This window comes from Spinacia oleracea, chromosome 4, assembly GCF_020520425.1.
Source record: "Spinacia oleracea cultivar Varoflay chromosome 4, BTI_SOV_V1, whole genome shotgun sequence".
In the NCBI taxonomy this organism is placed as follows: Eukaryota; Viridiplantae; Streptophyta; class Magnoliopsida; order Caryophyllales; family Amaranthaceae; genus Spinacia; species Spinacia oleracea.
In genome coordinates, this window is record NC_079490.1 from 2,364,576 (window position 1) to 2,639,273 (window position 274,698).

At 35.0% G+C, this 274,698-nt stretch overlaps 26 protein-coding genes across 34 annotated transcripts; 14 read left to right on the plus strand and 12 right to left on the minus strand.

The window, feature by feature from the left end:
* Positions 1-6,355: 6,355 nt before the first annotated feature.
* Positions 6,356-8,261, plus strand: LOC110783279 (glucan endo-1,3-beta-glucosidase). Its single transcript, XM_021987589.2, has 2 exons — positions 6,356-6,538; positions 7,005-8,261. Exons 1-2 carry the CDS (start codon positions 6,448-6,450, stop codon positions 8,135-8,137), a joined length of 1,224 nt encoding a protein of 407 aa, XP_021843281.1. The 5' UTR covers positions 6,356-6,447; the 3' UTR covers positions 8,138-8,261.
* A 10,305-nt stretch (positions 8,262-18,566) lies between these two features.
* LOC110783280 (lysine histidine transporter 1) lies at positions 18,567-28,951 on the plus strand. Of its 3 annotated transcripts, none has more exons than XM_021987591.2 (8): positions 18,567-18,813; positions 24,704-24,864; positions 25,644-26,036; positions 26,560-26,953; positions 27,495-27,600; positions 27,696-27,787; positions 27,919-27,987; positions 28,489-28,951. In XM_021987591.2, the coding sequence occupies exons 1-8, from the start codon at positions 18,775-18,777 to the stop codon at positions 28,585-28,587; spliced, it is 1,353 nt and encodes a 450-aa protein (XP_021843283.1). In that variant the 5' UTR covers positions 18,567-18,774; the 3' UTR covers positions 28,588-28,951. The 3 variants fall into 3 exon arrangements, with proteins under 3 accessions (XP_021843283.1, XP_021843284.2, XP_021843282.1); XM_021987592.2 differs by lacking the exon at positions 18,567-18,813 and adding an exon at positions 21,826-21,967; XM_021987590.2 differs by lacking the exon at positions 18,567-18,813 and adding an exon at positions 23,540-23,692.
* Positions 28,952-29,527: 576 nt separating this feature from the next.
* Positions 29,528-44,111, minus strand: LOC110783281 (uncharacterized). Of its 3 annotated transcripts, XM_021987596.2 has the most exons (13): positions 43,717-44,111; positions 41,501-43,615; positions 40,673-40,912; positions 40,367-40,493; positions 39,325-39,477; positions 38,985-39,232; positions 38,810-38,879; positions 37,448-37,654; positions 33,816-34,048; positions 33,606-33,684; positions 32,294-32,431; positions 30,285-30,550; positions 29,528-29,937 (listed from the first exon to the last, which is right to left on the minus strand). In XM_021987596.2, exons 2-12 carry the CDS (start codon positions 43,585-43,587, stop codon positions 30,350-30,352), a joined length of 3,783 nt encoding a protein of 1,260 aa, XP_021843288.1. In that variant the 5' UTR covers positions 43,588-43,615; positions 43,717-44,111; the 3' UTR covers positions 29,528-29,937; positions 30,285-30,349. The 3 variants fall into 3 exon arrangements, with proteins under 3 accessions (XP_021843288.1, XP_021843285.1, XP_021843286.1); XM_021987593.2 differs by having other exon boundaries at positions 41,501-44,111; XM_021987594.2 differs by lacking the exon at positions 29,528-29,937 and adding an exon at positions 29,945-30,172 and having other exon boundaries at positions 41,501-44,111.
* Positions 44,112-45,887: 1,776 nt separating this feature from the next.
* Positions 45,888-51,802, minus strand: LOC110783283 (uncharacterized). The gene is made up of 13 exons (XM_021987597.2): positions 51,496-51,802; positions 51,297-51,394; positions 50,031-50,113; positions 49,731-49,857; positions 49,385-49,448; positions 49,065-49,162; positions 48,897-48,981; positions 48,229-48,352; positions 47,729-47,830; positions 47,452-47,516; positions 46,889-46,970; positions 46,392-46,471; positions 45,888-46,298 (listed from the first exon to the last, which is right to left on the minus strand). The coding sequence occupies exons 1-13, from the start codon at positions 51,729-51,731 to the stop codon at positions 46,241-46,243; spliced, it is 1,302 nt and encodes a 433-aa protein (XP_021843289.1). The 5' UTR covers positions 51,732-51,802; the 3' UTR covers positions 45,888-46,240.
* Positions 51,803-62,569: 10,767 nt separating this feature from the next.
* LOC110783228 (uncharacterized) lies at positions 62,570-63,334 on the minus strand. The gene has a single exon (XM_021987539.1). It carries the CDS (start codon positions 63,332-63,334, stop codon positions 62,570-62,572), a length of 765 nt encoding a protein of 254 aa, XP_021843231.1.
* A 7,483-nt stretch (positions 63,335-70,817) lies between these two features.
* Positions 70,818-76,960, plus strand: LOC110783284 (hexokinase-3). 2 transcript variants are annotated; one of them, XM_021987599.2, is made up of 9 exons: positions 70,818-71,415; positions 73,073-73,223; positions 73,315-73,500; positions 73,757-73,831; positions 74,567-74,722; positions 74,829-74,927; positions 75,021-75,148; positions 75,703-75,784; positions 76,137-76,960. In XM_021987599.2, the coding sequence occupies exons 1-9, from the start codon at positions 71,144-71,146 to the stop codon at positions 76,515-76,517; spliced, it is 1,530 nt and encodes a 509-aa protein (XP_021843291.1). In that variant the 5' UTR covers positions 70,818-71,143; the 3' UTR covers positions 76,518-76,960. The 2 variants fall into 2 exon arrangements, with proteins under 2 accessions (XP_021843291.1, XP_021843292.1); XM_021987600.2 differs by lacking the exon at positions 74,829-74,927.
* Positions 76,961-78,604: 1,644 nt separating this feature from the next.
* LOC110783229 (ubiquitin-conjugating enzyme E2 20) lies at positions 78,605-80,998 on the plus strand. Its single transcript, XM_021987540.2, has 6 exons — positions 78,605-78,903; positions 79,293-79,320; positions 79,420-79,647; positions 80,388-80,451; positions 80,559-80,618; positions 80,727-80,998. Exons 1-6 carry the CDS (start codon positions 78,785-78,787, stop codon positions 80,771-80,773), a joined length of 546 nt encoding a protein of 181 aa, XP_021843232.1. The 5' UTR covers positions 78,605-78,784; the 3' UTR covers positions 80,774-80,998.
* A 930-nt stretch (positions 80,999-81,928) lies between these two features.
* LOC110783285 (uncharacterized) lies at positions 81,929-86,596 on the minus strand. The gene is made up of 7 exons (XM_021987601.2): positions 86,437-86,596; positions 86,201-86,320; positions 83,954-84,478; positions 83,661-83,800; positions 83,435-83,555; positions 82,621-82,761; positions 81,929-82,216 (listed from the first exon to the last, which is right to left on the minus strand). The coding sequence occupies exons 1-7, from the start codon at positions 86,512-86,514 to the stop codon at positions 82,139-82,141; spliced, it is 1,203 nt and encodes a 400-aa protein (XP_021843293.2). The 5' UTR covers positions 86,515-86,596; the 3' UTR covers positions 81,929-82,138.
* A 2,108-nt stretch (positions 86,597-88,704) lies between these two features.
* Positions 88,705-92,921, plus strand: LOC110783231 (uncharacterized). Its single transcript, XM_021987541.2, has 9 exons — positions 88,705-88,836; positions 88,991-89,038; positions 89,701-89,770; positions 89,975-90,065; positions 90,142-90,203; positions 90,799-91,085; positions 91,281-91,314; positions 91,415-91,525; positions 92,338-92,921. The coding sequence occupies exons 2-9, from the start codon at positions 88,991-88,993 to the stop codon at positions 92,523-92,525; spliced, it is 891 nt and encodes a 296-aa protein (XP_021843233.1). The 5' UTR covers positions 88,705-88,836; the 3' UTR covers positions 92,526-92,921.
* A 586-nt stretch (positions 92,922-93,507) lies between these two features.
* On the minus strand, positions 93,508-103,472 carry LOC110783286 (magnesium-chelatase subunit ChlD, chloroplastic). The gene is made up of 15 exons (XM_021987602.2): positions 103,113-103,472; positions 101,340-101,518; positions 100,932-101,016; positions 100,527-100,843; positions 100,246-100,369; positions 99,379-99,471; positions 98,518-98,613; positions 98,117-98,263; positions 97,812-98,024; positions 96,947-97,102; positions 96,614-96,721; positions 94,996-95,130; positions 94,720-94,878; positions 94,147-94,267; positions 93,508-93,800 (listed from the first exon to the last, which is right to left on the minus strand). The coding sequence occupies exons 1-15, from the start codon at positions 103,386-103,388 to the stop codon at positions 93,715-93,717; spliced, it is 2,295 nt and encodes a 764-aa protein (XP_021843294.1). The 5' UTR covers positions 103,389-103,472; the 3' UTR covers positions 93,508-93,714.
* A 5,649-nt stretch (positions 103,473-109,121) lies between these two features.
* Positions 109,122-117,972, plus strand: LOC110783287 (PH, RCC1 and FYVE domains-containing protein 1). The gene is made up of 9 exons (XM_021987603.2): positions 109,122-109,812; positions 111,637-111,723; positions 111,868-111,957; positions 112,291-112,371; positions 112,473-112,667; positions 112,752-114,866; positions 115,895-116,041; positions 116,289-116,671; positions 117,264-117,972. Exons 1-9 carry the CDS (start codon positions 109,753-109,755, stop codon positions 117,412-117,414), a joined length of 3,309 nt encoding a protein of 1,102 aa, XP_021843295.1. The 5' UTR covers positions 109,122-109,752; the 3' UTR covers positions 117,415-117,972.
* Positions 117,973-119,606: 1,634 nt separating this feature from the next.
* Positions 119,607-126,736, plus strand: LOC110783288 (uncharacterized). Its single transcript, XM_021987604.2, has 3 exons — positions 119,607-122,816; positions 123,520-123,988; positions 125,809-126,736. The coding sequence occupies exon 1, from the start codon at positions 119,805-119,807 to the stop codon at positions 122,793-122,795; it is 2,991 nt and encodes a 996-aa protein (XP_021843296.1). The 5' UTR covers positions 119,607-119,804; the 3' UTR covers positions 122,796-122,816; positions 123,520-123,988; positions 125,809-126,736.
* A 900-nt stretch (positions 126,737-127,636) lies between these two features.
* LOC110783289 (citrate synthase, mitochondrial) lies at positions 127,637-136,598 on the plus strand. 2 transcript variants are annotated; one of them, XM_021987606.2, is made up of 20 exons: positions 127,637-127,748; positions 127,947-128,004; positions 128,533-128,595; positions 129,343-129,384; positions 129,720-129,785; positions 130,160-130,225; positions 130,362-130,475; positions 131,212-131,275; positions 131,779-131,861; positions 132,234-132,283; positions 132,370-132,447; positions 133,074-133,202; positions 133,301-133,343; positions 133,512-133,598; positions 134,319-134,420; positions 135,286-135,393; positions 135,475-135,525; positions 135,623-135,696; positions 136,083-136,134; positions 136,245-136,598. In XM_021987606.2, the coding sequence occupies exons 2-20, from the start codon at positions 127,954-127,956 to the stop codon at positions 136,335-136,337; spliced, it is 1,416 nt and encodes a 471-aa protein (XP_021843298.1). In that variant the 5' UTR covers positions 127,637-127,748; positions 127,947-127,953; the 3' UTR covers positions 136,338-136,598. The 2 variants fall into 2 exon arrangements, with proteins under 2 accessions (XP_021843298.1, XP_021843297.1); XM_021987605.2 differs by having other exon boundaries at positions 127,650-127,845.
* Positions 136,599-139,190: 2,592 nt separating this feature from the next.
* On the plus strand, positions 139,191-142,904 carry LOC110783232 (annexin D8). Its single transcript, XM_021987542.2, has 6 exons — positions 139,191-139,335; positions 139,771-139,916; positions 140,198-140,416; positions 141,287-141,499; positions 142,029-142,118; positions 142,614-142,904. Exons 1-6 carry the CDS (start codon positions 139,263-139,265, stop codon positions 142,818-142,820), a joined length of 948 nt encoding a protein of 315 aa, XP_021843234.2. The 5' UTR covers positions 139,191-139,262; the 3' UTR covers positions 142,821-142,904.
* Positions 142,905-143,547: 643 nt separating this feature from the next.
* Positions 143,548-149,264, minus strand: LOC110783291 (probable magnesium transporter NIPA6). The gene is made up of 9 exons (XM_021987607.2): positions 148,904-149,264; positions 148,767-148,823; positions 147,172-147,262; positions 146,631-146,791; positions 146,393-146,520; positions 145,897-146,034; positions 145,017-145,109; positions 144,438-144,561; positions 143,548-144,128 (listed from the first exon to the last, which is right to left on the minus strand). Exons 1-9 carry the CDS (start codon positions 149,031-149,033, stop codon positions 143,989-143,991), a joined length of 1,062 nt encoding a protein of 353 aa, XP_021843299.1. The 5' UTR covers positions 149,034-149,264; the 3' UTR covers positions 143,548-143,988.
* A 1,636-nt stretch (positions 149,265-150,900) lies between these two features.
* On the plus strand, positions 150,901-159,838 carry LOC110783292 (uncharacterized). 2 transcript variants are annotated; one of them, XM_021987608.2, is made up of 9 exons: positions 150,901-151,278; positions 152,715-152,801; positions 153,900-154,017; positions 156,360-156,497; positions 156,656-156,703; positions 157,527-157,573; positions 157,810-157,914; positions 159,370-159,427; positions 159,529-159,838. In XM_021987608.2, the coding sequence occupies exons 2-9, from the start codon at positions 152,715-152,717 to the stop codon at positions 159,543-159,545; spliced, it is 618 nt and encodes a 205-aa protein (XP_021843300.2). In that variant the 5' UTR covers positions 150,901-151,278; the 3' UTR covers positions 159,546-159,838. The 2 variants fall into 2 exon arrangements, with proteins under 2 accessions (XP_021843300.2, XP_021843301.2); XM_021987609.2 differs by having other exon boundaries at positions 150,910-151,278; positions 159,373-159,427.
* Positions 159,839-162,253: 2,415 nt separating this feature from the next.
* On the minus strand, positions 162,254-163,763 carry LOC110783293 (F-box protein At1g30200-like). Its single transcript, XM_021987611.2, has one exon. It carries the CDS (start codon positions 163,673-163,675, stop codon positions 162,410-162,412), a length of 1,266 nt encoding a protein of 421 aa, XP_021843303.1. The 5' UTR covers positions 163,676-163,763; the 3' UTR covers positions 162,254-162,409.
* A 12,491-nt stretch (positions 163,764-176,254) lies between these two features.
* LOC110783295 (DNA ligase 4) lies at positions 176,255-180,481 on the plus strand. Its single transcript, XM_021987613.2, has 2 exons — positions 176,255-179,450; positions 179,835-180,481. Exons 1-2 carry the CDS (start codon positions 176,424-176,426, stop codon positions 180,366-180,368), a joined length of 3,561 nt encoding a protein of 1,186 aa, XP_021843305.2. The 5' UTR covers positions 176,255-176,423; the 3' UTR covers positions 180,369-180,481.
* Positions 180,482-181,102: 621 nt separating this feature from the next.
* On the minus strand, positions 181,103-187,603 carry LOC110783296 (serine--glyoxylate aminotransferase). The gene is made up of 6 exons (XM_021987615.2): positions 187,158-187,603; positions 185,923-186,175; positions 184,665-184,949; positions 182,984-183,350; positions 182,049-182,259; positions 181,103-181,388 (listed from the first exon to the last, which is right to left on the minus strand). Exons 2-6 carry the CDS (start codon positions 186,125-186,127, stop codon positions 181,251-181,253), a joined length of 1,206 nt encoding a protein of 401 aa, XP_021843307.2. The 5' UTR covers positions 186,128-186,175; positions 187,158-187,603; the 3' UTR covers positions 181,103-181,250.
* Positions 187,604-191,011: 3,408 nt separating this feature from the next.
* LOC110783294 (protein CHROMATIN REMODELING 5) lies at positions 191,012-209,603 on the minus strand. Its single transcript, XM_021987612.2, has 31 exons — positions 209,181-209,603; positions 207,670-208,410; positions 207,402-207,466; positions 206,889-207,287; positions 206,039-206,263; positions 205,760-205,843; positions 204,513-204,572; positions 204,282-204,385; positions 203,827-203,878; positions 202,095-202,158; positions 201,764-201,857; positions 201,000-201,087; positions 200,774-200,908; positions 199,995-200,186; positions 199,847-199,914; positions 197,429-197,522; positions 197,209-197,333; positions 197,057-197,120; positions 196,682-196,888; positions 195,628-195,870; positions 194,956-195,066; positions 194,786-194,872; positions 194,431-194,613; positions 194,261-194,341; positions 193,921-194,154; positions 193,586-193,741; positions 193,310-193,487; positions 193,026-193,207; positions 192,427-192,768; positions 192,246-192,339; positions 191,012-191,998 (listed from the first exon to the last, which is right to left on the minus strand). The coding sequence occupies exons 2-31, from the start codon at positions 208,328-208,330 to the stop codon at positions 191,532-191,534; spliced, it is 5,139 nt and encodes a 1,712-aa protein (XP_021843304.2). The 5' UTR covers positions 208,331-208,410; positions 209,181-209,603; the 3' UTR covers positions 191,012-191,531.
* A 2,110-nt stretch (positions 209,604-211,713) lies between these two features.
* On the minus strand, positions 211,714-216,933 carry LOC110783297 (uncharacterized protein At2g37660, chloroplastic). Its single transcript, XM_021987616.2, has 9 exons — positions 216,569-216,933; positions 214,467-214,579; positions 214,276-214,329; positions 214,092-214,176; positions 213,646-213,751; positions 213,461-213,547; positions 213,121-213,218; positions 212,440-212,549; positions 211,714-212,025 (listed from the first exon to the last, which is right to left on the minus strand). Exons 1-9 carry the CDS (start codon positions 216,867-216,869, stop codon positions 211,960-211,962), a joined length of 1,020 nt encoding a protein of 339 aa, XP_021843308.2. The 5' UTR covers positions 216,870-216,933; the 3' UTR covers positions 211,714-211,959.
* Positions 216,934-221,899: 4,966 nt separating this feature from the next.
* LOC110783298 (pseudouridine-5'-phosphate glycosidase) lies at positions 221,900-228,824 on the plus strand. Its single transcript, XM_021987617.2, has 13 exons — positions 221,900-222,125; positions 222,270-222,369; positions 223,918-224,028; positions 224,364-224,446; positions 225,366-225,425; positions 225,526-225,586; positions 226,126-226,232; positions 226,328-226,405; positions 226,963-227,008; positions 227,098-227,218; positions 227,335-227,420; positions 227,560-227,703; positions 228,614-228,824. The coding sequence occupies exons 1-12, from the start codon at positions 222,042-222,044 to the stop codon at positions 227,652-227,654; spliced, it is 1,032 nt and encodes a 343-aa protein (XP_021843309.2). The 5' UTR covers positions 221,900-222,041; the 3' UTR covers positions 227,655-227,703; positions 228,614-228,824.
* Positions 228,825-237,869: 9,045 nt separating this feature from the next.
* Positions 237,870-240,105, plus strand: LOC110783300 (scarecrow-like protein 3). The gene has a single exon (XM_021987618.2). The coding sequence runs from the start codon at positions 238,550-238,552 to the stop codon at positions 239,936-239,938; it is 1,389 nt and encodes a 462-aa protein (XP_021843310.2). The 5' UTR covers positions 237,870-238,549; the 3' UTR covers positions 239,939-240,105.
* Positions 240,106-241,962: 1,857 nt separating this feature from the next.
* Positions 241,963-244,455, minus strand: LOC110783301 (protein GAST1). Its single transcript, XM_021987619.2, has 4 exons — positions 244,297-244,455; positions 244,093-244,149; positions 243,569-243,602; positions 241,963-242,778 (listed from the first exon to the last, which is right to left on the minus strand). The coding sequence occupies exons 1-4, from the start codon at positions 244,366-244,368 to the stop codon at positions 242,597-242,599; spliced, it is 345 nt and encodes a 114-aa protein (XP_021843311.1). The 5' UTR covers positions 244,369-244,455; the 3' UTR covers positions 241,963-242,596.
* A 5,335-nt stretch (positions 244,456-249,790) lies between these two features.
* On the minus strand, positions 249,791-256,550 carry LOC110783302 (DET1- and DDB1-associated protein 1). The gene is made up of 4 exons (XM_021987620.2): positions 256,274-256,550; positions 252,594-252,654; positions 250,528-250,589; positions 249,791-250,428 (listed from the first exon to the last, which is right to left on the minus strand). The coding sequence occupies exons 1-4, from the start codon at positions 256,355-256,357 to the stop codon at positions 250,336-250,338; spliced, it is 300 nt and encodes a 99-aa protein (XP_021843312.1). The 5' UTR covers positions 256,358-256,550; the 3' UTR covers positions 249,791-250,335.
* A 4,083-nt stretch (positions 256,551-260,633) lies between these two features.
* On the plus strand, positions 260,634-272,965 carry LOC110783303 (DDT domain-containing protein PTM). Of its 2 annotated transcripts, none has more exons than XM_021987623.2 (9): positions 260,634-262,038; positions 262,136-262,744; positions 264,320-265,334; positions 266,560-266,842; positions 266,936-267,060; positions 267,880-268,268; positions 269,489-269,517; positions 270,207-270,881; positions 270,992-272,965. In XM_021987623.2, exons 1-9 carry the CDS (start codon positions 260,822-260,824, stop codon positions 272,632-272,634), a joined length of 5,985 nt encoding a protein of 1,994 aa, XP_021843315.2. In that variant the 5' UTR covers positions 260,634-260,821; the 3' UTR covers positions 272,635-272,965. The 2 variants fall into 2 exon arrangements, with proteins under 2 accessions (XP_021843315.2, XP_021843314.2); XM_021987622.2 differs by having other exon boundaries at positions 260,635-262,038; positions 267,808-268,268.
* The last annotated feature ends 1,733 nt before the right edge of the window (positions 272,966-274,698 follow it).

Consider the following 274,698-nt stretch of genomic DNA (forward strand, 5'->3'; position numbering starts at 1 on the left):
TCCGAATTAACCCTAAGGGTGAACCAGATAGTTAAAAAAATAATTATTACTATATACGTAGTACATCTTTGTCATTTACTTAGTAAATGCAAGAATCTTTGTAAAGAATCTTTGTAAAGACAAACATCATCGTATTAATTTTGTTTTTAGCATAATTTTGTGGACTAAAATATGAGAGTGGGTCGTAGGTTATCAACTTATCACTTTGCTATGGACTTTCTAAGACAGACATTCACATAAATTTATTTACAATAATTCAAAATTCTAGATATTATTTTTTGATGCGTACTAGACATCTTTTATTAGTGAAAATGATGATGATTTTGTTTCATATGTTACTGAAAGATGTTGATTGATAACGTTATACAACTATTCAGCATATCAAGATCATCGGATCATTTCAAATATATATATATAAAAAAAAACTCATACGTAAAGAAAATAATAATGAACAATTATATCATGTACTTTAATTCCGGCATATATAAGGGAAATATATATATATATATATATATATATATATATTTCCCTTATATATGATAATGAATGGTGAGGATGAGAGTTCTCACCATAAGAGTGGTTCTCACCATAGGGTGGTTCTCATGTGAACCTATATATATATATATATATGAGGACTATCATTTTGGTGGGCATTTTTTTAAGGAAACATCTATAGTGGGTAAAGAATCAACGTAGTAGTACAATATATGTAAAAGAAAGGGAAGAAAATAAAATAGTAGTATAATTAGGGAACAAATTAATAAAAATATAAGTGGGCTAAAAATCTAACTTTAATTAGCTATGGAGAATATTTAATTGCTTAATATTAAACTTTAGTCTACCACCTTACTATTTACCAAAAAAATAAAATAAATTATCCATTATAATCTCCATATCAAATTAATTTAAAACATAAAAATTAATCTAGTTTAATTAGATAACTTTATTATTTAACGATTATTTTCGTTTTTGGTTTACTAGTTAAATTTAGTTGCATATATTCCTACAAAAATAAAACTAATCGCCAAAAAATGTAAATTACAAACAACAATTTCAAATCACGCATGATATGAATTACACCAAAATTGTTAAGCGTCCGGTCAAAATTGTGTCGTCAAAAAGAGGATACCCTTCGGGTGGCGGATTTCACCACCGTCCAGTGGATTTTCCGGCGGGTGCTTCGGACGGTGGAGGTGTTACGACGGTGGAAAATGCGAAGACGTTCTACACCAATTTGATCAAGCATGTGAAAGGAGGTAGTCCTTTGAGGCCAGGGGTGCCAATTGAGTCGTACTTGTTCGCAATGTTTGATGAGAATGAGAAACAATATATATTTAGAGAGGTGAATTAATGAATCGAGACTCTCAATAAACTACTGGGGATCAGGCTCGTTCAACAAAATTATTGTTGTTACTAATCTCGTTAGACAGGCTTTAGTTTTCATGATGGGTGTGCATGTACGTGCGTATGTTCGTGTAAGTGTGTAACCCGGATGTACTCGACCTTGTCATGCTAAATTAATAGACCAATTACATGCATATCTCCCTGGTGACCAATTACATGTTCGTGTAAGAGCAACTCCAATGGTTGAGAAAAAGGACTAGCTTGCAAATATTAAAATGTTAAGCTAGTAGCTAGACCGACCATTGTTGTACATTTTCTAAATTAGCTTTGTTTGGCCAATTAGCTTTGTAGAGATAATTAGCTTGAAAATATGTCAGACACATATTTTTCTTGAAAACGTAAATAAAATACAAAAAAATAATAATTTAGAAGTATCTAACCAATGGATTAACAAGTGGCTGAAAATTGTATAGCTTAAAAAGTTGATGTGGCATTCCAAGTTATAAAATGATTTAGCCAACCATTGGAGTTGCTCTAAGTGCGTCTGTTATGACAGTTACGTACGTTATTGGTGTAATGGTATTTCAAAAGGCGAAATTCTCGTCCTCAGGGTCACCGCCCTACCACTTGAGCATCGCGATGCTAAATGAATTAAACAAATTACACATACGACTAAGTTATGACGGTTTGTTGATTACGTAATTAGTCTAATAATATTTTAAAAGGCGAAATCCTCGCCTCACCGGCCCCACTGCCCGACCACTTGAGGATCGTGAAGGAGGTACGTAAGTTGCAATATGAGCCGCAATTATTAAATTTACAAAGTGTTATGTTTTCGTAAGCATAGTGGTTTTTTTTTTTTTTTTTTTTTTCAAATATAAGGAGAATGATATATTGTAGCAAAAAATAATGTACACATTGACGTCGTACCATAATGACGTCATCCACTTTGTATCATCAGTCAATTAATTTCCTCCTCCTATTTGTATATCACCTGCTTCTTATCCATTTATTCAAATTTTCGACCATTTATCAATAACGAATAGATCAGATAATTGGATATCCATTTTATATTTTTATCCTTAATTAATCACAACCATTACTTGAAAGAAAAAGAAACATTGTGCTAGTTCGGAATAGGGATGGAAATGGGTGGGATTTGGGTCGGGTGGAGCATCACCCGCATTCATCATCCGCTTCCATCCGCTCCACCCGGTCCATCCGTCACCCGCTTTACTCATCACCCGCATTCCGTCCATCCATCACCCGCGGGTGAACCGGGTGGATCGGGTGATATTCGGGTGAAAATTATTAACTATTAAAAATTCACCATCTAATAATATGCATAATAATTTACGAAAAGAAAAAGGTTACATACCTTCACTTATTTCTAAAACATATAATTAGTTCTTATCACGCATAACTTATAACCAAAAAAGAAAATTAAATAAGCACTAACATTAATACATAATGGATTTATACACATTTTATGTTTAAATATTAATATAAATAATATATTTAAAATAAATGGGTGACGGATCGGGTGATAAACGGGTGATGGATCGAGTGATGGATAAAAAAACATCACCCGCATCCGACCCGCATCCATCACCCGCTTCACCCATCACCCGCTTTTCATCCATTTAATTCGGGTTTTCACCCATTTAATTATAGCGGGTGACCGCGCGGGTTAATGGATCATCCACTGGATATTTCCATCCCTAGTTCGGAATGGAGGGATTAGATAATACAGAGTATGGAGCCCATGCGTTGGCAACTTGGCACTGATGACAAACAATGGAGGCGCAACCTTCGCTATACATGCACTGGAACCCGACTAGGTTTTTTTGTTTTGTTTTTATTTTTTGTACTTTTACTATACATCCATGAAAAAAAAACACATCAAACCATTTTCTATTATTATATTGGACAAATATAATTCGAGGACAAGGAGGAAAATAACAAATGCAAGAAATAAATATCCTCAAATTATCTCACTATCGCTATTGACAAGTGAGTAGTGACTTTTTATTTTATTTTATTTTAAGGAGTTTATAATTTCCAAATTCACGTGAATTTTGTACCAATAGTGCGTGTGATTGATAAAGAGACTAATTACAAAGTACAAATTCAGTAATAGGTTTTTTTTCATAGTGGATGTACCCATTGTTTTTAAGAATTCAATTACATTTATGTAGTGATTCAATAATGAAATCGAGATTCTTTTTATTTCCAAATCAATATTTATTTATATATTTCAGTGAATGAGCTATAAGGCATTAAAAATTACCAGTAGAAGGATGAAAGATCTGAACTTGTGACCTATCAATCATCGTACATAGACTATTAATCATACTCTCTCCGTCCCATAATATAGTGCCCGTTTGACCAAAATCACGGTTATTAAGGTAAAGTATAACATTGATAATAAAAACAATAATTATTTGTTCTTTCAAGATAAAGTACATGTTAGTTGGCTTTTATGGAGAGAGAAATTAGAGATTAAAGGTGTGTACATAATAAATAGGCCTAAAAAAGACAAAAATCAAGCACATGGGTTGAATAAAAGTCAAAAAATACAATTTTCAAAGTAAAAATTAATGGTTTAAAATAGAAATAGGCACATCATTTAGGGACACCATTTTAGGAAAACAGGCACTATATTATGGGACGGAGGGAGTATAACCTAATTGTATTTTTGTAATATGTACTCCTCAAGATCCGGCCAGTCAAGATTAATAAAACTTTCCTTTCTTCCGTCTGTAAAATCTTTCATTTCTTGTTTTTGTTTTACGTTATTCGTAATCTTTCTTGTTTCCCTTTACAACGGGCCAACAGTCCCAGAACCTCCTTATATTTTCAATTCAAGATTGACGTATTGTAACTAATTTGGTGCAACAGCAAATGTGTAACAATACATTGTACTAGATAGAGTTTAATTATTCTGCCCCCCCAAAAAAAAAACCTTGTATAAGAAGATAATTCCCAATTTTTTTCTCAGTCATAGACGACCATCATATTAATTATTGCGTCAACTAGATAGAGTTTAATTATTTTGTTAGGATGTCACATCTTTAAGCATTATTGATTAGACCGGATCAAAATGCGGGCCGGGTCGAGTTCGGGCCGGGTCGAGAGTTTAGAAAACTGCCCATTGTGTCGGGCTGGGCCAAGGTTTGGGCCACTTTTGTGTGCCCAAAACCCGCTATTTCGGACCACAACTAGCGGGCTTTTCGGGCCATTTTCGGGGCGGACCAAATTTATAACTAAAATTGTTGTTTTGCGTTGCCCAAAGCCCGCTATTTTTTTAAAAAAATTCGGGCAGGGCCGGGCCCGAAAACCGAGTCGGAATAGGCTGCCCAAAACCCGCTAATTGTCGGGTCGGGCCGGGCCAGCGGGCCTGGCCAGTGATGATCAGCTCTATTATTGATACTTTTATTTAATTGAAAAACAAATTGTAAAAGTGTTATACTAAGGGTGCGTTTTGTTCAACTTATTTGATCTGAACTTATCTGAACTTATTGGAACTTATTACTAATTATAAATAATAAATAATAAATGATAAATAATAAATAATAAATAATAAATAATAAATAATAAATAATAAATAATAAATAATAAATATAAATAATAAATAATAAATAATAAATAATAAATAATAATAATAATAATAAATAATAAATAATAAATAATAAATAATAATAATAAATAATAAATAATAAATAATAAATAATAAATAATAATAATAAATAATAAATAATAAATAATAAATAATAAATAATAAATAATAAATAATAAATAATAAATAATAAATAATAAATAATAAATAATAAATAAAATAATAAATAATAAATAATAAATAATAAATAATAAATAATAAATAATAAATAATAAATATAAATAATAAATAATAAATAATAAATATAAATAATAAATAATAAATAATAATAATAAATAATAATAAATAATAATATAATAATAATAATAAATAATAAATAATAAATAATAAATAATAAATAATAAATAATAAATAATAAATAATAAATAATAATAATAATAATAAATAATAAATAATAAATAATAAATAATAAATAATAAATAATAAATAATAAATAATAATAATAAATAATAAATAATAATAATAAATAATAATAATAAATAATAAATAATAAATAATAAATATAATAAATAATAAATAATAAATAATAAATAATAAATAATAATAATAATAATAAATAATAAATATAAATAATAAATAATAAATAATAAATAATAAATAATAAATAATAAATAATAAATAATAAATAATAAATAATAATATAATAATAATAATAATAATAAATACTAAATAATAAATAATAATAATAAATAATAAATAATAAATAATATAAATAATAAATAATAAATAATAAATAATAAATAATAAATAATAAATAATAAATAATAAATAATAAATAATAAATAATAAATAATAAATAATAAATAATAAATAATAAATAATAAATAATAAATAATAAATAATAAATAATAAATAATAAATAATAAATAATAAATAATAAATAATAAATAATAAATAATAAATAATAAAATAATAATAAATAATAAATAATAAAAATAAATAATAAATAATAAATAATAAATAATAAATACTCCGTAATAAATAATAAATAATAAATAATAAATAATAAATAATAAATAATAAATAATAAATAATAAATAATAAATAATAAATAATAAATAATAAATAATAAATAATAAATAATAAATAATAAATAATAAATAATAAATAATAAATAATAAATAATAAATAATAAATAATAAATAATAAATAATAAATAATAAATAATAAATAATAAATAATAAATAATAAATAATAAATAATAAATAATAAATAATAAATAATAAATAATAAATAATAAATAATAAATAATAAATAATAAAATAATAAATAATAACTACTAATAATAATAAATAATAATCTCCTCTATATAAAGGGACATAAGAAAGGAGTTACAAGCATCAAAAAGTAAATAGTACTACGTTGTAGTATTTGATTTCCTAGCTTCTGACCAATTTTACTCCATCAATTTCTTTTCTTGAACTATGTCTATGGCCACCCATAGGAAACCTCCCATGGCGGTCGCCACCTCGCCGCTCTTCGTCGCATTTTTATTGCTTGGCCTACACTCCACAGGTATATACTCTCCCTCCATTCTCCGTCCAAGGCCACCTTAATACTGGTGTATGATCTTGTATATATACATATATAATGTGTATATCATATTATATAATGTGTATACCCTTAGGGTTTTCTAAGAGCAATTCCAAATGGTGAGCTACAAGATGGTAATTTAGCTAAGTTTGTCACATCAAATTTCTAGCTACAATTGATTTAAGCTACAATTTGTCACATTGGTGAGCTACAATACCTTATAACTCACGTACTATAAGAATTAATTTAAATAATTTATTTCTTTTTCCTCTTTCTTCTTTCCACCTACCTCCTCAAACATCTACAAAATTTTAATAGCTGCTTATGTCATTAATGCACGAATAATTGACTGCTTGCTCACATATTTTAGTTTTTTTTAACATGTTCCTTTTTTAACTATTGGAGTTGCTCTAATTAACTTGTACTGACGATAATTTAATTGATGCAGAGGCACAAATTGGAGTATGTTATGGAAGATTGGGAGACAACTTACCATGCGCAGAAGATGTGGTTAACCTCTACAAATACTACAACATAGGGGCAATGAGACTCTACGAACCCGATTTGCCGACACTCGAAGCCCTACAAGGAACCAACATCCAACTCATGTTAGGGGTCCGAAACCAAGACATTCAATGTATCGGGTCGGACCAATCGAACGCCGACGATTGGGTCGGGACCAACGTCCTCCCATACGCTACAACGATCAAGTACATAGCCGTCGGAAACGAGATCAAACCGAACGATAAGGAAGCCTCGTGGGTCGAACCAGCGATGCAAAATATTTTGTGTGCACTAAATGCGAACGAGTTAGGAACCCAAATTAAGGTTTCCACGGCGATTGATACGGGCTTAATACAAAAATCGTATCCACCGTCCTTGGCCGAATTTAGTAACTTGACGTACATTACACCGATAATCGAGTTTCTAACGACTAATGATTCACCATTGTTGGTAAACATTGAACCCTACATTGCTTATGTGAGTGATCGTCGTTATATTAAACTTGATTATGCACTATTCAAAAACCATAGTATTACTTTTAATGATACTTATAATGGGGTTAACCGAGGTTACAAGAATTTATTCGACGCGACATATGATGCGGTGTATATAGCGTTACAAAAAGTCGTTACACCCCGTAACGAAAAGGACACGGATTCATTATTGTATGATGTCAAACAGAAGAAGAACAACATCAAGCCGCCCCGCCCGCCCGTGAACTCCGAGAGCGGGTGGCCGTCAAAGGGTGGATTACATCACCCCACAATGATGAAAAATAATGGTGGGAGAATAATGTCCGGCGGCGGCCAACAACTCCGCTATCAGACGGCGGCGGCGGCGCCGCAATCGGAGGAAAAACATGATGACGTGGCAACAGTTGAAAATGCAAAGGCGTACTACACGAATTTGATCAAGCATGTGAAGGAAGGGACACCATTGACAAAAGGTCAAGAGATTGAGTCATACTTATTTGCAATGTTTGATGAGGATAAGAAAGCCGGGGATGATGATTCGGAGCGGTTTTACGGGCTTTTTATGCCCGATCAACAACCTAAGTACGGCCATCTCGCCTTTTAATTTCTTGAAAGTATATTTTTTTTTTTCGCGAATGAGCCACAAGGACAAATGTATATGTATTATTTTTTTTAAAGCATATTTTATTGCCAATATAAATAACTAATAAGGCTTATCTTAATGGTTAGTTAATTCTGTTCGCGCGTTAAGTATAATTAATTACTGCCATTTATTACTAGCTACCTAGCTATTAAACACGCCGTAAGTGACAAATCTTCGAATGAGTCGAGACACCGATTGACAACGACAACGAAAACGAAAACGACGGTAGTGCAACACAATGTAGGGCTAGTCGTTGCACTAGCTACAACGTAGTACTATTTGTTCTCTTCCAAGCAATTATTTGTGTAGGTTTAGTATAGCTAAGTCAATTGCCATAGTCGTCGGGTAAATGCAAAATCCCAAACGTATTTTTATGCACATTGGTGGGTCCTTTTATATTTTCTCTCCACATATAAGAAAATGAAAAAGGGCGCACGGTACAGCCGGTGCACCTTATATGTATTGTCGATCGGATTAGTGCGATAGTACAACCAATGCGAAATTGATAAAGGTCGTAATTTGGGACCTTTAAACCGTGTCACAATGATGACATGACATGCTTATGTGTTATGATTTAAATTGAAAACTAGAATATTTAACTTATATAACCTATTATACACGTTACAAACAAAAAAAAGTAGGAAAAACTAATTTACAAATTGAATAATGTAATTTTTTATTTAAAAAAAATATTATGATATGTATAGGAAATACTTCGCATGTGTTTCCTTCTTTGTATCGATTACCTTATTTAAATACTTTCGTAGTACAAAATATTGCATTGATAGTAAAAATATTTTGATGACGCATGACCTACGTGAGTCCATATGACCATATGTATAATTTATCCGACACGCAGGATTGCGACAACTAAATGTTGTCTTAACTTACGACCTTTATCAACATCGATATCCCAACCAATGAACCCCTTGGGTGTATTTGAATCTTGGTTTATTATTGTTCGACCATCAATATATAGTTTGGCTAATGTACATCAAATTTTCCCTATTAACTTCAATTCAATTCAAAGGCGTTTCGGATTTTTGTTTTCTTGGTGTTATAGTGCGAATACAAATTACAAAATATAAATGGTTAATTTTGCGACCTATTGTATATTTGTATACAGGTCAAGATCTCATTGGTACCTCGCTCAAAGGTGTTTTACAAAATTTGTTAGTAGATGTTAATGTGAATGATAAATAAAGATAGCTAGAAATAAAAAAAACTTTTTTTTTAATAAAAAAAAAAAGAAATTGTACCCTTACTTCAATATACTTGGATTCTCTTTTGGTATAGTAATACAAGAACGCTTATCTTATCTGAACTTATTTAGCGTAATTCAAATCCAGTATAAGAGAACATTTTATAATTAGCAACATGTTACGAACTAACTTACCTCCTTTACAATGCTCGAGCGGTCGAGCGGTGAGGGGTCGTGGGCCAGGGTTTGGCCTTTTAAACATGTATTACGGGCTGAAATTGTGTTGGCCATATTTTGACTGTTGTTTTGGACTAAAAAGCCCAAAATGACGCTAAGTTTCATCCTTATTTTCTGATCCTCATCTTTTTTTACGCAAGAAAGGAGATTATATTATATTACACAAACATAACAAAGTTCCGAACTTTACAAAAGACACAGGCAATGACGCCAAAAACTTTCAGCCCGTCAACCCAAAAACTGAAAACAACTAACTTTGATCTACCCAAAAAACCCCTTCCCCCCTTATACCAGTAAGCACACTCCAAACATTGCGAACAAGTATGTCTCAAATAAAACATTGCGAACGATTGAGTTGGCTTACCTCTGTTGGAAATACTTAGGAAAGTGTAATGGACTTTAGTTGTTTGAAGTTAATTAATTAGGTAATATTGATGATCTTAGAGTATAGTAATGGAGTTACAAAGTTGACTTTACTGGAAATTCTTCTTGTTTTATTGGCTACTAATCTTATATACATGCGATGCGTGCGAATATAAAAAACAGTTTTGTGCTATTACATTTAAACCTAAAATAACATGTAAAAACTATAATATAAATATGATGTGTGCGAATATAAGAAACATATAAGTTAGATAGAGCCGAACGCATATAAACAGATTGATTAAAATGTAAGAATTTATTTAAGGGACTAGATTGATTAAAATGTTTTTTGGGCTTTTCCTATTGAGTATGTTGTCATTATTTTTTATTTTTTTTTCTAGACTACAATACTCTAAACTATTCTACTTATAAATTTATAATTCTAGGTTTTTCTACTCTTAGATATTTTTTTAGAATAGTCTAGATATTTTATTACATGTTTCTAGAATTTTCTAAATTATAGTTTTAACATCCCTCCTCTACGATGCTCGAGTGGTCGGGCAGGGGTGAGGTATCACAAGAAAAATGATCAACTGAGATTGAGTTGGCCATATTTGGGCTGTTGATTTGGACTAAAAAGCCCAAAATGACACTCATTTTCATCCCCATTTTTCTAATCCTCATCAAACATTGCGAACAAGTATGTCTCAATCGGTTGGCCGAGTTTTAACGAAGTCTCCTTGTTCACATGACTGATCAAGTTCCTATAGTAAGTCCCGACATTATCGGACGTGGCCGATTCTTCACCGTCCGATGGCCACCCGGTCTCGGACACCACGGTCGTGGGCGTTAAATAAAGCATACTCTAGGGTAATACTTTGCTTATTATCTTTGTAAGCAAAGTAAGGGTAAATATTAACCAACAAAGGTGAACCATTGTTATTTTGCTTAAAAAAGATTTTGAGATCTGTTCAAATTAAGGTGTCACTATATTGTTATTTTGCTTAAAAAAGATTTTGAGATCTGTTCAAATTAAGGTGTCAATGTCTTTTAAATGCGCAATTAAGTGTCATAAACAAAATGTTATTAGCTACTACATGCAATTCAATGGGCTTTTACCCGCTTGAAAACTTGCATGGTAATAGTAGTATATTTACTCGCTCTAGAATTGTAAAACAAATATATATTTTAGGTTAATGTGAAACGATTTACAAAATATTAATATATTAGGTAACGACGTCACTTATAACTCACAAATGTTAATTAACATTTAATTAAAATATTTATACATAATAAAATCATTTATGAAATAATAATACACAATAAAATAATTACATAAAATAATTAACAAGTATAAAACTATTACCTGAAACTATTTACGAAATAATAATTTAAAGTAATAATAAACAAAAGGAAAACTTACAAAATCATAAATCTTCTGCTCTATTTGCGATAAATTTTGGAGGGAAAAAAATTATAAACAATAAATAAAATTAACAAGTACTTAAGAATAATAAATGAAATTAAGATTATTACCATGTTGGATAGTCTCTCTACACGGGCAACAGGTGTTCTCTCCCTGAATTCAATTGTATACAACGCAAAAGTTGCTCCTCTATATTGGTCATTCCGATAGTTATCTTCTCGCAAAATAGGTATCTCTTTCGAAGTATGCGGCATGAAATGATAGAAGAAGAAAATAGGATGTACTATGTTCACCTGATTTCACTTATATTATCAATAACATTATTCCACTTTAAATAAACCAAGGGACAACCAACTAGAACTAGGATCATCATTTCTTTCTGAATAACACATAATCAACCAACTTCTTTGTTGTCCAACAAAAATGCATCATTAATAAGTGTTGTAGTGGAGAAACTAACAAAAAAATTCCATATTTGTTGATTTCTTCAAAAATAAAAATAAAAATAAAGGCATATCACCAAAATGAATAATCCTGATAGGCAAGAATATTTATATTAGGTTACGACATCACTTATTACTAGGGGTGTTCATTAGCGGGTACCCGGCTTAGCGGGTACCTGAAATGACGGGTACCCGCTCTTGCGGGTAGTCAAAATATTGCCACGTGACCCGACCCGCGAAAACCGGGTACCCGGCTTAACGGGTACTCGATTTTTACGGATCAGGTTACAGGGTACCCAGTTACTTTAGCTTGTTTTCTTAAAAAAAATTTGAAAGTCCTCAGTGTAACATTGTAAACATCCATTAAATTTGACAAGCATTCCTGACTTCCTATGTACAACCATAACACCATCTTAACATTTAACAAGCACTTCCAAAATCAACAGGTTCACTACTTCACTGCCATAGTTTGAGATTACCATCATCCCTTACATCTGCATATTGATACAAATTGTTAGTACTATATTCATACAAATTGTTAGTACTATATTCATATTATCACTGCAAGTTCTTAAGAGTCCTTAATATTCATATTATAACTGCAAGTCCTTAATTTTCGGATTATGGTCTGCAAGTGGTAATTTGAATATTCAGATTGTACAACTAGTAATATTTAGATTATACAATCCAAAAGTACTAAAGTACTAATCAGGCTAATACTTGAAGTGTGCTGCTAAATTCATTGAATATACTACTCTAATAATCTATTATTATACCATTACTCTAGCTACAAATTTGATCCATGTCGTTGATGGACAAAAATTAGTTTCATTGAAGGGTAGAAACAAGAAAGGACGGCAAGATTAACAAAGGTAACATTAAAATACATGAAATTATCAACAAAATCTTATGCGACTCCCTCTATTAATTTACTTACATGATTTAACAGATTGCTATGCAAAGAGCTCACCTTGAAGGATATTATAGGCCGAAGAGAGAAGAAGAGATGTGGCATCGTTTGAGTGGAGAAGAGGAGACCGACGCCATTTGACAACATATAAGATCTACTGGGTGGGGTTAGCCGCCGTTTGAGAGGAGAGGGGAGAGTGAAAGAAAACCTAACACTAGAAACAGTAGCAACCTCTACCCAAATTTCACTAAAAAAAAAAACTCACGGGTATTCGGGTACCCGCTAACAAGAAAATTATGACCCGTACCCGACCCGTATACCCGTAATTTTTAACGGATCGGGTACCCGCCCCTAGAATTCCTGTTTTTTCTTAAAAAATACCCTGCTAATTTGAAGCGGGGAAGCGGGATAGCGGGTCGGGTATTTTTGAACACCCCTACTTATTACTCACAAATGTTAATTAACATTTATTTATAATATTTATATATAAAATCATTTATGAAGTAATAATATACAAAACAAAATGACATAATATAATTAACAGGTATAAAACTATTACATGAAACTATTACCGAAATAATAAAATTTTGTAAAAATATTTATGAATTAGTATTAAAAAACCAATTATTTGTGTCATATCAGCTACTTCTAACGTGATTTTAATTTTCCCCGAAAAAGTGAAAATTTTGAAAATAAAAAAGTCTATATTATACATAGTATAACGCACACCTTATTTAATTTGATAATTTGAAAAAAATTTGTTTTACATAAGTTTAATATTTCTCTACGTCGTTATTTTTAATTTCTATCTCATATTTTCTCAATCACATATAACAAAATACAAATAAATTATATATTATTATAAATATTTCCTAATTATAAATTATTGTTTACGAGTAATTAATAGTATTTCGTAATCGAATTTAGTAACATAGATCCACCATTTCTTTAGACAGGTAGGTAACCAGTAGAAGAAGTATATATAACAACGCTAATAAGTAATAAACATCAATTGATTCACGGTTAATTAAGATGAGATGTGTTCAAAATATTTCTTTCTCAGTTTAATTGTCATACTTTATCTTTTATTTCAATGTAAGATAATTAAGAACTTTTTATACCGATTTAGTTAAACTTTAATTCCTTATTGGTTAAAACTTAAAAGGCTAAGTTTGTCATAGTTAAATTACTTTAGACTCTTATCGAAGAGTGCAGAAAAATGCATCACAAATTCACAAAGACATAAAAGTTGACTAAGCTTTTCTTATTTTAGACCTTTATAGTTTTTTTCAACTTATTATCATTATCCTAATTTGATTTTACCACAACACTTTGAAAGTGACTTGTTTTCAAAACAAATAGAGTTGCTAAAAATGTTATTTATATAATTTTAAGTAATAATAAACAAAAGAAAAACTCACAAAATCATAAATCATCTGCTCTATTTGCGATAAATTTTGGAAAGAAAAGAAAAATAAAAACAAAAAACAAATTATAAATAATAAATAAAATTAACAAGTACTTAACAATAATAAATGAAATTAAGATTATTCCATGTTGGGTAGTCGCTCTACACGGGCAACTGGTATTCTCTTGATTTTGTACGGCCGACAAGCAAATTGAATGGATAAGTTGAATGGTGGTCAAGAAGATTTTCAATGTTTTGCACAGGAAGCAATGCATGGTCGATAGGGAGACCATCATGGGAATCATCAGAAGGAGCATCATCAGGAGGAGCAGGATCAGAGATTGAATCCGTAGAAATTTGATAATTAGAATCTGATTTCATAACGGCGTGTTTAGGATTTTCAAAGTTTAAAGTGAGAGAAAGGGTTTTCACGAAGGTTTTGAGAACCTACTTCTAACATACTTTCTCTTTAATTTTTTCCCGAAAAAATCAAAATGTTAAAAATAAAAAAATCTATATTGTACGTACACCTTGCTTAATTAGATAATTTGAAACAATTGTGTTTTTACATAAATTTAATGTTTCTCTACGTTGTTATTTTTAATTTCTATCTCATATTTTCTCAATCACACATAACAAAATACAAATAAATTGTATATTATTATAAATATTTCATAATTGTAAAGTATTGTTTACGAGTAATTAATAGTATTTCGTAACCAAACTTAGTAACATAGATCCACCACTTCTTTAGACGGGTTAATTAAAAAGAGATGTGTTCAAATTAAATATTCCTTTCTCAGCTTAATTGTCATACTTTATCTTTTATTTCAATGGTAAGATAATTAAGAACCTTATATACCGATCGAGTTAAACTTTAATTGCTTATTGATTAAAAACTTAAAACTTAAAAGCCTAAGTTTGTCATAGTTAAATTACTTTAGACTCTTATGGAAGAGTGCAGAAAAATGCATCACAGATTCACAATGACATAAAAGTTGACTAAACTTTTCTTATTTTAGACCTTTATAGTTTTTTTCATCAACTTATTATCTTTATCCTAATTCGATTTTACCACAACACTTTGAGAGTGACTTGTTTTCAAAACAAATAGAGTTGCTAAAAATGTTATTTATATAATTTAAAGTAATAATAAGATGAGAATGATAGGATTTGCATAAAATATATGCTTATTTGGTCAAAAGTTACTCAAATAACTACGAGTAATCCCTTTGGAATATCGTGTGCATTTTAAGAATTGTCGAATTAGAAGGATATATAATGCGTACAAAGTAAAGATGGTTGTTGGGTGGGCGGGCAGTGCTTTGGCCCGAGCTCACGTGCCTTAAGTTTGAACGGGCCTGATCCACGCAAATCTCACTTGTTAACTGACGGATGCGCCAAAATTTTCAAAAATGCGGCCCAGACACATCCAAACTCAAATGTCAGGTGGGTCGGAGCCACCTTACCCAAGTGTAATTTTATCCACTTTAACGTGCTTTGTTGTGTCGGGTCATGTCATGCCTTCTCGTGCTTTCCCCCAAAAATGCAGCCCGGACTAGCCCACGTACGACCCATGACTTTGTGCTTATGTCAAGTCGTGTTGCATCGTGCCTTCGAACGAGCCGGTCCGATTCAATACCATCTTTAATTAGTATGGAGTACATTTAATTCAAAAGTTTCGCTTTAGGGATTACAACCGAAAGCTTCACATACATATGACACACATTCCCCAAAAGGTTAATACCCTTGAATAGTTGGATTAATCTATTAAGCTGCCGGTTTTCTTTGATTTTAATTTTGACCCGATTGAAAAAGCCAGTGTGAATGGGTTAGAGAGAAGTGGGTTAGATACTTAGATATCAGGCTTGGATTGTGACAATTATTGGGCCAGATAATCCGGGTCAACGGACTCAACCCCAACTTGATAGGCTCATATTGTTGACCAACTTCAGTTACGGGTCAGCCTTAACCAAACTAGTCTTGCGGATCTACTATATTATGGACTAATCAAAAAGCTAAATAATTTTTTATTTTTTTAAGTTTTAAATTTCAAAACTTAATTTAATGAACTAAGATAGTCTAGGTGTTCAAAAGTTGACTCGACAAAACTGACATGTAACTGATTACTCCTAATCTTAGTTTTTTCAAGTAGTCACAACAAAATTCTACAGAAAATAGAAATGTATGACGTATCATACTATCATGTGTGAGTGGTATTGATTAATTTTCACAATAAACTAATTTGAAACGATTTAGGTCGAATCTGACTCGATCTGAATCAACATGCTAAAACTTGTCAAGAACCAAAAACGACACATAGGTACTTACCCAAATTGAGTCCAACATATACTGACTAGTATTCTATGCACGCAATGCGTGTAGATATTTTTAAAAATCCGAGTTGATATATATGCAAGCATATTCTAACGTTTTATAAATTTTTTAACAATTTTTATAAATGTATTATCGATATCTTATGTGGACACTTAAGTTCTAAATTAGGGTATGATTAAAGGTAAGACTAAGTTTAATTTGGTACTAAAAAAATGTAAGATTGAAGGGATGGATTCCAATTTTTTTTACTGCCTTAATAATTGATATGTTTGGTATAGGAATTAAATTAAATTGTTGTTGACTTTAGGTTGTCACGTGCATTGAAATTTAATTTTTTACAGTATGACATTAATTATAAGTTTTTAGAATTATTATCATTAAATTAAATTAAAACTTATTAAGGGCGTTATAGTCTATTTCATAGGGGGGCCAAAATGCCATTTATCATAAATTCCCTTATAAAATAGAGATATATATCATATATGCACGCGATGCATACAAAATTAATAAAAACTTAAAATTGTATTTTTACTTAATATTGATGTATGGGCGTAAGCAAAGATCTTGTACATACTACGTGCAACTATACTCTTATAGTCTTTTCTACATAATCATATGTTACCATTCTTATGGAAAATAAATACCATAATAGTTTTTCTAATTTTATAGAAAGTCAAAGATCTCCAAATATAGACCATTAAATTTTATACGTAAGGGGATTTGCCCAGAATGTAGTCACCAAAAAACTTTCCTGATTTGTTATTGATTTTCAGTTTTTAAAATCAATAAATAATCAGATTTTTAAATCAATAAATAATTAGCTTTTTAATTGAATTTAATTGTGGAATTTTAGAGGGTAATTTAGTCTTATCCTAGGGGACACCAAAAGTGGTGTTACCGAAATACCCCTCCCCTCTTCACTTATATAATAGAGATACGTAAGTTCTAATTTTATACACATGTGTAGTATGGACGCGCTAAAAATCAACATCCGACCCATTAAATTTTCACATTAAGCGAATTAGAAACAAAGTCGAATTTGACTCGATCCAAATCACCAGGAACAACATACCAAAATTAGTCAAGAATAAAAAATGACACGTACAAACTTAATTACCCAAATTGAGTCCAACATATACTCATACATAAATTCTAATTTTATACATAGGTGTGTCCCTTACCCAAATTTAGTCCAACATATACCGATACATAAGTTCTAATTTTATACATGGGTGCATAATAAACGCGTTAAAAATCAACATCAAAACCATTAATTAATACTTTGTATTAGAAATGTTGAATTATCTATACTAATATATTAAAAGGCGTTTGTGAAAACGTATATGTGTCACGTGGACTCCCTCCGTATTACGCCATGTCACCATTAATAAGCATCATGTAGCAAGGATCGAACATCAAACTCATGGATTAAAAGTTTCACTTCCTACCATCTCAACTACCCCCTCCGTCTCTTTTTGATTTTTTACGTTTGATGTTATTCACGCGATTTAACGACTATTTAATGTGCATTGAGATTACTCTACTTTTTTTATTTAAACAAGAAAAATTACGTTTATTTATAATGTTTTCACTTTTATCAAAAATCTGACATTGGGAAAATGAGAAATATTTAATGTCTAATAGATTTAATTGGTTAAAATAATATTTGGGCACAAATTCTGATAGAATATTAATACATTATGTGATAATATAAAAAGAAATGTAAAGAACAAAATGAGACACCCGAAATGAAATACGTAAAAAAACAAAAAGAGACAGAGGGAGTAGCTACAATGTTTGTCATATTTTCACATATAAATGTAAAATACAATCTTTTAAAATTGGGCACATTTTTCGAAAACGTAAACCAGACTAAAAGTAAAACCCGGAGCAACGCTCGGGCCACACACTAGTTATAGCTTAAAACAAGGAAACTAGTTTCGTAGAATTTTCGCAAGGTAGAGAAGTTAAGAAGTCTATAAGTCAACGGGATATACGTCAACACAATAATCCTCCAACTTGTATTAGTATTAATTAAATGTTTCACACACAACTCATTTTCTTCATCTTTGCCCCCATATATAGCATATAAGCATATTATCACATTTCCAACCCCCATCTTCATTCACATTATTTCAAACTATATAATATATAGTTTCTTACTTTGTTAATATCACAAGCTAAAGGAGATTCATTAGCTTGAGATTAAGTTTGTTAATCTTCTTTAATTTACGGTTAATTAAGCTCGGTTTCGGCCTTTCGAAACCATTAATATGGGTACTCAAGCTCCTTCTCAACCTAATAATAACTCAGTAAGTTTTCTTCTTCTTCATCAAGTTTTCTTTATTGTTTTGGTTTTTTGGACTTCATTTTATTATTAGAAATATTTTTTTATTATGTATGAACTTCTTGTTCATACCATTATTTGTTTTTTTGTTTTTTGTTTTTTTTTTTTTTTTGCAAATGAGTACAATAAGCTAATTAAAGGGTGATACAAATTACAAACGGGGAAATGATGTTTCGAACCAGTGATATGTCATACTGTACACATGTCATCAGTTTTAACCACTACGTTAGAACCTCATTAGTTCATTTCATTATTAGTGATAGTCATTAATTGCAAATGGTTCTTTCATTCTTCTTTATAGACTTTGATGGAGAACTAATTAGTACCCTTGTTCATAAGTGTTTATCTAGTGGTCACGTTATGACTTGTAAATTTAAGTTACACTATCAACGTGACATACAAATCAAATATGGTCGAAAGTAGTGCATATGTATAGGTGTGATTAGTTTTTTTTTTTATTACTTAGGTTGAAAATTCTAGTCAACCGGACCATATTTTATTTAATTTCGAAATTTCGTTTGATTTATGTCGATGTAATTTTTTTATATATATATATATATATATATATATATATATATATATATATATATATATATATGTTGTAGTATTAGATATTTAGTTTAGAAATAATTTATACGGGATATACAAATAAGTATATATTCAAAAGAGAAATACGATATTTATTCAACCGAGGTTTTTTAAATAAAAGAAAATTCAAACTATATTAAAAGAAAATGATACATGACAAAGTAACAAACGTACTATATGTTGAGGTGTTCCTTTCAAGTAACAGTTTTAAATTAAATTGTTTTAATTTATATAATTAAGATACTAGTTTACTACTATAGTACTATGCACGACCTTTGGTCATGTTGATACAACTAAAATATTAACTCATTTAATTACGTAGTATTTCAATCTCCCAAGAAAATAATAATCTACTCTTCATATCCCTAAAATTATGCTGAAAATTGACTTAAAATACGAGGATATCAACTTACCACCATGTGAAGTATTTGGTATTATGAGATGGCAATTGGCAATCAAGGTTTGTCATGTGTATTATGAGAAAAATCGTGTTACAGATTGACTTGTCAATAAAAGAGTTTTACAACATATTCGTATTAGTTTTATCGACTTTAGTCGGTTAGACTTGTTTGGTATATACAAAGTATAATAAAGGAGGACGTTAGAGGCGTGGCCAAACCGCGAGTTTCCATGACTATTATATTCCTCCTTAATTAAGGCTGCGTTCTATTCACCTGATTTTCACTTATTTTTTCTGAACTTATCTTATCTGAACTTATCTGAACTTATGAAAACTTATTATAGTTATAAATTATACTTGGACAACCCTTATTTTTCCTGAACTTATCTTATCTGAACTTATCTGAACTTAATTGAACTTATCTGAACTGAAATAAGTGGAAATAAGGTGAACAGAACAGGGCCTAAGCTACTTTTCTACCTTTGTTTTTTTTTTTTTTTTATTCTTTAGCTTTTTCTTTCTTTCGAAGCTTGGTTTCCACATCTAAATTCAAAAAAAAAAAGGCAATTGGCAATAAGTTTTTTTTATGTTGCGAATAAGCTACAAAGATAATGCACATTATAAACGGGGGTAAGAGATTTGAACCCGAGACCTATTTTATATAGACCCGTAATCTTAACTATTAGGCGAAAAGTACCTTGTTGGTTCAATTGGCAACAAGTTAGTTTGTCTAATACTTTTATAATTGCAAGGTTCAATTATCTAAGCATAGTTTTAAAATGCTTAGTGTGAGTTTTTTTTTTAATATATATTCATAAATATAAAGTTTTTAATATTGATGTTTTGTCTAGTATTGTACTTTTGTACGTGGTGCCATGGTACGTGGTACACATAACCTTTATAACTAGTTTGGACATATATGTGTGATCATAACTCCATATAAGGCCATAAAGGTGAGAGGAAAATCTTTACTTTGTAGGTAGTGAAGCGAAAATATAATACAATATAATACTCGTATCGCCATTAGAGTTTAACTATTTCGAAATTAATTTAGTTTTTCTATTATTTTCTCAGTCTCATTTTACATGCCGCATTTTAACAGTAAACTCTTCCAAAACTGATTAAATGGAATAAATAAAACGACAGAGGGAGTATGATGTTTTCAGTGAATATGATTTTAAACCCTAAACCAATAAAATATAAATATCTTTAAACCTACATTTTCCTAACTATAGTGAGGGTGTAACAATTTTTAAGTGGATAAAAGACCTTCAATTTAAATTAAAAATACACTAATACTTATCCATTGTGCCTACAAAATCTTTTATTAAAAATAAAGTAAAAAATGGAAGACACCTCACAAATTCAAACACCTAATTTCACTCTCCTATCCTTACCAAAATTCATGAATCAAAATTCAGCAGGATCGGGTTCGCCATCGCTAGAGGAGTGGGGGCCCAGATTGTATCTCGGCTCCTCTCCAACTTCTTGTAGTTTACTTGATCTTTGTAGCTTGTTAAGCTTGTAAAAATAATAATAATAATAATAATAAAAATAATAATAATAATAATAATAATAATAAACACCATCGCTAGAGGAGTGAGGGCCCAGATTGTATCTCGGCTCCCCTCCAACTTCTTGTAGTTCACTTGATCTTTGTAGCTTGTTAAGCTTGTAACATTTTGGTGTTTTCTCATAATAATAATAATAATAATAATAATAATAATAATAATAATAAAGAAAATAATTAGCGAATAATATAGTTTGACTTATTCCCCGACATTTAATGTGTTTAGCCCGCTAACCCAGGTCGGGTTAATCCGATAGGAATTTCACCTTTATTCATTTGACCTTGTAAAACCGAAAAATAGTGTATCTCCGTAATTAAAGGTAAGACTACGTATAAAGGGTAAAAAATCATAAGGAATCACAAGATTCAGTGATCCACAACAACTCATTGACAGAAGGGATAAAATTTCAAGATTCCACCTCATTATATAAATAATATTCTATTATTATTATAATTATTTTCTTAAGAAAAAAACAGAAGGAGATTCCCACAAATTAATCTCCTTCTGCTAATTATTCAACAATGGCGAATATGGGCACTCAACCTTCTTCCAATTATACTGTATGTTCTCTTCAATTACTTTCTTTTTCTCAATTTTAAATATGATATTTTTTTATGATTTCATAAAATATATTTTATGAGATATTAATTTCGAAATGTATGTTGTTTTTAGACGTTTTGAGTGTTTATATGCATGAAATCGATCATACTTTAATTTAATAGAGTATCATAAACGAATGGAGTAATTTTAAAATATGAATATTATCTAGAGGTTTTGAATGTTTAGATTACTTTGATGGAGAATGTTATGTTATGTTCCATTCGTTTGTACGTTTCATGGTTTAAAATATGTATGAAATCGTAGTTTAATTCGATAGAAGTATTCAGAAACGAATAAAATAATTATAAAATTAGTAAGTATGTGAATTTTTTTGTTTGAATTACGAATCCGAAGCATGTGGGGTGTTGTTTGATTCGTGTGAGTGTTGTTTGATTCATGTTGATGAGTTAAAATAGGAATAACGAAAAAAATGGGAAGGAGTATTATAAAATTGCTAATTTTAAATTGTTGTTTTATGCATGAAGTTAAGAAAATTGTTATTTTAATTTAGCACGATCTTTGATAATCTTGATAAGGTTAATCTTCTTTCTCTTGTAATTTGATCAATATTTATGAATTTCTAACCCTTAAATTAAGATCATGAATTTCGGATCATAGCTTCCAACCATGTGACATTTTTTGTCTACTAGTGAAATTCAAATTAACCAACCATTATATAATTCAAATTACATAATCACCCTTAAAATTAGATATAATTATTCTTTTAAGGAAACTATGCAATTACATAATCACCCTTAAATTAGATAAAAAAAGTTGTTCATTTTTGGAAACTAAGTAATCAATTTTTATGCTAATGTATTAAAAGATTTTAAGCCATGAACCTAGTCAAACATTTTGTTCAAGTACATTGCTTATTATTCCGTATATTTTATACCCGTTTTAGGTAATGTGATTATGTGAATGGAACTCTATCTTTTTCTCCTCACTATGTGAAACTAGACAGGCTATAATTATAAGGACCTTACATGTGGACAAAATTCTATATATACACCATACATTACTTATTATAATTTTATAGCCATTTTAGGTAACATGATTATGTGAAAGGAACTCTACTCTTTTCTCCTCCTCACACACTTTTGGTTGTTTAAAATATACAGAGTACTACGTACTTATAAGGACCTTGCATGTGGACAAAGTTCTTTACATACATCATTCATGGTCATTTTATTCAACCGTAGTTATTTTTATTGATTTTTTTTTTTGTTTTTGGAATATTGATCAATAACACAATGACCAACATAGATAGACTTTTTATTTGAAACTTATAATGAGAAAAGTCTAAAGTGAATGACGAGGATATATTTCCTTTTACACATAAAATATTATTAAATAGATCGAGAAAAATCAAATGAAATACTCTGTAATCGACTAATTAATGTTATGTGTGTACTACTAGTTCATGGTAGGAATGTAAGGTTAAGGTTTGAGGGTGTGAAGTTGACTCGTTGACTTTTAGTAATCCTATAAAAGTCATCTAATGAAAACATCACAAAAACAAGACTTCCAAAAGTTCATCATTTGGAAGTTTCCAACCTTTTTTTTTTTTGTTGTGTGTGAATTGCTTTAATTTCTGCACCAAATCTATCTCCAACCTTTTTGGTTCATTTTTGCACAAAATAATGGCTTCTTCTGATCCCAACACTTTATACGGGCGTCTCAGTGTAAATATCTTCTTTTCCCATCTTTACATTACTGAAAAATTTGTGAATTTCTTTATCCCATTTGATATGATTTTTCTAATTTTTGGTCTGGTCTGTGTGTTTTCTAGTTAGTATTTTTTATTTTTTCTAATATGATCTGATTTAATCCACAAGACTAAGATGAAGAGAACCAAGTCATTAGGAACATTGTTTGATTGTCGTATTTTTCATTTCACATTGGTATTCCATCTTCGTCAGCAAGAGAAAATAGATATTGTCGTGTTTTTTCTTCAAAAATAGGTCTTCTTCCATGTGTTGAAGTGAATTTTGTCAACTTAAGATGATCACGTTTTTCTCCAAAGGTGGTAAATCGAATTACGCAGAACAAAAACATAACCAAAATCAATTTCTAATTAATTGTATTATGTTATCCTTCAATATGATTTATATCGATTAAGAGGGTAAAATGGGAAATCCAAATCCTTAATTATGTCCATTCAAATTGTCTAAATAGGTGGCCTGGCTACTCCATGTGAGAAGGATTAGTTGACTTTGACTCACCAATGTGTAAGCTGTATTCATGCTGTCAATTTCTAATTTCCGTTTATTAACAAAATTAAAATTTTCCATTTTTAAATGCTACTATAATTATTTATTTTTTAAATATTAAATATTAAATATTAAATATTAAATATTAAATATTAAATATTAAATATTAAATATTAAATATTAAATATTAATTGGCCTCGTGAAGCCACCGTTACCATAAAGATCATATTATAACTTATAAGATCAATTCACGGGAATAAGTAACTTGTTCTTATGACAATATATTTCTTTGTTTGTGATTTTGATTCACCAATATGATTGTTTTCCCATGGTAATTTCAAGTATATTAATGGTTAAAGTTAGCGAACTTAATTAACGTGTTATATTTACGCAAAGGGTACATGAACAAAGTTATTTTGAATGTTTAGTGTGACGTTGTTTTGAGTGAACTTTAATTAATTAACGTGAATTATGTTTTATCAGGACGTGGAAGCGAAGTTGCAGAAACAAAAGGAGATCGATGATTGGCTACCGATCACTTCTTCAAGAAACGCGAAATGGTGGTACTCGGCTTTCCACAACGTCACGGCCATGGTCGGCGCCGGAGTCCTTAGTCTTCCGTACGCCATGTCTAACTTAGGATGGTAAGTTGTTACAAATTTTGTAACATTTTTTTTGTATCCAAGGACTAGATAATAATACGCATGCACTCCATTTTCTATATTGGCCATTCTAATGTTTTGTTTCATCACCAATTTAGAAGATATTTTCAATTTTAACAAAAAGAAAAAGGTACATTAATTGCCTAAATCTGCATGTTACAAACTTACAATGGGTATGTTTGACAATTAGCGGTTAGTTGTTAGCTGTTTGGCTAGTTGTTATATTTAGCTGTTTTTATTAGGCGGTTGAAATAGCTACATTAGTTGTTAGTTGTTTAAAGTGGAAATTTACCATTAGGGACAATGCCATAAAATGATGTAGCCATGTAGCTAGGTAAGTAAAAGTTTGTAATTAAATTTATTCAATAATAGGATAAAATTGTCATTTTACACCCATTTCTTCAAACATCTAATTGAAAATTTTCATTTATTGAGATTTTTTAATTTTAGCTTTTTTTCATCTCAAAACTCTCTTATAAACCTCTCCTAACAAAACATTGTCATTAGTATTTTGAAATGGTCATACCTAAACCTCTAAATCACCTTAATTTATTTATTTTCCTCCAAACCTCTTATAACCAAACACCCTAAATCTTGTAACAATTTTATGCTGTTGTTTATTTTGTACCATGGACGAAATGGTGCACTTTTGTATGTTGTTTAATGTTTATTTTGTACCACGGACGAAATGTTGCATTTTTATACACCAAAATGGTAACATAAATTACAATGTTTTATTATTTTTTTTATTTTTTTTGCAGGGGACCAGGAGTGGTAATCCTAGTACTATCATGGGTCATAACCCTATACACCCTATGGCAAATGGTGGAGATGCACGAAATGGTGCCCGGAAAGCGGTTCGACCGGTACCACGAGCTCGGACAATACGCGTTCGGCGAGAAGCTAGGGTTATGGATTGTGGTGCCACAACAACTTATTGTTGAAGTTGGTGTCAACATTGTATACATGGTCACAGGAGGAAGGTCACTCCAAAAGGTCCATGATATTATTTGTGCTAACAAAACTAGTTGTGCACCCATGAAAACCACATACTTTATCATGATCTTCTCCTCCGTACACTTCGTGTTGTCTCACCTCCCTAACTTGAACTCCATCGCCGGTGTCTCGTTGGCCGCGGCGGTCATGTCTCTCAGGTACGCGCCCAAATACTGAAACGTACATTTTTTAACATTGTGTTTGGGAACCAATTTAATATGGAAATGTGAGAAAAAGTAAAACTGTGCAAATCTAAAGAAAAGTAAATATGCATATATATGTGGAAATATTCACTTGTTTTAACGAGTTTCACATAATTGCTAATTGGTTTAAACGACCTGATCATATTGAGGCCGACCCAAAATAGGGGGTTTTGGGCATTTTAGGCCCATGTTTCGGGCCCAACCAAGCACAAATTTTATTTTTTTGGCAACTTAAAATTGGCATGGCTAGAAAAGCCCCTTATTAATGGCCCCAAATAACGGGTTTTGAACACAATAAGTGACCCAAAATTTGGCATAGTCTGACATAATAGGCTGAATTTTTCGTGGCTTGGCTCGAACCCGGCCCGTCCCATTTGTTGAACAGATCTAGTCTTAACAAAGTATTTGGTCAGACTGTCTGATAGAAGACCTTCTCAACCAGTGACTGTGTTTTGTTTGTTATGATGTTATTATGCAGCTACTCAACAATTGCATGGGCAGCATCATTAGGCAAAGGTGTACAACCACAAGTTTCATACGGGTCAAGGCACAGTAGTGATGTAGGCAAGATGTTTGGCTTCTTCAACGCCCTCGGCGACGTGGCATTCGCCTACGCCGGCCACAACGTGGTGCTCGAGATCCAAGCCACCATCCCTTCCACCCCGGAAAAGCCGTCCAAGGGACCGATGTGGAAGGGTGTCATCGTCGCATACATCGTCGTTGCCATTTGCTATTTCCCTGTTGCCTTGATTGGTTACTGGGTTTTTGGCAATAGTGTTAAGGATAACATCCTTCTTTCTCTTGAGAAACCTGGATGGCTTATTGGTATGGCCAACATCTTCGTCGTCATCCACGTCATCGGAAGTTATCAGGTAATCTTTAGCGCTTCGAAAAGCATAGCTTTAGCTGTTACATACATTAACATTCCTGCATAAGAAATGAATTTGTGACTTTATTTCACAAGCATAGCTTTGGCTATTACATTCCTGCATGGGAAAGGAATTTACGACTTCATTTTAAAAGCATAACTTTAACTCTTACGTTCATGCATAAGAAATGAATTTGCGACTTCATTTTAAAAGCATAGCTTTAGCTGCATAAGAAATGAATTTGCGACTTTATTTTAAAAGCATAGCTTTAGCTCTTACTTTCATGCATAAGAAATAAATATGCGACTTCATTCCAAAAGCATAGCTTTAGCTATTACATTCCTGTGTGAGAAATGAATCTACGACTTCATTTCAAAAGCATAGCTTTAGCTGTTACTTTCCTGCATAAGAAATGAATTTTACCGTCCAAGATCTAGCCTTTTCTAAAATCTTATCAATGTTACTTGTATTATGAACCCTCACTATAATTTTTACATAAATTTCCTCGATTTTGATCTCGAGCTTCATTGTTTCGCTTCTTCAGATATACGCCATGCCCGTGTTTGACATGATTGAGACTGTGCTAGTGAAGAAGTTGAGCTTCAGGCCCACTTGGTACCTTAGATTTATTTCTCGCAACCTTTACGTTGGTAAGTATCAATATCTTCGGATTTTGTTATCACGTTACTAGTAACACGCGTAACTATTAGTTCATCTTGTTTATAATTTGATTTTCTTTTTGCAGCATTTACAATGTTTGTTGCCATTACATTCCCTTTCTTTGGTGGACTTCTTGGATTCTTCGGAGGATTTGCCTTCGCCCCAACTACATACTTCGTAAGTCCTTTTAAAAAAACATGAATTCATTCACATTTTGAGTTCAATTATTCACATTTTGAGTTCAATTTTGAAGTGTATTGCATTTGTTAAATGTTCATGTTTTTTATGTTCTTCTCTTGTATTTGCAGCTTCCTTGCATCATGTGGCTTGCTATCCACAAACCCAGAAAGTTTGGGCTCTCATGGTGGGCCAATTGGGTATGTCACTCTTTTATTACCTCCTAGCTATCAAGTATGCTCTGGTCCAGCCCGATTTTCATCGATTCCGGTTATTTTCAGTCCGGAAACTTTTTCGGGCCGCATCTTGGCACAAATCAGACAATCAGCTATACTATACTGATTTTGCAACTTTGTTGTTAATTTTAGTTAGAGCTGATCATCTCGAGCCCGCCCCAAAAATACCGGTTTTTTGGTGGATTTCAGGCCCATTCTGGCCCGACCCGACACTATTATTAAAAAAAATGGACGGGCGTTTGGTCAATTCAAAACTACCAGGCCCAAAAAACGTGTTATTTTTTGCCCAAAACAGCGGGTTATGCCGTTATGGGCACAAAAAATCAACCCAAAGTTTTGTCCCAGCCCGACACAATGGGAAGAACTTTTTGGGCCCAAACCCGACCCAGCATGGCCCGGATTTTGATCATGTCTAACTTTCGTCTCGTAACATTGGCCTAAACTGTTTTCATGTTCATGCTTCAGGTTTGCATTGTTTTCGGAGTTATGCTGATGGTGTTAGCACCAATCGGAGGACTAAGACAGATCATAATTGACGCGAGATCCTACAAATTCTACTCATAAGAAGCTTTTTTACAGTCTGAAGAACAGCATCAGAGTTTCTGGTTTTGATTTGATAATGGCGAAAATGATGATGAAATCCTTCTAAATTGCTCGTCTATTATAGTCAGTCAGAATTATACAGTTTTTTAAGCTAGGGTACAGTTGGGTCTGATACATTTTCTGAATCTGCAGCTAGTTTTATGTTCTTCATTTTGTCAGTTGTGTGCATATAGAAAAAGGTTTTCTGCTCTGAGTTTCCAAACAGATACAGATTTATTTACAAATTCATGTAAAAAGGGGTTGTTTTGTTCTTTTGCCAGTTTAATTACACAGTTTTAGACTCTTATTTTGAAGTATAAAGAATCAGTTTCAGATTTTCAGAACATTTCCTGAGTTACACTACTGTTTCCCTGTCCGAAGGTCGCCTTACGCTTACTCTAAGGCCCTGTTCTTTTGGAATTAATTTCAGTTCGTTCAGATTTCCAGAACATCTTTTGAGTTATACTCCCTTCGTTTCTTTTTGTTTGTTACGTTTGGATTTTGCACGTTTATTAACGTATAATAAAGATTATTTTTCTTTTTCATTAAAAAAATAAACCCAAGTAAAACCTCAATCCATATTACAACAACCAATAAGATTGTTTTATTTATCAAAATAAGCCAATAATGGAAAAGCACAAAGATTAAAAGATGACACAAAAAATGATAGTATAATAAGTTTATAAAAAGAAAAGAATCCCCACGTAACAATCATTGTGAAACACCCTAAAAGGCATACGTAACAAACAAAAAGAAACGGAGGGGTACTATTGTTTCCCTGCGCGAAGGTCGCCTTATTCTTACAGCCCTGTTTTTTTGGACTTAATTTCAGTCCAGTTCAACTCCATTTAGTTCATTTTAATTCAATTCAGCCAAAAAAAGCTCAGAAGGGGGATAAATAGACTTTAAGAACAATGCTATACATATGCAAACACAAACACTATCATCATACTTTGATTTCAATCGAAAGCAAATTCTTCGTGCTATACAAATTTTTTTCCTGTATTTACATCTCAAACTAGAAAAATAAATCGATTTCTCACATACAAAAAAACCCCTTCACACCCGGAGAAAAGAAAATCGATAAATAGTTTGAATAAGGAAAAAGAATCTGAAAGAAATTTGTCTCTTTTTTTTTTGTTTTTTGTTTTTCATCATCTATGTACTCTAGAAGGAAGAAAGACACTTCTGGCTTCAGTTAGTCACCAACATTCTGATGGGAAGTCTTTCTCAACAGTGCTTCTGAACTTCAAGCTAATCACCAGGTTTAGTTGAAGAAGTCCTCTATCCTTGCTTCTGAGTTCTGACTTCTGAGCAATGGATATTCTATACCTAGTATTTAAAAAGGAAAACCATAGATTATTAGATCACACGTGCCACCTTTATCTTCCATCCATAATTCTTTTTCTTTTTTTTTTTCAATTTTTCCTTTTGTTTGTTCGTCATATGAAATATTTTACAGCTTCAACACCTCTTCAACTCGATCTCTTTCGTTCAACAATCAATATCAATCCACCATTTAATTCATATATTCATTCAACCTCTTCAACTTCATCTCCCTCTAACCCTGTTTTAACACTCAATATTAATTCACCAGATATCCCCACTAAAATCACACCCTAAATAAAATTAGCACTTTAAACTTTCATTGAACGGGCTCAAAACTGTGCGAGTCATACCGTGATTTATCTACTGGTTTTCGCTCCATATGTCCATATCGTGATTCAACTGCATGTCTTTTCTGTCAATAGTATCTACTACCGGGTCTAGTAGGCTCAAACCCTCGAGAATAAGGGTTGGCAGAATATCTCCACGTCTCACGCCATTGTCCTCCATTACCACCACTTCTTTCTGCAGTTGTGTTAAATGAAGTTTCAGTGTGCATTCTTGAACTGCTTTTCCTTTGGCCGTTCCTTGTCTCCTCTTCCATATCATACTGCAAACGCTGCAAATGAAAACCAATAAAAGCAATAATTTTAGTAAATAACATCATTCAGTCTCGGAAAATGGTATATTATTCATAATAGCGCAAAAAGATACTCCCTCCGTCCCAATTTATTCTTTACGCTTTCCGTTTCTAGTGTCCCTTTTTAATCTTTACACTTAGAATCTTTCCTTTTATATTGTACTAGCATAAAAGTCCCTAATATTCTATCAAAAATCGTGTCAAATGATTATTTCAACCAATCAAATTCATTGAGCCATTTTAACCATTAAATCTATTATTAAAAAAAATCATTATATCTATCACATTCTCATTGGAACATTAAATCTTTCTCACTTTTCCAATGTCAAATTTTTGATAAAAGTGAAATATTATTAATAAAACGTAATTTGTATTGTTTAAGTAAAACAAAAAGAGAATCTTTATCCATATTAATTATTTGTTAAATCGCGTGCATGATAGCAAACGTAAAGAATAAAAAGGGACGGAGGGAGTAGCTGTAATTTTTGGAACTCGAATGTCATCTCTCATTCAACAGTACGTTTGTGGAAGTGTGTCACGTATGCTCTACGTTGCAAAGTTAAGGAGCAACCCCTGACCATAACCATAGACATTGCGCGAGCGAGCGCGCACACACACACATAACAAAAAAAAAGTCTAGGTGAGTTCATCTGCCTATGGTAATGAAAATCTCTTGGCTATACAATTCAAAGAAAAATTCATCAATTTCTGTTCAGTTTCAGAAGTAAACTTGATTTATTTGGTATAATTCACTTCACCAGTAAAGTTTGATATATATTGGACTAAGCCATTACAAAATTTTCATAGTAATAATCGGTGGCTACCACAGACCCGCAGCAAAACAACCAACAACCAGTATAAGATTATTTGTGAATGAATATGGCTTCATTTGATTCTTTTCAACACAAAGTACCATATTTAACTTTGTGGCATGGTAACTAACTAGAAATCTCAAATAATTAGGAGGAAACTTAACCTCTAAAAGACCATTAATTTCCCCCCCTAAAAGATATTTCAGTGTCTAGAGTTACAAGGAGGTCTTTTCTTTCTAAAATCTCTTTAAATAAAATCAAACTTTAAAACCCCTGTCAATGAATAATATGAAGTGTTAGATTTTGAAGCAAAATTATCCTCTCAGCTAACTTATCAATGGCTAATTTTCACCATTTTTTTTTTGCGTTTCTAAACTTACATGCATCATAGATATACTGATCAATAGCAGATGTTTTTTTTTCATGTTATAACTTCCTCTTTACCCCTTTATATGAAAGGAAACTAGATTAAATTTCATTCAACAAAAGGAGATCATTGTTTGCATAATTAAACCAACACCCTCTAAAACTTCTTCAATCCACACTCTAATTTCCTTAAAACTTGAATTAAACTTATGAGCTACCATAATCCCTTCTCTTCTTACAAGAGAAAAAGATCATGAAGTAAAAAATAGTTACAAGCTTAGGGAAGTTCGTAACTACATTACCAACTTCGTAAATATACCCGTTCTTGATGAATGATGTTTCATAAATGTTGCAGAGGCTCGCTCATTTAAATACCAAAAACTAAAGAGGTCACAATTCTGGTCCTGAAGTTTACCTCCCAAACATGCAACAAATGTTGAAGAATCCATGACATTTATAAAAGACTCGGGAATAAAAAAAATGTATACTTTGCCAAGTATATATTAAAAAATGAGCTTCAGATAACTAGATGTGTAAACATCACCTTATCAGGGTCTGAAAGAACTGCATATGCCTCGCCAATCATCTTGAAAAGCTTGTCAGCATCCTTATAGTCCCCCTCTGCTATTTCTTTCCAGAGACCATCATCTCCACTCTCGACTCTTGCTAGTGATTGACCAGCCTAAATTAGCAAAAAATCATGTCAACTACAAGATATAGGAAAATATGAAACAACAATGTGAAAGGCTCAAATGCCTATCCCTCATCAAGCTTCATGGATGATCAAAGAGGTATTTCGAGCTGCTGATTATATTTCTCAAATACCGCAGGCTGTCAACCTCATGCATAATGATCATTTCTCTATAAGAAAAATGTATAACAGCCTTTGAGGTGTAAGTACACAAGTACCATGGAGAAAATTCATACTACCTCCGTTTCAAAATGATCTTTACACTTTCCGTTTTAGTCCGTTTCATAATGTTCTTTACACTTTGCCTTATTCTATTTTTGGACATGAAAATTTACAAACTTACTCTTCTTACCCCACAATATTTACAATTTTATACTCACTTTCTCTTACTTTATTCATTTTTTTTCTTACAACTACCCACATTTTTACACATTTCTCTTACTTTATCCATATTTTATTATATTCAACCAACTTTAGTACTTTTATCTTAATATTTGCGCAAACAGTAACCGTAAAGATCTTTATGAAATGGAGGTAGTATGTAATAATCTGGCTCCTCCGAAGTGTGTGTTTATTAGCTGGTTAACCACCCATAAAGACTAGCTACATGTGACTGATTGAATAAACTGGGAATTCAATATGATCCTATATGAAGGTTATGCAATCAGGAATTCAGGAGTTGGAAAGTGTTGATCATCTCTTCTTTTGAGTGCAGTTACTGCTCAGATTTGGAGTAATATTCTGAGATGGATGGGCTACTCAAGACATGTTGAAGATTGGTCCATGGAAATGCAAATTTTGCAAACGCAGTTTAGAGGAATATCAGGAAAAAGTCAAGTTTATAGGATGGCACTCGCTGTTGCAGTTTATCAAATCTGGAGGGAGAGGAACATGAGAAGATTTCAAGATATTGATACTGATACACAAGGCATTATTCGGCAGATTCAATATATTGTTTTTGTTCGTTGCTTTAAGAGTAAAATCTCTATGTTTTGGAGTTGTGCTTTTTTCCCCCTTTTTTTGGGGTTCCTTAGTTATGTTCCTAGAAGGACTGTTAACTTTGGTTTGTTCCCCCTCTTTCGTCTGTATGTTGTATAGCTTATACTCCAATGTTTTGGTTAATATAATTCATCATTTACCAAAAAAAAAAGTGAAAGGCTCAAACCTTATCAGGGTGATGCCTCAAAGCAGCTTTACGATAAGCTTTCTTCAGATCTTTTGCTGTAACAGATGGCTCTACTCCCCTGCCACCAGGATTGAGACAAAAACTGATGTAAGAAGACAGTAGTCCATTTTCTCACTACTTAGCCCAAGAAAGAAAAACTAAGTCTAAAATTCAGGAACAGAAAATAACAACTGCTATAAAAACACTCACAAAATGAGGTAAAAATTCAAAGGTAGTCCTTTCTTAGCTTGCTCCTCCATCAGATAAAGCCGCTGCCGAGCTTGTCTTAGATCAGCTACAGAGCCCAATGGCAAATATGCTCCTGCATGAGTTGACTTTTCCTCTGCCTGCTTAGTTAGAAGAGACACAAGTCTCTCAAGATCTTTCGCTGCCTGTTCATAGTCTCTAATCATCTCAAATAAGGTGGCTCTTCTTGATATTGCCTGAAACATAAAGAATTTTAAATGGGATTCAGTTTAGATATCATTTCAGAAACATAACCCGTATCCTGTACTTCCAAAAGAAAAAAAAACTATTAGCTCAAGCAAAGCCTTCGAAGGCATCGTTTCAATGATAGAAAGATTAATAGCCAAGGATGAAAGACAAGTTGGGCTTCACACTTAAACTCTCTCTGTGAACACTAGACTCTACCTTTTCGACTTTTCCAGTAACCAAATGTGAATTATGACAGTGGGAAAAGCCATCAATTAGGGAATTTTTCTAACCAATAACCTGGAGTAAGGTATAAGTAATACCAACTAATACCCTGAACTGTTTTGAGCGATTGTCTGCAAAGAACTCATTGTGCTCACTTATTCTAGAATGAACTCTGAGGGTAAGTAGGGAAAGGCATAATTAGTTAGTAATATCAGAAAAGGGAAGGGTAATTCTGTTTCATAAAGTTAGTTATGAGGAAAAGTGGGTTATATAATAAATAAGGAGAAAAGCTGTCACTAAGGGTTCCTATGTCTCCACTTTTGTTCGTTTTGGCTATGGAATACTTTACTAGATTGCTACAGAAAGTAAGCAATACTAGGGGTTTTAGCTTTCATTATAGATGCAGAGGTTTGAAGCTTAATCACCTAATATTTGCTGATGATCTTATGATATTCACAAAAGGGGAAGTTAAGTCTGTGAGAATGGTTACCAGAGCTCTAAATAGATTTGCAGTATGTTCTGGTCTTATGGCAAATATTGATAAAACTGCTATTTATTTTGGTAGTGTTTCAGAGGACATTCAACAAGATATTCTGAATGGTTCATGATTTGTCAAGGGTACTTTTCCTTTTCGATACTTGGGGGTTCCTTTGAATGCAAAAAGGGTTTCCGTTGCTGATTGTGATATCTTGGTTAACAAGATTACCAATATAACTATGTGCTAGAGTAACAGACATCTTTCATATGCTGCCAGAACTGTGTTGGTAAATGCTGTTTTGATGAGTATAAATACCTACTGGGCTCAAGTGTTCACTATGCCCAAAATGGCGCTTCAGAAAAGTGTTCAATTGTGTAGAGCTTTCTTATGGGAGGGAAAGGCTATCCTTTCTAAGTCACCATAGATAGCTTGGGATTGGATTTGTAGGCCTAAATGTTGTGGTGGTCTAGGTGTTAGGGACTGTATTGGCTGGAACAAGGCTTCACAAGGGAAGTATGTCTGGCAGATTGCAATGAAGGCTGACATGTTGTGGGTTAAATGGATCCACAGTGTGTACATAAAGGATCAAAATTGGTGGGACTATGTTCCACCTCGGGGTGCCAGTTGGAGGTTGAAGAATATTTTTAGAGTAAAGGATGAAATGAAGGAGGGCTTTGTTTCTAATGGATGGGCAACTGTTGGTAAGCACTATACTATTTCTGCTGGTTATAAGTGGTTGAAGGGAGATATGCCCAAGGCCCCTTGGTCACATTGGGTATGAAGTAAACTGAATGTGCCACGACATTCTTGTATTGCTTGGATGGCAGTTCAAGGGCGATTACGAAACAAAGATAGGCTACTGAGAGTAGGGGAAAATGTTGATGCAGACTGTTTTCTTTGTGGTCAGGCAGATGAAGAGGCTAAACATGTGTTCTTCTTGTGCCCTGTAAGTAGCATTTGTATGACTGTGATCAGCAGATGGGTTGGGATTAATTACAGAAATCAGGAAGATACTTTCACTATGTGGAGGAGATGGGAAAGAACATATAAGAGTAAGCATAGGAGGGAAATTGTGTATGCTACACTTGCTGCTATGGTATACTTACTATACTATATCTGGCAAGCTCGAAACGAGGTCCTTTGGTATGCAAAGTTAGTCATGCCTTCTGTTTTGATGAAGAGAATGCAATATGATGTTTGCAGTCGAGTCAAAGCTTGATAACAGCAAAATGGAATGCTGAGGATCTAGCCTGGTTCAATAGTCTGCAGAATTCTAGGAGTTGTTAACCTTTTTGTTTTGTCTTAGCCTTTCCAAGGTTGACCTTTGGTAATTTTAGGCAGGTAGTAGGTGCTGATGCTGTTAGTGTTTTTTTTGTTGGAGTGTTGTTTGGTTTTTTTTGTAGTGGTTAGGGTTGTAGCCTTGTAGGTAGTTTGTATAGTGAGGATTTGCCTCCCTGTCTCTCTTTGTACATTTTTTGACATCAATGTTATTATTTACTTATCAAAAAAAAAAAAAAAAAAAGAGAGAAGCTGTAAAAGGTGATTATGCTGATTGTTGTGACAGAAACTTTATTGGGAGGGAATATACCCCTCAAAGTGCGGTTAGTTTGTAGTTGATGTGATTACACTGATCATTCAATACAAACTTCTATCAAGCTTTCCCCTAAATTCTTCTTATCTAAATCTCCCTATATTCTTAGCAAAGTGGTATAACAGAGAAAATTTATGTGTAGAAAATTGCATCATCGAACCTGACTATCACTGGTCAGGGGTTTCTGACGGCACCCCTCGAGGTGGGAAAACCATACCAGTAGCTAAACCATTTGAGGAGATCAGGAGACTCAATGTTAAGGAGTTTCAAAACAAGAAAGAAAAGGGGCTACCTTGTCGTTATGATGGTAAATAGGTAATTGGTCAGATCTGTAATAAGAAGGAATTTGTGTTGCTGACTCGTGAAGAGGAGAAAGAGGTGTTTTCAGGGAATTTGTGTTGCTGACTCGGTACAGGCCTTGGTGCAGAATGTGGTGTCGATGGTGGACCTTAGAGCAGCCTAGAAATTTCATTTCAAAAGAATACAAATAACTCCTTCCAAGACTTTAGGGTTTCATTGGGAGGACACTAATTAAATGGTTATCACTTCAATTAAGCAACAAAATTATCCCCCAACTCCAAAAAATACCCAGACACAAACACATATCCCCAACGGACCCAAGCTCCCAAAAAATCCAAACACATTCCTAACTTCAAAAAAACCTTTTTTTCGCCTCCAAAAATATTCCCCATCGAATTGAAAGAGAAAAATCCCGAGCGTTAGTGATAGTTTTCCGCCAAAGCGAGGTATCACTTTTGGATCCTAAAGGAGTAAGATAAACTCAAGTGTGAGTACATGTTAATTTTGGTTAAACTCAACGATATAAGTAAGGAGTCCTTTTATGTCGTGGCAAATGGGATAGGTTTTCCTAATAAGTTCTTAGATGTGCCTATCAGAGTCTAAGTAGGGTGGAGGGGTATCAAAACTTAGAGTATGTTTCTCCAAAAGACGTGGCAAAGTTATAAACTTTGGCCCGGTAACTATAATAGTGTTCTCCACGAAGCACCACCTAAGCTGGAGTTGCAATTTCACATGCTTCAAGCATACCATATCTCATAAACACGTAATAAAAATAGATCTACTGCTCTGATGAATTAGGTGATAATTGGTCCAAACCTTCAAGTAATTTTCATCCAAAGCTATTGCTAAACTGCAGTCTGCAATTGCATCAGTGATCTGCCCCAATGCTTGGTAAGCTGCAGCACGGTTGGCAAAACATACAGCACTGAAAGGACGGGACTCAACATTGAAAGACAAAGCAGCAGTATAATGCTCAACAGCTTCTTTATGCTTTCCGGCTTGAAAGGCTCCATTTCCTGCAGACTGTAAACAGCAGCAAATGTCTTACGCCACAAATTTATGAAACATAGAAAAAGAAACTAGAACAAATATAGTTCATAACAAGAAACTATAACTCTACCAGGGTAGGAAATCTTTGATAGAATCTAAACAACAGTTCTTGGACCAAAAATGGAATACTATGGTATTACTATTACCACAAATGTGAAATATAGAATATCCTCGATCACAGTAGTATGTCTCACTTTAACACAGTAACTGTCTAAGAATTAGCCATAAAGGAGGGAATCATAAAAAAAATTGGGAAGAAAACTTTTAAATACAACAAGAAAAGGTTTGAATACAGGGTAAGATGCAGCTAATTAAGCGCATACCCCAGCCATAAAATGAAAGCCTGTTTCCAACAGTCAAACAGATGTAATTCAAGCAAGAAACATAGCAGAAATGGGAGAGGAGTCAAATACCACGGGAAGACATAACATATACAAGAAATTTCTGACATAAATGCTGACAAAAGCAAACAAAACCAGAAGGAAGTGCAAGTTTGGCTTGAAGACTTAGGAGGCCAAGTGGCCGACACACAAAAACCAACTCCAATCAGGCAGTTATCAGCTTGCAGCAAATTTTGCTGCTGTAACAGGACGACATGAGTTAAGTTAACAGGAACAGTGTCAGTATGCCTTTGCACAGAAGTTTTTAGAACACTTGTCCTGGACATTTAGGAAAGAATAAAAGTTTCTTTCCGAACTTTTGTCCATTTTTTCACAACACAAAAGGACTATACATAGTAGTAAAATTTCCAAATCATGGAACCCCACCCACCCCTGTTTTCTTTGAAGCTGAGTAGTGGTGTGTGGGTGTGTGGGTGGGTGGGGGGGGGGGGGGGGGGGGGGGGGGTGCTGCACTCGTGTGCAACTGCCTATGTCTGGGAACAGCTAAACAAGGCTACAGGAGAGCATGACGAAATATACTATGGTGTACAAATAAATAGTTAGCTGTTCTGTGGGTGACAACAAAGAGACACTAATTTGGAGAGTTCAAGGATCTCCTAGTTTGAACATGAAAGGTATCAGTAGAAATAAGCTCCTCTCAATTTGCACATAATGGGTGCTCGTCACCACAAGTTAAATGCAGAATTAAATTTGAACAGAGTCACAAAAGAAAAAAGCAATTGCATACCTTATGGTTTATCAGCTCACGGGCTGTGGAAAGTTGAGGTATAAATGACTCAAGGGTCTCATTTCCAAACCTAAAATATTTTATTAGCATTTAGAATCATAAAATCTGAGAACAGTACTCAAGTTATTCCTAACAGAAAAGGGTCAAAAATAAAATAAAATAGAGGATGCATTACTTGGCCACCATAGACATCCAGCACTCTTGCTTCCCCAGAAACTCAACAGCTTCTTCCAGTTTCCCTAAATAGAAGTTTGATTTGAACATATCACAACAGCGCCAAATCCGGAAAGAATAACTCTTCAAGAGTTGCTCTGAAGCCTCCAAATATAATGACTGTCCATCAGCACTTAGTAAAGGAGAGTTCTTCTCAGCAGTTTCCAGAGTCTGCCCACACAGCTGTATCACCTCTTCATACCTCCGCAACTGCACATGGGAAAGTCTCCTATTCAAAATTGTCAAGGGAAAACCATTGTCTAGAAAGGAGGAAATAAAAGAACATTGACAAAACTACAAACCATGAGAAGTGCTTCTGCTTTACTCTCAAGTAACTTCTCTGAGTATGGACTTATAATTAGAGCCTCAGCAATAACTCCTAGAGCACTTTCTGCATCAACCAATGTCCTTTGCAGCAAAAGTCCAGAAGAACGATCCATGAACTCAGATGCTTTCTGCCAGTCAACACATTTTAAGTCAATATCATTTCCAGTGTTGTCAAAAAAATTATCATTTCCAGGGAAATGCTCTTTTTACACCCCTATGTGTGCATACATTATCGTGACTTAGTAATCACTTCCAAGTACTCCCTCTGTCCCGAATTACTCGCTCCGCTTTGCCTGACACAGGATTTTATGCAATATAATTGACTTCATATTTAATTAAGTGGTAGTTGATAGTGGGGCTTTTTTTTAATATAGTTAGTAGGAAATGTGTCAAACCTTTTTAGAAAGTAGGAATACAAGTGGGTCCTTTAAGTGAGAGAAATTATATAAAATTAGTAAACTCATGCCATTTATAGAAACAGGGCTAGTAAATTGGGACGGCTTTATAAGGAAAGCGGGGAAAGTAATCCGGGACGGAGGGAGTAGATGTTAAAATGTTTTCAGAATGAAATATGAAAATACTAACACCCCCCTGACTCTCATGACTAGCAGGCAGCAGCGTATGGTCAAGACGATTAACTAAGGGAGCATAACTTTAACTAGGAAATAATGGATCAATCCAAGATCATGAACTACATTCAAGTATTGGCTAAAACTAATTCCCTTATATATCTGATAAATCATCTTTTGTATTGGTTAAATTCCCCTAGATTTCCTCTTTGGTGTCAAAATACCTGAGGCCAATTTATTGGTCCTGAATATCTTGCCTATGCTGTTGATATGAAACGCACATATTTCAGCCTACATTCCCCCTTTTGGACTCAGCTACAATGCAACTTTATAATCGTTTTATATAAGATGCAATTCTGTCATTATTCTACTTGAAAATGAAGCATGGGGGAAAAAATGTAGTTTGCAATACCCAACCAACAGCATATTGACAAATTAACTACGGTACCTGTGCCTTTTGTAAGCCGTCAGAAGCCTCTAGAATAATTTTCCGCTCCACACAGACATCAGTTGACTGCAACAATTTCTTGAAATGTAGTGATGCATCGCCAATTTCACCAAGAGCAAGGTAACAGCTACAACAGAAAATAAGAGATGAGGGTGAAAAGAAAAAAAAACGAAAAAAAAAAATTAAAATAAAAGGCAAGGACCAAACTAAGTTCTACCACTTTGATGAAGCAATTTATTTCTTTAATTTCTAACAAGCTTAAATTACATAAGTAACAGAACAAAGACATTAGAACATGAACGTTACTTTGCAGCTCTGAGTTGAACTCTGAAGAATTTGGGATCTATCTCAGCAGCAACCAGGCAATCTCGTAATGCTTCTCTCATTCTTCCGCGAGACATACGAGCTGCAGCTCGATTACTATAGCAAAGCACTAAAGCCCGGAGGCAGTCCCTAGATGTTTCATGTTGAGGAATACAGCTCAACCCCTGGCTATAGTAATATTCCGCTTTCTCCAGATCCCCATTCGCATAAGCTTGGTTTCCCCTGTAAGTGTTTGTCATGGTTAACATTTAGTAATATTCAACAAATCAAACAGAATGGTAATCTATGAGAACTGGAAGAACGATAAATTGTTTTTTACCACCTAAAAAACTAAAAATTGTATTTTACCACCTAAAAAATTAAAACTTGTTTTTACCACCTTAAAATGGGTAGATGAAACTGTTATGTGGGGGGGCCAAAATAATGGTAATATTAATGATATTTTCGCTTCTACCAGGATTTCATGTACTTAACTCCCTTCTCTTCCTTTGTTTCCTTCTCTTCCATGAATTCAAATAATTTTTCCTCCCATTAATTCACAAAATTGACAAAATTCAATGGCAGCAAAGAGAGGAGGGTGAAGAAGTTAAAGAAAATCGAAGAGGGAGTGTAAAAATTGAAAGGAAATTGAGATAGTGGGCCCTACAAAACGGTTTAATCTATTTTTCCGTTTCCAGGTGGTAAACAAACAAGTTTTAATATTTTTTTAGGTGGTAAAAAACAAATTTTCAAATTTTGTAGGTGGTAAAAACACCTTGAAAGAAAACTATAAACTCCAAACAATCAGAATAGCCAAACATGAAAAGGCACCTCAGGCGCCACTTCTCACAAGCTTCTTGTGCTGCACGAGCTGGACCAGATGAAGTCCTTGGAAGTGAAGTAACTTTCTTTGCATCCCCAATAACATTACCTTCCATTGCCATGCTTGTTGTTGGAGAGGTAATCTTTTTACCTTCTTTTGGAGGAGCAGTTGGTAAAACATCACTTTGCACCACCTGTGACGGGAGCACAGAAACTCTAGCAATTGGAGAAAACTGTGCATCAGATAGTACAGAAGCCCTAGTGGGAATATAGATATCTGAGCCACCTTTCATACGGATTTTCTTCTTATTAAAGCGCATAGCAGCTGATGCTTGATCTTGGTTAGAAGATGAAGCGGCAAAAGTGAAGGAAGATTCTCCATGGCTTGCAAAACTTGCAGCAGAGAAATACCCACATTCCTCGCTGTTTGACTCGACTTCATTTTCTCCATTCTCGTCTAAATTCTCCGATGCAGACATAAAACTTTCACTTTCAACTGCAGACACACAATCCACTTGAACTTGGTCATCTGCTTCATCATGCTTAACAGCATTGCTTTCATTAATGTCCATGCTTTCTGTAGCTCTAATCAGATCCTCATCTATTGCATCATTAGAAACCATTGATGTCTGTGAACCCAATGATGTCTGGTTCTCAGATGTCAATGAATGCTCTCTACTTAATTGTTCGTCATACTCAGTTTCACGATAAGGAGAAACATCCATTGGTGAGTAAGACTCGGAAGGTTCAGGTTGCATGTTGTTCTCTTTTGATGTAAAATTGTTCGCAAAGGACAATAAAACTGACTTAGGTTCTTTAACTTTTGCCTTCCTCCCCTTGGATTTAGCGTCTTTAACTAATCCTTTCTTGGCGCTGAATCCGGTTTGCACTTTAGACCCAGTGAACAAATTCCCTTTTGAATCAGGTGTTAATTCAACATGGGGAATCCTTAAACCATCCTGCTTGCTACTAAAAGTAAAACCTTCCTTCTTCTCAGCACCATCGGTACAAGGCGCTTGAAATTCATGCCTCACCGGCTGAAAGTGAACACCAGCAGAGGAAAAAGATGATGTAGATGCATCATAAAATCCAAAGCCCTTATCCGATTGTGTTTCAGCTACTTGAGGACCAATAAAATGTTCATCATGTTCGTTGATTTGGTTTCGAGATTTGGGTTGACATGGTATTCTACTGTCTTCCTTACTCATGCTTCCAACCTGTTTTGTTCTTGGATGATCACTAGATTCCTGTGAATCACCTAGAATTTCCAACTTCGCCATCTCATCCAAAATCATTGTATCCACTTCACCAGATTCAGTTCTATTAGCAGTCCGATTGTTCTGGTTGATGTTCATTTCCTTCTTAGTGCCACTATTTTTGTCGGGGTCCGCTATGTTTAAGTTCTTAATCCTATTAGGAAGTGTGCTTGCTATGCTCGGGTCAGTCGAATCCTTCATTGTCCTAGTACTCCCAAACACAAAACTATTACTACCAGAAGCACCAAAAACAACATTAGGGTTACCCATTTCACCAGTATCTTTAAGATTCAATCTCTCCAAATCAATAGGAAGTTCAGATTCCATTGAAGTACCAAATGAACCACTCACATTATCAACTACAACACCGGATACTCTCGAGTTTTCTCTACCTGAACCTCCAAGGTTCAAATTTTTTATCTTATCAGGAAGCTCAGATGGCAAGTCATTAGAAACACCTTTACTTTGTCTAGCAATATTTTGATTCTCAATTCTCAGTTTCCTAATTTCATCAATAAGTTCATCCCCCACTTTCTCAACCTTACTTGTAACCTTCAAATTCAAATGTTTACTACTATTACTACTGTTCATAAATGCTCCATTATCATCCTCACTCTCTAACCTAGATGAAACCCCTGCAAGATTATCCAAAACGGGTCGAAAAGGATTAAAACCCGGATCGATTCTCCGGGTTTCTGAGCTGCCCATTGACTTGGCATTCTGAGATTTCCTAGACTTCATCAATCTCGGCTTTGAAAGACCAGATATTGAACTAAATGTGGGAATTTCAGACCCCAAATTCGAGGTTGACGGGGAACTAAACTCAAATTTCGCATTCATTTCACTCGAGTTCACAAACCCAGATTGCCTATACGAATTCATATCAAATAATTGAAGCAAATTCGATCGTTTGAAACAAACCCAGAAAATCCCAACGAAGAAATAAGTTTAAAGTGCTCAAAATCTTACCTTTCTTAGGTGGGAAGTATCGGAAAACTCTCCGCCGGTGTCTAGCAACGCCGGCGGCGACATATCAAGAAACGCTTCATCATCAAATCAACAAATAATCGATTCTCAATCTTCACAGTTCATCCCCCTTTGTGTCAAGATGCATGCTATGTATGTGTTCGACGAAATGCCTGAATGAGATGTCAACCGTTATTTCAATTTTGATGCTTAGGTTAGAAGGTGAAATCAAAAGAAAGATGATTGTGTTTGTAAGGATTGTTCTTGGATTAGGCACGACAATTTAATTTTATGTTTGTTTTATTTATTTTTTTAATTTTGGTGTGAATTGATAGCAACGTTTCTTGATCTGGGTCACCAAAAGTGAAAACTTCATGTGATCACTTCTTTCCCTTTCCTTTTCCGGTTTTCTAGTTTTTTTTTCCCCTTTTGATTTTCATTTATGTAATTTTTTGTCTTAAATGTTCGGAAAAAGTTATCATACAGAGTAAATTTTAAAACAACTGAATTTATTTTAAAAATGTTACTAAAAATGAATAACGTAATGAGTGTGGAAATGGTCCAACTATCGACCTTTTATTCAAAAAAGAAAACCTAAAATCATTTAAAATGAGTATATTTTGTCTTAAATCTGCCTCTAACTTTCACAAAAGATAGGAGTAATTGGTAAATATTATGCTACATCTTTACTTTGGAGATTATCTTTTTTGTAAATTTGAACAGATAGAGTGTAAACGTAGTCGATCACACAAGGGAAGAGGTAATTTGTGTTTGGATAAGAGGTTTATAAATGACCATGTTTCATACTATTATATGAAGTAGAAGAGAAACCTTTTTACATGACTATACAAGTTTGTTTTCTTCTCCTTTGAACTTCTTGACCTGTGAAGTTATTATGACTTGTTTTATGTTTTTAGTTTTTTCTACTCTTAACATTTTAATAGAGATGATGAGACATGATTGGAGGTGTCAACAATCCAATGTGAACTGTGAAGTGCAACACAAAAGTAAATATGTTAGGACAACTAACTTCAATTATTAGATTTGTCATTAATGTATAGATTATGTTAGCCACAAATACATTTTTAAGGTAATGATATATGCAACCATTTGAGCTACAAATAAGCATTTAAAGTGTTTTTGTAAATTAGAATAAATTTAAGAATACATGACAAAATCATGCATCGGTCGGTGTAATTAATATTTTAGTACAAGTAAATGTTTTCATTTCCAGTCTCTCATATGTAGTCTTTAGAGTTGCATATATCATTTTCCTAATTAACAAGATTACATTGAGTGAGGATACTACTAGAAGCTACATAATATACAAGATACTTTCCGAAATTATTTCCCTTTTACACCGTATGTTATAATAAATTGCAAAATATTCTTAATTATTTTAGTTAACCTTTTTACAGCCGAAATTAACAACCCTCTTTTTACAGTCGAGTTTAACAACGCTCTTTTTCCGACCGAGTTAAATAATCATACTTAAATCCACCAATGGACCTCAAAGCTTTATTTGATGATAAAATTTCAAAAAAGAAGAAAAAGAAAAGGAAATATTCTTCTTTTGAGGGGGTTCTCCAATTTGCTGTTTATGGGGGGGAATTATAATTGTTTAGCAAAGATTAATTGAAGATGTACTTGTCAATCACCTATATGAATATATATATGATGCCATATGCAGTGGGCCCATATCAATTGACCTATCCCTTAGCCATAATCTTTGGACACTTGGCTCCTCCTAATTGTTGGAGCCAAAGACTATTTGTATTAACATTAATTAGTAACATCACTTGCAATAAACCAAATTAATACTTGATTTGTCTAATATTCATGTGATAGATTCCACTTACCAAAGCAATCAATCACCTTTATATATCAGTCATTGTATTGCCGGGTGGCTCATTCGCAACCAAAAAACTCTATATATTAGTCATTTTGAAAAAGCCACAAAACCAATAATCATTCGATCTGAAAATAACTATACCTAGATAGTAGACATCTATAATACTACTCCCCCTATATCAGATTCGATCCCAATTGAAAATTCTTGAGGGTAAGTTTCCGTTACCTTCTCCCTACTCTTAAGTACCTACCCGTAAATACTGAACCAAAAAAACCGTGAGGGTTAAGGCCTCAGTGGTCTTGTTCAAGATCTTGATCAAGGATTGAATACGACACCAAAGATAAACTATGTGTTATCTCAAATCATTTACAAATTTATTTCTACCATTATATTTATCAGCCTTGATCATTTACAAATTCACCAGACTTTCCCCAAAACAAATCAAAGGGATTTTGTCAGATGATAAGAGACACTTTACTTCCTTCACTCTTTTGTTACCATTCATCTGTCTATGTTGCAGGGCATTTCATTTAACAGTAACTTATGATCCAATTCCAACCTGCTGTTTCCTACGGTTTTTCGTCAATCTCGTGCACACAGAAACAGCAAAGTTAGAACTGTGGCGGTCTGAAAGCTATCAGCTGAACCAGTTATTGAAATCCGGTTGAGTATTCCTCAGACATATATGCCTAAACCAACCTCTTTCGGGTTGGTCTCTATCATCCAAGGAGCCCTGTTAAATCATGCAAAATGAAGATCATGAAATTTGCAGAGGATTAACCAAAGCCAAACAACTTAATTAGTGTTAGGTCAATAAAAACTGTACTTGTTCATTGCAAAGTTGATCGTTCCTTGGGAAGCACGCTCCAATAAAACATTCCTTGCCTCCACTGCAATTCCTTCAGGCTATACACAAAATATTCATGGTTAATAAACTTGAAAAAGATGCAGATATTAGCAAGTTTAACTAGTAAATTGTTACACATACATTTCATATACTTCGTATGTGGGAGTTTTCTCCCACATGGAAGAAATATGTTTTGTTGAATATCTTTAGGAAAATTTATATACCTATGTGCTATATATATTGGGTTGATAATATGACTATATATTATTAATCAAGACTAGCACTGGATATAATTAACCTTAATATTATCCTAAGGAAAGAGACTAACTCGTCCTATTCTAGTTGACAGAGATTAACTCGTCCTATTCTAGTTTCTGTATTTTTCTTTATTGTAATTTAAAGCATAGTTTTTAGCATAAAGTCAAGCATGAAAACATAGGATTGAAGTTCAAAAAAATGGGATCTGAAGCATGTACCTCTTCTGGAAACCACACGCCGGGCTGTGTACTACCCTCTAGGACTGCAAGGACAAACGCAGCAGTAGATACTCCAACGGATCTGCGAACAAGTATAAGACACTCGTACTGTGAAAGAAAGATTTTTATGAAAGTAGTGGGCCTTATACATGACTTTATAATAGTACTCCATAAGCCTAAAGCCAATAATTTGATAATGCAGTTGAAAAGGATCTCAAAACAACAGCATAAGATGAAGGCTAGAAGATTCCTAGTGTTGAAGTGGCAAAGTCATTATCTTGATTTGTCAGGTAGCAGTGCATCAATACTAAGACCATTCCAAAAGTAGGGTCCTACTTCCCTTTATGGAAAGCATTTCAGAATAATTCCCCATCACCCAATATCTAGTTCTATAGTAATTTTTTTTTTACGGCATGCTATATCAGAAGATCCTACATATATATACAATTTTTTTACTGCATCTAACATTTCTTTTAATGCAGCAAACTCTGATCCAAACAATAGAACACCAAACCGGCTAGTCAGAACTATAGGTAAGAGAGCTAGCTAAGACTGATACTCACACAGACAAGCTCTTATGAGTAAAAACACCAACTGTAGTGCGCCCGTTTGAACAATCCAGATCAACCTGTCAAAAAAAGGAGTGAAAAAAATAGTTTGTAAGTAACCACTTACCTAGCCTGGGATAACAAGAAATGCACTACTAGAACAATCATACAAGGGGGACTGTAACAGATTTATCAAAGTATTGCTTCAGTTCTACTATGTTTACTCTAGGGGACTTATTAGAAGTACATATTAGCCTAATAGGTATAACACTAATCAGTTTATAGACCTTACCCTCATTGAGACACGCTCCCCAGCGATACCATCAACTGCCCGAACCACAGGGTCAAACAAGTCAACCAGCTGTTGTACCTTTTTTCTGTCCGTTAAATATTCCTGCATAATCCAGTCACATAAGGTCATGGTTGTAAATTATGAGATGCAGTCACCCGACTGCAGAAATCTACATGGCCACATGTAGAATGTTTTTTTTCCCTATCAATACCTATATGGCTACAATCCGCTACATGATGAGTATGACTATTTAGTAAAATGCTATCAGTAGCCGTCATAAGTTATACTGTACTTCATTTAAAAAAAAAATCTGGCAATGAAACTTTTTTTGCTTTATGCTGAGTTACAGCTGCTACTGTCACTTTCTTTGAGTATCCCTCTTTATGTAAGGCAATTGCTATTTCTGTTATTCAGAGTTTCAGACAGTTGTTCACTAGCCCAACAATAGGACCAGTCAACAACAGCTGAAACTAGCAATGGGACAGAAGAGTGAATTATACCCGTGGTAGAAGGTTTGTCATTATGGCCATTCCCCAGTTCCAAAAGAAGGGCGCAGTCCCGAATCTAGCACTGACAGTTGGAACCCCCAGAACTTCATGTGTACTTCTTACTTCTGGCAAATTCCTGGAGAAAAATTAGTAAACCTTTTAACTTTGAAGAACTTTCTCCGGTGAAAAGTAGATAGATGCTATACCATATACACTAGAATCATTGATGACAACATCAAGTGAATAAAACATTCACAGACACTTTCCAAGGTTCAACTATTTTAGTCGGGAAAAAAAGGAAGAGGAGAATTCACCCTATATCATGCAAATGAGTACTACGTATATTGGACTCAAATGAGGGTAATTAAGCACTGAGTTCCATTCATTCATTGAATAAGAAGCACAACAATATACATCCAAGATTGTAGCTGCATCTACTGAAATTAGGACCTGGAGTCGTAGATTATTTGAAGGTACTATAGCCCTTCCAGTCCTACAGGAGATCCAGAAAATGTGAACATTTTATCGCCATGATTTCAAAAACAATCCAGAAATCTATACCATTTAACGATGGCCAATAGCAGTTGAATGAAATTCACAACCACCAATGCAGTGGTATAGCATTCTTGACAGTAAGTAGTACTAGTTATTACTGTAATAATTTTCACTTTAGTACTTACAGCAAAAATACATCCTTCTTATTGATCCCTCTTCCAAAATCAACACTTAGCATCCCACTGTAAGGCTTTAGTTTGACCTTTTCTCCTGAAATGCCAACAAGATGTCAAAAATAATAGATGATGCTAGTAAACAAGTTAAACAACAAGAACCGAATAAGGGAATAAAACCTTTGTTGTAGGCAACAACCTCTTCTCCTAAAAGTAAAAAGCTAGTAGACAATATTGTTGGGCCAGCACCTCCAGTACCCGCTGTAAAGTACGAGAATCTGAGAATAACACCCAGGAAACTCACATAAGATGTCAATCCATAAAGGCACGAAAATTAACATAGGCAAGTCAAGAGATGAATGATCACCCCCACACACAAATGATATGACAAGAATTACATAAAGATTTAAATGAAATATATAAGCAGACATTAATTTATAAAGGGTTGACCAAGGGTTAACAAGACTCGGTTTCAAAATTTAATGAACAGAAAAGGTCACCTAAGCCTTTCAGGGTCACCCTTGCCTTCATCTCTTGCCACACGAACAAGCTCTGCGGCCATCACTGTCATCATAATTCCAGGGAACAGGAAAAATAGGGTATGTCAATCAAACAAAATATAAACAATAGAAATCAAATCATTTACCAACACTCGTAAGCTTTGATAATCATATTTATCCCTAACCTAACTGTAACAAAAGTTTCTCTGCAAGGACTTACAGTCCTAACTGTAATAGAATAAATTCGACTCTAGTCCTTAGAATGCCCAGAACAGTTCATGCCAAATGTTAAGAAAATGGAAGGACAAGAAGAAACAAGAATACTAGAATGTTCAAATATAAGAACCATTGCTCACTCCAGGGTAAATCCCGGCAGTTGTGATAGCTGGAATATTAGCAGCAATTGCATCTTTGCAAAACGATTTGGCACGAAATGCATAACTTGTATCATCACAAACATCAACATATGCCGTCTGTAAGAAGATCCAGAAAGTATGCATCAATAAAATATAAATTACTCCGTACACAAAATGACCCACACTAGTACTGATTATTAAACAAGGAACACCGAAGAAAAAAACCCACTAGCAATCAACCATCAACAAAATCGTTTAAAAAAAGCGCTTAGACAATTACCTCATCTCACCTTGGTACGAATAGCAGCTTCAAGTACAGGGCATTTATCTGTTTGCTGGAAAGGCCCTGCGGTATGAACTACAAGATCGACATCTACAAAGGAAACGATTAATGTTCATTACTTTATTACACCAAGTTACAAAATTTAGTATAGAGAGGCACGCAAAATCTCAACATGGTTCAAAAGTATCAAATCAAAGACAATAAAAGTAAGAGGTGTAGTCAATAACACCTCGTAAATTGACTCTTCAATCACTAAGTTTTCTCTTACTAGCTCAAAGTGATCAACAAGTTACTTCATGCATCGCAACTTTTGAATTTCATCCAGCAAATTAAAGCAAGTATATTTTTTGGTAAGCAAGTAGGAATTCTTAGTGCAATCCAACACCCATTTACAACCAAGAGTAAACCGGCGCCACAAACCACCTAGGATGTACAGAGTACTATCGAACAAACCAGCAAACTCAAAAAACAACTAGCCTAACAAGCCTAAGTAACAAACTCAATACATCAAAAAAACAAGAGAAAACTTAGTGACAAATGTTGTCAAACCAAGTTTTATCCCGAGCTCTTATCCTAGAATTTACAACTGTAACTCTATATCTAACACTCCGTATCACTCTTTACATTCTTTACAAAACATCTACACATATCAAGTGCCAATCCCAAAGAACGATATTCCTGGTTTTCCATAGCTGATAAGTGACAAGTTAAAAAGCAAGATTTGAAGACACCTCTCCTGAATTTTGAACACTTAATTCTCCTCATACCTCTGATCAGACCACTTAAGTACCTGAATCCGTACCTTAAAACCAATCCAGTTTTGCACAGCTTATCAAATTGAACTACTTGATTTAGCTAGGTTCCAAATTAAATTTATGCAAAATTATGGAAGTTTGGATTCATTTGATAGTATTAAATCTGAATTATGATTTGTAATTACCTGAAAAATCCCTACAGCACTTAAATTAAACAACTTTCCTACCACATTTTCTGCAATTCCCAGAAAATGAAGTAATAATCACCTTGTAGAGCTGCCTCCAATGCATCAACGTTATCAATATCGAATTCGACAAACTCCGATTTCTCCCCGAGACGTATCTAAGTTCCAAATTAAATTATGCAAAATTCTGGAAGTTTGAATTTATTTGAATATTTTGATAGTATTAAATATTAATTGTGATTTTTAATTACATGAAAAATCCCTACATCACTTAAATTAAACAACTTCCCTACAACATTTTCTTCAATTCCAAAAAAAATTAACAATAATCACCTTGTAGAGCAGCCTCTAATGCATCAACATTATCAATATCGAATTCCGCAAACTCCGATTTCTCCCCAAGATTCTTCACCATCGCTGCTCCTTTCTCCCTAACAAAATCAAATCAAACCTCAAAAAATCTCACTCCCAAACAACAACCCATAAAATTCGATTACAAACAAAGAGAAGAGAAATACGGATTAAGAAATACCGATTTCGACCGCCGACGACGATGCGAAGTTCAGGAGAAAGCTTCGATAGAGCGACGGCAGTAGAACCACCAACTCTTCCGGTACCACCCAAAACCAAAACCCTAGAATTCCGAATTTTATCTGCGATATCAATCTTCTTCGGTTTGTTAGTTTCTTTTTCTTTAATTGAGCTCGCAACCGCCATTAATGGCGACGCTGAGGTTTTGAAGTGAAGGAGCACACAACCTCCCGCCATATTTTCTCTCTCCTCTTTGAAAATGGAAGATGGTAGACTGACTGAGTGAGAGAGGAGTAGTTGATTCAGTTATCTTGGTTTATCGTTGATGATGACGTGGTATTTTGTGGCTCGGTGGTTTTGGGTTGGTATACGTGGCAATTCTTTTGTTGGGCTTCACATCTTAATCAAGTTTTTGGGCTTCGTTTGAACATGGTGATCTTATGGCATTTTTAAAATGTAAAAACATTGAAATTAGGCTTTGTTATCTTCACCTGATCTAAAGCGGTTTTTCTAGTTTTTGGTCTGATTTGTTCTGATTTTTCTTCGGGTAGTATAGTCTGATTTGATTATTTCAAGTCTAGTTGTATCTGAACTGAATGTTTTTTGTGAGCGTTTTTTCTTTTTGTGGTCTGGTATGGTCTATTTTTTATTTATTTTTTGGTCAGAGTTTAAGAAGAATAGTACTCCCTCTGTATCTTAATACTCGCACCGTTTTGACTTTTTCACTATTCACATAATTCATTTTGATATAATATATTGTTGGCTTCATCTTAATATATATTTTCAAAATATTAATATTTTTATAAGTTTTAATAATAAGTAGTTAAAAATATTGGTGGTCAAAGTTATGCATTGAAAAACGTGTCCAGTCAAAACAATACGAGTATTAAGGAAAGGATGAGTACACCATAATAAGAAATAAGACTAAGGTGAAAAAAAAAACATAAACATCTAGCATGGTAGTGTGTGCATCATGTAGATTAATTTTTGATTCACCAAACAATATCTCACATTATTATGTTTTTTTTTATAATGAGAATTGGTGGTCAAAGGGTTCTTGTTACTTGGTTAGTGATGATAATGATGAGAGTTTGGCCCAGTTTTTGGCCCATGAAACGGCCCATGCTTTCCAAGTACCTTCATAATCGATGGCCTCACACGAGTGGACTTGTTGTCAGATAATTGTATGGGCTTCAGGTTGGGTTTATTGTTTTTATAATTTCTTCTCTAGCAAAATGCTAGAGATGCCTTTTAATTTACTAGAAGTAGAAGAAGAATTAGTTAGTAGGTTATCAAACTGAATATTCCGGTATTAAATTTGGATTATTTCAAATATTTAAATCAATAAATACTGCTTTGATATTTTAGGATATTATAAGAGAGCACGAGTCATTAATCTTAATCACTAGGCTAAGTCTTTGATGTTAGAGATAATATATACCCTTGATAAAGAAATTTCATTTTGGAAAAAGAAATACTCCCTCCGTTCCGGAATAGTCGCAGTGTTTTGAGTTTTCGCGCTATTCACGTAATTTACTTTGACCCTATTTTATTTCAAATATATGAAAATAAATGTGAGTAATATATTGTTGGCTTCATCTTAATATATATTTTCAAAATATTAATATTTTATAAGTTTTTATAACATGTAGTTAAAGATACTGATGGTCAAAGTTATGCATTGACAAGCGTGTCCAGTCAAAACGTTGCGAGTATTCCGTGACCGAATGAGTAATATTTTTTTTCTTTAAAAAAAAAGAGGATAGATTGGTTAAATACTACATAAACTGTGTATCTATTTATACTTACGAGTATACAAAACAAACACTAACGTAGGGCTCTCAAGTGGTAAGCATTTTGATGTCTTTTAACGAAAGTCTCGGACCGATCCTCACCGTATGTAGAAATTCTAATAAAGAATCCCACCTACCATAAAAATATGATGTGCAACCTGAATCGGATGATCTTAAAGGTAGTCAGAGTTAAGTTTAAGTGAACCATGTAAAAAATATATTAAAAACAAACAAACAACGAAAATGGGATGATCTTAAAGGTAGGGTTATCAAAAACTGACCCGATCCAACTGATTTCTGACAAAAAACCGAAGTGACCCAAAAAAAAAATCACACATTCAATCCGCATAAGTACAAAGACCCTATACAACTACATTATCCGATTATACCCGACCCGATTATACCCGACCCTTAACCAACCGATGACCCGAATTGACACCTCTGCTTAAAGGCTAGGGTTAGTGGCCCAGCCCAAAATGGAAGAAATACAGGTTGAGAATATAGCACGTGGTGAAGCAAGTAGAACCAAGTAAAAAAAATATGGGGAGGGGTACCCTCAAAATATATATATGGCGCGCGGAAAATCGTTTAAGGCTGTGTTTGGATTGGTCCCCTTTGGAAAACGAATTTGGTTCTTCCTTTGCTTTTTTTCCTCCCTTAGATTTTTTTCATTATTTATATTATATTTTACAAAAGACAATATGAGAATTGAAAAGGAAGGGGCATTTTTGTAATTATGTAATGGTCCCTAGTAGGAGTAGCATGCAATAAAATTTTATGGTCAAAATTATAATAATATGGTCCTTTCCCTTAATTTATACTTCTTCTTAGACTTCTCCTTTTTTTTTTCTTTCTATATAATAATAATTAAGTAAAAATAGCCGGTAAATCCTTGTATAATACTTTCTCCGTTTTCTTTACTTGGTCAATGGTCATTTGGACTATGACACGTAGTTTTGTGAAACATATTAGAGAAGGTAAAGAACAATAAATCAAAATAAACTACTACTATAGGTCAATTTACCTTACTCGGGGGAAGTTCTCTTTACCTTTAAAAAAAAATAAGTTTTAGGTCTAATAAGTTCGGGTAAATTAAGATAAGTTGCAATCATATCCTATAAGGTCTTATAAGTTCAATCAGATCCTATAAATTAACTCGATCTCTCAAGTTTACTTTCTTAAAATCATGTATGGTCAGATTTAATAAGTTCCAATCATATTCTAATCAATTTCAATAAGTTCGGATTCGTAAAAGCACCCCCTAATTGATTTTTAATTCTTATATTAAATTATATGTTTACATTCTCTAATAATCTCTTGTTAAATTGTTTGTTCTAAGATCATAAGTGAAGGGAAAAAATGGATAAAGTGTTGTTCTTTTTTTTATCTTTAAGAACATGTCAAACCCACAACTTATATCTAATCCTTTTCAATTTTGTTTTCTTGTAACTCGGAGTTATTGCGTTGATATCGACTTAAGTGTGATCATACATCACATTGATGCATCTAGAGCTCTTGACAATTCAAGGATGATGACTATGTTAGTTGAAAATTATTAGGTTGATCTAGAGGTGATCATCATTTGCGTGCTTGGACGAGTAGCGGGTCGGACCTAAGCTTATTTTTTTTGTCCAACGGACCTAGAATGGAAAAAGGCAAGTCTTTTTTGCGGGTTTGACTTCTTGTCCGTACCCGTGTTAAACACGGGTCGGGTGAACATTTTATTCTTTTTCATATACTTGTTATAACTTTATCATCCCACATGGTAATTCCATTCTTTTTCACATACGCGTTATAACTGCATGACACATACTCATATCGTCCATATCTAGCATAATAGTGTAGTATATTCTTGTACATTGTAATGGCCATAAGTTGATGTTGGCTAACACGTAAACAACGTCCCTGTTTTGTTCACCTTATTTCCAGTTATTTCAGGAAAAATAAGTTCATGTAAGTTCAGGAAAAATAAGAGTTGACCAAGTACAATTTATAACTAAAATAAATTTTGATAAGTTCTAATAAGTTCAGATAAATTCAGTTAAGTTCAGATAAAATAAGTTCAGGAAAAATAAGTGGAAATCAGGTGAATAAAACGCAGCCTAGCTTCAGCTTCAGTTTCCTAGCTATGTTATGTCACTTTATATTGAGCCCTTTTATTCCTTTATTGATTAGAGGCTTCAGACAACAAAGTTTTTGTAACACATACAATAACTTCACTCTTTTCCACGTACGTGCTACTCCGTACAGTTGTATAAAATAAACTCATATCTGGCGTATGTAGCATTATAGTGTAGTATACATTGCATATTGTATTAACGTTCAAATCGACCAACTTCAGCTTCCTAGCTATGTCATGTCACTTTTTTTTTTCCGAACCCCTTTATTCCTTTATTGATTAGAGACTTGAGACAACAGAGTTTTTGTAACGCATACAATAACTTCATTCTTTTCCACATACAGACCTGTCGTATGTAGTATTATAGTGTAGTATACCATTGTAATAGACATAAGTAGTAGATGTCGGCTAACAAAGAAAGGATCAATATGACAAAATCTAGAAGAAATTGACACTATAGAGTAGAAGAAAGAATAGGGCAAACCGTCCAAAAAATTGTTTGTCAATATTCTAGAAGATCACCACAATGTATCCTATGAAATAACTACTGACAGCCAAAATTAACAGAGTTGTTATTCAAGAACAACGAATCAAGGTGGAGCCTCAAATGTAATTTGCACAAATTGGGGTATGAGCTTACAACAGCTGGAATTGGCATGGATTTTTTTTTATTTTCTAAAAGTTCACGAGTTTAGAATAAAAGGCAAAGGCAATGTTATTCACACTTGTATTGGGCCCCACTTTGTATAACATACTTGCATAGTCAGATTAAGTGTTTTCTGTAGGTAGGTAAGATGAACTGTTTTGGCGGGTTGGAAGTCAGATCTCTGATTTTGTTTACCTAAATTCATAACCTGAATTAGCGGGTGAGAACTTGGAAGAACCGGAAGTGGAGGAGAAGAGTAAAAGATCGATATCTCATTCCCAAATAACCCCTAGAATTGAACCCGTGGGTTTGTATTCACACTTGAAGGATTGGGGCCCACTTTGTATAACACACTTGTATAGTCTGTGTTTTCTGTAGGTAGGTAAGATGAATTGCTTTAATTAACATGTCTGAAGGCAGGCTCTGTTTTTGCTTAATCTAAGTTAGAGGGTGAGAACTTGGAAGTTGGAACAATCGGAAATGGAGGAGACGAGTAAAAGATCGAGATCTCATTCCCTAAGAACCCATTGTAGAATCAAACCCTCGGCGTTTAGGGTTTAATTTGTAGTAATTTCCACTAGGTTTTTTTGAAGGATTAATTTCCATTTCCCACTAGTTAGGGAACCTTTATCGGGAAAACCTGGCATGAGATGAGTTAGTAGGTCTTGCGAATTGTCAATTAAGTGATATCAACAACAATCCAATTTGAGATCGCCGATTTAAATTGTGTTATTCTGTACGGAGTGTAAAGTAGAATACTTTGTATATAATTGTGGGGTTTTCTTTTGTCCTTTGCCTTTTACAACACACTATGGCTTCCAACTTTGGGATAAATAATGCATGATTGTGTGATGAATGTAGTCTAGTAAGTAGGATGACTATGATCCCTATCTCTAGATTAAAACCTTTTTTTTTATTGAAGGTTTAAAATTTTCTCCCAATGTTATTTAACAGGGATATGCTTACTTTCACTTATTTGAAACAAAATAAGTTCAGACTAGTTTATATACAATAAAATAAGGTTTTTTCGGTCTAATTCACATAAAATAAGTATTTTTTTTCTAATTAAATAGATAATCTTATAAGAAAACTAAATAAAGGAGGTTAATAGTTTAGTACAAGATGGGCTCAAAAAGGGTGTCTCCATATCAAGCTAAGTTTAAAAGAACCCCATGCAAAACCCATGTTAGGAAATCCAAAAGTCCCCCTAATAACCATGTTATGAATAATTAATACGAGTCCAAATTTAGAGTGGGTCCAAAAATTCAAAAGTAGATGGCTCCATCCTCCAAGTGAATCTCTAATGAATTCTAACGTTAATATATAAGGCATGTTGGGACAAGTTGAAGACTTATGAATTATGTCATCTAAAGGAGGGAAATACTTATGTTAAAGTTTACTCATGTTAACTTGGGTCTTTATAACAAGTAAAAGATCACTTAATCATATTGCCTAAACTAAATTTGTGTGCTTTTATCTTTTAAATGTTCATACTGGATCAGATCAGAAACTAGAAAAATCAGAGTAGACCAGGTGAAGAGGAAAAAAAAAACTTAATTTGTCAAAGATGTAATTAAAGGATTATGTAGTATCCCTTTGAAATTGGATCACACCATCTGTAAAAATACTACGGAGTACAATCTTTTCTGGTTGGAAAATATATAATGTGTATTGAAAAGCCAATTAAGCAGCAGATTGATTTAGAAATGTAGGAAATAATTGTTACTTCAGAACCGGTAAAAGTCGATTACCAAGAAGCTAATCAAATAGCAGATTGGATCTAGCAAAAATCCGACAATCACATAGGGATTACATGATTAATATTGGGGCATTATGAAACTTTTAGTTAGTAGATAAAAAGAGGGAGAAAATGATGGAAACAACTTGGAAAAAAGAGGAGAATGGGGGACATAAACATCTTAGAAATAGAGACTAGACCATGACCAAATCTAATTATTATGGGAAATTTTTTTGGTGATACTTTTTGGTCGGTCGGTTACTTTGGGTTTGGTAGGTTCATTTCAAGACCGGCCTATGCTAAGCTTTTCAATTTCCAAGCTTTTTCACTAGGAGTATTTGGGTAAATAAAATTATAATTATAAAATAAGTTAAAATCAAAACAAGAAAAAAACAGAAACAATTGAATTTTATGAAAATGACTTGTGGAGAAAAGAAATTAAAAGCTATGGTTCTCTTTCTTTGACTATGACGGTATGACCCCATGTAAAGTTTGTTACGGGAACGGGTTTTGGCACTCACACAGTCACACCCGAGTTATACGGTAAAAGCACAGAAAACAGTTTTCTATTTATTAAGAGGCGTGTCAAAATTAATAGAAAGTAGAATTGAGGAGTATCAAAATCAATTTTCCCGCTCTTACTAGCTAGTTAAAGAACATCGACATCTTTTTTCACCGTTGTAATTAAACCAGATCGATTAAAGTTACTTTCAAGTTTCTACTATTTGTAAATTTGAAGTGAGCTAAACTTTACGCTAGACGATTGTGTAGTAAGATATGAGATAACCGCCAATGTGTATTTCGGAGTATCAAATATGCTTTCTTTGTGCCAAATTAATTATTGTGGTGTGTTTTGCAACATGATTGACTTCAACTTTTCATTTGACTTTCCTATCACTTGTTTTAACTTATTTTGCGGTATTTCAGTAACTTTCAGACATAACACACATATAAGTTATTTTCGGCACAAATAATTAAGTTTCAACTAATTCATATAAGTTCAACTAAATCCAGATAATTGTAGATAAAGTTCAGGTAACTTGATCTCAACCTTTACCGATGAACTAACACAGAGTCTAAAATGCACTACAATTGTTATCTAACCCACCATTTTTCCTCTAAAAAGGCGTACACTGAAGTCTGTACTATATACACGTAAGCGATCTAAAAACGTTGTTTAGGATTAAAAAAAACGTACTTTTGAATCTGTACTATATACAGGTAAGCGATCTAAAAACGTTGTTAAGGACTATCGGGAGATGATCAACTCATTTAGTTGGCAAGGACATAGCCACACACAAAAATTGGCCTTAATAAGTACACATAAATTATCACTTAATTGTTAGATTTCCTTTTACTATAGAGTTTATTACGGAGTAGTTGCGCAACATTTGTTACGTTACGTACTCCCCCACTACTTTGTACTTTGCCCATGTCATGCAAATTAACTATCATCGTCACCTCGGAAAAAAAAAATGACGAGAGAAATTAAATAAAAATCATAAATAAATAAAATAGTAATAAAGTGATAAAGTTGACTTTATGAATAGTCAACGTACTATTAATTTAAAGTCAATAGTGAGTACTCCATCCGTTCCGGAATACTCGATCCGGTTTGACCGGCACAGAGTTTAAGGTATTTGAATTGACTTATTTAATTTAATAGGTAGTAGTTGATAGTGGGGTATTATTTTAATGTAGTTAGTGGGAAATGTGTTAAGAGGTGGGGTTGGGGAGAGTAGGGGTTGAATTTTTAATTATTTTTTGTATGGAGTAGGGGGTAGGTGGGTTAATAGGGATGGAGTGAGAAATAATATAATATTGTTAGAATATTTCCATTTTTAGAAACAGGTCAAGTATTAAGGGACGGCCCGATAAGGAAAACAGGTCAAGTATTCCGGGACGGAGGGAGTAGTGAGTAGTGAGTACTTTTATTTAATACACATTCTTTTTCTTTCGTGTCTTTAATTACTCTTTCTATTTAATCATTTTTCTTATTTATTCCACAAGTCAAAATGCTTCAATTTCATCTGCTTAAGAATTAATTAAGACACTATTTTTACTATTTTTTTTATTCTTGATAAAGTGCAAAAACGTCAATTACCTAATTCAGTTTAATTTTTGTTTTAAAAAGGTCAAACATAAAATATACGTATTTTTTAGGCCCTGTTTGACATAGTTGTTAGTCATTAACGATTATGTAGTTTGATTATCTGGTTGAATTAACTACTTAAGTAAACTGTTTGGGAAGTGATAAATTCAAGGAATATTTTACTTTTTCCAAAGAAATTTACATTTTTTTTAAGTTGATTTCCTTGGAAGAAGTGAAATTCTTCCTTGAATTTATCATTTCTCAAACTGTTTGGTACATGCGTTGTCAGCTTTTAAGTGTAAATGGATGACTATTAGTGTATTATATTGTTGCACTATATAAGTATATAATAGAGATTTTTTAAATATAAATGATGTTTTATGTTTCTAATGGTGGGATTTGGGGAGATTTTGCCTATTATATATGTGTGGTAATTTTTAGTTTTTATACTCTCGCACGTATCGCGTGCATATAAGACTAGTTTTTATATGTGTAAAGTGACCATTTACTACAATGACATGAAATTATATATGGAGTACATAGTAAGTTGGTAATGGTTATAATCATTGACAGTATTAGAATAAAGTTGTCCTTTACAATCACACCTATTTCTTTAAACCTCAGTTCTAACACAAAAAGTTTCTGTATTGAGTTTTTCATGCCAAAACTTTCCTAACCAAATTCTTTCTTTAACTATTTGAAATGGTCAAACTCTAATTAAGTCATGAATTAAGTCTCAAAACCTCTCACAGCCAAACACCCTCTTAAACATACTATGTATAGTAAACTAAGTCATGAATTGATAGTATATTCACATTTTAATTTTGTTATACAATATAGCCGTAAAAAATCATCTAAAACCCTTCGGAGGCAAGTAAAAAACTAAGGTATACCCACTCTGTTTTTGCTTATAGAGAATTATTTTTGCTGAAATAAGTTGAAACAAATTCTTTATACGCATTTAGTCATGAATTGACAAACATGTTCACATATTAAAGTCGCCATATGATAAAGCGGTAAAAATAATCTATTACTCCTTCACAGACAAGTAAAAACTAAGGTAAACTTGTAATTAATGTTAATTCGTTACAATACCGTCCCTTCACGGCCCCACCTCGACTGGGAGGCCACCACCACCGTCCACCGGTAGGCCCGGCCCGTTGGGATCCCCAGTCCCTACCATAGAGAAAAGGAGAGGACAAGGGACATGGAAATTTGATGGGACAATTACATGGGTTAGTTGTCCCTCTAATAACGAAGTAGTATTTTTAGTATAAATCCGGCCCCAAATTAAGGTCAATTAGAATTTCATTGACTATTGGCTTTTGATTGACCACGTATAGTAAAGACAACCCTCTAATTTAACTTCTAATCAAAGCAAAATATATATGGTCAATGCTTCGACGTAATGACGTATTAATATTATGAATTTATTACGTACCACTAATTATAATTTTTTTAATGAAGAAAAGTGAATAGAAATTAGATAGTCTTCTCTCAAGACTAGGGGTGTTCATCGGTCTAAACTCGGACCGGACCGACTCGGACCGGAACGAAGACCGAAATTATGATAATTCAAGACCCGAAGACCGGACCGCTTATGCTTGGACCGAATCCGGACCGGACCGAAATTATGATAATTCAATTTTGATTGTCATAAAGCCTTTAACACCTTGCTTTCTCCTCATAGTATGCAGTACTTCCTGAACAATGACAATATTATCAGTGATTTGTCGACCGGGTACGAAGCTTTTTTATTGCTGTAATTTTGTTTCTCCACCTTCGAATGACAGTGCTCATGTGGAAAAAAGTAGTATTTCGATCACCATCAGTGATCCAGTCAACTCGGGCTTTTTGGTACCATAACATTTCTTCTTGTTGGAGCACCATATCAAATTCTCTGCGGAGTGTACCCTCCAGTTTCAGAAGTCTGGAGTTTCTGAATTTCTCATGGGTTAGCCATGCCGCTTGAAACCGGAATGGTTTTGATAGCTGTAAGAGGAGCGAAGCCATTGGAAGAGATTAGTAGAGGGCAGTGATCGGATTGGATGGCAGGGAGGTGCTTGACCCGAGCTTTATCAAACTGAAGCCCCCAATCTGTATTGCAAAGGACACGGTCTAACCGTCCACTTCTTCTTGTCTCAACTAGAGCTGGCAATGGGTTGGGTTGGGTTGGGTCGAAATCAGGTCGACCCATTATAAACGGGTTGAGATTTTCCCAACCCAACCCGACCTGTTTAATTAAACGGGTTGAGATTTTCAACCCAACCCAACCCAACTATAAACGGGTTGACCTGAAGTTGACCCGTTTAATTTTTTTTTCCCACTTTTAATTGTAAATTGATTTGACTATAGAATTGCGAGGTGATTTTGTTAGGGCATATCTCATTGCAAAAAGTAATTTTTCAATATGTATTTGACATGAATCAAAACGTCAAATAATTATTCAACGTTGAAGGGAAAATGAGAAATAAAATCTTTCAAATCACATTATACATATATATATTACATACTTTCTTGCACTTAAACGGGTTAGACGGGTTGTTTTCGGGTTGAAAATTTCAACCTGACCCAATCCATTTAATTAAACGGGTTGGGTTGGGTTGACCCATTTAATTAAACGGGTTGAAAATCTTGACCCAACCCTTTATTATTAGGTTGGGTTCGGGTTGGGTTGGTGGGTTGGGTCAATTTTTGCCAGCTCTAGTCTCAACGGAGTTTCCACGCGCCCATGTATGAGATGGTCCTGAAAATTCCACCTCCAATAACTGGTTGCTTTCGATCCAGTGATTAAACCGCACACTTCTTCTTGTAGTTTCAGAGCAACTAGAGTTCCTTTCCCACCCATACCTTGTTTCATTGAAATCACCTGCTAACATCCAAGGCTTCCCATTGGTGTGAGCAAACTCCTCCAGGTTTTGCCATAGTTCATGTCTTTTAGTTGGGTCTGGACTAGCATAAATAGCTGTAAAGTACCAAGGGGTTTCACCATTGCGAGTTATCTCCATGGTAATATACTGATTATGTTGTTCTATGGGATTTATTGTCACTAGCTCGGGTTTCCAGTACACCCAAATACCTCCACTGAAGCCTTGAGCATCGACACGAGTATGACCATTGTAATGTAACATTGTTGCAATCTTCGAGGCCTGTTGTCCCCCCATATGCGTTTCAACTAGGGCTAAGACCATTGGTTTGTGAGTTTGAATAATTTCCCGACTCCCGGCTCCTTGTACATTCCACACCATACACGTTATAGGTGGAAGGTTATCATGAATATTATGGGTAGTATTCATAAGACCAGATGAATTTGAAATATCTCGTAGTACATTATTAGGAGTCTTAGTGTGCTGTTTCCCACGAACTTGCCATTGCTTATTTTTGGCAGGAATCGAAGAGTTTGATCGATGTGGTCGTCGTTGCATTGACACACTTTGACAAATTAAGTCCATATTTTCACAATTTCACCACATTATCGATCACATTCTCTGGATTTTAATTTCACAAAAATAAGTAATAAAATTCTATTTTTACGTTAAAAGAAAATGACCCCATTTTTCAGAAGTCAGAACTTTCCTTTTTTGTCTTTTGGAATTTATAATCAGTCAACCAAGTACGTACAGTACATGTAAATGTACATGTATATCAGTATGGATGGCCTCCCACATTATCGCATGCAATAACGTAACATTCATGTAAGGCATATGGATTGAGCATCACTAGCTAGGCAATTAACATGGTGCACCATCAAGGATGGCGACAGGAGCATTGGGCACCACCGGACGTCGTGATGCACCATTGGAAAACGGAGTGCATCGAGTGTGATATCGAGTGTGATATCGTGGACGCTGGCACTGGGCGTATAGGAATTAACGCATTATGGGCACCAAAGGTGTGCTCTGGGCAGCAGGAGCGAGGAGCGTCCACCCCCTATAGGAGGTTGGTTAAATTCATAACATAATTGGTCCATTTTGGACATTAATAAGGTTTTATTGGTATAAATTAGTTTGTTATTGGTAGTGATGACTATCGATAAAGATTTTTTTAGTACTATTAGAGCAAAAGTCTTATCGGTAGTGCTTAGGTGTGTATTTGGGAATAATAATAGCATACAAATGTATAAAAAAAACATAATAAATTTGTACTAATAAGGTTGTTATCTTGTTACTTGTTAGCAACCAAAATGGACCAGCTTTATTTTTAGACTTCCAACTCCCCCATATTGAGAATAATTTTGAACATGGTATAAATTTTAAGTGAACACACACATGACAATAACGTAACAATGGGTCGGCTGGGTTCAAATGAAGTTCGTTGGAGCTATAACTTGAGGGGGTCCCATCAGTTTTGACCCAATGAAGATGATGGTCGAGTCGTATTTTTCGAATCTGGCTCAAAAGACTCGTTTGGTAGCAGCTCAGTTCAGTTTAGCCCTAAAACTTCTAAAATGCTCTATGAATTTGAGCATTCAGCATGGACGAAACTTGAAGGTTCTTGATGGGAGCAAATTCTAGAACCCTTTTTTTACAAATTTAAGGGAGTTCTCTAGAAACCTCTTTGTATGTACAAGTTTCTTTGGAGGTGGGAACACTATAGAGAGTATGCAAAGGTTTCTTTGTATAGTAGGGTGTAGAATATTGTTGTATTGGGTGTCTATAAATAGCTTGGCCCTTTAATTTATACATCCATCCAACCCATTTGTATGTTGTAACCATTCTTCTAACGGTACAACAACCATTTCCAAATATATTCTTGCTTACTTACAATTTTATTATTTAGTCATTTTGATAACACACGCTTAGCTTAGCAAAATCATCGGATTTTCTTGACTAGTGATCCGATGAGAGTGTGACTCTAGCGGGCAACGTGCATAAGACTTAGCTTGAAAATAAGAAACACGTGACTATGTGACATGCTACTTTCTAGCTAATTTCTGATCAATTCTGATGTTCGTAAATACTAGTTACATATTGACATGCACATAGTAATAGAAAATAACTCTCATTAATTATGATTCGTAATCATGCATTTTATTTGTCTCTTTCTCTAAGTATTGAACTTAATGAAAATATGCGATTCATTTAGAACTGATAAAAGGCGGGCCAGACCGATCCACGACCCAAAAATACAACCCATTATCTCAGATCGTGCCAATTTTTTTGTCCGAAATCTATTTTTTCGTGCCAAAAAGAGGTATCGGGTCATTTTCATTACATGATGATTTTATAACTAAACTTCCAGATTTGAGTTGCCCAAAGCCTCAAAAAATTAAAATTGGGATGCGTACGAAAAATTGGCTTAAAAATTCCGCCCAAAACCCGTTCGTTAGGGGATTAAGATGACAAGATCTAAATTCAATGTATCAAAAAATTATAAATTAATTACTCCGCAATTATGACAAATATTTTAGTAATCATATCTTACTTATTCAAGGTTGGAGCTACATGGATAATCTAAAAGCGACGATTAGAAAGGAACGAAAAAAGTTAGTTAAACCAACAATTAAAATGAACGAGTAAATACTCAATACACAACCTTTAATGAGTTGTTACATACGAGTGTCTGAGCAGTGGCGATGAATGAAAATTTATGCGCTTTAATGGTTGTTTTGGCTCCTAAACTTTGAGTATAATTGCATACTATATTTCTTAATTTTTTTTTTTGTTATTTTAATGTCAATCACATCAAGTGTTTGTTTGATGTATAGCTTGGTGAACTGTGTGAATTTAGGTAAAGATTGAGAGATGTGTAATTAAGTTTAAGTAATCCGTTAGGTTCCATAACAAAAAATATACTACTCCGTATAAGTAGTTAAGTAGGTGATTATGGGCGGTTAATTGAGTATTAAAGTGGAATATTCTTGTTGTTCAACTGCTATTACATGACTTAGGCCCTGTTCGGCAAAATTAGCGGTAGCGGGTAGCGGTTAGCGGTTGAGTAGCGGGTAGCGGTTAAAGTAGCGAGTAGCGGTGAATAGTAGCGGGTAACGGTTAGCTGTCAAAGTAGCGGTAACTAATATGAATGTTCGGTAAAAGTAGCGGTTGATATTATAAAAATAAAAATAAAAGCAAGAATATTATTTAAAACTTTATTATAAATTTGTCAAACGCTACCCGCCACCTTAAACGCTACTAATTTTAACGTTTGACAAAAGCTACCCAACCGCTACCTCAACCGCTAACCGCTACCTAAATCGCTACTTTACCAAATACTTACAAATTTTACAAGTAGCGTCTTGACTAGGTCAAAACGCTACCCGCTACCTCAAACGCTACCGCCAAACACGCCCTTAAAATATGTAGTCAAAAGCTACATTAACGGTACGTATTTGCCGTTAATTCTTTAATTAATATATTCGTAATATATAATTAGTTAACAATTAGAGCATGCAACAGAAATGGCCAACTCGTTAATTATTATTAGGGGCAACTACAGTATAGTACAACGTACACGTACAAAGTAATAGTATTATTAATTAACTACTTTTCAATTTTTATTAGGTGGATTGCATGCTAGACGTGGTCCTATTTTTAACTAAAAATATACATGTAAATTGATTTAGAATTATAATTGTTTATAAATTTAACCAAGATTCAATGATTTATACTATATAAAAACAAAAAAATATAAAAAAAATCAACGACTTTCACTTCATAGTAGTCTGTATTTTTTAGGATGCGTTACTATTCACCTAATTTAACTAATAAATTAGTATAGTTTTTGGTCAGAGGCTTCGGAATTAAACTTTGTACTAACATTAAAACATATATGCGAGATACAATTAAATTATTGGTGATATTTAGTGTTAATGAGACTCCGTAAAAGCTAAAATTGACCCCAATGACACCAACTATGACTTGGGTGCAAAAAGCAACACAAACACCTACTGTATAACATGTTGGTTGTATCACAAATTGTACCCTGACTATATAGTTTGTGTTGTTAATTGTACTCGCTAAAGGTTGTGTTGTTTTTTGCAATCGAATCATAATAGAGGTCGTTGAGGCCAATTTTTCCAAAATAAAATCAATACACCTTATTTTAGAATTTTTAGACAAAGACAACATGTTGCTAGAAAATACGAGTATGATCGAGCATACGCATACGTTATCCAATGAGGTCATGTCCTTCTTAGCTTTATTCAGCTGAACTGAACTTGACTGGATTGAATTGAGTGAAGTTAAACTAAAATGAATTAAACTAAACTGAATGAAGCTGTATTGAACTAAACTGAGTGAAGCTGTACTGGAATGAAATTCAAAAAAACAGTAATTACATGAACATGCAAAAATCTTCCTACTGATAATGTGAGAGAATGCACGATAAACCAGAGTGCACCCTATACGGAGCATATTTTACCATCCTAAATTCTTATTTTTCTTACCCCTTTTGGCCGTACAATGGAGAATCAAACCAGAAGGGGAATCCATTTTTATTTTTTTAAATAAAAACAAAAAATGTTGGGGGGTGGGGCTTAGCTGGAAAATAACTGGAGACAGCTGGCAATAGTACGGCTTCTGAAAAACACTCCAAATACGCTGCTAAACGTCGCCGTTCCAACTGTCTAAAACTGTAGACGCGCCTTTGTCTCACGCTATTCTGATTTTCCCTTTCCCACTTTACATTTTACTGAATCCGTTTCAAAATACTCGTAACAGTTTGACTTTTGTATTATTCAAAATCCGTTATTGTGTAATGTATTGTCAAATTAGTCTGAATATATATATATATATATATATATATATATATATATATATATATATATATATATATATATATATATATATATATATATATATACTTTCTCCGTTTCGAAAATATCGCATCATGGTTGTTTTTTAATAATTTAACCGTTATTTTGACCCTTAATATCATTAATCGTGTGCAAGTAAAATTATATAAAAAAATTAATATTTAGAAAATATATATCGATAAGAATTTAACATGACCTCACATAACTAAACTTTAATTACGTACGAATCACAACAAATGGCCAAAGTCGGAGTGTGAATAGTGTAAAAATAAATGGTGCGATATTTCCGAAACGGAGGAAGTATATATATCTTTCAAATATCAACATTTATAATTTTTATTACGGGTAATATATTGTACGGAGTATATATTTAGGGTCAAACTAGCATATTGACAAGTGTATCAGTCAAACTGTTGCGAGGAATACACGTCACCAAACATTGTTCCAATTACCCAAAGTTGGTCATTTTTTAAAGAAATATAATGAAAATAATGTTTTTTATTTAAATATTAATATTGAATTTCCAGGTTTTTCCTTGTAAATTGGCCCAAATGCCAGTTGGATCCTCTCAACAAAATTATGGAAAAAAGAAGTAGTACTGGGTAGTACCATTGGAAGAATAATATTTATGCTTAAAATTATTAGAAATCAGTGCCTTTTGTTTGGTCAAGTCAGGTGCTTACCTGGTTTTTTTTATGCATTGGACAATTATGCCCTCTAACTTTTTATATTAATAAATCATCTAAAATATGGAAATTCAACAATTAATCGGATATAAAAAATACAAATTTAACAACTAATTAACCATTGTTTTATCATGGAAAATAATGTTATTGTGAGGAAAAAAAAAAGTTTTACGTTACAATGTTGCCTTTTGAGTATTGACCGCCTATTATCAAAAGTTTGATGCCTCTGGTGCCCTTAATCTCTCCGTGTTAGCAAAAAATTTGACGCTTTAAGAGACATTAAAGGAACACTCTCTCGAAAACGACAATCATTGCATCAACAAACACTAAGAGCATCTCCAATGGTTGTAGCTAGGGACTAGCTTGAAATTTATAAAAGTTTCAAGCTAATAGCTAGACCATTGGAGTGAAAATAATAAATTAGCTTGGCCAAGCAAATTAGCTTAAACAAGCTAATTTGCTTGACAACTAGCTACCAAATGTTGCCAATTAATTAATTGACAAGTGGGCCAAATGGGACCAATTTAATAACAAGCTAGTTGCTAGTCATTGGAGTAAAAATTAGCTAGACAATGAAATAGCTTGAAATCTTATGTGGCATAACAAGCTAATTATCAAATTAGCTTACCATTAAAGATGCTCTAACAAACAAAAATAGAAGATTACTTGAACAATTTTCAACATTGTCGCTAACGTCGAAAATATATTCTAAATTTCAACATGTTCATTTTTCACTGGAACTTTCGAGAGACAAATTAAGTGGCGGGTTTTACGTCGAATTACGGTCGATCATAATCTCTCTTGTGTGTTTAATTGGTCTAGCTTTTGTAATAGTCGTAACAACTAGTTCTCTTCTATCATCCGAGAAAAGGATAAGTAGTTAGGTTTATCATAGGTTAAAGACTGATCCAATTTTGATTGATTAATAACATATAAGATCGTTCACTCGAACTTTATCATAAATATCCTAGACAGATATTCTATAAAAAGTTGTACCCTTTGCATCTAATTATCATCATAGAATCAAATGCCACACCATATTCCAAGTAAAGAAACTGTTTTTATTTCAAACATTCTAAAAATTTAACATGTTTATAAGAATTACTCGTTTTATAATTGCTGATTATTCCAAGTACATCAATATATTCTCCCTTCCCCACACCATTTCTTTTTTCAAAAAATGAATTTAACTTGACTAATTCGTACCTAAATTACCCCCACTAATGCTACTCCAACAAACATTAATCAAGTAAGCATACATAAGTACATAACTCATGTAAAATTAATAAAAAGGTTATTTTAGACATTTAATTAAAATACTACAAAATAGGACCAATTGTCCATAAATAGTAGCAAGGAATCCATAAAAAAGGCACGTTTATATTGTAATTTTTGCTTCTTAGTAGGAGAAAAAGTCTCTATCAAATGAGTCAAAATAAATAAATGAAATCCCCCACACAACTTTTGTTCAACAGCCAAAACCCACCAACTACTCCAATGGCCAAGGGCAAAATCTGTAAAAATCAACCAACATATCCTTTTTGGTCCTTACATAAAAGCACATTGTGAGCTAATCAAAAATTGAAAACACATGAAATTGAAAGTCAAATCAAAATCAAAATCAAAATCAAAATCAAACCTATGATACAATCGAGCACCAATCCATCGCGATAATAATACTCATATGATTTTATCGAAAAATCTAGCGATTTTGTAATACATGATAATATCGGCAGCTATCTTGCTATTTAGAATCCAGGAACAAACTCCACTTACCTATAGTATCGTTTAAGCTTAAGGAATGTCAACGTTTTACCTAAAATGTTTTAGTTATGCTACAATCTATCACGATACAATCAAGAAAAGGAAAGTCGAAACAAACTTATGATACAATAAACCACCAATCCATCGCGATAACACCCACAATTTTTCTCAAAAAATCTTTCGATTTTGTAAAACAGGAAAAATATCGCTAGCTTTTTAGCTATCCAGAATCTAAACACAAACTTCGATTACCTATTATACAGTTTAAGATTATACAAACATTAACAGTTTACCCAGCACTTCGTGTTAGTTATGAGTTAGTTAAGCAAAAATCCATCTCGATGTCATCAATAGTATCTTACGATTTTGTTTACAAGAGAATATCGCCAACTTTCTAACTATCTAGATTCAAATTCCAATCACTTGAAATATCTTTTAAGATTACACATATTGACACTTCAGTTCGCATTACGTATTAGTTATGGTATAAGTTTGGTGGATCATATGCATTATTAACTTGTGATTAACCAAATTACTTGTATATTTTTATCAATCTTGATGAAAATATAACATCGAAATTTTGTACTCTTAAATTATGAAATGAGTATTATTATAATTCTTAAGTACAGAATTGACCCCCGCCAAAAAGAAAAAATAAAAAAATTGTAAAAATTATACGAGGGCAAAAACGTCATTTTCTAACGAGTATAAGTAACTATCGGTTCGCTTTCCAACACTACTTAGCGCAACCCCAGTCCCTTCTTCGCTCTCCTTTTTCCCCTTCTCTTTCTTTCTCTCTCCAATTTTTACTCATTATTTTCTCTATCTCTCTCTGGAACATTTCGTCGAGCAGGTGGCGTGCATCGCCGGCAAACCGCCGGTAACCGGCCAAAACAGCGAAAGCCAAAGACCACCCACTTCAAAACACCGCGTTTCAGATCGACCCAGGTCAAGAGCTACGTCGTTGCAGCCTTCTTGGAGGTGACAAGATGAGAAAGAAGGGGTTTTTAGTATTGGGGTTTAAATAAAAAATTGTGTTTAATTAGAGAAGAAGAGAGATGGGCAAGGTGGGGTTTGGTGTGGCGGTGGGAATAGCAGCGGTGTCGTGTGCGGTGGCGGCGGCGGTGGTGGGAAAGAGGGTAAGAAGTAGGAGAAAGTGGATGAGAGTAGTGGGTGTTTTGAAAGAATTAGAAGAAGGTTGTGGGACACCTGTTAGTAGATTGAAGCATGTTGTTGATGCCATGGCTGTTGAGATGCATGCTGGTTTAGCTTCTGAACGTGGTTCTAAGCTCAAAATGTTGCTCACTTTTGTTGATAAACTTCCCACTGGGTATCAATCATCATTCCTCTTCATCCTTTCCAATCAATTTTTGTTTAATGTGTGTTTTTTCATGATTGTTTATGGGTGATTTTGTTTTTCTTAATTTATTGTTTGATGATGATAATGTTGATGATGGAGTATGCTATCAATTGCCTATTTATAGGTTTTAATCAATTTGACATTGGAATGTTGATTGGAAATGTGAGAACATGTTGATTCTTTTTGTTTGTAAATTTTGATTTTTTTGGGGTTTATCAAGATTTTTTGGTGATTTATTTGGGTTGGTTGATGACATTATGAAATTTTGGAATGTTTGTGCTGTAATTTGTTATTCACATTGCCGAGTTTCCTGCCAAAGTTTTCATTTTTTTAGGGTACTGAGTTTTGACTTGTTATGAACATTGAATCTTGGTAATTAGTTGGATTTTTGCACCTGGGAAAATGTAGATGGTTCATGATGTGTATATGGGGTTGGTGAAGTCCAACTATATATAATTCTTTAAAAGATGGGAAAAAAGAAATTTCCAGAATGTGATGTGTTCTGTTTGTTCCCTGATTAATAATGTACTATCTGCGCCCCTTTTTACTGTTCATACTCCTTCTCAGTTCATACCAATTGGGGGGTATAAGTTAAAAAAGTCTCCCCTGCATTTTGACATATTTTCTGGCCTGTTCCTCCACATTTGTTACAGTATTTGAACATGTAATGTGGGGTGTATTACATTTTTCAAAACCCAAATTTAAATCGCGCTTTTTCGTGGATTTAATCATTTTCTTTATGTTAAACCATTGAAATCCCATATTTTAATTGCCTCTTGCTATGAGTTTGGTGTAGGCAATGCCAAGTTAGGTCATGAGTGTGCTTCCCTGTTGTTGTACACATTGAATCATTTGGTTTTTTCCAGAACGAGCCTTGCTAATTGCAGTTTGTTCGGCCGTTGTGTTTAGTTTAGTAGAGCATTGAATCATTAGCATCTGTTTAGAGACTAGTTAACAAGATTACAAGATTGATTGCCTTTTTTACTTTCTTGTTTTTGTTTCTGTGTGTAATAATCTAAGTATTTTTTCTGTTGAATGTGTGGGTGTTTTTTTATCTCTGCGGCTGGCACAGTTGACAGCCTGTTGCCATTGAATGTGGACCTCACCATTGTAAAAGGGCAAACTTGGCATTCTTTAGAATCATATTGTTCTGAATACAGTGAATAAGTTATGTTTTTTTTTCTTACTGTATTGTTTTTATTAATCAGCTTCTTGAAGTTTATTGGTTGTGGACCTTGTTGTAGCTTTTTATTGACAATGCTGGTTGTTGGCTGCATATTACTTGGACAAAAAGTGAATACCTGTAATTTTCTTTTTGTTTCCGTTTTCTTATACTAGCATTTTTTAATAACTGTGATTTGTGAATAGTGCAAATAACAAGGCATTTTTCGTAATTAAATCGGTAGGAAAACTTAAAAAAGGTGGAAATAAAAAAAATGAATTAAATGAATACAATTTGAGGTGAAATGAATATACATGGAAGTTAAATGAATAAAATGTCCGCTTAAGTGAATAAAAATTGAAGTTAAATTTATATTTTGAAAGTCTATTTATTTTATGATTATGTCATGTGATTTATACTATTCATCAATAACTGTTATTGGTTTGGGATTCCTTTTTTCTTTAGGAGTGAGAAGGGAATATATTATGCACTAGATCTTGGAGGTACTAATTTTCGGGTCTTGCGGGTTCAGCTAGGAGGAAGAAGATCCGGCATTGTTAGACATGACGTTGAAAGGAAACCCATTCCTGAACATTTAATGACAAGTACTAGTGAGGTTGCTTTGCTTTCTATCTTTGTAGTTTCTTACACAATTTTTTTGTCTGAATTCAGCCGTACTTAGAAAATTGAACTGTTTGTCATTGCAGGATCTGTTTGATTTCATTGCAACATCACTTAAGGCATTTTTCGATCAAGAGAATGTCAAAGATTCAGATCTTTCTCCTTCCTCGAGAAGGGAACTTGGTTTTACCTTTTCTTTTCCTGTGAATCAAACAACAGTTTCTTCTGGAATTTTGATGAAATGGACGAAAGGGTTTTCCATTCATGACATGGTCAGTACTCTACGAACACACAATGTTTACATTTGAATCAACCAGGTTCTTTAACACTTAATATAGATGGATTAGGTTAATTTGCTTATTCTTTGCGTTCTTAGCTTCATTATGTATCATGTAAAGCGAAAATGCATCTTTATGTAAGAAAAAACAAATTTCCGGTCATTAACAATGGATATCTTTCCCTTTTCATCCTTTGTTTTTGGTTAATGAAAATTTCTATACTATCTTTTAATTGCTTGTTATCTCTCAGGTAGGGAAAGATGTTAGTGAAAGCTTGCACCAAGCAATGTCAAGACAGGGCCTAAATATGCATATTGCAGCCTTGGTAAGCTTGTATTTGTTATTGTGTTGGTTGGAGTTCTATCACCTTCTATATGATCAATCATAAGTTCAAATTCCAAACTCCTTATTTTTTTAAGAATATAAGCCTTTATATTTTAACTCCATCTGCTTCTATAATGATGTTTTAACATGTTAAAAGTCGGATAGTAAACCCTTGAAGGCTTGATATACTCTCTTACACATTACTCAAACTAGGTGATAGTTATGCATATTGCAGTCATTCGTGTCCAGATTAAAGAGTACAACATCTTTATTTATTGGTTAATCATAAGTTCAAATTCTGAACTCCTTATTTTTTTAGAATATAAGCCTTTAACTTTCACTCCATCCGATTTTATAATGATGTTTTAACATGTTACGAGTCGGATAGTAAACCCTTGAAATGCATGATATACTCTCTTACACATTACTCAGATTAGGTGATAATTATGCATATTGCAGTCATTTGTATCCAGATTAAAGAGTACAACTTCTTTATTTATTGGTTAATCATAAGTTCAAATTCTAAACTCCTTATTTTTTTTTAGAATATAAGCCTTTAACTTTCACTCCATCTTCTTTTATGATGATGCCTTAACATGTTAAAAGTCGGATAGTAAACCCTTGAATGTTTGATAATACTCTCCTACACATTACTCAAACTAGGTGATAGTTATGCATATTGAAGTCATTTGTGTCCAGATTAAAGAGTACAACTTGTTAATTATTGGTTAAACAGGTAAATGATACCGTGGGAACTTTGGCACTTGGACATTATAATGACGAGGACACTGTTGCTGCAGTAATCATTGGGACTGGAACGAATGCCTGCTATTTCGAGCGAGCAGATGCTATCATCAAATCTCAAGGTTTTCCAGATTCTTCAGGCGGCATGGTATCTATCTTCAACCCTTTTTAGCTATCACCTATTTATGATAAAAACATTGTGAACTTTTATGTATTTATTTATGGTATTTTGTCTAATAAGAAGTATTAATTAGGTTGTCAATATGGAGTGGGGAAACTTTTGGTCGTCCCATTTGCCAAGAACTTCTTATGATATTGAGTTAGATGCAGAGAGCCCTAATCCGAATGACCAGGTTGAACATCATTATCATCACCGTGCAACTGACTAAAAGAAGGTTAGATTAAGAAGGGCTAATTGAAATTAAAGAAGTGCTTTCGTGTTGCAGGGTTTCGAGAAAATGATATCGGGAATGTATCTGGGTGAGATTGTCAGAAGAGTTATACTAAGGATGTCCAAGGAGTCTGACGTATTCGGACCTATTTCTTCTAGCCTATGCAAAGCTTTCATCTTGAGGTATATTATCCATAGGTGTCCTTTTAAGGCCCTGTTGTATAACTGTATTCACTTTATTTCCACTTATTTCATGAAAAATAAGTCCTGTTAAGTTCAGATAAGATAAGGGTAACCAAGTACAATTTATAACTAAAATAAATTTTGATAAGTTCATATAGGATAAGTTCAGTAAAAATAAGTAAAAATTTGAATAGAACGCACGTCGCACCCTAATGGTCTTCCCGTTTCTCCTTATATTGGCATATAGCTCGTTTCAACTTTTACGTTGTGTAAAGAAACGTGAATAACGTATTTATGGCTTCTGCTTACTGCCAAGTGCCTCGATCCTGAATTTAGATACTCCCTTAGATTTACGCTCTCTAAAATTGTCTAGTTGCCTTAGTACTAAACGGGGAACATATTTTTTAACAAATTAGCCCCTACAAAACAATAATTAACTTAAGATTTTGATGTTAACCTATCTATTAGCTGCATTGGCACATTTCTGTTCATGAATATTACTTGGTACATTATCTTTTATATAGTTAAATTCTCACAAAGAAACCCCATCTCAGGACGCCTTTGATGTCGACAATGCATGAAGACGAGTCTCCCGACCTGCAAGAAGTAGCAAGAATATTGGACGAGGTTCTTGGGGTATGTCCTTCTGATTGAACACTACTGTTGGTTTCCTGATCAAATCATGTACTTTCACCGTTTTAAAAAGATTGCAACACCTTTAGTTTTGTCACTATTCATACACCAACTTTGACCATATATTTTTACTAATTTATTAAAAGCAAATGCCATCAAGTAAAATATCGTTGAATTGATCATTATAAACTTTCATAATATTTAATTTTAAGATTTTTTTAGAAAAAGATAATTAGGGTCAAAGTAGTATCTTGACAAACATGCTAGTCAAAGTGTTGCAATTTTTATGAAACAGAAGTACATTTGATTCTTGCACTTTTTTTTTACCCTTATCTACCTCTAATCCTGCCCTCAGATTCACGACGTGCCTTTAAAAGTCCGGAAATTGGTAGTAAACATATGTGACGTGGTAACCCGTCGGGCAGCCCGCCTTGCAGCCGCTGGTATCGTCGGGATCCTGAAAAAGATAGGTCGAGACGGGAGTGGTGGAGTTGCTGGCAGCAGAGCCAAAGGCCCTAGCAGCAGCAATAGGTTAAAGAGAACTGTGGTTGCAGTTGAAGGCGGTCTCTATTCAAATTACAGAATGTTTAGGGAGTACTTGAATGATGCCGTGGCCGAGATTTTGGGGGAGGAACTCGCCCCGTACGTAATTCTGAAGGTCGCTGAAGACGGGTCGGGCATTGGAGCTGCTCTGCTCGCGGCCACATATTCATCACCCGAGAATGTCGATACGTAAAAAAAAAGAAAAAAAAAAGGTGTGAAAATGGGGGTTTGCTTGCTTTGCCTTATACATATAATGTGTGCATATAACATATATATTTACATAATATAAGTATAGGCCTTTGTACAAAGATGTAGAATTCATTGGGGGTTGATCCATATGTATTCAATCATATATGGTATTGGTTAGTATAACAGCGGGTTCGGGTTTGGGTCGGGTCTGGTCGGGTCTTGTGCAGCAGTTTATAGGAGTGTTCTTTCCATCCAATTCTTATTAGTATAGCACAAGTGTAATATTTGGTAAGATAGTAACATTTGTTATTGGGTTGTTTGTATTGTGTACATATAGGACAGGTTCTTAGTCTCATGGCCTATTTCTCTCTCTCTCTCTAAAAAGCTCATTTGTTCAATATTCTATAGTAATTTTCGACGATTCAACTTTTTCGTTAACTTTTCTCATTATAGTGTCGTGAAAGCGGGCTCATACTAACGGAAAATTTAAACGTTTTATTGTGAATTGATAGTGGTTCGAAACATAAACAAACTAGAAGGTGTTAATGAATATAAGGTTGTTCGCAAAAGTTGAAACTAAAAAAGTTGTACGTAGAATCTTTATTTGTATTAACAAACTTTAACATTGAATGAAAGACGTGACATGTTTCTAGTGCATTTCAGGTTTCATTCGATGCGTATACATGTTAGGAACGCTTTTTAGTGGAAGTATATGCATTAGTATTGATTTAGAAGATGCATGTTGTGATAATCTACCCAAATTCCAAATTATACAATCTCTAATACCAAAACAACCACACACACGAAAAAGAAATCATCATAAGAAACCGTAATATACCAATATAATATAAAAACCGCAGCAATGTATTTTGAATAATCTCGTTATAGTCTTTAAACATCGTCTCTCACTAAAAATATAATAAATTAAAAGTTAAAAAGCCAAAAAATAATGATGTAAACGATATTTGATCACAAGAATAAATAAATAATTGGCTAATGTTGCAAATGGTGGTTTGTTATAGTCTTGTTACTTTCCCAATAAAGCAACTTAGTATTTACTCCTATTAATCCACTTTGGAACTTCCATAATGTCTTTAACTTTTGATCAAGTCACTCTAAAGCTACATTTCCAACTCACAAACAAATCAAATGGTAATGTTTGAATTTAGTTTGCTCCAAAATATGTGGCTTATACTATTCTTTTAACCGTTAAAAAACAGTCTAAGGTCAACATAAGAAGACATGCTACCCTTTTGACCTTTAATAGTTTTCACTAGCTCAATCTTAGTTTAAATTCCGTAATATGTAAAGAGCTATATACACTTTAATAGTTTCACTAGCCCGGTCTTAGTTTAAATCCCGTAATATGTAAAGATCCAGTCAGTCTAGTTGTTAGTTTGTTACTCGTACTAGTATTTATGCTCGCAATGCACACGTGAAACTTTACAAGCACATGAATGTTAAATAAGAGTCTCTACGCACATTAGTGGTTTTTATTTTGTTTCACTTCGTTGCAGTAGTTGTTGTATGTAAACTCTGCTCATTTACGTAAATTTAACCGACGTCAAAATCTACCTAAAAGTAATATGAAGTAGAAAAATCCAGTCAGGCTTAGTTGTTGTTGTTGTTGTTGTTGTTGTTTATGCTCAGGATGCGTGCGCGAAATTTTATAAATACACGACTGTTAAATATCATACAAAAAAAAAATATTAACACCAATAACATAGACATTTCGTAGAGAGATCACCAAAAAAGTCAAACTCGAGTATCTGGGAAATGATTGTCATATCACTGTGAGACACATTTTTCTATGCATTACTCACGAGATTGTATGCCAAAACTAATTTTTGATGTGTCAAAATCATTTTTGGTGGTCGCATTACATAATTATTATTTTTATTTTATTTGAAGGGAAACAATAAAACAACAAATCTTCTGCTAACTAAAAACTAGCCGTTGGAAAAGGACACGCAGAATCACGCCGCTCAACTCTAACGTTCCAAAACTAAAATAAAACATTTTATTTTCCCTTTTTATTTTAAAATATCTTTCGTCATCCCCAATCTTTTTCTACCTTATTTTAATTTCAACATCACAGTGTTTAAAATCAAATCAATCCCCCTTCTCATTCCTCATCAATTGTATTCTCTCTCTCTTTCTTACTTTCTCTCTCCTCTACACCAAGGAAGAAGAAGAAGAAAGAAAGGAAGAAATTTCATTTCATTTCAATTCAATTCAAACCTCTTTCTTTCTCTCTCTAGTTTTATCTAAATGTCGACGATTAACGGCAGCTACTCCGACAACACTCCGTCAACTACTCCGGCGGGTCTTCCGGCGAAGCAGAACGTTGCCCCTGTTAAAGCTGTTGATACTCAATCTGTTCTTAAAAGGTTCCTCTTCTTTATTTTAATTTCTTGTACTCATGTCAAGTTAATTAGTTCTGGGTTTTCGATTATTGGGTGTGTTACTTTCGATTATTCGATTAGTACCCACTGCTTAAAATGAAATCAATTTATCTGGGTTTTGATTGAATTAGGTTTACTGTTGTTGATCTAGAAAATGAAAATTAGGGTTTTGAATTGGGGTTTTTGATTGAATTAGGTTAATTTCATTGATTAGAAATGAAATTAGGGTTTTTCAATTGGGGTTTTGATTGAATTAGGTTAATTTTATCGATGTAGAAACGAAAATCAGGGTTTTTCAATTGGGGTTCTTTTGAATTTCATTATCACTGATTTCTAATGATTTCTTTCCTTCTTTTCTTTTGATTTTGAAACAGGTTGCAGTCTGAATTAATGTCTCTCATGGTAATAAAATCATACTCTTACCAAGAATTGATTCTGCTAATTAGTAAAAATAAATTAAAAACTGATTCTGATTTTGTTGTTGTTTTTGGGTGGAATCAGATGAGTGGTGATCCAGGAATCTCAGCATTTCCTGAAGAAGACAACATATTCAATTGGAAAGGAACAATTCATGGAAGCAATGAAACAGTTTTTGAAGGCACAGAATATAAACTTGCTCTTAGTTTTCCAGCTGATTATCCATTTAAACCTCCAAAGGTCAAGTTTGAGACTGGTTGTTTCCACCCTAATGTTGATGTTTTTGGTAACATCTGCTTGGATATTCTTCAGGTACATTTCATCAATTCTTGTTCATAATTGACAATACAAGTTTTACTGTTACCTGATTCGCTACCTAATTTGCTAATTCGCTTTCATAATTGACAAAGATGTACAATTTTCATGTTATAATTCGCTTTCATAATTGACAAAGATGTACAATTTTCATGTTATAATTCGCTTTTTTGGTTCATGGTTCGTTGGATGATTAGAGAATTAGGCACTAACTTAAAATCATGAATTGATTCGCTAGTATGTGACTGGGTTTGGGTTTTGCAATTCGCTACCTAATTTGCTAAATTAGACCAAAAATGTACAATTTTATTATTGTAATTCGCCTTTTGGTTTGTGGGATGATTAGAGAACTAGGTACATTTCAATTCTTGTTCATAATTGACAATACAAGTCTACACTGTTACATGATTCGCTAGAATGTGACTGGGTTTGGGTTCATGATTCGCTACCTAATTCGCTATGGGTTTGGGTTTATGATTCGCTAAATTAGAAAAAAAGGGCACAATTTTCATGTTGTAATTCGCTTTTTGGTTCATGGGATGATTAAAGAATTAGGTAACACTGGGTTTGGGTTCATGATTCGCTACCTAATTTGCTAAATTAGACCAAAATGTACAATTTTCATGTTGTAATTGGCTTTTCGGTTCATGGGATGATTAGAGAATTAGCCATTAGGGTAACACTGGTCGGACCACAACCGCGAACTGCCACTAACTTATAATCATGAATTTGTGCAGGATAAATGGTCATCTGCTTATGATGTGAGAACCATATTGTTATCAATCCAAAGTCTACTTGGAGGTATACTTACTTAAAAATTAAAATAGCACATTATTTGGGAATGTTAATTGTGCCTTCTATTTTTAGCAGTGATTAATTAACTTCTAATTTCCTGGTTGTGAATTCAGAGCCTAATACCAGCTCACCATTAAACACACAAGCAGCAGCACTTTGGAGCAATCAAGAAGGTTGGTGATTTTGGGTTGTTGAATTTAATAACAATAATAATAAATAATTATTATTAATATAATAATGTATAAATTTTGACTAATATTTTGAATTTTGTTGGTTTGCAGAGTATAGAAAAATGGTGGAAAAGCATTACAAGCCATCAACAGCATAGATTGTGGGGTGTGTTAGATGGGTTTAGAGATGGATGATGATAAGGTTGGGTGGTTTGGGAGCACAAATGATGAATTGTTGAATTGAAAAAGACATAAATTCTTTCTGTTTTCAATCATTGTGCCAATCATTTGATGTAACACAAAGTGAAAAAGAAAGCTTCTTTTTTTAATGGAATTTCACATTTTTTGTCTAATAATATTATTATTGGTTCTTTCTCTCTTCATCTTTCTAGTTTATACTACTAATTAACCAGAAAAGTTTATCCTATGCAAACGATGCTTCAATTGCAATCAATTCTTCTCATGTACTGCAATTTAAATACATGAATGATCATGTTTAAGTCCTTCGATAACATGATCAACTTCGAGGTGAATGTTAACAAGGTGGTATGTTGTGTTCGCTTATGAACTTGTCTCGATATGATAACCTACATTGACTTATGCTACATGATGATCAACCTATATTGACTTATTGAGATTGTGAGTAGGCTAATGTTGTTTGTAGGAATTCTAAGGCCATATGTACATGAATTAAGTTGGTTTTATAATCTTCGGGATTCCCTTGCAATGACGGATTCATAAAAGTTTACCTTTGATGAAAGAAAACAATTCCTTCTTTCGGAATTAGTTGTCATCCAAGAATAGGAAAAATTCCGGGTGGAGGGAGTAAGTGAACATCTCTACTCCTCACAAGATTCCGGATGGAGGGAGTTCGCTAATTTATAGTAGTTGGGTTACTTAAAATGGTTAAACTTTTAATTCCGGTCGGAGTGAGTACGTGAACATCACTATTCGTCACAAGAAAGAAAGAAAAACAATGGGATTACAATTTACAATCCATTTGTGTTTAAAGATAGCAGGGCCGGGCTTCAGCAGGGCCTAGCCTGGCCGAATCTAAGCCTAAATTTACTGAATTTAGTTTGTTTTGTCGTGGCAGACCTGACCTTATCGTGCTTTCCCCCAAAACATGGCCTAAGCCCGACCCCTAACTTCATGTCGGGCCTCACACCGGACCGGCCCAAAACTATCTTTACCTGCGTTGAACAACATTCGTATTCGAATTGAGGTTGTGGAGCCTTCAGAGGCCATGTAAAGGCCATGTAAGTATTCAGCAGAAATCTAGGTTTTCAACTTAAGATTCAAGCGCCAGTATCTGAACTGTTAAAAATGATGAACTATCTGAAATTCAAGCTAATACAGATTTGTACTTGTATCTAATTCAAGACTCAAATTAATATCATCCTAAACTTAACAAACACACAATAAAACAAATATAATGATACAAAAAGGGTGACAAAGAGATTATTGTATCCACAATTGTCTACAATTGTCTTTGTTCTTCTTGTCCAAAGTCAAATCTCGAGCTAAGGTGAAGTGAGTTGCCTCAAGTTAAACTTCGACAGCTCTTTGTATTTCTCTACGACACCAATCAAGCACACGGTCTGCAGAAAGCAAAGTCGAAAAATAAGAATCAGGAGGATTTAAGGAAAGAACTAGTAATGCACGGTTTCATTAGAAAAAATAACAATTAGTGATTCAAATGTTACATTAATATGAGTGGTAATGGATAATTTCAAAGCGGACATTAGTTAATAATATTAATTTTCAATGCCAACAACTCAAAAAGGAGTTGTATTTAGATGTAATTAAAAAAAAAGGGAGTCACTTCGTAATTTACTCTGCATTAAATATTTTGAAATCATTATTGTTTCCAAGAAACATAAATGAGTGGTTGCACTTAATTTCTAAAAAAACATTAAATTAAAATATGAATAAAAGGAAAAAAACTGCGCTATAGTATAATATATAGATATAGACTAGAACAAATAACATATTCTTTATGTACCTTGACAATTTGGACAATTATAGTCTTGTCTGGATTTTTGAGATCTACTTTGTGTGGTTCAGGAACAGATTTCGCAACAGCGTCTATTATCTTCATCCTCTCGATGCCAGAATTGGCACGTGCATCGTATTGAACAGCAAACTGAAGAAAAGAATCCAAAACAAATCAGTTATCTGATTTATAAGAGGTCCACAAGAACATCATTATTAAAGTTGATGGAACTCTAAGAAGCACCAATTTCAACTTTCTAGCTAAAAAAATTTGCAGATAGGTATATTCCCATGTCAATTACTCCATAGTTAAAAACCCACAGTTCATCTACATTCGAATACACGACGAAGAAGAAGTCACGCCATCAGTAAGCTGGCATTGTTTGTGAAGTTCAACATGCATAACATTGGCTCCTAGGCTCCGTTTGGTTTGGCGTAAAATGTTTTAGTGAAAAATGATTTTCCATGGAAAACCTTTTTCAAGGAATAACACAATTCCAAACTAGTTTTACTTTGTTTGGTTCCTTACAAGAAAATTAATAGAAAAGAGGAAAATGGGAGAAAATGGGTGAATATTGATGGGAAGAAGGAAGATGAAGGTAAGGAGGAAAGATGGAAAAGTGGTTTTCCCGTCCTTTCAAATGGAAAATGTTTTTCTACCTTTGTGGGGAGTTATTGAAATTTGTTTTCCATCCCTTGCCAAACCAAACAACGTAAAATGATTGAAAAGAGGAAAATCGTTTTGCATGAAAACATTTTACACCCTACCAAACTGAAATCAGCCTGCACATAATACTGTATTTGAAGCATATATGGGGAAGTACCTTAACCGGTGTTCCACTGTTGACAGGGAAGTATTGTTCAATAAGTGGCTTGATAGCTCTAGAGATTTCCTCTTCAGAAGAATAGCACGAGACTTCTACTGGTAGCACTCTCAGAAGAAACCTATAAAAATGAAAATCTTAGTGAATTTCACAACAAAAAAACTACTCATTTGCTTGTTAAATAATGATGTTATTTATATATATAAAAAAACCCCTAAAGTTGAACCTTGACATATGCTTCTTTGTTCTTGAAGCAGATTCCATCAGATGCTGTCCAATTTCTCCAGGGCTAGGGTCTCCATCCCTTTTACGCATTTGGACAATGACAACACCATTACAGCCAGTATCAATCTTGGAGAAACGCCGCTGGTTCAACATAAATTTTGTTGCTTCAAATACAAATTTGATAGAAACATATTTAAAATATTTAGCTTTACAGAAGCGGTTGGGACTTGCGGGGGGGGGGGGGGGGGGGGGGGGGGAGGGGGGCGGTTTTTCCTGGTTATCACATTAACTCACCTTGCTCTTATCTCCTAATTCTTTGAGTTCAGCTTCAATTAACCTATCAACAGACATCTCTGCATTTTGATGATTGCTTTCTAACTTCTTGGTATCACAACACTGTTTCTTTTCTAGTGGTTCTTCATTCTCCTTGCTCTTTCCATCTTCTAGTTTAGCAACTTCTTCATCATCACCAGCAACTTGTCCAGATCCAACACCATGCAACTCCTCCTTCTCCTTGCTTTTATCTTCATCAGCTAGTTTAGCAACTTCCCCAACATCGCCAGCAACTTGTCCAGATCCAATCTCAACCAACTGATCATCCTTCTTAGCAGGATCAGTATTTTCTTCCACCGAACTTCCATTATTTGTACCCTCTTCTGCAACTTTTTCTGACTGGTTATCTTTCTCATTCTCGTCATCATCTTCGTCATTATCAGAAGAATCAGAGTAAGTAAACTTTATTTTTTTGTTCGCAGGTTTCTCTGGTTTCGCGGCCGGGTTAGAATCTGAATCCTTGCCATCGATCAGCTCTTCTAAAATCTAAAACAAAACCAAGATAGTACTCTTCAGGATCAAAAAGGAAAAAGAAAAAAAAACCAGAAAAGATGCAGCTACTTTTAAGTATATAAACATTTAAGTATTGAGGACATAAGACACTCCAGTTACTTCTTGTTTTTGTGCATTTTTATGCATAAATGGAAGTACAAAGAACAAGAAGCAAGCAAGACTTGATAAATTTCAAATATCGAACAGTATGTGAGTGTCTGTGTATGTGCCAATTAAGGTCCAATATGAAACAGCTGCTTTGCAATTTTTCCTGTACAATTTATGATCTGTTGTCTGTTAGTTTAACCATAATTTTTTTGGCAGTTGACAAACTCTCATTAATAGTGTTCTTGTGTCCAACACTTCCTTGATTCTTGTAAAATGACTTTTAGAAATATCCCAACACATTTCTTCCTTGACAATTAGAGCAGTTGTCTACCCTAAGAAACAATTGTAGTGCTTGGAAACTGTGTTTGTAGGGAAACCTCGTGATGGATTTTTATTTTAAAATTTTATACTTAGAATACTGAGTTTGGACCAGTCAAAGTGTCAAACCAATGAGAAATGCCCAGTCTATTGCTCTAACAGTCTAACCTCTTCATGCAACGCTGCAAGCATACGACTTAAGTTCTTTAAATTAATACCCATTATAGGTAGCATAGATAAAAAAGGTCCACATTAAGCATGATCAGAAGATTCAGAACCCATACCTACTCAATATTTCTCAAACACTCGGTTCACAAATATTCAACCAGTTACTCTTTTCGACAGTTTGACAAGCTCTCTTTGCTGTTTTCCCCCCTCTTTTCATCACTCTCCTTTCCTCAGTTTTAAAACAATTGTTCATTATCATTACCCCATTGCCTCAAAGAGGCTCCCATAAGAAGCGGGGTAGGGGGGGGTCGGGTGTACGCAACCTTACCCCTGCAATTTCAGAGAGGTTGTTTCCAATTGACCCAAAAGCGATAATGAGACAACAACGGGACGACCATCTTCTACTTCATGGAAAGAAAGCAAAGAGGTTTTAAGAGCCATTTTGATTTAGTCCATTACATCCCACAGCCAAAAGAATAAATGAATCTTTGGCTCCATCGGAAATGGACAATTTTAAAACAATTGTTCTATTTAAAGAAAATTCCCTAACACGTTATTTCCATCATCATTCTTTCAGCCTAAAATACACTAATAACTCTTTGAAGCTCGCTAGTATATCACTAGCCTGAAACCTTTCAAGTTCAAACCAACAATAAAGATCGCCGAAAATCAGCCCAACTTAGACTAGTACCCATGACCAGTTACTCAGCTAGTAAGGCTCACTAATCCAACCAGTTAATCACTTAATAAATATATCTAAGCACAAATCAAAATTAAACCACACCCACCAAGATTGTAATTTGCAAGTTCAAATCAAACCCCATCAACAAATCATACAAAATAAAACCATAAAATTATTTGCAGAGCTAAGATTGTAATTACACCCACCAAGATTGTAATTTGCAAGTTCAAATAAAACCCCATCAACAAATCATACAAAATAAAACCATAAAATTATTTGCAGAGAGCTAAATTAACAAAATTAACAAAATGGAGGACATAAAAATTTAAGCTTCAACAATTAGGGTGCTAAAAATCTGTTCTTGCTTAATTAAACTAAATTAAAAAACCTTCCTGAATCTATAAATCAAAGAAAAAAAATAAACAAAAAGGAATACATACAGTATCAATGACATTGATGGCTTCCTGAGAAGCTTGGTGTTCTCTTCCACCATCACAGGTTATGAAGAACCCTTGGAATCCTGGTCTTAATGGGTTATACCCCTTCTTCTTCACTGGTTTCTGATTAAAAAACACAAAAACCCCACAAAAAATCAAAAGAACAAAATTAGAACAGTTATTAATTAAAAAAGAGAGTTAAAATCAAGAGAATGAAATTGGGGAAATGGGGATTTTACGTTGTGGGGTAAGTAAGATCGTTTGCGCTTCTTGGGGTCGTTGGTGGTTGCAGATTTTGCTTGATTTTCAGCACCCATTGAAAGGGAAGTTGAGTGAAGAAGGTAAAAGGGGGGGAGAAATGAAAGAAGAGGGTTTTGGGAAAACTGCTTCAATTGGATTTTAGAGTCTAAATTATAAACGCATCGTTTTAAATTGGTTTTGGGTCGTGCTAAAACAAACCCAATACATGGAACGTGGGTTCGGGTGGAACAACACAAAGGATGTCGAGTTTAGAGAATGCTTAGCTCGAGCTCGGTTCGTTATCACCTGTATAGATATATGGTTGGGCATAAAATAATATACTTTTGTCGATTTGTAATGTTTGTAGAATTGTTTGATTTTGAACATTGGTAAATGCTTTGTTGTTCGAAGGATAGAAAATCAATGTAAAATATGTATATAACGAATAAACACTTTTTTTTTTTTCATATAATAAGAGGTAGATTTTATGAGTTACATTTAGGTCATTTGACAACTAATACACCATTTTGATTATTGGTTTATGTATATTGTCAATTTGGTAAGGAATGTTAGTATAGAGAAAGGAAAGGTCCATAAATTCAAGGCTAAGATTCGTTGGAGGTTAGCTTTCTCAACTTTAAGGTTTACGTAAGTTCAATTCACAAATACAAATATTTTGAAATAAGAAGAAAGGGTTAAGATTAATGAATTTTTATATGACGAGTGCATACGTTAAATAGCTTGTCAAATGTTGAAGTAATAACTTTTGTTGTACAAACTTTTATATAAGGCGGTCTTACACAAAAGACCACCTTGGTGTCATATAAGTTAAGCAATGAAACCAATTAGTTAAGAACTTGAATCAATTAGTTAAATACTAGAACTAATTAGTTAAGCACTAATTAGTCCATGTGACTCCAACCTCTCACCCTAATGTGCCTTAGTGTGAGAACGGTGTGTGAACCTTAGAGAACGAATCCGCGAATACAACTGAGCACACTGATTGCGCCGAATTATTGTTTTCAAGTTAGTGGTTCCTAATTGCCACGACACACCAAATCCTTGTTTATCTATCCTTGATGAATTTCTTGTTCCTATTTTCTTAGTTGTGTAGCCTTGAAAACCTTATGTTTCCAACATCAACCACCGTGTTATGTTACATCATATGCTTATGAGTTATGTCGTTAACAAAATTAATACTTTATTAAAAAAAAACTCATGTTATTTGGTTGACAAAGGGAAAGCAGAGCTAAAGTTCACTAATATATGGACCTAATTTTAGTCAAGACAAAATCCACATTACTCCACGTTCTAATCATGTTCTTATATGGCGTCTTATATTCGACCCAAATCAATAGAAGCAACAACTTGACTATTATTTCATATCAATATTGAAGAGCTTTTTATGGGTCCAAATGCAGTTTACAACTCTTACAACACTACTCCCTCTGTCCCGAAATACTTGACCTGTTTTCCTTACCGGGCCGTCCTTTAATACTTGACATGTTTCTAAAATGGAAATATTCTAACAATATTATATTATTTCTCACTCCAACCCTATTAACCCACCTACCCCCTACTCCATACAAAAAATAATTAAAAATTCAACACCTACTCTCCTTCAACCCCACCTCTTAACCCACCTCCCACTAACTACATTAAAATAATACCCCACTATCAACTACTACCTATTAAATTAAATAAGTCAATTCAAGTTCCTTAAACTATGTGCCGGTCAAACCGGGTCGAGTATTCCGAGACGGAGGGAGTATACGTTATTGTTCTCGGTGCGCTTAGAGCATCCACAATGGTAAGCTAATTTGACAATTAGCTTATCATGCCACATAAGATTTAAAGCTATTTTATTGTCTAGCTAATTTGTGCCCCAATGGCTAGCAACTAGCTTGTTATTTAAATTTATTCCACTTGTCCACTTGTCAATTAATTATTTGGCGATTTTGAGAACTAGTTGTCAAGCAAATTAACTAATTTGCTTGGCAAAGCTAATTTGTTATTTTCACTCCAATGGTCTAGCTATTAACTTGAAACTTTTATAAATTTCAAGCTAGAGACTAGCTACAACCATTGGATATGCTCTTACGATGAGAAATTATTTTCTTAACATAAATGTAACTTTCCAACAAAAAAATCACCTCATTATGCAATAATATATTTTTTTGATAATATCTCAAAAAAAAAAAAAATGATAATGTGTGCAAAACCTTTTGATTTTTTTTTTTTTACCGTTGTATAAAAAGGCTCTTGTTCAATCCACTTCTCTCATAACGTCCTTCTCCATTTGAATTCAAGACATCTATTCTCGCGCGCCACTCACTCTCTCACTCACTCATCTTCCACTCAAAATTTCTCCATAGGAGAGCTTCATCTTCGAATTCAAGGTTCCGCATTTGCATTTCTCTCTCCTAAATCAATTTCAGCTTCCAATTTCCCAATTGTTAAGATTAGGGTTTATGTTTCGTTGTACCAAATTTCAAATTTCCTGGTAGTAATTTCACAATTAGTAACTGAAATTTCATGTTTTTGTTGATGCAGATGGAGACGCTTTACATCAAACTTTACGAAAAGTACTCTAAACTCAAGGTTTGCTTCTCACACTCTCTTCTTCATTTCTTAATTTCTTCATTTTAGGGCTTTATTCCCCAATTTGAGAAACTTTTTGAATTTTGAATTGATGTGGCTTTTGTCGATTAAGTTTTCCAGGGTTTCTTGCTTAAAATTGTTGTATACTTCTTCATGTGGAATTAAGGTAGCAAAGATCGTGAGTTGGATCAAGCTAATAAAGAACAAGAAGGCTTTTTTCCCCAAATTGAGAAAATTATTGAATTTTGAGTTATAATGTAGCTTTTGTCGATGAATTTTTCTAGGGTTTCTTGCTTAAAATTGCTGTATTTTTCTTTATGTGGAATTAAGGTAGCAAAGGATCGTGAGTTGGATCAAGCTAAAAAAGAACAAGATGGCCTCTTTCCCCCCCCAATTTGAGAAAATTATTGAATTTGTGTTAATGGGGCTTTTTTGGACGATTTTTTCTAGGGTTTCTTGCTTAAAATTGTTGTCTATTTCTTTATGTGGAATTAAGGTAGCAAAGGATCACCAGTTAAATCAAGCTAATAAAGAACAAGAAGGGTTTTATTCCTCCAATTTGAGAAAATGATTGAATTTTGTGTTAATGTGGCCTTTTTCGATGAAAATTTCTAGGGTTTCTTGCTTAAAATTGTTGTATGTTTCTTTATGTTGGAATTAAGGTATCAAAGGATCACGAGTTGGATCAAGCTGATAAGGAACAAGAAGGAAAATTCGTTGACTATATGAATGGTATTCTTTAAAAATATTAGCTTTATTCCGGTTTATGTCTAGTTTAATTTGGCCATTCCGTTTTACTGGTTTTAGATTAGTGTTAATTTTCTCGGCTTTCGTATTTATCTAAAACTTATAGTACATTGTGGTGTATGTTTATTACACATCTTGGATTATGGTGGTTACTCATTTTCTTTATCCCCATTTTGATCATCATTTCAGCTGCGGAAACTCTAATAAAGCATTTGAACAATGATAAAATGAGGTTGTCAGAAGTTATTGATGAACTACGGAGTGAAGTTGTTTCCCTGAGGTGTTTATCGTTCCAAGATTCACTGTGTCTAATTTGTTAACCCTCAAATTAAGCATTGTTTTTTTTTTGGTTGCAGAACTGCTAAAGACGAACAATATGATGATTTTCAGCAACGACTAATAGAGGAAAAACAAAAGAGTAAGTATAATCAACTTCTGATTTTGTTGATAGTTGCTTTGTGTTTCCGGAATATGCCATTTAGATAACCTGTACCAGAATTGTAGGAATTAATTGCCAGAGATAAAACATTGGTATCCTTGTTATAAATTTGTACTAAAATAGTAACTTATTATTTTGGATGCTAATCATGCCATAGTAACAATTAGGATTGCTTGATGACTGGCTATATCTAGACTAAATTGGTAGATATACGGCCCATTTGGTAACCGGTAATAATTGGTGGGAATAAAAATAAATCTAAGTGTTATTTGGTAAGAAAATAACATAATGATGTCCATGGTAATTAAATTTTGTCTCAAACTTTGGTGCTTTTCTTCATAAATTTGCATTTCCGCCTAATACCACTCCCCAAATGGTAATGGAAGTTTATAAGAAAAGAGATAATATTGAGTGAACTTGCCTTACCATGGGAATGGAGATTGATTTTCCTTGCAAAGTTACTTACAAATTCATTTCCGTTGACACCATTTATGGCCGATTACCAAAAGGGCCGATAGTGCTTTTGTTGCATTTGTGTTTGACTTGTGACTGTTATTGCCTTAAATATATGCAGATCGAGACCTTTCTGCGGAGGTTGAGCAACTGCGCGAGTTACAGCAAGAGATACCGAGAAGTGACCAACATGAGGAGCCAGCTATAATCAGTATGCAACATAGCCCATCCGTGTCTCGAGAAAAAGTTAACGAGTCACCAATGAGAATGACTAGGAAAAAACGTGCTAGACTTTCAATGGAAGCTAATTCTGAAACAAATAGTACAGCAAGTGGTCTTCATGCACCTTCAACAGGAAAAAAAGTATTACCAGATCAACCGATTGATATTTCCAAAGCATATTCGCAGGTATGTGTTATTGATTTTTGAGGATGGGTTAATGGGTTATTGGGGAAGGGTTAATGGGTTATCAAGGAAGGGTTAATGGGTTATTGAGGAAGGGTTAATGGGTTTTTGAAGAAGGGTTAATGGGTTATTGATTTTTAAGGAAGGTTAATGGGTTATTGATTTTCTTAACTGATTGTTTTCTGTGTGAACATGCAGTCAGAGTGCTGTCAGGGTAACATCGATAATGAAGGTGCGTCTATGAAGTTTACCCCACTGTTCAAGTTGAGAATTTTACTGTCAAATTGCTAAACTCTTGTTAATTAACTAGTTTTCCTTTTCAATTGTAACAGGTCCTTGCAAATGCGTGTTTCAGAATCTTGTTGAGTCCCTAATAGACATGAAAGTTTCTGTTGCTAATCATCCTGAAGGAAGATGTATACATTTAGTTCACCAGTCCAGTGGTAATTTATTATCTTCTTTTGGCATACACTATAATTTTCCACTCCCATTTTGAAAACTAGTTTTTTTTTATCCCATCAAACCTATACTTTCTAAACTAAGTGCACTTTGATTAGAGATATCTTTAGCCTTGACTTTCCACCCCATAGATTGCAATAATATTTTGTTATGTGTTGAACTTCACCCCTGTTCCAGCTGGAAACCCTAGACATACCACCAAATATCATCATCATTATTATTTCCCTCTTTCTTGCTTTCAGGACTTCTTTTTGAAGTTAACTGCGTTTTTAGTATAATATACTATAGTGATTTATACACATGCATACACACACATACACATGTCTTTCATGTACATTCTTTAGAGGATGGTCGTTAGGGTGCTCGTTACCGATTTCTCTTTGCTTGGATCATCTTATGGTCACCAACTAATTCATGGAAAGTTGTTTTTTCCCGCATAAGTGCATACACGGAACACAGTAGTATATGATAAAATTTACACTTTCAACGGATGTGATGAAATTGTGTCCATTTCTGATGGAGCCAAGATTCATTTGTTCTTTTGGCTTTGGATGTAAATATGTAATGCACTAAATCCAAATGGCTCTTTCGCTTCCTGTCCATGAAATAGAAGATGGTCGTCCCCTTATGTCCTACCCCCCCCCCCCCCTACCCCGCTTGTTGTGGGAGCCTCTTTGAGGCAATGTGGTAATGGTAACGAATGATAATGATGAATGAACTAATGTGATGAGATTCAACTATATCTGAATAGCTTCATCAGAAAACTCAAAAATTGTCTAATTTTGATTGATTGCAGGTTATTCATTTGATTTGTTATGGAGGAACAAGGCTTCCTCAACTGGAGATGTATGGTATCATGTTTCTTCTTTGGGGGCATTTGCTAACGTGGCTCCCGAGTGGATGCGACGAGAGATTCTCATCTTCAGCATGAGCATGTGCCGTGTTTTCTTTGAGAGGATATCTCGTTTTATCAAACACCATTAGCTCTTTTCTTTGCTTCCTTTGCTGCTACAGGCTCGTTTAGGTGCAGTTCCTTTGATCCAACGACCGAAAACGAGAGTTTGGTTGTGCAATAATGAGGGATTTGGTCTAATAGTTCTTGGTAGCATCCTAAATTGCTCATTGTATGTGATGTATGTAGTTTAACATGCAAATTTTCGAGTAGTTTCTGATCTAATCTCTTTCTGTAAGTTATAGTTTTAGATCTGATCCCTTTTACAGTGTTAGTATGTGTTAAAACTAGTTTATGTGTCTCATTGCTTTAGATAGAATCTTAGTAATTCTTTATCATGGATTAGCAACAATGATCTAGTTCTATTGGCGAAACTTGAGAGCCTTAGAGTTAGAATCCAAACTTCATTTACTTGGATTTTGCTTACCTATTGTTTACTATGTTTATGTCGATCTAACATTCACGAGAAATTTAAAGCAAATTCAAAATAAACCTCTTTGTAGAGTATTGACCAATACCTCTCATCAGAAGTTGCCTTTGCTTAATTACGTGCTTTGTTGCTAGCCTTTATAGATACTGTGTTGTCGCATTTTTTAAAGTTTTTCAAGACTTAACAAAGTCTCCACACAACAGATACATTCTCGTCGTCAGTCCCACTTGTGCCTATTGAGCGGACACAAGTGCCCCGATTTACCCTCGACACTCGCTCTTGTGGCCCATAGGCAAGAGTGCCCATTCTGAATCAAGCACCCGCTCATGCCCCAAGACTTAGAGATTCACTTTCAGCACAACGCTTATGCCCTTGCCGCCCATAGGCGAGAGCGTGACGCACGATTCAGTGTCAAAACACTTGGACCGTGACACTTAGGCTCGAGATTAAATACACATGTTGCGGCGCCTTTCCGGGTGCCATTCCCTACAATGATGTCAGTTCATTGCTGAATGAACTTTAAGTCAAGCCTGAAACGTTATCGGGCCATATTACCTTCCACAAGTTCATAACAGAGGCTATAATTGCAAAGAATCAATAATCTATATAACACATTACTGATAAGATACAAAAATGAGATGGGGTTTCCGGCATCTCTTCAGCACAAAAATCAACCAAAACATCGGAACCTATTAACATAATAATTATATCGAGATCTACAAAATATTTGAAGCATTTTGAAGATACATTTTCCTTTCTTTAGTTGACAACATAATCTATGTATGTAATAATCATGAGTTTTTGAAATCTGCCAAAGCTTCCTTGGTTGTTGCCGAGATTACAGCATCAGATGCATTAGGCAGATAATAGTATTTTCCTGCAGAAAGAAGGTAACAAGTTTTTAGGTCGTGTGATACACAGGTTACATGTTCTTTTACAATTGTATTAAAACAGATTTGATATTCGAAAACGAAATTATTCAACACTTATTTGAAAGAGTAACAAAAATGTTTATGAAAAAGTTGAAGGTGATCGAATAGAGCTAATGAGTACAAAGAATTTTTTTTAATTAAAATTTAAGAAGAGTCAATTAATATCTTCATTTCAAAAAAAAAAATCAAAATCAAAATCAAAATGAAATGGAGTTTTAAAAAGATGACAAAGTGGCATATAAGTGTTTGTTGTTTTAAAATATTAGTATAGATGTGTTTACGTAGCCATACCTTGAGCTACTCTGGCTATCTCTTTGGCAAAGCCGGTTGAAACAAATTTGTTCTCCGTGTCAATGACAAGCAGCGACATTCCTGCTTTGTATATTTTACCAGCCACTTCAAGTATCTCATCCTAATAAGAGACATAACACATGTAACATCATCAGTTTTCAGGCGCAATTTAAATGGTGAACCATGGTGCACAGTGAGAATGGTGCACCTTAAGAACATAAGTTTATAGCTAAAAGAACATTACCTTACATGAAAAGAACATGAATATATTCAACATTTATACTTGCAATAAAAAGTGAAATATTTTTTTTTTTTGTTAATTTTGATAACAAAAAAGTGAATAATATGTGACATGTTCTTTTGTGGCAATGTCATGTTCTTTTACATGTGCACATCTATAAATGTATTCTTTTAGGTGCACCACGGTCCATAATCCACGAATTCATTTTCAGGACATACAAAATAAATTGCAAAAAGGCTGATATTTTGATAATTGAAAGGTTTCCAATGACCTTTTAGCCATCACAAAAATTGGACCTCAAGGTCCAGGAGATCTAAAGACTAAAATCATACCTTTAACTCTTTTGAAGAAGGCCGAGGGGTATCTGCAGTGACTGCTTCTGGGTCATTAGATCGTTTCAGCGATATGTTTGCCCTACCATCGGTTATGGCAACAATCATAATGCGTCCAACGTCCCCACTTTTTTCTGCATTTAGTCCAACCCTCACAGCCTAATCATATATAAGGAAGAATCAGAGACATGCACATGAACTTAATAGCTTTATAGCGAATTTAATTCAAGAGTCAAGACACATTAAGGCACAGGATATGCGTGGAAATGTACTGACCGTTGTAAGACCATGAGCTAGAGGAGAACCTCCACCACATGGAAGCCTCTCGAGACGTTTTCTTGCCATGGAAATTGATCTGGAAGGAGGCAGGAGAACTTCTGCAGCGTCTCCACGAAATGGAATTATAGAAACCTGAGTAAAATAGCCCAGAAAACATCAACGTAGGGTACCTTAATCGAAGTGATCTAACAGAAAGGGGCATAATGCCTCAGTTGGACAAGCTGAAATGACCTACAGTATAATTTTTTGCCCGTCCACCTCTAGTAAAAGAGATACTGTGTGAAAGGATAGGTGTTGTAAAGGTGGAAGTGCAGTACAAAAGTATGAGACAGTACAATGGGGCATGTCTGGTCATTACTCATTATGAAGATAATAAAAAGTGACAAACCAATATATAGATACCAAAAGCAGTTTCATCTATTCAATATCCCAAAAGCAGTATGGTCGGTTTGTTTATTTCATGCTGTCAAATTATTTGTGTTAAAGGAAATTCTACACGGTGGCCTTGTAATATTGGAAATTCCATATGGTGGAAACAAAAAATTCTAAGTTTCTAAAATGACCTTATGATATTGTATAAATCCATTACGTGCCCTTATTTTTGTTTTAATGGCTAACTTACAATTTAATCTAACTTTAATCCTTACCAAATATTACCACTACCCCAACCACCCATAGCCCCCTGCATCAATCCACTAGTCCAACCCGAGCGTCCAACGATAACCACCATCGAATCACAGAAAACCCCTACCAATCCTCAAAAGCACCACCGCAACCCATCCTTCAACCTCACTTCCTCATCCCTCCTAAAAATGTCAAACCCCAACTCTCTTTTCCTCTCACTAAAAATGTCAGAAGAAAGAAACACCTCACCATAGAACTCATCACTTTCAGTAGGCAAATTAAAGTGAAGAAACAAGTTCAGGCTCTAGCGAGAAATCTGCGAAAATCGCCATCAAGAAGAAGCCTAAAATTGTCAAGCTCTACCACTTCAGGCTTGCCGTTAAACGACACCATCCAACTCGAAATTTCTTGCTTGAGTGAGTTAATTATGTCACTGCTTTTCAACCGATGGATCAATCCCACTTATCATACAGTTAAAGAGAGGTGTAGAGAAGACGAGATGGGGAAGAAGAGGTGAGCTCGCGGGGTGAGGAGCCAAAAATAGGTAGATTGATTAGAAGATGAATGGTAGGCTAGTAATCTCATAATTAATTAAGGTTAAACTAAATGGTGAGTTAACCATTAAAACACAAATAAGAGCACATAGGGTAATATACAATACTATAAGGTCACTTTAGAAACTAAAAGTCTTTTGTTTCCACCATGTAGAATTTCCAATACCATGAGTCCACCGTAAGAATTTCTCTTGTATTAACGTAGGTGCAGAAAAAGTCAGTTTCGCCAGGGAATCCAAACTTATTTCTAAGTTTGTACATTAACCATTTCACACTTGAACAATGAGCATTCAAGTACTCCATCCATCAATTTTGTATGCACAATAATTAACAGTTTGTTTAGATATCCCTATGTTTGACTGGAGGCATTAATCCTATTTGTGCAAATGTCATCAAGAACAACATCATGTTGGTTTCATAACTTAAGATAGATTCACCTGATCTCTGCTTGTATAACTCTCAGCCAACAACTTAAGTGCTGCACCTTTTGCATTCTGCATACGGTTTAACGCCATACTCCCACTAGCATCAACCACAAATATAACCTGTCATCAAATAGTTATCCAGCCAATTAAATACAGCAGTATTAGTGCTGCTGTTTCTCAATATATATTTCTCAAGATCTTAGGAAGTTATTATTCTGCTATGTTAAGAGTTAGGTCTGGAAAAGCATGCAATCTAATGTTCGGAAACTGGGAAGTAATGGAATCAAAAGTATGAAGATGAAAATGACATAAATAGAGAGGTGTATTAAAGCCAAAAGTGAATACCAAAGCTCCTGCTTTTCTAGCCATTCTTTTTGCTCTCATGTCCGTTTTTTCCACAAAAACTTTCCTCTCCTTGAGAACATCCTTCTCCTTCCTCAGTTTTTGATATGGAGCAGCAGCTCTAAGAGTTGCATCCACGGCTAATCTCCTGACAGGACCCTGTTCAGAACAAGTTTTCTTTAGTGGAAATAGAAGAATGGTGGAGCACAATACTTTTTACAGAGGCAGCTAACAAGTTAATAAATCTTTAATCAAAATTTCTGGTTCTTGAAGTCTCATTGAGGCAAATAAACCGGTCCGGACTTAACAATGAGAGCATAACAGGAATATTTTACCTTGGTTCATCTTTTATCAATCTTTATTTATTTATTTACTTATTTTATAATGGGTGGTAGGTTCTGTTGGGAATGGGGGTGGGGGGGACTTTGAAGCATTGGCTAAGGCTATGTTTAGTAGGGTGTAAAACGTTTTCATGGAAAACGGTTTTCCCCTTTTCAATCATTTTACGTTGTTTGCTTTGGCAAGGGATGAAAAACCATTTTCCATAACTTCCTCAAAGGTGGAAAAACATTTTCCATTTGAAAGGAAGGGAAATCACTTTTCCACTTTCCTCCTTAGCCCCATCTTCCTTCTTCCCATCACTCTTCACCCATATTCTCCCATTTTCCTTTTTTTATTAATTTTCTTGTAAGGAACCAAACAAAGGAAAACTAGTTTGGAATTGTATTTTTCACTGAAAAAAGTTTTCCATGAAAAATCATTTTTCACTGAAAACGTTCTACACCAAACCAAACGGAGCCTAATTGTAGACTGTCAGGGAGTAAAAAGCTCAGAAAAGTAAGTAAGCAAGCTATGATGCACTAGAAACCTTTGGAAGCATTGGCTTAATGTAGCGGCCTCTGTCTTCTGAAAATATGACATTCTTTGCTCTCCCAGCCTTCCCTTTGCGTCTCTGAGCTTGTTGAGCAAAGAAAAGAAGTTTCTCATCCACCAAACCTCCTTCTGCGTCAAAGATAAATTCCTCGGGTAATTGGTCCTGCTGTTGTTCGTTCTCATCATCTTTCTCCTCATCATTCTCATCCTGTAACACATCAAGAAAAGGTAAGTCCAAAAACAAGCCACGACTCACTTAACAAGCAGAGACTATAGAGTTCAGAAAGGGGACAAAGGAACCTCTTTATCTTCATCTTCTTCCTCATTTTGCTCCTCAGATGGGTCTTGATTCTGTTGAGGAGGTGGTGGTGGTGGAGGTTGCTGCTGATTTTGATCTTCTGGGGGCCTCTCTTGGATGTTCGAACGAGGAAGAATTACCAGTTCAACCTGAAAAGAAACAATATAATATATCAATATATCATTCAAAACTAGTTGCGTGCTTCAAAATGTCATCATATCATTTACCAGTTCCTGTGATATTAACACCTTGACAAAAAGTTAGAAACTACGAAGTCACATATGATAACCACAATATTGACACTTTTTCTGATGATCCCAAGAAAAGTACGACTTCACATTTTCACATAAAGCAACTAAAAGAAATCCAGAAGGCAACAAGGTTTACATGAACGATACTTAACAGCTTTCTTCAGGTCATCCACGCCAACTTTTTCACGTCCCTCAAAAGCAGCCAGGCACTTGGCAACGCGCATAGCATACAACTCAGCTCTGTGGCCCTGCAAATAAATGTTATACTTGTAGCAGCTCATATTACTTTCAAAAACAAATAGCAAGCATATGCTTAATTTTACAAAAGAATGAAAATACAGTTCAAACACCAATCTTGTTCTGGTATTGGCTTCATTCAAGAGTCTAAGCAGTGTGTATTTATTTCATCATTGTGTAAACCTAGTAATCTACATAACCCTTCCTCCACAAGTAGATGAGTACCTTCTCACAAGCAGTTCCTAACGACCTAACAGTTACAGCAGCCACCATTTTAGATAAGAAATATCAGTTTAGTTTGTATGGTGACATCATTCTTTCCTACTTGACTCTACTGTAATACATATCCTACTAAACGTCCTTGCATCTGCAATGTTTTTCTTTAACTTCTTCCCCAATTCGTAATTAATATACCATGGCGACCCTCTTATTAGCTCAATAAAGCCTTTGACAATTGACTATTCAACAATATATTTTAAAATAGCAAACCTATACCCTTGCATCAGCACAAGTTATTATTTCCAAGACTTAACAGTTCTGCATGTTACTCTATCAATAAACCGGATAACCAAAAGTTATCTGCTCTAATTGCAAACGGAAAATGTGTCACTTTTACCTAAACAGTGATGGCCTGTGAGTCCATCTTAAGATTTCTAAGAAGAATACACAGGATTATAATCACGAGATAATCTTGTAAAAGATACACAGCATGCCAGAAAATGAAGAATAAATATAATATAATCATGATGACCAAAAGAGAGTCTATTTTTCAGAACCTGGCAACCACCTCGCATTGCTTCCATGACTAAGTATTTTAGTTGCTCCTTGCTAATAGTAACATCTTTCAAGTACTCCCGTGCCAAAATGATCTGCAATATAGTCAAATAGCCAGAGCATTAAACATAGCTTCAGAAATCCAGATCTCAAACAAGGACAAAGCCTTTCCAAGACAGCTGTTTGGAGAGTCTCAACATTATTAATAATGTGGAGCTTTGACAGCCAGATATGCGCATATATCCTAATGCGCATGACGTGTGTGGTGTGCCTCAGGAAAGGTAAGGAAGAAGGTCTTCTGTTTGGGAAGGGGGGCATTTTGAGGTGATGGGAACAAAGTGGGTTATTTGTTTTATTTTCTCGTGTCTACAGGTCTTTTATACAAATTCTTAGAGGAATATGGGGAGGAAACTTCTACGGGGGTCGGGCTGACTGTTCCTTAATTCTTCTATACACAGTGTGTACCTTTGTTCACATTACTGCTACTCTATGGGGTTTTCCAGAGTTGATACTCTTGCTAGTGAAGAAGCACGAGTGGCAATCAAATATTTATCGTTGAATCCCATTAACTTCTTCAGAGGACTTATCCTCAATTGTTGCTTTCGTTTTACTTCACACGTGAACAGAATGAAGTTAGTCAAGTCCAGCACAAGAAAATCCTCCATTCTGGAACGAGTTCGTATGGTTTGCATATTATCATTAAGATCTATTCCATACTTCAGGTATTCAGGTGGATGGCGGGGAGGGAAATCTTTCACAGTTACATAAAGGTGAAGATAAGAAAAAGCTCAAAACTCACGAAAACATACTATAAATAGAATGTTTTACACGATACTAGGTAAAAACCAACTTGATCGTTACTTCATTACCTGTGTTTTTGCTAATTCTGTTTCCTCCTCGACCATTTTAAATACTTCATTAGTTTGTTCCTGAAACCGTGTAGCGATTCCAACAGCTGCAACACGGTCATCAAAGCTCATCGGAAGATCTGCACTGCAGAAGGATTAGGACATTAGTGTATGATAGTATATAGAAAAATCTAGGTAAGAACAAGCCTACCAGATATGCTGTTCAGGCTCTAGGTACAATATAATACCAACTCAGAAAACCCCTAACTATCCATATTATAGAAACCCTTAAGTGGGTATACCTTAGATTAATTGCCACACGATCCAACAAATGCTCACGTACAGCACCCTCTTCTGGGTTATAGGTGGCAATCAACAGAGGCTTGCACGGGTGACGAAAACTGATTCCTTCTCTTTCAACAATATTCACACCCTCGGTTAAAACATTCAGGAGAAGATTACTAATCCCTTCATCCAGAAGGTTTATCTCATCAATATACAGGACACCTCTATGAGCTTCAGCCAGTAGTCCTGGCTGGAAAACAGTAGTTCCTGATTTCACAGATTCCTCAACATCAACAGACCCAATAAGTCTATCCTCCGTAACACCGAGAGGAATCTGCAAAGTGTAGAACCAATTGATGGATGAAGGTAAACAAAAAAACAAGGTAACTATAAGAGGATTTTCCATGTCTCGAATAAAGTACCTGTACAAATGGAGATTTTACAACTTTGGTCTTGATATTTCCAGACGAATCATACTCAATACGATCAGCCAATCCATCTTCCCACCTTCATTATTTGCACCAGATTAAATGATTACGCAAGCAAACTAAATGCACATCAAACAAGGTATGGCTAACAAATGAAGTAGGACTGTGCAACTTATGATTTTAGTTAATGAACAACAGAATTTTAAGTTTATTAGCAGAAAGTGAATACTGAGAATAAAAAGACCAAAGTATGTAACAATAAACTTCCTAAATAGAACATAATATAGATGACAAAAAGAAAATGTTCAACGGTAGGGAAATTAAAAGAGAAAGGGTTCATTTCATACGGAGTAGAATGTATTTCAGATGAGCAAAAAGAAAAATAACATGGAGTAACCTTACTCTTCTGGACAGGATGGGTCAGCATTTGAAATGGAATCCGCAACTACATCAATAGGTGGAAGAATGGCATGTAAACCACGGGCCATAATTGTTTTTGCTGTCCCTCGCTTTCCTGAAATGCCTATCCCTCCTATTTCACGGTCAATAGCTCCAAGCAAAAGTGCAGTTTTTATGGCATCCTGCACTTAAATGTACACCTCTAAGGAGAAAGACAAGAGGTTGCAAGCAAGAACTATAATACGTGTACTGTTCCTAAAGGCTAGTTACGACATGCATACAGCTTCAGTGGAGCATTTAAATAAGCTCTATAGTACATCAAAAATATATCTTGACCCACATTTCAAATTAAATGTAGGATCCATTGTCAAAGCAGTTAGAAGTTCTTAAACAACGATATCCACTCTTAAGTTTTAACTACAAGGATGTGAAACAGTTGATTTACCAGGTTCTGTTAAAATTGGTAGAAGAGATTGTACCAAATTATATTCAGACATAAACAAAATCAAGACCGGCTTTTCTGGCAGTTCACCATTTGTAGTCAAACGTATGACATATTTTTAAGAATGTTACTACCTTCATTTCCAAAAGGGGACTACCAAAGCTTCTTGGTTCACCTAGCCATATTTCGTATACCAAGAAGTACTAAGGCTCCGTTTGGTAGGTTGTAAAACGTTTTCATTGGAAAAGGATTTTCCCTTTTTAACCATTTTACGTTGTCTGGTTTTTCAAGGGATGGAAAACAATTTTCCATTACTCCCTCAAGGGTGGAAACACCTTTTCCATTTGAAAGGGATGGAAACAACTTTTCTACCTTTCCTCCTTAACCCACTCTCTCTTCTTCCCCTCAATCTTCACTATCTTCTCCCATTTTCTTTTAAGAAACCAAACAAAGGAAAACTAGTTTGGAAGTGCGTTTTCTCTTGGAAAATGTTTTCAATGGAAAATTATTTTAGACTAAAAATGTTTAACACCAAACCAAACGGAGCCTGAATGAACTAAAGTCGCCTATGTCGCCATAATAACTTGATCAAGACAATAGATGAATTAATTAGGTGTTCATAAACTAATCACAACTATCAGTCCATTGAGATATATAACAGGCTCCCAATTAAGCAATAATAGGCGATTAGCTATATTTGGCATTACAACTAATAGGACATTTGGATGTGTAATTGAGTAAAAATGATCCTCTATGGTAGACAGAATGTGGTAATTCTACATTAGGATCCTCCACAAAATCAACAAATCATTGCAACTTCCTCAACATCCAAATTAAATCCACATTTTAGCTTCTTTGTTCATTCTAATAAAATTCTTCAGAAATATGATCAACAATTAATTTATTCATGTTGAATTTCCCTCTGATAAAATTACTCTCACTGCCCTTTGAGTGAAATTGAACTCTAATTCGAACAATTGCAAGGCTCCCAATTAGGCAATAATAGGAGATTAGCTACAAACCATTGCAACTTCCTCAAAATCTAAATTAAATCCACATTTAGCTTCTTTGTTCATTCTAATCAAATTCTTCAGAAATATGTATGATGAACAATTAATTTATTCATGTTGAATTTCCCTCTGATAAAATTACTCTCACTGCCCTTTAAGTGAAATTGAACTCTAATCGAACAATTGCAAGCATTTCTGGGGTTATTCCGACCATCATTTCAATCATCAAGTACAAAAACATACAAATCATTCGACAATTTAGGGGAAAATCGATAAACAAACATTAATCAAACAAAATTCGAGAATTAATGAGGGAGACCTCACCTGTCCAACAACAGCAGCAAGGGGGAAGAATTGGCGTCCATAATTAGCACCTTTAGGGGTTTCGGCGTCGGAAACAGCGGCACCATTGTCGGCATTTACAGTTGCGGTGGCGCGAATTCTGAACGCCGGTGGTGAGCGGTGGAAGTTGCGGCGGCGAGTGAGGTTAGTAGAGTTGAAGGTGGAGTAAGACAGAGAAAATGGTTTGTTGTTGGAGGAAGAGTGTGAATTGAGGAGAGAGAAGCATGGTGGAGGAGCAGGAGAAGAAGCCAGCGCCATTGTTGAGAGCTTGAAGAAGAAGAAGAAGAAGATAGACTGAAAAGTTTTTCGGAGTTTCACTTATCTGTTACTCTATCAGCCACGTGGACTTTTTTTTTTTTTTTTCTTCAAACAAAATTTATCAATTTATAAATGGGCCCACCAAGTTATCACCCCGTCCCCAGTCACCAAGCCAAACTTTTTGGCCCGACCCGACATGACATAGAGTAGACACGATCTGTTTAGACCAATGGCCCGTGGGCTCGGCTCAAAGCCCGGCCCCGTCCGACCCACGACCATCTTTAGATCTAGTGGTAAAGGAAATTGAGAAGCATCTAGGACCAGAGTTTTCCAAGAATAAGAATCAAGGAAGTTTAGAAGGTCAGTTGGGAGGTCTTAAGAATGTAGAGACAACCAAGTTGAAGCAAAATGGTCAATCTTTTTATCCTTTAGCAAAGGGAGTACACCCGAATGAGAATAATGGTTCGGTTTTGAGTGAGAAAACCAATACCTATGGCCCATTCGGTATCGTTTTTTGTTTCCAGTTTTCTGTTTCTTACAAAACTAAAAACCAAAATATGAAAACCACAAAAATTAGTTTTCATTTTTTTGTTGCCAGTTTTCAAAATTAACATTATTACTATAAGTACGATTATTTTATACTACCTCTGTTTCATAAAATTCTTTACAGTTACTATTTGCACGGACTCCAATACAATACTTAACTACTAATATATCCAATTTCATATGTGAAAAAATTATAAAAAGTTGATATTCCGAAAATGAATAACTAGACCAATCTAACAAGATCTTATATGTAACATTTTGATGTATATAATAGTGGGAATTTACGGTCAAAATTTTCATACTTTGGACACATTTTCCAAAGCGTAAAGAACTTTCTGAAACGGAGGTAGTATTTCATGATTCAATATAAATCATATACCTTATAAAAATAAAATAAAATAAAAAAGAACCAAAAACTGAAAACTAACAGTGATACCGAACGAGCCTAGGAGCTGATTCAGGGTTGTCCGAGAAAAAATCCCCTCGAGTTAGTTGTTAGTTGTGTTCCAAAAGGAAAAACAACCTTCATGAACAAAAGAAATCCATCTAAAAGCATGAATGTTTCGAGGGTGGATGCTAAACTTAAGCAAGGGAAGGAGTTATAATTTTATCACCCCCGTTTAATGGAAATATTGAAGGTTCGCAACTTCACCACAAAATTAAATATCTCGAAAATGCAGAAGAGACATCATTCATACTATTGTCAACTAAAGAAAGGTGAGAAGGAAGATGGTGGTAGGCCGGCCCGAAGCCCGACCCTTGCTTAATTTTTAGCAGTGAAATTGCGGTTACGGTTGCGGGTAGGGGTGTGCAAAAATTGGTCCGAACCGAAAAATGGATCGGACTGAAGACAATCGGTCCGGTCTTCGGGTCATAAAATATCAAATTTCGGTCTTCGGTCCTGTCTGGTGCGGTCCAAAACTCGATTTTGGCCCGAACCGATATTTCCTTAATAAAATATAATATAAACTATTCAAAAATTTAATTCTCTCCTTTACTATGTTGTAAATATTATTATATTATGATATATTTTATTTTATCTTACAAAAAAGCCTTAAACAATTGGTTTTTTTATATATATATTTTTCTTTTTTACCATAATTTGTAGAAAAAATAAAAAATATATAATAGGCCTACAATTGGTCCAAAACGGTATGGTTCGGGTTTTGAACCGATTTTTTCAGTTCGGTCCGGTCCGTTCCATGCATAATTGGTCCGGTCTTCGGGTTTTGAATATCAAAATATCGGTCGGTCCGGGTTGGTCCGTTCCGGTCCGGGTTTGGACCAATGAACACCCCTAATTGCGGGAGGGTGTTGAGGATAACGTAGTTATCTTACAGGATAGAATATCATATGAGATATATAATAATTTTACCACAAATTCTTATTTACAAGGGTTGTACAATAAATATTGTACACCAGAGTAAAAGTTAACTCAACATGCTTAAAAGTTAAGCTTATATATGTAAAAATTATCTATTTTTTAGTGAATTTTTTTTCATTTTAATAAAACTTATTTCTTCAAAATCACTAATAATGTGTAAAATTATCATTTAAATGTTTATCTTCAACTTTTTATTTACTAATATAAAAGTTAATCAAACTAGGTTAAAGTTACAAAAAATGAGTAAAAGTTATCTTGGTGTACAATAAATTTATTGTACACCTTGTGCGCACAAGACCTTTTGTTGTAGAGTTTGCGCTTAATTTGGTATGACTTTTGTTTATGGGACATCATGTTTGACCATGAAACTGTGGTGGAGTACTTTGCTTGATTCCGATCTAGAGCTGATCAAAAGTCGGGTTCGGCCTAGGCCATGGCCAAAATCAACCCATTTTTGTGCAAAAAATAGTGGGCTTTTCGGGCTATTTTTTTGCCCTACCAAATTTTGTATCTAAAATTCGAAATTTGACTTGCCGAAAAAGGTTAATATCATGACAGGTCGGGGTAGGCCTGATTTTCCGGGCCTAAAAATCTGCCCAAATTCCGTTATTTTTCGGGTCGGGTCAGGCTTAAAGTGACCAAGACTGATCCAATCGATCCAGACCGGTTAGTCACTCAGACAAATTCATTACTCCATCATTTCTCATTTTACATGCATGAATCCATTTGTTTTGTATTACTCGAAACGGGTACTTGTATCCGAGGCAAAAGTCAAATTGAAATCGAAAAAAGAGACGAATTACTAACAATAGTTGGGGAATTTTTCTTACTAAACTCTTTGTAATTTGCATAGCAATAAACGGGTAATGAAAAAAATTAAGTCATACGCAAGGAAACATAAATTCACACGATATTTAGCGCGATTGTAAGAGAATAAACTATTACACATTTGATTTCTCGTATTTTAGAAAACCATACGAATCTTAGACTGTATCGTAGAGTCGTCGGAGATATTGCAATCAACATTACGACATAAAATTTTCTTAAAATATGTGTCTAGTGAAGTGTGTCATTTATTACGAAACGCAAATTGCCACCTCATATTGGATATGTTTGTGATTGTGGATTGGATGGGATTAGACCTGTCAAAAATCGACCCGACCCGAAACCCGACCCGAACCCGACCCGAAAATACTGGGTCCTGAACAAGATTTTGTGACCCGTAACCCGATTTTATCCGAACCCGAGCAACCCGAAAAGTAATGGGTCAAAACCCGACCGAACCCGTTTTGGACCCGACCGATTGAAAATCGTTGTATTTATAGTAATAAATGTGATTATGAGAAAATTTAAGCATAATAAACACGTTGTTTTTACTATTATTGTGTGTAATATGATTTTGATTTGAATTATACGTCATTTTATGGTTGAATTTGACTAAATATAAACTTGTGTAGGAAAATTTGTTAATTTGTGCCCATATTTTGTATATTTATCACCTAAATTAATGAAAATATAATGCGCGTTTTAAAATCTCTCAACCCGTTGGGTCGACCCGAACCCGAAAGTTCTGGGTCTTGAACAAGCATTTGTAAACCCGAACCCGAAAGTGACCGACCCGATCTAACCCGAACCCGAAAATAATTTTTTACAACCCGACCCGACCGACCCGTTTGACAGGTCTAGATGAGATGGATTTAAAAGTTGGTCCAAGTATTGTGTAAATTATTAGATACCAATGCAAAGCAATGGGGTTTGTAAGGAAAAAAGGGCAATCCACTTTTTCCCATCAAAAAGAATAGATTGATGTACCACTACTACAAGGTTAGTTTGGTTAGAGTAGGGAAGGAATATGACCACTCAAAGCAAGTTTATAAAATATGTTTTCCTCATTTTTTTGGGGGATAATTTCTTATTGGGTTTAAAGCAAGATATTTATTATAACTAGTTATAATTATAATCTTGATTGTTTATGAAAAAAAATCATCTAAGTTATTAAAAAGTTACTCACATATGATTTGTCACTCAATTGTGTAAAAGAGGAAGTTATATTATCACAAATTTGATCATTATTGTCAACTCTCATACTTGATTTAGATATATCTAGAATATCAATGATGTCCTGACTTAGCGATTAAAATCTAATATTTGTGTACGATATGTCACAAGTTCAAAGTGGATGTGGGAATGGTTGGGTTGTAGTTGTATTGGAAAAGGGAAAAATTTAAGCGTTGTTTAATTACTGAAAAAGTAAACCAAAAAGTGGGAGCGAGGATGGTTGGGTAGAAAATTAGGGAAATGATAAATCCAAGGAAAATTTTACTTGTTTCAAGAAAATCTATATTTTTTTAAGTTGATTTCCTAGGAAGAAGTGAAATTCTTCCTTGGATTTATCATTTCCCGGAAATTACATGGCTAAAACTAAAAACAGATCGAAGAACAAAAAGATGTATTGATTAAAATATCAGAAATGATAATATGAAACAGAGGGAGTATATAATTGCGGGTATCTATCATCATAGGGTCCTACCCTATTAGCCAAATAACAAGAAGTAGTCACTAACTTATACACCACCCAATTCAATGATCAAATTCATGCAACATAAGGTAGGACCCATTGATGTAACACAAAGTTTGTAGAGAATTTGTGAGTTGTCCCAAATCTCTTGGTAAAACTTACTCTTTAAAGCAAATGTTTTTTGTGTATAGTATTAATGGACCTTGTCTAAGACATTTTGGAAGGCCTTAAAGTCCACCTATTCTTTGCACATGGACATTATTCTTGTACAAATCAACCTTGAAATCACATTCGAGAAATTGGATATTAATTTGGTTAATGCGATGTGATAACTTGAGCTGATCACAATTTTGTTGTACACAAATATATTCCTAACTATTAATAGAAGTATGGTTATTTTAAAACTTATTTTCTATTTTGCGTTGGAATGAAATTTAATTACCAAATTACTGACTATGTAGGCTCGGTATGAAGTTCATCTTTTTTTCCCAAAACATAATTACTATGTGAGATAGCGGTTACACCCAGCTGAACTATAAACCTTATGAAATTTAATGATCGTTTCATGACTTTCATCTTTATTCACCAAGAGAACGTATGTTAACGTTCTTATTATATTCGTACCCTTCCTAATCAAAATACACCTATGGAGATTTTTCTATAATCAGAGTATTTATCTTTCATGTAACAATACACATTAGTTGAGTCATAGACCTCCTTTTATGTCTTTTCATTATCCCAATAATATATTAAAACAACAAATGAGTTAATTTAGGTCCAGTCACCATTCATATATCCTCTAAAGATAATTGTTGGCCGGATCAACGTGCTTTGTGCCTGAACAGGCCCAACCGACGACAAACTCACATGTAGAGTCCGGGGCTGTGCAAGAAATTTAAAAAATGACACGACCCATCTCGCATTTTCTCGTGATGGGTCGGGCCGTGCTTTCCCTCAATTTAACGTTCTTTTGTCGTGTTAGACCGTGACCGACTTGTCGAGCTTTTGGCAAAAAAGTGAAATATTGCATGAGCCCAACTCACGACCTGCGACTTTATATTCGTGTTGTGTCGTGTCGTGATTTTTCCGTGCCATTATATTTTTTGCCATTAATTTAGATGACAAATATTTCTCAACTTTATTTTTTCTCCCTTTTTCTTTATACCTTTTTCTTCTCCTTTCCCTTTATTTTCATTTTCATTTTCATTTTTTTTTTTCTGGAGGAGTAAAAAAGTACTGGTACTATAGTAAATTACTAAACTGGTCCTCCTCCTTTTCTCACTCACTCTCTCTCCTCACAGAAACTCATCTCTCTCTCTCTCTCTCTCTCTCTCTCTCTCTCAGATTCTCTCTCTATCACTTTCTCTCTCCTCTGAACTCTCTGCAACTGATTCCCAGATCATTTACTCCCTCCCTCTCTCTCTCAGATTCTCTCTCTCCAACCTTTTCGCTGATTTCTCCACTTCTGACCATTTTCTTCAATTCATTCATCAATCCCCCCCAAAAAGCTGCTATTTTCTCTCTCCTCTTTTCTTTTTTCCGGCGCTAGTCAATCGACGTTTGACTTTCAATTGACCTCAAAAGAAATTAAAAAAATAATTCCACTATTTTTTTTTTGTTTTCTTTCGCATTTTCGATTTCGATTTTGTAATTCTTGTCATTTCTTAGTGTTAATTCAGCTTGAATTAAGCTGCTTATTGAATAAATAAATGGCGGAAATCCGAAGTTTCTGGATTGCTTGATGAAGTGGAAATTGATTTGATGAAATTCTGCAACATTTTGTTGAAGAATTTGATGTATGGAAGGGTTTCATTACTTTGAGAATGGATGAATTGAGTTTAAGTTGATTTTCTTTAGTTTTTTCTGTTTGATTTTTGGGGCAAAAGTCTGATTTCTGAGCTCGATTTTTTGCGGAGATGGATAGAATGACTACAGATCTTACTCGCAATGGCCCTGTTGAAAGAGATATTGAGCAGGTAAACTCTTAATTTCTTACTGTTTTTAGTACTAATTTCTGTTTTTATGCTTAATTATTTTGCAATTATGAGTGTTCGAGCATTTTGGTGTAAGAACTGTGAAGTTTGTACTAGCAATTGCTATTTTTAGGTGAAACTATTGAACTTATCTTGAGCATTTGTTGCAATTGAAAATTGAAAGTGCTATTAATTTGATCATAATCGAGTGCTACGAGTTGAGGCATTTGGAGTTCATCTGCCGCCCAATTCGGCTAAGCAGGAGAGTCCGAGTGTTGTTTTGTGTTCCATTGTGTTAATTAAACGACATTGCTACTTTTGGTGAGGAGGAATTTGAGTAACTAGGTGTTGATAGTAAATCTGAGGATAAACTTGGCATTGTGAGACCTATTTCGGCTAAATTTATCACGTTTTTCATTAAATTAAGTGAGTATGCACGTAGTATCGGTTTCCAGTGTTCCCATTAGACGATTTTGATGTCGTGTTGAAGAGTACGAGTAACATAGATGTTCACAGTAAATCTATGTAGAGTCCGAGTGTTGTTTTGTGTTCGAGTGTGTTAATTAGATGACATTGCTAAGGTGAGGAGGAATACGAGTTACTAGGTGTTGATAGTGAATATGAGGATAAACTATCCATGCATTTGAAACTTGGGGAAATTGTCTGAGACCAAATTCGGCTAAATTTGTCATGTATTTCATAAAATTAGGAGAGTTTGCACGTAGTATCGGTTTTAATTGTTCCCACAGTAAATCTATGTAGCCATGAGTTTGGTATCTTGTCCAGTGAATCAAGTTCTTTATGTGACTTTATTAAACCCTTTCTGAAGGGTTTGTAATCTCAATTCAACTTCACTTCAATACTGATTTAGATACTATGCAACTTCATTGTTTTGCTTCTGATAAATGATTGGTTTTAAGTGCATGTTTGGTATAAATTCAGGAAAGAGAATGGAATGGGAACAAACAGAAAGGGGGAAGGGGAAAGGGTAATGTTAATTGTTACTATTATGAGTTGTTTGACATAACTTAGGAAAGGAATCACTTGTATCAAGTTGGGGATTGAGGAGGGTAATAATTTTGTTACCATAGTCTTGGGAAAGGTAGCAAATGACTGGTGAAGGTTACACTTAGTAAATGGATTATGTTACCCCAACTCTCATACCTACCAACAATAGATGATGGAAACAGTTAATTTATTCCGTTTCCAACACATAAAATGTGCTCTAAGAGTATGTTAGGAGAAAATGCAAGATTTTAGTGTTACAGAAATGCCAAAGATTTAACTTAAAAATCTTGAGCATCTTATGAACTGCTAATATTACTTGAAAAAGAGGGTAGTTTAGGTGTCATTAGAAGGGCTACATTGCTGGGGAGTAAGATACAATTACACTACAGACAAGTTTCATATACGATTTGTCTCGGATTATATCTATCAAACTTCTGATCTTCAATTACAACTATGTTACACTTGGCCTCATACCAGTGGTTGCCAAGAAGCAGCTCAGTCTTAGCTTTTAATTGCTTCTGTCAGTAACTCAGTATGTAGTTCTTGTTTGCTGCCTTCTATAACAGACCAGAGGCCACATGAATATCATAGTTATTGTAATAGTTGTTTAAGTTTTTGAAAGATTCATGATTATGTATAGTTGTATACTCTATCCTCTTGCACGAAGAAGACTTGTGGGACAGATTTAAACTGCGTCAGTATGTTACCCATGAATAATCTCCTTTAAGCATTTCAGCGACCACTTTGAGCATGATTCTTATCCTCTTCCCAGCTTGTATATTGAATCCATTTATAGGTTATTAGCTGGATTCATTGCAGGCAATTACTGCCCTTAAAAAAGGTGCATATCTGCTTAAGTATGGAAGAAGAGGAAAGCCAAAGTTCTGTCCATTCCGGCTATCGAATGTAAGTTTTTCTGTTTTCATGAACTTGTTTGGTTTATGTTGTTCTTTCCTGCTTCAAATATAGGATTCCTCAAATATATGACCAAGTTTGTAGTACTTTGACTGCTTTCATCTAGTAACTTTATGACTTAAATATTGGTTACAGGATGAATCTGTTTTGATATGGTTCTCGGGGAAAGAGGAGAAGCACCTGAAGCTGAGCCATGTATCCAGAATTATTTCTGGCCAGCGCACAGTAAGTCACTTTCTTTAACTCTTACGATCTTATTAAAGAATAATATTTTTTCTATCAACTAACAGGGAAGTTACTTATGAGCATCCTGTAAATTAACCAAGAATCTAGTAATTTTTAATGTAAATGTTTTGGTTTACGTGAAAAAATCATATATCCAGTGTGTTTGGTTTTATTTCGGGGTGAGTGGGTGATGGTGGTGGAAGGGATGGGGGCGTATAAGCCTCCGTTTTATGGTCATTTAGATTTTTTCCTATGGTCTTGTATGGTTTTGATTGAAGTCCATTTTGAATTCATTATGGTGGATCTGTACTAATCAATTCTATCTCCATACAGCCAATTTTTCAAAGATATCCTCGACCTGAGAAGGAATATCAGTCATTTTCTCTCATATATAATGATAGATCGTTGGACTTGGTAAGAAATTTTCCATACCTTCTTGTATGTAATTCTCCTTCCGCTGGCCCTTTCTTCTATCATTTCTCTTCAACAGTTGTCATATTACTTCTCATTTTCAGATTTGCAAGGACAAGGATGAAGCTGAAGTATGGTTTAGTGGTCTCAAAGCTTTGATTTCGAGGAGTCATCAGAGGAAGTGGAGAACGGAATCAAGGAGCGATAGCATTCCATCTGAAGCAAATAGTCCTAGGACCTATACACGAAGAAGCTCTCCTTTACACTCTCCCTTTGCTAGTGGAGATGGCTTGCAAAAGGTACCATATAATAAAATAAAGTATCAATTTCTTGTTGACATTTTATATTTCATGCTTGACTGATTTTTATTTTAATGATTTCAGGATAGCAGCGATCACCTTCGTCTCCAAAGCCCATACGGCAGCCCCCCTAAAAATGCTCTGGACACAGCATTTTCAGATGTGATGTTCACTGCGCCTCCTAAAGGTTTTTTCCCTTCAGATTCTGCTACTATGTCAGTCCATTCCATCTCATCAGGTTCAGATAGTGTATATAATCACATGAAAGGAATGGGTCCAGATACTTTTAGAGTCAGTCTATCAAGTGCTGTTAGCTCATCAAGTCAAGGTTCTGGTCTTGACGAGGGGGATGCCCTGGGTGATGTTTTCATCTGGGGAGAAGGTACAGGAGATGGTGTATTGGGTGGTGGAGTGCGTAGACTAGGTAGTTGTTTTGGTAATAAGATCGATTCTTTGTTGCCTAAGGCATTAGAGTCTGCTGTAGTCCTGGATGTCCAGAACATAGCTTGTGGCGGACGGCATGCAGCTTTAGTTACCAAGCAAGGAGAGATTTTTTCATGGGGTGAGGAAACTGGCGGCAGACTGGGGCATGGGGTGGATGCTGATGTATCACATCCAAAGCTCATTGACGCCCTAAACACCACCAACATTGAGCTAGTAGCATGTGGGGAGCATCATACTTGTGCTGTCACCCTTTCTGGTGAATTGTACACCTGGGGTGATGGTGCTTTCAATTTTGGCCTTCTTGGGCATGGAAATGATGTTAGCCACTGGGTCCCGAAAAGAGTGAATGGTCCATTAGAGGGCATACATGTCTCATACATCTCGTGTGGACCTTGGCACACAGCTGTTGTGACCTCTGCTGGGCAATTATTTACTTTTGGAGATGGCACATTCGGTGTTTTGGGCCATGGAGACCGTAAAAGTGTTTCCATGCCCAGAGAAGTGGATTCTCTAAAGGGTCTTCGCACAGTTCGAGCTGCTTGTGGTGTCTGGCATACTGCTGCAGTTGTGGAAGTTATGGTGGGCAGTTCAGGGTCCAGCAACTGCTCTTCAGGTAAGCTATTTACTTGGGGTGATGGAGATAAAGGTCGACTTGGGCATGGTGATAAGGAAGCAAAACTTGTGCCCACGTGTGTTGCTGCCCTCGTTGAGCCTACTTTTTGTCAGGTTGCCTGTGGACATAGCATAACAGTTGCACTTACAACTTCTGGTCATGTTTATACAATGGGTAGCCCTGTTTATGGCCAGCTTGGTAATCCTCATAGTGATGGGAAGCTTCCAACACGTGTGGAAGGAAAGATCCTAAAGTGTTTTGTAGAGGAGATAGCTTGTGGTGCTTATCATGTTGCTGCCTTGACCTCAAGAACTGAAGTTTACACGTGGGGTAAGGGTGCCAACGGACGATTAGGTCATGGGGATACAGAAGATCGAAATGGGCCCACATTAGTAGGAGCTCTGAAGGATAAACAAGTGAGAAGTATTGCTTGTGGTACAAACTTCACTGCCGCAATCTGTCTGCATAAGTGGGTCTCGGGGGTCGATCAGTCAATGTGTTCTGGGTGTCGCTTGCCGTTTAACTTCAAAAGAAAACGGCATAACTGCTACAATTGTGGGCTTCTATTTTGTCATTCGTGTAGTAGTAAGAAGTCTTTCAAGGCTTCTATGGCGCCTAATCCAAACAAACCTTATCGGGTCTGTGATAATTGCCTTGCTAAACTTAGAAAAGCAGTTGAGACTGGTGCTTCTACCCGCTCCTCTGCTAGTAGAAGAGGAATTGTGAATCAAGGGAGTGAGTCAAATGAGAGAGAGGACAAGCTTGATTCTGGATCTCGTGGTCAGCTTGCAAGATACTCTTCAATGGACTCCTCGGAAGGTCGATCTAAGAAAAACAAGAAGTATGAATATGATAGCAGTCGCGTATCACCTATACCAAATGGAGGGTCACAATGGGGAGCTAATATATCTAGATCTTTTAATCCCATGTTTGGTTCATCAAAGAAATTTTTCTCTGCTTCAGTTCCGGGATCCAGAATAGTTTCTCGAGCAACATCACCAATCTCTAGACGACCAAGTCCTCCTCGTTCAACAACACCTACCCCAACCCTCTCAGGACTCATGTCTCCAAAAGTGACTGTTGATGATGCCAAGCGGGCCAATGATGGCCTTAGCCAGGAGGTTATCCGATTGAGAGCACAGGTATGGAGCTTACTTGCTTTGCTTGTTTGCTTGTACGTCTGTTACTTCCATGACTATTTAAAGATGGTTGTGGGCCGGGCTGACCCGAGACCCAACCCGGTACGAAAAAAAGCATGACCCGACACAAGCACAAAGTCGTGGGCCGATTTTTTTGGAAAAAGCACGGCACGACAAAGCATGCTAAATTTAGTAAAATTAGGCTTAGGCAAGGCGACTTGGCCCGGCCCGACAGCCCATGGGCCCTTGACCCATGGGCTCGGCCCGGAGCACGACCCGTCCTGCCCCACAGCCATCTTTATGACTATTGATTCATCCCTTTATGTTGAATATTTTACTTTTTCCTAGAAAGTATGAATGTTTTTTTTTTGTTTTTTTTTTTTGACAAGCAAGAGAGAAATTATATTACCTTGAAACTGGTTACAACCTAGGCAGAAAGTGAACAAAGCACACCAACATGGAGCACTTAGAATACAGACTGCCAGAAACAACAAGACTCAACAAGCTGAGTCTGAACTGTCCTAAAACCAGTTATAGAGCATACAACCAGTTTCTATCTATCTCATTGATCCTCTTACTACAGACCTTCAGGACTCTATGTTTTACATCAAATTTTAGAGATTGAACAATAGAAGCCGCTGTTGGGACTCTGACCTGCTAAGTTGTTTGATTGGCACCTTTTCTTTTTCTAAATGTAGTCTCAAATACGTGACACATGTCTTCTTTAGTCTTTCGGCGAGATTATGAGTCAAGGCTCTACTTTTAGACACTTTCTTGGCATTTCCCTTATATTGGACAGGGGACCAATACTGTTTATAGCATCACTCCTAAATCCTAATTCCATTGTATCTTAAATAATAATATGTCTTTTGACAGTTTCTTGCGTATTTGGAAACATTAAATTCTCATGACTAACTGAAATCTGTTAATCAAGTTTGTTATGAGAATGTGGATTATTATCGTTGATTTCAAAATTAAGGCCACTTGGTTGTTTATGATTTTAATATTATTTCTCTGTTCCTTTCTTATAGGTGGAAACTCTCACTCGCAAAGCCCAGGTTCAAGAAGTTGAATTGGAAAGAACAAACAAACAACTAAAGGAGGCGATTGCAATAGCAGGTGAAGAGACTGCGAAATGCAAAGCGGCTAAGGAAGTGATTAAATCACTAACTGCCCAGGTATTTCTCAACTTTCTCCTTATTTCTTCATATTGTGTGCTCGACTCTTGACCGAAACTTATATCACATTCTTTTGACATCACTACGGAGTATGGAGTCTTGTTGTATAATGTGGTGCACATGTGTTATGAGTTTGATATTTGATTCACGAAAATCTGTGATAGTTAATTTTGTTGCAAGAATCTACTGATTGTAGATGTGATTTTTCTCTAATGAGTAATTTTTACCTTTCTTATTCTTTAAACAGCTAAAAGAGATGGCTGAAAGGCTGCCTGTTGGAGCTACACGAAACAACAAGTCTCCTTCATTTCCATCGTTGTCCTCCTCCACCCCTACTTTTGCAGACATCTCGAATTCCTCAATTGAACAATTTAATGATCAGATAATACCTAGCCTTGACTCATTTGGTTTTAACGGTCTGGTTCTTTCAAACGGGTCAGCCACCCCTAGTAGCCGTAGTTCTGTTCAAAGTAGAATAGTTAATTCAGAGGCAACAAGAAATGGAAATAGAACTCGAGAAGGTGAACCTCGTCCAGAGAACGAATGGGTTGAGCAAGATGAGCCCGGTGTATATATTACATTTGTCTCCTTACCTGGCGGTATCAAGGATCTAAAGAGAGTTCGTTTTAGGTCAGTGCTTTTCTTCTCTAGTCCTATTTTAGTTTTTGTTCGAGCTGTTTCGTAGATTTTTATATTCAGGTCCTTGTGATATTCAATTGGTAGAAGGTACACCGTGCAACCGGGTCATTTTGTATTTTTAATCTTTCAAAAAACACATTTTTATTGTTTTAAATCACATATATACCCACTAAAAGCACATATTTACTAACACAAAACACATCCGCTTTAAAAGCACATATTGTTAAGTACAAAACAATCACTAAAATAAAAAGAACTTTTCTAAAAAATGTATGTGCTTTTAAACTGTAAAAGTGTGCTTTAAAACTGTAAAAATTTGCTTTTAAATTGTAAAAATGTGCAAAACTACAAAAATGTGCTTTTAAATTGAAAAAATGTGGTTTAAATAACCGTAAAAATGTGTTTTACCCCGCTTGCATCTAGAGCTACATACAACCTGGTGCACCTTCTAATTTGTGATATTCAATAACACTTCCCCTGCTCCAAGTAGACGGTAGCTCAAATCTCTTTTGCTTGTCAGAAACAGAAGCATTTCAACCGTTTTTAAGTTAAAATCCTTGTTTTTTTCCCCTGTTTATTGCAGCCGGAAAAGGTTTAGTGAAAAGCAAGCAGAACAATGGTGGGCAGAAAACCGAGCAAGAGTATACGAACACTACAATGTTCGTACAGGTACAGGTGATAAGTCGAGTATTGGTGTTGAAAGTGAACTTGGCTCATTCATCACCGATAAATGATATCTGTATTTAGACCTCGGGAATTTTATGCATTCTGTTGGCTCATTCATCACCGATACATGATTTCTGTACAACCTCGGGAATTTTACTCATTCTTCAAGTTTCTCTCTCCTACAACGAATGCATTCTGTTGTTCCACACGATTTTGTGCTGATCTTTGAAGCTATGAATCTCGGACTAATATTAACACAGTCCAGATCGATATGCAGAGGTTCGATTTGTTTTTCTTTGATTCTTTTTTTTCTTCTAGTCTTCTTCCCCCTTCTCCAAATCCAATTCTTGTAATTTTCTTGAAATTTCTTTTTCAAAATTGTGAGATGTGTGAGGATTGAGGGCGAGAAATGTAAATTCAATATATAGGGTTGCTGGCTATTGTTGGAAAGTTGATGCCTTGTAAATTTCTGATATAATGAAAGCAATTTTCAGGTTTTCTTCTAACCTTCTTAACTTGGTTGGATATAGGCCATTCCGCAGTGATTGTTCTTTTCAGATGTTGATTTTAGGTGCATTTTCGGTAATTTCGTGATTAATGTACAAATTGTTCTCTTCAGATGTTGATTTTAGGTGTATTTTTGATAATTTCGTGATTAATGTACAAATTGTTCTTTTCAGATGTTGATTTTAGGTGTATTTTCGATAATTTTGTGATTAATGTACAAATTGATTGTGAATTGGTCATTTTAGGTGAACTTGTTCATTTACAAATCGAGCTTCCCTTATGTTAATCGCATGTGCTAATTTCATAGGGGGATGTTGATTTTAGGTGTACTTTTAATAATAAAGGATCGGGTCACCTATTTGGTTTTTGCAGTGGTTATTGGTTAGTGTAAAGCTTTTCATCTTTATCGATCTAAACTTCCTTACTCCTCATTTCAACATAAGTCGCCATGCTCAATTATCGCAGGTGTACCTAATTTCTCAAAATACGAGTGTAGGTGTACCTAATTTCTCAAAATACGAGTGATGACAAATACTTTATAGTCTATGTGAAGCCATGAAGGGGACACGTTCTTGATAAACGTATAATCAGGGGGAGCTTGGTATGAGGGATAAGTATTTTTTAGAGATAAGAGGGTAAGATAACGAGGAATTTGTAATTGAGATAAAGATAAAATAAGTATTATCCCTTGTGTGGTGTGAGTTGGGAAATGGAGTGGAATAAGTAGCAAAGTTACTTTTATATCCCTTACTAACTCTCCCATTCTCTTTCTCCTTCATTTCTTTTCACTAAGGGCAATGTTGTCCTCACATAATCTTTGTCCCTCTCCTTATTTTTTTTTTCTTCTTTTTTTTAAAGGTAAGACGAAGAGGACTCGCCTGAGGGGGTTTAAGGGGAAATCCATCAAATGAGTCCCATGAAATTTGATCCCTAGACCACAGGGATATGAGGTGGGAAACGATATCACTACTCCACCACCTCAATATCTTTTGTCCCTCCCCTTATACCAGCACTCCCTAGCCCCTAGGTATAGGATTAGAGGGATAAAATGACTTCTATCCCAATCGCTATCCTTATCCCCATCCCCGCTATCCCACTTGCAGAACATTTTACTCTGTAATAAATTCAACTTAACATCCTAAAATTATGTGTTGGTCAAATCATAACACTTAAAAGATCGGATAGAGTAAGATCAAGTGTGTAGATTGAAAAAACATATTGATTAAAAGAAAATGCAGGGAGTATAAATACGTAAGATATATATTGATAATTAAATAATTAATAATATAATTTTAGTTCATATAAGTAAATAACACATCTTACTATCTTTCTTCATACTATTTACACATTTCGTATCCCTCGTAGTTTATCCATATTTATCTTATACCTATGTACAATTACTAACTAACGAACTCTTAGCCGAGTGGTTAATATTACTACGAGCGCGTATAATAGGTCTTTCTTACGCTCGGATCCCCCTCTGCTATGGGTAAAAATGGTTGTGGGCCGGCCGGTATCGTATTTCGGGTCGAGTTGTCGTGCCTAATCCTAAGTTTAATCAATCTATCGTGTTTTTTGTAATGTCGTGCCTTGCGGTGCTTTCTCAAAAAAAAAACGTGGCCCATGTCTGACTCACGACTTCGTGCTCATGATGGGCCGTGCCTTTTTCGTACTAGGCCCGGCTAGGCCCAATGCCATATTTACGCAAGGCGGAATTTTCCTTTTTCCAATGTTTACTTTTCAAAATATTTAAAATAGCTTCCCATTTTCTCTACTTCTTCCCTTGCTTTTTTTCCCGGTACATCCCCCACACTGCCACACAACCACCACCTCGCCGCCATGCGCCACCATAACAAGGTACTCCTGCTCTCAATCTCTTCAACTTTTTCAACCATTCCTAAGTTTCCTTTCTGCCTCTAAATTGTGTTTCTGCTCCATTAAAATCACAGACATGGCTTCAAAATTGATTACTCTAGCCCCCCATGAAGCCCCAAATCAGCTAGAACTCTCTCTTAGAGAATCTTATACCCTTCTTCAACCTAAATTAACACCCCCATTAAAGTTAATTATCCCTTCCCCTGAAGAGTACATAAACCTAAATAAGGCAATTGTTTATGGGGTTTTATGTGAACCCAATTTGGCCAAAACTCATATGAAATACTTACATGCCATTGTTAATGATGGGTATTGCTTATTTATCCATTTAATTTCACAAATTGTTGATGGGTTGTACTCAAAGATGTTGGAATTCCCTAAAGTTCAGTTGATTTGGGTTGCTTCTGTTATGATTGATGTTTCTGGGGTAGGTTTTGACAGTCTTTTGGTATCTCTTTTGAGGCAAATTGTTGGTGGGGATTTCAGTGAAGGGAATTTATGGCTTAGCTTTGAGATTGTTAACCTGTTTACATCGAAATGGGATTCGATATTGGATGAAGAACCCCTTGTTTTATCTAGTGCTTTGTACACATATCTTAGGTTATTAGCTGATCATTATCGCCTTGCGCAAAGTCCGAAATTGATAGTGTTAAAGAGGAAAGAAATTGGGTTTTGTGTTAGAATGTTGAGAGAAAAGTTTCATTTGTGCTTGAGGATTGGGAGGGATTTAGTTCGTCTTTTACAGGATTTGGTTCATATTCCTGAGTTTCGAGCTATATGGAAGGATTTATTGTTGAACCCTAATTCGTTTCAGACTTCTGGGTTTACTGATATTTCTCATATTTATGGGATGAAGACATCTAGTAGGTATTTCTTACTTAGAATAACTCCTGAAATGGAAACTCAGTTACGGTTTTTACTTACCCATGTAAAGCTCGGTTCTCAGAGAAGGCACCAAGCATGGTTCACTAGGAAATTCCTTTTTGCGCCCGAAAGAGAGACTCTTGTCTCTGACATTGTTCGGTTCATCTGTTGTTCGCACCACCCCTCGAATGAGATACTTCAATCTGATATAATGCCGAGGTGGGCTGTTATTGGCTGGTTGTTGAAATTATGTTCAAAGAAATACTTTGAAGCTAATGTGAAGCTTACATTGTTTTATGATTGGCTGTTTTTTGATGAAAAGGTTGACAATGTTATGAATGTTGAGCCTGCAATGTTGTTGATGGTAAACTCTATACCTAGATACATTGATATAACCAATTCTTTACTAGAGTTTTTGTTACTGGTTGTTGAAAACTATGATATGGATAGGAAAAATGTCATATACAATGGTGTGTCATCTGCTATAAGCATGCTAGTCAGTAAAGGAGTTATTGGTTCCCTTGACATTTTTAGTTCTTGCAAGTTGTTGTCTCCTTTTGTCAAAGAGATGCTTCAAAGATTTATGTCCAAGGTCCAATCTGGAAATCCTTCTCCTGAAATGCCACCTGAATATCTTTCTTCTGAAATGCCACCCCAGACTTCGCCTAATCCACCCTATCTGGAAATTCAGACACACCAATCTGCTAAACTTCGCGCATGTCCTAGAAATGCTGAATTGAGTGCTCAACACATATCTGTATTGAAACCAACTTCAGCTGCTTCGTTGTGCGAGGGCCAAGTTGACAATTTGACAAATTTGATCAGAAAAATAAGAGAGTTCATGATAATTTCAAGCAAAGAAGGCCAAAAACTAGTGGAAAACATCTTGCGTTTGTACATAAATCCTGCTAATGAAGGAAAATTTGGTGGTATTGGCTCTGAATATTTAGCATGTGAGTTAAAGAAGGAGCTTGAGTTGGCTGGCTACAACCTTTTTTCACCTGTTGGAAGTCTTCCAAATAGTGATGATAATGCTGATGATGAAGTCCAATCTGTCACTGCTGCGATAATCCGTACATTCATCATTTCTCAACACCAAAGTATTAGACTGATGTTATTCTGGTGGTCAAGGAATGGCTGTTTAGTTGGACCTCGGTTATTGTCGTATGCATCAAGACTTGCACATGAAGCACATGAAGCAGGCTATGGAGCAAGTTACACCACTGACATCAATTATACAAAAATGCCCTTGCTGAAGAATCACATTGAAGGATATATGTCACTTACTACTTCTGGAAATGATGATCATGTTAATGGAACAATTACTCCTAATCCCGAGGTTGATAAAAAACTAATCTCCAAGATGATTGATAGTGCTTTTGCCTCATATAGGAGTATCTTTTCACATGCTAAGGATTCTTTAAGTAAAGAAGTGGGTATAGTTCCTGGTAAACTCCTTTCAATGGATGTGATTTCTTGTTCTTTATGGAAGAGCAAATTTTTTAAGGATCTCTTTTGTTATATCTTCTCTAATCTTCCTGATATATCACTTAGTGATGAAGATGTAATCCTGTTACTTGTCACTCAGTTGGAAGACACTGATCTTTTGTACATGCAAATGGATTTGGGATTGAAAAGGGTCACTATATTTGGTGAAGATGTTAAAAAGGTTCTTCAACTAATTAGAAGGTCTATTTACTGGAAACAAGTTGATCAGCACAACGTTTGGGGATTAATCAGATCAGAACTCACGGTATCCGAGTTTCCTGTTGAGAAGTTGCTTTTGGGCTGTTTCTTCTCAACTGATTTTGATTCAAAGACTAGTGGTATTGTTGTTGGAGGTCATCTTGCACTGTGTAGTTCTTGTGCTCCCACACCAGAAATTGTTGGTGCTGTTATGTTATTGCCCAATGATAAGTTCCCTGGTTTTGCTGGTGCCATTTTCTCTCATTGGACTGTAACCAATGCATCAATGTTCTGCAATAGTGTAGCTGATTTTTTGAATAAACTCGGGAATAAGAACGGGAAATCTCCTCTTGATTGGGACGGTTTCTTAATCAACCAATCGGGTCTCTTGTTTTTGTTAGAATATTTCAAAGCACAAGGTGAAAGAGGCGTTAACATGCTGGAGAAACTGGCGTTAATTTTATCAAATTTAGAAATAAGACCCGGGGAAACTACAGTTCCAATGGATACAGGATGACTCTTATCTTGTGTGATCATGGTGAGTTACTAATTTAGCCCTGTGGTTCATCATTACTTTTCATAATAGGAAGGATGTTAAATTCGTCTGATGGTTTGGATATATTATACATTAGTTTGTTGAATATATTGCTGATGATTGTGTCATGATGTTAGATACTTCATCCGTTTTTTTTACTTGCACCATTTTCTTTTTATGGAAGTCGCATATTAGTTGCACCGTTTCCTTTTATGGTATGCATTCACATTTTTTTGGGTATTCACACGCCAAATACCAATTTTACCGTTACACATATTTTATATTTACCATTAACACCTAACGTTTTCTACCTAGTTGTTTCTTATCACATGGGCATTCTTGATATTTACTTTTTTTCTTAATATTTATGCCCAACCCAAATGATGCAACTAAAGAAAACGGAGGAAATATATAAACATACATCTTTTGTTCTCGTTGAAGCAGCAACATTAAGGCTCTAGTTATTTATGAGGTTTTCCCTTTGCTTATTTAATTTGATACCAAGTATGAGGTTTTCTAGCTTCATACCTTTGCTATTTATAGGTTTTAATTTATATTCCCTGTGCTATTTTGCAAATACATTAAAATTATACTTATGCCCTACGTGGAATTAATCAAACAGGAAAATACATTCTTCAAGCTTTATATATATATTTTAATCTTGATGTTTGAACCATGAGAATAAATTTGTCAATTGATTTATCAGGTAGCATCACACGGCCTTTTGTTTGATAACTGGCGCATGAAAAGTTGCACTGGCAAACGCTTTATTCTCCCGAATACAGTATAACATCCTTGCTGATAGGGAGATATATTTTGCTCTGGATTGATCTGCATCAACACCTGAACTTCAATGTTGATCTGGATTGATCTGCAGCAACACCTGAACTTCAATGTTGATCTGGATTGATCTGCAGCAGCACATTGACTTCAATGTTGATCTGGATTGATCTGCACCAATGCCTTGACTTCAATGTTGATTATGGTAGAGTGAGCAGGCGCAAGGTCCCAATCTCAAAGTTGTGGCAGCTAAGCTGGCTACTGATCTGCACGTACTGATCTGCACATCAGTTACCTGCATTTTCCATAATGAGATGCAACTGGGATAGCCAACAACTTGGCTGCTGTCTGACGGTCTGACCGGGTTTTCCTCCTCACAGGAACATCAAATACTGGTGAGCATGTCCATCAGTCTCTAAATATTTGCTCAGAATTGTTCTAGATAACTTATCAGCATTTTGATTTACAAAAAGATATACTTCGTATTAATTTTAGGATTTTTGATAATTACCACCTTTTAAAGTTTGATTTTTGAAATTTACCAACTTATTAAACTTTTTTTTTTCACTTGACACCTTTTATTTACCAAAAAGTTGAAAGGTAAGTTATCACCTTTTATTTATCTTTCAACTTTTTGGTAAATAAAAGGGGTTAATTGAAAAAAATAAAATTATAAGGTGGTATATTTCAAAAATCGAACTCTAAAAGGTGAAAATTATCAAAAATTTAACGGATTTTTCATGAAATGCCCCTGAGGTTTATCTTAATGCACCAAATACCCTTAAACTTTCCAGAATGCACCAAATACCCCCGAGGTTTAGTATAAATACACAAAATACCCAAAATGACTATTTTCCGTTAACTCCGTTAACTTATCCGTTAACTTTAACTTTAATTTAATTTAATTTTTATTTTTTCTCTTTCCCTTTTAATTTCTTATTTTTTATTTTTTGTTTTTTTCTCTCTCCCCTTCCTTCTTCCCTGTCTTCCATGGCAGCCCTTCTCTTCATCACCACCACCACACACACCACCCTGCTAACCCCTTCTCTTCCTCACCACCACCCCACACCGCCACCGACACCAGCCTGTTCCACGGCAGATAAGCACATCGATTTTCCTCTCTCCTCAAAATCCAGATCCCAAAAAAATTGATCCCCAAATCAGCAATCTAGTCGCAATTATCGTAACGGAGGGGGAAGTGGGGGGTGGGCAACGACGCCGGTGAGGAAGGGGGAGTGGGGTTTGGTGGCGGCGGTAGTGGGGAGCAATGAGGAAGGTGGGGGAAGTGCAGGGAAGGGAAACACGGGTTTGGTGGTGACGGCGGCAGTGGGGAGCAATGAGGAAGATGGGGGAAGTGCGGGGGAGGGAAACGTCATCGGTGAGGAAGGGGGAGTGGGGTTTGGTGGTGGCGGCATGCAGCGGTGGGGTTTGGTGGTGGTGGCGTTCTCTCTCCTCTAATTCGTTGGTGCTGCGAGGATGAAGGTCATGTGGTTGCTTAACTCCTCAAATTAGATCAGTGTGGAGGGTGAGGGAAGGAGAGAGATTAGGCATGGAGGTGGAACTTGGAAGCAGGAGTTATGGTTGGTATTGATAATGGAGAGAGGGTTGACATTGGTGGTGGTGGGAATTGAGGAGACAGACCAAAGGAAACAACAGGGTGGCAATGGAGAATCCCAAAAAATTTGGGGGTAATTGGTTTTTTTAGATAATAATTAATTAATTTAATTAAGGGTTAATTAATTTAATTAAGGATTAGTTAATGTAATTAAGGGTTAATTAATTTAATTAAGGATTAATTAATGTAATTAAGAGTTGATTAATATAATTAAGGGGTTAATGTTAGGATAAGTAGAGAAAACGGTTTATTAAGGGCATAAAGGTAAACATACGCTAACGGGTACTTAACGTCCGTTAGCCTTGTGGGCATTTTGTGTATTTATACTAAACCTCAGGGGTATTTGGTGCATTCTGGAAAGTTTAGGGGTATTTGGTGCATTAAGATAAACCTCAGGGGCATTTCATGAAAAATCCGAAAATTTAATTTTATCCATGCTTGCAAGAGTTGCACCAACATGGCAAGTTGCCAACCAATTTAGGAATACTTGAAAAATTTTCATTTTCATTCTCATTTCTTGATTATGTATGTTTACTTAAGGCTGTTCTGTTTTCTTCTTTTGCTGTTTCAATACAATAACCTTGCTATGTGTTTTTGTAGATGGATATCATCGATCCGTGCCCTAGATTTCTCCAAGATGGTGGGAAGCAAATATTGCTTTGTATAACTCTCAGAAGGCTGTTTGGGATGATGCATGAGTATTGCTGATCAACATGAGCCCGCCCCGAAAATTAGCGGGGTTGGACAGAATGTTTAGGCCCGGTCTCCAGGCCCGGCCCAAAATTTAAAAACTTTGACGGGTTTTGGCCAACGCAAAACTACAGTTTCAGTTCTTAAAGTGTCCCATCCCGAAAAATGACCCGAATATTTTTGGTCTGAAATGGCGGGTTTTGGGTACACAAAATCAGCCTGAAGCTTGGCCCGACCCGGCATGATGGGCAGATCCTCAAGACAATGGCCTGGCCCGAACACAGCCCGACCCGTCTTTTGATCAGGTCTATTTCTTACCAGCATCAAAGCTCTAGAATCTGGATGCAACCAACTCAGTCAAGCCTGCCTGAATTTTCTATGACAGAAACCAGTAAAGGGTTTTCTCAACTTCACTGCTACTTTCTTCAGAAACACGGGAACACTCGCAATCGCTCGAGACTTACTTTCTTCCGAGAATGAACATCTTCGTGTTCTAGAATGCAGATCGTTAATCATGTTCATACGAGACACCAGTGTTCTCCTACACAGCTATGCGCCTCTATACCGCAGTAAGCCAGTAAGGCCGTCTGCAAGTTTCTCAAGTCTGTAACTTTTCTCTTTTCTTCTTTGATTCCATATTGGCTTCTCTAAAATGAGAACTCTCTCAATGTATATATGTGAGAAAAAGATTTTGTAGATTAGGTGTATTTTTCTCCAGCATTATTCCAATTGTATGGATCTATGTTTGAGAATATGCTTTGTCAATTGTCATCAATGAATTACTAGTATGGACAATATATTAACATTTATCAGATTATGTGTTAAAATGATGTTAAAATGTGTTGTTATGTTTAGATTTATCCTTTTCTTTTAGTAGAAGCATTGTTGATAACTAATTCCGAACGCGGAAAGTGTGTTGAGATGGATATTCATTTCATACGAGAAAAGGTTGTGTTGGGTCAGATTCAAGTGTTACATGTTCCTACGAGTCTACGAGGTATCAATTTGCAGACATTTTCACCAAAGGCTTGACTCGACAAATATTTTTGAAATCTTGATCCAGTCTCTGCGTTCGACCTTCTACTGTTATGATTGTTGTGTGTGATATAGAAAAGTAGGTTTCCTAATACAATAATTGAGAGTTTACACAATCGCACAATATCGAACATGCAAATAGGACGGTAAAAAACTGACCTGATTCGACCGACGTTCAACGAAAACCGAAGTGACCCGAAAATAAAAGTTTATGCATTCATTCCGCATGCGCACGATGACCCCGCACAGGCACACGTAAAATTAAAATTACCCGTTTAGACCCGATCCGTGACCGACTAATGATCCGATTTGACAGCTTACAGTTACCAGCAACTAACACTAAAGATGGTTGTGGGCCTGGCCCACAACAGGCCCACATTGCATCGTGTCGGGCCGAGCCGAAAAAGTTCAAAACAAGGCCCAGGCCAGCACGAACCCACGGGCTTTCGTGCCGGGCCAACCCGTCGTGTCTAAGGCTAATTTCACTAAATTTAGCGAGCTTTATCGTGCCGGGTCGAGTCGTGCCGTGTCTTGTGGGACTTTTTCCAAAAAGTTAATGCCTAGGCCTGGCCCACGGCTCACGACTTCGTAACCGTGCCGGACCGTGCTTTTTACGTGCCGAGCTGGGCTTCGGGCCGGCCCGACACACAGCCACCTTTAACTAACACTACCCATTTTCTTTTGTTGGGTTTTGGCTCCTCGCGTACCTCATTGAGTCATTGTAGACTCGTTCGAACGTCCCACCCTTTTCTCTCTCCGAATCATTCGCAAATTCGTCTCTTTTTCTCCCTTTTCTGCTTTGCTTGTTCAAAAAGGCAATTCTTCCTCTCTCCTCCTCCGTTTTCTTCCATTTATTTATGCTTCCTGTTCCAGATTTTTCAATTCCTTAAGCCCATACAGATTCGATTTCCTGTAAATTTCATCAATTTTCTCATAACTCTGTATATATTTGCTCTTATTTTCGCAGAATTTGATTAACTGATTTCAATTTTTCTTTTGTTTTTTGTTTTTAGGTTGATCATGTCGTTTTTCAGAGGTCTTTCAACTCTCTCAAAGCTTCGTTCTCGTTCAGTAAGCTTTCCGCTCTTCATTCTATTCGATTTTATGTTTAAGTAATGCTTCGATTGAATTGTTATTTCTGAATTAGCTATTGTAGTACTCCGTAATTAGAAGTTGTTGTAATTTTCCTCCATTTCTGAAATTGTTCTCGTTCTGTAAGCTTTTCGCTCTTTATTTTGTCGATTTCATGTTTAAGTAATGCTTCAATTGAATTATTAATTCTGAATTAGCTATTGTAGTACTCCATAACTGGAAATTGTTGTAATTTTCCTCCATTTCTGAAATTGTTCTCGTTTTGTAAGCCTTTCGCTCGTCATTTTGTTTGATTTTATATTTAATTCATAATTAATGCTTCAATTGTTTTTTTTTTTTAAGTAGTGTAGTAATTAGAAATTGTTGTATTTTTTCCTGTAATTGCATCAATTTCTCATGATTCTGTGTATTTTCTGCTCTACATATAGCAGAATTTGATTCGCATTTGCTTAACTGGTATTTTTTGAATCTTATTATGTAATTATGTCACTGAATTTTGACTTGCAGGGACAGCAATCATGTCTAAGCAATTCCTTGAGATGGATTCAGATGCAGAGTTCTTCTGGCCTTGTAAATTTTCTCTTTGTTTCTGTCAATTTAGTTTACTTAGTGCTACACGAAATCGATAAAAAATTGCCATATTTTCCTGAATTGTAGCAGTAGTTGAAACACAATGGCAATTGTAGTACTTCATATGATATAGAAGTAATAATTTTAGCGTAATGTTCTCGGCGTAAGCTCGTTTTAAAAGATGAGTGTGTCATTCTTTGAAATATCAAATGATCATGGTTTATTTTTGAGGTTTAAGTGAATTCCGAGGAGTTGAAGGAAAAAGAAAATAGTGTAAGTGATCACATTGTGGTGTCGGTCCGAGTAGAATGCCCCAGTTGGTTTATCAAAGTCGATATGAAAACATTGCCGAGTCTGAAGTGGCGCATTTATTGTTGCTTATGGTTACCATATTTTCATGAATTGTAGCAATAGTGAAACACAATGGCCAATTGTACTTCGTATGAAATATGAGTGTTGATTTTAGCTTAATGTTCTGGGCGTAGGCTCAATTTAAAAGTTGAGTGTGTCATTCTTTGAAATGTCAAGTGATTATGGTTCATTTTTGAGGTTTAAGTGAATTCTGAAGAGTTGAAGGGAAAAGAAAATAATGTAAGTGATCACATTATAGTGTCGGTCCGAGTATAATGCCACAATTGGTTTATGAAAGTCGTATGAAAATATTGTCGAGTCTGAAATAGTGCATTTACAGTTGCTTGTGGTAAGATTACTGTGAAAATATTTGAATGGATTTCTTATGATGTGCAGGACCTACGTTCAGAGTTAGCAGAACTGATTCCTGAACAACAGGTTTGTTTGCTTAATTTGTGTCTTTGGATTTTCAATGGTAGTTATGATTTGTCTAATAGTGTTCTCATCCCACAGGTTATCGTTGTTTAAAAACAGTTATTTTGAACTTTTACAATGCAATATTGCAATCCTCTCATGAGTGTGTAAAGATATGGTGGAAATTGCATTGGGTCCTTGAGGATCAGAGCTAGGATATTAGTGGCTAGTAATGAGTGATTTAATAATTGTTTGACTTTGATTTGATAATTTTCAAACTTTGCGTTGATTGTAGTTCACAATATTGATAATCTTATTCTAAACATGTTCTTGATCTTTTTATTTTTTTTATTTTGTAGGAACGGCTGAAGAAGATAAAGAAAGAATATGGAAATGTTGAGCTAGGGAAAATTAATGTTGACATGGTATTAACTTATCTTCCATCTTTTTCTTCCTTTTTCATTATATATGTTACTTGGGCTTCCTGAAAATGTCAAATTCATTTGAACTTAGAATGCATTTATTTATAAGATGATTTTTTTTAAGAGTTAATGTCTCTTGTGAGTTTTCGAGGATAGCGCCCATGTCGTCATATCCATTTAAGTTGTAAGGATGCTTGTCTGACTTGAATATGGTTGGCCACAGTGTTACACTGGAGTAGCGGACTAGTGGAGTGACAATGACACTCATGTTATCTTAAGTCATAACTAATGTCTTTTACCTACAATCATATATCTTTGTGCCTATGCACTTTATCATTTTAAACCTGTCCCTTTCTCATAAAAGATTAATGTTTTAGGTATTGGGTGGAATGAGAGGAATGACTGGTTTACTTTGGGAACCTTCCTTACTTGACCCAGAAGAGGTATAGTACTTCTCTATTGCATTCAATTGTAAGTTCCTTCTAGATAATAGACACATCCTATTCTCAGCAAGAGCGACTCACGAGATGTCAATGATGTCAAGTAAATTAATTTCATTGATGATGTTTTATTTTGTAGGGCATTCGGTTCAGGGGTTTGTCTATACCCGAGTGTCAAAAGGTTTTACCCGCTGCAATTCCAGGTGGAGAGCCATTGCCTGAAGGTCTTCTTTGGCTTCTTTTAACCGGAAAGGTAATTATATATCTTACAAATACGTTCTGCAGAGGTTACTTGATATCCTTAGCCATTGTTTCATTTGGTGATCCATTATTTGGAAAAATGTGCTTTTATTTGGGTGAATTGGATCTTAGACTTATTCTTTTCTCTCCTGAAGCCTTCCCCCCATAATTGAACCTTGGGATCTGTGTATAATTTGGTCTTCTGCTTTTCTATGAAGTAGTTAAAACCATTCTGGTCACAGAAAGTTACTTTTTCCATTTGTCTGAACATATTAGACTGAGTTGAGGATTGTAATTTGATCTTATGATCTTTGTCTAACATATTATGGGATTGTGTTTGAACTTTTAGGAATTGTATTTCGTATGTCATTTTTGACATATTAGACTTTGATAATTACTTGTCGAATTGTTTTAAATGTTTGATGTTAAATGATATCCTGTATGTGTAGAAAAGGGATGAAGGAATCTCGCTAACTTGCTCTTTTCATATGTGAACTCCTAGGATTTTATGTTAAAAGTATGAGAAATGCTCGTCACTTTCTTTGTAATTACTTTCTGTTGTTCATGTGCATAGTCTTAATCTAAGCAGCTATCAGAATATTAGAAGATTAGTCTACTATGGTGCTATTATTTGATATAGCTTTTACCTTGATGGCTTGATGTCTGTCAAACTCTTGTTTTCTTTAGTCATGTGCTTTTGTACCTTCTTTTTTATCTTTCATATTTTTATTTTTATTTCATTAATTTAGGTTCCAAGCAAAGATCAAGTAGATGCTTTGTCAGCAGAATTGCGAACACGAGCTTCAGTCCCAGGTTCACTATTTCACTAAGAACATATATTTTAGCCAATGTATCCTTGCAATTTTGATGCTTGTTTTGGTTCCTATTGCTGTCTGTCTTATTGATATATTGTTAGATCTGTATGTATATTCTTTTTTTCCTTTTTGCCTCTTAAATTCTATTCCTTGTTTCGTAAACAGCATTTTCTTTTTTGTACTCTGCATTCCCTTTCTTTTGGTATTCATTGACTGATTTGAGAGCCTATTCCTTGTTTCGTAAACAGCATTTTCTTTTTTGTACTCTGCATTCCCTTTCTTTTGGTATTCATTGACTGATTTGAGAGCGAATCACCTTTTCAGAAGTAGTGGTGATTTATTAGTGCCGCATCTCTTTTCTTTCTTTTGCTTTTCTTGTTCATAGGATAAGTTATCAATATTAAGAAAAGCTGTTTTTTTCTACTAGTGTGCTTGCTTCTTTCTGATTAGACATGAATCTTTACCATTGGGGTTAATTATGTATATATGTTGTAATTGTAGACCACGTGTACAAAACAATTGATGCTCTACCAATTACTGCTCATCCGATGACTCAATTTGCTACTGGAATTATGGCCCTTCAGGTATTGATTTCATGCTATACAGAGTTCCCTCTTATTTTACTATACATATTTGTCCCTAATGGATTCTCCTTGCTAGTTTCCGTGGCAATGCTGTTGTTCATTATTGATATCACGTGGGGAGTAAATTTATGTCTAAATGATAGTTCCTTTACTTAAGCTATTCCTTTTCTTTCTTCTCCCTCACCCTTTACTTGTAACTTTGCAAGTGATTACTGTAGTTCTCCTGAACATATTACTAGTATTACGAAACTGCATTACCTTTGGTTTTTATTCCTTATTGGTTAATATGTTGAACCTAGTATTTTCTTCTCCCATTAAAGTTACTGCTTGGATTGCGTCTTATATAATTGTCTCTTGTTTTCTTTACTTCAGGTTCAGAGCGAATTTCAGAAGGCATATGAGAAAGGGATCCACAAATCAAAGTGAGTTATCATTATGATGGTTTTATTTTACCTGTCTTGTAATTTTTTTTCATCTAGCCAAGCGCTGAGGTTGATTTTGATTCCAGATTTTGGGAGCCAACATATGAGGACTGCCTTACTTTGATCGCTCAAGTTCCTGTTGTTGCAGCTTATGTTTACCGAAGGTAAGGAAACCTTCCATAGTCATTTAGTGATGGTGATTTATGGATGGAAATTTAGAAACAGCTTCGGTGTGTTTGTGTTTCTGTATAGGGAAGTACCTTAATAAGTAGATATGGGGGGGGGGGGGGGGAGCTCTCAGGTATTAGAGGGAAACAAAATGAGCTCTCAAGTATAGAGCTGAAGTTTCTGGGCATTTTATGTGGTTCAAGGGGTTTAGTACATTGATAGTGATGGCCCAGGGCACTGTTACCTGATTCGCTAGTATGAGATTGGATACGGGTTCGCAATTCGCTATCTAATTTGCCAAATTAGATCAAAATTGTACAATTTCATGTTATAATTTGCCTTTTCGGTTCGCAGTTCGTGGGGGTGATTAGAGAATTAGGTAACACTGCCTAGCCCAAACTCTTGTGAGTTGTAATGGTTCCTTAATGGTATAGTGAAAAAGATAAAGAAAATTAGGTCGTAACTGTAAGCATTGGTCTTGTTTTCTGCACTCTTGCTGTTATTTTATGCCAATTAATCCACATTGGCAACTGGACATAGTGTAAACTGCGGAGGTGGCAAGTCATGGACTCGGTTCATCAGCTCGCTGAATCTCATTTTATCTTCTATGTGATTGTTGAAGGATGTATAAGAATGGACAAATGATACCAGTTGATGACTCCCTTGATTATGGAGGGAATTTCGCACAGATGTTGGGATTTGACAGCCCCGAAATGCTTGAGCTGATGCGGCTTTATGTCACAATTCACAGGTAAACATTTGTCAGAATGTTCAGATACCAGTACCACATGTATTGTCCGAATTCTCTTCAATCTGGGTAAAGTTATTATTTTTTTTTTTTTTTTGCAGTGATCATGAAGGTGGAAATGTTAGCGCACATACTGGTCATCTGGTAAGTTTCCGGAAAATAAATTTTGTTAGTTTGCTTCTGCTTTTATGATCTTTTTTTGAGCTCATGCTAAAGAAATAGGAAACATATAGATAAAAGTTAGGAAGCATCTTTATCAGCAGATATTATTTTATATCATTGGAACTCTGACCAGTTCTTACCACAATGTAGGTTGGAAGTGCACTTTCAGATCCTTACCTTTCATTTGCAGCTGCTTTAAATGGATTGGCTGGCCCACTTCATGGATTAGCCAACCAGGTAAAAAATTTCCCTTCACCTCTTTTCATTTCCCTGGTTAATTGGTTGATCCTACATATGATTAAACAGCACATGTTATGCTGTTGATTATACAATTCTGGTTGAGTAAGATCCTTGGGATTTGGGACAGCTCTTTTTTTGCTGTTTGTGTTTTTTCTCTTTGGTGTGTGTGTGTATCGGGGGGGGGGGGGGGGACCTTGCAATTTTGTTTTTCAATGTTACAACTTACAAGTGTTCATGACTTCTGATGAGATGCTTACGTTACTCCGATTATTCATTTTACCTCAAGTACCCGTGTCGGACACTCCGACACTTCATTTTCGACTTAAATCCTGGAAAATTTTCACAGTTTGTCCGAGTCGGACACTTGGACACGTACCCGTGCCCGACACTAGTACCCGAGTCCAAGTAACATCAGAAGTGTTCATGCCCTTGGTAAGCTCTGTAGACTTGAGGGCATGATCTGAACAAGAAGTCTATCTCACTCTATATTTATACTGTGTAACAAGATTTTTAATCCTATGACATCCTCATTTATTCTCTTCGTTGGTAATGGTAGTTGTTTTTCCATTGAGTGTCACTGCCTATTGCAGTTCAAACAAGTAAAAAGGAAGTTATTTCTGGAAAAAAAATCCATGCATATCTATTTCCTCCCTCGTATTTTGCTAGGTCTGAAAATGGTGGTAATCAAGGTTTCATGTTTGACTTATTATGTTTCAGGAAGTCCTGCTATGGATTAAAAAGGTTGTAGATGAATGTGGTGAGAACATCTCCACTGAGCAGTTGAAAGAGTATGTTTGGAAGACATTAAACAGCGGCAAGGTAAGTCAGTAAATAAACTAGTTATTTGTATAATCAATGGTGATGCTGTCTTCAAACATGATACAACTTCTCAACTAGCATTAGCTATTCTTCGTTGATTTTTTCGAAGGAAAATAGCTTTATCCTCAGACTTGCATTCCCTTTTTTTCCACTTTATTATTGCTTCTTGATTTCAGGTCTTCCTTTGTTGCTAGCATATTGGTCTTCAATATTTCAAACTAGTATAACTTCCTTTAGTAATCAAACATGGCCTTAAAATTCTTGTGACAACTAGGTGAAGTACAAGCTTAAGTGGGTTGCTAGCATATTGGTCTTCAATATTTCAAACTAGTATAAGTTCCTTCAGTATTCAAACATGGCCCTAAAATTGTTGTGACAAGTGACAACTATGGTGAAGTACAAGCTTAAGTGGGTGATTGAGTGGTGTTTGGCGGAGTATTAAATTAGGAGTAACACTCTTTAGGAAACAAGAAGATAAAAAATAGGACACTTAGCCTTTTGATAGAGTGGTTACCAAAATATAACAAATATTTATACATCTTGTAGTCAAGCGTCATACAGAACAGAAAAAACAACTTTGGGCCTTTTTCTTGGGTTTATAGTTAATCTTTTCGTTAAAATACAAATGCATGTCTTAACGAAAGTTGCTTAAAACAACTCTGTTTTGATATTGGGCCTTAACGAAATCGATCATCCAATAAAAAATCATACGGAGTATTTGGTTTGATATTATGAAATTTATCATTTGCATTTGACGTCTTTATCCTTGTTTAATGCTATTCAATTGTAATATTCGATAAAAGTTTATACCATGTACAATTTTCATTCTCATTATTGTGTCAGCTCACATTTTTTTAATTTACAGGTTGTTCCTGGATTTGGTCACGGGGTTCTCAGGAAGACAGATCCAAGATACACTTGCCAGAGAGAATTTGCGTTGAAACACTTACCGGAAGATCCACTTTTCCAATTGGTATAAAGGATTCTAATTTCCAATGCCATTTCTTGATTTCTAAACTTTCGAGATAATAACTTCAGTGAATGATATTTACAGGTGTCGAAGTTGTACGATGTGGTGCCTCCTATTCTAACAGAGCTTGGAAAGGTATTGGTTAATTAATAACTTTCTCCCGTTATTAGTTGTTCTTGTTAGTTTTTCTGATATTTTTATTTCGAATTTACTGAATACTTGCATCTTTTAGGTTAAGAATCCATGGCCGAATGTTGACGCTCATAGTGGAGTTTTGTTGAACTACTATGGCTTGACGGAAGCAAGGTAATATTTGTTCTTCCTTCATCCGATTGACTTTCCTAATATCGCAACCAAATATCCTCTTTCACCAATGAGGTCTTTCCCTAGTGGTTAAGACTGAGGGTCTGTGCACGATTAAAGATGGTTGTGGGCCGGGTCTGGGGGTCGTGCCTAAGCCTTAATTTTACTAAAGTTATAGTGCTTTGTTGTGCCGTGCTTTATCCAAAAAATGCGGCCCAGGCCCGGCCCACGACTTCGTGCTCGTGTCGGGCTGTGCTTTTATCGGGTCGGGCCGAGCCCACAACATCAGGATAGGTCTCATGTCCAAATCTCCCCCTCCCCATTTGTAATTTGTGTTCCCCTTGTGGCTCATTCGCACTAAAAAAAAACTAAATATCCTCTTTTAACAGGTATTATACAGTTCTATTTGGGGTATCTAGGAGTATCGGAATTTGCTCACAGGTTTGTTCATTTTTAATTTCCAGAAAATTGCTTTTTAATTTTGTTTGTAAATTTATAGTCATATCACGAAACCAATTGCTCATTAGTTTTGTTTTTCCCTCTTCTTGCAGTTAATATGGGACCGAGCTCTTGGTTTGGCACTAGAAAGGCCAAAGAGTGTAACAATGGAATGGCTTGAGAAGTTCTGTAAGAAAGCAACATAATAATACTGGTGTGGTGGTAAATTAACTTGTTATTGTTCTTAACAAGTTTACAAATAAGTTAGTTTAGTGTAGAAAGTATCCTTTCGGAAATGAAAGGAGAGTGAGGACTGAGGAGTTTTAGGACGAGTATTCGTTATCTCTTGCAACATACATAAAGTGTTGCATTTTGTAATTTGCACATGTAACACACAATCATGGATCTTGAAAACACGAGAATTGAAGAGTTTGAATGTGAGAAAGAAATAAACATTTTTGCAGGTATTTGTGTTATTGTATATACGGGTTTGGCTCTGCTCATGTATGCCTATTTACTTAATACTTAACCTAGTTTGCTCTGATGACCACATTAGAAATTTGTGGGAATTAATAGCATGCTTACCGAGTCATTGGTAATGACTCCTGTTGTTAGTGAGCAAGGTGATATGCTCACAGTCAAGTCTCATCCAATCCGGAAAGGTTCTCTTGTTCCTCTTCTTTTCTTGTTTTCCAAGATTCACAGGTTTCCATGGAACTATCTTAAGGTCTACCGCACCAGCTTCAGCTCCATTTCCAACAAGGAAATGATCTCCGGTGAAAATGGAACACTGGATTTCAGCAACCAGGGCCTGCTAGAAGGAGAAGCAACTATTTCTACTATTTTAAGTAGCCTTTGTGTAACAGTTACTAAGGCCAATGTGGCTTTGGTAAACTTAGTTTTGTTGTAGTTCTGTTTTTTTTAATGTAAAATCAGCCTATGTCAAAAAAAATAAAAATAAAATGTTCGAGTAATTAAACTTGTGACGAATATCGACCGAGTAATAAAACTCTAGTTGAGATTGGACTGACTGTTTGGATTAGCTTGCTAGCCCATTTGATAAACTTGTAACTTGAAATTATTGAAAATGGCTAATTAATCCACTCTGATTTCATTACAGTATTGTGGCCTTACAAGTGTAATTTTTGTACACAGCTTTATGACGCGTTCTTTTCACAAGATGAAACCTGAATTTATCTGAACTTATTTGAATTGAATTTATCTGAACTTATTTAAATTGAATTTATTTGAACTAATTAGAACTGATTAAACCTGATAGACTTAATTGAAACTTAATAGATCCTCACGCATCGCCTGTTAGTGTATCAAACGGGTTTGGCTAGTTGGGATCGAGTTGGTCAATCAATTCTTCATGTTTGAAGTGTTTTATAGCACTTTATTTTTTCTTAGTGACTTTTTAGTTTTTCACTCTTGTTGAACGTTTGAGTTTGGAGTAGACCTGGTTATCAGGCGGGGCGGGTCAGGGTCGGTGCGGGTCAAAAGAGGGTCGGGTATTGAAAGGGTCATTTTTAGCGGGTCGATAATGGGGCGGGTCAAAAGCGGGTCGCGGATCAATAGCGGGTCATTAGTGGGCGGGTTAATAAACGAGCAATGAAAAATGAAAAACAAAAGAGCCATGTGCAAGTACAAGTAAATACGAAGCTATACACGTAATTTTTTATATCATTACTATTTTAATTTTCAAAATAATTGTAGTATAAGTTTGACCCTATAATGACCTTGTCCAATAAAGGCCCTGTCCAATAAGAGCCCTGCCCAATAAAAGCTCTATTAACTTGACCCTAACCCTATATCCATTGGACTACCCTGTCCAATAACCAGGTCTAGTTTGGAGTAAGGAGCATATTTACATTGTTTTACAGGTAGTGTCAAGTAAGAGTCGGGCTAGCTCATTGTGGAGGTCCAATGCATTTTATAAAAGGCTCTCTAAATATGCACCAATTCTTAAATGGACCCGGTCCACACTAAATTTATTGTGAACCATGTTTAAAAATAATTTAATCTGGTATCTTTATTAGGATTATTATGAGTAAATAAAATCAAAGTGGTGTAGTTGACTAGTTGCTACATGTGTTTGAATAATGTGATTTTAACTCACAATTCGCTTTAAAAACATAGAGTTACTATGATTGAAAAAATGATTTCTATATCTAATAATTTTGGTATCTAATTTATTATAGTCACTGTATGAACAATAAAGGTATCTATATATGTATAAAGGATGCTCGAGAAAATTATCAATTTTGGGTCCACACTAATATTATTGTGGACCAGGTCCACACAAGAATAATCCGTTGTTAAAAAGTTATTCATAAGTCATAACTAACACTTATGAAAGAGTTTAGCTTCGGTCAAGTTTAATTTTGACAAGTAATGACCATTTAAGTCTATAACAGAAGAGAGGAAGTACATATATGATACTACATATATGTGAATGGCAACTAATTTAGTTGGTCAATTCTTGAAGGGGCAGTACCCGATCAAGACATAAGCTCGAATCTTGTCTACATCATTTGCCCTATGTGGCTCTCTCTCAAAATAAAATAAATATTACATACAGTACATGTTAGACCAGATATGTGTTTATCTCGATTCTCGAGTCTGTATTATATTAATTGCTCCATTTGACCCAAAAATCTCTCACAAAAAGGGTGAGATGGAAAAGTTAAACGAGACGGAGGGAGTATCACTGTATCAGGCATAATAACAATAATAAAACTAGTCCTTTTTTTTTGACGGGAATAATAAAACTAGTCATTATGTCTATTAATATGTTTTTATTTTGTTGCCTGTTAATTAGTAACATTCCCAATCAGAATAAATTCTCATTTCTCTAAGAAAAATTCCAATAACATATTATATTGTAGGTTTCTTTTTCCGAAGCAAGTTAGGAACATAAATTAAAGGTTCATAAAAATATTACAACACTATTATTCTACGTTGTTACATCATAAAGTCATTATAAATGAACAATTAAATATTTGATTAAATGTCCAAGAATAGAAATATAAGATACGTTACGTATATTTATCAATTTATGGACTTTAGAACAACTATAAAATCAAAATTAGAGGATTTTATTCATATTCATTCTCATTCAGAAAAAAAGAATGGCTACCATTGTTGCTCCTGAGAAGACATCTCCAATTGATGATGCTTATGTTATCAAAACCGCATGCCGAGGTTTTTATCTCTCTTTTTATAAAACACAATTTAGATTTTCTTATGTTTGTTCATTTTTAATTTTGCAATTATTGATTTCTCAAATTAATTAACTTTCTAGTTTTTAAATGAAATGAGCTCTATTTATTATTATTATTTTGTTTGATCCCAAGAACAGGAGAAAAATAACAATAAAGAGTTACAATGTGTTACAAATTAATAAATAATTGAGTTATTGATTATTTTGTGAATAACAACGCGTTGTGCCATTAAAAATGTTGATTTCTTTTACCAATTCCCGTTCTGAAAAGCAAGAACTTCGTTACATAACGACTACATGATGCACATGTAGTGCACACGTTACCCAAGTGTACCTTTTTATAGTTTAGAATTTGTGATTTTAGTTTTACAAAATTTGTTTGATTAAGTGATCTTCTGATTGTTTATTGTGCTTAGGATTGGGAACCGATGAGAAAGCATTAATTTTATTGTTGGGTCGTCGAACTGCAAATCAAATAAAGCAAATTAAACAAGCTTATCTTGAAGTGTATCAAGAAGATCTCATCAAGCAACTTAAATGTGAAATTTCAGGGGATTTTGAGGTTTGCCTTTACCCCAACATTTCCTTTTCCATTGAAATTCAAATATAAACATGATCCTCTTAAATTAGTAGTTTATCAACGTTATTACTTCCTCCATTTCACAATGTTACTTAAACATTGAATTAATTAAATATTTTAGTTTTCAATTACGTTTACGACACATAAGCATGCCATGTTATCATTGTGATATGACGCGCTTAAAGGTCGCAAGTTGCGACATTTATCATGTTCGTTAATTAATTATTCACTCACACGATTTTTTCTTTGTCACAAAATATAAGAAAGCAATGTGCCAATGGGTTGTGGATCCTGTTGAATGTGATGCTATCCAAATCCATGAGGCATTGAAGAAAGCAAAACCCGATTATAATTTAGTCGCGGAGATTGCGAGCACCAAATCACCTGAAGAACTCCTCGCAGTTAAGCGTGCTTTTCACAAGATCTACAAGCATGCTCTTGAAGAAGATGTTGCATCTCACACCCGTGGAAAGATGAGAAAAGTACGTCGTTTTTTTACTACTTGGTAACCAATGTTTTCCTGTCACGTAAAAATATATATATACGAGTGTACGTTACTTTGAGATGTACCGGAGAAAATTGGAGAAATTTTTTAGATTTGCTAAAATGGAGAAATAAATATCTCGACACACTCCAATTTACACGCGGTGTTGGAGAGAGGGTACGAGTTGGGGAGAAGAAAGTATATTTTGGTTAAATTATGATTAATGAAGGTTGAGACAATGTGACAATTAATTGCAGAATAAGATCACTTATTTCAGCAAGATAAGTTCACAGTTTAGATAATTAAGTCCTTGAAAAATAAGTGTTATCCAAGTACAATTAGAAATGAATAGACCTGGTTATCGGGCGGGTAGGGTTAGGGTCGGTGCGGGTCAAAAGAGGGTCGGGTATTGAAAGGGTCATTTTTAGCGGGTCGATAATGGGCGGGTCAAAAGCGGGTCGCGGGTCAATATTGGGTCATTAATGGGCGGGTCAATAAACGAGCAATGAAAAATGAAAAACAAAAGAGCCATGTGCAAGTACAAGTGAATACGAGCTACACACGTAATTTTTTGAATCATTACTATTTTAATTTTCAAAATAATTGTAGTATAAGTTTGACCCTATAATGACCATGTCCAATAAAGGCCCTGTCCAATAAGAGCCCTGTCCAATAAAAGCCCTATTAACTTGACCCTAACCCTATATCCATTGGACTACCCTGTCCAATAACCAGGTCTGGAAATGAAATAAGTTTTTACAAATTTTAATAAGTTTAGATAAGATAAGTGAAATTAAATCAGGTGAATAAAACCCATGCCGCAGACTATTTAGACACTAACATTTGACTATGTTGTTTTTCCTTGCAGTTTTTGGTGGGAATTGTTAGCACTTACAAGTACCATGGTGATGAAATCGATGAGATCATAGCACATTCAGATGCAAACATTCTTCATGATGAACTTCAAGATGGAAAATCTGTTCATGAAGAGATCATAAGAATTATCAGCACAAGGAGCAAACAACAACTCTTGGTTACTTTCAATCATTTCAAGGACATTCATGGGACCTCCATTTCAAGGGTACATAACTACATACCCTTATCAATCCTTCAATTATCCTTCAAGGTTTCGACTAATAAGTCCAGATAAATTCTGATAAGAAAAGAAAATATCGGATAAGATAATCTAGGAAAAATAAGTTTTACCTAAGTACAATTATTAACTAAACTAAGTTTGATATAATCTAATAAATTCAGATAAGTTTATACTAGATCCATTTCAAAATGATCATTATACTTTCCGTTTTAGTTCGTTTCATAATGTTCTTTATATTGTGCTTTATACGAAGTATTATTTTTTTACATGAAAATTTACTATCTTACCCCTCAACATTTACAACATTTCACTCAATTTCTCTTACTTTATTCGTGTTTTTTTCTTACACTCCCCCACTTTTTTGCATACTATTCCTCTTTTGTCTTAATCTTTGTGTAAATAACTGTAAAGATAATTTTAAAACGGATGTAGTATAAGATAAATTAATGAAAAATAAGTGAAAAATTAGGTGAATATAACACACCCTAATTAGAACCTTCCTATGATGAATTAGGCTCTAAGAGTTGCACCAGAACAAGAATTCTTTCAGACAGTAAGAGTGGCCATCAAGTGCATCAAATGTCCTCCAAGGTACTTTGCTAAGGTATGAAATTCATATTCCATTAATTAAGTACATTTTCTTATTACACTCTATGTTACCTGAACTCGGATATCCTTATCGGGTATGGTTATTTTGCGAAAAAATTGCATGATTTTGGTCCAAAATGAAGTGTTGAAATGTTCATATCCATGTCCAAGTGTCAAGAATCCGACGCAGGTATTTGATGTAAAATGTAGAGTCCGGGTAACATAGATTACACTTATCAGATTCCATTAATTAAGTACATTTTCTTTATTATACTCTATGTTACCCGGACTCAGATACCCATATCAGACATAGGTACATGTCCAAGTGTCCGACACGACTATTTTGTGAAAAAATTGAGTGACTTATAAATGTCCATACCCATATCTGAGTGTCAAGAATCCGACACGGGTATTTGAGGTAGAACGAAGAGTCCCGATAACATAGAATTTACACTTATAAAGTGCTAAAAAGCTAATTAGGTTTTTTTTTTCTTTCCCCATGTTACAAAAGATGTTGCGCAATGCAATTGTTGGGCTTGGAACAGATGAAGATGTTCTTACACGTGTGATAATTACAAGAGCAGAAATCGACTTGAAAGAAATAAAACAAGTATACTTTGAGAAGAACAATACTTCCCTTGATGAAGCTGTGGCTGGAGATACTTCAGGAGATTACAGAGCATTTCTACTAACTTTGTTGGGAAGTGATGGATATTGAGATTTTAAGAGCAATTTTCAATAATTTAGAAATTAAAGACATTGATCTTTTAGTTGCAATAATTTCAGTATCGTTCTAATTTTATCAGATGTCGCAATAATTTCAGTATCATTTTAATTTTATTAGATGTCGCAATAATTTCAATGTTAAGTTAAGGGTTAGATCCTTAGTTTGGGTAGTTTCTAAATTAGCTTGGTTAATAAGATTTAGGGGGTTTAAACCATATTAGGTGGATGAAAACATAGTTGGTTTTTTCCCCTTTTCATGAATTTTACAGATTTGATGTTCTTGATTAATAAGATTATGCTAATCTCTCATTTACTATCAATAAAATGGATGGGTGCCATCTGTAAGTGTAATTCTGTAACGTACTACACTAGTAATAAACCCTGTATGAACAAATAATTAGTTCGTCCCCTCCCCCCTCAAACAAACACAAACAAAAAGAAAGAACAATGTAACATTGTAAGTCTGTAACGTACTACACTAGTAATAAATCCTATATGAACAAAAGTAGTTTGTGTCACGGAATTCCTACTTCACCTCCTTTCCCTCTCAAATAGAAAGTTCTGAAATAATCCTACCAATTGTTGTTAACTTTCAAGGTTGATTTCCTTGAAAAAGGTAAAATTCTTCATCGGATTTATCACTTGCCAACCGTGAGGTATTGTACCTTGTACGTCAACTATATTTTGTTATGTTCGACTTAAGTAGTGATTTGTAAGGATTAGAGCTATTGACTAAATTTCTTATAGAATCTTCCTTGTTTACGTCTTCCCGGACGCAAAATGCGGGAAAGACATAATACAAAAACAATGAAAATGGGTTACCCTAAGTCCCTAAAAAGGAACTCTAACACTATTTACATCAAAAAATGTTACACAAATAAATACATATTTCAAATGTACTATGTACTATGTACAATTGTACATTTATAATTTACTTCCAAACAAGCTTCACTTTCCATTCTTCTTAGCAACTACACACTGCGCTCCCGGCCTCGTCTCCCATCAGTCCCGTGTTTTCTTGCTCCGAAAACTAATGTGCTTTGGTCTTGAAAACGACTTTCTGATAACTTTGGCAATAAACCTCTAACAACAACGAAAAACATTCCTCACTCCCTCGGGAATATTTGGGTCGTCAGAGTTAAGGAACGCGAACCATTTAGTTAGGTGTACGAGTATTGTCTACTCAACAGAACCTCCTCGGAGTTTTCCACATCATCCCAACATTTTTGGAAATCCGCATTTCCGGCACAAAGTCCGGCTGTAAGTGTGGGGGACATAGGGGGCGCCGCATAAGCATTACCTGTAACGAGTAGTATATATATAGTTGCATTAATAATAATAAGAAGAAGAAAAAACGTTCCATATTACCGAGTTAGTATCCTAACATGTTAGGTACCTAACACCGCAATTTAGATTATACACCCAGGTGCAATGAACATTCATGAAGCACCTAATGAATATGGAGAATGATTTCAATGCACACGTACAAGTGAACTATTTTAATATATCACTATACGTTCTTTGGGTATAAACAATACGAAGTATGTTCTTTATATTTGAACTAAATGTTCATTTAAAAACAAGGTGCAGGGTCACCGTGAGTGCTTACCTTTGAAAGACGGCAGTTTTTCCATAACCTCTTTGGTCATCTGTAATAAGATCGTTCCTGAGACGACAACAATGAAGCCGCATATTTCTGATACAATGGCTCCTCCATCTTGACCCTCCCAGTCCTGATATTGTTTTCCCACCATATAAGTTGACAGTAATCATATAATTGCATCACTAACAACATATTTACATTTTTAAAAAATAACCAAACTAAATTGTTAACATATTGACTTCACTTGTTCTTTCATCTCTTTTTTCTCTTTTTTTCAACTGATAAACTGTTACGGGTAAGAAGTTGCTGCTGATTCTATGTCAAACACAAAATCCAGAAATCTTAACTACAAAATTAGGATGTAAATTGTAAATTTATCTTATTAGGCTCTGTTGAGTTCACCTTATTTCAGGACCTTATACTTATTTCAGATCAAACCAGATCAGAAAAAATATGTTTTGATCAGATCAGATCAGATCAGATCAGATCAGCAGAAAACTGATGCACTTTACTTCAGAAAGAACAGCAGGAAAGGGATAAAAAAGGGTCTATCAGAATAAGCAAGATGAGTTGAAATGAAATTACCTTGAACATTATCACACTGGCAAGAATTGTAAGTGTTGTGAACATAACATAATATATAGGGGACACAACCACGGTGTTAAAAGTATCCAGAGCCTGAAAAAATTATTAGAAAAACGTTTGTTAATAGTACAAATTTACAAACAGATGATGAAATATTTACAGGAAGAAGCTTTCATCTAGACAGTAACACCAGAAAAGAAAGGTCTGTGAGAATGTGAGATACTGGTAACAAACTAAAACTCAAGTATTCGAATAACAAATTTACAAAGATGATGAAACGTTACTGGTTGAACTTTCATCTAGACAGTAACACCAGAAAGGAATATACGTGACAGTTAAAGATGGCTGTGGGCCGGGCCGGCATGAGGCCCGACCCAACCAGCAAGAAAAAAGCCCGACCTAGCACGAACACACACGGCCCAGCACGTGCAAGAAGTTGTGGGCCTGGGTGCATTTGTTTGGAAAATGCATGACAAGGCACGGCAGGACTCGACAAAGTACACTAAATTTAGTAAAAATAGGCTTAGGCACACCGGCCTGTGGGCGCACGCCCTGATTTGAACTTTTCTGCCCGGCCCGATGCAGAGTGGGCTTGGTGTGGGGGTGGGCTCGTTCAAGCCCGGCCCGGCCCACAGCCATTTTTAATGTGACATACTGGTAACAATCTAACACTCAAATATTCGAACACCCCACCACGAACCAAGAAAATGTTAATGAGCTCATTGTGTCTAAACGAACTGGTAAGAGTGCCTGTGCAAGTATTAAGTGATTATATTATGTTAAACATTAATCAGAGTCTGTAACAATTTAACAAAATGATTACCATAAACAGGAAGTAAAGCATGATTATGTAGCATTCCGCCAAATAAGTTTTACAAACCTTATTCAGATAATTCATTTGAGTAATGATGCATGCCAGAAGAACCACAGTGAAGAACCATGTTTCTGGGTAGAGTAACTGGTTATTTCCCTCAAACGTCAATTTCAATGATATTCCGAGGGCTTTAACACTCATAACCTGCATAATCGTTTAAGCATTTATGACAAAGAAGTCAGATTTCTGAATCAAACCAACAGTGAAAATATCACTAGAATCATATGAACAAGAGTATGTTTTTTTTAGGTTAGTTACTCCTCAATTTAGGCAATAGTTTGATGCAAACCAAAAGGGTGAGGCCGTGCTACACTTTAGGTTCCGACTTTATTTCCACTTATTTCATGAAAAATAAGTTCAGACAAGTTCAGATAAGATAAGAAATTTAAAGCCAAAACAAATGCGTAGGAGTATTTTTGGTGTTATGCAATATTTGCATTACTCTAATTCCAAGATAAACTAATGACTTTGAATAAAAGGGATGTAGGATAGAGGTCTATACCGAGAGAGAGCCAATCAAGGAACAAATTCCAGTGTAAACCAACACGTTTGAGTGTCCACATAACGGTGCAAAGTAGAGTATCAGAATGGAAACTAACACAAGGACCGATCCAACATAAAGAAGAAACCCTTGAATTGGAAAAAAAAAAACATAGAGTAATAATAAGGTTACATGCTTTCATCAACTATATATATTATGTGTCCGAAACTACTAAATACGCAGGGAAAAAAAAAATTACCCATCTGAGAGGCCATGTTCCATATTTCTTGAACAGATGTGACAGAATGCTCTTTTGGTGCATGAACCACTATGATAACAGAACCAACAATGCACATTACACAACCCAGGAACCCTAACTTGTTTAATTTCTCTTTCAACATAAAATGAGCCAACACAGCACTGCATCATTGCAAATAGTTCATCATCGATCTTCGTCAATTGCAAAAATCATGGATGGATTTACTCGAGAATACATGAAGATTTGGAGGAATCGTTTGGTTGACCATAAGAAGTAAAAGTTCATAGGAAAAAAAATTCCCATATATTGACATTTCCTAGGATGTAGGAAATGTTGTTTGGTTGAACATGGGAAGTTCCACTTACCTAGAGGGGGACCTAGGTAAGTAACTTCCTCCATTTTGTGGGAAGTGGAAGCTCCTAGGAAGTGTGACTTCCCATGTTATTGCAAACCAAACAACACCACAATATTCCACTTTCCATGATTTTTTATGTCAACCAAACAACACCTTAAAAGAAGAAAGAAAAAAGTTTTTAAGTACCTGACAATAATGCTCAAGGCTCCTAGTGGTGTTACAAGAATAGCTGGAGCAAATGCATATGCCACAAAATTTGCAACCTCACCAACAATCACTGTAAAGTTTGTTTCAAGCCAGAGGATGGAAAAAATTAACCATTAATTAAATTATGTAGCTATTAATCTATTATACGAAGTACTACGTACATTTTTTCATGAGGCTATGTATAAAACTATAAATAAGAATTAGGGAACGCTCGCCAAGCTTAGATCCAACTAGTCCTCCTAGATAATACCCCGTAAAAACTAAATACCTATATGGCTATACATGTATCAATAACATGTCCTACAGCGATAATCTTTGTGTCATCAACACTATCAAGCGACAGGGGAAGGTTCCTTGCGCGATTTTCAACATTACTGCCGATGTGGAGAAGGATATTCCGAAGTTCTAGTCGGTTTCTTTTCACCACTGCTTCCGGTAGGCAAATCATGCAGCAGATTTCATGGCTAATTACGGTCATAATCATGCTTCTATGCTATATTGGTTTAACTCTTGTAATGATTTGTTCTCCTCTATCATCCGAAAGGATGAGTTAGGTTGGTCCTATTTTAAGAGCTACTAGCCTACTAGTTTCTATTTCCTTATCAAAAAAAAAAAAACATTGTCCTACATATCCAATTAGGCGCGCTGACGCCTATTGGCCATCATACAAATTGCCCACACCCCAAAAATTGAGAAACAACCAACCTCACCAACAATCACTTTACCCAAAATCTCACACACACACTAAAGTTTGTTTCAAGACAAAGAAAGGGTGGAGAAAATTAGCCATTAATTATGTAGTTATTAATCTATTTTATACATTTTTCCATGAGGCAATGTATAAACACGAATTAGGGAACGCTTCTCGCCAAGCTTACACCCAACTAGTCCTCCTAGATAACACCCCTAAAACCTAAATACTTATACGGCTATACATGTATCAATTACATGTCCTACATTAGCTATCCAATTAGGCGCCCTCACACCTATTGGTCATCCTCAACCCCATATAGATAGCCCATTGTTACCGGCAATAACATGTCCTACATTGGCTATCCAATTAGGCGCGCTCAGGCCTATTGGCCGTCCTCAACCCCATAGAGATAGCCCATTGTTGTTAGCAATAACATGCCCTACATTAGCTATCCAATTAGGTTTTAACTAAATACTTATACATAAATCAATAACATGTCTTACATTAGCTATCTAATTAGGCGCGCTCACACCTATTGGTCATCCTCAACCCCATATAGATAGTCATTGTTGTCGGCAATATGTCCTACATTAGCTATCCAGTTAGGTTTTAACTAAATACTTATACATAAATCAATAAGATGCCTTACATTAGATATCTAATTAGGCGCGCTCACGCCTATTGGCCATAATACAAATTGTCCACACCCCCATATAGGTAACCATACATTATACAAATTGCCCACAACCCATATTGAGAAACAACCAACAAATTACAAAATTATAACATATTGATCATCAATTCATCATGTAAATCCAAAATTCAAAACGACCCACAAACAATTTAACCCCTAAAAGACAATCACAAATCAAAAACTTACTCATGAATAGGCCAATCCACCATAATGGCTCAAAAACATATGAATATCCCCCATTACCTGAAAAACAAAATCAAAATCATAATAATTCAATTGAAAAAGAAAAACCCAGAATTAAAAAATTGATGAAAAATTAATACCAGCTCGAACCCCAGAAGCAGCTCCAGCTTTCCATAATCCTTTCTTTTTGATGATGAAACTTGCCCCAATAAACCCACTTGATGAAAGGGCTAATCCAAACCCAATTACATTATCTCTTGAAAAAGCCATTATCAAAAATCAAAAAATTGATTCAATTTTCCTCCTTTTTCTCTCTCCAAACAAGGTCTTATTACTCCTCTAATCATAGGATTATCTAATAATTATATTGTTAGAATCTGATTTTTGAAGAAACCCACCAATCCACCATGTCACCATGTTGTTGTTAATTTAATTTGTTTGGTGTAATTGCTTCGTCGTTAAAAGGGCACTTCAAAAACGCGGGTATTTCCCCAATCATTTGTACTCTTTTTTTTTCCTTTTTTTTTGGTAGTCAAGTCAATGATGATGGGTCTAAATGTCTAATAGATAAATGAAATCACTAAAATACTCTAAATTGATGTAATTAGCACGTTGTTTTTCCTAATTTTGCATTAATATAACACAAATTCTTATTTACGTGGGGTGTACGATAAATATTGTACACCAAAATTAAAGTTAGCGTAAAATGCTTGAAAGTTACCCTTATATAGGTAAAAGTTATCTATTTTTTAGTGATAAAAATTTTCAATTTAATAGAAAATATTTCTTGAAAAGTACTACTAATGTATAAATTATTTTTAATAATATAAAAGTTAGAGAAAACTGGATAAAAGTTAGAAAAAATTAAGTAAAAGTTATGTTGGTGTACACCTTGTGCATACAAGACCTTTTGTTAATATAATACAAAAATTGTTAGTTGCTTGTATTAGTTGGTTTGAGTAGCAAATGAAATTTAGTTGCTTTGTGTAAAAAGAGTTATCAAGTTACACATTCAGGAATTTACACATTTCTAGGTCGTCATCGTAAAAGACAAGGGACGGCTTAAAGTCAACCTTAACATATCTAAAGTTGAATTGTTGGATTGACTCGGTTAGGGTTCCGAGTCCACCCGAATGCAAGGTGATCTGTACTTTTAACAAGAACAGACCATCTTCTTCGTCGCACTTGAATAATCTTATGTTCTTAGCATAAGTTTCTCCTACTGTCATCCTTAAACTACTTGACATATTTTAACTTTTTTGTGTAAATTCAAGTGTAATGGGTGATTTAATTGTATTAGCTAGCTATTTATAATCGTTGAAACAAAACTTAATATGTTTAGAGTTAGGGAATTAATCGCCGCCTACCATTTACTAGGCACGTGCAATATTGTTAAAACTTACCTTTAAAAAGCCCAAATAAATTTCATAAAACTTTTCTAAGAAAAGCCCAAACAAATTTTGATAAAACTTTCCCAAAAAAAGTTCACAAAAAAAACGCATTTTATGTCCAAGTTTGTTTTTCGCTGAAACCTTCAACCTAGTTAGCTAAAATTAATTCCTAGATAAAATGTTAATCGAAATTAGTAACACCATCATCGTACTGCTAAATTCTTCAAGTGGTGCCACCAAAGTACAACCCGTCATACCATGTATTTTTGTTTTGTTTTTTGGAGAAAAAGCTACATTTTCGGCAACAATGCTTGCTTCTAAGTAAAGATGGTTGTGGGTTCTTGCCGAGCTCATGTGTCGTGGGCCTAAATGTGCCCAGCCTAGGCCAAGACCATTTGTTTTGTGTTGTGTTTGTGTTGGGCAACGTCGTGGCAAAAAAATCAAAAGGCAACCCAAACCCACGTGCCTATTGTCGTGTCGCGTCGTGCCTTCGAACCTAAGTCTAATTTCATTCTGGTTCGTCGAGCGCGTCGTGTCGGGTCGTATTGTGTAGTGGCTTATCGTACTCTTTCCAAAAAACGCGGCTCGAGCACATACTAGCCCACGACCCACAACTTCGTGCCCGTACCGGGCCGTGTTTTTTCCATACACGTGTCTTCTCAGCCTAGATCGACCCGGCCCGGCCCGGTCCAATGTGTAACACCCAGTTTTCCCTGTTCCTCTTTGTTTTTTCTTTTTTCTTTTACATTTTTTTTTTTTGACAAAAACCCCCCAAAACACTGAACCACAACCGTAGAACCCTACCTTCTCCCTCACACTCCTCTCCTGCACTCTCTGCGCGGCCACCGGAGGTCGGAGATCGGAGGTTAAACTCGTCGGAGATTCAGCGCGACATTCTCCTCTCCTCTGGAATTTTGTTGAACTCCGTACTCCGTTTCGATCCGCGGCTCACCTGAATTGCTTAACTCCTCAATCCTCAAGTAAGCGAGCCCAGCCACTCAGCCAGATCAGCCTCCCCGGCCGGCGGCCGCCCACCTATACGCGTCACGCTTTCCCAGCCGGACTCCGACAACCGCCTGGCCGCCCACCTCACGGCTCACGAGTCACCATTCACCAATCTTGAGGTTAGTCTAATACTCTAAATCTCTAATTGTCTAAATGTCAGTCTAATTAGTCTCTAAATCAATTATTGCTTCATGTTTTTATTATAATTTATGAATTGTGATTGATTTCTCATGTTAATTTGTCAAAAGTTCAGTTATTGCATTATTGGTGAATGGTGATTGGAAATTTGGAATTGAGATATTAGTCAGATTAGTATTGTTATGATTTATGAGATTGGTTATTGCAGGATTTTAATTCATTTCTGATTGAATTATGATTGATTGAAGTTGGAATTGCAAATGAAAATGAAGTAAAAAAATTGAATAACAGGGAGTTATCATTATTTAGTCCACTGACTTGATTTTTGAGTTTGTTTTAATATTTTGTTGTTTTAACAGGGAGTTATCAATTTGTTGTTGTTGTTGTTTGTTTTAATTGTTCAATTTGTTTGTTGTTGTTTTAATTTAATGGAATGTTGACTGGTTGTTAATTTGTTATTGATTTATGGGTGAATTGTTGTTTTAGTTTGAGTAATGCATTAGTTGGATTGATCATTGGGTATTGTGAATCACTAATGTGATTATGTGAATCTTGTTGTAATTGTGAATCACTAATGTGATCATTGGTTATTGTAGGTATTTGATTGTAAAATGTACTTTCGGGACGAATTTTATTTTTAGGTACTTATATATTGTGTGTTTTTATATTGATATTGCGGTGCGTTAACGATGGTGACCCAGCACCCTAACATTCCTGGATACGCCACTGGATGTTGCGGATGGAACTTTGAGTTAGATTATTCGTGTTTTTACGATTTCGTTCATAATGTTTTGTAATGAATGTTGTGACTTGTGAGTGCAATATTAAATTTTGGATTGTATATCTAAGATATGCTGAATTGTCTGTGGTGTGAGTTTTGAGGGGTTGTTTAGACGATAGCAAAAAGCATCGCCGATGGTAACTAAGCGAGTTTTGGGATGATTTATGAAACATAGGGGTTGATTAAGTGAAGAATATTAGAGTACTTTTTGTCATGTCATGATCTAGGTGATAAGAAAATTTGATTGGTTTCTTAAATCCTAACCATGATCATACAAGTCAGTTAGAGATGAAGTGGGGGTTATCAAGAATTTATGTATGAGTTCCATTGGTTATATTTCAATGTGTTAAGAGATTTTCCGTTGCTGAAAATGCTTTTGAAGTTCTTGTGACAATATCATTGACTAGTGAGAAATATTGAAATTTCTGTGGTCTCTATATGTCAAGATGTATTCTTTAACATAGTATGCCTCCCCCCCCCCCCCCTAAATGCAACATTCTCTCTCTCTATATATGTATAAATGTATGTATATAAATTAATGATTCTAGTGCATTTCTATCTATCTGGAATTTCATCTCTTCAGTAGATTGTGTTTATTTTTCAACTAAATTAACGGTATCTTTTTCCTCTTGATAGATGGCATTTAGAGGTCGAGGACGTGGAAGAGGATTTGGTGGGAGTGACTTCAAGTTTGCCAAGCAAGAGCCTTTTATACTTTTTCCTGTAAGTTGACCTGATTAGCACTAAATAGCAGTTGCCTGCCTTACTACTGCTTTGCCAGTTTTTTTCTTTGCAGAAGAAATAATTATTTTATGAATTTGATAACTTAAATCGCCTTAAAACCTTCTTGGAATTCTCCTCTCATAGTCTAGTTTACTTTCCTAGCTGCTGGTGGAATCTATACCGGCTTGCTATCATTATTGGGACTTCTTAAAAACCAGACACTGTTTTTGTTCTCCTTGTTAAAAGAAAGAAAGATTAGGGTAAAGTCTTTCAAGTTGGCTTATGGAAGATTTTTTTTGTACTTCATATTTGGTCGTATATTTTTCACAAGGATATTTTGAACATATTGGAATATATGCTAATTTGTAACTTGCATTCTTGCAAGTTGTACCTCCTGTGTTGGTTTTAAAAATCTGGCCAATTGGATATATTATTTGTGAAATGGGTAAAGTGTACTTGCTGAACAAATTTAGACTCACATATGATCTTTCAGCTGGTGCAAGTACAGTTTTAAACAGATGAAACAACTTCACATTTTTGGTCAAATTCATGATCTGTATGAATACATTATGAATGTATTTACCTAATTGAGGAACTATCCCATGAATAAAGACTAAAGCTGGACTAGCAGTCTCGCCATCTACTTCAGCGATTGCTTTATTTAGTCATCCTGTTTTCTTCTTTGCTGCTGCAAAATATTTTCGTCTCTCAAGGCCACTCTGTTTCTTCTCCTGTTATCAAGAACTACACTATCATGAAAGTTCCCCTCGTTGAGTAAAAGTGTAGATTTTCTATACTTTGTACACTATCATGAAAGTTCCCCAGTATAGCATCATTGGTCTTCCCCTGTTTCGAAGAGGGGAGGAGAGGGAGGGAGGGAGGGGGGGGGGGGGGGGTTGAGTTGATGGTTCCCGGCGAGAGGAACTTCATCTGCTAATTAGATGTTTGACGCATGTCTCTGTGTTCGGTTTTTTTTCCTGTTGTTTCCCCACCCCTCAACATAATACTCTCTGGAATGCTGGATATGTCTTCCCCACCCCCCAACATGATTATTACCGGAGCTTTTTTTTAATGATATTCTTGTTTTTGGAGCTACAGGCTATTGAGTTGCCTGACAAAGACAATATTCCTGAAGAGAAGCTATTAGCAGCACTTAATTTTAAGTTCCGGACCCACTTTCAAAGCTCGCCTTACCACCTCATGGAAACATACTCTGGTACTAAGCAATTTGGCTGCATTTTTTTAAAAGAAAGCTTGTGTTTTTTATGGAGTATTCAAGCAGTCAAATGTCAATAAGATTAAGTTTATGATGGTATATATCTGTAGAGGTTAGTTTTGTCTTTACCTGAAAACTTATCAAAGAACACAATGGAAATTTGGATGTAGTTGAGTTGTGTTTGTTCATGATGCCTTTTGCATCACCTGTGTTGTCAGTTATGTGCTCTTGTGTCTCTACTCGGTTTGATGTTGTGCTTCCATCACAAACTAACAAATTCCGGTGAGCTTATCCTGAAATTCTAATAAATCTGGATTTGGTATTTAAGCAGAGAGATAGGATTAATTATGAACTTCATTAAACTCGACTTCTTTTTTTTTTTTAAGGAAACACTAGAAGTATGTATTAGCAATTTTAGCTTTGGGTAATTGGGTTACACCAAACCAAGTGAAAATTGTCGTATAAGCTACTCCCTCCGTCCCAGAATACTCGACCCGGTTTGACCGGCACAGAGTTTAAGGGACTTGAATTGACTTATTTAATTTAATAGGTAGTAGTTGATAGTGGGGTACTATTTTAATGTAGTTAGTGGGAGGTGGGTTAAGAGGTGGGGTTGGGGGAGAGTAGGGGTTGAATTTTTAATTATTTTTTGTATGGAGTAGGGGGTAGGTGGGTTAATAGGGGTGGAGTGAGAAATAATATAATATAGTTAGAATATTTCCATTTTTAGAAACAGGTCAAGTATTAAGGGACGGCCCGATAAGGAAAACAGGTCAAGTATTTCGGGACGGAGGGGGTATAAACTTTTTGTACCCTTGTACCTAACTGGCTAACTACATACTTTCTCCGTTCTTATTTAGTTGACACAATTTGACTTTAGCACTATTCAAACGCCCTCCTTTGACCGGATTTTGTTATTTATGCGTAACGTAAAATATAGTCATGCGAGATCTTGTTAAATTTGCCTTGATAAATACTTTCAAATTATACTTTTTATAATTGGAAAATTTGATTTAAATAATCCAATCTTTCGACGATTTTCCGTTAATAATACAACCTTTTAATTATTATCTAATCCAACCTTTGCACCCCATTAACTTTTGTTGCACCCAACTGACTTGAAACCGGCTAAGAAGGTCAACCTTTTGACGATTTTCCATTAATAATACAATCGGTCAACCTTTATAATTTTTTCTTTTAAATAATTTTATGATAACAAATGTGCATTGGCAAACAAATTGTGTCAACTAAATAAGAACAAAGGACGTAGAATTATCTATGAAGTTTCAAGTAGTCAGCGTATTCTAAACCAAAGGTCTAATAGAACCATCCTTTGAGTTTTAGCAGTATTTTGAATTGCGTTTCTGGTCGAAATTGCAGTAATGATCACGTATTGCAAAAGTGTACTTATTATTGTTTCGTGTAAAGGATCGCGGTGAATGGGGTATAATTTTATCAGTCATATTGGTATCGTTGCATTGTATCTGCCTACTGTTGGTCTGTATGGTTGATATGTAATACAGAACTCTTTACAACTCGGTAGATATTAGTTTTGCAAGCTAAATAATCGTTATATTTCGGTTGATTCAGTGCATACTGTCCCAGATCTTAAACCTTTTTTTCTAGGTACAAGGGTTAAGATGGCATACGTCTTAATACCTTTACGTGCCGAGGGGCTAAAGCAATGATTATAGTTTTACATTTTGTCGTATGAAATTTCTATTAGCTAATGATCTTGTTAAGTTACCTTCTGAGATTAATCTAGCAGCATTAAGTTGCTTAAGGTTTTGGCACACAGAGTAGTGAATTTTTTTAAAGACTTTAACTATGTACGAGTAGAAACAGTCCCTCGCTAATACCTTTCTTCATTTTCCTGTTTTCTTAAAAAAGCTTATGTTGAATTGTTGAGGGGCACATACTTGGCACTCAAATTAGTGAACTGTTGAAACTATATAAAAATAATCCAACTTGATTAATATCCTTCTTCATCTCACGAAATTCATTTTTTTTCCTAAAACAGCTTATGTTTATGAATAAAAAACATCAAAAGACTTGCATTATGAAATTAAGGGGTGCATAGTTTGACAAATTAATGTTCAAGTTTAGTAAGTTTTCCCTTTAAAATCTAACGTGACCTATTATTTGACAGATTAACGTTCAACTTAGTAATGCTCTCTCCCTCTGTGGCTCTGTGTTGTCTACTTGTGTGTACGTTGGGTGTTGTTCATTCTGTTTGTCGCTGTTGCTGTTTTGGGAGCACCACACTATTAAGTAAACAGAATTATTGAAATTTACTTGCTACTATTTTAATCATTCTTATATTTTGTGGGCTGTCATCTCAGGAGAAGAAACCGTAGACATTGAGAGGTATTCTGACAAGGTCAGCAGGAAACGTAGATTTGGTCTTGGTCGGGGGTCGCTTTTAGATTCTGGATTTATGAAACTTGAACCTGGGTATTTTCCACTAGAGCTTGTTCGAGGTTAGTTCAAACTTGTGACCACCTTTTTGTTGAAAAGACAAATGATTTGTGATGTACTGATGCCTATGCTGGTTCAAAATTAAATATAGCTGCTCTCCTTCTGTTGATCTCTGTATTGATCACCTTAAAGGTTGTTTGACAATAGAGAAACTTTTCAGGCGCAAAATTCAAGACTAAGAGGAAGGTGCGATGGAATCCTAAACGAGGTATTTTATTCAAGATAATTCTGCTAGTGTACTCTTGACCTGTTCAAGTTGTCACTGGCGACTGGTCATATTTTGAATATAGTGGTTACTTTTAGGTCAATTGACTGGTTATTACTTATTTCTTATTAGCCACCTGGCAAGCTCTGAGCTTCCTGCCCTACTATTGTGCTGTGTTAACTTTTTCTATAGTCATGATTCACAATCATCTGAGCAATTTTTTTGGTTGTCTCGCCAATTCTATACACCAGTCAGTCCTTTCTGATTGTTTTGAAGTATGTTTGTCAGTATCTAATTACGGTGAAGTTAAACTAGCCCCCTCTTCTTCTTTTTTGAAAGAAATAGCCACTCTGGAAATAGCAGTTTCAGGGTGTATTCGAAACCTTTCTCAAAATGCTATTGGCGGAACGGCAGGAGTATTTTAAGAGGCACTGGTTAATATGGTCTAGTGAAGTATTCCTGTTGGTTCAACCTTTTAACCTAATTTTGACCCCTTCCCTCATTCTTTGCCTTGAAACTTTGAAAGTGTATATTCATCTCCTTTGCTATCCTAAGGATGTTTTAAGGGGTGTTAGCCTGATGGGCTTGCAGTATAGGATGAATTTTGGTTCCTTCTGTTTTTTCTTGGTTCCTTCTATTGCGTATTGGCAAATTGTGAATTCTCGTTCTTTTCAGCATATGCGTATCCACTTTGTGAACTGTTTAATCATCATTAGCTAAAGTATATTGTTCCATATATTGACCTGCATTGGATTTTAATCATTAGTCCCTTGTTACTTTGTTAGTAGATGATTAATCATTTCTGACTGTGTTCTTTCCTTGTTAGACCTTGGGAAGCTGGATTTCCTGGAGGAACTTGAAAAGAAATCTGAAGTAAGCTTTTCTAGAGACCTGTTACTTTGTTTAACTGTCCTTTGAAAAGCTGCAGACAGGTCACAGTTTCAAAATCAATTGGATTCTGCTCATAATTTTAGATATTCCTAGTTGAAGATGTAGCGCTGTAGAAGATATAAATTGTGCACCTTTTTTTCCTTTGCTGTTAGAATCCCCTTCTTCTGTTGCAGTTATTATTGTTAAGTATATGATGCCTGATTCTTTCAAATTCATAGATTGAAGACTCAAAGCCCAAGAAAAAGACAGAGGATGAAGAGGATGAAGAGGAAGTGGTAGAGGAAGAGGAAGAGGAAGATGACGATGATGATGATTATGGAAAGGTACTTCTCTGTCTATCCCACCTGTCATTAATTGATGTTTGAAATAATCACAAAGTCTTTCCGTCTTAACAAAAAAAAATCGTGTTTGAGAGCAAACTGTGTTTAAGATCTCCAGAAACACGGAGATGTCTGATTTCCCCCCTCTTTTCATGACCATTACTTGGATGGGAGACAGATGCACCTATAAGAGTCAAAATAACGTGGCATGTAATTAAGAGTTTAGTAAGGTTGACATTAAAGTTTCTTAATTCTTTGATCCTTTTGTTAATTTTTATTTTAATTTCAATAAATGGTATCCCTTATATAGCACTTGCAAGTGACAAGTACGAGTTATCCAATTGCTTATCCATTTGTGTGATGCTAAAAAGCGGGGCTTTTTGGCCTATGTTTTCACCTGCCCCGACATTTGAACTATTTGGCTGAGATAAAAATCAATAAATTCAAAACTGCTGCTTTGAACTGTCTGTTTTTCTGTTGTTAGGAGGATGAAATAATACTAGTTTTCACTTCTATAATTGTTGAGAGGTTATTTGTCATACCTTGCCTACCCTTAGGTTTTGAAATTTGGTTCTATATAAAATTTTCTGAAGCATGGTAATCTTTGTCCCACTTTTCAAGTTTTTATTCTGTAGTATTTTAGTGATCTGATTGGTCTAGTTTCTTAGTACATGATGCATGTCGTAATTTATGGTGGTTACGTTCTTTTTTTTAATAAATAGGATGCAAGGTTATTCTAGGCCACATGCGAACTATGTGTCTATATGCTTCATCCACCACTTTTCTATGTAATATCAACTAGTCTTAGACTCAAAGATAAAAATCTCGCTGAGAACTAAGCAGAAAAACCAGCTGTTGCAACTTGCAAGTTTGCAACCCGTGTTTAGAATATTGGAAATCTGGTTAAGAGGTTTTATCACCTCAGAATCTCAGTTTGAGGATTTCCTAGTGTCCATAGATTATTCCATAAATCATTGGTAAAATACATTGTTCGTGATCTGTGGTGGGGCAGGTGGGTGGTGGAATGTTTGAGTTTATTCTAATTTTGATATTCTGGAACTCAATTCGAATTGACCAATAGCATATCTTACACCATAAAGTCAATGCCTCTCGGAAAATTTTCCCAACAATGTGGTCTGAGGGGTCAAATATGGACTTGTACCTTACTACTGATAGTTTATTGTCTTATATTGGCACTGATGGATATGCATTTACACAGTAACTGAAATCATCTGTGCAATGATTTTTGTTTTACATAGAAATATTATAAGATGGAATTGCTGTAAATAACATTTATTTCTTTGAAATATCTATTTATTTTTTTCCATTTTAGAATTTTAATAGTTTTGATTTACATTCAAGTAACTGCTCCTTTGCCTAAAACCATGTTAAAAGAGCTGATTCACAATCCTAGGTGAATATATTGGTTAATTTTATTTGTGCCTGTGATGAATTCAGCAGTTGGAAGACTTTCAAGATGATGAAGATGAGTTTAATCAGAGTGATGGTGATGATGGTATGGAAATTCCCGTGCTTGAATTTAACGTAACAAACTGATTAAAAAATCTTTTAGAATCTTTGAAGGCGTTGTGTTATTTACTGTGTTCTATATTGCAGAGGAAGCTGTCATGTAGTAATTTTCCGGTACTTGTGGTGTGGCTCTTTCTGGATATTGAAGGCACTGCTGATTTCATGCCGCAACAATCTGACAGGTTCAGTTTTAATCTTATAGATACATGGTTGAAGAATTTCTTTCTTTTTTACAATTTTACTACGTAAATGGAGATTTTGCCTGGTAATACTGTATATAGGTATGAACAGAGAATTCTAGGTTATATTAGACTAGATCTAATTTGTTTTGGCAAACAGAGTTTCCTTACTGAACCAAGATAAACCTCAGCAATAAAGTTTTATTTATTACTATTTACCTTTGTTTCTTTGAGATGATCCCAAATTCAGTATAGAGTCTAGACCTGTCAGTAATTGACCCGATCTAGAAACCGGCCTAAACCCGACCCGAAAATACTGGGTCATGAGCAAGATTTGGTGACCCGTTACCTTATTTTAACCGAACCTGAAAACACCAAAAAGTAATGGGTCAAAACCCAACCGATTAAAAATAGTTGTATTTATAGTAATAAATGAGATTGCGAAGAGTTTTAAGCACATTAACACATGTTGTTACTATTGTTGGGTGTAAATGTGTAATATGATTATGTGATTTTGATTTGAATAATTACGTCATTTTATGGTTGAATTTGACTAAATATATATACTTGGTGTATGAAAATTTGTTAATTTATGCACATATTTTGTATATATATATATATATATATATATTACTCAAATTAATGAAAATATAATACGCGTTTTAAAATCTCTCAACCCAGTTTGGTCGACCTGAATCCGAAACTTCGTCTTGAACAAGTACTTGTAAACTCCAACCCGAAAGTGACCGACCTGAACTAACCCGAATCCGAAAGTTATTTTTTACAACTTGACCCGACCTACCCGATTGACAGGTCTAATAGAGTGTCATCCTATGATCCTACCATCTTTTACTCTTCTGCTTTATTGATTTTTCTCTATCATGCTGACCAAGCAAGCATATTGCATGGTGTAAGCAAAATGGTGCCAGTTTTGGCTACAGCAGTTGTAATCTTGTTGTGGAATTACCATCAGCAAAGTGGAGGAGATTTGTGACCACACTCCAAATCTCACTTGTTATGGTATAGTCCGTACCTTGTTAACTTCTTCTTATGCTTTATCAATGGTGTCTTCGTCAGAGTGCCCACATTAAGCATTAAGCACATGGTGTATGTAAAGCCATAGTTACAGTTTTAGGCCCTATTCTTCTGAACTTTGTTTGGCTGAATTGAACTGAACTGAACTGAATGTAACTGCAATTAAGTCCAAAATAACAGGGGCTTACATTGTGATCATGCTCAAATTTAGTAAAAATGTTTTTGAGTGTTTTAGAAATAGTTGTCACATTGTTCCTATAACGGCGATCCAATGTACTACCAAAAACATGGGATTTCCTACAACGACGAATCAATGTACTACCAAAAGCATGGGATCGAATCGTTTGGTTGATCCTTGAGACCAACTATGAATTCCTAGAAATGGCGTATGTTAAGTCGTAGCTTAGGTTTTACATTGTGGTTATGCTCGAATTTAGTAAAAATGTTCTGTAAAGCGTTTTAGAAATAGTTGTCTCATTGTTCCTATAACGGCGATCCAATGTACTACCATAAACTTGGGATTTTCTACAACAATGAATCAATATACTACCAAAAGCATGGGATCGAATTGTTTGGTTGATCCTCGAGACCAACTATGAGTTCCTAGAAAGGGCGTATGTAAAGTCGTAGCTTAGGTTTTACATTGTGGTTATGCTCGAATTTAGTAAAAATGTTCTGTAAAGCGTTTTAGAAATAGTTGTCACATTGTTCCTATAACGGTGATCCAATGTACTACCAAAAACATGGGATTTCCTACAACAATGAATCTATGTACTACCAAAAGCATGGGATCGAATTATTTGTTTGATCCTTGAGACCAACTATGAGTTCCTTGAAATGGCGTATGTAAAGCCGTAGCTTAGGTTTTACATTGTGGTTATGCTCGAATTTAGTAAAAATGTTCTGTAAAGCGTTTTAGAAATAGTTGTCACATTGTTCCTATAACGGTGATCCAATGTACTACCAAAAACATGGGATTTCCTACAACAATGAATCTATGTACTACCAAAAGCATGGGATCGAATTATTTGTTTGATCCTTGAGACCAACTATGAGTTCCTTGAAATGGCGTATGTAAAGCCGTAGCTTAGGTTTTACATTGCGGTTATGCTCAAATTCAGCAAAAATGTTCTCTAGAGTGTTCTAGAAATAGGTGTCACATTGTTTTTACAATGGCGATGCCAATGTACTACCAAAAACATGGAAGTGGCTTATGTAAAGCCACTAATGTTTTGTATTTTATGCTCAAATTTAGTAAAATCGTTCTCTAGAGCGTTTTGTTGTAGAAATAGTTGTCACATTATACCTACCACGGCGATTCAATGTACTATTAAAAAACATGGGATTTTCTACAACTACGAACCAATGTACTACAAAAAAAACCTTGGATTGAATTGTTTTGTTGATCCTCAAACCAACTATGAGTTCCTAGAAATCGCGTATGTAAAGGCGCTTGGGTTTTTACATTGTGATTATGCTCAAACTTAATAGAGCGTTTTATCTTTGATATCCCCGAGACTTTTAAATACAGTTGTCACATTGTTCCAACTCCTAAAATTAAGAACTCGTCACAATTTCTCCAAAACACACACAAGATCTAGTGAATTTAATTTCTCATTTATGTATAACAATATATGTATGCACAAACTACAAATTGTTTTAACTACAACTTATTAAAATAATAATAAAAAAACATTATCATAAACTATGATCGAACAAAATTAAAATCTAAACCCCCAAAAAAAAAAAAAATCTCAAAAGGAATTCATTTCCAATCTATACATTCTCCTTTCTTTCCCCTTGATCAACTTTTTTGCAGCTTCTTCAAAAACATCTTCACCTTCAAAAGCTTTCCACATACTCAACCCTTCACCACCACCATCTTTCTCCTTCTCTTCACCACCACCACCACCACCACCACCACCACCACCACCCACTTTCCTTTCAGGCTTAATCACAACAAGTGTTGCCCCTTTCATCACTTTCCCAGAATTCGGCAATTCCAATTCCTTCACATACCACATTTTCATCACCAAATTACCTGCATACGCCATTGTTGTTGTTGTTGTTGTTGCAGGTTCAGTTTCTGGGTTTTCACTCTTGTTAACAATGGTGGTGTTCTTAAGTTTGATTGATTCCCTCAGATCTTGAACCTGTTCTTCACTCATATTCAGCTTCCCTTGTCTCCCACCATCAAAAACGACGGCGTTTTTCAGCTTCGGACATTGATTCACCATCTTCTTCACCAGATTATGCCGAGCTGATGAAGCAATTAAGCATGAAATTATCCAGATTATCCTCAATTTCAGCTCATCATCTGAGAAAACCTGCACTTCATTTTCAATCCCATCTTCCCCAATTCCAAACCCTACCTTTTTCTCTCTCTTACTCTCAACAATGGAAGTCGCCCCCAAAATCACACACCTCTCCATCTCTTTCCCAAACCCAGCTTCCCATTTCAACAATGGAATATTCTTATTAATCCCAATTTCCCCACCATGGCAAGGTAACTCAAGCTTAATCGACTCCACATCCTGGAAATTCTTCAGCGTATTCCCAACCCATTTCTGAATATCAACCCCACCACCACCTCCATTCTTCGTCGTCTTCTTCCCTGAAATCGCCTGTTGTAGCAGATTAATCGGCTTGCAAATAAACTTGAAGATCGGATTTCTGAAAAAACTCTTCGACGACCCAGTTGATGATGAGAACTCAACTGATTTCTTCGATTTCACCTGATTATGATTACTCCCATTACTACTACTACTATTATTCATCTGAATCGAGATTGAATCAACCTCAGAAACCAAACTAGCAAATCTCTTCGAAACAACAAGACAACGACATAATGATTTCGCATCAAATACCCTGTTGAAGATCAAATTAAGAATTGGGTCTGGAATTAGATCGAAATAATCAACTCCCTCGATTTGATTTTCTGCAATTTGATCTTCTTCTTCTGCTTGTTTGTATATTGATGATGATGATGATGATGATGATGATGATGATAAATCTGCCATTGATATTTGGATAATTTTTTGTTTCTGGGTTTTTGTGTCAAATTTGTTTGCAAAAGTGAGAGGATTGGGTTGAGGAATGGCGGTTTATATGGTGAGAAAAAGAGCGTGGATTTTGTCGTGGGTTTATTATTTGTTACGCGGTTTGATTTTTTTGACGCAAAATTTTTGACACGTTGAATAAAAAAAAGCCCAAAACAGTTAAAGTAAGATGTAGGTGGATCCGGATGAAGGGAATTTGGTATGCTCCACCTTTATGTCAATCGTGATCCATATGGACCCATATGATTGAATTTCATTAAATGAGTTCATATTTGGATAATTACTACTCCCTCCGTCTCTTTTTGTTCTTTACGTTTGGTATTTTTCACGCGTTTTTACAATTAATTAATTTGCATCGAGATTCCTCAATTTTTTTTATTTAAACAAGATAAATTACGTTTATTTATAATGTTTTCACTTTAATCGAAATTCTGATATTGGAAAATGAGAAAATTTTAATGTCTCAATAAAAAGTGTGAGAGATTAAATGACCCAATGAATTTAATTGGTTGAAATAATAATTGGACACAAATTTTGATAGAATACTAAGTCATTTATGTGATAATAATAAAAGGAAATGTAAAGAACATTTTGAAATACCCAAAAAGGAAAACGTAAAGAACAAAAAGAGACGGAGGGAGTATATTAGCATATTCCCTATACTATACTCTTATAGGCTCTAACATAATCCTAATTTTTAATAAGTTCAGATAAGTTTAGGAAGAGTAAATGGAAATTAGTGAATCTAACCTACTTACTAAGTGTGCGTTTTATTCACTTATTTTTTTCTAGACTTAATTTTTTTTTTTAACGGGTTGAACTTATCTAAATTTATTAGAACTTATCAAACTTATTTTAGGCTCTGTTCGGTTTGACTTATTTTAACTTATTTCAGACGAAATAAGTTCAGTTAAGTTCAGAACTTCAGATAATGTAAGTTCAGCAAAAATAAGTTTTTTTCAGAATAAGTTTTATTTTCAGATAAAATAAGTTCAGATAAGTTCAGATAATCAGATAATATAAGTTCAGTCAAAATAAGTCCGGAACGGATCCTTAATTATAAACTGTACTTGGTAAACTCTCAGTTTTCCTGAACTTATTTTTTCTGAAATAAAGTGAACAGAACAGAGTCGTGATCGTTCTATTCACCTGATTTTCACTTTTTAAAATAAATAAATTATCAGAACTGAAATGAACTTATCTAAACTAATCATCACTTATCAAATCTTGGAGTGTGCTCCATTGAGACGGTCAACGAGCCGAGTCAATAAACGGGTCATGAGTGAGTCTGGTGGGTTGTAGGTTGAGATGGTTAACAAAGGACGATATAGTGTAGGCCAGGGTGGGTCGGGTTGAATACAAACGGTAGGATTTGAACTTTGAAGCTAGGGAATTTGGTATCCTCCACCGTGACGTCATCCTGATCCATATAATTGAATTTCATTAAATGACTTCATATTTGCAAATTATTATACGTAGTATTCCATATTGTGTACCGTATATTGTACACTTACACATACGTATGTATATGGCAACACATACCGTGCATGGTTATACATTAATGTGTGCGTGACACGTGTGACATGCACGTTGTATTGGCAATCTTTGCATGTGCTATGTATTCCGTATATGGTTATACTACCTCCGTTTCAAAAAATCTTTACAGTTACTATTTGCACGGACTCCAATGCAATATTTAACTAATAATATATCCAATTTCGTTTGTGAAAAAATTATAAAAATCTGATATTCTGAAAGTACATCTCGATACCAATCTAACAAAATCTTACATGTAACGTTTTGATGTATATAATGGTGAGAATTTACGGTCAAAGTTTTTATATTTTGGACACATTTTCCAAAGCGTAAAGAACTTTCTGAAACGGAGGTAGTACATTAATGTGTATGTGACACGTGTTATTTGTACGATGGGTTATAATCTTTCTTAACACTGACAGAACTATAACAGTTTATACTTTATAGAGAGTATGGGCTATTTGAAACTAGGTCATCAATGCACTTTGTTTCACTATGAAGTTACAATAGCTTTTTAAATAAACTTTCACTAGTTGAGATTATATATATATTGGACCTATTTCTTTAATAATTAAAGGTTACTAGTTACAATAACTTTTTAAATAAACTTTCACTACTTGAGGTTATATATATTGGAATCATTTCTTTAATAATTAAAGGTTACTCCGTACTTGTTAGTTGATTAAATTAATCACTAGTTGAGTAGTTTTTCATGGTTAAATTAGTTGGTTTAATTATCTGATTATATTTTTAATATGGATGAAGTTTTTGGTAAAATAAACTTATGTTTTCATTTATCTCTACTTTCTCAATCTACCAAATCATGTGTAAAGTAGCATGTATGGAGCAAATAAAAAGGAACGGATTCAGGAGTACATTTCTTCATATCAACCCTAGATTCGAAGAGATAAAGAGTGTTGTTACATTGTTCCTCAAGCTGTTCCTAAAACATTGTCTTATTTTTTTGTGAACCGTCGTTAAATAATGGATAAATTATTTTTTATCACCTGGAAAATTCAAAAATTTATTTTTTACCACCTAAAAAAATAAAATTTGTATTATACCACCTAAAAAAAATTAACACTTGTTTTTACCCCCTAAAAAATGGAAAAATAAATGAAACTATCATGTGGTCGGCACACTAGCGATAATATTTGTGATTTTTTCTCTTCTTCAACAATTTATGTATTTAACTTCCTTCTTTTCCCCTGCTTCTTTCTTGTCCATAAATTCACATAATTTTTTCTCCCATTAATTCACAAAATTGACAAATTTCAATGACAATAAAGAAATAGGCCAGGTGAATGAGTTAATCAATATCGCAAAGGTAGTGTAAAAAAAATGGAGGAAAATTGAATTAGAGATCCCTACTTAAAAAAAAATTATTTATTTTAGATGGTAAAATACAAGTTTTAATTAATTAATTAATGAATCATCCAACAATCTAAATTGACTTTTAATAAGTGTATTACACTTTAAGAATTAATTAGAGGAATGAATAGTGGTACTTTACATGTACCCCAATTGTTTCAAAGACTCAAACATATACTATACTAATGGTATTGTATTTTATTGTTACACCTTTTCTTTCAACACACCGCCCTAGCATGGGACATTGAATTAGAGAGCCCTACATAACGGTTTCATTATATCTATTTTTCCGTTTTTAGGTGATAAAAATAATTTATTTATTTTTAGATGGTAAAATACAAGTTTTAGTTTTTTAGATGGTAAAAATAATTTTCGATTTCTTTCTTTAATGAAATAACGCGATATTTTTAGAGACGAATAAAATACTTAATAGTAGGGCCACTAGTAACCCTCTCGTTCATACAATTATACAAGTCTATTTTACTCGTGTTTGAGTGGAAGAAAGACGTGGCGGCTTGTCATTTTGTTAAAGAATCTTGGTCATGGGACATTGGATAAGGACACTATATCTAAACTAATCTTAATGCATTCACATTTATAAATTAAAAGTATAGAATATTACTTTTATTTTTCTTTTTGGTGCTAACTACTTTTTTCTTTTTTGATAAATAAATAATTAAAGAATGGAACACTTAAATATCACCCATATTGAACGGGCTAGGTTACATATTCACTAGAATGTTTTTATTCTCTTTAACTTTATGAAAGATTTCATGTAACAAAGTCTCTAATCTATCTTATTTCCAGTTATTTCAAGAAAAATAAATTAAGATAATTTTAGTTAAGTTAAGATAACATCAAGAAAAATAAAGGTTTTAATTACAAAATATAACTAAAATAAGTTTTGATAAGTTATACAGAGTAATATGTTCACAAAAAATAACTGAAAATCAGGTGAATATAATGCACCCTAATGCTATATCATGTCGGCAACTTTTGTGTAAGACCGCCTCACCAGAAAGACCAATTTAATTGCTTAACTAACTGGTTACATTGCTTAACTAATTAGTTTTAGAGTTTAACTAATTAGTTTCATTGTTTAACTAATTAGTTTCAGTGCTTAACTAATTGATTTCATTGTTTAACTTAGATAACACCAAGGCGGTCTTTTGTGTAAGACCGCCTTATATAAAAGTTTGTAATATCATGTTCACCTTATTGCTACTTAATTGAGGAAAAAAAGTTCAAATAATATAAGAGAAATCTAGATAAGGTAAGTTCAGAATAAGGGCTACTCAAATACTCCGCACAATTTATAACTAAAATAAGTTTTAATAAGCTCAAATAATTTCAGTAAGTTCATATCTATAAGTAAATTAAAATCGGGTGAATATAACGCATGTACGGACGTACCTTCAAGATATTTTCACGACTTTATAATAATAATCCCATATATCCAACCACTTATCTAAAAGTATAAAACAATTCAACCTTTTGCTTTAAAAATATTATTGTGCATCTAATCTCTTTTACGAATGAATTTATAGGCATTTTAAATTAATTATTTTTCATCTTTAACACTTTATATAAAAGTAAATGATGGGGAGTATCATTTGAAACTATTAAAGTTTTGGATTATTCTTAGAAATGAAAATTATATGCCATTATTATAATTATTGGTTGGTTTTAAAAGAAGTTGGATAAATGCTATGAAATTCCTTACGTTTTTATCCGTTAATTAATATATTTTCCTACTTTAGAAAGTTAAAATCTTTATCAAAATGGGTATAATTACTTTGATGGGATAGAGCGAATATTTCATACAATAATGTACAATAATGGGTATACATTTATTAGATTTTGTACACTATAGGTTAGGATCGTCCGGGAGGTTAATAAGTTTCAGGCTTAATAAGTTCAGATAAATACAATTATGTCTTATCAAATTAATAAGTTTTAATCAAATTTTATAAGTTTGCACTCTCAAGTTCACTAATATCTTATAATCTGGTTTGATTAGGTCTAATAAATTGTAATCATGTCCTATCAGGTTTCATCAAGTCAATTAGTTTTAAGAAAATCCAATAAGTTCAGTTCAAATAAGTTTTTTTATTCGTTGAAGAGAACGTACGCAACTAGTTGTGAATACTCCATTTTTTGTAAGTAGGTAAGAAGAAAAAGTCTACTAAGACGTATTAGCTAGTCCAGCTACACAGGTTTACGTTTGAGCGACTTCAAAACATATCGCAACCATATATAAGGCTTAACCTAGTAATCGATCGACCTCCAGGTTATAAGGTAAGTTTCCCGATCAATTCCACCAACTTGGGTTGGTTATACTGTAATCCATATTACACTTGCATTGTGATTTGTGATTTGTGAGTTGTACTTCCTCCATTTTTTAATAATTGCACCATCTTGGTTTCAGCATTATTCCCTTATTCTTATATTGTTATTTTTTGTGATTTATATATAAGGAAAAATATATTCATGTGTGATCTTGTTAGATTGGTCTCGAAATATACTTTCAAATTATCACATTTTTATAATATTTTAAAATATATAATAAGAGATATTAGTAGTTAAAATAGAACATTGACAAGCGTAAAATCTCAGATGGTGCGATTATAAAAAAATGGAGGAAGGATTAGCTTAAATGTTCAAAAAAAAAACTTGCTCGACAATTAAATCCCACGTATGAGAGATGTCATGTGAGTCATGCATGTGATGGAAGTTTCATGAAACTTCTTGTGTCCTGCCTAAGCTACAACTAATTGAGCTATAGCTGTTGATATTGAGTTGTTGACTAATTAATTAATTATTTAGTTAATAATTAATTAATTTTAATAATTAATTAATTAATCATCCAGCAATCTAAATTGACTTTTTAATAAGTGTATTACACTTTAAGAATTAATTAGAGGAATGAATAATGGTACTTTACATGTACCCCAATTGTTTCAAAGACTCAAACATATACTATACTAAATTACTAATGGTATTGCATTTTTTTTTTTTGTTTTGAAAGGATGGTATTGTATATTATTGTTACACTCTTTCTTGTCAACACACCGCCCTAGTATTTTCCACCATATAATATAACAACTTCTATATACTTTATTAGTTAATCTAGCTATAATGTAGTTCATTTGTTATTAACTAATTTTATAATATTTATAATATATTAGTTCATTAATCATTAACTATTTATAATGTGGTTGAATTCGTTAATCGTTAACTAATTATTACTAAGTGGAAACATTGATGTAGAGTTTATCCTCAACTAGTTGATCGGTTTTCACCTTATAACTGGTTGTACCTAACTTACAAGTTACAACCAGTGCTATTCTTTTGTCTATGTACTCTCAAAGTCACTAGCTAGGTACAAACCGACAAAGGAATAAGCTTGATTATACTATGCTCAAGATATAACTGGTTGTATTACGTAGAAAATTACCGAGATGGAAACATATACAAAGTATATATACGGAGTGCAATACTTTTTTTCGGGATAAAAAAAAAAATTAAAACAAGAGATACAAACATGTGAGCAAAGCAAAGAATCGGAAAAACTTTGATTGTACATACCATACATTTAGTATATAAAGTGCATTCTGATATATCGTGCACTCTTTTACAGTTTCTCCTCATCTGCAAGGAGAAGATGTCCGAGGAACCATCAACGAGTATAAAATACCCAAATATACAATGAGATAACTAAAAAAATGTCGATGAAAACACAGTCATAACCCTACCACTTTCTTTGTCTTCTAGAAAACATCAATCAAATTAAGAAAAGACAACTAGTTGATTGATTTCATTATCTAGTGAGAAAAACAACAAATATATTCAAACCTAAAATTCAACACTCTAATTAAACAATTCTTTCCGAAAAAAATTAAAAAATTCCAAACAAAAATCTAATATTGCAACTTCGTGCTCAATCATATACTATTTGACAATCTTGCAGTCAACATGATGACTTGCTTTCACTACAAGAATTTGTATCTTTAACAACAACCAAATAATGACGGGAATAACCGTCGCAAATGTCTTTTACGACGAATTTACGACGGGATTTTCTATTAACGACGGCCCCCTTTTATGACGGGTTCGCGACAGTAAATCCCGTCGTTAATCAACGATTATTCGCCTTTCGCGACGGGATTTCCCGTCGTTAATAGTACAATTTATTGTAGTTTTCCACTTTCTTAGCAAATAACTCCCAATTTCTATTGTTATGAATTAAGTACCCTTTTGGGCTTGAATGTTAATTTGAATGACAAATTTAAATATTTAATGTTGGAATAATGAGAAGAAATAATTAAACAAATTAAAAACACACACAAAGATTTAAGGTGGTTCACTCTTCAATGAGCTACATCTACCATGAGGGAGGGTTTGGAACTTGTATTACTTTTCAATGGAGAAATGATTACAAAGAGGAATTCTCAAAGGTGAAGAAGAGAGAATTCTATGTATGCTTAGATCTAGAGTTTCAACCTCACTTGTGTTTCTCTCTCTTAATTCTGAAATTCTCATTACATTTGGTATTTATAGTGTTGGACATCAAACCAATCTAAGGGACAAGAAAAGGCCACGTCGATTGAACCTTGCGGAGAAGAAAACAGTTCACCCGCAGGGTTCGGTCGAACCTTTAAAGGGTTCGGCAGAACCAAGGTCAGGTACGGCCGAACTTACCCAAAGTTCGGGCGAACCTCCAAAATCTCAAAGTTCCTGATTCTCTTCAGGTTCGGTCGAACCACCTAAGAGTTCGGCCGAACTTCCAGCAGGTTCGGCCGAACTTCCCTTGCTGCATGACAACTTCTCGTAAAATAGTCATAACTCCCTCATTTCTCCAAAATGAGCTTATGACCAGGCATTGGAAAGCTATTGAGCCAAGCTTTCACCTTCAACTTGAATTAACTCAATCTAATGAGTAGATCATGAGATATGTCCATTTGAAGTCAGACCTTCCACTATAACACCCTAACATCCTTCAAGGAAGATTCGAGGCACACATAACATCTATAATCAAGAAACATATTTGAATAATTTATGGACCATTGAGAAACACAACACCATATGTATAGCTTTCAAATAGACCTGATCAATATAAGCCCGGTCCGATTTTTGCGGGTTTGGACAACAATTTTTGGCCCGTTTTTTGGGCTTGAGCCGGCCCGACCTGAAAGTTTATTATTAACCAACTCCCAATTTCCATAACCAAGAAACACATTTGAATACCCCATAGTGGTCATTGAGAAACACAACACCATGCATATGGATAGCGTTTGATAAAACTATATGTATAGCTTTTATATATAGCACTCCGTATGTTACAATCTCAACCAATGCTTAGTCTCATACTAGTGAGTTACTCTGTCCATATGGTTTGCTGTATTCGGAATTTGCTTTTGGAGTTACCCTGTCCAGTTCCTAAGGCGACGTTGTGATAATATTAGTGCGATCTATCTTTTAGATAATTTTGTTCAACACTAACACATTAAGGCTCCGTTTTATTGGATTTATTTTAACTGCACTTATATTATCTGAACTTATCTGAACTTATTTTATCTGGAAAAAACTTATTTTGTCTGAAATAAACTTATTTGTGTGTGAAAATGTCTGAAAAAAACTTATTTTTGCTCAACTTATATTATCTGAACTTAACTGAACTTATCTGAACTTAACTGAACTTATTTTTTTTCTAAAATAAGTCAAAATAAGTCGAACAGAACAGGGCCTAAGCATATTTTTCTAAAATAAGTCAAAATAAGTCGAACAGAACAAATGTGGCCACTTAAAAGTATAAAACAAATCAACCTTTTGCTTTAAAAATATTATTGTGCATCTAACCTCTAACACGAATGGATTGTTAGGCATTTTAAATTAAATAATTTTCATCTTTAACACTTTATATAAAAGTAAATGATGGGGAGTATCATTTGAAACTATTAAAGTTTTGGATTATTCTTAGAATTGAAATTTATATGCCATTATTATTATTATTATTGGATGGTTTTTAAAGAAGTTGGATAATTGCTATGAAATTCCTTACGTTTTTATCCGTTAATTAATATCTTTTCCTACTTTAAAAAGTTAAAATCTTTATCAAAATGGGTACTTTGATGGGATGGAGCGAATATTTCATACAATAATGTACTTCGTATCATATATCTCCTACATTATTAGACTTGTACACTATAGGTTAGAATGGTGACAGAGGTTAATAAGTTTCAGGTCTAATAAGTTCAGATAAATTGCCATTATATATGTTCAGGCAATAAATTTCAATCAGAAAGTTGCACTCTCAAGTTTATTATCTTACTATTCGGTTTGATTAGGTCCAATAAATTGTAATCATTATGTTCTATCACGTTTCATTAAGTCAATAAGTTTTGAACAAATCCAATAAGTCTAGTACAAATAAGTTTAGGTTTATCTGTTGAAAAGAATGTACTCGACTTATTCTTAATCATTTTATTATAACTACTCGCGCGTAGTTGTGAAATTCTCAATTTTTTTTAGTAGGTAAGAAGAAAGAGTCTACTGAATATCACAGGTTAGCTAATCCAGCAACACATGTCAACGTTTGAGCCACTCCAAAATACGGATCGGAGTATATCACATCCAATAAGGCTTAACCTACTAACCAACCTTCAGATCATAATATTGGTTTTTCGACCAACTCCACCAACTTGCGTTGATTATACCGTACTCCATATTACACTTTTGAATTGTGAATTGTATTAGTTTAAAACTTTAAATGGTCAATATATATAAAACTTGCTCAACAATTAAGTTCTACGTATGAGAGATGTCATGTGAGTCATGCATGTGATGGAAGTTTCATGAAAGTTCTTGTGGTCTGCCTAAGCTACAACTAATTGAGTTAGTTGTTGACTAATTAATTAATTAATTAATCATCCAGCATTAGCAATCTAAATTGACTTTTAATAAGTGTATTACACTTTAAGAATTAATTAGAGGAATGAATAATGGTACTTTACATGTACCCCAATTGTCTCAAATATATATACATGTACTAATGGTATTGTATATTATTGTTACACTATTTCTTGTCAACGCACCGCCCTAGTATTTTCCACCATATAATATAACAACTCCTATACTTTATTAGTTAATCACTTAATCTAGCTATAATGCAGTTCATTAATCATTAACTAATTTATAATGTTGTTTTGGGTAGAGAGAGCTGCAAAGAGTAAGGTGATAAATGGTGGACAGAATGCGATTATCATCATCTCAAGACTTTATCAACAAAGCTATTTGACACCAACAACTATTTTTTTAATATATATATATATATATATATATATATATATATATATATATATATATATATATATATATATATATATATATATATATATATATATATATATATATACACTTCATGAATCATTAACTATATTTATAATGTAGTTCAATTCATTACTCACTATCTAATAGCAATAATTTATAGAGTTTATCATCAACTAATTGATCGATTTTCACCGTGCGTACAACTGGTTGTACCTAGCTTAATTATAAGGTTCAACAAGTGCTATTCTTTTATCTATATCACTATATGCATGCACTCTCAAAGTCAGACAAAAGAATAATCTTGATTGTACTATGCACAAGATATAACTGGTTATATTACGTAGAAAAGTACAAGGATGGAAACATATGCAAAGTATGTACAGATGTACGGTGATACACCTAATAATTTTCATGCACAATATATAACCGACTGTATATAGAAAATTGTCCATGAAAACACATTTATAACCTTACCACTTTCTTTGTCTTCTAGAAAATATCAATCAATCTAAGAAAAGACAACAAGTTTAATTGATTGATTTCATTATCTAGTGAGAAAAACAACAAATATATTCAAACCTAAAATTCAACACTCAATTCTGTCCAATAAAATTAAATTTTCCAAACAGAAATATCTTATTGCAACTTCGTGCTCAATCCTGTTTGATAATCATGTAGTCAACTTGACGACTTCCTTTCCACCTTCTTAGCAAATACTCTTTCCGTCTCTTTTTGTTTTTTACGTTTGGTATTTTTCACGTGTTTTAACGAATAATTAATTTGCATTGAAATCCCTCCATTTTTTTTATTTAAACGAGATAAATTACGTTTATTTATAATGTTTTCACTTTTATCAAAATTCTGATATTGGGAAATGAGAAAAATTTAATGTCCCAATGGAAAAGTGTGAGAGATTAAATGACCCAATGAATTTGATTGGTTGAAATAATGATTGGACACAAACTTTGATAGAATACTAAGTTATTTATGTGATAATATAAAAGGAAATGTAAAGAACATTTTGAAATAATCAAACGTAAAAAACAAAAAGAGACGGAGGGAGTAACTCCAAAATTTCTATAACCAAGAAACACATTGAATAACCCATGGACCATTGAGAAACACAACACCATATCACCATCACCATATGTACAGCGGGTAGCGTTTGATAAAACTACGTGTATAGCTTGTAATGTATTTTACAATCTCAATCGCTGGTTTTACCAAATTCTCATGCTAGTTATCGCTACTGACAACTGATCGTTACTATGATATATTTATCCGTCATTCAATTGTTAAATAATATTATGTTATTTGGTACCGCTAATTTTACCGATCAGGGCCAGATAGGCAAATACAAACTTCTAATCAAATTTGAAAAACACTCATCAAGTTGATTGGTTTCATCATCAAGTGAGAAAAGCAACAAATTCAAGCTTAAAATTCAAGTCTTTAAATTAATGTGTCCAAAAAATTAAAATTTATAAACAAAAATTCTCAATCATGTTTGACGATCTTGCTATCAACTATAAGGCTTCCCTTCCACCTTCTTAGCAAATACTTACTAAGTTCTTATTAAGTTGATACAGTTTGACTTTATCACTATTTATACATCTTTTCTTTGACCGAATTTTATTATTTATGTGTAAGGTAAAATGTAGTCAGGATTTGTTAAATTCATTAAAGATATTAATGATAAAAATGTTCATTGACTAACGTGACTAATAAAATGTGTCAACTAAATAAAAATGGAGAAAGAATTAGAAAATAATACGGAGTAATAAACAAGGTCGAAAGTTAGTATGTGAATCATGTAAAAATCAAAGTGATACATCTGCAAAGAAATTAACATCAATTACACTGATCGACGCGTCAAAAGCTCTTAAATTAGTTCCAGTAAATTTGAGTTGATTATATATACCACCTCCGTTCCTAAATAGTTGCATCGTTTTGACTTTTGACAATATTCACCTATTTTGATTTGACCCTAATTTTCTACTCATAAATAAAAACAAATTTTATTATAAAATGTTATTGATTTTTTCTAATGTGTATTTTAAATACATCAACTTTTTATAATTTTTTACTAATAGATACTTATTAATACTGATGGTAAAAATTATGCATTGATAAACGTGAAAGCCAAAACGATGTAACTGTTTTGAAACGGAGGAATATTTATTTTGGTTAGTGTTAGAAAGGCCCATTTCATATGCTATATGAGCCCAATTACCCAAGTCCAATGTTTAAACACACATTTTCTAAATCCCAAAAAAATGTTCTAAACGACGTCGTTCGGTCCTAAACTAATCGTGTCAAATTGTCAATAGCGTCTTGAAGAAGCTCCCCGTAAAAACCTTAAACCCTCCAATGGCGGTTTCTCTCTCTTCCTCCCCCTAAACACTCACCACCACCACCACCAACAACAGTCCACCACCGTGACGCCGCCTTCTCTTCTGCCGCTCTCATTAAAATGAGCAAAGAAATGAAGTTCAGCATACTGGTAAGCCTCTTCGAGAAAGTTTCAAAAGCAAAACCTCCCGATAAACGCACTAAATTCCTGAAATTCCTCGAAATCTTCTGCAAACCTAGCGATTATTTCCCGTCAATTCGCCTCATTTTACCTACCTTAGATCGCGAACGAGCTTCATATCATCTCAAAGAATCAGTCCTCGCTACCTCTCTCATCGACGCCCTCGGCGTTTCTCGCGACTCTGAAGACGCCAAAAAACTAATCAATTGGCGCAAAGGCGGCACCAAAGTCGCCGGGAAATACGCCGGTAACTTCTCTTATATCGTCGCTGAGTTCCTCATGCGCCGGCAATCGTCCGTCTCCGGCGACCTCACTGTTCGCGAGCTCAACGAGCTCCTCGACCGACTCGCGAACGCCGGCCGCGGTGCAAAATCCGATATACTCGGCGAGATGATAAGGAGGACGAATTGGCAAGAGATGAAGTGGATAGTCATGATAATTTTGAAGGAATTGAAGATAGGTCTTTCTGAGAAGATTGTATTTGATGTATTTCATCCTGATGCTGAGGATTTGTTCAATGTAACGTGTGATTTACGCCTTGTTTGTGAGAAATTGAGTGATCGGAATGTTAGGCATAAGAGACAAGACATTCAGGTTGGAAAAGCTGTAATTCCTCAGAAAGCAGATAGAGCTCTGGATTGCAGAGATGCGTTGAAGAATCTTCATGGGAAGGAGGTTGTTGTTGAGTGCAAATTCGACGGGTTTCGAATCCAAATTCACAAGGATGGTGGTAAGATTAACTACTTTTCCCCAAATTATCATGATCATGATGAATATGCACCTGCTATGTCGAATGTTATTGTTGATAATGTGTTAGTTGATAAGTGTATTCTTGATGGGGAAATGCTGGTTTGGGATAATTCAATTAATCGTTTCGATGTTTTCGGGACGATTAAGGAGATTTCTAAGGGTGTTAAAGAGGGTGTAGATAGTGAGAAATCGCTGTGTTTTGTTGCTTTTGATGTGCTTTATGTTGGGGATACTAGTGTGATTCATCAAACTTTGAAAGAGAGGCATGAACTTCTTAGAAAGGTTGTGAGACCCGTTAATGGCCGATTGGTGATCTTGTTGCCAAATGATAGTAGTAGTAGTAGTAAAGATAATAGTCAGCGTGCTGGTGAGCGATGTTGGTCGATTGTGGCTAACCACGTTGATGATGCCGAGAGGTTTTTTAAGGAGACTGTTGAGAATCGGGATGAAGGGGTTATTATTAAGGATCTTGGTTCGAAATGGGAACCGGGTGATACGAGTAGGTCATGGCTCAAGGTGAAGCCTGATTATGGTAATGCAGGGGCCGATTTAGATGTTTTGATTATTGGAGGGTATTATGGTTCAGGTCGCCGTGGAGGGGAGATTGGTCAGTTTTTGGTTGGTCTTGCAGAGAAGTCTAGTTCAGGTTCTTACCCTAGGAGGTTCGTGTCCTTTTGTAGGGTTGGTACAGGGTTAACTGATGAGGAACTTGATGAATTAGTGACAAAACTGAAACCCTATTTTAGGAAGTACGAGTATCCAACGAAATCACCCCCGAGTTTTTACAAAGTTACTAATCACGCTAAAGAAAGACCAGATGTTTGGGTTGAGAGCCCTGAAAAGTCGGTGATTGTGTCAATTACGAGTGATATTCGTACCATAAGTTCTGAGGTTTTTGCTGCACCGTACTGCTTGAGGTTTCCTCGGATTGATCGGGTGAGATATGATAAGCCTTGGCATGATTGTTTTGATGTTCAGTCTTTCCTTGAGTTGGTAGTTATGAGTAATGGGACAACAAAAAGAAGAGGTGGTGCAGATAATAATCAAGGGTTGCCAAAACGTGCACGGACTTTGAAAAATGGAGGAGGAAATAAAAGACTCAATCTCACAGTTCCTTCTCATTTCACTCAGACTGATGTTTCTAAAGTGAAGGGGGAATCACAACTTTTTTCTGGTATTGTATTTCACTTTGTGAATGTGCCTTCTGAACATTCGTTGGATTCTCTCCACAAGTTGGTTGTTGAGAATGGTGGAACTTTTTCCATGAATTTGAACAACACGGTTACTCATTGTGTTGGGGCAGAGAGTCGAGGGATCAAGTATGAGGCGGTAAAGAGGCGTGGATGCGATGTTATCCACTACTCTTGGGTTTTCGATTGTTGCTCACAGAAGCAGCTCCTCACCTTGATGCCCAAACATTATGTCTTCCTTTCCGACTCTACAAGAAAGAAGTTACAAGAACAGATTGATGAATATTCAGACTCTTACTTTTGTGATCTTAGCGTTGTTGAGTTGAAACAGATCTTTTGCAACGTGATCAGATCAGAAGATGCAAAAATGGTTGACCACTACAAGAAAAAGTACTGTCCGCGTGAAAAATGGGGTGTTTTCCGTGGTTGCTGCATATATTTCCACCCATTTGCAAAATCCAATTCCGCTTCTTGGGACATCTTTTTGAAAATAGCTACACGGAGAATGAAAGTAGAAGTATCTTTAGGTGGTGGGGAAGTTTGTGACAACCCTTCTCAAGCAACCCATATAGTAGTCGTGTCAGTCCCGGGACATGAGCTTAAATTTGAAACCTTGTTACAGAGTTTCCCAGCGAACCAGCAATCTATCTTACGTAGGAGAAGACTTAATGTTGTGGGGTCACAGTGGTTGGAGGATTGCCTCAAAAAGGAGCAGAAATTGCCCGAAGTGGCATACAACCTGAAACCAACTACCTTCGAAGAATCTGCTTCTGATGAAGAGAAAGGTGGAAATGATGATGGTTATGAAGAAAAGCCGAGGAAGTCTGTTTCAAAAACCGTTCCCCGTATCACGGAACCCAAAAGAAAACGGGGAAGGGCTGTTGGAGCAAGCACTAGGAAAAGCAAAACAATTGTCAGCAAACCTCCGAGTACAAAAAGGGCCAGAGTTGGAAGCAGACCTGCTAAATTACATGAAATTTCCTTAGAAGACGACTTTAGTGAGCATGAAACTGATGAAATGGCAACGGTAAGCCCTAAACTTGAAATGCATGACTATGGTTATTAAAATCGCGATTCAAATCGTAGAATCTTACGATGATTCGATGATTCAAACATAATCTTACGATTCGATTTACGATTCTACAATTTTTTAGTGACTAGCGAAAACCTCCTAAATTTGAATCATGCTGAGAAAGTTATTAATCGATAGATATTGTTAATTATTTCTTATTTAGCTATTAAACATCTATATAATTCAGTTATTAAGTTTTTCACCTATAATATAAGCACTTTCAATGAAATTTGAGATTAATATCTTGATTATACTTGTTCGTATTCGATTCTAATAATCTCTTCCGATTCAAAGTAGAATCCCGATTTTGATAACCTTGTGCATGACCATGTTTTTCAGGGCATATCCTTTGATGATAAGCATAACGAGCAGGATATTCTCGGGAAATCTGGTCTTGAAACTGGGAACTTTGGATTATGCTCAAAACACGGTTTATCAGAAAAGAACAAGGAGATTAAGGAAGAAATCAAGACTGATGAACTGGCAAAAGCAAACCATATCACCCAGAAGAATGTTTTTGATGATAAATCTGGTCTTGAAAAGAACGAAGAGAATGTGGAAGAACAGAAGCCTGACTTTAATGAGAAGAGGAAACACTGCTTTCAAAATTCTGGGTTTGTTACGTGCAGTAAACCGGATAAAGACAGAGATTACTCCTCTACTACAGGGAAATTGGATGTGATGGTTGATTCAGTTCATGGGTTATTGTTAGATTTGATCCCAGGTCTTGCTACTAATGTTGCTTCAGAAAACAAAGGTTTACCATCAACACAAACACAAGATGGATCTTTTGTAGAACCGGCGACAGGAGAACCAGTGAAGAAGAAGAAAGTTAGCTATAGGGAACTTGCAAAGCAGCTGCTTAAGGACTGAGGTAAATCCATTTGTTACTGCATTATGTTTTTCTCTGATCATTTTGTAAAATGATGTACAGTGACAGTGCATTTTACAGTGTCAATTTGAATGCATCTTGCATTTTATCTCTACTCTTTAAAAGTTTCTTTCTGAGTTTTTAGGTATTGTTTTTTTTTTCATCTTAAATTCGATATTATCCGTACGGAAACATTACTGAACCACTCACTCAACTTAAAGATGGCTGTGGCTGGAACAGGCCATGCTTCACGCCAATCCATGGACCTGAACGGGCCTTCCCTATGCCCTTCTAATTGGCCGGGTTGGGACGAACATTTTCAGAAATGTGTCTTGGGCCACGTGCCTTTGTCCCTAAACCTAATTTTACTCAATTAAGTGTCTTGTTGTGCCAAGCTGTGCCGTGCCTTGTATGAGGCCCATACCCAGCCCACAGCCCGTGACTTCGTCCTCGTTCTGGACCTTGCTTTTGTTGGCCGGGTCGGCCGGCCCGAACCAGTGCCATCTTTAGTCACAACTCCCAGCCGGACTAGCTGTAACCTACTTTGGTAGTTTGGTGTACTGTAGTTTTGGGACTGGTAAAAAAATGTTTTGATCATGGCATTCCCTAATCTACTGTCAAAATCCGAATTCTGTTGATCAAAACTGAATTTTTCTACCAACAAAAATTTATCTTTATAAGTTGAAGAGAACAGAACCTTAATAACCGAATTTTATGAGATACGGAAGCTGGTTAATTCGTTAAACAACATAACGATTTGATTAAAAAGTATCTCAGATAAAAAGCGTAAATGGCTGTTAAAGTCCAAATATTACACATTATTTTTTACAAGAGTATACCAATAAACAAAGATTAATTACAAGCATAAGAAACACGATATTGCTTCAGATCCTAGAAGGGATCATAGGTGTGCTGTTCTGTAGGTATGCAGCTGCAGCTGCAACTCCGCTACCCAGCTTAATAGGGTATCCTACATCCTTAAGTATCATCTCCACCCCAGCCAAACAACCAAGTAGTTGCAACTGCATCACAATATGAATTAGAGCTAGTTATTGGTATGAGTTAGAGCTAGCAAAAACTGATCCAACCCAAAAATCCAACCCGAACCCATCCCACAAATCCAACATGAACCCAACCGAATAATAAAGGGTTGGGTCAAGATTTTCAACTCGCTCATGTTGAAATTTTCAACCCGGAAACAACCCGTCTAACCCGTTTAAGTTCAAACAAGTACGTAATATAGATATGTAGAATGTTATTGACATATTTTATTTCTCATTTTTTTCGTTCAACATTGAATAATTATTTGATGTTTTGATTGATGTCAAATGCATATTAGAGTATTAGTTTTTTCTATGGATTTGCCTAAAAACATCAGCTACAATTATAGTCAAGTCAATTTGCACATAAAAAAGAAAAAAACCTTAAACGGATCAACTTCAGGTCAACCCGTGTATAGTCGGGCTGGGTTGGGTTGAGATTCTCAACCCGTTTAAGTAAACAGGTCGGTTGGGTTGAGAAAATCTCAACTCGTTTATAAATGAGTCGACCTGATTCCAACCCAACCCAACCCAACCCATTGCTAATTTGCTAGCTCTAGCCTGAGTGATGCCCCAGTAGTATAAACTAGAGCTGGAAGTGCTTAACTTTCTTAAAAGATTGAACAAGAAAACTGATAGTACCTCATTCAAGTGACCGAGATGCCCTATTCTGAAAACCTTGCCAGCAACTTTGTTAAGACCGAGCCCTAAGCTCATATTATATCTCTTCCATGCTCTCTTTACAATCTCATTGCTGTCGATGTGGGGGGGAACGACTACAGCGGTGACAGTGTCACTGAACCATTCTTCACCCTGAGTGCAGTTCTTTAAACCCCAAGCGTCTACTGCAAGTCTGCATCTCAAGATGATTAGCATGTTATTTTTTCTTTTGAATAGAGGCAATGCATTTGTGTCAATCCCCATTACCCGCCCAATTACTTCGGCTCTTCCTTATTCTCATTACTTGTTAGACCAGACCATGAAAAACAAAAAACACTCATAAAAAACTTTTAGACCTTACCATACCAGACCATACCAAAACCTAGAAAAATCAGACCAAACTAAATCAAAACGAGAAAAATCAGAACGGACCAAGTGAAGAGAACAAAGCCTTAATCAGGCATGATAGTTGTTAACAACTTAACATCCACATCTACATCTAGAGCACAACAATGATCGTTCCAATTTACATAACTGCATTCACTATAATAAGGCTTAATTTGTTCTTTTCATCTTAAAGAAAAAAGTTTAGGGAAACATAAGCTTAGTTCAGATAAGTTTTGACAAGGCTATCAAAGTTCTACTCACAACTAAAATTGGAGAGTGTTTTTTACGTGAAAAGAACAAAGCCTTAGGGTCTATTCTCTTCATCTGGTATGGTCTAATTTTTCTAGGTTTTGTTCTAGCATGGTCCAATTTGTCATGGTCTGGTTTGGTCTGACTGTTTTATGTGAGTGTTCTTTTCTTTTTCTGGTCTGAATTGGTCTGATTGTGTCTGGTCTAATAAGCAATAAGAATAAGATAAAGAGAATAGAGCGCCTTAGCCGCAATTACAGGATGAGTTTAAATAGGCATACCTGGTAGCTTTTCCAAGGCGGGCATGCCTTGCAATGACATTGTCAAGTCCTTCCTCAAAAATGAGTTCCAAGGCAGCCTTAAGACCATAGAGGAGTTGAATAGATGGAGTGTAAGGCCAGTAACTTCCCATCTTGTAAAACTTCAAGTAATCATTCCAATCAAAGAAAACTCTGACAGATTTAGCAGTCTTGCTTGCCTCTAGAGCTTTGGGGCTTGCACAGACAATACCCATCCCTGTTGGAAGAGATAGAGCCTTCTGAGAACCAGTTAATGCAACATCGATTCCCCACTCGTCCATACGGAAATCTAGGGCACAGATCGAGGAAACTCCATCGACGAGGAGGAGTGCAGGGTGGTTGTAGTGGTCTGAAAGCAGTTAGAAGTAGAACCAGCATAAAGAAGTTAGGTTTCATGTTCAAGAAATAAGAACATTGAACAAATATTTATCCAAGTAGTCCCAAGAAAATTGGTGTATATGGTCTCATAAGCGTGCTGAATAAAGTTCAGTTCAGTAAAATTCAGCTTGGTAGTGGTCTGAAGGCAGTCAGAACCAGCATAAAGCTTTCATATTCAAGAAATAAGAACATTGAACGAAAATATTTATCCAAGAAAATAGGTGCATGTGTCTCATAAGCATGCTGAATAGAGTTCAGTTCAATAAAATTCAGTTTAAAATAACAGGGTCTAACAACTCTGACAAAATTTACCAAAAGTTTTTGTATAAACGACACTAGTTCTTAAATGGACTTGGTCCACACTAAATTTATTGTGGACCATGCCTTAAAATAAAGTCAACAACTTATTCCTAATTTATTTGGCATTTTATTAAGATTATTATGCGAAAAAAATATCAAATTAGTGTCGTTGATACATGTTATGCTTGAATAATGTGATTTTAAGTCACAATTAGCTTTTAAAAACATAGGGTTACTATGCTTTAAAAGATAGTTACTATGTCTAAGAATTTTGGTGTTTAATTTATTATAGTTACTATATGAACAATAAAAGTCACTATGAGTGTAAAAAAAGTGCTACAGAAAACTATTGATTTTAGGTCCACACTAATGTTATTATGGACCAGGTCCACGCAAGAATAATCCTATAAACGATACTCAAAATGTACGACATTGTATGTGATATGAGGGAGAATGTTACCCAAAACCCTCGGGAGACTAGCAAGATTATTAGCTTTCATATTCAAGGAATAAGAACATGAACAAATATTTATCCAAGTAGTTTAGGAAAATTGGTGCCCGTGTCTCATAAGTGTGCTGGATAAATTTCAGTTCAGTAAAAGCTTAAAATTCAGCTAAAAAGAACAGAGATGTTAGCTTAATTTTACTGAAAGTTTTATATATGATACTGTTATTTGGGCCCACTTTACACCCCTATAACGATTTTCTTTAACTCCTCCACCCTCCTCTCTTTATAACCATTGAATTTTGTCAATTTTGTAAATTCCGTGTGAGGAAAAATTATGTGAATTCATGGAAGAGAATGAATCAGAGGAAGATAAGGGAGTTAAATACATGAAATTGTGGAAAAAGAAAAAATATCAGAAATGCTACCGTTATTGTGGCCCCCAACATAACTTTTTCATCTATTTTTCCATGGTGGTAAAAAACAAGTTTTAATATTTATTTAAGTGGTAAAAATTAATTTTTCGAGGGAAAAAGTTACCCAAAACCCTGCGGACAGTGGCCAGATTGTTAGTAACCCCAGTAGCAGTCTCATTATGAACAATGCAGATAGCCTTGATATTGTGTGCAGTATCAGCTGCTAGCTTTGATCCCATAGCTTCAAGGTCTGCACCTTTACCCCATTCACTCTCTATCACATCAACATCAAAACCAAGTCTTTTCTGCTGATCAATCCACAGCAAACTGAATTGCCCTATCAGGAATGATATTACTTTGTCTCCTGGTGACAAAGTGTTTGTCAATGCACTTTCCCATGCACCAGTACCTGCACAAATAGCCATGTAGGAGTTACTAATCTGATCAATCCATTGAAAAAAAAATATATCAATATCATGGTTAAAGCGTCAAACTAGTGTGTGGCACGGGCATTGACATTTATTCGGGTTTATTTTTTGTAAATATGTGGCCTAAATGGATGGTGTGGTAATCGAATTGGCGGTGGTAACGTGACACAAGATTAGCGACCGATCAACAAACTTCCGGATCTGAAACCCCACATCAGAAAATCAAAGTACAGCCTAATCTTTTTTTTTTCACCATTAGTTGATTAATTACTTAACCTCTTTTAATGTTTCCCCTCTTACTTATTATATTCTATTACTCCGGACTTTTTGTGTAATTTGAGGCTTAAGCTAGGAAAGTAATAGTTGTACATTTATAAATTAAGTAATCGTTCCTTTTTTTTCTTCTTTGCATTCACTTTTATTCAATTTATATGGAAAGGCACGACATATGTTGCAGTTGGTTAAAATGGTAGGAAGTGTAACTTTTAACAAATGAGGTTTGATGTCCGATCCTTGCTACAAGTGGCGCAATAAGTAGGGGTATACGTGACATGTATACGTTTTTAAGAACACCTTTTAATATATTACTCCGTAGTACAGATTTCAAAGATTCAAGCATTTCTCAGTTTGATCCATTTAGTACCTGTGGCTTATAACATGTCCTGTAAAACAGGGAAGTTTCCTACAGTAACCCATGTCACTATTTGCAGCTGTTGGGTTAGTGGTGTTGTTTTAGTCTCTCTGCTTAGCCATTACCCAGCCCAGCCCACGTAACTTCTGCCCGTCCCGACCCGGCCCTAACCCAGCCCATTGAACAGGTCTAGTACAAACTACAAAGACAGTAGGCAAACAAACAAACCTCTGTACCTAATTAATCGCGCAAATAACACATACTTCATATTTTCTGAATAAACACTTCCTTCAGACTTCAGTCTACAGTATGACAGTAGTTACCTGTAGTTGGGATCATAAATGGGGTTCCAGTGGTAGTTTTGAAGATCTTCTTAACATCTTCAAGAAGTGATTTAGTGAGTGCTGGAATCGCAGGTGCGCGATAATCCTCGTTGTTTCGATTCATGGCTCTGATGACTGGTTCTGGGATATTCACAGGTCCTGGAACAAACAGATGGTGCCTTCCTGGTCCATTCATGTAGTCCATATCTTCTTCCTTTGTTAACTAAAATGTCACACTATTTTTTTACGGAAACTGCAAAACCAATTCAGGAATTAGTATCATTATTCAAGGAATCATGCACTATGTCTATCACAAAGGATGTAAAATAAGAAAGAGCACAAATAAAATGACTATCTTAACTTTTGTGTACTTTTGGTCAAGCATTTATTCTTATAATACGTTGTTTCATAAAATAGCACGAACTCGATTTTCAAAAAGAAAAAAAAAGAGCACAATGGATGTAATATAGGAAATGGATGAAAAGAAACGGAGAGGATCCTGACATGTTTTTTACTTGAGGTTAGCATTTTACCATCTTGTATAGGCAAATGCTTCTTCTAAGGAATAATTTCACTTAATTCACGAAAAATCAACTGATCCTAACACGTTTTTCACTTGGGTTTTAACATTTTACCCTCTTGTATAGGCAAATGATTCTTCCAAGAAAGAATTTCACGTTCTTCCATGAAAATTAACTTGCGAAATGTTGATTATCGTGAAAGAAGTGAACTTCTTCCTATTCGAGCTAGAATTGAGCATCCACTTGTGGGATGCATATCCACTTAAGAACTCGTGGGGTTATTTGGTTGGCATGAAATATACTCCACACACGAGTATAAATCCGATAAGTAAAACTCTATTATATTTGTTGATAAACACAAAAGGATGTTAGTTCATGGCTTTTATTAATTTTTCCTAGGTAAGTAAAACTTCATCATCTCCCAAGTTCTATTTCGTACCATGAACCAAACAACTTTATACAATTTTACTAAATGAAACTTAATACAAAAGTATAATCTTCTATGTTCATGCTACCGATCACTAAAATTATTCAAATTTTCGAAAAAGTAGACTATCAAAACCATTAGTGATCAACTTTTTGATCGGGTTATTGACCTGTGCGGGATTACAGCCCTTTAAAAAAGTTTAAACTATTTAGATTACTAAAACTAGCAAAAAGGGGGCAACAATAAAGAAGTCAAAAGTGTAAGGAGGAAAATGTTTAGTTGTTTACCTTATTGAGATGACAGAAAATCTTGCTCCAAATCCCCAAATGGTGTTGCAGAGAGGACTGACTGATATTAACCAACCCCAAAAAAGTTTAAATATGAAAACTAAATAAAAGGAATATTTATGAAAAATAAAATAAAATAAAAAGAAACACACACAAAAATTGGAATATCTTAAGCCACCATTTTATGTGATTGAATTTCTTATAAGAGGGAGGGATGCCAGTCAGTTGGGTCCCACACTTCTACGTGGCAGATAAGGATCCTCCTTCTCTACACCTTTGCGGCCTATAATTGCTTACCTCAGTTCTTAAAATTGAGCACACCTAAATTATCATGAATAAATATGAATTTAAGATTTTATTTTAAAAAATAATTTCAACAAAAACTCCAAAAGACAAAATTATTAAAAAATAATGTTTATAAAACACTTTCTTCGTTGTTTTAGTGAGTTAACATGTTCTCTTGACAAGCACTTTAACGAAAGATTAAATTAGGTAAAGTGGTACGAAAAAGTAAATTACAAAAACTAACACTTATAAAAGGATTATATGACTCTTTCACACTCTATGTCACTCTTTTTAAGATATTGTAGTAACTAGTAAATCAAAAGTGTTTAGGGAACTTATTTCTAGTAGTCAAAAGGATTTTTGTTTTGTTAAGGAAGGTTAAATAATTGCAAATCAAGCTTTGTCAAAGTTAAAAGAGTTTGGGATCAAATATTCTAAGGATAATATTTATTTAAAAACTAGTTATTTTCCTTTTTTATTCTTATTTATTTGAAAATGAATTAATTTTGTAGAATCAATGCATTTTATAATATCTTACTTCTGGTTTCAATGATTAAGTAATAGAAAATTGAATAGTATATAAGTGTTGCAATCAGATCAATTGACATCTAATATCCAAACTTGCTAATTCCACACTTTATGGAGTATTTTTCTTTCAATGCTATAACCATTATAATACAAAGTGAAAAGGTGATTAAAAAATATATAACCACTTTAAGCACAGGAGTTAGGACCGGGAATTGATTTTGACACTCCGTTTTATTTGGGACTCTTCTTTGTGAGTAGAGCAAGTGGAGGGGTGCCGAAGTCAATTGTTAGGGTGCCAAAATCAATTTCCGTTATGACCATAAGCTAAATTATATCATGTCAACACCTTGAAATCATTTATTTAATAAGATAATGAAGTATCAATCAACTCATATATAGTAGTTTAATCACTCAATTAATCACTCAATTCACCAATGACCAAAAACAATGGTAGAGTTGTAGCATAAAAACAGAATAAGAATTAAGGAATCCTTTTCTTTTTTTAAGGCTGAGAAAGCAAAGTAACAGATAACAAGATAATGAAGTATCAACCACAATCTTCCCAAAGAAGAAGGCCACCACACAGCTATGATATAGCTAGCTCCGATTTGGTTTTCCTATGATGTGGATCCTTCCCAAATTCTTGTTCATTCTTCTCTATAATTTTTGTACATATACAGAGGAACCAAATACCAGAGACGTGTGATAATTTGGAGCATTCCTCCAGAATCTCATCCCTGAAATGTTGAAAACATTTTAAGCTATCAAATATAATTCCAAAATCTAATCTTTTTCGCCAGCAGTACATGAGATAGTATTGCAAATACTTCCAACAAAGTGTGTCAATCAAATTAATTACGGATATTTCATGAAATACCCCCGAGTTTTGCCTTAATTCACCAAATGCCCATCAAGTTCCAATAATTCACCAAATACCCCCACAAATGACTTAATACCCCAAATACCCCTCCATGACGTCATCATCCTTATGATCAACCAATTACGATCTAATTACTCACTTAATCCTTAATTAACCCCCTAATCTCTAATTACCCACCCATAACCATTAACCCACCCATTTCTTTTTCTTTTCTCACATCCCTTTCTTCTTCTATTAACCCACCACCCACCTCAAGGATTTCCATGGCAGCCCCCCTTCTTCACTCTCTCTCTTACTCCATTTCCGCCACCACAACTACACCTCAATCAAAACTCGGCATATAGCTCATATTTACTGCAGTTCCATCAAGATCCAATTGAGCCACCAATTACCAGAAAGAAGAACGGAGCTTTGCATCAAATTGTGCCACCAATTCTCAAAAAATCACAAATCCAAAATAAGGGTTTCTGGGGATATTAGTAAATTAGATCAAAAAGCAAATAAATGATTAAATCAAAGAACCCCAGTTCACAAAACAAGGCAAATAAATTATTAAATCAAAAAGCAAACTCCAGATTTTGCAAATATCAGCTGGATTAATCGAGCTGGTCAAATTGAAAACTATGGGAAATGAATTATTTAGGGAAAAACTAAATAAAAAAATGGAGAGTGAGAGGAGATTGGCGTCGTTTAATTAGCGAGAAAGATCTGGGAAGGTCAGGGAAGAAGAAAGGTGGTGGTAATGGAGTAGGAGAGAGAGTTAAGAAGGGGGGCTGCCATGGAAATCCTTGAGGTGGGGGGTGGGTTAATGGAACAAGGAAGGGATTTGAGAAAAGAAAAAGAAATGGGTGGGTTAATTGGTATGGGTGGGTTAATGGGTGGGTAATTAGGGATTAGGGGGTTAATTAAGGATTAAGTGAGTAATTAGATCGTAATTGGTTGATTATAAGGATGATGACATCATGGAGGGGTATCTGGGGTATTAAGTCATTTGTGAGGGGTATTTGGTGAATTATTGGAACTTGATGGGCATTTGGTGAATTAAGGCAAAACTCGGGGGTATTTCATGAAATATCCGAATTAATTACATATAAAAAGACATCAAAATACATATACCTTAATCAGTTACATATATTATGTCTACCAAGTTCCTGGGTTTGAAACATGTTCATGTAGTTCTATAATCCTTAATTGGTTAGTAACAGTGAAGTTCATAAATCAATGCCTAGTTAAGTAGTAATATACTCCCTCCGTCCCAAAATTATAGTCCTGTTTGACTAAAAACACGGGTTTTAAGAAAAGTGGAATATAGTGTATGGAAAAGTGGAAAATAGTGTACGGTTAAGTAGAAAGTGGAATATAGTGTATGGGAAAGTGGGGAAAGTAGTGTCCAAATAAGGAAATAGGACTATAAATTTAGGACGCGCGAAATAGAAAACATGACAACAATTTTGGGACTGAGGGAGTAGTATAAACTTGCTGATATTACAAATACTTCCTTATTCATACTCATTGACCTATGTATTACTCGAACTCTTCATTTCACTTTGAGAAAGCCCATGTCCATTCTTGACAGTTGACACTATCACATATCAATGGTATGAACTATGAACACACTTGATACTTAGTTCACTCTGGACAAAAATCACGGATCCATTTCAAAACATAGTCCAGGAAAATATTTGAAAACACATTTAAGTCAAGGATTCTTACAACTAAAAACATACTTTAGCAGTTCGCATGAACTGACCTTTAACTGAACTCCAGATCAACAAACGGCAGGAGAATCAGCAAATGGCACAAACATTCAGGCCTCCAGTACACTTTGAGTCATTGCCCATGGAACTCTGTCAAAACAGATACTTTCAGAAGAAGAAGAAAAAAATTATCTAGCATCAAAGCAGCTGCATTTAACACCTTGTAAATAATGCAAAAGAATTCTTCTGCTCAAATGGAATTCAATCGAGAAGAATGGAATGTACTATTACCTTACATTAGTGATACACCTTGTAAATCTCACCACCTTGAGGAAAGGTTCTGCATCTGGCACAAAACAGAAGGTAAAACAACCACAGTAAAAATCAGTTAGAAGTGAAGGTAGTAAAAACGATGGGGGACGATGCCAAAAAAAAGCAACTGACCAAGGGAACAGAAAAAGAAGTGTGATCAACCTTACTATAGGGAAGTAAACTATTACCAACAATCAAAAAGTATCTACAAGCAGCTTACAATGACCAAAATTTGATTTTGATAACAAAACTGAGTAATGTACATTTTTGAAGGTGCGGTAACTCCGGTAAGTACTAAATACAGTGATCTACCCAGTATGAGTAGATTACAGAGAAACTAGGTTAAAGACCTTCTCTACATCCTTTTTTCTACTTTAAGCTATAATTGTAAACAAATTGTTGGCCTCTATCTACTAGAGAAAAACAAAACACCGCTATTTGCAGGGCTCAACTGCCTTCTTCATTTGTCTCTTGTCACTTGCCACTGCTTATGTCAATGTGTAGATGATCATGCTTTCTTTCTTAGCCATCGAGGCTAACCAGGACACTCCTATCTGACATGCCAAGGCTTAGCATTGGCCATTTTGTCGACAGATAGATTTTTATTTATCCCAGGGGCCAAAAAAATTGAGGTGCTACTCAAATGGACTCCATCCAACCACCATGTAACAGTTACCTAATGCCTGATGAGAAACCTTGCCGTTGTTGAAGACCACTCTGACGCATCTTATACGGCCTCTCATTACTACTATATGGTCTGCTGTCAGTTGGTGCAGCACCCAGTATTCCCAAAGAATTAGATGCGGGCAATCTTGGGCCATTGCTAGAAGGTTTCTGGAAAGGGCCTTCAGCCTCTAAGAAAGCATCTGTCTCGGCTCTTTTCTTCCGTTTCCATGCCTCAAACTTTGCTGGATCATGTATTTTAAGATCTGGTTCAGCTGATTGATACGAGTTATTGTTCTTTAGTCCCTTCAATCTAGCTGACTGACGTTGGAAATCATTATGTCCGTTGATATGGGAGGGTCCCGCCCCAGCTTCATCTTCCTGTTCATGCTTAAGTTTGGAATAAATTTGACATAGTCTGTCCCCAGTCAAATTAGAAAAGGTTGAAACGTATTTCCATAATCGCATCATCATCCCTAATAAATGAGAAAATATATTTTAATCAGAATAGGAAAAGGCGTTCATTGGATTGAGGATAGCATTCAAATATAGTGAAATATGTAATCAATAACAGAGCAGTCATAGCAGCACATATTGTACACCATCTGAAATTAGACTGTGATCCCCGCCCCAGACAAGCTCACTCTTAGTATCAAAGGATACCAGGCTGGCACAAATGGCAATAAGTTGAAACAAAATATACCAGAAAGCCATTGAACTTACGATCTTGTTTATGTGGCTCACGCTCGTGTGCAAAAACAACTTGGTCAACTCTCCTGCCAATAAGTTGCAAGTACTTACGGATCTTTGAGAGCACCTGTAAAGAGAAGGGAAGAAGGTTACGAAACAAGACAACGGTTTTAAATACACTATATTGCTGATATTGCATGGCGAACAGATCAACCTTCTCCTTCGGAAGGTCAGCGCTGGTAGTCTGCAACTTTTGAAGACGTTTCAACGTTCTTTCCTCATCCATCATAACATCTTCACACCATTCCATCCATTTGACTTCCTTAAATTGCTCATATACCTCTTCATTATCAGACATTTCACCTTCCTCTTTAACTAAAGGTTCAGCTTTCTGGGTTCTTTGGGGCCTTTTCTCAATCTGAGTTGAATGTTTGGGGGAACTCGGCCTCCCCCGACCTTTACGAGGCTTTGCTAAACTTTGAAAATTATCAATGTTTTTTGAAGATTTATTGCGCCCCTTGGGACAAGAATTTTTCCCAGCACCAGCAGAAAGTTCCTGGAAGGTAAAACAGACATCAAAATAAGCAAACTATGCTCAATGGATACAAGTGTTTCTAAATGGATTCTATAAAATCTTGATTAATCAAAACCAGCATTATGTTCATTCGCACGCAACAGGAAGAGCAAATAGTTAATCAATACTCCGTAAAAGGAAAAATATATATCACATCAAGAACTATAGTAAAGTGTTCATCAGATAAGTTAAAACAAAGATACATAACAGAACTTTCTTCTGAATGCAAGTGCACATACCATTTCAAGTAGTGCGGAAGCACGATCCTTCAAATTGGGAGCACGTGGAAGGAAAGTTTCATGTGTTTGAAGCTCAACTGGGGCAATCTTCTTAGTTAAACCAAGCCTTTCATCTAACCGGATTTTTTCCCAATTGCCAAACCCATGGTAATGCACGCCCAACAGCAATCTTGCATCATCAACTAACAAGTGGGACACATAAAGTGAGACAAACCACATTTCACGAAAAGCATGGGCAAACAGTGAAAAACTTAAACCATAGGAAACATCATACAATTACTTACTTTGATTCCACCCACACCCTTTTGACCAATTTGCAGGTTTCAAGTACTTTAGCACTCGGAACTGCGAAATGGGATCTTCATAGCGACCAATCCGCTTAGCTACATGTTGAAGCTGCTCTACACGGTTGACCATGTCATTAGCCTTTACAGGCACACCAAAGAAGTCCAAAAGAGGACCCTGCAGATAACATGAATAACATGAGCAAGTGCCACAACAGCCGAGAGACATCCAAAAGAAACATGTAAGAGGCTTTGCCATTATATATTAATGAATACCTTTGGATCAATCTTTGCTTCCTTAGCTGCCTCTTGACACCCATCAATTAAAGCATCAAAAAGTTCTATCTGAGAATCCACTGGAGCTGCCTCAACTGCACCTCCAACCTCAGCTGCAATTAAGTTCATTTGGCTTGCATTGCCAAACTTCATAACCTGAACATCAGACGACGTGAGTACACATATCTAATGGGGAACTCACAGAAACCTAGCCCCTTCTCCTCCACTCCCCTACCCAGGGCACAATATTTTCTTACTAAACCTAATAATTTCTAAAATCCAAGGCAAAACGCGTTTGAGAATCACACTAGGGGGGATAAATATGAGAATCTTACTGCTTTTGCAAAACGCGTTGCATCTCTCTTTGGCAAATTTCCACAAGACCAGTCTCTTACTTGAGCTGAGGCACCGTCAATCATTGGAACCATATTAGAAGACTCTCCTCTACGGCGTTTTGAATTTGCCCTAATAGACGGAGTTTCCTTTCTTTTCCTTTTGTTGCTTCCATCAGGTTGGACAGGCTCCACATAACTCTTATTAAATCTTGCAACTCGAGGAGCCAACGCCTCCTGCATATGTCAAATTATTAATGCGAATCTGCAGCATTTGGGGTTGGAAAATCCATTCAGGCTATAAAACAAGAATAAAATGCCAACACAATGCAGATATATGAACCTCTGCTTCCCCAACAGCATCCGGCTTTATCCAGCGGCTCCAGAAAGTAGTATCATCTTGAGCATTGCAAAAGTTTGCAACCTACATATTTGCATCCACGAAATCGCTTGAGCTCATTGAATAAATAGGCACAGGAGCTATAGCAGACCAATGAAATTTCAAAATCATACCTTAAATTGACTTAGAAGTTCGTTTGCTTGCTCCCCTTCAGCTCCCTTGACCTCAACCTTCTCTGCCCTCTCAAGAATTTCATCTATATCCATATTCAAAAGTCTCTTTTTGCTCTCCTCTTCATTTTTCTCTTCCTTGAATAGCTCCTCAGCTCCAAACCTCAAAATTGCCGAAAGTTCATTCTAAAGTGACAGAAGCATATCAAACCAAACAGTTTAAAAGAGATCCATAACAGAAAATTGAAGAACTAAGCAGAACAACAAGGAACAACAGGAACTAGAAGTTAAAGACTAAAACACCAAGGAAATACAAACACGGAGACAAAGATTAGACCAAAGAAATCGAAAATCTTACTTTGTCAAAGGTAACACCCTTCTTAGCCTCTTTCTTCTCTAATTTACCCTCTGCATTTAGCTTCTGGATCACCAGATGATCAAGGACCTATCACAAAACATATGTCACAGTTAAATGTGAAATAGAAAAATATACCTCCATTAAGAGCCAGGTAACGGTAATCATTTTACCATCTTTTTCTTCGCCCTTTCAAGGATATCTTCTTCAACACTTTTACTCGTTACAAAACGATAGATATTAACAACTTCTTGCTGTCCAATCCTGTGAGCTCTACTCATTGCCTACATACATTAGATACAAAAATGTGAATTAGCAGAGAGCTAGGGAGAAAATAAAGTTGAAAGAATCATAGGAGATAATAATTTGCAATTTTTGTCAAAAAAATATTGTCATCAGGACAAGTAAATTAAAATTTGCAAATTTTGTCCAAAATATTCTCATCAGGACAAGTAAACAATTTTAACCGATGTGGAAAAGTCAATATTTTCTGCTTTCTTTTTTCCTCTTTGCATTGAGGCTTTATACAGGATTTGTTATAGAAATTGCGACTATAAAGAACAAGTAGTACTTCCTCCAATTTATAATAGATCTACCATTTGCTTTTTCATGTTTTCTCATGAAAGTTTAACAACTAGTATCTATGTACAGTACAAGTAAAATTATAAAATGCTGACATAGTGGAAATATTTATTGAGAGATTTGAAGCGAATTGAACAAGATCCCACAAGATGACAATATTTTTCCTTATGTATAAACTAACAAAGATGGTCAAAGGGTATATATAGTGTCAAAAGTCAATATGGTAATCTATTAAACAAATACAAAGTCTTCTAGCTACAAACCTGCAAATCATTCTGAGGGTTCCAGTCTGAATCAAATATAATAACGGTATCAGCAGTTGCCAGGTTTATGCCCAGTCCACCAGCCCGGGTGGAGAGAAGAAAGCAGAAATCATCACTTCCTGGGGCATTAAAATGCTCCATAGCCTGGTGTCTTAACTCAGCCTTAGTACTACCATCAAGCCTTTGAAACTGGAAACCTCTCAAAGACAAATACTCTGCCAATATGTCCAACAACCTCACCATCTGCATGAAAAAAATCAGACTTTGATAAATCACCTGTTACCCTTTGCATATGCAAGTATAAGCGTATAACAAAGAAGAAGATAAGAATAAGAGCAACAAAATTATAGAATTAAATATCATGATTGAACATTTTCTTTTCTCCCAGAAAGTTAACAAACATTACACAAAAAAGAAGGTCTAACTGAAGAAACTCTGTTTCTTCTCAACTATAGTAAATCAAATAGTCCCCACAAGCAAGACCTTTAGGAACGTTAACAATCAGAAGGGCATGATGATGAAAAAATGTACAATTCACCTAAAATGGCCGGTGAGGTTCTGCTAGGTGGTGTATTTCCACAGCCAAACTTTTATTTTCATAAACTTACTTTTCAGGCATGTATTTCCACATACAGAATCCTTTCCCTTACAGCAAAACAGAACATTATTACCAGTAAGCTTTGAACACCATGTGGCTCACGATACCATATACTCTGGGAGACCCCTGACAACAGTTTAAATCTCCAACGATGTAGCCAAACATTCAGCTTAACAGGCCCACATTAAGACGCACAAGGCTCGCATAAAATGCACACACCGCATACACTCAAGTATGTAACGCAACACAAACATGTTAAACAGTCTTAACAACATGACGTATTCTGCTTAGTTGCTTCACTTACTAAATTATATCAACGATGACGCATTGTCACAATCATAAAACTAAATGAAGTGAATAAGCTACTTCATACAGATTAAGATAAATGCCAAAACTCAGACAGCATTACTCAAGTGTTACTCAGACTATGGAATGGAAAAGGATAAAGAAAAAAACCTGTGAGAATATAAGGACCCGATGTTTTGTTTCATGCAATCTCACAAGCAGCTTATCAAGAATCACTAGCTTTCCACTACTAAGTATCATACGCTCAAGTTTGCTTCCATCACTGGTTTCGCCACCATAACCATGATCAGCACTTTCAAATAAGAATGGGTGGTTGCAACACTTTTTCAACTCCACCACAATATTCAGTAGTGAAACCTGCACCATCAATATTAATTCCTGTTATACACTTCAAAGATGCTAGAAGCCTATTAATTCAATAAGTAACCTGACACAAGAAGATATCCTGTAAGCAATCTGTCATAACAAAAGACCAAAAGAATCTAGAAGATCTGCTACAAACAAAATTCCACCCAACCAACATACCTGATTTCCCCTAACACCTTTATTCAAGTCATGGAAATTCCGTTCCAAAATCCACTTATAATACCTGACATGCAAGGCAGTCTAAAGTAAGAATGGATGAAAACATAACAGAACAGCAGATGAATGAACAAGACACTGAGTTAAGTACTTACTGTTTCTGAAGTGGGGACATTTCAACCCTAAGAATTCGTTCAATTTTAGGTGGCAAAGATTTCTCCACATCCTTAATAACTCTCCTGAGGATGTGAGGTCTCAACTCACTGTGAAGATTCCCAAGCTAGCAAAAGTCCAGCCAAACTTTTAGGATCAAAGTACTCTTTTACAAACACCATTGGCTAAACAAAGAGAAGAATTAACAACAAATTATCTTACTTCAATCTCATTGAATGAACTGAGGTTTTTGTAGTTTTGAACAAAGACATCTTTGTTCCTGAACTTATCAGAATCGAGGAAGTGAAGCAGAGCCCTGTGGTCAAAACAGGGTAATGATTAATGAAACCACAAGACAAAAAGTAAACTAATCTAGTACTAGCATCACAAAGGTGGGGGTCAGGGAAACTGTATTCACATTTTCACAAGACTTGCAAGAAAACAGTTTTGCCCAAAACATAGGCAAGTACGGCTGTAAAAGAATACCAAATTTGTCATTTTCTAAATAAAGGTCTAACTAGGAAGTCAACGGTTTCGAATTGCTTTCCTTCAAAATCCTGATAACACGCATAAGAGATCAAACTGAGATGTAGAGAACACCCTGATTCCACAACCCCCACATGTATTTCTCACTCAACAAACCACTGTGGAACTGCAACTCTGTAAGCAGTATACTATTTTTCCATCATAGAACCCGGGTCTTTGCTAAACCCATAATTCCAACCCAATGGATAAGCTATGTTACTCGGACTTGGGTACTCGTATCAACACGGGTATGTGTCCAAGTATTCGGCTATTTTGTGAGAATTTCATCCTTTTGGCCCAAAATAAAGTGTCCAAGTGTTGCGGATCCGAGTAATGGACATGGGTATTTGAGGTGAAATGAAGAGTCCGAGTAGCATGGTGGATAGGTGATCCAAAATTATATTCACAAAAGAACCAAGCGGGTTACCCTTTTTGAATATCACATCCTGAAAACACTAGTAATATCCAAGTCGGTACCACTTCTTAGATTTTGGAAAGTTAAAATTATCGAAGTGACAGTTACAGTTGTCAAATCGGGTGTGGTTCAAGTTTGAGTGTAATCAGGCCGAATCATGTCTAATTTCGGTGATCTAGGGCCAGCGTCCATGCATATCGAATGTGTGATCGGGGTCTCTTAAGTCATTTCGGTTTCTGTCCCAAAGAGAACCAACTGAGTCCTTTAAGCATACTTTGTCTTTACCCACGCACAATATAAAAGCATCCAAGACTACTAACCAAAAGTGACATTCAACTATCAAATTCACTGATCAGGGTTATAAAAAAAATCAAGGCTTCAGATTAAAAGCCAAATAGAAGCAATTCATGCAAAACTGGTTTTGGGTCAATTTGGGGTCCCAGGGCCTGATAAGCCTATAAGGCACCGCGCCAGAAAGTTATGAAATCCGAGACCAATCCAAACTTTTTCAAGTCTGGTCCAATCTGGCAACTTCAGATAGGATTGGGCTTTTCCCTGTCCACTTACACCCATAGTCGCAGATCACTGCCAGGGTGTCACCTGCGATACATGTGCCCTCTCTCACACTCTGCAAACTTTTTAGCACAAAGCGTAGCTACGACTCTCAACTAGACAGCTGTAAGAACTTGTTCAAAAAGCAACCTGTCTGCTTCCTTCATTTAAGAAGCTTGATGCACAGACTGCTCAGTGCTCACATGCAATCAGAGGTTATCATGAACAAACACCCGATTCAGATAATCCTTTGGAGCTTTGAAGGCAGCTGGTGGAAGTTGCATTGATTGCTCGATAATCAAAGTCAATTTAGCAGGAAAATTTGTGAAAGGAGGATCACACGTGCTTAGACTGGCTTCACTCTGGACTTACAAACAAGGAGAGCAAGGGATTTGAGTTGTTTTTCGACCACTAAGCTCATACCAAGTGTATTGAGAGCCTAGATCTCCCTACAACAAGCTTTATAAGAAAGAGAAAAATAAAAAGACCAAAACCTAGAGCAGAGAGAGGGGAAATACTTCCTCCCCCGGGTATCTTCTATAGTTGGATTCAACCAATACAAAAAACGGTATAAGATAACATACGGGCGCAAGTAAAATTTCATTCAGATTGACCTCTTCAGCACCCTTCTTGCCTGAATTAACCCTTACACTACACAAATATGAACTGAGTAATGAGAAATGGAACTCAAGGACCTCAAAGGAGAGCTACTAGTGCAACCATATGGTCAGCTGATTACATGCCAAAGCTTTCACAATGAGCCCTCTGCTTAAAGCTTTCAAATGCAAGGAACTTAGCCATACAAAGTGTAACGTCACCCAGGGGAAACAAAGCCTTTTCAGCCATATGTGAGCAATTATACTATACCCATAGAAGGGGTCCTGTAGACATCAATAATGCACTCCAAAATATTACACACATGCAAATCCGATATCAGATAACAGAAATTTTCTAGATACACATGACTGGCATGTATATCTAAAAAAATTCTGTACACTTTTCAAAACTCTTCCCTCTCCCCTCACCCCCCAAACAAGTTATCTGCAGTCTCCATGAATCCTATACTATGGAATTTGCATGAGAAGATAACAGTTAGCATCAACAAACAAAAGCAACCTATTTAGTTAGATATATAAATATATAATTACCATAGCTCCTCTACACTATTCTGTAATGGAGTTCCAGTAATGAGCAACTTGTTCTTGGTGCTAAATTCCTGCCAAAAAAAATATAAATAAACTGAGAGTTGAGTTCCATGGGAGTAGTCCAATGCATTATCTGACAAAAGGCACATACCAAGAGAGAAGTGTATAATGACGCTTCACTATTTTTTAGACGGTGAGCCTCATCAACCATTAGGTAGCTCCACTTGATCTTTGAAAGCACCACCTTATCCTTCAGAATAACTTCATATGTTGTCAACAAAGCATCAAACCTGATGAATCTGCCTGTATTCTTTTCACTGTAAAACTCATGCATCTGACAAACCTGGAACATAGAAGGGGGCATTCCACTATCAAATTATGTGCAAAACAACCAGCTATATAAAGAACAAAATAAAATATTCAAAGTGATACTAAATCTACCCTGAGTTACAATACCAAGACAATAGTTTTGTCAAGCAATCCAAAACAGTCTAATGAAGCACACAAACTCACATGTAGCACAAAAAAACCATCTTATTAAATACGCATAATTGACAGATGCAGGCAGCATGACAATCTTTAATACATCATTGTTGACCAACGGCACAAGAGTCGATGTATGAAAAGAATATGACAGAGTTGGACTCATTCCTTATTTAAAAATAGAACATTCCTACACTCCACAAATTGTAGCAACAGTCACCAAACAATAGAACTAAAAAAAAGTGGCATAGAAGCCAGCACAAAGGACAGGCACATTACTAAGGAAAAGCCAAATGCAGAGCCACAGGGCAACACATAGAAAACATGAGAACTGACAATGGATAAATGTCTTCATGACACTGAAACAAATACAAAGCATACGTACAAAAAGAAACAAACATAATTAAACCACACAAAAATATAAAAATAAGATGACGTAAAAATTACCTCTCTGCTAGCACGAGTTCCAACATACACAATAACATTCATACTTGGAAGCCATTTCCTAAATTCTTTCGCCCAGTTGGACAAGGTAGACAGTGGTACAACCACGAGAAATGGACCATTGATTTGTTGCGCATTCTGCAAAAAGAAAAATACCAGTTAAAATTTTAATTAGATAAAAGGAAGCAAATACAGTAATATATTGAAATCAATACAAACAAGATTATACCTGTAAAAAACCAAGCATAGAAACTGATTGAACAGTTTTTCCCAGACCCATTTCATCAGCTAGGATGACATTAGTGTCATTTCTCCAGCTGCAACAAAAAAAGTAGCAACAATTATTGCAAGTTCAGACTTCAGAAGCTAAACAGCAGTTTCATATGATAAGTTCATTCACAAGAAACAAGGAAACCAAAAAAGTCCAATATGAAAGCATCCCAAAACCAAAATAAACTCAGTAGACTGTAAAATGAAAGATGGGTAAAGGGGTCAGATCAGAACTTGTACAGCTGATTCACATACAGAAAAATAACAGCAAATCAAGCTCTTTCCTGCTTTAAAAGCTCTTTCAAAGAGGCACGAGCTTGGCATGTTCTGGAATTCTATCATCAGGAATGTATTATGTATCCACCATAAGCACAGCCAAACATGAACGGAATACAAATGACATGCTCAAGTACAGAAAAATATATACAACATGATCAACCAAAAAAATTATTTATTAAAAAAGTTGAATAAAATTGTCATGTTCCCCCGTAAATATAGCTAAGATAACCGCCCCACAACCAAGTTGGAACAAAAGAATAAGGTCACTGATTGGCATGTTGCTCCAATAAGAATTTCTAACGAAACCATCAAAAAAGTGAAAAAGAAAGGAAAACTAGGTCAAGTTAAGAAAACAAGGAAATCAGAGGTCACGTAAAAACTAACAGCGAAAAAACTCAAGAATCACTCTAATAAGCGATAGAGACATATAATCAATCTCAATACCTATTAACAAGAAAATTTAAACCCTCAAGCTGATAGTCACGTAATTTTCCTCCTTTCAGCCATTCAGGCTGCTCTTCCAGCTTCCGCAAACTTCCTACACAACATGAACTTTATCAATATAGGAGTTATTTGCGCAAACTGCAGAAATGGAGAACCGCTTCCAAGTTGCTACATAAAAAAGAATAACTAAATGACATAATCGACAATATCAACCAGAACACAATAATTTCTAACAATATAAATCTGAATTTCACGCATCTAATCCATATTTGTAACAAAATAAACCAACTTCAATCATGCAAACTAAAACTGCTTGATACAGTTACCATACCTCTGATTTTCTTACGCTGTGAATCCACTGTTTTTCCTGGCACTGCTATAGTGACTTCACGAGCCTGATCAAAGCACAGCATATAAGAAAAAAACAGATATCAAATCATGCACGCATATATAAACACAGTGAGTAAACAGAGAAAAGTCCGTACAAGCAACTTGCATATCAAGAACAAAATTCACCAACAAGAATTACATATTACCTACCCTACCAACCAACAGCGAAAAATCATATCATCACTGCAATATGGTAAACCAAAATAACTTGAATATTATATGGTGACCAATTCATTTGGCCGCATTTTACACCAAAACATTCAGTCCTATTTCCATTAAAAATTCACTTAAGTACTTAAGTCAAATACTAACATCACTTTAACTAACTAACTATGCTCCTCGCCTCAGGAAACGAATGAAGGCAGATAAAACCATACTTTCCCACTCTTTTACCCAGTGCAGCCACCCACCACCTCAGCTTTCGCTCACCAGCATCACTGCCTTCTGCTCACAGCAAACCCCAGAAATAACAACCCCTAGAACACACTCAGTCCTCCATACTAGCTAAAAGCAACTTCCCCGTCATAACCATCGTTATCCCCACCAACAATTCGCACCTTACACCACCAAGCTAACCATCATCTTTTTCACCACCGTCAACACAGGAAACAAATCAGGAGAGAGATAGAACCCTTTATTAGTGGCGGTCATGGCTTAGATTTGGCTCGAGGGGGTTAGACTGGCCGCCTAGATCTAGAACTGCTGGAATTTTCCAGTGATCAAAGAGTCCAAACTACCCCATATTCTTCATCATAGCAGCAATTTTAAGATTGGTACAGGACGATGGTGGTGATGTGGATTTTGAGTTGAGGTGGTTGGCCAATGAGAAAAGAGTGGGAAATTAGAATGCAGAGAGGGTTGTGGCAGCTGGGGTGGCTGCTATGGAAGGTTTGATGGAACAGATAGAGAATGTGTGTAGGGCTTGTACAATGCCAAAAGTTGTATGTTATTGTGGTGAGTAGCTTAACAGAGTTGCAGATTATAATATAGAGGCAGCCATAAATGAAGCTTGGACGAGAGGAAAGAGATGAAGGGGGGTAAATAATGGAGAGCAGGACGGTGCCCTTGTTCAAATTAGTGGAAATATTAGAAGAAATTCAAACAAATGAATAAAAACCTACACTACATAAACAGTTAACTAAAAAAGGTAACATAAATTTTTAGTTTTTGGTTCTACCAAAGGGGTACAATACAGAAGTTTCCAATTTTAGTACTATGTTCTCTTAATATTTGAAATTTGCAACAAACCTCCCTTGAACAAGCAAACACAAAAACTGTTCTCATAGATGAACATTTCGCAATAAATGGGGGGTGCCAAGAACAAATTCTATACTAAAATCACGCCCTCCATACCTATAAAGGATGTGAGATCATCCATGAAATAATCTTAATAATGGTTTCTCTATTCCAACATCAAAGAGAATTTCTTCAACTAAAATAAAAATTCGAAGGCCACACCAATATTATAAATGTTACGAGTGTTCACTACTATAAATCAGCTTGTCACTTCTCCATTATCCCATTATCTAGCAATTGTTTATCCACTAACGCAAAGATAAAGCACTATAGGCCAAGAATTAAATGCACAACAAACCACTTTCCAAATCGAGAAGACGGACAGCGGAAAAAGAGAGGACAAAAAACACAAGTACACAACGCTCTGGTGTTTTTACCTTGTACTCATCAATAGCTTCCTGAGCAAATGCAATATCTATATCTTTTTCCCTGCAACAAAATGAACTCATGATTACAAAATGATACAATGCATACATTCTAGTTCAACCAGTAAAACACATGGGTATTTTTAGGAACAGAAGATCTTTTCAACCATTGAACTAAAACAATTTGTAAAGCAGTCTGACCAGAAATTTTATGTATGTGAAGCAAAAGAGCAACAGAAACGAAGAAAACACTGTATTAGCTCTCACTGAAGCTCAGTTATTGATAGATTAAGTTGCAAACCACCTCTCCACCTACCCAAAATTAGAATTGAATTTGTATACAAACTTTTTTCTAAAAAACAAGCAAACACACACACACACAGACACACACACACAGACACACACACCAATAAACAAAGTCCAAAACCTACCGCGCTTGGAGCAATTAAAAGAATGCAAACACTTACCAGGTAACTTCAGCATAAGATAATCCTTGCCACTTCACCAGATACTCAGGAGTCACCTCACCTGAACTATCTTTGTTTATCCTATCAGCAATTACTCTCTCCACCTACACATGCAACATACAGATATTATATTTCTGACTGCAAATGATCTAACACCAGATATAAACGTAGGAACACAATGTGTTATAGAAATCACCAAGAGGAAAGCAAATTCAACCTATGAGACAGTACCTGACAATTTTGTTTAAAAAGATCCAAATCCATTTCCTTGCTTACATCATGGACCTCAATCTAACAAGTCACACAGAAAAAGTACATTACAAAGGAGTAGTTGACCATATTCAGGGCCATTTCCTCATAGTCTAACAACATAAAAAAAAAAAAAACTGTTTATTATCTACTGCCACCATCCTTTTTAAAAGTTCTTTTGTATCACATTTACACATGGGCAGGAGTTAAGAATGCCATAAAGTAACTAAAATGGCCCTGTAAGTAATACTGAAAGAATGTGCGAAAAAGACATTGGAAGATGGCTAAGAATCGAAACATTAATATTTTGGTACGAATATACTACGTAACAAATAAATTAGACAATATCAAGAATAAGATATGAACAGTCATTAAGTCTTTACAATGGAACCGAAGAAAGAAAATTATTTCGAACCCCAAATAACATGATAACACATGTAATAGGTATGAGAAGGTACATAAGAAAGTATAGATTTTTACAAGAAACATAGTCAAAAAAATTCTTTGAAAATGCACCACACTCAAAATAAGCACAAATTTGGCCTTTGCAATACCCCACTATGGCAGGATTCCCCTAAACCAGTTGATTGCTACTTCTGTACCTCATACCTCTCTCTACAGAAAATTTATTAGCCTGAGACTACTATGCTATGTTAAGCTGAACTATGAATCCAATTTACAAGACACAAGCAGTTTAAATTATTAACAAAGTCCACTAGCACACAATTTAGTCAATGCAAACAAATTCCGGAAGAAATATAAGTTCACAGCCAAAGAAAGACAGGTGCATATTCAGGTACAAGGAGAAATACAAAAGATGCTAGTGATGGTATACGAGTATATACAGATACTGGGTTTCGCATCTACAACATTACATTCCTGTTTATCCTGCATCTGATTAAGGACTGTCAGGGGGAAAAACCTTCTTTATTTTTACAGGGGAACAGATCATTGTACTTGGTTCATGTTATAACAATTGTTGTTGAAGTAGCAGTGTCGTTTCGTTTTGGATAGGTTGACAGATAAAATCCTAATAATCCATAAATGATAAAAACACACAGCAGGGGGAAAGTGACTTTAAATTAAGACAAGTCATGTGGTAAAAAGTTAATGAATTAAATAACAGACATAATAATTCTCAAAATTAGCAGCATCAGGAAGAGCTAGATTTGAACTTTTTTTATCTTCCTAGACAAAGGGAGGGAGGAGGGGGGGGGGGTAAAACTCACCTCTTCACGGGATACAGACCTCCGAAACCTTACATCCTCCGCAACTTTTTTCATGTAGTTCAAAACTTTCTTGAAGCCACTGAGCTGAAAAATGGAGAGGGGAGGAAAAAATAAAAAATAAAATAATCAAAGGAACAAACGGGGGGAAAAGGCCACAATGCCGGAAACATAGTGAATTGGAGTAGGACACCATTCAGCATAATAACTACAAATAATGATTAATCCAGACATCACAGATATGACCAATTTCAAAAACAAATCAGAGGAGTGAAGACTTACATTTTGCAACTCAGCTAATGGTTTCCACAGGCAGTGAAGATGAGATTGCCCTTTCCATTTAATAAGAAATTCCATCTCATTCCAATCTAATTCAGTTTCAAACAAGTGGCTTAGCAATACAGGTTGAGTAGATTTGTTGGCTCTGATAGCTTCTTCAGCCATCCCTTTTGGCTGATGGAATAAAACCCTTTCAATTGCGTCAGCATCCTCCTCGTCCATATCCTCCTGTGAGTAAGAAACAGACGATAGTTAGGAATAATAAAGTACGAGCACAACATACTACCTCCATCTCTTTTTATTTTCCCAAATAGTGGTTGAGCTATTTTTCAAATTTTTAATTGAGTGAAGGTCATAAGTGTCAAATTTGGGGCAATGTTTTAGAGACATCATGAAACGGAAAATGGGGCAAACAACAGTGGACAAAGGGAGTATCCTTCAAGCCAAAAGATATACAGAGGGTTAAGACCAAATAACAGACATCAAGAAAAATACATATCGTCCAGAGTCTAAAGAAAAGCCAGGCATCAACAACACAAGAAAAGTCAACCATTGAATATCACCCCTCTAATGATAGTCCGATACAACTTGTTGGCAGAAAAAACGCATAGAATCTAGAGTTCTAGACCAACAAAACTTGACCTGATAGTTTTAGACACATGACAAACTGCTAGACAGTAAATAATTATTGGAATAACACGGTCTGAGTTCTACTTACAGATGGTGTTCGTGTGAGTTTTTACGCAGAAAAGGGAAATAATAAAAATTAAGAAGTACCTTAATCCATCTTATTAAGATAAAGAAGCCAAAGCACACTAAGAAATTATACAAGACTGGGAATGAGAATCAAAACCTTAGACTTTTTATTTTTCCCTTCATCAACTTCTTCACTTTCCTCACTTTCAGCATATGAAACCTTGCGAATTGACCTGGTAGAAGTGCGAGCCTCGTTTTTTCGCCCAAGGTTGCTGTTTTTGCGGAGATGAGCACCTCTTTTTGTCCTAAAATTCTCATCACTATCATCCTCTGAATCCTCAGCAGAAATCTCATCATCTGATACCCTACCTTTTCTTCTTCGAGTAGGGGCAGAGAGAGACCTCTGCCCCTTACTAGCCCTTGCATTTCCTCCACTTTTGACTCGCTGACCAACCCTGGGCTTCTTCTTATAGTATGCATCATCGTCATCTGAAACTTCAACCTCTCCTTCACTTTCAACCTCTTCTTCTGAATCCTCGATTTCCCAGTCATCGTCCTGAAGTTATTCAAACAGCAACTTTAAACAAGGTAGGCTAGAAAAGATGAAACATGAAGCACACTGAATAAGACAGATACAAAGTCTCCAACTCCAAAGTTGATATAAAACAACCTTCACCCTTGTCCGGTCAGCAACAACCCCATCAGGATCAAAATCTGCGTCATCAGGGTCATCTTCTGCAAGTGTTGTTAAAGGAACTTTCAATGCCAAAGAAACGCAAAATTCTAAAGCAAGAGATTCCATATTCTATCACCCTCTACTAACAGAAAGAAGACAAATAATCAACCCATAAAATAGAAGTAACTTCCTAACAAAGGTTTATAGTGTGACCTAACGATTTTCAGAAGCAAAACCCAGATAAGGAAAATAAGTGACAAACCATCTGCTTCGTCATCATCTTCCTCCTCTGCATATTCGTCATCATCATAAGCTCTCCGGTTTGAGTTAGCTGGCATGGTGGTCCTTGATTGTGGTCTTGGATTGGATGTAACAGGATTCAAACCTCTATACTGCAATGAATCATTCTGATCATCCCCATCTTGCTCATAATACTCATCGGATAACATCTCATCTGCAGGAACCTTTTCTGATTCCTTCTGCCCTTCGTATTCTTCTAACTCTAATCTATCCTCCCCGCCAAACGAATTACCTTCGGACCCTTCATCGTTTCTATACTCCGAACCACTTCTAGATTCATGTCCAGAGTCTGAAACATCATGGGAAGCCACTGCCTGACTGCCTTTCCAGAAAGTAGACCCCCATTTCTCAGCTGTACCTCTACTTCTTCTCTCATATGTATGGGAAGTTGAAGGCTCCATGTCAGCACCACCATTGACAGCCACCTCATTGGGTAGTCTGCTAGCACCCGGTTCACCATCACTTTGATAATGTCCATCTATCTTCATTTCAAAATCATTTTCACTCGAATTCAAATCTATGTCAATTGAGTTGTGTACTCTATTCACAGTGTGACTAACATTCTTGTCCTCCATGGCTCTGTGGGTGACTGTCTCCCTCGTATAATCCCTAAAAAATGCCATCCTCTATCATGGAATTGTTATCTTCTACTCTAAAAGTAGTTACCAGCTTAATGCCTAAAGCAACAACTCCAGAACAAATCCTAGGAATACACAAGAACGAATGCAGTCAGATGAAGCAATAAAATTTCTCATACTTCATATTACAATTACCAAACTGAAACAAGTAGCAAATAGCAAGAGGCTGACACAAAGCAATACACACTCAGTAGTACTAAGGTAAGAAGAGTGTAAGAAAAGAACAGAGTCGCCTTCAACGGAATATGAGGAGAGCATTATGAATAACCTTTCCACATAATGGTGATTATCAAATTCATATGGGGTGAAGTTGACTGGCTTATATCATACAAGCATGTTTTTCCTAGAACTTGAGTAGTTAACTACAATCACTGTCCAAGTAATCAAGGAGAGCAAGTCGGGCTACGACATGAGCTAATAATGAAACAAAAAAAACAAGCTTTTTGATGAATTAATCAAACCTATAGAGAAGGTTAGAGAATATGCAATGATTAGCAAAGACCCAAAAAAAACAGTTAACTTCTAGCACTCTACACAAATAACTGAAATTCAACGTCCAACTGATCACAAACTAAACCTAAATCCAACACTAAACATCAATATAACTCATTCCAACCAAACTCCATGAAACAAACAAATCAAATTAGGAAAACAACGGATCGGACACTCAACACTGATAACAAAACGAGCTAAACACTCAAAAACGCCTCAATAAACTCCCTACATAAACAAACCCTAAAAATCGAATCCGAATTCAAAATCCAACACCAAAAACCCTAAATCAACCCGCCAATTTCCTACACAATTCAGTAGCCACTAATCAAATCAACCTTACCTGCAAAAATCGGGGTCCAATTGAAGGTATCAATGAAAAGAGGAGAGAGAAAAGGATGCGCCGGTTAAATAATCGCGCGCACACCTACTCGGAAAATCACGTCGGAAAATGGCCGGGAAATCAAACACACAAAAAAGGAGGGGACTACTATTTCAAAAAAAAATTGATATTTCTCTTTATATATTCTGTTGTTTTTTGTGAAATCGGGAAATAATTATTTACTTCCTTAGTATGGAATAAGTATTGAGGAATCGGAGGATTGTAGCGGTAAAGCGATCGCCGCCGGGAAAGAGGAGAGAGAAAGGCGGTTTTCCGGTGGGAAGGGAGGAGGGGAGGGGGGGAAGCGACGATAGGGTTGATTTGGGTTTTTGTGAGGAGAGAGAAAAGAGAGGAGGTGTTTTTGCGGAGAGAGGGAGAGATAATTAGGGGAAAAATAATTTTGGGGAGTGGTGAAAAATTGAAATAAATGGGGGAATTTTTTAATATTTTGTAAAAAAAAATTAGGCTAAAAGTGTTTTTTTGGGTCAATGAAATTAATTATGGGGTTGGGGTGGTGGTCAAATGAGAGAGAGAGTTACTAGTGTCAAATCGATGTGGAAAATATAGACATATGTCGGTCTTGTTCTTTTAAATTGAATTGAACTGAACTTGTTTAAATTGTTAAAATAAAACTAAGCTTATTTATATGTTGGGGTTTTTTAGGTTAGTGAAATTAATTAAGGGTTTGGGGTGTTCGTCAAAGGAGAAAGAATTACGGAGTACTAGTATCAAATTTGATGTAGAGGTACGTTGCGAGAATTAGGTCTTGCTCTTTCGAACTAAATGAATCTGAATTGAACTGAACTTGACTGGACTTATTTGTAATGTTAAATGATTGAATTGGATTAAATTGAACTGGAAACCTGGAAAACATTAAAACAAGTCATGAAAACAAGGTCTTACGATAACTATTTTATTTTTTATTTGTGATGAATTAGTAATTCAATGGATAAGCATTCACTATTGCTCATGTACAACAAAATAAACAATAGAAAGTACCACTATACGGGTTGAAGTAAGTGGAACTAGAAATCAAGTGACCATATGTTTGAGAAATATTCCATGTTCATGTCATTTCGAACAGTTAATAAATCGAAGTTGGTTTAGTAAAATAGAAAAATTCATGTTGATATCACATTTCGATAATGGTTGTTTATTCATTCTGATAAAAGGTACTTGAGTAACTAGGTAGAATTACGGAATAAATTATTTGTTGATGTCAAATCTTCAATTAAATGACAATAAGTTAATCAACTTTCCGAGTAGTTATTTTTCGAGTTATTTCGGAGTTTCAAATATAAGTTATCCTAATATTGTTATTCCATTTTTAAATTTTGGGGTAATTTGTGTCTACATTATAGAAATTCAAGAGATACTGCTGTAGATTTTTTTTAATTGTCAAATTAAATTTTTATATATTCGACATTGATATGATATAAGTCAATTTGATTTTGAGACCATTTCTTAGTGTAATGGGTTAATAAGGTTAGACCATTCCATTCCCCTCAAAAAATGGTTAGACTGTTCCTAAATCGAGTTTTAGATCATCTATTTGGTTGAAATAAAATGGAAGAGAACGAAATGAAAAAAATTTAACAACCCATTCGATTTTGTAATGGGACCGAAGGAAATAAAAAAAAAAAAAAAATGACTGCAAAAAAATCCTTCCTGGAACCCATGACCTTAAGTTTCAACACTAGGGACTCATCCAATGAGCTGAGTTATATTACACGTTTTTTTCCTAAATTATTATTGATAGAAGAAAGAAAAACTATTTTGTAAAAAGGATTCAATCATAATTTCATGCATAATGATATACGGAGGAATAATTTTCTTAATTGTTGTCCTCGGAAAAACCCGGGGCATTGTCTTCAAACATTAGTTAGTAATTCAATTGTGTGACATTAACATTCTATAATTTGTTTAAACAGACAGTTGGTTACTATAATTTTTGTGATATTTGAGACTATAGGAGTATAGGGGTTGTTTAGTTCACAAAGTGGTATGGGTTTGGAATAGGAATGAAACCAAGGTGGTATCGAGTTAGAATTTGATTCAAAATACCATACTTTTGGTACTTTGGTTATGCTCACGAATAGTTTTTTTTTTCCTCTTTATTTATGCGGTAAGATGAAGTCCCTATAGGGTCGAAACCCGCACGAGTCAACTCGGCCCAGGTTAGCAGACTAGACACTTTGAGAATAAGGGAAATGGTAAGGCAAACCCTCCCTTAAAGTGTCCCTAGCGGCGATTGAACCCCAAAAGGTAGAAAGGTGAAATCATTTTACTGGGCCAAGACATTCCTTTGTTTTTTTTTCTTTTATTTGATACCTGGATGTTTGATATGAGTCATACGCCCATACCCACATCCCCTCGGTTTCTAAACCCTTTATCTTGTGGGTTTGAGGTATGAGTTCAGAAGTTACAAAATTTCGTAAACAAACATCATGTATGGATTTTGCTCATTCCAAACTCATACCTTATACCAAAAATCGACGAACAACATCACATGAGAGTGTTGTTGGAATAAATACTTTCTCAAATGTCATATCAGTTTTTTGTTGTGATATGTTCCATGTTACCCAAGAATAGACTCACACAGCTAGAAATGCTATTTGCTCTCTATACATTTGCACAAATGATATTTCCAGTTACTATACAACACAACATTATCAGGAAACAGAAGAGATTCAGCACATGAACTTAAACAGAAGCCCTTCTGCAGTTTAAGCAGTCCCTGTTATTTTGTCCGAGCAGCGTCGAACAGTTCTCTCCACTGCTGTGGATCACTCCCCGGTCCATCTCCCTGTAGAATACAACATCCACAACCGAATAAAACAATATAATCTTGAACTTTAGGTGGAAAAGGGTTACGAGTAATTTTTAGTAGGGGTGGCAATGGGTCAGGTTCGGGTTTGGTTTCAGGTCGATTTCAGGTTATGTCAAAAAAATATCAAAGATATTGTAAAACTTAATATTACTACAAAATATGATAAATGGGTCAAATCGGGTCGATTTCAGGTAGGGTTCGGCTTTCTCTAAGTAACTTGAGGTCGGGTTCGGGACAGGTTATCGGGTCGGGTCAGGGATTGTCAGCCCTAACTTTTATAACTAACCCGATATGAAAAGAATGTAGCACCCTTGCTAACTTGCTAATCTATACATTTTCATGAAAAATGGACTTGACAAATTAGTAGGAAGGTTAAAAGTATTATAGTACCTGAACAGAATTGATTTCAAAAATCTCCCCTTCTGTGGATTCAATATCCAGTGACTGTATACAAGCCTCAGCTACAACTAGTCTGCTTGCTTCTCCAACGAGCTTGTCTCCTGGTTCACAATTCCAGAAACCATTAACAGATGAAGAAATACAGAAAACAAGTTTACAGATGATGAAATACCATAAGCATTATTACTCCGGTCCACACATCACTTGCTGTTAATTTTGCAACTGTATAATTTTGTTATCCTAGACAACAGTACATTTTTCTTTTGTTTTTTCTTGTATTACTAAAAACCTTTTCCATCATTGGTGTTAATGCTATTATCTCAAGCAAAGAGTATTGTCAGATAAACTGCAAAATTATATGTTTTGGTTTGCATTCATCAGAAAAAATCTTAGTCGATCTATCATTAGCAAAATTATATGTTTCCGTTTGCATTCCTCATTGTGTTTTGTGTGTAAACGATTGAGGCTTATGACCTAAAGTCATTACTTATGAAAATTGGCAGACTCGAGTTGCTAAAGTGAAACCGAGCCATTTTGTGAGCCTAACTTCCATTAATCTAAGCAAGTAATCTTCCTTTTTACAGCAGATTTGTGAGTTTATCAGTATGATTTGACACCAAAATATAGTTTGTTGAACTTACATAGTGCATGAAAGGTGCCAAAGTAGCATACCTTGACCCATGAGTACAGCACGACGCTCCCCAGCTGTAGCTTTGAGCAGAGTATTGAGATCATATGAGGTATACGGGCCATCAGTCAACCTCCCAGGTCTGATACAAAAGCAACCTCGGTAAGAAATACGATAAACTACGTGTTAAGATTATGTTAGAATATTAGGGTTAATAATATTATGTTTATGCTGATAACATTCACACAAATTGTATGCGTGTACAATTGTTATACTCTATTATGCTTGATTATATGACTTGCATGTTATACCATATTACCATAACCATGAACCATCAGATCCTAAAATAACCAATAGATGTTTTCCTGGACGGCAAAACCGGACCTGATTATAGTATAAGGAATCCCAGAATCACGAAGAAAATCCTCTCCCATTTTTTTGTACTTCAGAACACCAAAAAGATTCATGACGCTGCAGGAAACATCAGAAAAAGCTGATTAACAAACTAGTTTAACAGTTTGATCAATATATCATCAGATGACAAACTATGATAGTTGAAGAAGTCATACCTCCATGGTAGTTCATTGAACTTTGTCACTCCAACCGATGAAACAAGAACAAATCTCTTCACAGATGACGGTAGTATAGATATGAGGTTTCTGACTCCATCCCAATCTTCAGAATAGTATACAAAAGTTACCCGTCAGCAAAAAAATCAGATAAGTTTACCCAAAAACAAATATAAATTGCCAAGTCAGCTAAGTTGTACTTCCTCTATCCGGAAGTAATTGTCATATTGTTCCAAACTCCCATTATTAAGAACATGCCATGATTTTACAAAAAAAACTTCATACTTGTCACTTGATTTAAGCCATAAAAAGATATCCAGTCATGAACCATCAATTTTATGTAAATCCAGACGGAGGAGTATACACTACTGCTGAAATTTTACTACAGTAATTTTCCTATGTTATCGCTTATGACTTCCTAAGTACAGCAATAAAGAAGTACAGACCTACTCTTTCAGGCGTATTATCTCCGTCCCATCTCCGTGAAGGAAAAGCTGTAGTCCCCGTGCAACATATAACATGTGTTACACCCTACACCAGAAATTTTATCAAGAATTTGCAAACATTATCAGTATACTAGATCAATCCTAATTTTAAACTAAGATTAAAAGTGTTTGTATTAGGACAAACCTCAAGAACTGATGGATCAAGATTCTCTTGACTCCTTGTGTCCCCCTTACACACCTGTCAAAGTTCTGAAAGCTTCTTCAACATAAACTTTTAATTCCCACGGGACAAATATGGATTTTTGGAGTTTAAACGATATAAAAGATATCAATTTCTGAACAAAAAACCATGTTGATATAGATTTAATTAATTACTTGTAGTTTCTCTTCATCGTGTTCACAAAACAATTTAGTTGCTTTTTCAGGATCTCGTACTAAAAGACGTATTTTGATATCACGATTGAGCAATGATGCCACTACAATCTGCCCTGAAAAGAAACAACAAAACGTATACGATTTAGTCACATGGATGAAATGTCATGATCACAACCATAATAACAACCACCCTAGCTTAGCCGCTTGCATAGTCCTACATATTTATCACAAAGTTAGCAAAGTTTATTCCTTAGAATGTTAATGAGGATCCTAGCTTGTAGCCTTGTATAACGGCTATAAACATACAAAATCTTCATTTCTCCAGGGCAGAGAGTAACATATTGTCCAAGAGTATCAAAATTTAAACAATTACCCCTCATCTCCCAAGGCAAATAAGCAAGTATTTCGATCACCTTTCCATTTCCTATTTCCATGGTTGAGCCTTTACATGACCCTAGCTTCTAACCACCCAATATGTTACTCAATGTAAGTATATGTAACGTGGCTACAACGCCTCCGAGTAGAAGATAAGGTCGGGTTCGATACGAAAGCCCACGGGTTTTATAGGAAAGTCATAAAAATACTAGATACTTTTGAAATAAATAGACAAGAGTACTTAAAAGTTGTAATCCCCTAAGGTGAAATGAGCCACAAAGGGTAAATCATGTAGACGAGATTTAATCTTAAGTTTTAGGTACCACCTTAATACCTTAACCAACTAAGGGTATGTTTGTTTCAACTTATTTTGGCAAAAGTAAGTTCAGATAAGTTAATATAAGTTCAGTCCAGCAAAAATAAGTTCTTCAGACAACTTACACAGTTACACACACATACAAGTTTCTTTAAGCAAAAATAAGTTCAGTTAAGTTCACGTAAGTTCGGATAAGTTAATTCCAGTCAAATTCAGTAAAACCAAACATAGCCTAAGCTAGTTAGCATCCAATTCGCACCTTACATCCAATCCATACACTTCATGAGCAGACCAAACACATTCAGTTTAGGCACTTTAGTACCAAGTATTATTCTATAATCTATCTATTATCATTCCCATAAATAATAATCATACAATAATACCTATGTTCTTACTTATGTACCAAAAAAAATTGCTCGATGTAGGAAAATGATATATGCCGTACTATAAATCAAGGGATCGTGTGGGCATCATATGAAGTTCATAATCCCAGTTCAAATTCTAAAATGCACACACAGCCACAGGTGTTTTCTGCAGTTCAACAAGTTTTAGCAATCATGTGTTCATATACTCTATTATACACCCGAATGCACCTAGCTTCAATACACGTACACCCAAAGCTATTTTCTGCTCACTTACTTAGCCTAAACACCCAGAAAAAGAAATAAATACAAGCATAAACTTTTAAAATGCACACACAGTCACAGTTTTTTCAGCAGTTCAACCAGTTTTAGCAATCACGTGTTCGTATAGTCTATTATACACCCGGGTGCACCTAGCTTCGATACACGTACACCCAAAGCTATTTTCTTCTCACTTACTTGGCTTAAACACCCAGAAACAGAAACACATACAAACATAAACTTCTAAAATGCACACACAGTCACAGGTGTTTCTGCAGTAACCAGTTTTAGCAATCATTTGTTCACATAGTCTATACTCTATCATACACCCTAGTGCACCTAGATTCGATACACATACACCCAAAGCTATTTTCTGCTCACTTACTTAGCTTAAACACCCAGAAAAAGAAACAAATGCAAACAAAAAATTCTAAATTGCACACACAATCACAGGTGTTTTTGCAGTTCAACCAGTTTTAGCAATCATGTGTTCATAATTTCATATAGTCTATTATACACCTGAATGCACCTAGCTCTCGATACACTTACACCCAAAACTATTTTAGGCTCACTTACTTAGCTTAAACACCCAAAAAACAAATACAAACATAAACTTCTAACAAGCACAGTTTTCTGCAGTTCAACCAGTTTTAGCAATCATGTGTTCTGTATTCATATAGTCTCCAAAACTATTTTAGGCTCACTTACTTAGCTTAAACACCCAAAAAAGAAACCCTAAATTAAAACATAAACTTCTGAAATGAAATCAAATTGATAAAAAAAATTACCAACACCACCAGAGCCACCAACAACAAGAACCAACTTAGAAGACGAAGCTGAAGGGAAATTGGACTCAAGGGTTGACTCTGAATCAGTTGATTGAATGACATCTTGTTTCACAGCACGAATTACTGGTGGTGGTGATTTTATAGAGCAAACATTCTTGAAATTGGGGTTTGAACCATAATAATTATAATAATAATTTGTGGGTATTAAAGAAAAAGGGGAAATTGATTGAAATGATTTAGGGTTTCTTTGATGTTTGAAGGGGTAATCTGAAATTGGAGGGAATGACAGTTTTGTTGCCATGAAATCTTACCCAGTTGATGAGAGAGAATGAGGAATTTGAAGTTGAATTAGTGGTGTTTGTTTCAAACAAAATTGGAGCCATATATACCGCAATTTGGATGGTGCAGGCGTGTGCACGTAGCTCTAGGTGCACCGGGATTAAAACGACCAATATTAAACACAAAACGCGCGTTTTCATTAAATTCCCAGGAAAAAGAACAATGCCCTTGAACAAAAGAACACCTCTGAACAAAAGAACATTAAAGGCTCTGTTCTTTTCAGTTATGTTTATCGCGTTTTTATTTGATTTTTGTTATTTTTGCGATATATATTCTTCTGGGTTTTATGTTTTGAATTCAAACTGTGAAGAGGAGAGAGAAAGTCTAGGTTTTCTAAAATGGGTTTTAGAGAGAGAAATTAATGAAAATCCCCAAAAATTCGTTGATTTTTCTGCTTCAACATCAAATTAAATTGATTCTTCTTCTTCAAATCTGAATTCTACAGCTGATAATCAGATTTTGGGAGGTAAATTTTCAATTTTGTAATAACAAATGGCATGTTTTGATGATTTTGATTTTGTAATAGTTGTGTTTTTGATGATTTTGACTATTTTGATTTTGTAATAATCGTGTTTTGATGAATTTGATGATTTTAATGAATCAAATTATGTAATAACACGCTGATTTCGTTGAAATCGTTGATTTTGAAGATTTTGATTATGTAATTACGATTTTTTCCAGAAAAGAACAGTTTTACGTATTAAAAGAACATATGCTCGAATGAAAAGAACAGTTACATTATGCTCGTATTAAAAGAACAGTTTCATTATAGTAGAAAAATAGACCATTTGCGTTTCATAATTTGTTCTTTTGTTTTATTGTGTTCTTCTTTTTTATTATTTTCAATATTATTTGCATTTCATAACTTGTTCTTTTTATTTTATTGTGTTATTTTTCTTGTTAAATTACTTTTTATTTATCCTTTGTTATTTTGATTGCGTTCTTTTTCTTGTTTTTATACATATTAACCTATTATTTTTTCAGATATTATGAATAATGTGCTTGATAATGCATAACAGAATGATGAAAATGATGGTTCCGAATCATATGTTATTGTGGGACAAAGTACTTGACTTGTTCTTTTAGTCTCTATATTTGTTCTTTAAGACTTTTCATTTGTTCTTTTCATAATACTCTGTTAAAAGAACAAAATAAAAACACGTGCACGGTTCTCATTATGCACTCCTTTAACAATTTTTCTTTTCTCCTTCTCTGTTCTTCAATTCTTTGATTCTACTTCCTATTTGTTCATTTTCTATTTTTCAGCAACTATATATATAATAATTGTACTTATGAGTCATAACCATTAGTCATTTTAGAAATACATTTTAGAGAGAGAGAGAGAGAGAGGGGAGAGGATTTATATTCTCTCAACATAAGAGAGATTTTTCGAGAGAGAAAGAGTGAGATGGTAAATGAAAGAGTAAAAAAATACATTTTCTCCTTATTCTCTCTCTAAAATTCCTTCTGAATGTTTCTCGTTTGTTGAAAATGAGTGAATTAAGAAAAACACTAGTTCAATGTTGATGCTCCTGATAAATGTTGATAAGTGTTTAAGGTACGTTTCCTTGTTTTTTCATCTAATGTTCTTTTCGGATTGTTATGTTCTTTTTCACAACTTTATTTTTACTGTGTCATCAACATAGTTTGTTCTTTTATATCAACGTACATAGATTGTTAAAAAAGAACATATAATGGTTTGAAAAGAACAAATAACACTTAAAAAAGAACATAGTCTGATTCGTGGTAAAAGAACAAATATACTTTTTTTTTAAAATATAGATTTAGTTTTAAGTGCATCAAAAAATCGTCGTTTTGTCTTTTTAATTAGAACATAAAATCGTTTGAATAGAACAAATAACACTTAATAAAAGAACATAGATCTTATGTGTGGGATAAAAACAAAAATACATTTAAATAAAAATATAGATCTAGTTTTAAGTGCATCAAAGTATCGTCGTTTTCGTCTTTTTAATTAGAACACTAATTGGTTTGATAAGAACAAATACAACTAATAAAAGAACATAGATTTGTTGTTCTTTTCGTCCCTTTCATTCTGTTCTTTTGTTTGATAAGGAAAAAGAAAATGATGTTCTTTTTTCATGTGTTCTGTTCTTTTTTCTTATTTTATTGTGGTTTTTTTTTTTTTGAGTTTTTGTTATTTTATTTTTCTTCTAATTTTGTTCTTTGTGTTTTGTAAAAAAGTTGTTGTTCTTTTTTATAATTATTTTGTGTTCTTTTTAATTTTTTTACAGTTTTTTAATATTTAATAATATTATCGATAATATGTATTTTTTTTTGTTTTTCTATTGCATTTTTCACACGATGTTCTTTTTGAAAAATAGTTGTTCTTTTTATAGTTATCAGGAGAGAGAATGTGTTATTTTTATTTTTGTACATTTTCTTTAGTTTTTTGACATTAGTGTTCTTTTCAGGTTTAGTTAATGTTCTTTTTGTTTACTCTAGTTCTTTCTGTTTAGTTTTTTATGTTCTTTTTCGTTTTTTTGTTTTTTGCGTTTTCTTTTAATGTTTTTGCGTTTTGGTGCAGGTGCACGTAGATCTACGTGCAGGTCCCTGCACCATCCACGCGTTGCATATATACCCGTTTGATATTTTGTTTGTGGTATTTATTGGGTGTTTACCGTGTTAGTGAGGATGGCACTGGCCGGGCCGGGCCGGGCCAAAGTACGACATGTCCCAACGCGAAAAGAGAATCGCCCGATACGAGCGTGAAATCATAGGCCGTGGACTGGGCCTGGATCGTACTTTTTATGAAAAAGTCACGATAAGACACGACACGACATGTCAAAGTATGTTAAATTGTGTGAAATTAAGCTAGGCACGAAGACTCGACCCGGTCTGACACATGGATACTTGAACACAAGTTGGGCCATGCATGTGCCGCAATTTTTTTTATTTTCGAGACTTTTTCAACTTAATAAGGGAAGGGGTGGGTCGGCCAGTCCCGACATGTAATTAGTGGGCTTGGAGGCCCGTTCAGGGCCAAGGTATGTGGGCTTAGCACAAAGCACGACCCGAGCTGGTGTACAACCATATTATGATATTACCCAGTATGGAGTATTTTTTCTTTCCCTAAAAGATTGTGAAAATTATTAAGTACACACGGGTGCACCGTGCACCTAAGGGTATTTTTATGCCCATGCATGGGTGGCCCCTCTCACATTTTCTCATCACGACGTAAGGGAAATTGTGCGAGAATGCACCGTACACCTGGGTGCACCTAATATGTTCTAAAAAGATTGTCCATCATTGTTTGGGTGTAAAATGTTAGATGTGCACATGAGGTTGGCGTAGCGGCAGCCTGTGAGGTATTTCATAATACCTCACAGGGGTATTTTCGTAAATTTACACAAATATCAAACAAATTAGGAATATGACAAAATGAGTAGGACAATAGGAAAAGGACAAAATTAATAAATAAAAGAGAAGAGAATGACAGAAAAAGAGGAGAGAGAAAGTGATATGAAGTACCATTTCTCTTTTACAATGTACCATTCTTTAAAAAACAAGTACCATTTTCTTTTAAAATGTACCATTCTTTAGAAAACAAGTACCATTTTTTAATAAAACACCATTTGTTTTTTACAAAATGCCATTCTTACTTAAAAAATACCATTTCATTTCATTTTTCGTACCATTACATCATTTGTTCGATCCATAATCGGTCCAAAAAAATATGACAGCAAGCAGTTTTGTTTTTTCTCTATTTTGTCTCTTTGTTGGTGTTATGTTTTTGGTGATACATCACAGCATGGGTTTTTTACTTCCTCATGTGCACATGGGTTGGTAAATTAGGTCCTTGGAGAGCGATAGAGATAGAGCAAGCGAGAATATTTATTAAATCAGGTATGGGCCAAAAGACTAGGAACACCCCCAATAAGAAATATGGGGTAATCTTTTAGGGACAGATGAAGTACTTTTTAATTCCCCTCCGGTTAAGGGTTATCAGCTCTAACAAGTTAAAATAAGTTGCAATTATGTCTTACCAGACTACAAACTTTTATAAGTTCCAATTAGTTCTATAAGTACCCAATTTAACAAGGGATTGGATCATATAAAAATGTTCCATATGGCCAAAATATAAAATAATTCAATCTAATTTTTGGAAAATATAAATATAAAATTACAATTTGATCCCAAACTATATAACCCATACCACAAAGTATAATTTTTTCAATAAATTAGCAATAGTTTATTTAAATTTTAAAATGGCAGGTTCCCGTTCTCATTTTCAGGAACCTGTTGCAACAAGTTTAGGTTTTGGTTCCCAGTTTCATAAACCGGTTACAACGGGTTTCTATTCCCATTTTCAGGAACCTGTTACAACAGGTTCCGATTCCTATTCCTGAAATGTTGACAAGGTACCCTATTATACGCACCTCTAGCCCTACCTATGTGCCCTTACTCCCCTTTTTCAACCCACAAATTCTTATTTATAATGGGTGTACAATAAATATTGTACATCGAAATAAAAGTTGACTCAAAATGATTAAAAGTTACATTTATATGTGTAAAAGTTATCTATTTTTTAATGATAAATTTTTTCATTTGAATCAAAATTATTTCTTCCAAATCCCTAATAATGTATAAATTAATCATTTAACCCTTTAAAATGTTTATCTATCAACTTTTTATTTTTATAATATAAAAGTTACAGAAAAATAGGTTAAAGTTACAAAAAACTGCACAAAAGTTATCTTGATGTACAATAAATTTATTGTACAACTTGTGCGCGCAAGATCTTTTGTTTTCAACCCGTCCTATTCCTCCTTCACCACGCACCACCACATTCACTGACATTTATGATTTATAACTAATTATACGTTTGGATAAGTTCTAATTAACTGATAATTGAATTACTTTTACACAAGATAAATTTAGAAAAAGTAAGTTATAATCCGATAAATAAAACGCACCTTTATTTTTATTTTAAAAGTCATTATCTACAACACGAATATGATATAGACACGTTTGACTGATGTAGACTCCTAACCATCACCGTGATCTTCAGCCTCCTTTTAAAACAAAAACTCCACCCAATTCTCCCCAAATTCCTCTCTCCTCGCCGTCGTCGCCGCCGCCTCCGCCGCAAATCACCACTCCAACCACCACAATGGATTCAGCAATTTCAAGACTCTCTAATATTGCAGGACACCTAAATCCTCAACCTTGTTTTTCAACCTCTCATCTTCCCAAGGTTTTGCCGCCAATTTTTCTCTCTCTAGATTGTTACTTATGACCGTGTTCAATCATGTATATTAATTGTTTATTCTTATTCATGAAACGAAAAAAATTTCAACTGCAATTCTCATTTTTTTTTAATAAAATGGTGTAAATGTAGGGTGGGAATAGGGGGATGATCAAAATAAGCACTGAAGTCTCTAATGCTCTATCTCGTGGAGCAGCAGTTGTTGCTTTGGAATCCACTATTATTTGTCATGGTAAGTCTTATAATCTGGGTTGACATTGTTGTTATATGTTATGAACTGATCCCTTGACGGCCAAATTTGTGAATTTGTTAGTTCAATTGAAATTATTGTTACTAGTTAGGGAGAGATTGAATTCGGTTTGAAACTATGGTTAACTGAGGCAATTTGGGAATACATAAAAGTAAGCATGTTCATGAATGTCTGTTATTTGTTTGCATTTTGAACATCTGATTAAACTTGTCAATTGATGAACTAGTGATGAACTACAAGCTTAAGTAATTCGGATTATCGATCGAGAACTATTGGTTTGGCCTGGTTAATTTGAAGTTTTTCTTATTGTATTTTGTGTAATTGGATGTGCAATTGGCATTTTGAGGGGCCTTGTTATATTTGGTTCATGTAGCCGACTCCATCCTATTGCGACTAATGTTTTGAAATTGTTGTTGTATGTTATGTACTGATCCCATAGACTGCCAAATTGTGAATTTGTTTACTTGTTACTTCAATTGAAAGTGGAATTTATCTTTACCAATAAAGAAGATATTGAATTCGTGTTGAAACTATGACTTGAATGCTCATGAATTTCTGTTATTTCTTTGCATTGAACCTCTGGATTAAACTTGTCAACTGATGAACTACAAGCTTAAGTAATTCGGATTATCGAACAATCGAACAAGAACAATGGGTTGAGCTAGTTAATTTGAAGTTTTTTCTTATTGTAATTTGTGTATGTTATGTACTGATCCCTTGACTGCCAAATTGTGAATTTGTTAGTTCAATTGAAATTATTGTTACTAGTTAGGGAGAGATTGAATTCGGTTTGAAACTATGTTTAACTGCTAAAGCAATTTGGGAATACATAGAAGTAAGAATGTTCATGAATTTCTATTATTTCTTTGCAATTTGAAGCTCTGGATTAAACTTGTCAACTGATGAACTACAAGCTTAAGTCATTCGGATTCTCGAAAAAGAACTCTTGGTTAGGCCTAGTTAACTTGAAGTTTTTCTTACTGTGTCTTGTGTAGTTTGGATGTGTAATCGGCATATTGAGGGCCCTTGTTGTTTTTGGTTCATGTAGCCGACCCCATCCTATCACGACCAACACTTTGGCATTGTTGTTGTATGTTATAACTGACCCCTTGCCTCTTAATTGTGAATTTATTTACTTGTTACTTCATTTAAAAGTGAAATTTATCGTTACCAGTTATAGGAAGATATTGAATTTGTGACTAAACTATGGCTTATTTAACTAAAACGCGATTTGGGTAATACATGAAGGAGTAAGAATGTTCATGAATTTCTGTTATTTGTTTGCATTTTGAGCATCTGTATTAAACTTGTCGATTGATGAACTACAAGCTTAAGTAATTCGGATTCTCGAAAAAGAACTATTGGCTGGGCCTGGTTAATTTGAAAATTTTCTTATTGTATTTTGTGTAAATTGGATGTGCAATTGGCATACTAGGGCCTAGGGTAGATTGTTTTGAAATGAAGTGAATGAATTCTTTTTGCTAATTATTGATATTATTGCTGATCATGCCTTGTTTGTGGTGATAATAGGAATGCCCTACCCTCAAAATTTTCAAACTGCGAAGGAGATAGAGGCAATTGTGAGAGACAGTGGAGCTATTCCTGCAACCATTGCTATTCTGGACGGAATTCCGCACATAGGTGCTTATTTTCTTAATTAATTAAGTTCTTGTTGTACTCTTGTCTACAATGAGTTTGTGTTTTGCGTAAGTCATTTGATAATTTTGTCGATGTCCTGCTTTATTTCTGTTCTTCTAGCTGAAAATCAATCTAAATATGTCACCATACACAACCTGACATCAATACTGTTATGGAAAAGTTCAACGCAATCATCTATTTGTGTTTTTTGATGCGTATAGATATTGTAATGTTTTTCAGTTGAAAAAGTTAACATGGTCATCACAGTTAAGCAAGCTGGGAATCGTTCAAGTTTAGTCTTCTGTCTCTAAGGTTTACATATCTTAATTTTCAATTAGGTCTTAAAATTGAAGAGTTGGAGAGGCTTGCCAGAACAGGAGCTCAAGTTCGAAAGACTGCTCGTCGTGACATTGCTTCTGTTGTAAGTGCACATTGTATCTTTAGCATTACCTACGTAACTTTCTTCAGTCCACCATGTGCTTGAACGACAGAATCCGATACTTTACGTATTTTATTGTGTCTGAGCACAATACCTCTCTCACTTTTGTTATGCTAGAATCAGTGTTTTTAATTTACTTGTTCATACTGGTGCATGGTGATATCTTATGTAGTCATACTTTCATACCCATGCTTTGTTTTCACTTTATTTACTTGTTGATACTGGTGCATCATGATATCTTATGTTGATACTCAGAAGAACATGCGTTAGTTCCAATATTGTAGCCTAGTACTGTCATACGTCATAGACAGTCATGTATTTTCTGGAATCTGGACGCAGAATACAATTTAGCCTCCTACAAAATGTCCCTTCGCTTTTTGTCTGGCCATATGGAAGTTGGATGATTCAATTTCAATATCTATTGTTTTTACTAAAGCAATACTGTAAACTCTCAGTTCCTTATTGTAGTTGTTTAGTTTTTTCTAGAACCAGCTGCCGGAAGATATTGTTCATGAAAGTTATTTATAAGGGGAGCGTTCGCAGTTGTATGAGTAAGGCTGTTTATGTTTGAGTCCCTAGGTTACTAGAGGCATTAGAGTAATGATATGTTATGGAAATTTTATCTCATAAATCCTACCATTCTTGACCGTTTATAAAGCATATGTGAGCTACTCATACAAGTTTGCTGTTGAACATATATTCCCAATTTTAAGGATTCTAGATATATCCACATTCTATTGTCTTTTTTTCTGCGCGTTGTGCTCATTTAGCCTCTTGTACTGCCTGCCAATCTCTTGTACTACATGTTTCTTCAACAAACAATTGCTTATTATACGTGCATGTGCAGCAGTTAGTTCTAGTGTCATTTAAAGTCGTTAAGCTATCTCTTATCTACTTATAGGTCGCTTCAGGAGGAGATGGTGCTACAACCGTTTCAGCAACAATGTTTTTTGCCTCAATGGTCAGCTTTCCCTTCCTCCCAACCGTGGATTGCAAAACATAATTCTCTGTGTCTTTTCCAATCTTCGGATATTGGCTAACAATCATCACTGCAATTGCAGGTTGGCATTTCAGTCTTTGTGACTGGAGGAATTGGGGGAGTACACAGGCACGGAGAGCAAAGTAATTTTTACCATTTTTAGTGCTGTGGCAACTATACAAAAACTTAGCATACTCGGTCTAGTAATAAATAACCAACTCCATTCTCCTTGTTATTTGCTTTATAAGAACATTTACATTTTGTTTCAGAATATATAATCAGGACTAGATCAATACGGCTAAATGAATTCCTGCACTTCATAGTTCATACACAGTGTGAAGTACTAGATTATTGCGCCTCAAACCACGAGTTTAATGAAAATAACCTTTCTGCTATCACGCACTGCACCCTCTTTAACGATGCATAATTTCCTTTCTAGTGCTTCTGAAGCATCACTAGGCGCATTTATTAGCTTGAAAATAAGAGATTGTTTTGACAATAGTGTAGTGCATATGCTTTTATAGTTTTATGTGAGACAGTCTAAGACATTCCTTGTAGGGCAGAGAAGTCCCCCATGTGCGGCAATGCCTAAAGTACATAATGATAATTTGTTGACTGGTAATTATGGAATAGTGCCTGTTTTATTGATGCGTTATTCTCGATTTTGATATTTCCTTTGTAGCCATGGATGTATCTTCTGATCTTACTGAGCTGGGGAGGACGCCGGTAGCAGTGGTTTGTGCTGGTGCTAAATCAATACTTGACATACCTAGAACCCTCGAGTATTTGGTAAGATAAACCCTTGAAGAAGATTCAGAATTGCACCACCTTCACCACTTATATCAGTCCTGAAGGGTCTATTTTTATCCCATGGTTTGATGCAGGAAACTCAAGGAGTGTGTGTTGCCGGATATAAGACCAACGAATTTCCTGCCTTTTTTACTGAAACGAGTGGCTGCAAGGTACTTCTGGCATTCCCATATTTTTTGGGAAGTTGCAAAATTGAAATCAAATGTTTTTAACGATGACTTGAAACAGACAAGTTGAAACCTTTTAAATGAATAGTTTCCACTACATTCCCAATTGTCTAAAGTTTAAAAAGAATCTAACAATGGTATGATTATATATGTTATATAGATAAATATATAATATATTAATATTATATATATTATATATGTTATATATATATATATTATATATGTTATATAAAATTACCAAACAGGACATAAGTACCTTTTAAGGAAAATAGGGGAATAATCGTAGCAGCTTATTTGGCTTCCCCCTGTTGCTTAGAAATCATTTTAGGCGATGAAAAATCTTTTGTTAGTGTTCCCATTCCAACAAACCTGAACTAAGGGAAAGTTATGGATGCTTGTGTATGTTTTTCTGGTTTCCATATATTTTTTACTTGCATACACCATGTAATACACTTTGAATTCAGGTCCCTGCAATATGTTGTGCCTGTACATAGTATAAACCTCTTGAAATAAATAGCTCAATATTTTGTGTTTGTTATTAGGTTTCGTGTCGCATAGACTCCCCAGAAGATGCTGCTCGGTTAATAGGTGCCCGGCAAATTACTTACCATCTCTTTGATTTCTAATTTGTATTGTCCTTGTTATTCATATTTCTGATCACACTCTTATGGTTTCAGAAGCAAACACAAAACTCAATCTCGGAACTGGGGTGCTAATTGCAGTTCCCATTCCCAAAGAATACTCTGCTTCTGGAAGCTTTGTTGAATCTGCAATACAGAAAGCCTTGACGGAAGCAAAGTTAGATTTCTTCTCAGAAAATTGCTCGACTATATGTCTATATTGATTTTGGTTGTTTATACTTTGTAGTATCTTCAGTTATGCCTTATGAGAAATTGTTTGGAATATATTTTCAGGGAGCAAAATATAAAGGGAAGTGCTGAAACTCCTTTCTTGCTTTCAAGAGTGAATGAATTAACTGGAGGAGCTTCATTGGCTTCTAGTATCCTTTGACCCCATTACTATATGATGAGATTACTAGTTTTTTTTTTTGCTCAAACAAGTATTTTTGAAGGTCAAAGTGTTTGTCTGTTTGACTTGGGTTTCACCTGAGTTGGTACATTTCCTTGACTTGCGTTTAGATATCGCTCTTGTGAAGAATAACGCTACCACTGGTTCTAAGATTGCTGTTTGTCTTGCCCAATTGAGAGGATATGATGATCAAGTCAAATCTTGATGGTTATCCATGCAGTAGGAGCTACGTATACAAGCTAATATATGATAGGGTATGCATCTATATTTCAAACTCCTATCATTCGGAAATACAGGATGACTTTTTTGTGATTTACTGATGCCTATATTCATGTTCTAGTTGCCATACAGTTTCTCATACATGTATATATTCCGCACTTAAGGTGATGTTTGGTTGACATGAAAAACAATAGGAAGTATCACTTCCTAGAAAGTGGAAGATTAGAGTATTGTTTGGTTGACAAAAACATGGGAAGCAACACTTCCTAGGAAGTTCTACTTCGTACAAAATGGAGGAAGTTGCTTACCTAGCTTCCCCCCTATGTAAGTGAAACTTCCCATGGTAATTTACTTCCTATGTTTAACCAAACAATATCATCCACTTTCTAGGAAATGCTTATACATAGGAAAAACTTCTTTCCTAGGAAGTTTTACTTCCCACGATCAACCAAACGATCCCTAGTTCATCACCTCTGAATCTCTGATCAGTATTTAGGAACTTGGATGCATGTTTCTTGCATTCTTTTTCCTTTTTGTTGGCCCTACAAAGTTTTTACTTGTATTGCTATCTTTAATTCGAAGAGATTCTCAGTATATAATCAATTCATAACCGAAGAAGAATCATGCAGGCCATTGGCTCATATTCCCAGAATGTTTTAACTACAGATGATATGAGAGACATATTTAGGATGTCTGGAAGAATTTTCACCTTTTCTTTTATAATACTTGTATCATTTTATGATTATATTTCTCAATACACCACTTAATTTTGTGTGATAAAGGGCCTTCCATGAAATCCTGTCATACTTGGGATAAAAACCCGATTATATGACTACTTAATTCCGGATTTAGTTAATACATTATTGTTGATAGAACTTATAAGTACTCGTTTATCTACCTGAAGAATCATTCAGCATTACTAATACAGTTCTTTCTTCTCTGCAGTTAGGTTATTTTTGTTTCATAAGACTCAAAATGGAAGTTGATGGTAAAATTATCTGGTTTTCGCAATAATCGTTGCAATATTCGATGAATCTTTCTGGGAAAACTTTACTGTATTTATCTGATAAATGTTATTCCTGAATTACAGTACAGTATGTTTTAGTGTACTTTAAAATTGAGTATAATAATAAGAACAGAAATTGCAGTTTTGAAACAGGTGAAGTGAACGTGGTATCAACAAAAACTCCACTACAAAGATGTTATACCAAACACACAATTTTGGTCATCCACATTAAGTTGGTTTTGTCTGCAAGTTTCTGTATGGAATGAGGCTGCAATTGCAGTCCCACTATAACTATATGTTTAATACTAACTCGGTTTTATGGTTGTTGCAAAAAAAAATTAAAAAAAAATGGGCCTTGTATTGTATGAGAGGTACGATGATGGGCCATTACGTCTTATATGGACGTTATTTTAATATTTAGTGTAAGCTCGACATGAGCATGACGGGTAGGACTGTCAAATCGGGTCATCAGTTGGTTACAGGTCGGTTATAACCGGATAATGTAGTTGTGTAGGGTGATTGTACTTATGAGGTTTGAATGTGTTATTTTTTTTCTTTTTTCGGGTCACTTTGGAAATAGATTGAAACGGGTCAGTTTTTGACAGGCCTAGACTGACGGTTAGACTTGCATAGTGGTACAGTTTTTCTTTCAACAATTAACCCAAAAATCTTAAAATTGGTAAGGAGGCCCATGGGCTGTGCAGGACCTTACTTATGGAGGAGAGGGATTAGCTTGGAATGACAGGATGTTTTCTTGGCCCGTTCAAAGCATAACTTGTTGGACACGAGTCACACAGGCCTGGAATGTGGGCCCACTCAGTCTGACACGTGTCCAACTCTAATTCTTAGCAACTATAACAATGGCGGTTAAGTGATACACTATCTCTATATTTCCAAACAAGTTACGATTAAATTTAAATGGTTGAATGTAAGTTTAAGTATCAATTAGTCTCGGTTTATAAAGCATAAACAATGAGATCTTAGTAGAGTGGTTAAAATTGAGAGTCTATGTACAATATTTCTTAGGTTCAAGTCCCCCCGTTTCTCATTTGTTATATGTAATTGTCCTTTGTTTTTTGGTGTTAGCACCTGGTTCACCTTTAGGGCTAATCCGGATTTGGGCAAGTTTTAGGTGGTTAGGTTTCATTCCCCTTCCAATTGTTGTTGCGGAGGATCGAACACGGATTCTCCCTACCAAGTTCAGCCCCAGGCCCCCAATCACCACTGATAATAATTAAAAAAAAAATGTATATTTGCTATATAGTGACTTTTTAATATATAAAAGTGAAAATGTTTTATTTTAGAGGAATAAAAGGGAAAATGTTAATGTTTACTTTATTTCCAAAAGCAATTTTACAAAATTTATGATCAAAATTAGTAGGATTTTACTACTAGAATCAAATTGTACAATAACTTTTATGATCAAGAAAAACTTTTCTAAAAAAAGCCAAAAGCATATTTTGTTTGTTCGGGTACAAAACCAAAAGTATAATTTGACTGGTCATCTTTTGACCATTTTTTTATTTTAAACTCATATTAAGTTCTAGAATTCCTATACATAATTGCTTTCAACACTTCATAATAATTTCTAACAATATTTTAATGAATATTTTATCATTTTGTGATGTCATATGCATAATGCATGAGTCGTATGACCAAAGGAAACGTGCTCCCAATAGAAAAGAGAGCCCTTAGTTAAGGTAGTTTGGTTAAGTGGTAGGACTCCGATCTTGTGATTAAGAGTTAATCTTGTGATTTACTGATTTAAGACTCAATTATTGAAGATGTTTTAGCAATTAGTCCTAAGCTAGATTATGTTGTTTGGTCTTATATCAAAAGGGGTTTGTAATTTTGTTGCTCGTCAGCTTGCTAGAGTAGTGTTGTTCAGTGTTGAGTATGTTTGGAAAAATCATTATCATAAACATGCATTCTCGCATAATTTTCCCTTTGGTTAATCACTAGTTAAAGTACTACTCCTTCTCCTCGGGAAGGACAAAAAATTAAAAAAAAATCTTGTGATAGAGAGCCTATAATTAAGTTCAAATCATAGCACAAGGTCTTTCGGAATGTGTATTCCCCTTATCCTGCCTCAGTCACCCTCCTAAAAGCTTAAGTTATTTAGCTGGATCGGATTGATCTATAAAGGGTTTTGGTCTAGTAAAACCCTTCCCCCTTGTACTGTTCGATTTTTCAAAGTTTCCAATCGAATTAAAAAAAAAATCCAATCAAATCCGAATTGCACGCCTATCCATGAGAAAATAGAATACTTAACCAATGTGGTTTGGTCTAGTAGTATGACTTTTAATTTAGTTATCTTGTGATTTAGGTCATAAGTTCGAATTATGACACTAGGGTCTTTTGGAATGTAGATTCCTCCCATCCCCCTTTTAAAAGCTCGGCCTATTTAGCTTGTATCAGATTGATCCCCAAAGGATTATGCTCAAGTAGTAATCCATTTAAGCCAATAAATGGTGTAGACGAGATTCGATCTCGGATACCAATACCTCTCACCAGAAGTTGTTTTTACTTAATCACTAGTATTGTTGTAAGACTTTATTGATATTATTATGTCGCTTGCTTTTAAGCTTTCTATACTCAACAAAGTCTCCCGAACAAATACACTCGCATCGTCGGCCCCACTTGTGAATGTTGTCCACACTCAAGTGCTCGATCGGCGCTCCGTCGATCACACTCTTGTTGTCAATAAACAAGAGCTCTCCTTCCATAAACCTTTGCTCGCTCGTGCTTCACGAGCCCTTTGAATTCGTTCCACACAAGGCTTGCGCCCTTACCGTCCAACAGGTAAGAGCGTGCCACACGATCCGCTACCCATAACATTCAGACCGTAACAGTTTAAATGATATAAACGAAATTCGATCTCAGATTCTGATATTACCCTTGGCATTAAGTAACTTTGGGATTACTCTCCTTTTATTTTTCCTTGTTGGTTTGAAATTCCTAGTAGCTGGAGGATTAGATTGGCTGTCATTTCTCATGATGACTGACCCCAAAAGAAAGAGGTTTGATTTAATTTGATACTTCCTACTTAGCTGGATCTCTTCTGTAAAAATTGGACTTTCATGGAACTAAGGGTTACCCACCCTTACCCACATGGTTTTCGTGGGTATGGCCTTGGCCCCTCATTTCACTGCAAATATAATGTGTCTTATGCTCATCCACAATTCAACCAAATTTTTAGGGTACAAAGAAAACATATGACATGAATGGCCAACTACCATTGAGTTTTTAAAAGATCTAACACATACATGTGTACTTGTTTACGCGGTACGAACTTTGAACTAGTAGTAGACTAGAGGTGATCAAAATTCGGGCCGGGCTGAGCTTTAAAACAAAAACTGATGTCCAAATCCATAAATTTGATACGGACTTTTCGGGTCGGGATGGGTTTTTTCTGGGGGTTTCAGGTTGGGTTCGGGCTTTGGTCTAAACATGCGTATTTGAGGTTGCTCAACCTCGTACTTTTACGAGTCGAGCCAGCGGGTCGGATAATAGATGATCAGGTTTATAGTTGACGTGTATTGGAACCGGGGCGGGAATTTTCTATATACAATTGGTTGTACAGGTATAAGTAAATTAAATGAATAGAAATAGTTTTGGGATTATTGGTTATACGATGTAGATGAAACAAGGTACTTGTAGTTGAAGACGACCATGAAAAAAGAATGGTACAACACATGCACGGAAAAACACTGTTAAACACTAGTTGAGTCTTAACACAATGTGCACTTAGCCACTTGTTAATGTGGTATGAACTTAGAACTAGGTATAAGACGTGTAGTGGAGCATTACAACAGTTTTCTATGTACAACTAGTTGAGTTTTTGAAAGAACATGTGTACTTGTTTAAGCGATACGAAATTATAACTTGTAGTAGATGTGTGGTGGAAATTAAAGATAATTTTCTATGTACAACCGGTTGTACGGTACTGGTGTGAGTAAATTAAATGAAAAAAGTCTCAGTTTTAACTCGTTTAATGTAGCAAATGAGTCTTTTGAATAGGGCTAACACGTTTGTCAGCTCTGTATGGTGTCTTACGGTGTTAAACACGTTTGTGAAAATCATTGTTTTAGAGATATATCCTCATATGTGCTCGTACACAAGTTGTCTCTTGATTAATTAAAGCACTACTCTTTCTCTTAATTTCGAATCAAAGCATGAGAGTGTTTCGAAATGGGATTCCCAAATTTGTTCTAATGTTTTTCAAGATGGTAAGACTTTTACCTTTCCAACTATCAACTGAATGAGAGGGGTTACACATGACAATATACGCTAAGTGTTTTTTCTAATAATATTATTATAGGGATATGGTAAGTCTTAACCAAGATTACAAGTTACATAGTGGTAGTGTTAGTTGGTGGAATGGTTTAAGTAGTGGAACTAAACATAACCACTCCAAAAGTTTAGTACAAAACCACCCAATAAGATATGACAAAAGAGAAAAATCCATGTGTTGTACTAATAGAATCTTGTAAGCAAACCTAATTAGTGATTAAATGTCATTATAATTAGCTACTAATGCTACTAATACCAACAAAAGCACTTCTACTAATTATGTTGCTAAACTAGTCGGTGGCCTAATCAGACAAAAGTAATCCCCCTAATTAATCTAAAAAGTCTATGCAAAACAATTGGACTTTTATGCTTCAAAAATCAAAGTTCAAAGTCGTAGTAAATGCTTTTGTCTCATTTGTACAAAACTTTTAGTACGGTACATGATAATTCAATGCATCATCTACAACTTCAACTTCATCTCTTGATGTATTGAAAGAGTTTTGAAAATCATAATGGGTCCGAACGATGCACTGGATCATTAATTGTATTACCGTTTATTTACAAATTTAATGAAAAAATGACATGTGATAAGATATACGAGTAGTTCAAATCTATGTTGTTGAAATTTAGAGGTCATAAGTTTGAATACATGGCAATACGACGTGTGATAGACTGGATCATTTAGTTATATTTTCATGTATTTCGTTTTGAATTATAAAGAATGACGTGTGATGTACGATATGCCGAGTAGTTCAAAATCTCTGTTGTTGAAACTAGAGATCAGAAGTTTGAATCTCATATGAATATTATGAAATGAGATTGATTGAATGATTCACGTGAAACATGAACTTGCTTAGAAACTTTTTTTTAACAGATTAATATAGAAACTAGTTATTGTTTCAAATAGTATAATTTTATATTATAAAAATAACTACTCCCTATGTCCTTTAATACTCGCACCGTTTTGACTTTTTGCACTATTCACATAATTCACTTTGACCCTATTTTGTTTCTAGTATATAAAAACAAATGTTAGTATATAATATATTGTTGACTTCATTTTAATATATATTTTCAAATATTAATATTCTTATAAATTTTTATAGTATGTAGTTAAAGATATTGGTGGATAAAGTTGTGCATTGGTAAACGTATTCAATCAAAGCGGTGCGATTATTAAGGGACAAATGGAGTATTTTACTAGACCTCGAGATTACTTTATGAGTAGGTCTTTTATGAGTCTTTCGTATACATAAGACCTTAGACCGCTAATGTTAATTATCATATATCGATATAATATAATTGATAATAACACATTGTAACTATATAATTAGTCAAAGTATGATTACTAGTTTTTTTTAATTATTTCAAACGGGTAATAGTTACTCGTACAATTTATCAAATAACAACAAATTGCACACAATTTTTTTTTTCTCCTAAAAATAAAATAAAAATCATGGTAGGTTATTTTGATATTTTCCATATCACACGTATTGAGTAACTCGGTCAAATTTCTTCACTATTTTGATTATTATTATTTTTTGTTCCCTTTCCTTTATTAAGTTTCATGTTTTCATTGAGGACAAATTGAAAAAGACAAAAAAGTTGAATTGTACAAAAATTAGCTAAAGTTCCTTTTCAGTGACCTCCAGCTGCTTGGTTGTTCATTTAACCAAACCTTAGTATTAAATTGGTTGCTTGTAATATCAAGTTTGTGAAGTTTAATGGAAATTCCTTTCTTAAATTACTTTAATCTTGATCTATACATTGAAGTATGGCTCTAAGTATATACTATATACTCGTACTTGTACGGATAAGTGCGGCGTTCTTTTCGCCGGATGAAACATGACCTTAACCTAAACTGATTAAATCTAATTGACCTGATAAGATTGGACAAATCTGATTGAATTTTTTTGGACCTGATCAAACTTGATTAGTTGTAAAAGAGTAAGCTTGAGAGAGTCAACTTAATGACCTGATTGAAGCTTATTAACCCGATAAGACTAAAATGCAACTTATTTGAAGTTATTAGACCTGAAACTTGTTCTTTTTTTAAAGGCCAAGATAACCACCCTAAATCACATTCCGTACTCCACAAGTCGATCAAACCTTAATGTGTTTGAACTGCTTGACCTGATCAAATCTAGTTTGAATTTCTTTGGACCTGATCAGACCTTATTGCAAAAGAGTTAACTTTAAGCTTATTAACCTGATAGGGACCCAATTACAACTTATCTGGACTTATTAAACACGGAGCTTGTTCATTTAAAGGTGAAGATAACACAACATAGATCATATTTCGGACTCCACCAGTCAAACTTTAATATATTTGAACTAATTGACCTGATAAGGTCTGATTAAACATGATTGAAACTTTTTGGACTTGATTGCAAAAGAGTAGATTTAAGAGAGCCAAGTTATATAACCTGATTGAAGCTTGTTAACCTAATATGACCTAATTGTATCGTACCTTATCTGAACTTATTAGCCTCATAACTTGTTTTTTTAAGGTGCAGATAACACACCTTAAATCATATTCCGTACTCCACAAGTCAAGTGAATCAACGAACAATCAAATCAAATGCTCTCTTTTTTAGGCTTCGTTTTATTCAAACTTATTTTATTCGGATTTATTTAAACTTATTTGTTTGAAATAAGTCAAAATGAGTAAAACATAGCAAAACCTTAATATCCCATAGACTCGAAAAAGACATAATGACAAACAATTAATCTATGAAAGAAAAAAGATACCATTAATTACCTTAAAAGGAAATTAGAATTAGTAGTAATTTTCTTGAAGAAAAGTAGTACAAAGTACTAGTCCATATTTGTACCCTACTAAAAGATGAAATAGCATCCAAAAATACAAGTAGTTGGAGTATAAATGACGACAAATAAAATTGAAAAAGGAGAGTACAAAAATTAAAGATAAATGTGGTATCTACTTTTGGAAGTATCCTTAACCACCTTGTCCCGTTTGTCTTTAATTGGGAGAATGGGATAAATACCCATTTGTATGTGTCTTTTGTGTGTTTGCCTTTCAAACAAAATGACTTTTGGAACCACTTTTAATTTTTAAATTTTAAATTTAATTTTTTTTAGTACGAATGAGCAACGAGGATAATACAGTACTCTGTATCATATACGAGACAAAGTTTTGAACTTTATAACATATCGGATGCATGACTTGGAGGTCACAAGAGCAAACCTCAATTACATGTTTGAGAATGATTCAAGTGTAGACCTGGCCTGGGTAACTGAATTAGTTAATCTGAAATAGTTGATGATTCAGTAGGATCTTTCTTCTTACGGAGTACCTTCTAAAAGAAACTTATTGTATGCATGCACTCAATCGGCCAATTAACACTAGATCAATAAATCATTAGCTTAATTTTTTTATTTTTTACTCTGTATTATTATCAATTAGTCTTTCATCGGCAATATTAAGTGCCTAATACGAAATACTCTGTAATATGTAAGGTGTGTTGAAAATGAGTGATATAACATGTGGTATGACAGTTAAATAATCGGTAAGTGTCAGAGCTTTTATATCAATTTGTATTTAATTTTTAACTTTTAATTTTAATTTTATTTTTAATTTTATTTTTAATTTGTGAGGTTCCATGTAAATTCCTCCAAACACTAAACCCCACTAGGAGACAAAAACTGCACCAAATTTAGAGAGAGGAGAGAGAAAGTGAGTGTGTTTTGTTTGTCTTTGTTAAGGCATGTTTGGAGCCAAGTGTTGAATGGGAATAAATTGGGGGAGGCTTTTCCTTTGGCTTTTTTCAATGATTCCTAAATTCACTTCAGGTCAAGACGAAACCATCCATTGAAATAAAAGTTGAGTTTTTCTTTATTAATTATTATGGAAGAAAAAGACATAAAATCTTTTCCCATTAGACAAAACAATATACGAACTATGAGTATATAGTCACTTTGAATTTATCATCAATCACATAATAATAATAATAATAATAAAATACGAAGTACTATTTGTTAAAAATTTCTTTTAAGGTTACCAATCTTTTAATTTAGCGTAACGAAAGACTCTACTGAATCAACACCTATCACGTGTTAGTCATTCAATCTAGTCACGTCTACGCTTGAGAGTCGAGCCACTTCTAAACATTTCGCACTTGATAGAACTCGATCCTGTAACCTTCAAGTCACGAATAAAGCTCTTACTACATACAACAAATTATGTTGTACGAGTATTCCATAACTCGAATACAAGACCGATTATGATGAAATAGCTTGGTTACCTACTAGTCTAATAATTTGTTGACTCACCTGTATGAATTTTAAATTTATCATTAGAAATATACTGTGTAAATTCACAAAGCCGCTTCTTTTTATATGGAAAATTTTACCTTACCAAAAACTATACTACCCCTGGAGAAGTTAAACAAATATTTAGGGCCTGTTTGTTTCAACTTATTTCAGTACAACTTAATTAGATAAATTCAACAAAAATGAGCTTCTTTTTGTCAGACAATTTCACACATTAAATACGTTCAGATAATTCATATACTATCAGAAAAAATAAGTTCAGATAAATTCATATAAGTTAACCTTAAATCAAAATCAGTTGGACTAATACATTTCTTAAATTGATTTTGTAGTCCACAAAAAATCGAAAAAAATGATTCAAAATGCATGGTGAAATCACACGTCAATTGTAATATTTAATAAGGAGTACTATTTAGGGATATACTTCCTATATACTTAATTTTTCCTTTACAAGAAAAAATGACATATTCAAACAAATGAAAAAATTAACAAATACTCCAAACTATTTATTTTTTTTAAAAAAAAAAGATAAACAAAAAAACAAGAAAGGGGGCTCTCCTTCTCATAAATTCCATATTCCTCTGTTTTTCATTTTTTATAGAAAAAAAAAAGAGTAGAAACAAAGAAACAAAAACAAATGAGTTGACGACAAAAACTACTACCACGCATTGTCTACTAACGCAACCCCCCATTTCTTCTTCTTCTTGTTGTGGAGTTCTTCAATTCCCCTCTCTCTTTCCTCAATCCTTTCTCAACTAAAAAATCCAAAAAAAAAAACCCCCAATTTTGTTTGGAGAGGATTATAGAGAGAAATTCGAGCAATTCAATCAAAAAATTGAGAATCTTTTTGAGGGGTTTTGATGGGTTTTGATTGAATTGCAAATCCCAGAAAGATTTTTGTTTGTTTCAATCAAATTTCACATCTTGTTCAACCCTTTTCATGGTGGTAGTTTCCTCTGTTTTCTTTTCTTGGTTTATCTGATCTATCTTGTTTCAGAAGTTTCTGTTGTTCTTTCTTGCTTTTATTTAGTTCATACTCCAAATTCTGACCAAAACCCTGCTCAATTTCACCTGTTAAATCCCTTTTTATACATTTAAGTTAGTTAATTGCTGGTTTTATTGATTTGGGTTTTTATTGGTTTTGATAGTTTGAGCTAATCCTAACTTTCTGGGGTTGTTTGATTGAATTAGGTTATTGTAATAAATCCCTAATTTGTTGGGGTTTGTTGGATTGAATTAGGATAAGTTTTGTGCTTTTTTTGTTTTTTTGGGGGTGAAATTGTTGTTGAATGGGACCAATGCTTCAAGATGATGGATCATCAGTAACTTCATCATCACCCCTTGAGTTTTTCTCTAGAATGTCACCAAACATAGGTTCTTCAAATCCATGGCTTAGAGAACTGAAACCTGAAGAAAGGGGTCTCTATTTAATCCATTTATTACTAGCTTGTGCAAACCATGTCTCAAATGGTAGCTTAGATAATGCTAACTTAGCCCTTGAACAAATCTCTCATTTAGCCTCACCTGATGGTGATACAATGCAGAGAATTGCTTCTTATTTTGCTGAATCCCTTTCTGAAAGAGTCCTAAAATCATGGCCTGGTATATATAGATCCCTTAATTTCACCAAAATGCCTGTTATTTCAGAGGAAATTCTTGCTAGAAAACTCTATTTTGAGCTTTTTCCATTCCTTAAATTAGCTTATGTGGTAACAAATCAGTCAATTTTAGAAGCTATGGATGGTGAAAAGATGGTTCATATAATTGATCTGAATGCATCTGAACCTGCACAATGGATTGCCCTTATTCAGGCTTTAAGTGTACGGCCTGAAGGACCGCCTCATTTGAGGATTACTGGTGTTCATCAACAGAAAGAGGTGTTAGATCAATTAGCTCATAGGTTAACTGATGAAGCTGAAAAGTTGGATTTGCCATTTCAGTTTAATCCTGTAGTTTGTAGTAAGTTAGAGAATCTTGATGTCGAAAAGCTTCGTGTTAAAACCGGGGAAGCGTTAGCTATTAGCTCGGTTCTTCAACTTCATACCCTTTTAGCCTCCTCTGATGATGAAACAACCATGAAGAAAGCTTCATCTTTAGGGTTGTTTGTTAATCATGTAAATGGGGGAAATAATGCTAATGCTAATAGGCGGCGTAGTAGCCCGAGTAATGATTCATCATCATCATCACCAACCTCGATCAATGCTTCAGCAAAGATGGATGGATTTCTTGCTTCTTTGTGGGGTTTATCCCCGAAAATCATGGTGATAACCGAGCAAGACTCGAACCATAATGGGTCGGGTCTAATGGAGAGATTGTCCGAGGCATTGTACTACTATGCTGCATTGTTTGATTGCTTAGAGAGTTCTTTACCTAGGGTATCAATCGAGAGAAGGAAAGTAGAGAAGATGCTTCTAGGTGAAGAGATCAAGAATATTATCGCGTGTGAAGGAGGAGAAAGAAGGGAAAGACACGAGAAGCTCGAGAAATGGATCCAAAGGCTCGATATGGGTGGGTTTGGGTGCGTTCCGTTTAGCTATATGGGTATGTTGCAGGCACGGCGTTTGTTGCAAGGGTGTAGTTGTGATGGTTATAGGATTAAGGAAGAGAATGGTTGTGTTGTTATCTGTTGGCAAGATCGTCCCCTATTTTCGGTATCAGCATGGAGATGTAGGAGATGAAAAGTTGATACAGATTTGATATAAATGTGTTTTTTTTCTGGGTTTAGTTTGTTTTTTTCAATGTTTGTATGAAATAGTTTTTTTCTTTTGTTTTAGTAGCAGAATGTATACCAGTATATCATATGAGGAAGCAACCTCTTTTTAATGGTATCTTCGTTTTATCTTCATTTTTCTGAGTGTTTATACTTGTATTGATCTGTATCAGTTTGAGTAAGTTACTCCTGTTAACAATTTCTATGGTTTTTCCATATGTTTTACTGATCTAACACCAATTTTCGTAGCGAAAAAGATCAACATTATGATTTTCTGAATCTGTAAACTTAACATCAGGAAACTAACAGCATTCTGAATCTGCAAACTTAACTGAAACTAACAACATTCTGAATCTGCAAACTTAACTGAAACAAACAGCATTCTGAATCTGCAAACTTAAACTGAAACTAACAGCATTCTGAATCTGCAAACAGAACAGCATTCTGAATCTGCAAATTTAACTGAAACTAACAAGCATTCTGAATCTGCAAACTTAAAATTAGGAAACTAACAGCATTCTGCATCTGCAAACTTAGCATCAGGAAACTAACAGTAAACCGCGCATATGTAGTTTATTAGACCTGAAAACGGTTGAAATGACGTGTTAATGGTGGTTTGATCGCGAATTAAATGATAATATCGCGTTTATCTGGATAATTAGCTATACTCTCTTCCCTGTACAGGTTTCTGTTCTGATGGTTAAGACAATGCAAACATGGATTTCCTGCAGTTTCAACAGTTTAGGTGTGCATCAGTAGAACATAAGTTACATAACTCAGGTCTGCTGAAGTTCTGAGCTTTGGGCATATGTGGTTAATTGGTTAAAATCATGGGGATGGTACGACTACTGGTAGACAACTAGACGGTCGCCATGAGTCCATGACCTGAGATAGAAGCTCTGTTCTCTTCACCTTATCCTTAATTCCTTATTGCTTATTAGATTAGACCAGATTACCAGAAGAATTAGACCAGATAAGACCATATCAGAACAAAGCAAAAAACCTCACATAAAACAATAAGACCAGATCAGACTAGACCAGATAATAGATAAATCAGATCAGGTGAAGGGAACAAGGCTAGAATCTCGTCTATAATTAGTTATACTTCTTGTACAGCTTTATGTTCTGAATCTTCTGTGCTTAAACAATAAGACATGCATCTTGCAGTTAAGGTGTGAAGCAGTACAACATAAAGTTGCATAACCTAGGTCTGCTGAAGTTCTCAACTTCTAGCATGTGTGGATGTCAACTGTCTTCGTTGGTTAAAGTAATGGGGGGATGATACAGCTCATAGTCGAATACTCATGAGTTTATGACATGAGTTCGAATCTCTACACGGGTTTCTCTTTGCGGCTCTTGTTGTACCAAAAGAATTACGGATTAAAAAATAAAAATCACGCGCATGTTTGTGGACTTCTTGCAACGGATTCCCAAATTGTCAATTTCAAAGCCCAATATCTTAGTTGGTTAAAGTCATGGGGTGATATAATCATACGATATGACTCAAGAGTCTATGACTTGAGTCAAATCTCTACAACGTTTGCCCTTTGTGGCTCACTCTGCACCAAAAAGTTTATAGATCATAAATAAAAATCCCGGGCATGTTTGTGGAATTCTTGCAACAGATTCCCAAATTGTGAATTTCAAAGCCCAAGCCCAATTGTCCAAGTATCTGTTACCTTCTTGTATTGTACTGTCAGCCTAGCCCAATTGAGAAGAGGCCCAAATTGTTGGAGGTCCATTTGTGTTATTCCATGTTTAATATTCAAAGCATGTTTGGGCCTTAAATATAGAACTTCTAATCCAATTGGCCCAAGCTCACACTATACAATTCTCAAAATTTTGTCTCCAATATTTGACAGAGAATTCTTTCTTTGATGAAATTTCTTCATGTCAATATACAATTTACCTTTGTGTTTAAGCTCTAACTATTAGAGATAATTATATGGACGATTATGTTAATAGAAGGAAAAATAAAAAAGGACAAAAAACTCGAAATGTGAATCCAACTTGGATAATTTCCGTACAATATATTACACAATAAATTTCGAAATATTATATAATCGAATTACATCATGTAGTAGAGGCATCAATAAGAGAGAATGAACCATTACTTGGTTATATGGCTCGTTCTTTTCTTGGGTAGTCGATTCTAAAAATGACCTTAAAAGCGGGGAGGTTGTTTTTTCGGATATCAGATATGTGTGGCAACACACATATCAGCTAAAAGACAAATAGCTAAAAGACAAAAAAGGAAGTACCATTTATGTTAAAAAAGTACCATTCTGTAAAAAAAAGTACCATTCAGTTAAAAAAAGTACCATTTAATTTCTTTTTTTATCATTTTTCTTATTTTGTCTTTTACTATGATATGTATTTGCCCACACATATCTGATATCCGAAAATACTTCCTCAAAAGCGGGCATATAAATGGAGTAGTAACATGTAATTAGAGTCGAAGGAATTACTACTAGTGCTATTATCGGAGTTCTTTTCAAGCAGGTAAAGAGAAGACGTTCTATCAGATTGAAATCTCGCACAGGCTTGAGTAGGACCAATAAATATAAGGGTAGTTGGGGTAAAGAAGTAGAACTTAGGTACTTAGAAAAATAATAAGTCCTAGTAATTAAGGGCATTTAGGGCCTCCTCTCTTGGTCTTCCAGTTGTTGTAGCAAGGGCAGAGTTGCTTGTTGCCAAAGGTACCAGGTGGGACACACAAGCACTTAGCACAACATTTATTGCAGAAGAACAAGCAAGGTTTCTTGTATGCAGTGGCTGAGCATCTCATTGTGCACCTTGGTCCACAGGCTGTTCTCGTTCATCAACATCAAATACACAACAATGATCCCCGTTAATGTTTGTAATCAATAATTAACCTCATATAGTAGTATTGGACAATGGATTCGGATACGGATATGATAAAGACAAATCACGATGTAACAATATAGGTTTTTTATTTTTATTTTTCGAGGAACTGAATGATATTGATGGGCTTTGAACCCCTGATATCCAATTACATTTATTCCACCTTTAAAGTTACATATGTTAATCACTGAAGCAAGTTCAATTTTTTGATATAACAATATTAGTTAAAGTGTATATCAGTGACGGATCCATGATGTTTACATATAGTGGGCTTGGAATCATACCCTAGCTAATCTAGATAATGTCCATTTAGCAATAAGCATGCTCTCATTCATCAACATCAATTACACTACAACAATCTCATTAATGTTTGTAATCAATAACCACATTTAGTAATATTGGACAATGGATGCTAATATGAATTAGTTAAATGCTTTAAATGTATATGCAGTGTCGAATCCATTGTATTTATTTAGAGTGAGACGGAATCACAAGTTGATTTATGAGTTAATTAGATGCTTAAATGTAATGCAGTGACGGATCCATGTTATTTATATAGAGTTGGCCGGAATCATGATCTAATTCATCTAGATAATGTCCCTTTAGAAAAAGAAATTAGTCATTTCTCATTTTACACAAAATTATTGAATGTAATGATCATTTAACATAAAATTAGTGAATGTAATGGTTAATGCTAAAAGTTAGTGTCACAAAGATTTAATGGAAAAACTACCTTGTGGATTGAGGCTTCCTTGTGTCGCACCATACTGCATATAGATAAAAACAAAAGGGTAAAGTGAGTTAGTTTTGCCATTTTTAGAATTGGGTAATATTCATATTTTGGCAATGGATTCCAATTTCCAACCAATGAATGCATACTTCTATGTAACTTTATTTTATTTTGTTTGGAAATGTAAAGATTATTCCTCACTTGGTGTCATAAAAGTTCAAAGATATATAAATTTAGTTTAAAAAAATGAAATTTCTATTGTCAAAAGAAACGTCCATTTAAATTAAAAATTCACCACTTTTTAAAATTAAGAATGTCTATCTTTCTTTTTGTGTGTAGAAAGAGTTGAGAAAATAATATTGTACGAGTAGATATAATTCGATCTCAGATATTGGGTATAAGCGTATAACCCCGAAACATTAATCCTAATAATTGTAAAACTTTTCTAATTTAAGAGAAAAACACCACAATTTCCTTCAACTTGCTAATATGATGGTTTGTTACTTGTTAGTGTTGCAAGCACTTACCATTGAGTGACCACTTTGGCTTTGTGGTTGAGATAATTGAGAAGAAAGACTCTCAGCCTGTAAAAGATTAAAAAAACACACACCCAAGTTTAATATACGCATATATAAGAAGAATGTAATAAAATAAACAACGAGATCAACGACCGCCAGTCAGATACGTACTGGCGATCGTTGATCTTGTAGTGAGAGTAGTGCATACTATACCTGATTTGTTGTCAAAACAATAAGCAACAAAGTGACATAAAACAGAAGAGTAAGGTTCCTTGACATTGCCATTTTTCTTAAGGAAACAAATTTTGCAGGGGAAATAGAGAAGAATGTGTGTGTTTTTGGATGTAAGTGTTAGTGAATTAAGATGGTATTTATAGGGACTAGTTCATGACTCAAGAGGCAATTTGTTTGCAAACTTTATAAATTTGTGAAAGTGACATATGACCAAATTGTCATTTAATTTAGCCTACAATTATGGTCTTTTAGTTGTAAGATATTTCTTGTTGGTTTGTTTAACTTTAACCATGAACATTGCTTCAAAAAAGAAAAAAGAAAATTAACCATGAGCACCGTGTTATCGTCGTTGTTTATCTAGTTTGATACGGTTCAACTTAGTTATTTAAAAAAAAGATGGAGATAAAATCGAATGTCTAGTCTTTTAACAGTTATTACCCTGAGCACCAACTAGCTAGGGGGAAAAAACATAAAAACAAAAATATGAAAACCACAAAAAATATTTTTTCAGTCTTTTGTTGTCATTTTTCAAATCAATTGACTATAAGTATGAGAATTTTTCAGTTTTTTTTTTTTTTTTTTGGTGCAAATGAGCCACAAGGGCGGGGATGAGAATCGAACCTAGGATCACCTGGAACCGGGATGGAAGTTCTAACCAACTGAGCTATCCATCACTCTCAGAATTTTTCAGTTTGTTGTTCAACTAAAATTATATTACTTTGATCAAAATAATAAAACCATAAACTGAAAACAGACCATGAAATCGAACAAGCCCTTAGTCAGATTTGAACCATTGAGATCAAAGAATATATTCCTTTCAAAAAAAGAAAAAAAGAAAAAAGAATATATAAAGTGTTACGCTATTTAATAAGAGTCGCCCCTCTTGCATGTTCTTAATCAAACTCGTCTCACATTTAATTATCTGTCAAACCATGCTCAGTAAAATGTTAATAACCAGGTAGGTGATAAATGACATGACATATGGTCTAACAGAATTAATTGTAACACATTATTTCACAAGAATTTGTACTCTAATAGTCTAATAGCAACTTCAATAATATTTTACGTTAAGACAAATATATATTTTGTTTTGACCACGTAGTAGTTAACTACATGGTGAAGAAATCATGAAATAAATCTTGAAAAATAGTGACATAGTGACAATAAATAAGAAGTTTCAACATCCACCGTTATAGAGTTAGTGGTTACAAAAGAGTAGGGACTAGTGTTTGTGTCCTAGTGTGCTATTATAGGATCCCAATTTAACTATGAACATGTACCCTGTTATCATCGTTGTTTATCTAGTTTAATTCGCAATTCACTCGTTGGTTCAACAAAAAGATTTTTATTGATAGCTCAATTATTTAAAAACAATGGAGATAAAAACGAATATTGGCGAAAATTAATATCTATTTGTTATTTCTTAATTGGTGTTAAGTCAATATTTTTTCTCTAAAAAATTATGCAACATTCATAGTAAAATAATTACTAGCTTTGCGGCCAACTAGCTAATTAATATATTAAATACAAACTTGAGCTTAATTGACATGTAAGTATGTAATTATGTGTGTTTGGAGGTGATTTGGATGTGTGAATCACTTCTCATAAACATTTTAGAAAAATCATTATATTTTGAGATGATTCTTAATTATTTATTCAGGGGTAACCTGTTATATTGTTTAATAATGATTTAGTTGCATGTATGGTGAGACCGATCTCGCCGAAAACTAACAAACAATAAATAAACATATAAAAACATTATCTGTACAAATTCCAATTGCATACATAATCCAAAATCCTTGTGAATTGGGGCTTTTATGATGGAATTACAAAGATGGGAATTTAGGAGGAAAGTGGGAAGTAGGCTCCCCACTTTGTTCATGCATGTTGTTCTCCCTTGAGTTCGACCATTGTTATGTAAGTCCACGAGTGGAAATATCGGAGGTATCATACCCACACTATTATCACCGATTCACGTCTCGATGGATCGTGAATAAATAATATCGAAGGGACACTTTTTTTTAAGAATATAATCAATTCATTGATTAAAAGTCACACGAAGAGTCATTCGTCATGACTTATTTGTTACCACCTACTACTACTCAAGAAAATGATGATATAATTTATTTATGTATTTATTTTAAAACGAAAAGTACGTGATAGTTATGATAGTTTTCTCTCAAAACTATATTTTATCTATCGAAAGAAAATTTACTATCTATGTAAGAGTCAATAGCTTGATGAGTATGAGTTTGTGACCTATAACAACAATATAATCTGTTGTACGATTGACTTCTCAATACACATGGCAGGTTATGTAAAGTTTTCAAATTGAGTCAGTAAATGCTTGAAATTATTCATTAGCAACCAGATCTTCCAGGGATATAATGATTTACAGTGCAACATATTACCGATCCCCCCGTTCCTAAGTTCTACTCACTTTTTATTTTGAGGTGTTTTATTAAGTTCTACTCATTTTTACTTTATTCCATTTATGTCAATATTTTATTCATATTATATCACCTCCTACCCCCACTTTATTGGACCCAGTAATATTTAATAATTCTCTTACTCTCTATATCTCAACTCCTTTAACCAAAAGTAGTCATTTAGGCCTTGTTCTGTTCACCTTATTTCCACTTATTTCTGGAAAAATAAATTCAGGAAAAATAAGAGTTGACCAAGTACAATTTATAACTAAAATAAGTTTTGATGAGTTCTAATAAGTTCAGATAAGTTCAGTTAAGTTCAAATAAGTTCAGATAAGATAAGTTCAAAAAAAAAAGTGAAAATCAGGTGAATAGAACGCAGCCTTATGGTCTCGCACTTAAGTTCTCCTTGATTTCTGTTACTGCATTAACTGAGTAGAACACAAGAAAACAGAGGTAGTAATTATCAATTATCAATATATATGATGATATAATTGTTGTAAAATAGATCTACCGTTGTTTTTAGTTAGTGGTTACAAAAAAAGTGGGGACTTTAGTGTGTTGGTGGGGAGTTGATGTTGGATCATCCATGTGCTATTATTGTAATCCAAATTTAAAGTAGATAGGGAAACCTTTGGCCCATTTACATGTGCTCTCACATGCACTACTATTTCGAGTTTTCCCTTAAAACACTTATTTTGATGTAACAGAAATTGTATGAATTAACAGAAAACTGTAGTAAACACATCATGTGAATTTATTAAACTATATTTTAATGTCTATACACAATCGCAGTAATTAGACCTGGTTATTGGACGGGTTGGATCAAGATTAGGCTAGTCGAAAGCGGATCGAGTTATTAAAAAACTTATCTTAAAAGAGATTATTATTGCGAGGCTCAAAGCAGGTTATGTGTCAATAACAAGGTGATGATGATGGACGAGCCAGTAAACTAGCAAAGGAAAATGAAACATGTTGTTAAACGTAATTGGGCGGCGATCGTTATTGGGCGGTTCAAAGGATTAGGGGTCATTAGCGGGTTGATGATAAACGGGCCAACAAACGAGCAACGAAAAATGAGAATTAGAGAGTCTAACGCGGAAACTTATTTGGACGCACTACTATTTTGAGTTTTCCCTTAAACTTATTTGGATGTAATAGAAAATGTATGACTTAACATAAGACCGTAATGAACTTACATGAATGCATGACTTAACATAAAACCGTAATGACTAATGATCATTGTTAAAAATTTAACACAAACTATTAATTAAAGTAGCTATACAATAAAATATCGTAAGACGGATGTAAAATTACCTAAAAATAGACCGAATATTTATTTTATTCACGAAAAATCTTGTTAGGAATTTTGTACTGTATGAATTTCGGCATTGGTTCTTCTTTTATGTGCATAGTTTGCTTCATTTCTTTCTAGCCACTGATTTAAATTCTTTTATGTCAGTATTTATTTTTCGATCAACCATAAATTAAATGACACTATCCTTTTTGAGCTGCTTAGGAAGTGTCGGTCATTTTCTATTTTTTTTCAAGTAAATAACCAGCGTTTTGGCCCTGTTTGGCAATCAACTGTTAGCTTGATTTGACTAGATGTTAGCTGTTAAATATTTGTATTAGTTGTGTTATATTAGTTGTTTGTGTAAGTGTTGGTAAATTAGTTGTTATTTGTTTAATTTGTGAAACGATCATTTCAAAACTTTGACGTGAAGTGATGTAAGTTGAATTATAGGACAAATTTGTCATATTACACCAACTTATTCAAACTTCTGATGCAAAAAAAACTTTATATCCACTACGGAGTGTAAATTTAGTTTTTTCGTCCTAAAAACTCTCTTAATCAAACAGTTCCATTAACTTTCTAAAATGGTCAAAGTCATCAAACCTCTAATTCGCTTCAAATAGCCTTTTTTTCCCCTTCAAATGTCTCACAACCAGATATCCCTTAGAAACGGATAATGATATATGCAACTCTAAGGTTAAAAAACTCGACGAGTGTCGGTTATTTTTGCAGCTTTATATCAATATCACAATATAAAGCCAAAAACTGTAGAATGTCAGACAAGTTGACAGCAGAAACAAGCACTGGAAATTCTAAGAAGATTTGCTTAAGAACAATCAATCAATCAAGACAAAAAATCACATACCAAAACTACTGAGAGGTGATACAGTGATTCAGATCAACTCATTGAATTCCAAGAACCAAAACCACTTGTTTTTTATGTACAATGCAACTGTTATACTTTGTATATTTTACGTGGCGCAATCAATTACCTTTCAAGTTTCAATTAATCAAACACGTACATGTGTGTTCTCGTCAACCGTGTTTTTCAACGAGGTTACGAAAGGAAAATATTGAAAACATAGTGTATCACTGCATCAATGTTTAAGAAGTTTTAGGCTCTTTTCTCTTCACCTTATTTTATTGCTTATTAGTTATTAGACCAGACTAGACCAGGAAAATTCAAATTCATACCCGATCAAACCAGAAAAAGCAAAAAAGACTAATAGAAAACATTCAGACCGGATTATACCAGAAACTACAAAAATCATACCGGATCATACCATGTGAAAAGAACTTTCCCTCTTGGTACATTAGAAATTTAGAACTATGATTTTCTTGTATCTTTTCTTATTACTTATTAGTTATTAGACCAGAGAAGTTCAGGTCAGACCAAAACAAAAGAAAAAGTAAAAAAAACTAATAGAAAACAATCAGACTAGACCAGACCTGACCAGAACATACCAGCAACTAAAAAAATCAGATCAGACCATGTGAAGAGAACTTTCCCTTCAGGTACATCAGAATTCAGAACTGTGATTTTCCTGGATCATGAACAGAGTTTCATACTGATTCAGGGCAACATCATATGTTTAGAGCTTTAATTTGAACCATCTTGTGAAATTTGTAAGATACAGCTTAATGTAACAACAATCTTCAAAAATAAGGGAGCATTTGGTTCACAATTATGAAAATAGAAAGAAAAGTTTCCTGTTATTTTCAATATGAAAAGCTAGTAAGAAGTACATTATTCTGAGCAAATGTTGTTGAATTTGGAAAAAAAAAAACAATTTGTACATAATTCTGTAACCTGAATTCTGCAATCAGCTAATAATACAAACTTCTGAAAGAGCTAATGCATCAGAGTACTAAAAATCATACAACGTGCACAATAAAAGAGCACGTAAACAACATTGATAGATCAGTTACCTTGATTCGGTTATGCACACTGAATGTACAAGCCACGAGCATCACCCATTTCACTCCTTTGTGACGGTCAACGAAAGTAGAAGAACACAGGAATTTCATAGCTCGTCTTCCACGATCATGAAATGAGAGGATTGATTCCTTATCACCCTACACTTGGGGAACACCCATACCCTAGCAAGGGCCTAAACTCTATTAATAACCGACAAATCAAAACAATCTGAAATATAACTATCGCATCTACATTATCTTTCCTTTTTAAAAATATGTACAACACCCGACTTTATTAACAAGATTTAGTTTTTTTTTTTTTTTTGGTGATGGAAACTTTATTAACAAGATCAAAATGCTTGAACAAGCAATAGTTCATGGTGGAAGAGTTGCTGAGGAAGATGATCTCGGATGCTTGGCTCCATTCTCAGGTGCAAGGTTTTCTGAAGCAGCTCTCTTGGGTCTTAGCTGCATCAAGAAAAAAGAAGGCAAAAACCATTTTAGTATATATATTATATTCATATAAAAGTGTGCAAATCAGCCAAATAATACTAGCCGAACTGGTACCTTCTCGTCTGCGTGCTTGTAGAAGTGTCTGATTAGAATATTTTTGCTCTCTGTACAGATAACTGCAAGAAGGTATCTCCAACAGGTTAGTATCGTTTGTTTCTGTTCCAACTTTCAAGGTTTTCAAGTTAATGATTTTCGCAAGAAACAGACAATCATGATGTATTCATATAAAAAATTAACATAAATTATCCCCCAAGTTATAATTAAGCTTCAAGATTTTCATATGGTCTGTCTGAATTATCTATCTTCAACTTCCAGGAACTGGTCATCCTTATGCTTAGGCCCTAGCCAGTCAAGATATGCAAAGACCATGATTCTGTGAAAACACTTTCAGGAAATAGAACATATAAAATATTATCTTATTTTACTTATAACTACTCCTTCCGCTCTCGAATATTAGTCCCTTTTGGAATCTTGCCACTGTTCACAATTGAAGAGAATCTTCTAATTTCTTTCCAATATGTATTTCAAAATATATTCATGCGTGATCTTGTTTTGTTCGTCTCAATGTGTAGTTTAACAATACCAAATTTTAATATTTCTTTAACGTACTTATTCGGAGATATTTACGTTTGAATATTGAGTTGAAACGGGTGAAAAAGTCAAAAGGGGACTAATATTTAAAAACGGAGGGAGTATTAATTGCAGATCAGAAAAGCCTAGACCCGATGTTTTTTCATACTAGGCTAAAGACATCAAAGTGGAATGTACATATAAATGCCAGTAAGGCTCCGTGTGGTTTGGTGTAATACGTTTCCAATGTGAAATAATTTTCAAGGAAAACACAATTCCAAACTAGTTTTCCTTTATTTGGATCCTTAAAAACAATGGGAGAAGATGGTGAAGATTGAGGTAAGAAGGGAGAGGGAGGAAAGGTAGAAAAGTGGTTTCCCTCCCTTTCAAATGGAAAATGTTTTTCCACCTTTGAGAGAGTTAAGGAAATTTGTTTTCCATCCCTTGCCAAACCAAATAATGTAAAATGATTGAAAAGGGGGAAATTGTTTTCCATGAAAACGTTTTACACCATACCAAATGGAGCCTAAGTGATCAATAACAAAGTATTATCAGATTACTCCTTAGGTAGTGACATTGCAAGTTACAGGTTTGGATAAGCCTACGTGGTTAGGCCCAAAGGAAGGCGCCAGGATTCTGTAGTATAGTTACATGGCCTTGGTGATCAGGATGGAAGGTAATTCTGCAGCATATAATTATTTATTCCATTGCTTATAGCTGATGCTACTATTTTTACCCCTGCTGTATATTTCCTCTTATTCTTCTCTGACCTTATTTATCCACTGAAAAGTGGAAACACTAGCTTCCACTCAATTAATTGCTTTCACTTAATAATTTTGGTGCTTAGCTTTTTTTTGTGGAAGCACGCCTTAACACGGAGTCTAGTATCCCGGTTAGTCTTTTTACGTGGAAAATTTGTGTAATGTAGTTAATGGTTATGCCCAACTTCCTTTGCGACCCATTAGGTTATGTGATGGCTTTCCTTCTACTGCTTGTGAGTTTGATCACCCTAATCTTATTCTTTTTCCTGTGTGCAACAGCTGTCAATCTCTTATCACTTATCAGTATTCTCAGAAACCAATCTCCGTGAAATCGGGAAGAATGTTCTAAAAAAAAGCAAATCCTTGAGAAGTAGCTTCTACGTGAAGGGGGATATGTTAGTTGTTTACTCATGTTCATTTACATTTATAGCGCTTCTAAAAACACCAAGGATTGAAAATGTAGTTTATCTAACTGACCCCTCAAAACGAAATTATTGACATGTATATATTGATGTATAGTCATTGTCTCGTATGAAATTTGGAACGAAGTGCAGAACTAATAAAGATTAAAAAAGGGCAAACAAGAACAAGCAGTAGCCCATATACCCCTGTGGGTTATATAGTAGTAACCGTTGTCACGGGTCCAACTATGTAGCATCAAAATTTCAAGTTATACTGTGCAAATTACGGTAACCACTGTGTAATTTATTTTTTTGGTGAAGACTATGAATGCAAATTATGCAACATGCTTAGATGGTTGAGAACTTGAGAATAAAGAATTAGCATTACCTTGATCAGGTGGTGGTAGAGTACGACTGTGAGTAGGATGGTAGGTGGCAGGCGTCAATCTCTGCATATAAAAAGGAACCAAAACCTATTAAAAAGCCAAAGAAAAGCACGTGTAGCTGATTTTCTGACTTAAACACATAATAATTCTTCTAATTTTTATATATCAAAACGACAAAGCTTTGACCTACGCAATGCATGCTGTGGCAACAAATAGCATGATTGGAGAATGTTCCAACACAGTTTTATGTTTGTTTGCTGGCTACCTTACAGCCTCCCAGGTTCCCCCTAACAGATTGCATACTTGACCACAGAATATTAGGGATTGACATAAGGTCTAAGAGGAAAAGACACTGTGGATTAGGCAATAGGGTAATAGATAAGATTAGGGTCCAAACATATGCAATGTTCTTAATCACTTAATAAGACAAATGAAGGTAGTACTTCTGGGTTCTGAGAAACTTACAAGAAAAGGAGAAAAAAACTATAATCAGGCCGTACAACTGGGGAGGTGGTAAATCATAATGGAAGGTACATTGAGGATTTGAGATGAAGAAAAGAATAACAAGAACAAAAGAAACTGATAACTGATAAACATTCAGTTAACCGAGACATTCAATCTCAGGTAAAGCATCTTTTCCCCTAAATCCTTAATGACATCTTTCATGTAAGGTACTTCCTTTTCCCAGTAAGAAAGACTCTCTTCTTTATACTATATCTTATGCTTGAAGTTCTTCTCTCATTCAAATTTGAACTAGAAAAATAATGGGGGGAAAAGCCACCAAAACAACTGAAAAGACAGAAAGGATGTCAATCCTTAATCAACACAACTCCAATATAGAGCTTCAAATAGTGTGAGCATCACTGAGAAACTCGTCAGAGCCTTTTCCTCTTGCTCTTATACATGTCCTTCTCACATGCAAATCCTTCTTAAAATCAGTCTAGTATATAGTATATACTCTATTGGCACACCCCTAAGGATCGCTATGTACAACTGTGCGCTCACTTGTACTTCAAGCAGTATCAATTTCCTCACATGATTCATCTATATAGTCCTAAGACTGGAAGCTGCTCGCATATCTCAAGTTCTAGTTATTCTTTGTTTTTAAGACAGGTTGTGATTTTTGCAATTTCGCTGAGCTCCCCTTCATGCAAATAGATTCCCAGGCTAAACTTTAAGGTTTTGCTATTAGGGGAACTTACAAGTGGAGTGGGACAATGATGATTGGCTAAAATAGCATTTCATCAGAGTCTGCATGATTTGCTAGTCAGTAAGAAGAAATACCTCCTTTTTTAACTTTTTTCGGAACGGGGCCGGGCGGTCCGGGCTGGGGGGAGAGGAAGGGTTAGGACGAGTTAAGGTTAAACCGATAGATGTATGCTTACAGTAACTTCAGGAAGGAACACACACACACACACACACACACACACACACGCACAACAGCCTCTAACAAAATCTTGTGCACAAGAAGTTCTAACCTACATGTCAAATGGCTTTTAGGAGAGCATATTGTACATTTGTACTGTTGTTACTGAGGCGACTGTACAAAGTTGGGGGTTTTGATAGTTTCACAACTTCTAGTCCAGAGAGTCTATTCTAGATCTTCACTAGTTATACATGCTACTATTGTTGGTAAGAGTGAAGTGTAGAACCCGAAAGAAATGAGAAATAAGGGAAATAATCATAGGTATAGGTGTGTATCAATAAAATGGAATATGAAAGGGAAAAGGGATACAGTAACCATAAACAGCAATGCACAAGTTAAGGTAATGTCATTGGATAAATGACAATGCATTAGTGAAGAATCAATAAAAATCATGAAGCACCAAATCAATCACGATTGTTTTTAGTTTTCTTTCCTCACTAGTACCTAATATACTTTTTTGACATACGGAGTACAAGATAAGTCTCCCCCATACCTCTCAAACTTCCTCTCAAGCCAACAAACATCAACTCAAGCATTGAGTGAACCTAGTAGTTTAAGGTGTGTTATAAAGCTTCCATGCTGAAAGATTATATATCTCACCAAAAACTAGGGGGTCAAGGAGTGAGTTATTAGTGAACATGTATATCATTCTCTGGGTAGGTGACGTACCTTATAGGCCATAATAATGAAAAAATATGTTTCTGCCAGTCGATATAGCGTGTAGATATCAAACATTCAAACAAACCATACATGACATAAACCAATGCATTCCAAAATGTAACTCCTTGTGTCTAAAATCTTCTTCAGTTGTATTACAAGTTTTACAACAAGATTGGAACTTGTGAGTTCCTAAAGTGGGTTGAATCTATCTCGGACCTGTACTCCAATTCCAGTGGAAATGAGGGGGCTTGTGCAACATGAAAACATAGTCACTCACTCCTTTTATATAATGATTTCTATATTGGTCAAATTGTGTATGATTAATGATGACCAAACTCTCTACATTAAGTTGTTTATAATATTCCAAAGGTTGTGAAAAGTTAACCCGGATGCCTTTACAGAACCCTTGCTTACAAGGACATGTTGCTTACTTCAGTTAAATTTCACAAACAGCAAAAAGAAGTTAGAGTCCAAGCTACTCCAAGCTTGTAATGTCAATAAGTTAACATCCTTAAACTACTCCAAGATTGGAAAGTCAATAAGTAAACATCCTTACACTAATTGACAGCCCTATAAAAGATATTTGTCCCATGTGATTAACCCAGAAAGTTCGTCAACATCAGATGCAGCCGCATATAGCACTCACATCGACATTAGAACGGCAATCTACCTTTTGTTTAAGTTTTTGTTTCTTGATTTTTTTGGGGATATCAACTACTTGTATCAATGATTACACCTTCCTGATAATATTCAACTTGACAATTGGGAATGTCAATTTTTCCTTAAATCATCAGAAGACAGCCAAGTTTCGGACCCAAATGAATTTCTCCCCCATTCTATCACAGAAAAGCATCTCTAACCAAGAATCTAAACTCCTAAATCCCAACTGTTAACCAATTAAACAACAAATCCCAGATGATAAAAACTCATAGTTATCCACCATATCCTAAATTTGCACGAAAATTCGAGTCACTCAATTGTGCAGAACCTTCATGTAACTAAAACGAACTAAATTCTAATTGAACTTGAGGAAACAAATCAATACTTTGCATAGCATAATCATGAGCTATAATTCAATTACCCACATTAGGCTATTTCCCATCATTCAAAAATCAAGTTACAGCAAACCCCAGATCAGATTACTCCATGTTTGGCGAAAATAAGAACTCATAGTTATCCATTAAATCCTATATTTGCATAGACTTATCCAATTGTGCAAAACCTTAGCTTAACTAAAACGAATTAATTCTAATTGAATTTGAGGAGACAAATTAATACTTTTCATTGCATAATCATGAGCCATAATTTCAATTACCCATGAATATCCTAAATTTGCACAAAAAAATGAGTCACCCATTTGTACAAAAGCTTCAATTGACTAAAATTTCAGATGATTTTGAAGAACTAAATTTATATTTTGCATAGCATAATCATGAGCCATAACTTCAATTACCCACATTACCCAAATTCCCATCATTCAAAAATCAAAATACAGCAAAACCCAGATCAGATTACTCCATTTTTAACGAAAATAAGAACAATTCAATCAAATACAATGAGATATCAAGGATGAAACGGGTAAATGGGTAAACTTACAGAGGGGTTTGCAGGATCAGAAGGGCGGAGTTGGCTGAAGTTGTGAGGGTCGCGTGAAGGCCAGTCGCCGAACATGGAGTCCATTAACTAATGAATCAACAACAATCCGATGAACTCAGCAACAAAGGGATTGGAAATTTGTAATAATGCAAATTGCAAATTGCAAATGATGGGATTTTGGAGGAGAGAGGAAGAGAATGATGGATGACTACGTGTTGTAATCTCACAAGGTAGGAATATGAGCACCTGAATATTCCGGTGTTTATTCTTGCCGACTTCGAACACTATACACATTTTGATATTTGTATTTCACATTTGATTAGTAAGTCCGTTCGGTATTACTGTCCGTTTTCAGTTTTTGTTTTTACAAGTTATATTTTCTCTGCTAGTTTTTAAATGACAAAATTATTTAGGCATGTTTGACAATGCACAATTTCTAACATTAATATCTTTAATTATGAATAAAATAAAATTACAATATAAAAAATTGATATTTAAAAAATATTTATTGAGACGAATTTAATAAGATCCCGCACGACTATGTTTTTTCTTAAATTAAATTACAAAACGAAGTCGAATAAACTTGTGTGAATAGTGTCTAAAACTCAATTGTGTCATGTAAATAAGAACAAATGAAGTATGATTTATATTGAATCATGAACTTAAAATAGTACTATGTAATACTCCGTATCTATAGGAATTAGGTTGGTGAAAATGGACAACAATAATGAAAAGTAGTTTGTGTTTCTCATACTGTTTTGTTTTTGTAAAAAACAAAAAAATATTGAATAGGCCTTAAATTAAAAAACGCAATTATATTGGATTTTGTTAGCTTCATCTCAATACAGAGTATGTATAGTTTCAATTTTCATAGATCATTTTTTTAAAACAAAATTTACTGCTGAAAATAGAGTAATATGTACTTATAGTTATTAATGGTCAAAGTTGTGCATTAGTAACGCGCAGTCAGCGTTAACAACCGGAAGATATAGAAACATGTTTTTTTTTTCTTTTTCATTTTTGGGGTTAAGGACTACATATTCCATTTCTATTCTATTATATTTATCAAATTGCAAATTATTCAATTATATTGATAATTGTCGTTTCTATTTAAGGTTTCTGCTCAATGTTAAGTAAAATATAAACGTATTGGACCTGGCAATGAAAAACTAGAGCAAAGGTGGGAACTCCTCGTAGTAGGGAAAAAAAAAAACCCAAAGGTAAATCAATCTTTTATGTCATTTAATGTAGTTAGAGCCAAATTAAGATGGATTTTAAGCTAAATGTGATTTTTTTTATAGTCAAAATTTACCCGTGATATTAAATTAATAAAACTAGGGTACATGTGTGATGTGTGTGGCAAGTGGCTGACAATTGAGAAGATGGGAAGTCGCTCCTGGAGAAAGCATGAAGCTTGCTGGAGACACCCGAAGGGCCGACCATATGTACCTCGGGAGACTCGGTCCCCCGGAGGATTTAATAGCACTACTTAGTGACACTTGAATAAGTGTCTGATTCACTTGCCTCGTCACTTAACTACTTAAGTGATCAATATCAATGGATTATACGATGACTGCTGGTTAAAAATCTGAGTTAACCTACTTAAACACATGTAACATTGTAACAACTTCGAGAAAGTGTTGGTGTTGTAATTAATCCAAACTTAATTCTTCATATGATGGGTTTCCGATCCAAATGCGATGTTTGGTGGCTAAAGAGGAACAAGTGAAAAGGGTGAAGAATAAGTAAATACACAAACAATAGGGTGTTAAAGTGAAATGAATAAGAGCTAGGAAAAAAAAAAAGTCAAACCAAATTGTGAAGGATTGTGAACGTGAGGCTTTTATGAGGCCCGATACATCTCCATGAACCTGCGCCAAATCAAACTAGATCTCTTTCCTCTAATCCGTGTGAATATTTTCATGTGGAAGTGTTTTTAGTCAACTAACAAGCCTATATAGAAGTATGTATCATGATATAAGTTTTTATCTACTATTTTTGTTTAAAAAACATGTTATGTTGACCAAATGAAGCAACCAAATACAACTATAAGACAAAGTGACTAGAAAATTCACATATTCCCTAATAAGTCAATGTATTGAATCTATGACATCATTTATGATGAATTATACTTCCTCCGTCTTTTAATACTCGCAACGTTTGTTAATTTCACGCATGCCAATGCACAACTTTGATCATTTATATCTTCAATTCTCTTTATGCAAAAATTATAAAAAAGTTGATATTTTAAAAATACACATTGAGACGATTCTAACAAGATCCCACATGACTATGTTTTATCTTATATAAAAACACTACGAATAGTCAAAGTAGATTATAGGAATAGTGGCAAAAGTCCAAACGTTGCGAGTATTAAAAGACGGAGGAAGTATAACATTAACAACTTTATGATATGCACATATATATATATATATATATATATATATATATATACACTAATATACACACCCGTCTCTCTCTTCTTAAATCACCTTCATCGCGTCCAACTCCCTTATCAATTCATCAAAAAAAAAATGTGCACTAACATACATACAAGTATATAACCACCTCTCTTATTAAATCACCCTCATTAGCATCAAACCACCACAGCAGCACCACCATCGTCAACAATTATACTTCCTCCATTCTTTTTTAAATGACACAATTGTACTTTTGACACTATTCATATAATATACTTTGACCATCAATTGTGATTTATACTTAACAAAAAATATAGTCATGTGGGGCCTTGTTATAATCGTCTCATCCTATAGATTTATAATATCAAACTTTCATAATTTTTAACCATTGATAATAAAAGGTATTAATGGTTGAAATATTGCATTGGCAAACGTGACAAAAAAATTGTGTCATTTAATAAAGAATGGAGGAAGTATATATTAACATTATGTACGTTACGTATATACACTCGCCTCCTTCTTCATTTTACCCCAATTAACTAGATACCATCATTATCGAAAGCTAAACATGCATTAACATTACATACTCTTATCAAAATAACCTCCATTAACCTCAATCCACCACCATTATCATTAAAATTCAAAAACTACTTCGTATACATTAGACGAGAACTTAAAAATTAAGTTTTTGTTCTCTTCACCTGATTTGGTATAATTTTATTAGATTCTGATATGGCTTAAATATTTCATGTGAGTGTTTTTTCTTTTTTCTGGTCTGATTTTCTGACAGTAAGAATAAGTTGAAATTAACAAACCTTGGTACTTTACCGTGTATTAGAGCTAATCAACATGGGCCCGACCCAGCCCGAAAAATACTGGGTTTTGGGCATAATATTTCGGCCCGATTTTAGGGCCCTACTCGAAATTTTAAAATAAAAATCGGGGTTTTGCCAACGTAAAACAACAATTTATTTATAAATTTGACCCGACCCGAAAATGTCCCTAAAGTCCGCTATTTTTGGCCCGAAATAGCGAATTTTGGGCATAAAAAAGTGGCCCAAAGTGTGGCCCGACCCGGCATAACAAACAGATTTCTATTGTCACGGCTTGCCCGAACCCGACCCGACCCATCTTTTGATCAGATCTACTCCCTCCGTTCCTAAATACGTGTTCAGTTCCCATATATGGCGTTCCCTTTTATGTGTCCACTTTCCGTTTTTGGACATACACCTTTCCCACTTTTCTATACACTTTTCCGTACACTTTTCCCACTTTTCTATACATCATTATTACCTTTTCTTACACATTTTACACTTTTTCCACTTTTCAATCACCACCTCCACTTTTATTTATACTTTATCAATAAACAATTATCTATTTTTTCCTTTCCCAAAAAAAAAACATTCCCAATCATTACCTCTTACACACCATTCAATTTTATTAATTACCGTGTATATGTCTAAAGTGGACACATATTTAGAAACGGAGGGAGTACCATGTATCGAAAAAGTGTATTCTCTCTCCCCACACTAATGGGGGATGGATTGAGAATTTGAGATGACGAGGTTTCGAGAGCACAAATTCTTATTTACAATGGGTGTACAATAAATATTGTACACACGAAGTAAAAGTTAACTCAAAATGCTTAAAAGTTAAGTTTATATATGTAAAAGTTGTCTATTTTTAAGTGATTAATTTTTTCATTTTAGTAAAACTTATTTCTTCAAAATCACTTATAATGTATAAAATTAATCATTTAATCATTTCTATCAACTTTTTTTTACTAATATAAAAGTTAATCAAAACTAAGTTAAAGTTACGAGAAAAGGGGTAAAAGTTATCTTGGTGTACAATAAATTTATTGTGCACCTTGTGCGCGCAAGACCTTTTGTTTCGAGAGAGAGTGTGCAACAAACTCACTACTCCCAAGAGTAGTCCCAACACCCCCAACCTCCACTAACGTTTGTTTTCCCCCTTTTTTTTTCTTAATTTTTTTTCCCTTTTTCTTTTTTGCTTCTTCAGTCAAACAATTTGGGCGTTTGTTTGCATTGATTTGCTGCAGTTGCAGCAGATCCCTTCAATTTCCCGTCTCCCAAAACCCTAATTTCACCCCCCTTTAATCGAAAGAATGGAGCTTTTGGGGAAAATCGTGACGAAGGAGTTCAAAGGGTTTGGGGTTTTTGAAGGAGTAGTTGAATCATACGATTCGTCAACTGGGTTTTACAAAATCTTGTACGAAGACGGCGATTCCGAGGAAGCTGACTTGTCCGAGGTTTCCCGTTTATTGTCTTCTTCTTCTTCTTCACCTGATGCTGTTGTTCAGTCAATTTCCGTGAATTCGAAAGTTGGGACAGCTAAGAGAGTTGGGAGGAAGCCCAAAAAACGGCGTCGTAATGATCCAGGTAAATCCTCTAACGTTTTGACAGTTGATAATTCGGAACATAATTTAGGGAGTGAGGTTGAGTTAGGTCAAATTGCAGTGAATGATTTTAATGCTTCTGTTGTTAATGTGAATGGAAATTCGGATTTTATTGTTGGAAATGGTGGTTTTGATTTGAACCGCGGGATAAATGTTGATGATGGGGTTGAAAATGGGGGAATTAGGGGTTGTATTGACTTGAATTTGAGTGTAGATGATGATGGGTGTGATGAGAATGCCACTAGGGTTGAAAAAGTTGGTTCTTTTGGGAGGATTGAACGAGGGTTTGATCTGAATTTAGGGATTCATGACAATGGCGAGAATGGGACTGTGAATAACAATGCATGTTTAGGTTCAGGGGATGAAGTGAAAGATGGGGATGCTAACCTTGTAAGTAGTAGGCTTTGTGATGTTGAGGTTACAACACCAAATCAATACCAGAATGGAAATTCAGGTAGTAGGAAAAGGAGAAAGGTAACAGAAACTGTGTTGAGAAGAAGTGCACGACGTTCAAAAGCTGCTTCTATCAATGAGAATAATGCTTCAATTACAAAGACAGAAGATGAAGTGAATGATTTGTCGGGTGTTATTGATGAAGCAGAAGAAAAGCCTGTTCCTAAAATGTTGGAAAGAGTTATAGAACCTCAATCTCCTCCTCCCAAGATTGAACTTCCACCTTCTTCAGCTAAGTTAAATTTAGAGGGAATTCCTGTATTAGATCTGTTCTCTACTTATGCTTGTCTTAGGTCATTTAGTACCATACTGTATTTGAGTCCTTTTGAACTGGAGGATCTTGTAGCAGCATTGAAGAGCAGAGTATCAAATCAATTAATTGATTTAATTCATGTTGCCATCTTGCAAACATTAAGAAAACACCTGGACTTTCTTTCAAGCGAGGGATGCGAATCTGCATTGACTTGTTTGAGGTAAATTTTTACACTTTAGAATATGGAAGATTATTGGTAAAATAGAAAAAATCTACCCTGTGATTGATTACCGTTACTCTTTGTTTTATAATGATAGGAATATTAACTGGGATTTGCTGGATGAAATTACATGGCCTGTTTTTATGGTGGAATACCTACTTATTCATGGCTCAGGATTAAAGCCTGGGTTTTCTCTCAATCAGTTGAAGCTATTTGATGGTGAATACTACAAGAAACCAGCAGAGGTGAAGATAGAATTGCTTCGTTGTCTATGCGATGATGTCGTTGAAGTTGAGGCCATTAGATCCGAGCTTAGTAAGAGGACTGTTATTGCAGAGGTTAATATGGAATCTGGTCGAACAATGTGCTCTGAAAGGAAACGGAAGACCTCTTTAGAAGTTCCTGTGGACTCTTGCCTGAGTGAGGGCATGAAAGAAGAGGTAGCTGATGGAAACAGTGATGAGTGTTGCCTTTGTAAGATGGATGGGAACTTAATATGCTGTGATGGTTGTCCTGCTGCTTATCATTCGAAATGTGTTGGAATTGTCAGCAGTCTTTTGCCAGAGGGTAACTGGTACTGTCCAGAATGTGTGATTGGCAAATTGGGTTTTGAAAATAAACCTCAGAGACACATCCGGGGTGCAGAGTTACTTGGAACTGATACTTGCGGACGCCTTTTTTTTGGCTGCTTCAACTACCTTTTGGTGTAAGCTCCTCCTTGGAATTATGTTAATATTTATTTTCACTTAATTTTTCCCTGAGAATTATATAGTTGTGAATTCACCTGGCCTGGCTATATAGAGTTGTTGACCTTGTTGTGTCTGAGATTTTGAGTAAGTGTTTTGCTACAAGTATTACCAGCATGGTTAAAGGCCGATGAGCAAATAATTTGGCTCTATTCTACTACCAATTTACCAGAATGAAATAGAAAGAAGCTAGATAAGCTTTCTTACAGGAGAAATGCTCTTCTTAAAATGAATTATTTCCAAGCACTTTCAATCAATGTACAGCATGACAATGGGCATTAACAAAAGCAAAAGTTTATTCTTATAAAAAAAGCAAAAGTAAGGCTTGTTATTATCTGTTATTCATCCAGAAAGATGCATAGTCAATGTGTTTTTCAGGGTGTATCATCTATTCATCTTCACGAACAACACAACTAGAAAAATAATTGAATGAAAGATTGGTTAGAATAATATCATACTCCTTTATCTTAGAAGAAGAGTTTGAAAAGTACGAGAGTTTTTTTCCTGAAGTTTTCTTGCCCGTAGTTTTAATAATAGTAGAGCTCCACGTTCTTGAAGAAATAATGTACCAATAATGCCTCGTAGCCTGTAGGGATGTGATGATGTTGGAGAAATGGTAAGTGTACCTTGGAGGCTTCTACCTACCCTAAGAAAATCTTAATGTTGATACATGTTGTGTGTTCAAGAAAATCCTAAGAAATAGTGTGTCTTCTTTTCTTTCTTGAACACACAACATGTATCACTTTTGTTGTTTTGTAAGACATTGGACTTGAAGGATCTCCTCCTTAGGATTTGTGGCGGACGATATAGCAAGTCACAACATATTAGGCTGATAGTTTCAGTGGGATGGAGAGAGTACTTACTAAGAGATATTCTTATTTGGTTTTCACTATATTCTTCTCCAAGCAGTCGTGTTAACAGGGTATCGTATAGAGTAGTTATTGAGATTGAATCTTCGTTCTTGGTGGCTACTCTTTTTCTTCTTACTTTCAAAATATCATATTCACTCCTATACGCTTTCTAGCAAGTTTATCTGTCTTTCGTGGAGAAGTCTTCATGTCTTGCTCATCAGAGATGCCGCCTATAGGTGTATGCATACTTATGTTTTTAGGAATGAAATTAAAGGATTTAAAAGACCTCATATCAGCTTATCTGTTGACTAGAAAGAATTTCAAAAGGGTTCTTATAAAATCTGACAACAAGCAGGTGGTCCCCTGTTACCTGTTCAGATGTCTGGAAATGTGATCAACAGTAAAATTTGGCAACTGTGTCTGTTAAACGATCTGGTTTTTAAACATCTTTTGGGAAACCCTTTATTGTATAAAGCGAAACACTCGAAAATGTTTAGGTTAACAGGCTCATGTTAAATGATTCCAGTGGTAGTGTGGTACCTTATTTTCATATTTCCCTCTTTCTGTCAAAATGTCAACATTTATTAGAACGTTGTCCTGCCATCTCTACTGACAAAGATTGAAGGAGAGAATAAATGTTTGCATAAGATATACCTTCATATTAATATGCTACTAAATTCACAGGTCAGATTCCTGTGATGCGGAGGCTTTATGTAGTTATTACCACAAAGATGACCTTGGTGCCATTACTCAACTACTGCAATCATCCACCGTCCTGTATAGCTCAATTTTAAGTGCAATTTCTCAATATTGGGCCTTCCCGACTGACTCGTGTCAACCTAAAAGTGATTTGGGTGGAGCAAATGATGGAAAGAAAGCAAAAAGATTCATAATTTCACGAAATTCTGGTCATTTAGGCTCTGAACATTCTGAACCTGCAGACTTGTTTGATTCAGATACTGCCAAACCCAGCATAGAGACGAAGAGTTTGTTTACAAGCTCTGAAGGATCTGGTGAAGTTTTAGAGGAGAATGATGTGATTCAAAAATCCCCTAGTCCTGTGTCCAATATGGCTGCCAGAAGGAAATATGGGAAGAAGCTTTCAGCTTCCAAACAGAAGAAGAAAAAAGGTTCTTCTGCGGGAAAAGACATATCAGTATCGAAGGATAAAGAAGAAAACATATTACAAGAGCAATCTGGAGATGGGTATCTGAATAGCTATAGCTTTGCTCGGACAGCTTCTTCAGTTGTTGAAGAGTTATTGAGAAAACCCTCAAGTAAAGTAAATATAGATGCCACAAAGACTGAGGAGCAAATAATTTCAATTCAGTTGAAATTTATTTTGCAGAAGTCCACAAAGTCTTGTTGGACCACTATTCAAGATTTGAATAAGAAGAGAAGGGTAGAAAAATGTGGATGGTGCTACTGTTGCAGATTCCCTGTCGAAGGAAGAGGTTGCTTATTCAGTGACCAGAATAGAAATTCTGTTTCAGACGCTCTTAGAGTAGAAATTGAAGGTGTTCTCAAAAGTAATAAGAAGGGGCATCTTGTAGATGTCATTTGCTACATCCTCTTTATGGAAGAGCGCTTGCGTGGACTTCTCTCCGGTCCATGGTTACAACCTCAATATAGTGAGCTTTGGCGTCAAAGTGTTCTTAAAGCATCTGATGTTTCGTTGTTGAAACTTCCTCTGCTTACGGTAAAGTTTGCTCTCTAACTTCCTGATTCAAAAACCTCTTCAGTCTAGTGCGTAGGCTGTAGGCCATTTGTGCAAGTGAGAGTAGATTATCTTCTAGAGTTCTCTCAAAGAAAAGAAAGAGTATCTTCTGGAAGATGAAGGTTTGAGTTGTTTATACTTCCTCCTTTTCTTTTTACTTGCAACACTTCCCTAAAATGGAAACATCACAATACTTGCAAGGTTGCAACACACTATAAATGGAAAACTATTATGTATGCAATGACATTTATACCTTCACTTTATTCTCTTTATTAACTCCTAACCACTCATCCACCAAATAAAATAATGGAACTTTCCATTTATGCCCTTATAATAAAGAAGTTTGATTCTTTTCTCTTAAAGTGTGTAAGTGTATGTTGCAACAATATAGAAACGGAGGAAGTATTATATTACTAAACCTAGGTTGTCTAATTTCATTGACCAGTTTGTCAATGTGTTGATTTCTAGTACAAAAGCTTCACACAAACTTGTATACAATGGGTGTATTTGTATGTAACGTGCTTAGTCACCTCAAATTTCATAAATGTCACCCAACTCACATTAAAGTTAAGTTCGCAATGGGGTGACTTTAATATGATTTTGGGTCACATTTATGAAATTAGGGGTGACAAATCCCATTTTATAGTTATAATTAAAGATTGGTGGCAGGCCTAAGGAAGTTAGTGCAGCAGTCACTGTAGTCATTATTCTTTGGAACTAAAATTTGAAACTGGAATTAAATATTTCAGACCCTATACGATTGTCAGAGCATCCAACTTGTATACATCGAGCGGGGAGCACCAATTAATGCAACAATATGGAGCTCGACATTTCCTTGTTTGTGCAAATTGCTCCAGTTCTCTTTTTTATTTTGCTGAACTAATGGTGTGTTTGGATAGCAAGATAGAAGGGAAAGGAAGGGGAGGGGGAAGGTGAGCTTCATTTTCTGTCCAAACCTCTCCAATTTTGGGAGGATGATGTTTATTAAAGAGGGTCCCTCCCCTTCCTTCCCCCAACCCCTTGCAGAAACAAGGGAACTTCTTCCCCTCCCTTTCTCTCCATTTCTTTTTATTCAGACGTAGTGTAAATGTAGTAGCGAAAGGATATGATGAACTCAAAGTAATACAAAGTATATCTTATTGATTTGAAATGTTGTCTTTTTAACTTCCAAATGTCTGATATTTATTTTCTTATGCTGTGCTTGCAGCTAGAGACCAATTTACGTCCTGCAGCTCTTTCAGCAGATTGGTGGAAACATGTTGATTTGGTTAGTACTATGGGTTCAGCTTCCCTCTTTGTGGCAAGTTCACGTGCTACTTCGAAGAACAGTATCAGCAGAAAGAAGGTTAGATATGCAGATCCTGAAACTAAATCATCATCTGCTGTTCGGGGGTTGGTTTTCTTTTGGTGGAGAGGGGGTAAGACATCTCGTAGTCTATTCAACTGTAAAGTCATACCTCGGTCCTTCGCTTCAAAAGTGGCCCGTAAAGGTATGCATATGTTTTTCCTTATGAGGTCTGTATTGCATACACTTTTAGCAATCAAGTGATTTTTGAACTTAGTTGAAGCCTGAAATATTGCAGCTGGCTGCATGAAGATACCAGATTTACAATATCCTGAAGCTTCTGAGCATGCTAGGCGAACAAAATGTGTTGCATGGCGGGCTTCTGTAGAAAAATCCACAAGTCTTGAGCAGCTGGCTTTGCAGGTAATGTTGCTCATCTCTTATTGTTTAGTGGCTACCCTTAGAGACGATTTTCATATCTCTCAGGCTTTTAGCCTGTCCTGATTTTACCGCTCTGTAGCTGGGGATGAGGCATCACTAGTCTACATGGTGGTTGCAGGTTTATATATGCTTCGAATCTTGCTATTTCTATAGTGTTATATGCCTTTCTAATGAACTGTAGTTTATCCTTCTGAACTCTCGTGTATAGCACTGTATACAATGTTTTATGAGCTTGAGGATCTGGTAGTGTAAAAAGAACTTTTATTTCTCTGCTATGAATCAATATCAGGGATGGGCAATCAGGGAGTAGGCATTACTTTTCAGTTATTAAGTGGCTTGAAGAATAAGATAGCTACTTAGCTCTATAAATAGAGCATATTAGGGGAGAGAGAATGATGTTGAATATTGATGAGTGTTTTGCTTTAGCTTTTAAAGTGTTCATGGGGAGAGAATCAAGCCTCTCTAAAGTTTTATATCATTTATAATTATATATACTGTTTTTTATTAATACATCTTCATCTTCTTCTTTCTCAATTTCTGTGATTGATGATATTAGTTATGTTTATTCATAGCAGTTTCACCTGTTAGTATGCTTATATATCATTTTCTAGCGCATGATGCTATGTTGGCTGAGGATTGAGGGATTGATAGCTTAAACTATTCTTGTGCTTCAGCTATACTAATGCATATGCCTATAGAGTAAATTCTCGTTATGTTATTTTGGCTCAGGTGAGAGAGTTTGACCTGTTTATTCGCTGGGATGATATTGAAAATACTCACCCTCATTCTTTATTGGACAAGGAATCCATAAAGTCCATCAGGCTGTTTAAGAAAGTCATAGTCAGGCGTAAGAGTTTAGAAGGATCAGTTGCAAGATATCTTCTGGATTTTGGCAAGAGAAGAAGTGTTCCAGATGTTGTTCTCAAACATGGGAAAAAGTTAGAGAAATCTGACTGCGAGAAGAAAAAATATTGGCTGGATGAAGTGTATGTTCCTCTGCATCTCTTGAAGAGTTTTGAGGAGAGAAGAATTACCCGTGAGGCTGGTAAGAAAATTTCCAGTAAATCCCGGAGGGCTGTCAAAGTGACGAAGAAGCCTTCGAGGGAAAAAGGTTTTGACTATCTTTTCTCAAGAGCAGAAAGGGTCGAAAGTTATCAATGTGGGCACTGTAACAAGAATGTGTTGATCAGGTATATAAATTTCAGTTACTTTTTTAAATTCACCCTGCCTTTTCTTGACCTGTTGTTGTGACTTTTGCGCAGGCAATACAATAGTAGTTTGTTTAACATTAGGGCTCCGTTTGGTAGGTGTAAAACGTTTTCATAGAAAACAATTTTCCCTTTTCAATCATTTTACGTTGTTTGGTTTGGCAAGGTATGGAAAACAATTTTCCATAATTCCCTTAAAAGTGGAAAAACCTTCTCCATTTGAAAGGGAGGGAAACCACTTTTCCACCTTTCCTCTTTACCTCCCTCTTCCTTCTTCCCCCCAATCTTTACCATCTTCTCCCGTTTTCTTTCAAGGAACCAAACAAAAGAAAACTAGTTTGGAATTGTGTTTTCCCTTAGAGAATGTTTTCCATGGAAAATCATTTTGCACTGAAAACGTTTTACACCAAACCAAACGGAGCCTAGGTGATGCTAGATTGACAACCGAAGAACAGGATATTGGGAAACTAATTAATTATGTTGGATGATATCCCTGTTTGTATGGCGAACAAAAAACAATATGATTCAGGTCTTTGGCTTTCCATAGAAGCCACTGGTGCAGGTTTCTTTGAGATAATTGATTCCTGTTTTTGGGTTTATTTTTCTAGTCAATTTTGGCCTGTGAATTTAGCAAAGTAATACGCTAAATCTGAACTTTTGTTTTGCGGACATGCTTTCTGTGTGGAATTTGAGTTTACGATTTTGCTTCTTATTCTGGATTGTAGATGGTAATACTGAATTCTGAACACCTGGTGTGAATACTGTACAGTTGCACAGTTTACTTTGAATTTCATTTCTTTTTTATTCGATCCGTGTTTCACATGCATAACGGATGATTGTTCTTTTTCTGCATATAGCTCGTACCGATTCCCGATGGTGTCATAGATAGTATTATATTTTTGAAATAAAATACAAAAGGTTCATTGAGGTTTTGTGAGTATGATATGGAGTAAGAGATGATTTATGTGATTTTGAAGTATTCTTGTGTATTTTCGGAGTATCACTTAATCGTCTTTCTGACCTGTGTTTTCATAGTTTTATACTGGAATGACTTGTAAGAACTTCCAACATCGTGCGAGTTTGGTACAAGATGAAAATTTTCTTGCTTTTGTTGGTGGGAGCATCACTGATCTTTATGTGAATGGTTTCTGTTATCTTCGTATTTCTTGTAGAACTGACACAAACTCTTTCTTCATTTCCAGTGAAGCTGTGAGCTGCGAACTTTGCAATGGTACGTACAATTTATTGATAGTGATATACTGACATCTGAATGAAGGTTGATGTGGTTGGATTTGTACATGAAGCTTCTTCTCTGCCTAGGAACTTATTACCATGATATCTTGTTTTTGTTACTTCTATCCGGTGGTAGCAGACAACTTTTAGTCAAGCTATCTAGTGTTATTTTTGATGCATTGAACAAGTTTTTAATTACTACGAGAAAATTAGTGATTGCATTTGTTGAAGAATTTAGTAAGAGGCTAAAAGCACAATGTGTTTAAATGATGGACTTCTGAAACTTTTAGAGGTGTTGCTGAAGTTTGCACTTTGCTTGAAAATACAATAGCGCTCTTTTAATGTTTGTTTGGATATATTTATATCTCTATGTTTTCTTTCCTGTATTAGAGAAGTGTTGTAGGATCTTTTTCAATTCCCACATCCTTTCAAGTGCTTTTTTCATGTGAAATCATTTATCTTTGCAATGAAGTTCAAACGTTTTCTACGAAGTATGATTCTGTATTTGATTCGGTAGAATTGGTATATACCTGTACAAAGTTGTGAACATGTGATAGATCTTGAAGGTGTCCTTCTGAGCTCTTGCATGTGTAGATGACATTCTCACTGGTTTCATGGGTGTACTTGCATGAAGTCATGCTTCATATATCTGCATGAATCTGACCATCTATGTACACTTTATTTTAGGGTATTTCCACAAAAGACATGTCATGAAGTCTTCAGTGGGAATTTCTTCGGGATGCTTGTATACGTGCCACAAATGCCGGGCAGGGAAGCATATAACGAAAGAAAGCAATCCTGGGAGACGGAAAGGTGGTAAACTTCCGGGCACAAAAAATATGAAGATTGTCAATGAAGGGCACTCTGCAACATTGAGGACCAAGCCAAGGAAAAAGGGAAAAAACTCAGGTAGTGGTAGACAAGTGCTTTTGCGAAGTGCAAAAACGACGCCGCGCCAAGAGAAGATTCTATCACAGAAAAATAAAAATGTCTCGACTGGTATTGTTCTGCGCCGTTCTGCTAGGCAAGTAAAGTGTACTACTTTGCAGCCAAAAAAAGTTGTAGGACAAAAAAGGAAAAGGAATAAGGTTAGAACCGTGGCATCGAAAAAAACCCCAAAGCCAAAGGGATTATTCTTGTGGCAGAAGAAAAGAACAAAAATTTCCCATTCATTCTGGATAAACGGCCTTAAGTTATCCGGGAAGGAAAATGATGAACGGGTTATACAGTTTAAAAGAAGAAAACTCCTTGTGCCATTTGAATTCTCTGCTAAGGTTGATGATCAACCAAAATGCTCTCTTTGTTCTCATCAAGGATCTACTACATCAGCTTTGGTGTATATTGCTTGTGAATTATGTGGAGGTGAAGTGCTTTTACTTTTCTGAACCTTGATTGTGTTTTAAATCTGACCGAGCTACATTGATCTTCTATGTAATCGTAGTTTTTGAATTGAGAATTCTTCTTCTTTACAGATTGGTTCCATGGTGATGCATTTGGACTTAGCAAAGAAAATATCAAGTATCTTATGGGGTTCAAATGCCATGTATGCCGTGAGAGGAATCCCCCTGTTTGTCCTTTTATCGAGGATTCAAGGGACGGCAATTCACCTTTTATTGAAGCTACTTGTGAAGCACGGGATGCTCAGGGATCATCTGAAGTTGTTGCAGCTCGGAAGGAAACAGTTGAAGGTTCTTCTGGTCTCTTAGAAGTTCATACAGCACATAATTGTGATGGAACTCTTGACCAGGATGAAAATCAAATGCTAAATTCTGAGTCCGGAGTAGAAAACAGGCCACTTACCAGTAAGGATGTTGCACCCTGTTCAGTGGATAATGATTCCCTTTTTATTGAAGCTTCAAGTGTGGCTCAGGATACCCCGAGTTTACCTGTGGTTGTTGCAGTTCAAAAGGAAACAGTTGAAGGTTCTTCTGGTCTCTTAGAAGTTCATACAGCACGTAATTGTGATGGAAATCTGGATCAGGACAAGACCCCGATGCTAGATTCTGAGTTGAGAGTAGTGAAGGACAGTAATCCTCTGTTTATTGAAGCTTCAAGTGCGGTTCAGGATACCCCGGGATTACCTGTGGTTGTTGCAGTTGAAAAAGAAACAGTTGAAGGTTCTTCTGGTCTCTTAGAAGTTCACACAGCACATAATTGTGATGGAAATCTGATTCAGGACGATACCCCGATGCTAGATTCTGAGTTGAGAGTAGTGAAGGACAATAATACCCTTTTTATTGAAGCTTCAAGTGCGGCTCAGGATACCCCGGGTTTACGTGTGGTTGTTGCAGTTGAAAAAGAAACAGTTGAAGATTCTTCTGGTCTCTTAGAAGTTCATACAGAACGTAGTTGTGACGGAAATCTGGATCACGACAAGACCCCGATGCTAGATTCTGAGTTGAGAGTAGTGAAGGACAATAATACCCTTTTTATTGAAGCTTCAAGTGCGGCTCAGGATACCCCGGGTTTACCTGTGGTTGTTGCAGTTGAAAAAGAAACAGTTGAAGATTCTTCTGGTCTCTTAGAAGTTCATACAGAACGTAGTTGTGACGGAAATCTGGATCACGACAAGACCCCGATGCTAGATTCTGAGTTGAGAGTAGTGAAGGACAGTAATACTCTTTTTACTGAAGCTTTTAGTGAGGTTCAGAATCCTCAAGAATTACCTGAAACTGTAGCAGTTCAGAAGGAAACAGAAGGTTCATCTGGTCTCTTAGAAGTTGATACAGCACAGGGTTGTGATACGCCGATGCTAGATGTCGAGTTGAGAGTAGAAAATAGGTCACCTAGCAGCATGGAGGTTGCTTCTTGTTCAGGAAAAATTACTAATCTTTTTATTGAAGCTTCAAGTGAGGCTTGTGATGCTCGAAGATTACCTGACATTGTTGCAGTTCGAAAGGAAACTGATTGTGTGACACAGCTTATGTGCAATGGAGGCTCTTCTGGTCTCTTAGAAGCTAATGCAACACATAGTTATGATGGAAATCTTCACCAAGATGAGACTCCAATCATAGATTCCGAGTTGATAGTAGCAAACGGGTTGGCAAACGGGTCAGCCCATTTGGTTAAGGATTCTGATGAGAAAAACATCTTGGAAGAAAAGCAAATAAGCTAAATGATCACAGTTAACACAACCACTAACAGGACTACAGTTCTGCATGCAGATCAGTTCAGGATGGGATGGACACACAGAAAATCCAAATTAGAAAAGGGTAGATGATGATGATGATGATGATACTTGTGATTGATTCATTCTTGTACTTTGGTATTTGTTTATGGCCTCTAATCACCTGAAAGAAGAGGGCTGCAGTTTCTTGTCAACACTAATTGTAGCTATTTAATTTTGCTCATTTCTGATTCATTAGAGGTAGGATTAGCGATTACAGCAGAATGAATGACAATTATTTAGTTGATTCATGAAAAGTTAATGGAAGAGTATTATTTAATCCTTTGTTCTTCTATGATGGTTACTCTATTATGCAATATTGTCTTGATTGTTCATGCTTGATTAGAGAGCTGTTGCAGAGTTAAAGTCCACTAGCACAAAAAACATACTTCTGCTGTGGATAGATGACTCGCTTCATTATACACATCATTTAAGAAAATAAAAATAAAAATAAATAGAATATCAAAAGATGACAAGTGGCATATAAGTTTTTGTGATTTAAAATGTTACTCATGACTCGCTTAGACACATCATTTAAGAAAATAAAAATGAAAATAAAAATAAATAGAGATATCAAAACATGATAAGTGACATAAATTTTTGTGATTTAAAACGTTAGTATAGATGACACGCTTCATTAGACACATCATTTAAGAAAATATAGTAGACGGGACCATAAATATAAACGAGTTGTTTAATATAAAATGAAGTTAGTGGAACCATTTTATATTGTTAGATTAGGAGAATGTGTGGGTGGGAAAAGTTAGTGGGTGATTTTTTCATTGATAAGAGGGTGTTATTACTTCATGTTTTAGAATTACTAATTATGTTTATGTTTATCAATGTAAATTAAGTGATTTACTTTAAATTACAACTCTGTAAAAAAAAATTATTTCTTTTTTTCCCGTAACTAGTTCAGGTAAAGTTTTAACTTCATAAATTGTTTTATGTAATTAACTGTTTACTTTATACCCAAAATCATTTTATAAAATTTATTTTTTAGTAAAATATTACTCCGTAAATTATTTTTTAAACAGTAATTTTGTTGCCACGTTAGACAATTTAATGCAAAAATTATAAACTTTGTTAATCACATTGCAGCATATTAAATATAAGGAGTATTTGTTCACCATGTTTGATGAAAAAACACCAACGGTTCAATACTGAACGCATTTTTCTATTTTTTATTTTTATATTTTTATCATAATCAGATCATCAATTTAAGTATGGTCAACTTGGTTTCTAAATGTTAATTTATAGTTTAATACCGGTTAGGTGCCACACTACTCTACCATGCTTACCGTTTATGACACATTTTCATTTTCCTATTTACGAGGGTATCAAAATGATTGACATGTTTACTAGGGTATTCATTTTTCACACTGTGTATTATTTGGATTGGTTTTGGGAGAAAAACCAAACGAATGAAGGGAGAATTGAAGTATCTAAAAGTTTACGTGGTTATTTATTGAATCCCCTAATGAAATGCAACTTGTTTTTTTTTCTTCTTGAATTCAGAGGCAAAGATGCTTTGAAGGATAGGAAACTCAACAGGAAATGCCGCCTAAAATTATACTATCCATGTGGCATTCGAACTGTATCTGATGAATGGATTCGACTACTATTGTCTTGGAGTACAAAATGTGGATTAACAGTTGAGTACTACTTATGCTTGTCAACTTAAACTAATTAAGTTATTGGAAATTACTATTCTGTAAAATAAAATAATTTTTTATTTATTTATTTATTTCGTAACTAGTTTCATGTAAAGTCTTCCTTCGTAAATTGTTTTACGTAGTATGTAATTAACTATTTACTTTATATTCAAAATTGTTTTACGTAATAACTATTTATTTTATACCCAAATTGTTTTATGTAATTAACTATTTACATTATACCCAAAATTATTTTTTGTAAAATATTTTCCATAAATTATTTTTTGAACGATGGTTTTGTTGCCACGTTGTACAATATAAAGAGCTACAATAAAAACTTTGTTAATCACATGTGCCT

Excerpts from the sequence above, each read along its gene's own strand:
- LOC110783296 (XM_021987615.2), bottom strand. The coding sequence starts at position 186,127 with ATGGACTACATGAATGGACCAGGAAGGCACCATCTGTTTGTTCCAGGA. Across the intron at positions 183,351-184,664 it reads CACTGTCCGCAGGGTTTTGG|ACCACTACAACCACCCTGCA; the intron begins GTAACTTTTTCC and ends AACTGCTTTCAG. Across the intron at positions 182,260-182,983 it reads CGCCTTGGAAAAGCTACCAG|ACTTGCAGTAGACGCTTGGG; the intron begins GTATGCCTATTT and ends CTTGAGATGCAG.
- LOC110783281 (XM_021987593.2), bottom strand. The coding sequence starts at position 43,629 with ATGAATTCGTATAGGCAATCTGGGTTTGTGAACTCGAGTGAAATGAAT. Across the intron at positions 37,655-38,809 it reads GTGAGCTGATAAACCATAAG|TCTGCAGGAAATGGAGCCTT; the intron begins GTATGCAATTGC and ends TGCTGTTTACAG. Across the intron at positions 32,432-33,605 it reads TGAGGCATCACCCTGATAAG|GCTGGTCAATCACTAGCAAG; the intron begins GTTTGAGCCTTT and ends TTGCTAATTTAG.
- LOC110783288 (XM_021987604.2), top strand. The coding sequence starts at position 119,805 with ATGGCTTCAAAATTGATTACTCTAGCCCCCCATGAAGCCCCAAATCAG.
- LOC110783232 (XM_021987542.2), top strand. The coding sequence starts at position 139,263 with ATGGCTACCATTGTTGCTCCTGAGAAGACATCTCCAATTGATGATGCT. Across the intron at positions 139,336-139,770 it reads TATCAAAACCGCATGCCGAG|GATTGGGAACCGATGAGAAA; the intron begins GTTTTTATCTCT and ends TATTGTGCTTAG. Across the intron at positions 139,917-140,197 it reads AAATTTCAGGGGATTTTGAG|AAAGCAATGTGCCAATGGGT; the intron begins GTTTGCCTTTAC and ends ACAAAATATAAG.
- LOC110783297 (XM_021987616.2), bottom strand. The coding sequence starts at position 216,869 with ATGGCAACAAAACTGTCATTCCCTCCAATTTCAGATTACCCCTTCAAA. Across the intron at positions 214,580-216,568 it reads TGGTGGCTCTGGTGGTGTTG|GGCAGATTGTAGTGGCATCA; the intron begins GTAATTTTTTTT and ends GTTTCTTTTCAG. Across the intron at positions 214,330-214,466 it reads ACGATGAAGAGAAACTACAA|GTGTGTAAGGGGGACACAAG; the intron begins GTAATTAATTAA and ends GAACTTTGACAG.
- LOC110783279 (XM_021987589.2), top strand. The coding sequence starts at position 6,448 with ATGTCTATGGCCACCCATAGGAAACCTCCCATGGCGGTCGCCACCTCG. Across the intron at positions 6,539-7,004 it reads GCTTGGCCTACACTCCACAG|AGGCACAAATTGGAGTATGT; the intron begins GTATATACTCTC and ends TAATTGATGCAG.
- LOC110783228 (XM_021987539.1), bottom strand. The coding sequence starts at position 63,334 with ATGGACTTAATTTGTCAAAGTGTGTCAATGCAACGACGACCACATCGA.
- LOC110783303 (XM_021987622.2), top strand. The coding sequence starts at position 260,822 with ATGGAGCTTTTGGGGAAAATCGTGACGAAGGAGTTCAAAGGGTTTGGG. Across the intron at positions 262,039-262,135 it reads TCTGCATTGACTTGTTTGAG|GAATATTAACTGGGATTTGC; the intron begins GTAAATTTTTAC and ends TTATAATGATAG. Across the intron at positions 270,882-270,991 it reads TGCTTGTGAATTATGTGGAG|ATTGGTTCCATGGTGATGCA; the intron begins GTGAAGTGCTTT and ends TCTTCTTTACAG.
- LOC110783229 (XM_021987540.2), top strand. The coding sequence starts at position 78,785 with ATGTCGACGATTAACGGCAGCTACTCCGACAACACTCCGTCAACTACT. Across the intron at positions 78,904-79,292 it reads ACTCAATCTGTTCTTAAAAG|GTTGCAGTCTGAATTAATGT; the intron begins GTTCCTCTTCTT and ends ATTTTGAAACAG. Across the intron at positions 80,452-80,558 it reads AATCCAAAGTCTACTTGGAG|AGCCTAATACCAGCTCACCA; the intron begins GTATACTTACTT and ends TTGTGAATTCAG.
- LOC110783300 (XM_021987618.2), top strand. The coding sequence starts at position 238,550 with ATGGGACCAATGCTTCAAGATGATGGATCATCAGTAACTTCATCATCA.
- LOC110783291 (XM_021987607.2), bottom strand. The coding sequence starts at position 149,033 with ATGGCTTTTTCAAGAGATAATGTAATTGGGTTTGGATTAGCCCTTTCA. Across the intron at positions 148,824-148,903 it reads TGCTTCTGGGGTTCGAGCTG|GTAATGGGGGATATTCATAT; the intron begins GTATTAATTTTT and ends TTTGTTTTTCAG. Across the intron at positions 144,129-144,437 it reads AAAACTGCCGTCTTTCAAAG|GTAATGCTTATGCGGCGCCC; the intron begins GTAAGCACTCAC and ends TACTCGTTACAG.
- LOC110783287 (XM_021987603.2), top strand. The coding sequence starts at position 109,753 with ATGGATAGAATGACTACAGATCTTACTCGCAATGGCCCTGTTGAAAGA. Across the intron at positions 109,813-111,636 it reads TTGAAAGAGATATTGAGCAG|GCAATTACTGCCCTTAAAAA; the intron begins GTAAACTCTTAA and ends GATTCATTGCAG. Across the intron at positions 112,372-112,472 it reads ATGATAGATCGTTGGACTTG|ATTTGCAAGGACAAGGATGA; the intron begins GTAAGAAATTTT and ends TCTCATTTTCAG.
- LOC110783295 (XM_021987613.2), top strand. The coding sequence starts at position 176,424 with ATGAGCAAAGAAATGAAGTTCAGCATACTGGTAAGCCTCTTCGAGAAA. Across the intron at positions 179,451-179,834 it reads AAACTGATGAAATGGCAACG|GGCATATCCTTTGATGATAA; the intron begins GTAAGCCCTAAA and ends CATGTTTTTCAG.
- LOC110783298 (XM_021987617.2), top strand. The coding sequence starts at position 222,042 with ATGGATTCAGCAATTTCAAGACTCTCTAATATTGCAGGACACCTAAAT. Across the intron at positions 222,370-223,917 it reads ATCCACTATTATTTGTCATG|GAATGCCCTACCCTCAAAAT; the intron begins GTAAGTCTTATA and ends TGGTGATAATAG. Across the intron at positions 227,421-227,559 it reads AGGAGCTTCATTGGCTTCTA|ATATCGCTCTTGTGAAGAAT; the intron begins GTATCCTTTGAC and ends ACTTGCGTTTAG.
- LOC110783231 (XM_021987541.2), top strand. The coding sequence starts at position 88,991 with ATGGAGACGCTTTACATCAAACTTTACGAAAAGTACTCTAAACTCAAG. Across the intron at positions 90,066-90,141 it reads AGTGAAGTTGTTTCCCTGAG|AACTGCTAAAGACGAACAAT; the intron begins GTGTTTATCGTT and ends TTTTGGTTGCAG. Across the intron at positions 90,204-90,798 it reads AATAGAGGAAAAACAAAAGA|ATCGAGACCTTTCTGCGGAG; the intron begins GTAAGTATAATC and ends AAATATATGCAG.
- LOC110783294 (XM_021987612.2), bottom strand. The coding sequence starts at position 208,330 with ATGGCATTTTTTAGGGATTATACGAGGGAGACAGTCACCCACAGAGCC. Across the intron at positions 201,858-202,094 it reads ACAGCGTAAGAAAATCAGAG|GAAGTTTGCGGAAGCTGGAA; the intron begins GTATGGTAACTG and ends CATGTTGTGTAG. Across the intron at positions 193,208-193,309 it reads AGGGTGTGGGTGGAATCAAA|TTGATGATGCAAGATTGCTG; the intron begins GTAAGTAATTGT and ends CCCACTTGTTAG.
- LOC110783302 (XM_021987620.2), bottom strand. The coding sequence starts at position 256,357 with ATGGACTCCATGTTCGGCGACTGGCCTTCACGCGACCCTCACAACTTC. Across the intron at positions 252,655-256,273 it reads CTGATCCTGCAAACCCCTCT|AGATTGACGCCTGCCACCTA; the intron begins GTAAGTTTACCC and ends TTTTATATGCAG. Across the intron at positions 250,429-250,527 it reads ACAAGCACGCAGACGAGAAG|CTAAGACCCAAGAGAGCTGC; the intron begins GTACCAGTTCGG and ends TTCTTGATGCAG.
- LOC110783286 (XM_021987602.2), bottom strand. The coding sequence starts at position 103,388 with ATGGCGCTGGCTTCTTCTCCTGCTCCTCCACCATGCTTCTCTCTCCTC. Across the intron at positions 95,131-96,613 it reads GTTATACAAGCAGAGATCAG|GTTTCTATAATTCCATTTCG; the intron begins GTGAATCTATCT and ends TATTTTACTCAG. Across the intron at positions 93,801-94,146 it reads GATAGCCAGAGTAGCTCAAG|GAAAATACTATTATCTGCCT; the intron begins GTATGGCTACGT and ends TTCTTTCTGCAG.
- LOC110783284 (XM_021987599.2), top strand. The coding sequence starts at position 71,144 with ATGGGCAAGGTGGGGTTTGGTGTGGCGGTGGGAATAGCAGCGGTGTCG. Across the intron at positions 74,723-74,828 it reads CAGATTCTTCAGGCGGCATG|GTTGTCAATATGGAGTGGGG; the intron begins GTATCTATCTTC and ends AGTATTAATTAG. Across the intron at positions 75,149-75,702 it reads TGCAAAGCTTTCATCTTGAG|GACGCCTTTGATGTCGACAA; the intron begins GTATATTATCCA and ends ACCCCATCTCAG.
- LOC110783289 (XM_021987606.2), top strand. The coding sequence starts at position 127,954 with ATGTCGTTTTTCAGAGGTCTTTCAACTCTCTCAAAGCTTCGTTCTCGT. Across the intron at positions 134,421-135,285 it reads AGACATTAAACAGCGGCAAG|GTTGTTCCTGGATTTGGTCA; the intron begins GTAAGTCAGTAA and ends TTTAATTTACAG. Across the intron at positions 135,697-136,082 it reads TATGGCTTGACGGAAGCAAG|GTATTATACAGTTCTATTTG; the intron begins GTAATATTTGTT and ends CTCTTTTAACAG.
- LOC110783292 (XM_021987608.2), top strand. The coding sequence starts at position 152,715 with ATGGCATTTAGAGGTCGAGGACGTGGAAGAGGATTTGGTGGGAGTGAC. Across the intron at positions 156,704-157,526 it reads GCGATGGAATCCTAAACGAG|ACCTTGGGAAGCTGGATTTC; the intron begins GTATTTTATTCA and ends TTTCCTTGTTAG. Across the intron at positions 157,574-157,809 it reads AACTTGAAAAGAAATCTGAA|ATTGAAGACTCAAAGCCCAA; the intron begins GTAAGCTTTTCT and ends TCAAATTCATAG.
- LOC110783283 (XM_021987597.2), bottom strand. The coding sequence starts at position 51,731 with ATGGCGGGAGGTTGTGTGCTCCTTCACTTCAAAACCTCAGCGTCGCCA. Across the intron at positions 49,858-50,030 it reads AAGCTGCTATTCGTACCAAG|ACGGCATATGTTGATGTTTG; the intron begins GTGAGATGAGGT and ends ATCTTCTTACAG. Across the intron at positions 48,982-49,064 it reads GGTTGTTGCCTACAACAAAG|GAGAAAAGGTCAAACTAAAG; the intron begins GTTTTATTCCCT and ends TTGGCATTTCAG.
- LOC110783293 (XM_021987611.2), bottom strand. The coding sequence starts at position 163,675 with ATGGCAGATTTATCATCATCATCATCATCATCATCATCATCATCAATA.
- LOC110783280 (XM_021987590.2), top strand. The coding sequence starts at position 23,651 with ATGGCTTCTTCTGATCCCAACACTTTATACGGGCGTCTCAGT. Across the intron at positions 24,865-25,643 it reads GCCATGTCTAACTTAGGATG|GGGACCAGGAGTGGTAATCC; the intron begins GTAAGTTGTTAC and ends TTTTTTTTGCAG. Across the intron at positions 26,954-27,494 it reads ACGTCATCGGAAGTTATCAG|ATATACGCCATGCCCGTGTT; the intron begins GTAATCTTTAGC and ends TCGCTTCTTCAG.
- LOC110783285 (XM_021987601.2), bottom strand. The coding sequence starts at position 86,514 with ATGGGTGCTGAAAATCAAGCAAAATCTGCAACCACCAACGACCCCAAG. Across the intron at positions 86,321-86,436 it reads GATCTTACTTACCCCACAAC|AAACCAGTGAAGAAGAAGGG; the intron begins GTAAAATCCCCA and ends TTTTTTAATCAG. Across the intron at positions 83,801-83,953 it reads AATTAGGAGATAAGAGCAAG|CGGCGTTTCTCCAAGATTGA; the intron begins GTGAGTTAATGT and ends ATGTTGAACCAG.
- LOC110783301 (XM_021987619.2), bottom strand. The coding sequence starts at position 244,368 with ATGGCAATGTCAAGGAACCTTACTCTTCTGTTTTATGTCACTTTGTTG. Across the intron at positions 244,150-244,296 it reads TTGTTTTGACAACAAATCAG|GCTGAGAGTCTTTCTTCTCA; the intron begins GTATAGTATGCA and ends AATCTTTTACAG. Across the intron at positions 243,603-244,092 it reads GCCAAAGTGGTCACTCAATG|TATGGTGCGACACAAGGAAG; the intron begins GTAAGTGCTTGC and ends ATCTATATGCAG.